This window comes from Eucyclogobius newberryi, unplaced genomic scaffold, assembly GCF_026437365.1.
Source record: "Eucyclogobius newberryi isolate DKJ021-1_F unplaced genomic scaffold, fEucNew1.0.hap1 SCAF_19, whole genome shotgun sequence".
Taxonomy (NCBI): Eukaryota; Metazoa; Chordata; class Actinopteri; order Gobiiformes; family Gobiidae; genus Eucyclogobius; species Eucyclogobius newberryi.
In genome coordinates this window covers 32,567,863-32,810,362 of record NW_027315823.1, presented here as the reverse complement: position 1 = coordinate 32,810,362, position 242,500 = coordinate 32,567,863, and the positions used below count along the sequence as shown (strand labels likewise).

At 39.3% G+C, this 242,500-nt stretch overlaps 7 protein-coding genes across 13 annotated transcripts in view; 4 read left to right on the top strand and 3 right to left on the bottom strand.

The window, feature by feature from the left end:
* LOC140366043 (sodium-coupled neutral amino acid transporter 3-like) overlaps positions 1 to 38,940 on the bottom strand; it is a 60,711-nt gene extending 21,771 nt beyond the window's left edge. Inside the window, exons 1-8 of one of the 4 annotated variants that reach the window (XM_072452696.1) lie at positions 38,809 to 38,940; positions 16,784 to 17,001; positions 14,595 to 14,621; positions 13,563 to 13,653; positions 13,364 to 13,479; positions 3,567 to 3,640; positions 1,909 to 2,001; positions 451 to 532 (exon numbers count right to left, since the gene is read on the bottom strand). In XM_072452696.1, coding sequence (XP_072308797.1) covers positions 451 to 532; positions 1,909 to 2,001; positions 3,567 to 3,640; positions 13,364 to 13,479; positions 13,563 to 13,653; positions 14,595 to 14,621; positions 16,784 to 16,908 — 608 coding nt within the window. In that variant the 5' untranslated portion in view covers positions 16,909 to 17,001; positions 38,809 to 38,940. Of the gene's footprint in view, positions 1 to 450; positions 533 to 1,908; positions 2,002 to 3,566; positions 3,641 to 13,363; positions 13,480 to 13,562; positions 13,654 to 14,594; positions 14,622 to 16,783; positions 17,010 to 38,802 lie in introns of those variants that run through there. The other 3 variants (XM_072452697.1, XM_072452698.1, XM_072452699.1) reach the window with 3 other exon arrangements.
* Positions 38,941 to 53,185: 14,245 nt separating this feature from the next.
* Positions 53,186 to 64,776, bottom strand: LOC140366042 (RNA-binding protein 5-like). 2 transcript variants are annotated; one of them, XM_072452694.1, is made up of 24 exons: positions 64,670 to 64,776; positions 64,434 to 64,471; positions 63,823 to 63,991; positions 63,605 to 63,748; positions 62,085 to 62,154; positions 61,761 to 61,834; positions 61,182 to 61,265; positions 60,981 to 61,071; positions 59,933 to 60,093; positions 59,764 to 59,861; positions 59,453 to 59,540; positions 58,969 to 59,049; positions 58,832 to 58,883; positions 58,668 to 58,756; positions 58,397 to 58,484; positions 57,922 to 58,019; positions 57,657 to 57,833; positions 56,894 to 57,031; positions 56,707 to 56,817; positions 55,684 to 55,848; positions 55,527 to 55,601; positions 54,816 to 54,919; positions 53,714 to 53,843; positions 53,186 to 53,486 (listed from the first exon to the last, which is right to left on the bottom strand). In XM_072452694.1, the coding sequence occupies exons 2-24, from the start codon at positions 64,448 to 64,450 to the stop codon at positions 53,361 to 53,363; spliced, it is 2,430 nt and encodes an 809-aa protein (XP_072308795.1). In that variant the 5' UTR covers positions 64,451 to 64,471; positions 64,670 to 64,776; the 3' UTR covers positions 53,186 to 53,360. The 2 variants fall into 2 exon arrangements, with proteins under 2 accessions (XP_072308795.1, XP_072308796.1); XM_072452695.1 differs by having other exon boundaries at positions 56,716 to 56,817.
* A 5,868-nt stretch (positions 64,777 to 70,644) lies between these two features.
* On the top strand, positions 70,645 to 75,438 carry emc3 (ER membrane protein complex subunit 3). The gene is made up of 9 exons (XM_072452692.1): positions 70,645 to 70,878; positions 72,290 to 72,456; positions 72,528 to 72,585; positions 72,736 to 72,829; positions 72,905 to 73,009; positions 73,087 to 73,168; positions 73,246 to 73,325; positions 73,550 to 73,632; positions 74,655 to 75,438. The coding sequence occupies exons 2-9, from the start codon at positions 72,302 to 72,304 to the stop codon at positions 74,781 to 74,783; spliced, it is 786 nt and encodes a 261-aa protein (XP_072308793.1). The 5' UTR covers positions 70,645 to 70,878; positions 72,290 to 72,301; the 3' UTR covers positions 74,784 to 75,438.
* Positions 75,439 to 81,020: 5,582 nt separating this feature from the next.
* On the top strand, positions 81,021 to 98,474 carry usp4 (ubiquitin specific peptidase 4 (proto-oncogene)). Of its 2 annotated transcripts, none has more exons than XM_072452691.1 (22): positions 81,021 to 81,216; positions 82,972 to 83,099; positions 83,191 to 83,321; positions 83,384 to 83,510; positions 83,589 to 83,734; positions 83,981 to 84,042; positions 84,122 to 84,289; positions 84,368 to 84,485; positions 85,424 to 85,597; positions 85,681 to 85,839; positions 86,657 to 86,881; positions 87,239 to 87,322; positions 87,401 to 87,495; positions 88,266 to 88,448; positions 88,662 to 88,939; positions 89,337 to 89,549; positions 90,461 to 90,531; positions 90,614 to 90,729; positions 92,278 to 92,427; positions 93,035 to 93,138; positions 95,343 to 95,431; positions 96,454 to 98,474. In XM_072452691.1, the coding sequence occupies exons 1-22, from the start codon at positions 81,065 to 81,067 to the stop codon at positions 96,574 to 96,576; spliced, it is 3,096 nt and encodes a 1,031-aa protein (XP_072308792.1). In that variant the 5' UTR covers positions 81,021 to 81,064; the 3' UTR covers positions 96,577 to 98,474. The 2 variants fall into 2 exon arrangements, with proteins under 2 accessions (XP_072308792.1, XP_072308791.1); XM_072452690.1 differs by having other exon boundaries at positions 88,662 to 88,972.
* Positions 98,475 to 99,761: 1,287 nt separating this feature from the next.
* On the bottom strand, positions 99,762 to 102,088 carry LOC140366039 (glutathione peroxidase 1-like). The gene is made up of 2 exons (XM_072452689.1): positions 101,782 to 102,088; positions 99,762 to 100,334 (listed from the first exon to the last, which is right to left on the bottom strand). The coding sequence occupies exons 1-2, from the start codon at positions 101,998 to 102,000 to the stop codon at positions 99,984 to 99,986; spliced, it is 570 nt and encodes a 189-aa protein (XP_072308790.1). The 5' UTR covers positions 102,001 to 102,088; the 3' UTR covers positions 99,762 to 99,983.
* A 307-nt stretch (positions 102,089 to 102,395) lies between these two features.
* Positions 102,396 to 124,409, top strand: fancd2 (FA complementation group D2). Its single transcript, XM_072452688.1, has 44 exons — positions 102,396 to 102,425; positions 102,659 to 102,716; positions 103,730 to 103,846; positions 103,929 to 103,996; positions 104,324 to 104,430; positions 104,628 to 104,688; positions 104,761 to 104,813; positions 104,892 to 104,970; positions 105,225 to 105,349; positions 105,420 to 105,507; positions 106,010 to 106,114; positions 106,191 to 106,291; positions 106,382 to 106,490; positions 106,562 to 106,597; positions 107,354 to 107,500; positions 108,129 to 108,263; positions 110,363 to 110,494; positions 111,037 to 111,150; positions 111,278 to 111,387; positions 111,728 to 111,782; positions 112,079 to 112,198; positions 112,273 to 112,346; positions 113,305 to 113,436; positions 113,523 to 113,623; positions 114,636 to 114,751; positions 114,835 to 114,943; positions 115,030 to 115,128; positions 115,493 to 115,587; positions 116,049 to 116,216; positions 117,024 to 117,140; positions 117,213 to 117,341; positions 117,424 to 117,542; positions 118,025 to 118,135; positions 118,212 to 118,342; positions 119,078 to 119,177; positions 119,257 to 119,379; positions 119,455 to 119,548; positions 119,670 to 119,741; positions 119,827 to 119,865; positions 119,940 to 120,014; positions 120,846 to 120,920; positions 122,457 to 122,603; positions 123,260 to 123,349; positions 124,040 to 124,409. The coding sequence occupies exons 2-44, from the start codon at positions 102,659 to 102,661 to the stop codon at positions 124,109 to 124,111; spliced, it is 4,308 nt and encodes a 1,435-aa protein (XP_072308789.1). The 5' UTR covers positions 102,396 to 102,425; the 3' UTR covers positions 124,112 to 124,409.
* A 360-nt stretch (positions 124,410 to 124,769) lies between these two features.
* Positions 124,770 to 227,486, top strand: tex264a (testis expressed 264, ER-phagy receptor a). 2 transcript variants are annotated; one of them, XM_072452687.1, is made up of 4 exons: positions 124,770 to 125,181; positions 151,445 to 151,663; positions 213,487 to 213,658; positions 223,767 to 227,486. In XM_072452687.1, the coding sequence occupies exons 1-4, from the start codon at positions 124,924 to 124,926 to the stop codon at positions 224,105 to 224,107; spliced, it is 990 nt and encodes a 329-aa protein (XP_072308788.1). In that variant the 5' UTR covers positions 124,770 to 124,923; the 3' UTR covers positions 224,108 to 227,486. The 2 variants fall into 2 exon arrangements, with proteins under 2 accessions (XP_072308788.1, XP_072308787.1); XM_072452686.1 differs by having other exon boundaries at positions 124,772 to 125,181; positions 151,442 to 151,663.
* The last annotated feature ends 15,014 nt before the right edge of the window (positions 227,487 to 242,500 follow it).

Here is a 242,500-nt window from a genome sequence, read left to right as displayed (position 1 = left end):
GTAGCAGTGGTAGTAGTAGTAGTAGTAGTAGTAGTAGTAGTAGTAGTAGTAGTAGTAGCAGCAGTAGTAGTAGTAGTAGTAGGAGTAGCAGCAGTAGCAGTAGCAGCAATAGTAGTAGCAGCAGTAGCAGTAATAGTTCCTTGTTATTAGTCATTGTATTTGTTCTTTAAAAAAAGTACAGTAATGAATCATTAAACATATTGCAGTGGAATCTCTGCACAGAATAACACTGATGTTTGCCTTTACATTTATTATAACCACATTATTTACTGCTGGACTATCAACAGTCATACAGCATAGACAGCACACACAGACATGTCTGCATTAAACATTACATGAGTGTAGTATAAATAACACTCACGGAGGATGAAGGAAAGGATTTGTGTATAAATGTTTCTTATGTGGGTCAGAGTGTAACGTCGGAGCTGATAGTGGATCGTGTGCACTCACCCTGCGGGTTTATCCACCTTCAGGAAGGCCTGGATCACCAGAGGAAACTCATATTTCACTATGTACAGGTAACTGGACATGGCTGCAGGAAGATACAGGAAAAAAACATAGGTACCCAATACATATGAACAGATGTACAGTATGAACAATTACAGTCCAATATGAAAGAAAATGTTTTATTTATTGACCACAAGAGTTTGCAAGAGTTTTTCTTCATTTGACATTCTGCCAGAAGAACACCATAAAAAGAGTCGGCTTTTTTTCTGGAACTCATATAATCTGCTTTTAAATTGATGGTCGCAAGATTACCACTGTTTCTTTTACTTGCATCATTTTTGAAAGATACTGAAATGTAGACCGGGAACTCCCCAAAAAAGCTGAGGTTTTAGAGATGCTCTGATCCATTTATCCAGCGATTCCAATTACGGTTGGCACATTTCAAGCTAAATAAAAATAATCTACGATATTTTTTTTTCTTCTAATTTAACCAACAATCTTGAGGACAAAGGGTCAAACACAGCTTAATACCTGGTGCTAAGACATTTTCTGCATTATTAAATTTAGTCAGTGGTTATACTATGACCGATACAGATCATTTAAAGGTAATAGCTGTAACCTGCGCTCCTAGTGGTTTGAGAACGCCAATACAATCACACATAAAGGACCTGAGGACACATCACAGTGAACTGGTTTAAGTCATGGAAAGGTTTTATTTATTTATATGTATTTCAAGTAGACGCAATCAATTTATAGCCAAGGCTAATTTGCAATGTCCGTTACAAACAAAGGTTTATATTTACAAAGGTTTACAGTATGTCAAAGTTCAGATCAAATTCAGCTTTCAGACTGTATAATTGGGATGAGACCAAAACAAAATGCTATGTAAACATGTTTTTGTAATTGTCACAAACTGTAATTGTAAATAAATAAATAACATAATTATAATCAGGAAACAGTTTATTACTTATCTAAAGGTATTATATTTATAGGGCTGAAGTTGACAAAAAAAAGTTTCTCGATGCACAGGATATTAATGATCGATCGAGTAAAAGGAGGCGTAGCATGGCACAAGTGAAAAATAATGATCCTAGTACAAGTAAACAGCATCTTTATAAGTAAAAAAAAGGCAGATTAAAATTTCCACTGAAACTCAAAACTGTTAATTTACTCCATGCTCTATCCTTTTCTGCTGTAGTCCATATTAATCCTTATAACTGTATTTGAAAAAGCTCTACTAAGACACCATTTACCGATTAATTGACTAAAAGACTAAAGCCCTAAATGTTAATATTGAAGACAAATCCTACATATAATACCTTTAAATTCTGCTCATTCATCACAGAGGGCACATGTTAATCCCAGGCAGGAAATCAGTGTGCTTATAACTAAACAACACAGGATATGAGCGTGCACTGTATTTATGTGTGTGCGTGACTGAACAGATGGCCCTGCACTCACCTCCGATGTTCTGCAGCGTGATGGCGATACCTGCCGCCATCTTCCCCGGCGTCCCAAACGCTCTGTAGCCCAGCTGCTCATAGGCACGGATACCTGAGTGACAAACAGGCTAGAGTCACTAAACTGCTGGCTTTGGGCTGAATATGCAAAATAATACAAAAACATTTGGATCAGGCTAGGCAAAATAATATGTCTGTTTGCCGTAACCCAACCGACTCGCTATGAAACTAGCCGACTGAAAAAAAAAATATCGACCGGTCTTTCCTGAACCGCCGTGTCGAATATTTTTATCTCGCTGATTAACCTGTCTTTCATCTCAAAAGACTGATAGCGCACTGCGCACCGCATGCGCGTCATCATTTTCAGTCCTCCACATGCGTCTGTAACAAAACAAAGCGCGCGCAAGAGTCGTCATATTGTTTATTACGAATTGAATAGCCTCTGTCGGCGCCACTGATATCTCCATAGGACATGTGTTTCTCTGTCAGGGTGTGAAATTTGACATACGCAAATGCATTCTGGGATTGAAACACGCCCAGCAATGGCGCTCATGTCCCCCGCATGTTCCTCCCTGTCGCCTTCGCTACCAAAATAAAGGATAGTGGCGTACAAAAGGTCGATTGAAATATCTTAAAATCGTGAGATTTAGACTCCTGATCGGGTTGATAGAGACGTTTTCCGTCATTGACTGTCATTGACCCCTGGTGGTCACTTCCACATAAACAATGACAAAATTTGGATCTTTTTTTTTGCCTTCAAAGTAAAAAAAATACAAATTTGCCTACCGTCCGAGCCACTTAAAAAATGTTGACTCGGGTTACAGCAAACAGACAATTTATTTGGGGTAGCCTCATGTATTGCTTTTCAGATTATTCCTTTTAATGGGTCTGTGATGTTTTCATTTTCAGAACTTAAAATCGTGGCTTAAAACTCATTCGAACAAGCATTTCACGCTGTAGGTCATGCTTGGCTTTTATTAGCATGTAAAGCGCATTTGAGTGTCCAAAAAAGCACTATATACAGCAAATGTGATGAATTATATTATTATTAATAGAATTACAGCATTTTACTTCCCCATGGACAGATATGGAGATTGTAATACCCAATGAATTCTTGCGATATTTGCTAGTTCACAGACTCACAAGAATCCATCGTGACCAGCTCCTGAAGCGTTTGTGTTTCAGCTTGAGCCACAGGATGACTCGTCCAATCACAGAGCAGCATTGTGGTTTAGGCAGAAGCCAAAGGTGAAGCGCTCAAACCAACCAAAACAAAGATGGTGGCGCATATTGAAATATTTTGGCCTATTTTAAGTGTTTTGTGCATTTGTGAAAGGGAAAGATGTCTGTGCTTTTCTCTAAACTGGACAAAAAGTTGATTTCACTGCTCACTCAGCTGATTGAAGATTTCATCTGAACGTTCCGCCTTTTCCCGTTTGCTGTATTAGAAGCAAAACTGGACTCAGAGAACTGCTTTTTTCCATTTGCTTACTTTGTGTTATTGCATTCTAGTGAATCTAAGTAAATTACAGTGTAAAAATGCCAGATTATCGAAAACTGATCATCTGTTGTCCCTAGACAGGTAACATAGGAGACAAATAGAAAAACATTAAAAGACCAGAGTTGCCTTGCTCATGTCAGTCAGGTTAATTGACGTACCAACAATCCCAGAACACTTTAGCAGCAGATGAATGGAGTATGAAGACAGCACTGCCACCACTGTGAGGAGCACTCTGAAAAAGAAAACAAGATGGCCGACCGATTAGAATACAGGAAAAGCTTGCGTTTGGTGCCACTGGGGCGAACATGTTTCATTTTGGACACTGGGCCGTGGGCTGTTGACCCAGGTGCTTAGCGGACACACATGTCCTCGATGCTGGACATCGCACTAGAACAAAACAAAACTGTTCCTGCAACTGAAGCTCTGATCTCTGACTCTCCAGAGGGAGCATTTGACAACAAACATCTACATTCGTATACACGTGGACAACAGAAACAATGTGTGGGATGGAAGAATGATCAGTGAGCTCGTATTTCTCTGATCTCTATTAAAGTATATGGCATTTCAAGCAGTGACGAGACAGTTGGTCTTCTGTTAATGGTTCACCTCACAGTATAAGTATAATGTGTGAAAAGCAAGAATATTCCCTTTAATATGTTGTTCAGGGGCTTGTGAGAAAACAGTTTAATGAAGAATGCAAAGAAGAGGATAAATCAATGTGTTTAAATCACGCATCAATATTTCAAAAAGCAAGATTCATGTTTTACATTAAAGACCTTTATGCTATTCTTTATGAGGACAGGACAAAGGAGAAAAACAATAATAGTGCTTTTAGTGTAGATGACTTATTATTAGGTTGTGGCAGTGGAGGTGTGTGATATTGACAAAAATGTATATAATAATAATAATTAAACAGAAATGTGTTAAAACATGTCTTTAAACATATTAGTTGAGCGTTAATGCATGTTGAAAAGTCTCTTTTTTCTGTTTTTGTAGCATTTTTACCTATAAATGACATATTCAATATTCAAAATATTGTAAATTATTAAACATATGGCCCATCTCTAACCATGAGTATTGAAAACAGTTATACAGTTACACACAATACTTGTACAGTCACAACAACAACAACAACAATCAAGTCAGTCAACAACAGTCCACAGACTCCATCAGACCTAATTTGACCCATTATCCTTCTACCTCTTTTATTGTTATGTGGATGTTGTTCATTCACTGCTTTGGCTCGACAGTCTAGTAAATTCTGCCCCTTTAAAACCCTCTGGCAGCGCGCCTTTCACCTCAGCCTAAACTCTTGACCCGTTCACAGCCGCCTTTTGTTTTTGCGCTGGTTTAAACGTTGGAGGGATTGTGGAGTGGAGTGGCAGAGGGCGGACACATCTGCTGACGGACTGAACACTGGGGTCAGTGTAGGGTCCAGACTCCTACGAGGACCCAAGACCTGACCTGCTCGCGCCTCTGCATCCACCGGGAAACAAACGTGAAAAGGAAACGTGCCAGCTAAGAAAATAGTTATTTGCAATAGCGCATACTTGAAAGTGCACGTGGGTGTTTTTATTGCAAAGAAACCCTTGAAAAACATTTTTTACTAGGTAAATATTGTACAATTGAACTTTAGGTCCTCATTGATATCAACAAGGCAGTCACAGCTATCAAAATATCCAGCCAAAATAATTGTCTTGGTCTTTATTGTCATCTGAAAAAGAAAAGAACAACAATGATGAATGAAGCATTAAGGCTTGATTAAAAAGGATAAACCAAAGCATTGTCATTTTGGGGACAACATATTGGGCTTTAAACAACAAAACCTTCTCATAAAAGAACGACTGGGCATGTTTTTATAGGAGTTGATGTAAAAACTGTCTGAATAGGTTAAAAAGAGGTTTGGAGCCATTGAGTTCAGTAAAACATGGGTCACACAACTCAGATCAACGTAAGGGGCTTTCTCCAAATCCAGAACTTCAAACACGGTCCCTGAGTCACACATAAGACAGCTTACGCTTTCTACAACGTGCCCCAAAATCTGAGGGCGAAATCACGCAACCTCAGGCAAAAATGTGCTGGTGGTTCAACAATTTACAACTTCTCTCATCTCCCAAACTAAATTGTATTTTGAATGCAGTCACTAAATTACAGATTAATTATTGTTAAATATGAATGCAACAATTTTGTTAATATGAAACTTGTTGTTCTGGTCTATAAGATATCATAAAATATCCACTTATAAATATGAGTAAAGACCCAATATTTTGAAAGTCAAATTTCATAGCAACAGAACTTTAAAGGAGACATATTATTATGTTTTCAGGTATTTAGTATCAAACTATAACATACGTAGATCATTATTTCACACAGTGCTTTCCAAAAAAAAAGTAATTTTCCATTTTTGGCTATTATAAAATTAATAAAAATGTTTTCAAGGATAGCTCCTTGAGATGATCCATCTTTTTTTCAGGGGGGTCATCACAATACATCCCACATCATACAATAGACACATAAAAACTAACAATGGTCCTACCTCCTGTTCCCCCAGGAGGTAGAGTAGGACCTTTTTGTAGTTTGGGAATACAGCATTCTGATACATACAAGTACCGGTAAAACAATAGAAATACAGAACATGGTATTGGTAATTGGTAATTGGTAATTCATTACATCAACGGAAGATAAAAGAGAGTTTTAAATAGGATAATACTAAAGATTTATACAATTGTAATGTCATTATAGAACGAAGATCAACAGGCAGGTTATCCCAATCTGAAGGAGCTTTAAAACAAAAGCCCTTCCTTCCTGTTTCTCTTTTTACCAAAGGAACGGCAATGTTAGATTTCTAAGAGCATGTAATGAGCTAAATGGTACCAAATATTGTTTCAGGTAACAAGGAAATTCATTGTGGATGCCTTTAAAGATTAAAGTTAGTCAGTGGAGCTGTCTCCTTTCTTTTGGCTGTAGCAGTAGCAGTTAGGAGAGTTATACATTAAAAAGTGTGGGGGAAGCAGTGCTAAACACCGTTTACCGTGCGGGTGGAGACCTGCTGACCTCGACTGGAAGGAATACTTTGAGGACCTCCCTAATCCAACTGTCACGTCTTCCGAAGAGGAAGCAGAGACTGGGGACGCGGAGGCTGACTCGTCCATCACCCAAGTTGAAGTTGCTGAGGTTGTTGGCAGATTGTTGGCACCGTGTCCCTCGGGGTGTTCTTTGGGGGTTGCTCCGGGAGTATTGGGTCCGGGGCCTCGCATTGCCGGCAGTAAGTCAGACCTGTTCCCAATGCATATTGGACTCCGCCAGGGCTGCCCTTTGTCACCGGTCTGTTCATAGTTTTTATGCACAGAATTTCTAGACGCAGTCAGGGGTCGGAGGGTGTCCAGTTTGGGGACCACAAGATCTCATCTCTGCTGTTTGCTGACGATGTTGTCCTGATGGCTCCATCAAACTCGGATCTGCAGCATGCACTAGGACGGTTTGCGGAGTGTGAAGCGACTGGGATGAGAACCAGCACCTGGGTGGGTGGCTTGCCCTCTCCAGGTGGGTGGGGAGTCCCTGACCCAAGTAGAGGAGTTCAAGTATCTCGGGGTCTTGTTCACGAGTGAGAGAAGGATGGAACGTGAGATTGACAGGCGGATCGGTGCAGGGGCTGCAGTGATGCAGTCGCTGCATCGGACTGTTGCAGTGAAGAAGGAGCTGAGTCGAAAGGCAAAGCTCTCGATTTACCGGTCGGTCTACGTTCTACCCTTCACATATGGTCATGAGCTTTGGGTAATGACCGAAAGGACAAGATCGCGGATACAAGCGGTCGAAATGAGTTTCCTCCGCCGTGTGACTGGGCGCTCCCTTAGAGATAAGGTGAGGAGCTCAGTCACACGAGAGGAGCTCAGAGTAGAGTCGCGGCTCCTCCATGTCGAGAGGATCCAGCTGAGGTGGCTCGGGCATCTGTTCCGGATGCCACCTGGGCGCCTCCCTGGGGAGGTGTTTTGGGCATGTCCCACCGGGAAGAGGCCCCGAGGAAGACCCAGGACACGCTGGAGAGACTATGTCTCTCGGCTGGTCTGGGAACACCTCGGGATCCCCCGGAGGAGTTGGAAGAAGTATCTGGGGAGGAGGAAGTCTGGGAGTCCCTGTTTAGACTGCTGCCTCCGCAACCTGGCCCCGGATAAGCAGAAGAAGATGGATGGATGGATCAACTGTTTTGTAATTTATGTATTTTAATGCATTTTTTCCTATTGTGTGAAGCACTTGAATTGTATTGTGTACAAATTGTGCTCCTCAAATAAACTTGCCTTGCCATAAATATAATTTAAACCAGGGTAGTACATCCCTGGAGGCATCAATTGAGTAACGCTTGTCTAGTAATATGTAGTAATCAACAGTGACAAAGGATTTAGCTCATCAAAACCTGTGCACATATCATTCGTGAGGTTAAGTAATGCTGTGGTTGTTAGTTTGTTAGCTGTGGTTGTTAGGCAGTTATACCGAAACCCTGATTGACAGGGGGATAGAATATAATTGTTGTTGATATATGATGAAAGTTGATGATCAGCACATAATGATTGCCATAGGTCTATAATTGCCTGTCTGTGGAATCTCCCCCTTTGAACACTGGTATTGCTCTGGCGCACTTCCAGATGGATGGTAATGAGTTTGCTGTAAGAGACAGGTGCCTAGCTCTGTCTGGGGATACATAAGTGTATAATCTGCAAGCCCAGCACTCGTATCAGTTTTTTTTTTTTACTTTAAAGATGCCATAACATGCTTTTTTTCACGTTTCGTAGTCTATCCTAAGTGTATAATTGATAATAATAAGTGTTGTGCAACACCCATAACATAATAGTTAAGAAATATCACCCAGACCTTGGACCCCCTCACCAACCCGGAAATGCAAACGGCTTGGTTTGATATTCGCCCCCACCCTTGCGAAGAGCGATCTGGCTCCCCCGCCCAACCCGTGACGTAGTAGGATGGTGACAGGTGCCTGTGGTTATGACGCGGTCTTGTAGACACCCCCCGTCAGTTTGGAGATTCGAGGAAAGGAGATAGTCTGTAATATAGCTAAACACTGCAGGAATCAATCAAAAAAACACTCTGGGTACATATATGAAGCACAAATAGCAATGTAAGAAGGTTAAAAGCTCTGAAAAGTCGATTTTGCATGTTATGGGACCTTTAAGGCAGAACATTTGTGACCCCTTGTTTTAATCCGGCCTCCCTCAAGACTTTGTTTTTTTTATTTTTGAACTGTCTTAGCTATTTAACATGTGTCTGCACTTGTGTCCTTTATAAAGTTTACATGAAATAAATGAAATAATGGCCTATATTTTACAGAAAAGTTATTATAATTATTAGAATTTGTTACACCAAAGATCTTGGCCCGGCCCTCCGCCACTTATATATATATGTTGAGAATATGTTGATTGTAAGGAATACCGTATTTTCCGGACTATACGTTTTTCATAGTTTTGACCGGGGTGCGACTTATATTTATACTTATATACTTACTCCGGAGTGACTTATATGTGATATTATTTGTTATTTTCACACTTGCAACCGCATTTCATACTCCAGTGCATATATATATATATATATATATATATACTGTTTTGTTATACTATATTGTCCCCCATGTGGGACAATAAAGGATTATCTTATCTTATCTCATCTTATCTTATCTTATATATACTCCGGAGCGACTTATAGTCAGGTCAAAAATGGGATATTCTCTTATATTTCTAAGATAGTTCTTCTGGCTTAGAGATAAAAGCAGAATTTACACATATGCGGTTAAGAACTGCATTTAACTTTTTCCAAAATGTCTTTGGGTTATTGCTTTCTTGAGACAAGCTGTTTTTGTTATAATAGGATTGGATTTATTTCACACGGAATGACTGGTTTTACAGTCATTCCTTAGTCGCCTGTAGGCCTCCCAGTCATCATAGTAGTCACTTGTATGAAGTTTATCCCATGCTTTATCTCTTCGCCTATAAAAGCTCAGTAGTGCAGAGCTTAACCATGGCAGAGTCCTTCCCTTAACCCCAGGAATTTTATATGGGCCATGTTTTCAATCACATTCATCACTTCAAAATAGAAACAATGCAATATCCCATTGTATATTAAGTAAATCATATCTCAAATTAAAATGTTTTTACTTGACTTTGGTGCTTTACACAGTATACAATTTAATGGTCACTCATATAATCTGACAAAAGGGAAGCATTTGGCCATTTTCAACAAACATATGCAAGTTAAGGTCTAAACAGGCTGAATAAACTGCCTCTACAATGGTCTAAACCTGTGCATTCATTTGTCACGGTGAACATTTCACCACTTACTGAGCTAACAATGCAACACAACTGGACACTATAGCTCTAACAGTCTCTGCTCTAATCAGCAGCACCTCAGGACAAACAGTGTCTAAACTACACCTCTGATGGTAGGACAGTGTCCAAATGACTGGGACACAGTGAGGAGAGGGTTTACAGCAGCATGAGGAGGACATAAGCCGATGTTACAGCTTTAGTCAGATATCTGAATATATTGTTCAAAGGCACTGCAGAGCCTGTGTAATCATATTGTTAAATAACAACTCCTTTTCCCTAAACGTAAGTGAATAGGAGACATATTACTCAATCTTTGGCTCAGTCCTCGGAATCTCAGCGTACACTATTGATGTTTACTCGTTTCATGTGTCCTGTGTTTACAGACTGTTGTCTAGCCTCACGTAAGCAAACACTTACTCATGTTCACACCCACTGCATCTCCTCAGTGCGTGTGTCCTCAGTGTGTCAGGAGTCCACTTCATCTCTGTGTCCAGCACTTCATATAAAGTGATTATAAATTGATTGATTATCTAGTTTTATCCAAGGTACATGAGCTGAATCCAGCACGAACGTAAAGAACAGGAGTGTCCTCGTATCACAGTGAACTCCGGGCAGACTACTGCTACTGTTAAAGTAGAGAGAACGTGCTGACCGCTCAGAGAAGTGGGAGTACTCAAAAAGTGCTTTTTAGAAGTGCTGGGACAGTGCATCACTTAAAGCCCTGATTTAACATTTAGTTCATTGTAAACTGCATTGATCTAAAATGCCTTAATAACAGAAGCAGTTCAATTAACAGATATATTTTAAATAGAATCACAAAAGTGCAGAAATACACTACACCCTTACATTTGATATACTCGATATTCAGAGCATATCTTCAAAATAACATTCACAATATTATCTAAATTTAGACTGTGATAAAATGTAAATATATGATTATATTTGTGTGTTAAAAGTTATCTGCATCATTAGCCTGGGGGGAGGGAAAGGCATGTATTTCTAATAACATGTGTGAAGATGTTGTAGAAGCAGCCGTGAGGAATGTTCCTCCCATCCTGGGGACCAGATGGGTAGAACATTCACCAAGGTTTTTATCTCTAAAGATAATACCAAAGAGTCGTAAAAGACAAGTGCCTTGATGTGAAGCTGACCAATGAGAAATGTGACCCGCCTCCTTTTTATGTGTGATTTTAATAAAATGACTTGTAAGAGGGAGGAACGCTGAGAGTGATTTTGGAAAGTCGTTCAGGTTGCTTACAACATCTTGACTCGGCTAAGCCTTCCTCTCCCTTGCAAGCCACACAAAAGACTGACGTTTCTGTGTCGTTTAATATTCTAAGTTGAATTATGTTCTCTGACTGTTAAGTAATAGCATTGATTCATGTGTAATTTCTTGACATAGACATATTGCTCACATCTACTCAAAATGTAACTAAATACTACTCTGAGTAAGATAATGATGAGGTAATACAGATAAAAGATGATTAAAGTTGATTTTACATATATATCTCCTTTAATGTTTGGGAGCTGGTGAATCAGGTGTGAGTGGCTGCCTTCAGAGGGTTGGTATTTCATAAATTAGCCCAGACTCGTGCATACAGTTAATGAGTCCAAGTGGTTGGTTGGTGTTTGTAGTATCTTGGCTACACAGCTGTTTATCTGTGGTGTGAATGAATACTGTAAAATTTACAGTATTCAATGCCCATTGAGTCTCTTAAAAAGTGGAATATGCATTATTCTTTGGCTCAATGCACTATGCACTTCTACATGGTTTGAACATAAAGTTATCCTTGTAGCCCTTTTGCCTTTTGAACACTAATCTTCTGTTCTCTTGAGAGCCCATGGACCTGCTAACCTCTTCCCTCGCTAACCCCTTAATCCAGTTTCATAACAATGCACAGACAGAGAAATATGTAGACATCTCACATGTACCACCAGAGAAGTCACCTTTAAGACACCAAACCTCCAGCTATATTCTTTAATTAAATGTGCACATACTTTCACCTGTCCTAAATCCTCTTTTTATTGTGGACTTGGCAACATTTCTCGGGAAAAAAATCAAAAGAGCTGAAACAATAACATCAAAATAGACTAGACTTCAGAATACTGCCCCCAACAGAGGTCTGTACAAAACCAGGGCTCTCATGTCTGCAGATGAAAGGTCACAGCGCACAATACAGCCAAATCTGAAAACATCAATATTATATCATTGTGACTGGGAACAGCAAAGGTTATTGTCAGTCATTTAGTCAGTTTACTTTAGTTTATTGAACATTTGCAGAAATCAATAGGAGCATTAATCAAATATGGAAATATGTAATTTTGTAATATTGCTGAGGGTTTACTACAATTCCTTTCTTAGACCAGTTTTAAGAGATACTGGCCACTGTAGACGAAGAACACCGCACAAAAGCAGCACAAAATCACAACTAAATCAGCAAAATCAAAACGAAATATGATCAAATCCAAGTCATAGTCATTATTTGGTCCTAAATTGACCCCATTTTAATCCTGATGTGGCCTTGGTTTTATCCTGTTCTAGTCTTTGTTTAGCCCTGATCTAGTCCAGGTTTAGTCCTGGTTTAGTCCCAATTTTGATGTGTTGAATGTGTAATTGTAAATGGAGCCTTAACCAGACCAGGACAAAATCAGGTCTAAAGCATCTCCTGAAAACACGGACCACTGCAGGCTGGAAACACCCACAAAAAGCAGATTTGTCAAATGGACAATAATTACTCGTGTAGTTTTTCCATGGTATAGGTAATGTAATAAACTTTGTCTAACAGTATATACCGAATATTATATTCACCTGTCAGTGGTAATGTTATGGCTGACCAATGCAAACAGGGTGGCCATGTTTTGAGCAGAAAATGTGTCAAAAAGATCCACTAGTTCATGACTAGACTATTATTCTGTCCTACATGCGATTCAAAGCCATCACTACAGGCTATTAGCAAACAAAAGGGACTCCTCTTATTACTGTCAGAGCTCAAAATAGCAGCTGCATTCAAAGAATACATTCAAATGCAATGATGTAATGGCCATGTGAAAGCAGAACAATAACTCACCTCTTAAATGTGTCTAAATAATATCAACACACATTTTCAATGGTAGAATTAGAACCATCAAAGACATCTGTCAGGATATTCTAAACAGCATATGGCTATTTATCAGAGCCTGGGCAGATTAAGATTAAGTGGCCGTGTTAACAACTATTAATAATATTTTAATGCAATTGTGAAATAAGCCATTAAGCTAATGTAAATAATTGAACAAACACATGTTTTTCAAGGTAAAAACTCCCAAAATGAAATAAATGAAAGATGGATCCATTTAATGCCATACTGTGGAACATTCCAGCTAAACAATGACATTTCCATGGAGACAAGAAGGTGGCAGACCCTCCATCAATACAGTTGTGTAGTGCACTTTAAATCTTTGATAGTGTAGATGGAATGTAAAGATTTAGGCAATTATTTCAAAATATTCCAAAAATTAAGCAAGTTAAGTAAATATTGTAATAGACCCTCGTCACAGTACAAAGATGATTGTACACTTAAAAAAGTCATTGTATAGTCATTGTATCTATTTTATGTAGGCGTAGTTGTTAGAAATGAATAACTTACAAGAACATGACGACTCCGGCGTTGGCCATGGCGTAGGCGAGTCCCAGAATCCCACTCCCCATTATGGCATTCCCCAAGTTGAAGACTGACATCCCAAATGAGGTCTTTCCTTCAAACTATAGCAAAAATATAACACAAATATTAGCCATTCACATCAGATAATTTACTAAAGTTTAATCTTAATCATGATGAAGCTTACGTCTGTGAATCGCTGCGTCTTCTTGTCGTCAACGGCCAAAAACTCCTGGCTCTCTGGAAGGTTGGATGCAGCATTGTCGGGCTTGTGTGAACTGAAAAGATGGAAAATACAACATCTTTACATTAGGCTCTGCTACAACAATGAACATGATGTGGCTGTCACAAAGAGACAAACTGTATATGACCTTTGCCAAAAGATAAAGCCGTGAATGACTACAGCAACATACAATTACACTGTTTTGAAGAGGCAAGTAAGACCATTAACTGTCTTTAAGTGAATTATTGTCCAGAATTCCTAGACAGTTATTTGCCTTACAATAAATCCTCCTCAAAAGTAAAAGACTTGACAAATGGCATGTGTACAAAGGCTTTCCATGCAATTCAGTGCACTCCACCAACTGTGACAGATACACTCATCAGAATTTAAACAAGACGGTTTACAATTGTTATTGTAAACCGTAAAGCTAATTTTCTTTGACCAGATTTAAAAACAACATTTGACGTCCATCTTTTCTCATATCTAAATGTGGATGGCACCAGACATTACATGATATGTTCTAATGGATTCAAAGTGTGACACTGCAGACAAAAGTGTTTTTTCTTAATTAATTAGTTGTTCTTTTTTATCCAATCTTCACGTAAAAATATACACTATTGTTAAAATGTTATTTGTGTCAATAATCTATAGAAAGAGTATTATGATACATGTATAATTGAATGTGCAATATATCACTTTTCTGGTAGAAGGTCTTCCACCGGATTGTTTCCGTTCCAATAATAAATAAAGCGTACGTGAATTGTTATAAAACCTAAATCGTGATCAGGTCCTAAGAAAATCGTGATAAAAATGCTTTGCCAATTGCCATATCGCCGGCCCGACATATTTTATTTATTTAAATTTATTCTTTTGCAGCAGTGTCTCACCCTTAACAAGACAGTGACCAGTACACACCCCAAGTACAACCTATTTTTATGAACTCAATCAGGCATTCACAGCGGCGTGCAGCAGGATGAATGAGCATGTCAGACATACCTCGCACTATTGGCCACCGCAGCCTCCCTACGAGCGACGCAGAGAAACGCCATCGATCAAAGCAGAGACACACAGAGTGAAAACAACACCTCCGTCATATTACACACACGAGATAGGAGTACGCAGCCCACACTCCATCATCATCCTATAGGAGCGGGCAGTTTAATAGCCTCATGTATTCGGTGAGCGCAGGCTCTGAAAGACATCAGCTGATAAGATCATCACAGATTTGAAGGGCATAACATAAAGAGGTGTGGTGAACGTCAATGAATAGAAACAGTGTGGGCAGAAGCGATGACCGTCCCTCATGGGTCTTAAAGTTGGTCAAGCGTAATGTGCGCATGTTTACAGCTCAAATAACAGAAACATTACAGACAAATCTCTATTTAAATATGTAATGATAAACTCTTTTTGTTGTTTTAAACAGTTGTTGGGGGATAACTTAACAGATCTTATTAATTATTGTGAATGTGCATATTGTACATTGGTGTCTAATAATGAATACTTTCACAGTGAGTTGATTTATACTTTTTTATATTTTAGTCTGAAAAAACGGCAAAGGAATAAAATAGCTTTACGTTTGTTGCATTGTTTGTTGTGCATACTCATGTGTTTTTAGAGAAGTAAGCTGAATACCACTATATGAAAAAGTACCAGAAAAAAGTAACTCAAAATTATCATTCGGAATATGTATTTTCTGTACTTTATATCATATTTAGTTAAAGCTCTACTCTGGTGATTGTGAATGCAATTTAATCCAAACGTCCAATGAAATGAAATAAATAAAGAATATTTTCTTTGTGCGATGAACTGTACCATGTCTCACAAGCAGCGTTGGTTGTGTGAATACCAGTAAATCTGTGCTGTTTTTTGAGGTTCATGATGGTGTTGACAGAGGTGTAGTATATTCACACGTTTTAGTAGATGAACATAGTAATCTCTTATTCAGAAGTGTTCACGAAGCAGCCGGTCAGTGTCTGAGGCCTGCAGCTATAGGCCACTCTGCTCTGACTGACTGAACTGTGGCTATGGTTAATCAGCCTCAACAACACTCGATGACGCTTATAACATAATAACTCTTAGAGCTGTGTTAGGATTAGATGATTTAAACCTGCAACATACTCATTTTATAGTACACAAAAATAGCTACAGATATTTGAAAGTGTGTACACTATCCATGTTAAAATTACTTCTAAATGAATGTATATTAGGGCCAATAGTGACTAAAATAATACATCCTTATTTTTGGGCGTCTTTCGATAACAAATTCAAACAATATTTTAACAATGCATCAGAAATGTGCTAAAATGTGGCTGTAAATGTCTTCTGATCTAAGTATCGCACATAATTTGAAAGGGAAGAAATTTCACTTTATAACCTTGCTTTGAAGTGTCACTTTTAATAGTTTTATTCATAGACAATATACTCAATATTCTAACTTCTGAATATTTATCCCACCTCAAATGTTTAACAACAAATTAATGTAAAAAGTTTCAGGATTTTCAGTGTTGTCGCTCAATTTATTTTTATTTATTTTTGTTAACAGTGGGTATGTACCTAATACTGATGTGCAATTCTGTCGTATGTGCAATTGCTGTTGGAATTCATGTGCAATTCATGTGCAATTACTGTGAAATTCATGTGCAATCTATGTGCTGTCGTGACACATATTCATGTGCAATTACTGTCGGGATCACATGCAATGGTATTTATTTATTTATTTGTCTATGGGAGGTTTTATTTATTTATAGGAGATCTTCTACTGAAAGTGTTTTTCAGACTTCCTATAAGTGATCTGTTCTTCTGTATCTACCTCTGTATCTACCTGCGTTGCACCAATGAAATTTCCCCATGTGGGACAATAAAGGAAAATCTTATCTTATCTTATGTTGCTGGAAATGTTTCTAGTGTGGTCCAAGTTAGTTTCAATTCTTTAACAAATTCTGTAAACCCACTGACTAGGTCAAACTTTTCATGTGCATCAACATGACGACACAACGCAATGTTTGTATACAGACACAAAGCTGTGTCTGTATAGAACGCATTTGCTGTTGAGATCGGCAGCTCTAAACCAAATAATACAAGCGAAAGGAGGGACACAATTAATAAGACACTCTTAGCCTGGCTGGTTAGTTGACTGTAGTAGCAATAGCGGCAGTATGAGTGGTTTTAGCAGTTAGATCACTCACTTTTCTCCATCGTCTTTGGCTGACCCTGAGATCTCGTCTGCCCCGTCGTGGCCTTTGCCGTTGGGGATTGCGTTCATCTCCACAGCCTCGGGGGCTATGGTCTCTGCTGGTTTTTCCTCACTCATGTCTGAAGCCTCGGGGAATTAACCGTGGAAATGAAACCTGTGCTCTGGTCTGGAGTCTTCTTTATGATGTGCTTTTTATCTGCTCTGAAAAATCTGAAAAGACAAAGAAAAGGAAGTAAATTAGAACATTTGACATAATATAAAACATTTTTCTTTACATGTGTGGTGTAATGGGTGAGCAATGAGCAGTGCAACTGTTTGGTACTGATACTATTTTGGTGAGCTAAACTCCTTGCAGTGTCCAAGACAAACCCCAAGTTGGGAACCACTCATTGCAAGATGGCAACACAAAATGTATATTTTTGTGTTTATGAGGCATTTCAAAATGTAAAATGTTTAAATTTACTAAATATTGCAAATGTATTATAACAGGGCTCTAACTAACGATTGTTTTATAAGGCATTTAGTCAGCAATTATTTCAATTGTACATTGAGACAGAGAATATTTACGAATGAAGTGTAGTACTGATGTTTTTTAATTTAATAATGCCACTGTCTTAAATGTCTAAAATGTCTATTCATATGTCTGTATAGTCAAGATAATGATTACTATTATACTTACTAATAATAGTTAAAATTATAGAAACTCAACAACACTCTTTCTGATTTCTGATAACAGGTAAATCTCCATGGGGAATCATGCTATTGCTTTGCCTGAAATGTTCCACAGTATGGCATTAGACATATCTATCCAGCCCTTACATATTTACAGAGGTTTTATTGCTCAAAACAACTTTGTAAAACATGCATTCTCACTGTAAGCAGGGTCAACGCTCCACAGATCTGACCTGTAACTTAGCTTGGAGGCACCAGCTGCTTGTCTCATCAAAAGAAATAAGTTTAATGCCATATTGTGGAACTTTCTAAGCAATGAAACCTTCATGGAGACAAGCAGGTGTCGTATCTTCCCCCTAAATAGTTGCACAGTGCACCTTCAAGTTAGTAAGGTCTTCCAAATGGAACTGCAAAAATGGACAAGCATGTATGTGTTTCTTCTTATATTAAACTTATGGGACAGGAAGTACTTTGACACAATTTCCTAATACTTTGGACCAACATCCGCCTTTTATTTTTGGTTACCTTGTTACAATGGACACAAGCTCCTTTTAGAGAATGACTGAATAGCTGCATTTGGCAAATTCCATGAATAATTGACCCATCAAGTGACAGATCTAGGCACAGAGGAAGCAGCCTTTGTTCCACTGTGCCACGCTGGGTTCTTGGTTTCCTGGATATCCCAATGTGGGACGTTGGAGTTGACCCGCTGGCATGTGGGGCCCCTCCGCTTGGCCCCAGTGCTGGGCACTGTTGACCAAATGCTCCTCTCTCTGGCTGGTCCTCAATGATGTCCTTTGCTCAGCTGCTTAAACACCAGCAGAGACGACAGAGGGAGGTGATTGTGAGGCCCCAAAAATGCTTGAACCCCCGTGAATGAGGGGACAGGGAACCAGCTAAGACCAGATCCAAACCAGTTCTGGACATTCGGGGCACTGTGTTGCTCCTTGTCACGGTTTTATGGGGGGAGGATACTTGACATTGAACTACAACTGTTATGCATGGCAAAAAACAACAAAGTCTGATCAATTCTAAATAAGCATATGTCCACTCATTTATACAGGGTGCTCCAAGACAAGGCATTGAAATAGAATTAATCTATATATCTGAGGGGTGAACCAGTAATTCATTGTCAAGTTTTTGCTGTCAGGCATGCAAAGCCATGACTGCCACATATTTGTCCAGCCGAACATAAGAAAAAACAATTAACAACAATTTAACCTTTGTTTGGGAGCTGCTGTAAATACAAGAGCTACAGATTATACAAAGTCACTTGGCAATCTTCTGTCCACGGTGACCAAGTGGAGTCAAATCAATTGCCACATTGTGGAATCTGGGAAGAGGCATATTATTGAGCAAATGCTACATATTGTCCAGTTCACTAGCAAGGACCACGCCACAACAATGGAATATGAAAAAAATGTTTATTGATAATAGTGATGATGGATCGATGATGGATCAATGAAGGATCGATGATGGATCGATGATGGATCGATGATGGATCGATGATGGATCAATGAAGGATCGATGATGGATCGATGATGGATGGATGATGGATCAATGAAGGATCGATGATGGATCGATGATGGATCGATGATGGATCGATGATGGATCAAAGATGGATTGATGGATCAATGATGGAGCAATGAGAGTTGGCTGGGTAGAGACTCAGGATGGGGATCTGTCTCGGGTAATCAGCCCAGCCGATTCAGAACCCCACCATCCTTAGAAGGTGAAGATGTTAGAGACATGGGGTGGGAGGGTGGGATCGAGAGAGCTGTCATTCACAGCAAGAAGGTCCTGGGTTTGACTCCTGGGCGGAGAGGTGCCTTTCTGTGTGAATTGTGTTGTTCTTCTTGTGTCTGCACCTCCATTTGCTCCAGTTTTCCATCAAAACATCTTGATTTAAAAAATAATAATAATAATATATATATATTATCCTCCCTCAAAACCCTATATTGTCAGATCATTTCCTAATTACCTTTCAGTTTATTCTTAAAGATCATCCAGTCCCACAAAATAAAGTTATAATGAAAAGGACAATATCTGAAAAATCTATCTCAAAATTCAAAGAAATAATAGAGCCAATATTCAGTGACATGTCATGTGATCCTGCTGAGAACAGCTTTAGTCCCAGTTTAAGTGATCAATGTGTCGACTTGACCATGAATTCTCTGAAGTCTGCTCTTGACGTTGTCGCGCCGTTAAAACAGAAGGTCATTAGGCCAAAGCGCGCCTCCCCATGGTACAACCAAGAACTGCGTTCACATAAACAAAGAGTGAGAAAGTTAGAGGGATTATTTCGTCGCTCTCACACCGAAGAATCCCTAAAAGCATGGAAAAGTTGCCTGCTGTCCTATAAGCAGGCTCTGCGTAAGGCCCAAATCAGATATTATTCAAATCTAATAGAAGTCAACAAAAGTAACACTAAATTCCTTTTCAGCACTGTAGCTAGGCTAACAAACTGTCACAGTGCAGTAGAGCCCTCAATCCCAGCTACACTTAGCTCTGATGATTTCCTCCTATTTTTTAACAATAAAATAAAAACAATCAGAGATAAATTAGATGAAACTACCCCCGCTATTAGCCCTGAACTAGCCCAAGCTGTAAATCTAACGTCCCATATAAATCCACCTGTAAACTTAGAAAGGTTCACAGCTGTTGATCAAGCAGAGATAACTTCAGCCCTTATGTCCTCTAAAAGCTCAACTTGTGTCCTAGACCCCATTCCAAGCAGACTCCTCAAAGACATTCTTCCCCTAATTATAGACCCTATTCTTAATATAATAAATACTTCACTCCAAAGTGGCTATGTTCCACAGTCCTTCAAACATGCAGTCATTAAACCTCTTCTGAAAAAGCCTAATCTAGATCCCGACCTATTGGTAAACTACAGACCTATTTCAAATCTTCCCTTCGTCTCTAAAATCCTTGAAAAAGTTGTAGTAAAACAGCTTTGTCGCCACCTGCAGGACAATAACTTATTTGAAGTTTTCCAGTCAGGGTTCAGAGCCCACCACAGCACTGAAACTGCACTAGTTAAAGTCACAAACGATTTGTTATTAGCCGCTGACGATGGACTGGTCTCAATCCTGGTTCTGTTGGACCTCAGCGCAGTGTTTGACACCATTGACCACAACATTCTACTGCAGAGGTTAGAATGTGATGTAGGTGTTGGAGGAACAGCCCTCAGCTGGTTTAAATCCTATCTATCTGATAGGTTCCAATTTGTTAATGTAAACAAGAGCTCCTCACCAAGCTCTAAAGTAATTTACGGTGTGCCACAGGGTTCGGTACTCGGTCCAATTCTGTTTACTCTTTATATGCTGCCATTATCAGAAAGCATGACATTAACTTCCACTGCTATGCAGATGACACTCAGCTGTATTTATCAATGAAACCTGATCAGAGCGATCAAGTAGACAGACTTAGTACTTGTGTGAAGGAGATAAAAACCTGGATGACACTAAACTACCTGCTTCTTAACCCTGAAAAAACCGAGGTCATTGTGCTTGGCCCTAAGCATCTACGAGACTCTCTATCTGAGCAGATAGCCACACTGGACAATGTCAGTGTAGCCTCCAGTTCTACTGTAAGAAACCTTGGAGTCTTATTTGACCAGGAGCTCTCATTTAAAGCTCATATAAATCAAGCTTGTAAAACAGCCTATTTCCATTTGCGCAACATAGCCAAAATCAGAAGAATCCTGCCTAAAAGTGATGCCGAAAAACGTATCCATGCATTTGTAACGACTAGATTAGACTACTGTAACTCCCTGCTTGCAGCGTGTCCTAAAAGCTCCATAAAAAGCTTTCAACTGGTTCAAAATGCAGCAAGATTACTAACAGGAACAAAAAGAAGAGAGCACATTACGCCAGTGCTGAAGTCTCTTCACTGGCTCCTGTCGAGTCTAGAATCAAATTCAAAATTCTACTCTTGACCTACAAAGCCATAAATGACATGGCCCCATCCTACCTCAAAGATGCTATAGAACCATATCATCCAAACAGAGCTCTTCGCTCTCAGAATGCCGGCCTTCTGGTGGTGCCAAGAGTCTCTAAAAGTACTGTAGGAGGTAGAGCGTTTAGCTACCAAGCTCCTGTGTTATGGAATCAGCTCCCGACCCATGTTAAATATGCTGACACAGTCTCTTCATTTAAGTCCAGGCTTAAAACGTTCCTCTTCGAAATCGCTTATGGTCAGACTAGTTAGGAACAGAAAGATAAACCCACAGCTTTAGCTACGCTGCCCTAGGAGTAACTATGCTGGGGAAGTATGACAGCTTGAGCACTATCCTCTTCTTCTTCTGACTACTTATGCTATCAAACAATATTTATTTTTTGATTCCACTTGCAAACTGTTCACCGCCTTCTTTTCTTTCTCTCACTCCTGAGGACCTGTGGACCCAGATGCCCCTCCCCTGGTGAAGTGGTCCCTGCCCTGTGTGGACGGTCCCTCATCTGCCTGAAGAGTGGGTCCAGCTCGCCTCCGACGGTCCCTCATCTGCCTGAAGAGTGGGTCCAGCTCGCCTCAGACGGTCCCTCATCTGCCTGAAGAGTGGGTCCAGTTCGCCTCAGTCGGTCCCTCATCTGCCTGAAGAGTGGGTCCAGTTCGCCTCAGTCGGTCCCTCATCTGCCTGAAGAGTGGGTCCAGCTCGACTCAGACGGTCCCTCATCTGCCTGAAGAGTGGGTCCAGTTCACCTCAGACGGTCCCTCATCTGCTTGAAGAGTGGGTCCAGCTCCAGTCTCCTCGTGTCCGTCTGTCCGTCTGTGAGAGTCGGATCTCTCCTTCACTGGAACTCCTCCAGGTTTCTACGCTTTTTTCCCAAAGAGGTTTTTTTTGTAGTTTTTCCTGGCCGAGAAGGAGAGTCTAAGGACAGAGGACCCTGGGACATCGTCCCTCGCCACCACAGACATTGTCTGACTCCCTCGCCACCACAGACATTGTTGATTCATTTCTCCCTGTGGCCCTCAGAGGCAACTGTTGTTGTGATTTTGGGCCTTACAAAAATAAATTGATTTGATTTGATTTGATTTGATTATTATTATTATTATTATTTAAATCAAGATGTTTTGATGGAAAACTGGAGCAAATGGAGGTGCAGACACAAGAAGAACAACACAATATGGGGAAAATATATTATATATATATATATATATATATATATTGTCCAGACAACTTCCTTTTTCTCTCATGTAAAATAGAGTCCCTTCTGGGGCCAGGAATCTTTAAATAAAGGTCAATAAAATAAAACAATTAAAAATCCATCCATCCATCCATTTTCTGCCGCTTTATCCGGGGCCGGGTCGCGGGGGCAGCAGTCTGAGCAGGGACTCCCAGACTTCCAGACTTCCTTCTATTAAAAAATCTTACAATTTAAAGGTTTAATAGAAGATTTTTTGCGAGTCTCATTTCCTCGTGGTGTGGACAGCTGAGTAGTTCTCCCAAATGTCAATTATTCCCTGCGTGCTAGTGTACACCTGCAGGCTCGTTCTAGCTCGTTCCCAGGATAGCAGCACGTTCCCCTGGCTGCGCATGCGTGGTTGATATGCAGGTGTGTGTTTAGCGAAGCGAGCAGTGAGTTCCTTCAGTGTAGCTCCACGCTTCGGACCGCAAAGTACAAAAATGGCTGAGAGACGACAGAGAAAGACTGTGTTCGAGCTGGCTCAGAAGAGACGGGGGTGGGGACAAAAGATGAGATGTGATCCGGTCGCGCTAATAAACAAACGCATGTGTAGCAGCAGGGCTGTTGATTGCTCGAACACAAGGTTTGATGGTAGGTGGCCTCTCGTCACTGATTTCTCAAATTGGCTAAAAATCCACTATTCAAGCTTTAAGGTTTTGCAGTTGCCATTTTACAGTATCTTTGTTTGCTCTGTGTTAAAAACACAAGTGTCCCAGTTCAGTCCCACGTTACCCGGAACTAATCCAGGACTAGAAAAGGACCAAACCAAGTCTAGCGTACATCAGACTTCAACCAGGACTAAATGAAGAACCAGGACCAGTGTGAACGCACCCTACACACTCAACAATAATGTCACCATGGCCTATACTTGTTGGGAGTCCAGTTCATTTTTCACCTTCACTTGTATTTAATTCTCATTGAAACATCGTTGAATACCATACCTGTCCATCTGATTCTGCAGCTACGGGCCGGACCTTTGGGTGTCTGTGGCCGAGTAGTACAAACGTGGTCGGGCAGCAAAGCACAGAGCACAATGGGACGTGTTGTTGGCATTTCCTGGGAACGAGCCGCTGAACAGTGCAGCTTTGTGCCAGGCGTCATTATCCAAGCCGGGCCCCCGCATTTGGCACCGCTCCGCCGAGCCACTCCACAGGCTCAAAAGGTATTTCTCGGGGGCCTAATTGAAAAGACGCCACCTTGAATTGAAGCAAATGTGCTTTTTCTTCTGTGTTGTAGCAGAAACGCGGATGTCAGCAATGGAGGAGGCGGGAGCACGCTCATGTGCGACGAATCACGACAGAGAAAGGCACTGCCACTCATCAAATCGACAAATCGCAGCTTGAATGAGTGAAGGGGGGCGCAGGGAGGTTATGCACAGCGGGACGTACGGCGACCGGGGAGTCTCTTCAGCGACCATGGGGAGTAGACATGTAAACAATAGACAAGGGCTATGAAAGTAATCAAGATGCTGTTTTCTGTTTAAGGATTTGGAAGCTTGAGAAAAGCATGAAAACTTTCCAACAACTTTTGATCATTTAATCCTTTTGGACAGTAAACTTATGCCTTGCTGTGGAAAAACGTATTCTACCAGGGAAAAAAAAGAAGTAACAATAGTTTTTAACACTCAGAACACTCCAGAACACAAGTGTAATGGTTGTAGGTGAACCATTTAAACATAGTAGAATCAAATCTGAAATTATTCTTAAAATGGATGATAAAGCCATATTCAATGCACAAAGCATCTACTTGTGGCAGAGACATTGTAAACCCCCAAAGGTATGTGGACCTCCAAAATGGGGATGGTGAGCTGTGTATCAACAAAAGCCTAAGGTCTGACTGTCCTGTCACCATGACAAAGCTGGAAGGTCATCTGCAGGTCACCTACATTACTTCTCCTCAGGTTTGTGACCAGTTTTATGAAATGAAACTTTCTGAATAACAAAATAAAGTGAATGTGACAAAAACAGCCAGATGAAAAAGTGCTTTACTATACATTTATTTTTTTTTAAACTACATTTAGCTTCAAAAACTGTCACAAAAATCAGAGTCTCTAAAAGCACAGTAGGAGGTAGAGCGTTTAGCTCCCAAGCTCCTGTGTTATGAAATCAGCTCCTGTCCATGTTAAAGAGGCCGACACAGTCTCTTCATTTAAGACCAGGCTTAAAACGTTGATCTTTGAAATTGCTTATGGTCAGGCCAGTTAGGAAAAGAAATGTAAACCTACAGTTTCTTAGCAACGCTGCCCTAAGAGCAACTATGCTGGAGAAGTATGGCAGCTTGAGCACTATCCTCTGCTTCTGTCTACTTTGCCCATCAACAAAATTCAATATTTTCGTTTGCCTGTGACTGTTCATTGCTATTTCTCTCCCATCTCACGACTTGTAGATCTGATGCTTCTCATCTTGGTAGATGTTCCTCATCTCCCTATACTAGATTAGCCACCCTCTCCCCCTCTTGACTGCTTTTGGCTCAACAGTCTGTGTGCAAATGCATATGCGTCAGTCCTGGACCAGCCAGACTTTCCGTTTGTTCTCTGACTATCTGTTAAATCAACAATTCTGGGAAACCCATTGAAGCAACTTGTGTTATTGGGTGCTACACAAATAAACTTAATTTGATTTTTACTTTAACTTTTTATTATATTGTAACCTGAAATTGGACATCTCATATGTATTAGTTAACTTATACATGTGGAGTAAATTATTCCAGTAAGACATGTACATTTTCTCACTTGTACGTCACTGCCTGTTAATCATTCTTCAAGCCATTTAGAGAACTTTATGTCATCTTTTTCCCATGCAAAATATTGTCTGGTCTGATTTTTGGATTGAAATCTCCTTACATAAACTGATATAGTCTCAAACAGCTTTAAGTACCCTAGTCTTGTTTTCACACTGCATGCAAAAGTCCCTCACCTGCAGCCACAGCATTGAAAATGAGCCTCAGACGGCCCTATTAAATGTCAGGTACTGTGTCAGAGACAGCGATGTGAAAGAGTAAATAATGAGTTTAGAGGTTGTCTGAGGAAGTGGACAGACTGTCCTGTTACATAATCACATGAAACAAATGGGGTCAGGGTTTACAAGAAACACTGGGCCACAACCTGGAATTCGTCAGAGGATTTTTATGGTTGCTTTGTTGAGTTGAATGATAAAATTACACATAAAGAAGAAAAAATACAAAATGAGCCCCCATTAACCTAAATGCTTTCTAATCTTAAAGAGAACAAAGGAATTTGATAAAATCTGGGGGGGAAATAAGAATTCCTTAAAAAGGTTAAAATACATATGTGATGAAGGAAAGAAGCAGGAAGAAGCAAAGCAAAGCAAAGGAGAAAAAAAGATGAAGATAAGGAAAAAGGGTGAAGAAAAGAAAGGAAAAGAAATGCAAACAAAACAAATAGCACTGATATTATGGATTTAAATTGTGTCTACTCCTGCTATGTCATGTTATGTCAGTGGAATAACGTGAACAACATAACAAAGAGTCAAAAAGAGCACATATATTATGCTCATTTACCACAAAAAAATCATGAGTAATTAGGTCAGAATTGTAATTATTTTTATTCAAAACAATTACTTAAAGGTTGAATGGACGATTTTTTTGGCCCAAATCTGAGTCTTATTTCCTCGTGGCGTGGACTGCCGATTAGTCCTGCCACGTATCAATCATAAAACGCACCTACCGCTCACCTGCAGCCGCGTGCGGCTCGTCCCACGTTTCCGTGTGTCTAAGGGCATTAATCAGTGGTGGCTCGCCCATAGGGGGCGCCGCCCCACCTGACCTGACTGTTTTCATTGGCATTGATCTATCATAATATAGTTCCCTCAGTGTACGGGACAAAATGAAGACGGAGAAAGACAGTTCGAGCTGACTCAAAAGAAGACGGAAATCTACGGGAGACGAGAGATGCGATGCGATCCGTCGCGCTAATAAACAAACGCACGTGTGTGTTGTATCAGTCCGCACGGGGGAGTGCGCATGCGCACTTCCGCCTGCGTTCTCAAATCACCCAAAAATCGTCCATTGTGCCTTTAATTCATGTTTTGTGATGTTTTTAAAAAAATAAAGCGTAGATTAAACCAGTGACATTTCTCCAGATTATGAGGCGCATCACTTTTTCCAGAACATAATTATTTTTATTAAATTTGTGTCCATTTTGTTCATTAGTAGCCGCGATAATTGTAATCACAGTTTAAAAAAAAGCTAAGCAAACAAAGGGCCCTCTCAATAAATTATCAGTCTTGTCTTTATTTATGACATTGTAGCATTAAAAAGAGCAAAGTGATTTCATTTCAAAACATTCCCCAAATGCTTGACAAATAATTTAAAGCAAGAATAAACTAAATGTGTCCAGGCAAAAAGAAAATAAATCATGGGCCTGTGTATCATCAAGACAAAAACTCAAATTGTCAGAACAAAATGTCAGAATGTATATATTTCATCTTCATCATCTCATCTTAATGTCATATGCTGTTGTTTTTAGGTGAATGTGTCTCAGTTTTCTTTCCCAGTCATGGTGTTTACTTCTGTCCCGGTCCAAACGGTGCATGTGTCTGGAGTTTGGCAGCACAGAGCGAGTGCCTAACGTGGGCTCTGACGTCAGGACTGTGTCAGAGCAGCACAATGAAACCCGCTGCGCTTCTCCTCGTTGTTATTCTCACAGTGATACCTGCACGTCCTCAGCACGACGAGACCAGAGAGCCGCATTTACTGCATCTGAGTCGGTGTTAGAGGTGGGAGCTATCGAACGAAAGCAAAATTAGAGTATTGAGTGTGATGTCTATAATTAAAACTATTAAAAATGACAACAAAAGAGCTATTTGAGAATAAAATGAACAGAAACATCAGGGGTTATCTTCCACACAAAGGTAGAAGTGATATTTCTGCCCTTTTGTGCTCAATTTTATGGTCCATTTCCGTTTTGTGCAATACATTGATAGTGACTGGCACATTTGAGCAGATTCCTGATGTAATGTTAAAATATCATCTGAATATCATTATTAAGATGATCCAAAAAGTACAGAGATATTCATTTAAATTATTATCACCGACACCTATGCATTATCATTAGCAAATTGTTTATGTATTTGTGTGTTTCCACCAGAAAAGCAACAGAGCGCCCGTTAAGACGTTAGAAACAATACTGAAATACGTACTGCAAAACAAATACAAGAATACAATTTCATACGTTTGCAAAGCTCATTAGATTATAACAATGTCAACGTTTGTATATTGCATATTTATATGAATCTAACCCTACTACTGTTATTTACCTCTTGATTATTTGAGTCCTAGGGTAATAATGGTATACTTGTAATGACACTGGAGCACGTTTACTGATATAGACACATTTATGACATCTGTAAACATGCAAGGTCATTAAAGTAGTCTTAATTGCATGTTCTGTTACTTCTTCACGTAGCCCTCGGCTCTGTAATCATTTTAAAATTAAAATCAACATTGTTTGCTGCACTTTGTAAACTATGGCAGTCAAAATCTTATTGGAACTGTGACTGCAATAATATTATATCTGTAAACACTTTATAACCAATTATGTAAAGAGAGAGCAAAATGTAATGCAGTTGAAGCTCAAGGAAGAATATGAGGTAAATATGAGGTACCAAATATTAAAGGAATTGCATTATGTCTTACTGTCATCTAAACTAGAGTTTCATCATCTAATAACTCCATAGAAATAATTCCTGAAGTCCATTGTTTCTAATCATCAGAGATCTTATTTGTCACTTCTGATGGATTGAGGCAAACACAAATTCACTTTAGCAGGAAGAGATTAGAGGAGGTGCACAATTTGCTTGATAGATTTACAGCGGGCAGATATTTTATTGTGAAACCTGGAGATAAGATACAAAAGATTAAGCCTCAGCGCGTCAGACAGGAAGTACACTGCAAAAAACGGTACAGATGTTAGGAGGACTTGAATTCTGAATATCATTTGATTGTTTGACTATTACACATAAATGTGGGCAACATATCAAAATGTACATAAAATCATGTATGTTGCATTGAAGACATGCAAAATTTGAATATCGAGTAGAATTTAAAGTTTTAAAAATGCCAATAAAGAGCTGATTAAAACATAAACTAAAAAGATAATGGTATATATATATATATATAAAGGGATATTAACACATTTCTGTTGAATTGATTGATTGAATTGATTCTGTCAATAAACCTAGATCATTTGACTTGTCTTTATCTATTTATTTATTTTTAAGTATATTTTTATCATTCCAAGAAGAGATTATCTGCTAATTGGAATAGATGTATTCATTTATTTTCATACAGAACTGTGCAGTAAATCAAATTATATTTAGAAAGACAGTAATTGCAACAATAACAGAACGATGAATAATAATCTGTTTTGAATTATATCCATCCATCCATTTTCTACCGCTTGTTCCCTAATTATATGTTGCACAAAATTATATGTCACGCAAAAACCTAGTGGCTTTTAAACAATTATTCTTAAACATGATGGGAAAAGAACATAATTTAATAATCTATTAAAATATATTTTTTCTTATCAAAGCCTTAATTTCAAGTGCCCATGGTTTACTTGACCTATAATAGTGCTACATACTGATATATATTCTACAGTGTGGGTTCAGCTCTCTCAGGTCAGACCATGCATCCAGTGAAGAAGATAAAAATAGCTTTAGCGCAGGAGTGAATCGCTACACACTGCACACGTCACACTGTCAGAGCGATGCTTGTGTCTCCACCCCCTTTCTGCAGCTGGAGCTCTAAATAAGCAGAAAACGCTCAATCCATGTGTTGAGCTACAGCCTTTGTGCTCACGTAATGCAACAGCTCCACACATGAACAACGGCAACGGTTAAGTCAATAGAAAGACGAAGCGGAGAAAGGACAACCTCAAGGACAGCGCGACGGCAAGAAGCACATTCATACGCCAAGTTTCCACCTCTACTCTACACTCTTCCTCTGTTTGGAGCGTTTCCTCTCGCTGTTCTGAACCAGGAGTAGGCGATATTGACCAAAATGTATTTCAACAATGCATCAGGAATGTGCTAATTGTACCTGTAAATGTCTTGGTTGAGATTCAAGTGTTGCACAAAACATGAACAGGCAATAAAATCAATTAAAAAAGGCATGAATATCACTTTATACCCTTGTTTGGGAGATTACACTAGAAGTTTCGATCCCTTTTTGAAGTCGTTTTTGAAATATTGTTGATACGTTTACATTCTCCATTGATGGTTTGTTAATTTATGTAAATTCAGAATACATAAACTGACAACATACTGTATTAGTCATATCATTATTCCCAAACACTTATGTTGCAGCATTATGTGAATCATTTAGCTAATTATAGAGTGAATGTAGGAGGCTTTATTCATGTTCATCAGATATAAAAGCGTGAGTTTCGAATTCATATTTTTGACATTGTATTACCACTGTTTATTATAGTTGTTTATTACAAGCCAGTGGCCATTGGGCTGCTGTGGTTTGAGATGAAGACATGAAGAATGAGACAGAAAACAGCTGAGGCGATGGGTTCTACTCTTTCTTTTAAAAATGAGGATGGATAAGATTATGAATACATTATTGCGAACAAGTCAGATGTTTCCAGATTGAAATTATTTGATTAAAGACATAGACATTTTTTTGAACTATGCTGAAGTTAGCTCCAGGAAACAAGAACTCCAGAAGACTAAAATGCTGCTTTATTGGCATTTTACACCAACTCATGGGTTTCAGAGAGATGAAAAAAGGGTAGTTGCTGGTCAGGAGCTCAACATCCAGAAGACAATGGACATGATCTTGGCTTTCAGAAGAGTCACAGCCTCCTGGCCTCCCTCACCCTAAAAGACTCCCCCATCACCACCCATGGACTCCTACTTCCTCTGCACCACCATCACTCAGGACCCGCCCTCAGCTCCAGAAGGCCCAGCAGTGGATGTACATCCTGTGGCAGCTGAGGAAAGCCAAGCTGCCAGCGGAGATGGTGCAGTTCTACACGGCCATCATTGAGTCCAATCCTCACCTCCTCCATCACTGTGTGGTACGCTGGAGCCACAGCCAGGGACAAACAGAGACTACAGCGCATTGTGCGCTCTGCTGAGAAGGTGATCGGCTGCAGACTTCCATCTCTGCAGGACCTGCAGTCTCCAGGGATCTGGGACGAGCAGGTCGGACAGTTGACAGTTATTCAATCACAACCGACCCTTTTCACCCTGGACACGGACTATTTGAGCCACTCCCCTAAGGCAGGAGGCTACGGTCCAGATTAAGTCTATTTTTATAGTATTAGTAAATTCTTAACTTTGTGCATGTCTTTTTTTAATATATTTTGCTATTATTATTATTATTATTATTCATTGTTGCATGTTGCATGTTGCACCTTAATGCCAAAGCACGTTCCTAGTCTGTGAATTTTGTTTTTTTGATTCTGATCAACCAGAAATTAGCCCGGGGACTGCAATAGGAAACAAATTGTATAGCTAAAAAAGGCACATTAACAGTCAGAAAGCTTAATTAATGTGCACTGTCTTTGTTTAAACTAATAATATATTAAAACATGAAGATTTATGGATTTAATTAAAGAGGAAATGAAGGAAGGGGTGAAGATAGGGTTAAATTGAAGCAAACCTTATCACAAATACATTTATAATGTCATCAAGATTCATATGAGTCGCACAGCTAAATAAATTGCACACTTTAAGCTAAACTAATAGTCATATTTATTACTGTATTAGTAATGCTGAAGAATGTGCTATGTCTAAACCTCATTTTATATTACATCAGTTTGTCAGCGTAATAAATGTGTTCAATTCCACTTCCATTTGCTGAAATACAGACCTCACATGAAAGAGTGTTTGGTCGAATAAGTCTGGATGGATTTCATCTCTGGAGGTTATAATATTATCTGCTGCAGCGTCGTGGTGTGAGGGAGAAGAAGACGAGGATTTGTCATTTATATCCCGGGATCCTTCCTCTAAGCTGTGAGACGTAAGCAAATCACTGTGCGTCAGCGGAGGAGGGTCTCAAAGTAGTTGTTAGGAAGACGTGTTGTATTTTTGGATCCACCAAACGCTGTATATGAAAGAAAGGAATTGTGAAGCTGAATTGGCAAACCTTGCAAAACCTGTTGAAAAGGACGATGCCTCACTCAAAGATGATTTATTTTTAGACGTGCACAGTATTTTCACTTTTTTATTGTCACTTTGGTTCGACTTTAGACCGGAAGCCCACACAGAGGTAGCACAGTGGGTAGATAAAGTTGAGATGATGTACGTGAGGAGTTAAAAGTATCAATAAAAAAAGAAAGGCATATTCCTTAATATAGACATTGAATTTGACTCAACAAATGCCTCCGTGCTTGTTGCCATTCCGGCTCCTTCCATCTCATCCCTGTTCTGCACAGTCCTGTCCAATAAATACATTTTTTAAAAGTTGTAGGAATGCAGTGACAGTAAAGATACTTGGAATGTACAGTGCATATCTATTTATGAATGAACATGGAGCATAAATGAATCTTTAGTTTTACAGCGCTTTTCCAGACATTCAACGTGGGGTAGACTGACAGAAGCGAGGCTGCCAGTCTGCTCCATCTTGCCTGAAGAGTCTTGCCTTTTACTTTTCTGTAGTTTGATCTGAGATTTTAGGGAATCAAATAAGTAACTTCAATGGCTCAGTGTGGACTCTAACCATTTGCATGTTTTTATAGTGCTTTACAGTATTTATTGCAGCTCGTGTTTTCTTTCAAATATGGTTCTTAAAAAAGGGTTTACTGGGATTTTCTTGCTTTATTGTTATTATTTCATGGCATAAAGTAGTTTGAATATTATTGTTTATTGTAATATTTTCTGTCTTTCACACTTCAAAAGTGTGTTGTCTTGCAGCTAACTAGGGGATTTTTACAAAATTGAACTTCCTGAAAGACAAAATAAAGTAAAATATGACAAAAACCAACAGATAAAATACAGTTCTTTACATTTAGGTTTTATATGAACAAAAATACATACTTTTTCGCTTCTAAAATTGACACAATTATTATTTTTTACGATTAGATTGTGACTTGAACAATCATGATTGTCGATTAAACTAATAATCTAAACTAATAAATTTCCTTCTTTAGGTGTAATTATATTTACAAAAACAAAATCTACCCAAACATAATATCTATTAGCACCACTACATGGACTACACATAGAAAAGGGAATTTGAGTTACGAAATTAAAATTTTAATGCTACTGTTAATCACTGTGCATTAAACTCAAGGGAGTGTCTACAGAGCCGCGGCGCGCGGCCAAAACTGCCATGTTATTTTGTGCCGCGGCTTCTGAAACTGCTGCGCTATTTGACTGCGCCGTTTTAGACCGCGCCGGGTTAAGGTTAGGGTTACGGTTAGGTTAGGGTTAGAGCTAGGGTTAAGGTTAGGGTTAGCCATGAGGCTATATGGCCGTGCCGCGGTTCCTGAAACTGCTGGGCCATTTGACTGCGCCGCGGCTCTGCAGCCACGGCCTAAACTCAAAGTGAAGTACAGAAATGTGACTTAAAGCAGAGCATAAACATTGCTCCTTTGATTACATGATGCATTGAGATGAAAGACAGAATGCGAAAAAGGATTTGATAGAGTCTTAAAAACAAGATTAAACCAATCTGAATATAAAATAAGCTATCATCTTACCCCTTTGGCAAACAAATCCTGGTGTAGTATAAAATTGCCTGTGATCCATGGACACTAATAACAGTCTTCAGGTGACATGTGTTGACAGTAAACAGCTCATGTAAAATCCCTTCAGAGACATTCTCACTGTAGTAACGAAACAGCTTTCACAAACATTATAGACCCAGAAATATTTATGATTTAAAGTTAATTAAAATAAATAAAGACAGAACCTGTTTTTATCTGGTGAGAGAGCAGTGCATTCGCAGAGTTAAAGGTCAGTAGTCTTTTAAAATTCATCACAGCGACTGAAATATTTGCTCAAAATATTGAACAAATATTTCATATATGGAGGAGACTGCAGGGTACAAAGTTACTAAATTTGGCCAAATGGTGGAGTCTATGGCACAGAATTGTGGACTCCATTGCCAGAACACTCAACCTTCAAAAACGTTCTTGGTTGCAACCCAACAATCACGCATCCATAGATGATCATGTGGTTTATTTTTGTCATTGGCTCATATAACGTGAATGTCGTTCCTGTTTTTACTGTAAATAGTCTCTGTTTTCTTTGTATTGTCTGGTGTATCATGCCGTGCGTCTGTTGCTGTATGGAATGTTTAATGTTTTTACCTGCGTTAAAGGGCCTACGCCTGATTTTTTCATGTACGAGTAATATGGTAATAATGTGAAATATCTTTTGCCCCAGTACAGATATATCTATATTTTCCATTATATAAAAACTAAACAAATACAATTAGAAAGTCCTATAGGCAGCCCAAAATAAGAAGCCACACTATAATGTAAAAAACTTTAATTTCTACATTTAACAATTAAAAGAATTTCCTTTTTCCTTAATTTTTCCTCATAAAAATAGTCTGTTAATCGCTCATTTATCAAACAGGAAGTACACCTCTCTATCCGCCATGTTGGATGTCACATGTTTATGCATCGTTAAGGTCCAAATCCCAATCCACTACGAGAGTGTAAGCAGATCAATGCTCAGCTTAAGCGTCAAATCCCTCACAAAACCCAGAACTGCCCGAACACAATACTGAGCGCAGATAATGAGAAAAGTTACAGCTCAAGCTCAGGGATCAGGGTCAAGTGCCACGCTGGACCAAGCAACAGTCTGTGTGTTTGAGGTTTAATTAACAGTGAGTCTGTGGGGACAAATGAAGAGCAATTAGCAAAGGATCACTGATGTGTAGCATTGGACCAGGGGCATATTGTAAATGATAAATCGAAGACAATTTGTATTTATTTGTTAAATGGCACAGATTAAATGTCTGTATAGTTATGTTCGTGAAATCATTACTAAAACATTATTTTGTTTTTGGAAATAAAATAAAATTGAGACCGATCAATATGATTCTATATCGAAACACATGACTAATAAACTCTGCCGAGACTTTTAGACCAATATGTAGGGCCAGCTTGATCATTTAAATTATAATCTGACTTAAATTTACAAACCCAACCCCAGACCTCTTTAGCCTCAAACCTAAGAGAGCATTGAGTCCTGTTTAGTGCAGTGCCCGCTCTTCAAACTAAAGTGTAATGACAAATAATGCCATTGTATGTGAAACCCCTGGGTTCCACCCGGCTGAAACTGTCATAGATAACTTAGCATCGATACTGTATTTCAAACATGACACATCATATATTTACTCGTTAATCACACCATGAGGACGATGGAAGCAACAGATAAAAGGAGGAGATGTGTGCAGTGTGACGGGATTCACTGAAAAACATCGAAAAAGCAGGAACACTGAGGATGTTGTACATTTTGCGTTTCAAGGCCACCTGCTCTCCTCTCAGATATGACAAAAGCCACTTCAACAAGTAGCTATTTGCAGCCTCTTGTGCCCTTTTTACTCCTCATCCTCATTACATCAAACCTCCTTTTGAGGATGGGCAATTCTGGCTTTAAAATGGCTGCATCAAACACATGGCATTTACCTCCGCCGATCAGATCTCCTGAGAGCGGTGCCTCCGAGATCGTTCTGAAAGCCTGTAATCGCCCTGACATTAGCCATGAACGCACATAGGGCACTGTTTCAAAATAAAAGGCTTTCAAGTCTAATAACCTCTTGACTTTCATAGTAATGGTATCTTTGAATTTTGACACATTATATAACCTGCAAGTTCCTCCATAAGCAGCAAGAGCTAAACCTAATGTACAAATCATTCATCTACTGCATGTGGAGACATCTTTGAACCATGAAGGCCTACTTGACAGGTATACGAGGAAAAATATTACAATTGGGCGTTTCCTTGTTGGAAATCCTCACAGCAAAAGAATCAAAGTGTCCTTCATGTGTTTGTTTTGTTCTTCAGAACAAGGCAGAACACAAATCCCAGGAGGCTGGATCTGTGTTCTTTGATCAAAGTACAAGCGCCACAACAAATAGTAAAAGTAGAACAGTTTGGGACATTAGCAGTTGTTATGATTCACAACCATTGATGTATTAAATAAAGGGGGTGTCACAACACTTAAACATCAGATTTTGATACCAAGGAAATGACTTGATACTCAACATTTTGATTCCACAATATCATAAAAATAACTTTCTTGTGTGCAAAATAGTAATAAAATGTAATACCAAAAGTGAGGTAAGTATACTTTTTAATTTTCACACTTAGACAAAAAAAAACAGGCGCTAAACCGGGACTAAATCTGGAACTAAATCAAGACTAGACCAGGGGCAAACCAGGACTAGAACATGACCAAAACCAAGTCTACATCAGGACTAAACCAGGCCTAAAACAGGACTTAATCATGGCAAATGTGGAAACTAATCCTGAAATAGATCTAGACCATAAAACTATTATAAGGTCCAACTTTGTCCTGTTTATGTGATTGTTTAAACGAATATCCAAACCTAGAATTTACTCAGTGGTCAGTCCAAGTATTGTTGCCCAATTACAGTTAAATAAAATACAAATAATATATGTCATGTGAAGTTGCCCAAGATAGAAAACAATGTGTGCAATGAAACCAAAACCTTCTAGTCATGGGTAGCTCAGTCAGTGGTGCTATGTTCAGTTCAGTTCACATAACACAAATGGATATAGTCTTTTGTGCTTTCCTTCTTTCAAAAATCGTGCAATTAATTTTATTTTTTTTTTCTTCGTTTTTTCATGTCAGTCACATAGTTTAATGACTCTCTGCGTAAACCACAATTTCAGTGTGACGAACAAAAGCGCAAACAAAAGTCTAATAAAACAACTGTGCCTAAAACTGTCACAGGGACCAGTCAGACTACAGCCCCCACAATGCATCTGGGTTTTGGAGGCAGCGCAGTGACATCAGGTTTCCAGTCTGGTCTTGATCCACCTGTCAAGTCCAGAAGTCAGGCTCTCTCTGGACACACTACAACGACCTTTACACATGTATTTACTAAAACCCTCAAGTGCAATAAACTCGGAGGATGAACAAGTTAAACATTAAACTTAGACAAACAAATAGTATATCTCTTACAATATAATCTAGTGCTTAAAAATACAAAACTAACGTGTGTTGTTGTAGAGCTGTCAACCAAAGACTTTACAACAAATATAGTTGAGGACAGATGAAGTTTTGTTCCCCTTTTGACTTGATAGAAGTAGTCTTTTACATCTGTTATAACTGTGCGTTTCAGAAGAATAAAAATGTGGGAAAATATGTCCTACAAAACAAGAAGTCATAATAATAATAATAACTTTTATTTATATAGCGCTTTTCAGTGACCCAAAGACGCTGAACATAATAAAAAAGGGGGGGGTATTTACAGACAGGGGGGGACAACACGTACAGAACACATTAATATACAGATAAAATGAACAAGACAGAAGAAGTAGAGAGAAAAAGATGGGGATGTAACAGGGGGTAGAAGAGTAGGCAATGGGGTAGAGGAGGCTAGGGATAGGGGAGGTCATAGGCTTGGGTGAAGAGGTATGTTTTTAGGCGGGATTTGAATGTTGTGAGTGAGGGAGAGTGGCGGACAGGTTGGGGGAGGGAGTTCCAGAGTCGGGGTGCTGTTCGGGAGAATGCTCTGTCGCCAAAAGTTTTGAGTCGGGATGTTGGTGCAGTCAGGGTGAGAGAGGAGGAGGATCGGAGAGCTCGGGTGGGGCGGTGGGGGATGAGGAGGTCAGACAGGTAGGGGGGGCAAGGTGGTGAAGAGCTTTGAAGGTGAGGAGGAGTATTTTAAAGTTGATGCGCTGCTTGATGGGGAGCCAGTGGAGAGAGCATATGATTGAATCTGATTGAAGAGAGTCATATGATTGAATCCTATGAATACTGTATTTCCCAAATTATTTGCATTTAAAAACACTATTAAACCTCACATTATATTGTCATTATAGTAAACACCAGTAGAAATGCACTAAATAATACCATAAAAATATCCTATCCTTCAAAAACGCACAGGCAACTGTAACACACTTCACACTTTGACTTTGATTTTTGGACAAACTTGCGACGATAGCGTGAAAGTGTCAACCTGAACTGTGCAATAAACTGCGATTGACCAACTGTATTATTGACCCGCTGATCTCAACTCAACCAATAGATTCTCCACAACTGTTCACACCCCTTCTGTTCAATTTACTTTTGTGGAGCCCAAAATCACAACAGCAGTCGCCTCACCGTCACAGGACTTTGCGAAATTGTTGACACAACCAACAAAAAGTCAGAAACTCAAACACAGAAACAGTCATCGGTCGATAAACAACAAGCTGGAAATAATCTTTTCTGGAATAATCTCAAATAATATCATGCTTGACCAGTGTATTGATCATTTATTGCACATTTCATCATGGCTCTATCTGGTTAAATTAAATTAGTATTTAGGTCCAAAAAACTAGTGTGAGTAATAGCCAATAAAATAAAATACAATTGAATAATGTGAATATAAAAATGATTTTGTTGGCTATATTTTGATGTTAGCCTACATACTTAATTATTTTACCCCTCATATTAAAATACTACTACAATGGTTACGTCGGTAATTGCGTCATAGAGGACCAGGGACGTGCAAAGGTTGAATTAAATCAATAATAGAAGTGCAGTTTTACAAAGAGCTTCAGCAGAGACACATAAACGGGTCAGAAAGGACGTCGTCTCCTTCTGCGGGCAATAAAACACGTCCGCACGTCTCTCTGAAGTGGACGTGCGGAATGAAGTTAGCTTTCGTAGTAAATAATTTGTCTCTGATTAAGTAATAATGGCACGGTGCTTCCCCGAGTGTCAGGTGCGTCGTGATGTCAGCGCATCCTTCGGTCCGTCCGTCTGACGCACGAGTTACGGCCGCGTTACCAACTTGAAACATCTCGCGCAAGAATCGTCGCGTGATTTCTTTCATTCGAGTCGATTCTTCGGCGGATCGCGCGCGTTTTCTGCCCGCTCGGGAGCGTCAGCGTGCGGGTACGAGAAGGGGCATATGACATTGTGCGAGAGGAACGGAGCGCGCCATTGATAAAAATAATAAATAATAATAAAAAAAAGCGCACGCACACACTCACCAGAGAAGTCTGAATATCTCCGCGCCGCGCTTTCGCCCCTCGCACGCTTGTGCGTTGTACGTCGCGTCTTCTGTCCGGCCGCGTGCGCCTTCCGAGTGCGTCCCTGTCATGTGTTTGTCCTTAGTAAATCTCGCTTCAAAAGTGGGATGTGGAGGGGGGGGCGGGCGGGGGGGGAAGTACTCAGGGTCCGCCTCCCGCGTGCGTGTTGTGTGTGGTGGAGTCTCATCCACATTCAGCACTCTCCTCCTCTCTCTCTCTCTCTCTCTCTCTCCTCCTTTCTTCCCACGTGCGTCCGCCGTCCGCTCGTTGTGCTCTTTGTGGCACGCGCCTTTACCGAGGGTTTTGTTTGGCAAATGACATGCGCCACTTTTTGTTTTGGCCTCACGGTTAAAAGGTCAAGTCCACGAGGGCGCTTTTTGTAAAAAATACAGCCAAGAGATGCTTATTGGTGGTGGATTGTCAGTGCTGCGCTCATCGTCATCCCTTACATTCAAGAATGTGCGTGGTTTTATTGTTGTTGTTTTTTACACCACTGGCTTTAAAAATACACATCACGTGGCTATCTTTTTCCAGAAATCGATCCAATTGTGTGGGGTTCTTTGTGAAAACGTAAGCGTCAACGTAAAGATCCCGTTGTGTCGTCGTCGCCGCTTACGCACGCGGTGTGTAAAAGCCGACGCAGGCACGCGCCCCTTTTTTCTAGGTCATTGGCGGACGGGAGCGTGAGGGGATGTCACGAGGCTCCAGGCGGCGTCCCTTTTCTTTTCACTCTGCGATCTTCAAGATCATGTTCCCCCCGCGAGGACGCACGCACACGTACACATGCACAGAGACACACACGTACACGTGCACATGCACAGAGACACACACGTACACGTACACATGCACAGAGACACACACGTACACGTGCACATGCACAGAGACACACACGTACACGTGCACATGCACAGAGAGACACACTACACGTGCACAGAGAGACACGTACACGTGCACAGAGAGACACACTACACGTGCACAGAGAGACACACGTACACGTGCACATGCACAGAGACACACACGTACACGTGCACAGAGAGACACGTACACGTGCACAGAGACACACACGTACACGTGCACAGAGAGACACACGTGCACATGCACAGAGACACACTACACGTGCACAGAGAGACACACGTACACATGCACAGAGACACACTACACATGCACAGAGAGACACACGTGCACATGCACAGAGACACACTACACGTGCACAGAGAGACACACGTACACATGCACAGAGAGACACGTGCACAGAGAGACACACTACACGTGCACAGAGAGACACACGTACACGTGCACATGCACAGAGACACACACGTACACGTGCACAGAGAGACACGTGCACAGAGAGACACACTACACGTGCACAGAGAGACACACGTACACGTGCACATGCACAGAGACACACACGTACACGTGCACAGAGAGACACACGTGCACATGCACAGAGACACACTACACGTGCACAGAGAGACACACGTACACATGCACAGAGAGACACGTACACGTGCACAGAGAGCCACACGTGCACGTGCACAACGAGAGACACACGTGCACAGAGAGACACACGTACACATGCACAGAGAGACACACGTGCACAGAGAGACACACGTACACGTGCACAACGAGAGACACACGTGCACAGAGAGACACACGTACACATGCACAGAGAGACACACGTGCACAGAGAGACACACGTACACGTGCACAACGAGAGACACACGTGCACAGAGAGACACACGTACACATGCACAGAGAGACACACGTGCACAGAGAGACACACGTACACGTGCACAACGAGAGACACACATGCACAGAGAGACACACGTGCACAGAGAGACACACGTACACGTGCACAACGAGAGACACACGTGCACAGAGAGACACACGTGCACAGAGAGACACACGTACACGTGCACAACGAGAGACACACGTGCACAGAGAGACACACGTGCACAGAGAGACACACGTACACGTGCACAACGAGAGACACACGTGCACAGAGAGACACACGTGCACAGAGAGACACACGTACACGTGCACAACGAGAGACACACGTGCACAGAGAGACACACGTACACATGCACAAAGAGACACACGTACACGTGCACAGAGAGACACACGTGCACGTGCACAGAGAGAGACACACGTACACATGCACAGAGAGACACGCGTGCACAAAGAGACACGCGTGCACCTGCATCAGGACAGACAGGTCCACCTTTACATCCGGGGATCCTGACGCAACACCACACATTTCAGATGTCTGGGCTTATTTTAAAGACATTTCTCCTGCATCATGACATTTTACTGCGCTTTTCCAAAAATGGCAAACTGCTTGCACATAGATAGTGATTATTACAGTAAAATCTGAATATATTGTAGGCCTACTATTGTCCTCATTGAAAGAAACACCTGTCCCTCTTGTTTGTCCTGAGCATCCATTTAGGCCCCAGTCCATCCTGCCATTTTAGAGAATGTCCCACCTTTTCACTGATGCCACATGAACTGTATAAAAAGTGACATTGACATAGACAACAATCGTTTATCAGGATGCTGTGGATAGGCTATTGCTTTTCCCATCTCTCTTCGTGCATGACGATTGATCAAAACTGCAAATCGTATGGTATTTTTTTGCAGTTGCACTTAAATTCCCAAAGTCCCTCCAAGAAGTTCTACCACATTCAACCACTTGTCCCTTTTTTCTTACACTTCAGAACGTCACCCCATCTGCAGTTGACCATAAACCGACCCTATAGTACATCGCCCTGTAGCGTATGCGTTTATTTTGAAAGATATATTCATATTCATAAACCAGTGCCCTTTCCAAGTTGCAAGAAGATTGTAACTGTAGGGCATCTGGCTGAAAAGAGATGTGAACGATGAAGGTAAAAGAACAGTTTCGAAGCTTAAGTGCAGCGTTAGTTCTGATAAAGACGCTGTAAAACATTGTAGCCTTCATCAGTATTAAATATTGGCCTATAAGATAAGATAAGATAAGATAAGATATTCCTTTATTGTCCCACATGGGGAAATTTCATTGGTGCAACGCAGGTAGATACAGAAGAAAAGAACAGATCACTTATAGGAAGTTTGAAAAAACACTTTCAGTAGAAGATCTCCTATAAACAAAAACTCCCATAGACAAAACCCAACAAGGGATGGAGGGGAAAAAATAATAAAGATAAAAATAAATACATAAATACCATTGCATGTGATCACGACAGTAATTGCACATGAATATATTTCACGATAGCACATGGATTGCAGATGAATTTCGCAGTAATTGCACATATGACGGAATTGCACATGGTTAGGTCAGTATAGCAAGTGTTCAGGACTAACAGTGTTTGTTATTAATATATTAATTGTCACTTTAGTACTTTGCGCATAATTTATCTGCCCCTCCTGAAAGTAAACTGAAATAGCTCTGCCACTGATCATCGCTCTCATGGGTCCTGTTGTGTTGCACTCAAATTCATTATCCAATTATTCAGTTGGCTCAGCAAAGATTAGCGCATTTCCCTCTTATTATATTGTGATAGTAATCATTTGTTACTGTGGCACAAAAGATTGACCAAAAAGTAAATTGTAGTTGCATGTCTCAGCACCAGTCCAGCATTTCATTTTTTATAGCCTATTATATGTTTGTTTTTTTGTAAACACTATATTATGCAATTTACAAACAGTCATTGCATTATTTTAATCTAGATTCTAAACTGCAAGGCTGAAGTTCATAACCAGTGTTTTCATGTAATAAAGCATGTTGCTTATTACAGTTTAAATAGCAATTTGCTTTAAAGCTGAAATTCGACTTTCATTGCGTCCAAAATTGCAACATTCCATTTAAGTTTGTGACATGGTGAAATGAAAATAGCAAATAAAACTGCCACTCCCCGCTCATTTAAAAGAAAAGGCTTGCTTGTGTCATTAAATTCACACTTTACTGTTTCTTTAACCTCTGGGGGTGGCTTATGCAATGTCTTGAGATCAACATTTGTATAATTAATGGAGACTCTTGTTGGTTCTTCGAGTAATTTCCTTCAAAAGGCGTAAAAAGAAATCCTCCCACAACTCTGTAATGTCATGTCGATTCATTAACATGCCACGATCATTCGCCCTCTAATTGTTCACCTTGCAGTTATCGCAGATGCTTATGGAGAGAGTGTGGTGGGAATACAGAGGTTACCATAGAAACTAGGGCCCAACGTCTCAAATCAGAACATACCACCGAGGCAGAATAAAGACTACTACTCTTAAAGGCTTTGGAGCTTTTGGTCCTGGTTTCAATACAAAGACGAAGTAACTGCGTTTTTATCTTTGCTGTGTGGCTTCCGTCAGTCGGCCCCGGGGCAGCTGTGGCTACAGAAGTATCGCCATATGTGGAGTGAATGGACAATGCAATGTAAGCGTCTTGGAGTGATACAAAGAAAGACAGAAGAAAGAAAATATTGCAACCTAATAGTAAAAGATGTTCAGGTTAAATGCTCGTGTGCTGCTTTGTTGTCCGAACAGTTGAAGTGAGAAAGACACTTCTTAAAGGAGGTTTAAAAGGGGACAGTATATGCGAAATAAACTTTAATAAACGTCATTACCACGTGTAAGACCAAAGATGGATTTTTGGTTAAATAAAGGTTAATAAATAGATTTTGATTGATTTCCTGCATGTCTCAGTAATCCTGTATTGTCTTGCAACTGAGGCTCGAGTGCTCAGAACATTTGTGTTTTCACCTACCCCCTGTCCCTGCCCACATCCCTGTACTTAGTTGTAACTATTTGAAAAATCTGACTCCATAGTGATACATGTACTGCGTTCTGAAATATCACGTAGCCATTTATCAAAATTAGAACCAAGTAAATGAAAATCCACTGCTTGATACCGCAAAATTTCCCTCTGAAGTTCTGCAGTTTTGAACAGGACGTCAACGGACCTGTTTCTATTATTTAATTTTAATACGTTTTAGATCAATATTGCGGTTTACAAAGTAGAAAATGTAAAACGATTATCTACTATAGTTCAAACAAACTAAGTCCCTGAAAAAAGCATCCTATTTGTCCCTTAAAGCATCAAACGCATGCACACGGACACTAACTGTGGCATAATGACTGTAGAAGGTTTTATTGAAAAGGCCGACACGAGAAAGTGCCGGTCAGCTGTCGTGTCGTGTCCGTAGGATGCAAACTTTACATGCTGCTCTTTCCATTGTCGTTCATGAGCGTGAGAACATGAGTATCAAGAGAGTCAGTGCCACACAAGACCAGTCTGAGCTGTGGAGACACTGGTGCAGCTGTTTCATGTAAACTGTGGTGCATTGTGTTGGAGGAGTGCTGTTTTTTTAACTGTGGTGCGTATTCTTTATTTATTTGTGTTTTACTCGACTTAATAACAGTTTTGAGGACGATGATGACGATAAATTGAATGCATCATTAATTAAAGACGCACAAGTCCACAGTTTGGCATTAAACGTATCAGAAGATGACCACACCAGGCAAGTTACAGGTCAGGTCTGTGGAGAGGCGAGCCCACTCACGGTTGAATGCATGTTTTATAAGGTATTTTTGAAAACCCCTGTAATTGAACAAATGTTGGATGGATACATTTAATACTCGCTGGTGTAGATCAGATCAAACTAAAGCTACACAAAAGTCACAAATTATAAATACCTTGGTTTTGTTTTAGACCAAGGGCTGTCTTTTAAAGCTCATATACATTTTGTTTTTATGATTTTGTAATACCAATGTCTTTATTATAAATGGTCTTTTTGTATGTGTAGTAGGGTTTGTATTGTCCAGATAATTACAATTATCAAAAGATGAATTTCAGATCATTAAGCAAAGCACGCAGTGCATCTCCATGGAAGAAGCAGGTGGCGCAAGTGAACCAGAACAGTTGCACAGTGCACCAGGTTGTTTACTTGATACAGTAAATGCCCTGAAGCTAACAATGTCTTTAATTGTCTGTTTATTAAAGTCCATAATCTTGGCAACAAACTTTCTTCTGACAATGACTCCAACAAACCAGATTCTTTGAGCTCTTCAATCCCATGATTCAATTGGTAAGGCCAGAAAAGCACAGCCTGTGGTTAGAGTTGAAGTTAATAAACTGTAATAAAGACAAAACTGTGAGATTTTCCAGAAAGCTTTGAGAGGATTTAAACGAGAACAAGGAGGTCTGTGACTGTGGGAGGTCAAACAAACTGCAGCACAAGAACACAAAAGATAAAGGAGATTGAATGGATGGGAGTTTCGAGCGTTACAAAAAGATAAAATAAAATAAAGTATATTTAAAGGGCACTAAAGGAGAACGATACGAGCAGGTTTTGTCATATCACATGTTTGTACAGGTGAGTTTGTTTGGTTTAAATGGCCTGGTGAGACTTAATGCTCTGTATTCTGTAAATGTTTGGGAACTTTATAGTCATATTCTTTCCTGTTGCAGTGTTTGGAATATGAGCTCATTTATCTGAGACCTACAGAGGGCGCAAGGATGCTGATCAAGCAAAGATCCTATAACATCCAAGTTAGTAGCTCCATACCGTGACAGATAAATGTAAGTAAATATTATTGTATTTGTCTGTCATGCACAAATATTGGTAAAAAAATAAAACAAATAATTCAAATAAATGAACAAATAAATATGGTACATAAAATTCAAAGGAGGAGAGAAGAGGGAAGGAAAGAAAAACAAATGTAAACACACAAAAGTTATGCAACTGAAAGATCATGGACTCATTCCTTTTTTCTGTTCACATACTTAATTTTCTTCTTTCTATTTCTAACGACACAGTAAAGTATCAGTAAATAAATGCATAAGTATATCAAACAAAACCTCAGAGGAGCATTTACATAACCGCAGAGTGACATCAAGTTGGCAAAGTTTGTCAAGGGTTTCTCCTCGTCAAAAGAAATACCACTGATGTAAGAGGCAAAAGCAGGTCAGACATGTCCTTTTGGAGACAATAAAGTCTACCTTAACCTAACCCATGGAAAGGGATTTGATTTGAGATAATACAAAAACATTATTTTTACCTTGTGTCGGGGGCAGAGTCTCTCACGGGGGGCTCTTGTGTGTGAAGCTCGGTCAGTAATGAGGACAAATGTGCGGCAGCGATCTCCTCACAGACCACTAAACACATTCAGTCCGTTCTGCTGAGCACGGCCTAACGTTAACTGCAATCAAACTCAATTAAGTCCAATCGCCAAGTGCATTCATCATTCGCAGAGTGGAGACCGTCAGTGAGATAATCCACCACAGGGAGGGTCTGTCCGGGTGAGCCAGGAGAACAATCACATGAAAATATGACAATTAAGTGAAGAGTACAAGGGAAATACTGAAATCATCAGAACAAATGAGAAAACTCTGCAGTAGGCCATGGGTTTTGGACTTAAAGTAAGTTTTCTTGTGTCATAAAAATGTTATTGCTTTGCCTGGAATGTCCTACAGTACAAACTTTCTCTCATTTATTCAATTACAAGTGTTTTTAGGCCAAATTGAACAGAAATAAATCCTTGGATTGGTGGTGTTACTTGCTTTTCACACCATTCGGTGGCACATTCCAGGAAAAAACATTATTAACATGTCTATGGAGAAAAGAAGTTACATAATTCCCTTTTAAGTAAAATCAAATTGTATGGTAAATAGGTTGAGTTTGCGTTCTAAAATTTCATTTTGACATAATCTCAGATGTACTCTATACTGTAACGCTATGAGGGATTTACTGTTTTTAAAAGAAATGTCCAAAATATAAATCCTCAAATGTTGAATGATGAGATTTGTTTCAACTGACAACAATCATGTCTTTAGAGTTGAGAATATTGGGCTCACTCTCTGAAAAAATAAAATGCACTTTACTATATACAGTACAGTATATAAAAAAAAAATCCATCCATTTTCTACCGCTTGTTCCCTTTCGGGGTCGCGGGTAACTGGAGCCTATCCCAGTGACATCGGGCGGGGTACACCCTAGACAGTGGCCAACTCGTCACAGGGTATAAAAAATACATATTTCACTTTTGTTAATGTATGCTAACAGAGAAGACATCGAACACTGAGCCAGTTTCTGTTTCATGTTACAGTAATTACAGAGATATGAACCATAAACCAGGTCAAAAAATCTGAAAGCTAAGAGTTTAAGGGCAAATTCTATCATTCTGACCTGTCCACCTGCTCATTTTTAAACTGTAATTATTCTGCAATGTTGTGATGGCACATGAACACACCCTATTCAAGGAGTTTTTACCTTCTTCTATATGTTTTATTAAATAGGTTCAGCCTTAAACTGAATCGTAACGAGAACTACAAACTTAACTTGTGATTCAACAAGGGACGCCAGCCAAATGTGACACAGTGAAAACCAATACATTTATATGAATATGATTGGTATTGAAACAAACAAACAAACAAACAAACAAACAAACTGAAATAGCTGGAAACTAGAATAAGAGCAGGTTTGATGTCCCTCTGGCCTGAGCTTCGTCCCCCCTGAACAAAAGGTGGGCATCTTTACTGTCGGGCAATTACTTTACTTTAATCTTTAATCTTTACTTTAATCTTTACTGTCGGGCAATTATTGTCATGCAATTACTGTCGGGATCACATGCAATGGTATTTATTTATTTATTTGTCTATGGGAGTTTTTATTTATTTATAGGAGATCTTCTACTGAAAGTGTTTTTCAGACTTCCTATAAGTGATCTGTTCTTCTGTATCTACCTGCGTTGCACCAATGAAATTTCCCCATGTGGGACAATAAAGGAATATCTTATCTTATCTTATCTTATCTTAAAAAGCTTCGTACTGTACCAGACCTGCACGTTGCGCCTGACAGTGATTCAGTCTTCCTGCTGCATGAACATCAGTTATACGCAGAACTCTCCATGTAGCGCCTCGAAGGTGTTACAAGTTCCTCTATACGCCACTGCGGAGGCGTCAGCGCACATGCAACATCTCTGTTTGGAGCAGACGAGCTTCATCAAACCGAAGAATGTCAGCCAAAAAAAAATGACGAGGGAGTAAACAGGAGTAAGGTGAAGCAAAATGTAAAACAGGTCTAGCCACCAATTTAGCCACATGTTGCCTGGTTTTGTCTCCATTTAATGCTCTGAACTACAACAAAAGCAATAACAAAGCTATAACATTGTCAAGGACACAAAAAATGACATAGTGCACCTTTAAGTGGACGTGTGTTTTAAATGATACAATGTTATTTTCTTCAATAATTATTACATTTCTTATTTTCATGATGTCCAAAGGGTTATTTACGCAGTCCTCAGCTGAGTCTTTTACACGTTCAAACAAGTGGGTCAAGTGTTTTGTCTCGAGACACAACACGTTTAAGGACAAGTGCTACCTTTAATTCACTTTGACAGAGGAGAGGACAAAAAACAACCAGCAACACTTACTGTAGCTGGGTTACTTAAAACCCCTGATCATGCCAAGCTGATTTTGAACCTTTTGGAGTATAAACAAATTACTGGACTCTTTTTGAGTCTGGCACTCTGTAGTTTTTGGAGGGTTAAGATGCTGTTGGGAGATATTGACTGAGCATTTGTTGTATCTTGACAATTTGCCTTTCAAAGCTGAAGCCAGTATCTCTAAAGCCCTGGAGCGTGATAGCTTTATTATATCAGATGGTTGACAAAGGGAATAAAAAAAAGGGATATTGAAATTTTAAGAGTTAAACTAATGGCCTATATTTACAACATTAAAAAAACCTATTACTTTACCGCTATGATCTCATTTCCACTTGTACATATGGTCATAGTTCAAGTAGAAAACTAGGCCATTGTTTGATCCATTCAGGTACAAACACATTCCAATGCTTTGATTCTGCAGAGTCTTTCCTTAATAAACACGGAAGCAAAGCCTTCAACTGTTTGAAAAGGTTCCAATATCAGAGTGTTTTCATCAGAGAGAAACAAATATGACATGCACAACAAGAATGTGAAATTAAAACAAACTATTGGCCCTTTTCAACTCAAAAATGTGAACTGGCCGTCGAGATTTCACAAACCTTATTAAACCAATATTTTCAGTGTTTTTTTCCTTTTTCTCGCATCTATTGGTAAAAAAGCAGACAGTCTTAGTTTGTGGTATTTTATGTAATTATGATTATCCTCAACAAATATAATGACCAGATTGTACAGTAAAAAGCTACTTATCCACAATTCTGATCATTGTTGTTTTCACTCATAATTCTGTAAAAGCTGTTTTAAACATGTAACTTATTCACAATATTCAAATATGAACAATGAATATCCATAAACTGTTCAAACTGTCACGACAAATGTTATAATTGTCATGATGTTATTGTTAATTTAAATGATTTTGGCCATGATAATCTTGTTAACATTCAAACACATGAATAGCATCACCAAAAGAAGTTGATTGTTGCCAAAAAACAGCGTGATAAACCAAACCAGTGGCCTGAATTTATTCCAGTAAAACACCACATTAATTCAAGGAAAACAGGGAGTTTTACAATGACACGAGGACACATCTGTCACAACGGGAGCGACTGTTTGTTTTCCTTCTCCACTTCAATCAATCATCTGAGAACGTTTCCAGCCACCTGCCCAGGCTCCTCGGTCCCCCTCGGCCCCCTTCGGCCCCATCAAAGGGGTCCAGGACTGTAAGTTCATACGGACTCAAAGACAGACTCTGCAGGGGAAAGATAAAGCTCCGGCATTATTCCTCTCTGTGGGAGCCGTGCGCTGAAATGAAGGAGGCGCAGAGGGAGAGCAGGAGGTTAGGCATGTTCGGAAAGTTTACTATAGTTTATGTATAGGTTTAAGTTATCATTTTTTAATATGTATTTTTTCTATTTCACTGTTATTCAACCAGGAAAGTCCCATCGATCTGTTTTTTTAGGGAATCCTGGCCAAGAAGAGCAGCGGACCTACTGAAATTTAATGCACCAATTGTAATGTGAGAAACTGCGGCGGAGTAGGGAACAAAGTTAGAGTTTTCTTATGTATTAAGAATGATTTTTTTCATAAACAAATAACACAATTTATGTGTAGGGATAGAACCAGGATAAAATGTCTTGTAATAAAATAAATAAAAAAATACAAAGTGGATCTTATTTGCATTTGAGTAAACTAGATACAAATTGTAAAAATAAAAATGGTAAAAATTAAAATTTTGCCTAATTTGGAATTACATTTTCATAAATCAGGCTTAGAATAAGACAACAAATCAGTCAGTAAAAATCACGTGTAGGTAAGTGCTACTTCGGGGGGATTTTTATGCCCCTATGTGAAGATGCAGTGCCCATATAAGTCTATGGTTGCAGGTTGATTAAATGAAATAAAACACATAACACTTATAACATCTGTGTGCAGATTGGACAATTTTGTTGTGTCCACATCAAAGCTCATGTTGAGAGAGCAAACTGACCAAAATGCTGGATACTTCATTATGTGATGTTCTCTTTTTTGTGCCAACTATCACAGAAAAAAAGCCAATAATATAATAGATCCATGAAAAAAGCTCTGTGCATCCGACCCATCCTTCAATGCCCGATCGAAGTACTTCTGGAACATAAATGCCCATGGATCCAGCTACATACACCCTGGAAATGCTATTGTTCTGTTCAGTTTGAAGAGACAGACGTGCACACGTGTAAATACATGGGTTGGTTTCTGTCTGGTGTTCACACTCATTTACACCTGCATGCTGCGACAAAGAACTGGACAAAAAAGGACAAAAAAAAGAGAATTACTGTACGAACAATACATTATGCACTGGATGGAGCTGGGATCAAAACCATTTGACTGTAAATCTATTCATAACCCCCAATATTGTAGCACCAGAAGAAAAAGATTTCTGCTATGTATAATAATAATAATAATATATAATGTTGGAGGAAATTAGTGAACTCTTTGACCTCATACAGATGGTAGAAAAAAGCTTCAGTTGTAGTCATCTGGACTCAGTTAGAAATACATACAGATGATTAAATAAAAACGGATTAAAGGCTCAAAATAGTAAAACTATTTTACTGTCATCTGCTACAACATTCCTGTGAAATCAGACTTAGCCTCTTCACTTATTACAGTGTGGTAGAAAAAGCTTCAGTTGTAGTCATCTGGACTCAGTTAGAAAAAAAAGACGTTTCGACTCTCATCCAAGAGTCATTGTCAATAAAAGAATTTAGATCGAGATCGAGAATCTTATTGACAATGACTCTTGGATGAGAGTCGAAACGTCTATTTTTTCTAACTGAGTCCAGATGACTACAACTGAAGCTTTTTCTACTATGGAACACGCCTGGACGAATGAGGGATTACACCGACTTATTACAGTGTGGTTTTTTTATGTTTGACCAGCTGGAAACAGATTTAGAGAACTCTGCTGCTCCAGACGAGTTTATTACCACTGCAGGAGCCACTGTTGGACAAGAATTCAGCTCCAGGTTGTTGTTGAGATGTTGCCTTTTGAATCCTGGAGCAAAGGAACACAAATACGCAAACGCCGCTGGACATATGTGAACTTCGGGTCAATGCACCTGACATCACATGGCTTTTCTTGGAAATATAAGCGACACATATTGACCAGTTACAAAAATAAACACTGGAGACATTCCCAGGATGACTATGGCCAGTGTCAATAAGAACAAGTGATTTGTTTTTCTGAATGAAGACGCTGTAATCGCTTTTTGCTTAATGGATGTATTTGGTCCGTGATGACAGATGGAGTTGCATAATGTTTAGTGTAATAATCAGGCAAAACATTACGACCCCTGTCACAAAATGCAGAACCTGTTTGAGTGCAGGATTTATCATCCTAGAACCTAGAATCTTCCACAGTATGGAGACAAGCAGGTCACGGGTCTCATTAATAAAACTTTGCGTGGAATTATTACGGTGGAAACACAAACTTCCACAAACTAGCTGAGATCACCCTCTGAAGTGTAAATCCGAGTTGCCTTTTATACATTTTTTGGTTCATTTCCATGTCGATTTGTCTTTTTATAGATCACAAACTTAACGTAGAAAGTCACATATGCAACCGTGCGCTTTATAAATGAGACCCCAGATGTGCGGAGAGGCACACCAATAGCATCTCCATGGAGACAAGCAGGTGGCATAATTGCCCCTAGAAAAGTTACAGTGCACCTTTAACTTGTATAATTCCTTTGTAAATTTGTTCCCTTCTTTCAGCGCGAAGCCCCTGAATAATAAGTACAGACTGCAGATTTATCAGAGCTGCGTTATGTAAAAAGGCTTAGTCAACTGACACAGATTCGGGTAAGTCGAGCCGGTGTAAAATGATCTGGCATCTCTAGTGTCCCAACAAGAGTCCGCTTTTTAATCAAACCTCAGCCGTGACTGTTCCTGCTTAATCCACTGCTCTAACCAAGGCAGATAAAGGAGAAAAACAGTGGAAATAGAAAATTACAACCAAAGTTCAAAATGTTCACCGTGGGGAAATGTTTTATGCCATACTGTGGAATATTATTCTGATATATTATTATTATAGCCAAATTAATATTGCCAAGGAAACAAGCAGGAAAAGGCTCCTCCAAGCCAAGTACGAGTCAGGTCTGTGGCGATGCATTATTCTTTGCGTCTTTCAGTGCAATAAAAATAGCCACAATAAAAAACATAGTTTTATTTTAGTCTAGTTTTTTGGCTTAAAGTTATGTACTTGGGCTTTAAAGAAAACCACCCGTCCAAAAGTTTGTAACAAATTCCTTACGAAGGATCTGTAATTCTAAGCCCGATTTAGTCATTCATTAAGTTTTAACTCCAATTAAAGAATTGCACTTTTTAAGTTATTGTCAACAAAAAGAAGCAGGAGATTCAAACCTGGCTCTATTATAATCTTTCAGATTTATGTCTCAAATATATGCAATTTAGACCATTTTACACAAAAATGCCTTAATTTATGTTATGAACTATTTGTAAAACATTTGTAGTCACATTTATGCAACTACAAAACAGGTTTCATATTTATACCTCAAAATGTAAGATTACCCCCCCCCCTTTTTTCATCTGCAGTGTATGCACTAAACATGTTCACCAACGGACTCTTTTAAGTGCGATATAACGTTCATTGCTACTCCAGACTTCTATAGCTCCAAAACTAAAACTGTTACTCACCCATGGAACAAACAAAGCAAAATGGGCACAATAAACACATTTTGTAATTAGTTTCAAGGTTTTGGAGACAGCAGCAGATACATAGACAGCATTTGTCCTTTTGGAAACAGGAAATGAAGACGTAAAAGCAGTATAAATGCTGCATGATGAAATGAGCTGAGGAAGATTCACCCAGTTAAGAACCAGCATTTTAAACCAAAAACAACTGAAAACATATACAGACGACACAGTATTGATGTCCACAGTTTAATTCATTGAACAAATTGGACAAATAAAGATATGCACAAAAAACAGAACTTCAAAATGAAATGTATTACACAATATGTTATATACAGAATAGAAATAGAGAATCTTCACAGTAAAAATACGACTTGGTCCCTTCACTCTAAATGTGAATTGGTGTTTCTTCACTCGAGCTCGGTGTATCTGGCAAACATGGCTTTTCGCACGGCGTCCTTGTACGTGTCCGAGGCCGACAGCTCATAAGCAGCTCCTTTTACGCCCAAACCAGTGCCTTTAGTCCTCAATGAAGCCTGGAGAAAACAAAGAATGTAATTCAAATCTGGACTCAATATAAAACCATTTTGAATAACATATTTAGCTATTTAAATAAACTTGCCTTTTACAGTTTTACATTTTGCTGTTTAAGTTAAGGCTTAAAGGAACATGCACATCTTTAAAAACATTCTGCCTTTTCATTTATATACATTTCCAGCGTCACATTTTGTTGTCTTCATAACAACTGGGACTGTTCACTTACTGCGATGGGAGTGGTGATTCCCTGCTGGTGTCGTCCCAGGCCTTTGCCCTCCTGCCAGCCCATCGCCTGCAGCATTTTGTTTCCTATGTTGTCACTGGTCAGTCCGTCCTTAGTGGGCTGTTCGTAGCTCCTGTGGCGACGAGGGAAACATGGACATTTTAGCCAATAATTTACAGACAAAATGTAAGAAAGAAAGTAAATAAACAGTGACATAACAGGAAACAAGAACAAATTAAATTAATCCAAAAGACTAAGCTTTAAAAGACCAAGACTAACAGAGCTGTTTTATAATTTTGTTTCCTCTCATTTCAATAAATAAATTAAGCTTTGGCAACAGGATTCTTGAACCTGCGTTACCCAATATCCAAATCATGAGAGGAAATACTAAATCTAAATCTACTTAAGTTTCTAGCTCTCACAAACACAAACCCTAAGGCACGTTGTCAATATACATTCATATACTGGTACATTCATATACTGGTACATTTATTTTTCGGCACAGCCTTTTTCAGACGGTGACGTGCAATGGGTGGGCCGCAGCCAATCAGAGCGCTGCTTTCAGCTCTGACTTTCAAGGTTTACAAGCACTAAAATACTTTGATGCAGAAAGCACCCATCACTCTGATTTTGTCACCGATTGTTGCTTTTACAAGATACTGTGTGGGGGAAAACAACATTTACAAGAATAAATGTACACCAGCTTTAAGGAAAGGTAGAATTATCATCATCTTTATTAGGTCGGGACAGTGCCGTAAATGATGCACATGCCGTTAACACACCAGATTGTTCCCATCCCACAGTCCCACATTCACTCTCACAAACACACTCACACACCAGCACTTGTACACTGGAGGTAAGGTGGGCGAAGTGTCTTGCCCAAGGACATGACGACAGCACTACCGCCCCCCTGTGGCACCTGGCATTCTCCCATCCAAGTACTAACCAGGCCCGTCCCTGCTTGGCTTTTGGGATCTGACAAGTCTGTACGGCCAGTTCACTTTGGAGTGTTGTAACAATTGCCAATCGATGCATATCAAACTCTTATGCACTTATAAACAAATATGAATCATCTATAAAATATAAATAATAGATTTCCACTCACACTGTAGCGACTGGGGGATGTTTTTTGAACTTCTTCTTTGGTGCTGGAGGCTCAGGGACTCCATACTTCTCTCTCCTCTCTGCTGCTCGGTCTCTGTACTTCAGCTGCACACACATTTGTACACTTAGTACAGCTCAAACACTCACAAATTACATTATAAAATGCATTAGGCGGGAAGCCCCTACAAAATCAGCTCAGCAACAAATCAGCCGACAGTTCACGACAAAGGAGTAAACGCAGGACTGAGGTGTTACTTTTATAAATCTTGTATTTGTTGAAGATCTTCTATCATTTTCAGAATTTCTGTATTAGTTTAGCAGTTCAGTCTTCTCTCTTATGTACATGGTTCTTCTGGGCTTGATTTAAAAACAAAAAACTATTTTTGCAAACTTTTTGCAATAACTTTTTCAAAATTGTTCTGCCCACCTGTGCAAGGGTCTCATTTATAACATTTACAGAATTATTTACTAAAGTTTACGTATTACGTATCCCTGAATACACAAACTTTCACACTTTGTCTCTCTGACTGGACTGCTTTTTAGAACTCAACAAACATGTTCTGAAAGTCATTGATTTTTGTTGAGGTCGAAACTACAAACAGGTTTTGAACAAATTGCAGCGTTTATATTTACAACCTTGCAGCCCAAATGTGTCAAACAATATAAACTGTGAATGTGTTTTCTCTGCTGGCGTATGCATGCAAATCCACACCTCTGCTTCTGTCCTCTCAAGCTCATCCAGCTCAGCCTCAGACAGCCTGGTTCTGCGCTGAATTACCAAATTTTGCTGTAACAGAAAAAACCCTCATTATTATTACTCTCCTCTCTTGGTGTTCTCTGTGCTTAGTCTGAGCAGATGGCAGCCTCACCTTGTGGAGGTCGGAGAGCTGCTGGTGCCTCAGTAAACCCTCCTTTGTGGGGAACTGTCTGCGGCACAAGAGGCACACCATCTTTGTCCAGTCTGTGATTTTAGCCTCCTCCTCTGCGCTCGCCTCCTCCGGGTCACTGTCCCCGCTGTAGAACGCCACCAAACCCTGGCAAAAGCGGTCAGAAAATATATGAAAAGGGCAGGAATCGCAGTGGTTTAGTTTCAAATGTAATCTATGCCTTGTGTCACTTTTCTGGCTGCTGCTTGTCGCTATGGAGATGTTACGGTTTTGGCTGGAATGTACCACAGTATGGCGTTGAACATATCCATCTGGCATTTACTCAATTAGAGGGATTTTTATTGCTCCTAAATGTGTTGAAAAAAGGGCCTTCTCAGTGTGGGCGGGGAACTTCTCCACATCTCTGAGCTGTAACTTAGCATGGAAGCTCCACCTACTTGAGTCCAAATAGTAGTAAAAGTGGGAATAAGGTGGGACATGGTGAAAATAGACCTATTGATAAAGATAACTAAAAAATTAGTTTTTTTGCCGGGAATATTAAAGTTAGGTTTTCTATGTAAATATCACAAATGTATAACGTTCATGTGGCCCCTGGTAAAAGTCATATCCCCCAGAGGAAAAGTTAAACTGGGCAGTATTTATGTGCAAATGTCATTATAAAATTCAAAGCCGTAAATGACTACATTGTACAGTGAAATGCGTCTGGAAATGGAGACAACATGTTTCTGAAAGTGGTCGGCATGAATATATAACTTTTCTCTCGAAAGTGGCACAATTTTACAACTGGATCGACTCGGTTATTGATCTGCTGCAAACATGTTTATTTTGTAACAGGTTTAAACATGAGCTTCTGTCTACTCCTGGTAGTGGACTTCTGCTTATTTGATTAACAAGCAATTGGATGTTACTTTTAACTGAATTTTCTATAATTACTTTGGTCAATGGTGCAAACTAATAAACGTTTGCATTCTTAATATAGATCACTTCTTAAAAAGACTAAAGAACAGAACAAACCTTGGCAGCAGCAGGAGCAGGAGCAGCAGCGGGAGCAGGCTCTGGCTCTAGATTCCTTAACGGTTCAGGAATAGATATTGGCATTTCAATTCCGCCCATTTGCTGAAATTACAGACAAGAATATATTAAGTTCACGTAATACAGAAAGGTTCCAATAATATACAGGTTTTAAATTCACCTTCTTCTCAAACAAGTAGAACCCGGCGTCAGCAGAGGCAGACTCTCTCCTCTCCTCGTCTCTGGAAGCGCCTGAACTGTTCTTGTTTTCCTTTTGTCTGTTTAAAGTTTTGGCCCAACGCTCCATGTCCTTTGCGATCTGACACACAATTAACACAAAGCATAAGAATAAACTTATCTATAGCTGGCCCATATCACACCTTTCACTGTGAATTTGTTGCTTTGTTGGGCTTTTTTTTTAATGTTTCTCACATTAAATATAAGTCATCTAAGTCCTTTGAGGCCGCCCTTATCAGCACGGAACAAACTTGACACTTTGTGAGGATCGCCCTTTTCTTTTGTTTTTGATCGAACCAGAAAAGAACGAGATCTCCACTCTGTGCAAGGACTTTCACAAAATAAAACATTCCTTAAGACGCAGCAAACCAAATTAATGTATGTCCAGCCTTTATGAAGCATTAATCTCCCCGACAGGCCTTAGTTACTGATAATTTAACTTAAAAGCAGGTTGCATTATATACTTATTAACTGGCTTATTCTTAATAGGCAAATTGAATTATAGATTGAATGTATATCAGAAAGAGCTTGTTAAATTGAAAATAAATCCTTCGCCTTTTAATAAAATTGTTCAAGTTGGAAGTATTTTGTCAAGTGTCAAGAGTATAAGGTAATCGCAAATGTTCTAATCCATATCGTGATGTAAATGTTTGGCCACATCGCTCTGCCCCTCTCGCACAAGTTTAAACGCTGTCGATGTCCGTTACCTGCTGCGCGGACTTGCTTTTGGGCTTTTCCTTCTTCTCTTTCGGCTCTTTGGTCGAATTTGCTGCGTTTGTCGTGGACGTCTCTTCTGGGTTGGTCTCTGAACCTGGAGCTGGGACATACGCCTGCTTCTCCCCGTCCCAATAAAGATACTGCTGCGTCTCAGAGTTATAGTAGTACTGTCGAACCAAAAGCAAACGCACGGCTGAGTATAGACATGACGTGAAGTATGAATTGTGCGTGTAAATGTATGAAGTTGGACGGTACCTGGCTGTGTGGGTCGTAGTAGAGCCCGGTCTGAGGGTCGTAGTAGTAACCTGAAGACTCGTCGTATTGATAAGAGGTGGTGTCCGGGACAACTGCAGCTACAAAGTAAAGATATTGACACTAATGTTCACATACCCAGGGTTAGATTTTAATAGAAGTCTTAAAATAAAACCAATCAAACTTTATTTAAACAGCACTTTTCATACAACACTTGAAAATGAATATACAGTACGTACATTTATATTTGTTTGGTTTTCTTGTGTATTTAACTGCCATTTTCATAACCTTCACATACTAAAAGCAGGAGTATATTATAGTATTGAAAAGAATTGTGATAAATGCAGTCAGCATGCAATTTTTAAGTGTTTTAATTGGTTGCAAAATCCGTTACTGTGAATACTGACGATAAGACTAGACGTGTAAGTGCTAAATTCACCTCACTGTTGGCAGGTGTAGAAAAGTGTGTTCCTTTTACCTGATGTGTTGGCCGGAGCTGCGGGATTAGAAGAAACTGGCAGTGACGCAGTGAGAGCAGCTTGTGCAGCATCAGCAGGACTCATTAACTGCAATGTACATTTAATACACTTGAGTTCCACTTGAGGCAAATAGATGAAAACTTGAATCATCCTGACTGACATTTTGTGGTCAATATTACAAAAGTTTTCAAAGTAATTGTAATGTAATCAATAGTGTGAATTGAAATGTACTAAAAACCATGTAGGCTACAGTGCGCATTGTGTGTTTACCTGCATGGAGGGCGGAGCCATGACGACGGGCTGATAGACCTGAGCTGCCTGTGCCAGGACCACACCCGGAGGCAACAGTCCTGGAGCAGCTGCAAACATTCAAAACAGTCATTAAAGCTTCAACAGAAGAACTGCACAAATAAATAAGGTAAAGTCTAATGCACCTCCGAGTAATCCATCTCCAACAGGAGGCAGGCCTTCAGGAAGCGGATAGCTCTGCTCCAGGGGAAACAAATACAGCAACGTCCATCAAAACATAAAACCAGTTTAATATCTGCACTTCCATCTTTGTAAGATGTACCTGTTGGGCATAAGTCTCTGGAGCTGCCATGAAGGCTGAATTCGCTGCTGCTGCTGCTGCTGCGGCTGCGGCTTGTTTTAACTACAGCACACAAAAGAAGTACACTTAGTACAAGATGAATGTGTGTAACATTTAGTGTTTCCCACAGTGATTGCTTCCGATAGACAATGGGGAGAAAAGTAGACAAAAAACTAAATAAATTGTACTACTTCAGTTTAAAAAAAATTGTTGAAAGATTAAATCAAGACAATAAGTCAGAACAGAGTAGCAGATTGTAGGTCACAGTGGGACATGCGCTGAACACGTGCCCACCCAAAGCAAGGCATCCAAAGACACCGGTGTCCTCAGCTGGCTCCTCTCCACAAGGAAAATCTAATTAACACCAACTGTATCCACAATCTTTATGGACCGGTAAATTGTATTTTTACACACTACACCTAATCAAGCTCAACAGTGGATATGATTAATAAAATATATTTGGGACCTGGCTGGAGGACCACTGAGCTGCTGCGATGGCCGTGCTGGCGACAGAGAGAGCGTTGGCCCGGATCCCATCGGCCAGAGCAGAGTCCCTGGAAAACACAGACGGGCAGTTAATCTGGCTCTACTGTAACTGCCAGCCACAACTCATGTCATTCTGACACGGGACAAGACTATAATCATATGTAATGATTATCATTTGATTATGGCTGGTAATCTTGGCGATTACCAGCCATAATCAAATGATGAGCAAGAATAAAATGAAATCCAACTCTAGGTATGCGTTTGGTGAGGAAAAACAATAGGAGCACTCACTTTCTGGCACTTTTGGCATAATCCACTCCAATGGTTTTTCCATCGAGCTTCAGTGGAGGCTGAAGGCCCTGGAGGATGTTGAGCAGCTGTGAAGCCTCCTGTGGAACCAGTGAACCACATGCAGTCAGAATGATAATGGTTAAAATTAATAAGAGTAATAGAACTATACCAGTGGAGAAGACAACTGCACAAACGCAAAGCCTCGGTTCTGTCCCGTCTGTTTGTCTTTGATGAGGCGGATGTGTCCAGCGTTCAGGTTCACGAACGGAGCCAGTAAGGACAAAATGCCATCAACAGAAGAGAGCGGCGCAATGTTCCTCAGAATGACCGCTGTGAGAAAACCATGACGTTATGGACCATCCGCATTTCGTGCTATATTTGACCAAATTAAACTATACAAAAGTAAAATAAGACAAAAGGATTCACACTGAGAAATCATATGCGGTAGAAATGTTGATTTGAAAAAATATTTTATCTTTGCTATTTTTCTTAAAGGCGTAATAAGATAAAATATGCTTTTATTTGTCCACACATGGGGAAATTTCGGAGTTGCAACGCAAAAAGAACAGATAACTTAAAGAAAGTTTTAAAAAACACTCTTAATAGAAGAACTCAAACAAAAGTCCTATAGACAGAACCTCTCATATCTTAATAGGGAATGGAGGGAAAAAATAAAGATAAAAATAAAAATAGCTAGCATAAGACAAAATAATACTAACAATGGTAAAGTAAACGCTCTTATTTACATCAGTTATATGCACATGAATATGCCATGGACATGGTAATGGAAATTTTTTTGCCGATTTGAGAACTCAAGCGGAAGTGCGCATGCCTTGCAGCTAGACGTGCGTTTGTTTATTAAGCGCAACGGAACGCATCGCATCTCTCGTCTCCGTAGATTTCCCTCTCTTCTGAGCCAGCTCGAACTGTCTTTCTCTGTCTTATTTTTGTCCTGTACACTGAGGGAACTATATTATGATAGATCCATGCGCTTAGACACGGGGAAATGTGCTGCTCTCCTGGGAACGAGCCAGAACGAGGCTGCAGGTGAGCGGTAGGTGCGTTCTATGATTGATACGTGGCAGGACTAATCGGCAGTCCACGCCACGAGGAAATGACTCAGAAGTGGCACCAAAAAATCGTCCATTACGCCTTTAAGAATTCAGATCTTGCCACACATTGGAAACCGAACTTAAACTATATATAGTGACACTCACTGTCTCCATTGTTCCACTGACTCAAGTCTCCCACTTGAGCAGCGCCACATCTGAAGCACTTTTGTCTTTTCCGAAAATTGTAAAGACCACACTGCAAAAGTAAAATAAAATGACTTGATTTCTATATCTTTGTAATTAATCTTGTCATTATTCTTAATATTGGATAATAATCATTTTCACATGCAGAGGATAAGCACTTACTGAATTGCAAAGCCAGTTCTCTGCTTTTTGTCGTCTGTTACTATAGTGGACTGCAATGCTTTTTTCTTGGATCACCAACTTGTCCTGTAAAAATTCAAAAGTGGTGTTATTTCTGCCCCGCTGAATACAGTGCCCCACCACATGAGTGAGCACAGCCGGAACGGGAAAGAGTGGCTAGACTCTCTTTGGGGTAAAAGGGGGACAGAAGTAGAGAGAGAGCTTCAGAGAGCTTAAATACTCAAAATAAATCAGTGTTTGGGACCGGAGTGCTGCCAGCTCATCTGTGTCTCACTCCAGTCTTCGGATGTTATATGGAGATGAGATGTGCATATCCGAGTGACAGAGCTGGAGCAAATGTGCAGCAGGGAATAGGACTCTTTTCAATGTAAAAGTGCCTATTGTAGCAGCTGTAGTTTGAGACTAACCATGTCATTTTATCATAGCAAATGAGTTTTTGTTAACACTGTAGCCCTAAATGGATTGCATTACATTTCGTGCATCAATGTCTTATGGAAAGTCAGTAAACTGGGTCTGTAATCGCCAAGAATAAAGTCTAAACTTGGTGATTGTTGAGGCAACCTGATTGGACTCCATCCACCGTGTTGAATCTTGCAAGTGATAAAACTCCACGAAGGCGAAACCTCGGCTTATACCTAGAGACAGCATTCAGATATAGACGGGAGGCGTGTTAGTGAGAATGCCTTGGTGCAACATTTAAACTCACAATCGGCGTGAACAGTGTCAGGGATGTAGCTTAAATAACAAAAAGGGGGAGGTGATTTGTTCTGCAATGAGATCAAGATTACCTCTCCATACCATAAACAAACCCAACATGTGCAGTCCACTGATGGCAGCGAGAGTGTGTGGAGGGACAAAAGCCCTTTAAACCTTGTCACTATTTACCTGTGCGTTTCTTCATCAGGCGAATGTCCACAGGTTGTGGCCCAGGCAGCTGTTCAAGGGCCGTGCGAATCTGTGAAAGGTGGTCAGGTAAATTTGGTAAAACCTCAGAATGAAATTAATAAAATAAATTGAGCATAGAACATTGGAAAAAACATTCAGATTATTTTCTCAGATGTGAGCGCTTCGCATTGAAGTGGCCTTATTGGTATGCAGATATTGAATAAAATAGTTCTCTACATCTGTACTAGTCCAACCACAGGAAAAGAGCACGCGTGTTCGATGAGCTGTAGATCCACTCGGCCCAAAACATTTTCCAAAGCACCATTGCTTGCAAGTGCCCAGCCGTACTTTCGAGTCTCGTTGACCAAATGGATCACTTGCTAATAGGCATTTCTAGCAGTAGTTTGAAAGTGGCAAACGAACCCGTGACAGGCTTTGCAGTGTCGGCGTCGCACAATTTTTCTTATTGTCACTACGTGATGTGAGCACTTTCGACCGTCACGCAAAATATCTTCACCGCTGCTACATCGGCCTGTCGCCACGGCCATGGCAGGTGGTCTGCACGCTGACCAAATATGAGCATCTGCGCCGGTTGCATCTGTAAACATGAATGCGCCCATAGGTAAAACGAAACCGCAGCGATTTTCATATCTTACGATCCCCACAGATGATTTTTTCCCGCAGCTTTAGGATTCTCTCTCACAATTTGACATTCTCGAAACGTACAACCAGTAAATATGCTATAAAATGTTTAAGGTCGTTTTTTTTTAAATTTTGAAATTCAGGTTGGTAGGGTTACCTAATATACAACATTTAGCATGGATATTTGTACAAGCAAGTCCAGTAATAGTCATTGTATAACAGTTGGTTTGACATGTGGCTTTAAACTGAATATAAACCATCCCAAAGCCGGTTAGACCATATTATGTACATTCAAAGTGTATTTGGTGCTCAATCTTAGTGGTATAACATACCTTAACAAATGCAATAGATTTATAACTAGTCTGTTGACTGTCCCTATATAATTCTAAAGTGAGCGGATTTTAAACATCTACAGAAAAACTTCTATTGCTGTATAATAGGGATGTGCTAAAATATCGATAACAATACGATAATTGGGACACTAAATTTGGTAATACAGTACAAATAATGTGGTCAATATATCAAATATCTTTGGTATATTTAACCTATTTATTTTGTGCTACAATTGTGTTGCTGTTTAAAAAGGAAACTTGTTTTTGAGATACATTTCACATATTCACCATTTTAAATGGGTGTATTTCATATTTCATTTTCACAATAAGTGGTTAAACAAAGAAATATTATTGTTAAAAAGTATTTGTTTAACAAAAAAAGTAATGCATCACAAAATATTATGTGCAATGTGTCAATGATCACATGTTTTGCCAAATTGGGATATTATTGTATCATGTATGGAATGGGAGCAGCCCCTGTGATTTTGAACCCTACTGTAATATACTGTACATGTTGTGCACTGTGCAGTGAGTGAATGAGCGTACGTCATCTTCAGTCAAGTGAAGAGATAGGCCCCGGAGCATTATGGTCTTGCTTTCTTCACCCGACTCCATCCTCCCGTCCTGATCTGGATAGTCCACATCATACTCATCATCCGAGTCGTTACTGTGGCGTCGCTTTCGTCCCCTCTGTCAAAAACAAGGACAATTATTATAAATGCCCTTCAATTAAAGAGGACCATGTCATCCTTGTGTATTTATACCTCTGGACTGTAGTCATCGTATCGATCCCTGTGCCTCTCGTCGCTCCATCGATGATCATAGTCTCGATCCTCATCTCGGTTTCTTCTGTCGTGGTAGTCGTAGTCGTCATCGTCATTGTAGCGGCGTCCGTCTGAGCCGTACCTCCCACTGCGTTCACCTCGACTGGGTCTGCAACACACACAAGGAACAGGAAGGGATCACAGTTAGGGGTAGCTCTTGTTTTGAAGCTATGCAACATTTTAATACAGATGTAGTATATCTTTAAACGTAAAACATTGCTACAAAAAGAGCTGATTAAAAAGGAATGTTGTAAACATTCAAATAAGGGTATAAGATGATATTTCTGTACTTTTGTTATTCATTTGACAGTCATTTCACATTTGTCTGATAACTGAACCTCAACTAATACATTTAAAGACATGTTTGAACAAATTTCTGATGAAGTGACATAATATCGTCTGAATATCTGAACAATATATTGTCTGGATCTATTCTATCTCTCCTTTTCTGGTGTTGAGGCAATTTAAATTTGAGCATTTAAATTTGTTTTTGAAAGTTATTGTCGTACTATGCCATAATGTCACAGTACAGTCACTTAAGTCACTCTTACCTTTTATCACCTCCCATAATGTAGCTTGTACAAACAATCTGTAGATAAAATACAAGAAAATAAATAAAGGTGTAGTTAGCTTAAGGGCGTGTGCGACATCTGTTAAAGCGAATCTGCAACAAATAAATGGTCAATCTAACGGCTTACAATGTCATTGGGATAAACATGCAAGTTAGCTAGCTAGTTGGATGCAACACATCAAAGGAAAATGCATAGATCGTTGAGGTTTTACTCACAGTTATGCATGTATTATCTGCAAAACTCGCTCGACCTATGTGTTTCGCTCGTCACTTCTTTTGCCTTTTCCTCTCAGTCACAGGAAGCGCGACTTCTTCAGCTCTAAAGCTGAAGAAGTCTAGCAGCACCTAGTGGCCAATTCTGTCATTACAGATGTAGCATGTATGTAATGTAGAACATATTTTAAACCAAAAAAATGTCCCTTATTAGACAGAAGCTCTTCGATTATTTATATCAGCGTCATATATTTCCAATACATTGTTTTGTTTTAAATTTTGATTTACAATTCAGCAGTCATAATTTCTCATCATTCTGAAACCAACATCCCAGCAACAACAACGACAACAACAACAACAACAACAACAGCAGCATGTTCTGATCAAATTCTACTCAAGGAGGATGAGGAGGTCCCGCCCGGTGGGCAGGGCCTACCCAGAGTAAGATAAATGTTGTTGTTGTTGTTTTATGGCGGTTGGCATCCAAGTGTTGCATTACCGCCAGACTTTATTCCTCAGACTTTGTCGTAGTCCTCAGACTCTGTCGTAGTCCGTAAAAGTACTCCTTCCATTGCTTTGGTGTTACAAAGCCCATGAGGTCATGATATGTCTTTGTGACTAGAATAGTTGTTGTTGTTGTTGTTGTTGTTGTTGTTGTTGTTTTATGGCGGTTGGCATCCGAGTGTTGCATTACCGCCAGACTTTAATCCTCAGACGTTTCGTAGTCCTCAGACTCTGTCGTAGTCCGTAAAAGTACTCCTCCCATTGCTTTGGCGTACAAAGCCCATGAGGTCATGATGTGTTTTTGTGACTAGAATAGTTGTTGTTGTTGTTGTTGTTGTTGTTGTTGTTGTTTTATGGCGGTTGGCATCCGAGTGTTGCATTACCGCCAGACTTTAATCCTCAGACGTTTCGTAGTCCTCAGACTCTGTCGTAGTCCGTAAAAGTACTCCTCCCATTGCTTTGGCGTACAAAGCCCATGAGGTCATGATGTGTTTTTGTGACTAGAATAGTTGTTGTGTCAGAGACCAACCGGCTTTATTCCAGGGAGACTCTTCTTCACCTTCCTCGCCCTCTTTGACGTTCGGTTAGAAGTCCTTCTTCCATCACTTTGGCGTTTCTAGGCCCACGAAGTCCAAGCGCGTTAGAACATCCTCTTGCTCCTCATCCTCGGCTCAGTCTCCAACACCCCCCACCTCTATAAACGTTTACCCAGCCCTGTGCTACATAAGTAAGCAACCACAGCCTGACACAAACCCTGTGACTGGATCGCCAGAACGTTCCGCAGATTGAACTCCCGCCCATTATTCCGAAACCACAAGGCCAACCCGGCCCTTTCCCTATCATAAGCCTCACAGCAAATCAGCACATGCTCGACAGTCTCTGGCACCCGACAGTGACCACACAGACCGGTCGGATGTTTGCCTATCCTACTCAGTGACCAATTGAGTCCAGTATGGCCAATCCTCATGCGGGCGAAGGCCCTTTCCTCCCACGCGTTCCTGCCCACACTACCCTGTATGTGATAGAGATGCCGTCCAGTAACACAGTGGCTCCAAAATTCCTGCCAAAGGCCGACCACATGACTCTTGATAACAGGCTTGATTTCAGACTTGCCCAACTCAACCGCTACATCAATTGATGGCCGCCGAAGGGAACGTTTAGCCAGTGCATCAGCCATTTCGTTACCATCCACCCCCACATGCGCAGGGACCCAAATGAAGGAAACCCTCACATCCTTCCTGGACAGGGAGAGCATCAGACAGAAGATGCCATTCAACACATCCTGTCTGCAATCCGATTTCCCAGATTTAATGCTTTGCAATGCAGAAAGGCTGTCAGAGGCCACCACAATGCCGCAACACTGCAAAGCAGATTCCGCCCATTCCAACGCCAACCGTATCGCTATAAGTTCCGACGTGAAAACAGAAAGGCGATCTGTCAACCTCTTCTTGACCGCTAGCCCCAGGTCAGGCACAAAATAAGCGGCGCCAGTACGCCCACTCTCAGGATCCCTAGACCCGTCGGTATAAATAAACACATCACCTGAGTGCTTATCGATGATCGCTTGAACGGCAAACTGCGGTGCCCTCCCAGCGACTCCTCTAAGCTTGCCATGCAAGCTAACATCAACAGGAGCCGGGACAAACTTCCACGGAGCTATAGCAGACAAAGCCACCGACGGGCTCACACGCAGATCACCAACCCCCGCAAGCCGCGCCTTCGCATTTCCTACCTGGCTGAAAACCATACCGCCAGCCTCACTCTGCCCCCCATCAACCCTGAGAAAGTCCCTCACCGGGGTTGTTTCAGAGACCGACCGGCTTTATTCCAGGGAGACTCTTCTTCATCTTCCTCTCCTTCTTTGACGTTCGGTGCTTCCACCGTACAGCTTTATTCTTCAGGCTTCATTCTATAGGCTTTAATATGTCCACTGATGTCGCCGCTTGGTAGCCGTGCGTCTACGAGACTGGGCGAGGACAGGAGACCACCCCCACCCCCATCTCGTCACTCTGATCACTCTGACTCCCCACAAGCAGACCCCCATCACTCCGACCCCCATCCAGCACCTTTAGCCTGTTTTCTATATCTGCCCAATCAAGCTTCTTTGTTCCAAGGAATCTCCCTGCAGCTTTAGCAATGATCCTGATCCTTTCAGTTCTGCTTTGAGTCTGAGCAGCACAGTTTACAACATCCACCATAAAGAGTACAAAATCCTCTCTATCCACAACCAGGGTATTCTCATTAATTCTGGGACCTGCACACTTGGGACCTCCACTCTTGAAACCTTCACACTTCTTGGGAGCCACGCTGGCCTTTCTCATTTCGCCCTGGCTGGGAGCAGCGCTGGCTCCTCTCTCTGTATTTACTCTAAACTCGTTACTTGAAACTTTCTTGACTGCATCTGCATAGGATATACCTTGAGAGACCTTTATTTTCTGCACCTCAGCAGCTCTTTTGCTAAACCTGCATCCCCCGTAGGCAGAGCTATGTTCTTCCCCACAGTTACAGCACTTCAGTTTTGCACCCACGTCACACTTCCCATACTCGTGATCTCCTGCACATTTACCACACCTTTGTCTCCCTCTACAGACCGCTGCAATATGCCCAAAGCGCTGGCACTTAAAGCAACGCAGGGGCGGCGGAACATATGGCCTGACGCTATAGCACATGTACCCAATAAATATCTGAGTTCCCGGTCTTGATTCGCAGATTAAGAATGACTCTTGAATGAATGTTGAAAAGTATCCTGATGACTACTACTGAATCTTTTTCTACAATGGAACGCTCCTGGACGAATGAGGGGTTACACCGACATCTACTCAAGAGCGCAAACCTATAGGGAGTTGGATTTGTTTTATTTTTTTTTGTTTTTTACTACAAAGTAGTTCTAGAACAGCAAAGTACAAAGCAGAAATACAAAGTAAACTCTTGAAATATAACTGAAATTCCGTCACTCTGATAGAAAGAATAAAGTCTGAAGAATAAGTCTAAAGAATAAAGTTTAAAGTCTAAGACATACTACAGTGAGGGAATAAAGTCTGGCGGCAATATAACACTTGGATACAAAGACATATCATGACCTCATGGGCTTTGTAACACCAAAGCAATGGAAGGACACCCCAACTCTACAACAACAACAACAACAACAACCTTGCTCAACACCCGGTCTGGAGAGACGGGAGATGGCGGAGGAGAGTGGATCGGGGATGGAAGACGTTCTAGACGGCGTGGAGGAGCAGCCTTTTCTGCCTGCACGTGCCCGGAAACGTAAAAAGTCCCTTAGCTCGTCCGAGGGTTCTGGGAATGAGCAGCAGGATGAGGCTGAAGCTATTGATGTCCGGGGTGAGAGCAGAGACTGTAAGGTGATCATAAAGCTTGCACAGGATAGTGCATCCTTTAAGGAGTGGAATTCAGTGGCATTGTCAAAGAGCCTAACTGTAGCTGTGGGAGTGATCAAGAGTGCGAGTGTCCTTAGAGATGGCTCACTGCTGGTCGTGTGCAAGGACGCGGCTCAGCAACGGAAGGCGATTGGAACTAAACGTCTGGGTGGAAAGGACATTCTTGTGTCTAATGCTGAAAGAAACACGGTCAGAGGAGTTATCGTAGGTGTCCCTACGGCGACGTCTGTGGATGAAGTTAAGGAGAATTTGACGGGAGTTACGGTGGTGGACGCTAGGCGTTTGAAGGTGACCCGGTTTGGGGTAAGATGTGACAGCTTGTCGGTAATGGTAACACTTGAAGGGAGGTGCCTGCCTAGTAAGGTGTTCATTGGGTACATGTGCTATAGCGTCAGGCCATATGTTCCGCCGCCCCTGCGTTGCTTTAAGTGCCAGCGCTTTGGGCATATTGCAGCGGTCTGTAGAGGGAGGCAAAGGTGTGGTAAATGTGCAGGAGATCATGAGTATGGGAAGTGTGACGTGGGTGCAAAACTGAAGTGCTGTAACTGTGGGGAAGAACATAGCTCTGCCTACGGGGGATGCAGGTTTAGCAAAAGAGCTGCTGAGGTGCAGAAAATAAAGGTCTCTCAAGGTATATCCTATGCAGATGCAGTCAAGAAAGTTTCAAGTAACGAGTTTAGAGTAAATACAGAGAGAGGAGCCAGCGCTGCTCCCAGCCAGGGCGAAATGAGAGAGGCCAGCGTGGCTCCCAAGAAGTGTGAAGGTTTCAAGAGTGGAGGTCCCAAGTGTGCAGGTTCCAGAATTAATGAGAATACCCTGGTTGTGGATAGAGAGGATTTTGTACTCTTTATGGTGGATGTTGTAAACTGTGCTGCTCAGACTCAAAGCAGAACTGAAAGGATCAGGATCATTGCTAAAGCTGCAGGGAGATTCCTTGGAACAAAGGAGCTTGATTGGGCAGATATAGAAAACAGGCTAAAAGGCGCTAAATGGGAGTCGGAGTGATGGGGGTCTGCTTGTGGGGAGTCAGAGTGATCAGAGTGACGAGATGGGGGTGGGGGTGGTCTCTTGTCCTCGCCCAGTCTCGTAGACGCACGGCTACCAAGCGGCGACATCAGTGGACATATTAAAGCCTATAGAATGAAGCCTGAAGAATAAAGCTGTACGGTGGAAGCACCGAACGTCAAAGAAGGAGAGGAAGATGAAGAAGAGTCTCCCTGGAATAAAGCCGGTCACAAAGACATATCATGACCTCATGGGCTTTGTAACACCAAAGCAATGGAAGGAGTACTTTTACGGACTACGACAGAGTCTGAGGAACAACAACAGCAACAACAGTCTAAGGAATAAAGTCTGGCGGTAATGCAACACTCGGATGCCAACCGCCATAAAACAACAACAACAACAACAATAAAGTCTGGCGGTAATGCAACACTTGGATGCCAACCGCCATAAAACAACAACAACAACAACAACAACAACAATGGAAGGAGTTCTTTTACGGAATACGACAGTCTGAGGACTACGAAAAGTCTGAGGAATAAAGTCTGGCGGTAATGCAACAATTGGATGCCAACCGCCATAAAACAACAACAACAACAACAACACTTGGATACCAGGGAAGAAGAACTTCAAAAGAATACAACAAAGCCTGAAGAATAAAGTCTGGCAGTAATGCAACACTTGGATGCCAACCGCCTTAAAACAGCAACAGCAACAGCAACAGCAACAGCAACAACAACAACAACAACTTGGATACCAGCTGCCATAAAACACTAAAGAAGAAGAAGAAGAAAGAAAAAATTGTAACTATGAATGACGAATCCCGAAAAAAACATAAGACCGAGGGGAGGAATAACAAAAACAACACGAATCATACGAAAAATATCTACAAAAAGAACCCTGAATTACGAATATCTGACAAGAAATGTGACCTGGTCCTAAAAACGTGTTTCTATATTAATAAATAAATTCAAGATGCGTAATGCATTACGCAGTCTCAATAAATATCTCCAAGAGCTAATATAGTAAACAGTAATACAAATTAATGTATGTGGCATTGCACACTTCTCTTCCATGACCACCAGATGGCACTCCACTCCACGTGAGCGATGCAACTGCTGCGCTGCAACAACCTGCTTCTCAATTGAGTTATTACGGCATTTATACCGCAACTTATGGCATCTAAAAGGAAACCATAACAATCCTACCTACAGCAAATGATTGCGACATCTTTTATTCGTCATTAAATTTACGCTATTCTCTGCATCACGGCTCGACATCTCCCGACAGTGACCCACCAGGAAAAAGGTAGCATGATGCTAACACTAGCTAGCTTTTCTGTCTTAAATGTCTTTTTTGTCGTAATCTAATACGTATTTGGGGAACTATCTTAAGTTGGGAATGGTGTTTAGAATGCATATTAATATATTAAATGCGTAGATCTTGATAATTGTGTAGGTTTATTCATTGTGGCTAACTTAGCTCAATGACATTTCCATTTGTTTCCTCAATAGGACCGTTGTAATCCTTTTTTATTTATTCATGGTCATTAAAGGGCGTATGACAGGTTTTACGATTTTCAAATTTTGTCTTTGATTGGTGTATTTATATCTGTTGTACCTAATAAATTATAGTTTTGTACCAATCGATTAGGTATTTGTGGAGAAAAGTCGAAAAATCTGTAGAAAAAAAATGACAGGAAGTGACATCACACAAATATACTCATTCCAGTCAAGGTTCATAATTTAGACAAAGATTTCAACTAAATAAAGTCGCTCTTCTATATTTTTATTTGTCAAATAATATACATTTTTTATTTTGCTCAGTGTTTGCTGGGTAATTTCCCAGTGTGATGTCATCAATTACAAGTAGGAAGTGAAATTATTAAACCTACAAATAAATAAAAATAAACCTACAAAATGTGCTTTTCTGTGATAACATTAAGTCTTTTTAACAAAATTCTAAATCTATTTATCTTAACTGCATTTTAGTTGTGTAGTCCAACATGTCATAGGCACTTAAGACAAATAAAACATCCATAATACATGCATACAAACATTCACATAGAAGACAATAATAATCAATAAAAAAATAAATAGATAATACGTTTTGGGGTTTAAAGGTTGAATGGACGATTTTTTTGGCCCAAATTTGAGTCTTATTTCCTCGTGGCGTGGACTGCCGATTAGTCCTGCCACGTATCAATCATAAAACGCACCTACCGCTCACCTGCAGCCGCGTGTGGCTCGTCCCCCGAGACCAGCACGGTTCCGCGTGGCTAAGCGCATGGATCTATCATAATATAGTTCCCTCAGTATACGGGACAAAATTAGGACGGAGATAGACTGTTCGAGCTGACTCAGAAGAAGACGGAAATCTACGGGAGACGAGAGATGCGATGCGATCCGTCGCGCTAATAAACAAACGCACTTGTGTGTTGTATCAGTCCGCACGGGGGAGTGCGCATGCGCACTTCCGCCTGCGTTCTCAAATGGCCGAAAAATCGTCCATTGCGCCTTTAATATACAAATAAACAAAGACAAATATTTTATTTTTGTTTATTTAACATTGTTTCCAAGAGTAGTTTTCTGTAATAGACATGGTTGTTGATTGATTGATTGCTTTTAAAATATTTTCTTTTGGTATTGGGTTCATTGTATAGATCCATAGTAATCATATTTTTGTCTCTCTTTTCCCCCATCCTAATGTGTATTTTTAGCCAGTAAGCTCTATGGCTGAACCAGAGTTGCTGCTTGACTCCAACATTCGTCTATGGGTGGTGCTGCCCATCGTCTTCATCACATTTTTAGTTGGTGTCATCAGGCATTATGTCTCAATTCTGCTTCAAAGTGACAAAAAGTTGACCCTGGAGCAAGTCTCTGACAGGTTTGTACCAGATTTTTGTGTCAAGACCATAAAGAAATGGCTCAATATTTTTATTTTTCTTCCAATTTCAGCCAGGTCCTAATTCGCAGCAGAATTCTGAGGGAGAATGGAAAATATATCCCTAAACAGGTATCTATTTACAGAACATGAATGTTTCAGGTCCTTGTGACAACCAACCGTAATAGTAGTAAATTAAAGTGGAACTAAACGCAAAATAACCTTTTTTATTTCATTTTTTTGCAACTGTATATTTAATTGCATTCTCTACTGTTTTTCAAGTCATTCTTGATGAGAAAGTTTTATTTCAACAATCAAGAGGATGGATTTTTCAAGAAGACCAAAAGAAAAGTAGTTCCACCATCCCCAATGACCGGTGCGTAGCTTATTTGAATAATTCTCAGTTTATATTTTTGTTCTACTAATTGAGACTGCTTTTGACTTCCTTCAGATCCCAGTATGTTGACAGATATGATGAAAGGAAACGTGACCAATGTGCTTCCCATGATTCTCATTGGAGGGTGGATAAACTGGACCTTTTCTGGATTTGTAACAAGTGTGTTTCTTGAATTATCTCTTGTATGGTATATTGGAACATGTATTTATTTGTTTTTTATTGTGTATTTTTCACAGCCAAGGTTCCCTTCCCCCTCACATTGCGCTTTAAACCCATGTTGCAACAAGGAATAGAGCTGCTCTCCCTGGATGCCTCCTGGTATACTTATCAATATTATATGTATTATTATAAACCCAAATCAATGTTGATGTGTTTATAATTCTGTTCCGGTTCAGGGTGAGCTCAGCATCATGGTACTTTCTTAATGTCTTTGGCCTAAGAAGCATGTACTCATTAATCCTAGGACAGGACAATGGTAAGTTTGAACTAAAATAACGGATCATATTTCACACACAGTCAAAGCAGATTCACACAGTGGGTTAGAGGCTTATGATTGTCGTGAAAGAGAAAATGGAATTGAATGTGTGAGAAGATGGCACACATTGGCTGTAGCAACAACTGGGGGGAAAAACTATCAATGTAACTGTAATGTATTGCGCAACCGGCTCTTTTAAATTGTATTGTCTTGACTGTTCACAGGTGCTGATCAGTCAAGGATTATGCAGGAGCAGATGAGCGGTGCAGCTATGGCAATGCCAGCAGATACAAATAAGGCATTCAAGGTATGAGTTTGATTTGATTTTAATTACTATTATTACTATATCAAAGGGCCTATACCCAATTTTTTTAAATGTAATAAAGTCAAATCTGTTTTCCCTCAGTACAGATATATTGTATAAACACCCAGAATCAGAGCCAGATTCAGACCGCTGTGTGCTGTGTGCTGTCGGCCTCTAATTATAAATCATTTTATTCTCCACAAAGCAGAAAGTGCAGTTAGCATGCTAGTTGTTGTAAACGTTATCATGACGCCTGCACTGGCCAGTGAAAGTTATGAAAAGTGCTTATAAACTTATGGCAGTGAATATTTAGGATGCCACGAATGGGTTGGGTAAGTGAAGGATACATGTGGCCTGCTGTAAAGAGTTTAAAATTAACTAGTTCTGTTTTTCACGTGTTCTAGATCGGGAGACGTATTATGCAAAAACTTTAATGAGCTTTTTTGAGCCATGTAATGAATGGTCTTCATCATTAATTTACTTAAGTTATGTTTGAGTAAAACTGTATTGTCCTGCTTTTGAGGCTTGAGCAATCAGACAGTTAATTTTCAACTAACCCCTTTTTAAGCTATTTGATTAACCATGCGATTATTCCTTTGATTATATGACTAGTTTGGACCTTTTTAAAAAGCCTGTTAATAAATAAATAAACAAACACATTTTGACCTAGATGTAGCTGAAGTAAAGCCGCTTGAGGACATCTTTATCGAGTATACGTTCAGACAAGTAGATTTTTCACCAGAAACGTTAAATGTACATGGTTCTTGAGTCATTATGATGCAATTCTTGCTTTGACTGAGCCATAAAACCTTCTCTAACCACATAGCATGTTTTTAAGGCTATAATAACCGTTTATATGGTGCCACAATGCCCGACCGCTTATTATGACATTCTTACCTAGAAGGTTCTAGATTCCTTTAGTTTGTTTGCTGTTCATATCCTTTAACATGTCAACCCCACAGATAATAGTTTGTTTTAACCACAGTTCATAAAGGGATGTGAATAATAAATATTTCTGGTTCCAGGCTGAGTGGGAGGCATTGGAGCTGACAGACCACCAGTGGGCGCTAGAGAATGTGGAGGACGACCTGATGGGCAGAGAGCTGAACTTTGATGGCATGTTCAGCAAAGAGTTACCCACCGGTATCTTCTAAACGTCTGGAGCCTTCAGGGATTTGCTTTGGTTAGAAACAGAAATGGGTCTGATCCCTCAAAGTTATGCAACGTTTGCATTCCTTTAATTAGTCCAAACATTTTCACAAGATTTTCCATTCCTTTTTATATTTTCACAGATTAAAAAAACACTGGATTACTCTAGTGTTCCATAATTTTCTGCTTCATCAGACTTGGCAAGCTTGTAGGCTTTTGTTTATAATAAGCATAAATATTGGTTTGCTGATGCAACAAGCTGTGAAGCGATCTAGTGCTTCTGTTTTCCCATGTTACAAGCTTTTTGCCTTCTATATTTCAGTCTTGATTACACAAAACACAACCATGATTAAAAATACTAATTTAAATGTTGTTAACCATAATATTGAAGAAATGCTATGTTAGATTATACATTTGAATCTGCTGACATATTAAAGTTTGGTGTAGATGATAATTTTGTATAAATCACGCATCTTTTTGTTTTGTAATGTATAAAAAGCCTGTTTGGACAAATCTGTGTTTCATTATTCTTATCACTGTCAAAACCGAGTCACGGCATTGGCGATTTTGTGATGGTAACTGGAGCCACTCTTCTCAGGAAGAGTGTTGGTCTTGGTTCCTCTGGATTTGCTCATTTGGTAAAACCTTAAACATTCTCAACATTTCAAGGTAGAACTTCCGTTTCTGAATATGGATTGTGTTCTATTGCACCAGTAAATGTCACACAGCCTCTTTACTTTACTTAACTTACACTATTGAATTGGTAGCAGACATACTTTCCCCCACCACTACAAACGTGTATAGGCCCCTCCCCTCTCTGCCCAGGATTCCCCCTGAAATAGAGAAGCTACAGCTCAGTGGAACTTTACTGGTTAAATAAAACAAATCTATATTTCTTTATACTTTATTCCTTGTGTCTCCCAGATTCTCACTCATTTAGCATGGCAGCTGCTCCTACTGTTTTTGCACACATTGCTTTAAAACGTTTTACGTATTTGGCCTAAACTTAACTCTCCTAAAAACGACAGCTTTAAATGTACTCCATGAGACTAAGTAGCTTTTTCTGGTCGTTTTAACTTCTGAGGTCCCTGCATTGCCCAGAATGTTTCACACAGGCAAGAACAATGTAATAACAGAAACATGATTGACGCTTCATAGAGACAAACGGGTGGAACTTCCCTCACCAGCAAAAGAAATGTTTAAAAAAAAAACAGCTGTATTAGATTTAAAGGCAACATTATGTTGTATGGACGAGTATGATGAGTTTTAACTTTTAACCATGTTATAACTATTGTTCCCTCAGCATTAGATTATAATTAATTAAGTATTTTGATCGATTGATTCATGCATGTATTGTTATTATTGAATTTGAGGCTCAGGTGCTCAGAAATGTTCTGTTCTCACCAGGGCCGGCCCAAGCCTTCAGGGGGCCCTACGCGAAAACATTTTTGGGGGCCCCTCACCACGTCATCAGAATCAGTTTTATTGCCATTGTCAGTAAACAATTCACATATGGAACTTTCTTCAACGCAAACAAAGTTCACCAAAACTCCAGGGCATCCGTTTGCCAGTTAGTTTATTCTCAACACCTCACAAGCTCAAATATTGATAACTTAAATCCCACAATGCAACTTGGTATTCCGCTGACATCACCTCTACTCCCTGTACAAATAACACACGTCCCAGATATGTTTTTGGGTGTATTTGTGGGCGTTAAGGGTCGACAGCCACATTAGCAGTTTAAATTAATGAACAGGGGGGGTCTGGGGGAGATTTTCAGACCTTTTTTGGGTCTTCTGGTGCATTTTAAAGTGGTCCAGCCGGCTAAAGTAAGAGTAAAATGTTGAGGTTGTAATGCTATAAAATGATGATGTGATGAAACTGCCAGAAGAAAATGATTAAAGCCAGTTATTAATACATTAGTGTACTTAATTACTCAATACAATATTGGCTATGAAAAATAATTATGGTCAAATTGATTCATTTTAACTGAAAATGTAAAAGTAATAGTTATCCTTACTAATTTATCTTTTACTGCTCCCAACTGTTCCTTCTTGCCAAAGTGACAAAACAAGTTATATTAAATTAAACAAATGGCATAAGCATTGCTTGATTAACAATTAACACTGATAAAACAAACATGTTATTCCCAGAGAATGAACAGAACGAGAAGTGAAGGTCCAAACCTCGCTTTAGTGAAGAGACTGTGTTTCTGCAACTTTGCCACTTTTGTATAAAAATATATAGTATTATTCTATAACAGACGTAATCAGTTATTTTTCACTATCAATTTATTATAATTTATAACAAATAGTCTAATGATGCTTTTTAAATAAATTGAAATGTTTTATTGCTCTATTAAAAGTTAATTACAATATAAATGTTTGTTCTGATCAGAACACCACACACTGGACTCCTGCACCTTTACGTTCCTCTTATTCCACGTTAAGAAGTCAAAGTAAAACAGACATCACGAGTCACGATTGATCTCACACATGGTGATGTGAGAGAGAGGGACGCAAACTCAAACCCGCTCATCTCTGACTGAGGCTGCACAGGGGCCCGGGACAGGGGCCCGGGACAGGGCCGCACACTGTTCACTCCAAAGTTTCACGTCAGAGGTTCTGGACGAGACGGCGCTCGTCCGGACCGGATCTCCGCCTCTTAGTGACCTGGGCCATAGACGCCCCTCCCCGGCCTCACCTGCAGCTGACACGACCGGGCTGGTGTAAATGTGAAGCTTATTATCTTTCATTCAGACACATATTGTGCGCGGGGCAGAGCTCTCGTCGCCTCCAGCCTGAGCGAACTAACGTGACAGAATCGTGTTGTTTCAAACAGCAGCATTAACCATCTCTTTGTAAGAGAAGTTCAATACCTGGAGAGTGTTGTTGAGTTTGCAGTTTCTTTACATCGTCAAGAAGTTTCTTCTTTCGTTTTTCGGCATCGGGGGGATATATTCTTCTGGACATGAGGACCACGTTCTGTTGTGTTTATGTTTTGCTCTCGAGCTCCTCGCGCACAATGAAGTTGACCAATCAGCGCAGGTTTGGTGTCTTGGTTGCCAGAATGTCATTACAAATAAATGCGGTTTGTGCGTTATGTTACCGCTGCCGCGCCAGCAGCGCTACTACACTAGTGGCGCACGCTGCGCTTGCACTTCGCATAAGACGGGTTGTTGTTGTTGTTGTTGTTGTTGTTGTTGTTGTTGTTGTTGTTGTTTTATGGCAGTTGGCATCCAATTGTTGCATTACCGCCAGACTTTATTTCTCAGACTTTTCGTAGTCCTCAGACTGTCGTAGTGCGTAAAAGTACTCCTTCCATTGCTTTGGTGTTACAAAGCCCATGAGGTCATGATATGTCTTTGTGACTAGAATAGTTGTTGTTTCAGAGACCAACCGGCTTCATTCCAGGGAGACTCTTCTTCATCTTACGGCGGCTTGTTAGGCCCGAGCGCCACAAGCTGGCGAGAGGCCTATTAATCTCGTAAGGCCGTGCAAAGCACGGCTGCGAAAGTGCGCACGTAGTGCGCACGAAATCGAGCGCGAAGCGCTCGCCCACTTCCAAACACTCACTAACGCACTCCTTCACTCACGCACGCCCCGTGCATACTAATTAGTAGTAGGAAAATGGAACATTGCCGTTGTAAACGGGCGAAGCCCGTGCAAAAGTGCGCACTAAACGAGCACTTTACATTGAGATGACGACCGCTTCGCGGTCGTCATCCCCATATAAAGCACTCATTTGCGCTAAGTAGCTCACGAATACATTCCCCATCTCTTGCATGTTCCGTGCATATAAGCATGTAATGCAAAAATTGAACATTATTACTGTATAGAGGGCCAAAAACACAAAGTGGGCGGAGCCCACTCAAAATTAACGAAAGTACCCGTCAGTGACCAGGGACCCACAGCATGAGGTAGGAAAGCGCGAGCGCTTTCCGAAAATGTATAGTTTATGATATTTGAAAAATGGGAAACATTGTTTTCGCATCGGAATATTATTAGGCCCGAGCGCCACAAGCTGGCGAGAGGCCTATTAATCTCGTAAGGCCGTGCGAAGCACGGCTGCGAAAGTGCGCACGTAGTGCGCACGAAATCGAGCGCGAAGCGCTCGCCCACTTCCAAACACTCACTAACACACTCCTTCACTCATGCACGCCCCGTGCATACTAATTAGTAGTAGGAAAATGGAACATTACCGTTGTAAACGGGCGAAGCCCGTGCAAAAGTGCGCACTAAACGAGCACTTTACATTGAGATGACGACCGCTTCGCGGTCGTCATCCCCATATAAAGCACTCATTTGCGCTAAGTACCTCACGAATACGTTCCCCATCTCTTGCATGTTCCGTGCATATAAACATGTAATGCAAAAATTGAACATTATTACTGTATAGAGGGCCAAAAACACAAAGTGGGCGGAGCCCACTCAAAATTAACGAAAGTACCCGTCAGTGACCAGGGACCCACACCATGAGGTAGGAAAGCGCGAGCGTTTTCCGAAAATGTATAGTTTATGATATTTGAAAAATGGGAAACATTGTTTTCGCATCGGAATATTATTCTTTCTTTCTTCTTCTCGGGACCAACCCCCCTATTTTTCACCCAGTGAACATTGACGAAAAGTCACAAAAATTTGCACACCTCTAAAAATCGTGCCTCTCTACATTCTGGCTATTTCCCTTTTCTAAAATAAAAAAATTGGCGCGTCAGCGCCCCCAAATGTACCAAAAATGCATTGAGAGATGGGAAATGACCCAAAAAAAATCTGATCGTAGAATCATGAAATTTGGCGCAGAGGTAGATGGTGACAAGAGAAGTAAAAAATATTATTTCGGCAACGCCGTCCGCCCAACCAGATGTCGGCCATATTGCTTCAAAAATGGCTAAACATGACTTCGGAGTTTTTCCAAACGTCGTACTTTTACGAACTCCTCTCAGGGCGTTGGCCCTAAAAAGCTGAAATTTGGTGAAAATGCTACTGAGAAGTGGGACATCAAAAGTTATCCAAATTACATTGATACCTCTCACGGCCTCTGTGCGGCGAAGCCGCAAACTGTAGCTAGAATTTCAGAAATCTCCCATATTTAAAATTTCTGCCGTTTGCGCAGATAAAGTCCGAATTGCGTCAAATTAGAATCAGTTGTTAAACTCTTTGCCCTAAACCTACTTGAAGTGAAATAAATTCATTTGGCGCCACAGCGCCCCCTACAGATTTTATATGGAGGTTAAATGTTTAGTTTTGCGAAATTATATGAAATTTGACACACAACTCAATTTTAGCATCCCCATCAAAAAAGTCAATGAGACCCATGTCATAATTGTTATGGCGTTGCCGTAACGATGACCGAAACCTCCCATGTTATTCCAATGGGGAAATCGCCAGAACATGTTTACATTTTAGACTTTCACAAACTCCTCCCAGGGCTTTAGCCCTATTAACCTGGAATTTGGTGAGACTCATCTTCAGGGGTGGACCATCAAAAGTTATCCACATTTTTATTCAAAGAGTCACGGTGTCTGTGCGGCAAAGCCGCACATTTTGCCAAGAATTCAAAATAAAATAGCTTTTTGATGGTAAAACAAAGGGGAGAAGATGTGACAGCGTCACAGATTCAGCAGTAGGCGTAATAAAAGGACAATTGGGGCGCGTTAGCGCCCCCTCCTCTTGCGGCGTGGCGGCGGCGTGGCGAGGGCCGATCATTGCCGCTTGCGGCTATATTTGTTGTTGTTGTTGTTCCACGGCGGCCGGCATCCAAGTGTCGCATCACATTGGGGGCCCTATTAACGCCTCGGGGCCCTACGCGGCTGCTTAGTTCGCTTATAGGCTGGGCCGGCCCTGGTTCTCACCTACCCCCTATCCCCGCCTATGACTGAACATTCTTGAGAGATTTTGAAACGATTAACGACTACACGTCCTGGAGGGCTTAAACATTTAGCACTAAAAACACGTCAATGAAAATGCTGTTCATTACAGTGAAACGTCACTATGAAGAGGCGGGGCCTATCACTTTTGTAGTTTTGAACTGAAAGTCAATAGATCAGTTTCTATTGGAACGCTGTTATAAAAGTTAATGTTGCGGTTTACAATGAGCTAAATGTTAAATGAGTATCTTCTCATGTTACAGTGCAACACTAAGTACCAGTAAACACATAAAGTTTCTTTTAAACGTCATTATCTCTGCTGTGGACTTGAGCCCGGCTGTGAATGCGCGTCTCCGCCGCAGAGCACCGCGGTGCGTTACTTACTGTGCGCGCTCCCGGCACCGGCACACTCGCTGCACGATGGCCGAGGGAGGCGGACCTGAGGCGGGCAGCGCAGCGGAATCGGACTCGGAGCCGGTCGCTGTCGTTCAAGCCCCGTCGCCTTCTACCGAAAACCAAAAACAGACTATCGGCTCACTTTTAAAAACCACCCTGAGGAAAGGCGACGAATGGTAAAGATCTCACAGACTTATCATAAGCCCGAGTGTTTCAATTAGCATTAGCTGGTGAGCTAAGTAGTATGAAACAGGAAATGCTAGCATGCTAACTGTAGCTTCGCATTGGCATCGGGTGGTGTTATGCTACTGGTACTTGGCAAGCTAATGTGTCACTGGTTAGCAGCCTAGCAGCTCTATATTTCCCTTTCACTTCAGCTGTAGATGGTTTGATAATCCTAAAAATACCAGTGTCCCACACAAATGTATTAGTTAAACGATAATCTTAAACACCTGCCTTCATAGAAGTTTCATTGCTTTATATGGTTCACTTGCGAGGCCTGTATAATCACAAGTTGACTGGCACAGGCTGATAAAGGTAGATAGTTGATTGATAGAGCAGGCCCAGTGAGCTCTTGATAGTCAAACCGGTTTGTTGCTAATTAATTTATCGGGAACTCACACGAAATCACATCAGTTTCGATTTCGCTGAATACAAAGCTAAGTACCAAGTCAACAAGGATGTGGTTTACTAAAGTAAACCTAAGCCATGTCATTGGCTATGTTGACATGCACCTCACAAAATCTGAACTGATTTCTGGTTATTTCAGGTTATTGAATTGTCATTTAACAGTTACATGTGATATACATAATCTGATTTATTTGTGATTGTTTACATGTGTTCAGGGTTTGACAAGGACAATTTTGCAAAAAATCCAACTAAAGTGGCAATACAGGTTTTAAAGGGGACATTTTGAAAGAGTCATTTGAAAATGCATCAAAGTTTGTCTCCCAAATACATCCATACAATGATATATTCAATATATCATTATTGGATATCCAATCCTATGATAAACTGACTCATGTCATCAGGTGTTTTGATGATCAGATATCTCTTGGTCATGTAAGCACACACCAAAAATCAGTTCTAATTATTCACCCAAGGGAGAATTATTTTTGTTACCGACATATTCATGTGCAATTACTGTCGTGATAACATGCAATGGTATTTATGTATTTATTTATTTGTCTATGGGAGTTTTTTATTTATTTATAGGAGATCTTCTACTGAAAGTGTTTTTCAGACTTCCTATAAGTGATCTGTTCCTCTGTATCTACCTGCGTTGCACCAATGAAATTTCCCCATGTGGGACAATAAAGGAATATCTTATCTTATCTTATCTTATGCAGCCTACCTGCAGAAGAAAAAAATGATCAAAAATCTGTCAAATCTTCTAAACCAAACTTAACTTGGAAAATATAGTACCGCCACATTGTACATATTATATACTTGTGTTAATCTACTAATTTACTTTCCAATTGTTGAATTATCTGATTATTCTAGTGATAATCTTTCTGGCCATATAAATGTGAAACTAAATGCAGTTTTTGAAGCGTTGTCCCCATGGCATAAAAGCTCATGAGAAAAGGCACTTTCTGTGTAACATAAATTAACATTAAGATACATCTTATGCTGCAGTGGCTCTTTGCTAATATATTTACTGCATGTATAAAACTGACTTAAATAGAATAATTCAGTCTGCTTCGTTTTCCATGATTACACCAAAAGTAATGTGTAATTCTTTGAAACAAAGCTCATTAACTAAATAAGATTGTCACAGGGATCAGATTAAGTGGTGCTAGTTCGCTGTAACTATATATGGGGTTGGTTTTGGAAAGTGCTGGTGGCTGTGGAGATTTCTTTGCATTTTGTAGTGTCACGGTAGACGTGGTGATGTGGTGACATATTCTCACTAATATTCCTGTTTTTAGGTATCTTATTGACAGCCGGTGGTTCAAACAGTGGAAAAAATATGTGGGCTTTGACAGCTGGGACATGTACAATGTTGGAGAACAGAGCCTCTACCCAGGACCTGTTGATAACTCTGGGTTGTTCTCAGGTAAAACAAGAAATAATTTAACAGTACAGACAATTTTGTAAGAATTTAAAAAAGTTTATCCAAACCTAAAACTTGCTCCACTTTTTTTTAGACCAGGAAACTCAGGCCCTGAAGGAGCACCTTATAGATGAGCTGGACTACGTTCTTGTTCCCACTGAGGCCTGGAACAAACTTGTCAGCTGGTATGGCTGCCTCGAGGGCCAGAAACCCATTGTTAGAAAGGTAAAGGAAAACGCTTATTTCTTGACCATGTCGCCAGTTGTCCATAACTGTCCTGTCTGCAGGTGGTTGAACACGGCATGTTTGTCAAACATTGTAAAGTGGAGGTGTATCTGCTGGAACTCAACTTGTGCGAAAACGACAATATGGACAATGTCGTTACACGGCATTTCAGTAAAGCTGATACTATAGGTGTGGACCGTAATATATATTTATAATTTTGTATAAATGTTCCTGTTTTTGTAATTATCATCTACATGTTGTTTGCAGACACTATAGAGAAGGATATGAGGACGCTGTTTAATATCCCTTCAGAGAAGGAGACGCGGCTGTGGAACAAGTACATGAGTAACACGTATGAGCAGCTCAATAAGCCGGACAGCACCGTCCAGGACGCTGGGCTGTTTCAGGGACAGGTGAAAGAACACTAATAAACACTGATCTCTTTATACTTGATACCTTTTTACTTTTTGGTCATTTCACAAACAAGTGTGATTACTTGACGGTACTTTATGATGACTGCTGTACACACATTTTTCCAGACTGATCGTCTGACAGAATGTATCTATTTGTGCCAGCATAGTTATGAACATAAATTAAGGAAAAGATTTTAATTGTAAATTCCCAAATGACACAATGTGCTGCTGCCTTTTTCTTCACAGGTTCTTGTAATTGAACGCATGAATGAGGACGGCACATGGCCTAGACAAGCAACTCATCCCAAGTAAAGTTGTCTTTCATCATTTTTGATAAAGCATTTCTACCAGGTGCCTTGTTTATTTGTATTCTTTTTTCATTACTAGATCGAGTACAACATCCTCCAGGAATTTCACTACCTCTCCAAAGCTCTCCGCCAGCTCCTCTGCCAGCGCCTCGTCCACAGTCACCAATGGGGACAGCAGTAGTAGCAGCAGCAGCAGCAGCAGCAGTACTGGATACACGCTCAACAACAGCGCCGCCTCTGGCAACAGGCAAGACCTTTATGACTGAAGGATTTATAGCCCTGTTGGTGTAAGCAAAATCTCATAAGTGAACTGCTTTGTCCACAGATTGGGAGGCTACAGCTCGTATAGCTCCTCTTATAACTACAGAGAGTCGCAGTCCCAGCCCGGCCTCTGTGGGCTCAGTAATCTGGGTAACACATGCTTTATGAACTCAGCGCTGCAGGTAAATGTAATTGAAAATATGAAGTACTTGGTAGGGTTGCTGATTACTGAAACCATTTTTTAAGTAAAAAAAGCTGACTGAATTCAAGATAATATTTACAAATAAAAAGTAGGTTTCACCAAAATTTTCAAATATATGTAATTCTTTTGCCATTTTTGTACTGTATTTGTTATTTATCAGCAAAATTGTCATCAAATCCTATGCCAAGTTGGACAAAAGGACACGTACTGCATGCAAAATTTACCTTTTTGAGCTTTTAAAAATGCTATAACATTGTTCCCCCATCAAAATCATACCTGGAGATGTATTTAGCTTCATTCACGCTCGTTTCAGTAATCCTGTTTACGAGGTCGTCTTCTGTGCTCCCTCTCTGAGTCTTTAAAAAACAGGTTTTAAATTTCCCAGATTTGTGATGTCATAAGTAGAGCTCTGGAGTTCTCCTGTGCTGTTGTTAAGTCCATGAATCATTGCCAGACTCGTTCTGAGCATTTTTTCCCTGTAATTGTGGGTATTTGAACCACGTGCTTAAATTTGCGCGTCAGGGGCAAGCTAGCTTTTGTTTTTCTACTCATGGTAATTCCCTCTGCTGCCTGTAGATGGAGTACTAATGCAAAACCTGATGAGATTACCTGTCTGGTAGAAAGTCATGTGTGGTTTTTAATACCCACATTATTTTAAGTTGTAAACATGAGATGCCAAAGCAGGAGATACTCAAGAGCATGTTTAAAGGCTAATAACAATACAAATAATCCATAATATGTGTCCTTTAAACAAACCAGGACAAAACGGTGGAACCTCAACCTGGAAACTAAACCTGAGCTAATCAAATTCACTTTCTTTTTCAATTGTGTTTTTACATTCTTTATCTAAATCATGCATCTATTAGCTTTTAATGAAATTATATATTAAAATGAAATGTTTTTATTTTCCCCCTCCAGTGCCTGAGTAATGCGTCCCCACTCACGGAGTACTTCCTGAATGACCAGTACGAGGCAGAAATTAACCGAGAGAACCCTCTTGGAATGAGGGGCGAGATCGCAGAGGCTTATGCAGATTTAGTCAAGCAGATGTGGCTTAGTCGAAGCAGTTATGTTGCCCCACGGACCTTCAAAGTAAGTTTTGATGCTTAGCACTAATTGTTCATACATACATATTTTATGATGATCTGTTAATATGACTGCACTTATCTCTCCAGACGCAGGTCGGCCGGTTTGCCCCCCAGTTTTCAGGTTACCAGCAGCAGGACTCACAGGAGCTGTTGGCGTTTCTTCTGGACGGGCTTCACGAAGATCTGAACAGAGTCAAGAAGAAGCCCTACCTGGCCCTGAGAGATGCAGAGGGACGCCCGGACGAGGTCCTACTATACATGATAATACTCTCATACATTTTGTTGAAGGCAATAATTTAATATTTTTAGGCAATAGCCTTAGATCAATATAGTTATTACGTTTATATATTTATATCAACAGAACAATGCAATAGTATTACATTATATGAAGCAGTTATTGCTGCTTTTAGGTATTCTTTTTGTACAAAAGTTAATGTTTTCTCAAGTGCAACTTTATCTTGTCAAATCCTCTACATACAGTATAAGCTATAACTTTCCTTGACACAAGATGGCGCCAAACTAAAAAAGTGTTTTGTATGTGCGTTGCTTAAGCATAATGGGATGGAAATATCAGCTTTGAATTGACTGAAAGCTTTTTATTCCAAATTAGCAGACTGCAAAGTTTTTCCTCTCTTGAAACGTCTGCCACAAATTGAAAAAACCCAGTCAAGGCTAGTTCAACAAAGTCCAGTAACTTTACTCTTGCAAGAAAAGATAAGATGAGATAATCCTTTATTGTCCACACATGGGGAAATTTCATTGTTGCAACGCAGGTAGATGCAGAGGTAGATACAGAGGAAAAGAACAGATAACTTATAGGAAGTTTGAAAAACACTCTCAATAGAAGATCTCTTATAAACAAAAACTCCTATAGACAAAACCTCCCATTTCCCAACAAGGGATGGAGGGGAAAAATAATAAAGATAAAAAAATAATACCATTCCATGTGATCACGACAGTAATTCCACATGAATATGTGTCACAACAGTAATTGCAGAAGAAGAGAATAAAAAAGAAATTGTGAAATATAATTAACTTATCAAAATGTTTGGTTGTTTAACAGATCGTTGCTAAGGAAGCCTGGACTAACCACCGGTTGCGGAACGACTCAATAATCGTAGACATTTTCCATGGCCTGTTCAAATCCACGCTGGTGTGTCCAGAATGCGCCAAGGTGTCGGTGACCTTTGATCCCTTCTGCTACCTCACGCTGCCTCTGCCCATGAAGAAGGACCGCACCATGGAGATCTTCCTGGTGCGCTCCGACCCGCAGTCCAGACCCACACAGGTGAGAGGCGTGCAGCCGTGGAGCGTGATGAGTCTTGTTTTACTCCTCCATCGTTTATTGTGCAAATAAAGAACTGAAGATATTCATTACGTTCCAACTTTGACACCTTTTAGTTACTGTACCTAGTGTTGGGCGATACTGACAAAAAGGAATCGCTAGATATTTTCAGACAATATTTTAGATTTGAAATGTGCCAAATGCGGCTGTAAATGTTTTGGTTGATGTTCAGATATTGCACAAAACATGAATAAACCATAAAATTAACCACAAATGTGCAGAAATAGCACCTTTACCACCAGTTTAAGTTTTATAGACCATGTTTTCTTACTGCATTATTAGAGTCGTTTCTTTTTTCAGCACCGTGTGATAGTCCCCAAACTGGGCACAGTGACGGATCTGTGCAGCGCATTGTCCAAACTCTGTGGTTTCCCTCCTGAAAATGTGAGCGCCCGTTTGTGGTTAAATCACTGCTTTGTCAGGTTTCATCTGCTTTAGTAACACCATGTCCCGTTTTTGCAGATGGTGGTGGCGGACGTTTACAATCACAGGTTCCACAAAATTTACAGGCGGGACGATGGGCTCAACCAAATAATGGAGAAAGATGACATATTTGTGTGAGTAATGCTGAAAGTTAAAATGACTCTCTTGTTGAGGCGCATGTGTTTAAATGCTGCGCTTCAGTCATCGTTCTGACCTCCAACAGACTGTTTCTGTGTCCCAGTTATCAAGACAGAAAAACAATGTGCAGTTTATCACAGTAACAATTCAAGCAAGTAATAAAAAGTAGGGAAATCAATCAAACCAATATTTTGATCCAATTATGTTAACTCATTAACTCACATTGTTATTACATTTACAGTATTAATCAACGTTTGAGAGTTCATTTCTGATTCTGTTCACAGTAGTTCCATGGAGACTTTAGCACAACGGAGCATAACTCTGGCCTCACGTGGACAATGGCGAGAAACAAAAGGGAAAATAACACAAGGGCTTTCACTATTTTAAATTTCAGATGTTAAACTTTATCCAAACGCAGGACGCAGCGAAGTTGGATTTTCAATCTCTGTTGAACTGGGGGTTCTGAAATGTTACCATAGGTTTTAAGTAAGATTGCAGAGTTAGAAGGCTGTTCCAGTGTGAATTTCAAGCCGAAACTCAAAGAATCCAACCTCTGAGAACAACTGGAATGTAACAACTGAGTAGATGAATCTAACTTCTCTTCTGGATAAACCTAAGTGAATAGTCGTCCTTCAAAGTCAAACCAAGTGACAGCACTACGTTTGATAGAAATCTCCAAAGCAGATTGAAAAACACACACATTAAGATGAATATCCTGGTATCGGTATATGTTGTGATGTTTTTTCCTCCTCCATCTCCTCTGCAGGTATGAGGTGCAGGAGGAGGACAGCGAGCGCATGAATCTGCCCGTGTACTTCAGGGAGCGTCACTCTAAACAGTCGAGTGGCTCGTCCAGCACCATGTTGTTCGGACAGCCTCTGCTCCTCACGGTGCCGCGCCACAACCTCAGCGCTGACCTGCTCTACGACAAGATCATGGAGAGGATCGGGTACGGCCTTCTGCCTCTGGAAACTCGGGCTGTTGTCACTGCTAGAAAAGCACTCACTGTCCATACATTATATTTTACATTTTTTTTTTTATAGTCGGTCGTGTATTCATGGACTGTTTTTCTGCGAGAGCCTAAAGACTTTTTCCCATGACATTTAATGATGATTTTCAGTTTCTGTTTGTTTAAACCAGTTTATTTGTATGATTCTTTCAGGCGTTACGTGAAGCCAGTGCAGAGTCTTGGTGGTGAGAGCAGAGCCTCGGCTTCAGCCTCTGCCACTCTGAGCAGCAGCAGCCAGGCCCCGGAGTGCTCCTCGTCTGCTGTGGATCCCGCTCTGGACTCCGGTCTGAATCCCGGTCTAGACTCTGGTCCAAACCCCGGGGCGAGTGCCTGTGGGAGTCCGCCCTCTGACGCCGCCTCCTGCAGTGCCAGCTCCAGTAACGGCACCAGCCACGCCGCGCCCTGCACCGAGACCAACGGCACATACGAGGGTGAGGAGTCTCCTCTTCAACGGCCTTGTCCAGGTTTTCATACTATACACTTTACTTTTTATTTAACTTTCTATTTCTTGTTTATATCTATTGTACTCTGAGTAAGCCCTGCTCACGGAGCAGAACTTTTAGTTTTTGTTTACATCGTGAAAAAAGCATGCAAATAATTGCAATTTAAAAAGTTCATCGCTGCCCTGCTGTAATAAACCTTAAATCTAATTAGGAGATGAAGTAAGAAAAGGTAGACTAAGGAAGTACATTGCAAAGATGAAAATGGAAACTTTGACATGAGGAAAAAGTCAAACATTTCTTAGGGAAATGGAGGAAATGGCTGTTAGTATAGAGAAAGATGGCATCATCATGGCGTCCCTGATTAAAGTTGTGCTGGTCGATTCAGGTGAGGAGGAGGCCATGGACCACCAGCAGAGCCCAGAGCCGGACCACGGCCAGTCTGAGGGAGAAAAGGAGGCGTCTGAGCTGGAGAACGGGACAAAAACAGACAAACTAAACTCTTCACCAGCCAAACTCTTCACTTTCAGCATCGTCAACTCGTACGGGACGGCAAACATCAGCCCGCTGCCCTGCGACGGAAACATACTCAAACTGAACCGTGAGTACAACTCAAGAGCCAACAGTCTCATTTAACCCTCGGATCAAGTCATGCTGTCGATGTTGCACGATTATAGAAATGCACTGATAAAGTACAACATAGTGAGGAAATTGCACCACATGTTTTATAATATTTATTAGTTTTTTGAGGATTTTATAAGAATAAAAAGACAATATTAGGGTTGCACAGATATCAATACTGGTATTTTATGGGTTGGATATCAATTTCCTTCCAATACTGACCCGATACTCCAAATGAGTTTTATCATTAGTTTATTTTATAATGTTTTGCTGTTGTAAAGTTACTGCATTAACATGTTAAAGTAATTTTAAGGAAATCAACCAAAAGTAAGCCCAAGTATCAATATCTAAAAAGATGAATATGTGCCTCTCTAGACATAATTAGTGTTGTGTGCTTTACAATTCCCATTTACTTTTCCCATAGACCTTTTTGAATTAAAAAAATAAAATATATTAGCACTCTATTTTACACTGAATATAATTGCGTAATTTGTTACCACGCAGTTGTTCCTTCAAACTCCTAATATTAGACATTTTTTGTAAAGTAAGTTAATGGAAAAAATTAATGAATGAGAAATTAACCTCTGGAACCATGGAGATATATATATATATATATATATATATATATATATATATATTATGCCATGAAAAAGAGAACTTTTCTCATTGTTTTTTCCCGCATAAATAAATAAAATTAACGAATGAAAGAAGGCGAGCGGGACGCCACATATCTATTGCACCAGCGGTAGTTGATGTAATATATTCCAAAACCTCATTTCCCAAAACGTAGGATACAGTCTAACCTTGAGTCTCCTTCCTGTTGCCCTCAACTTTCAGCATAAGCTCCTATAACTGGTCTAGAATATTTAAGTAATTTGTATTTTCCTGCAGCACATTCCACGGTGGCTATCGACTGGGACGCTGAATCCAAAAAACAGTGCTACGACGAACAGGAGGCCGAGGTTAGAGCTGGGATCTTCATCATTTGTTTGTTGTCTTTGCGATGTCATGTGTGTCTATCGTTGTGTAAATATTTGTGCTCAGGCCTACGAGAAGCACGACAGCATGCTCCAGCCCCAGAAAAAGAAGGCCACTGTGGCGCTGAGGGAATGTATCGAGCTGTTCACCACCATGGAGACGCTCGGGGAACACGACCCATGGTAAGGATCAGGGACTACTATATCATGCAGGATTAAAGATGGGCCAGCTCATTTTCAAACTGCAGAAGAAGGAAGTAGTTGTTTAAACCTTTCTAGCTCAGTCCCAGCGCTCACAAACCCTAAAAATTAGATGATTGTCAGTGTGTAGAGGTCAGTTCTGGTTTTACCATACACTTTCTGGGGTGGAACAAGTTATGTACCACAGCCTTAAAATAAAATAATAGTTTATTAGTGTGATCTGTAATGGAGTAAAATAAACCTCAACTCTAGACTAAGGCAAGGGGTTAAGTAGATGTGATGCAGGACAAAGTCAAGACTGGACCAGAATACGTGTGGTCACTGCATTCACATTAGTACTCCAGACTATAGGGGCCACCACTGTCTAAAAACAAACTGAACAAATAATTGGTAATACAAATTCGGGCTGAGCGATATATATCAGTTCCAGTATCGGCAGCTCCCCCAAAGATATCCGCGCCGAAGTGTTCCCAGTTTGTCCTCGGTGCATCAGATTTGTTTTTTTGCACAGACTCGTAAGTGAACCTGGAAACAGAAGAGCGATAAGATGAAAATATGGCCATATGTTTACACAATCACATAACAAAAGTCCATATCGGCCCATTCCTAATAAAAATGTGACCTTTGTACTCCAAAAATGTCCCAGCTTTTTTCATAGTTTTGGCTGGGGTGCGACTTATACTTATACTTATATGCCTACATACATATACTCCGGAGCGACTTTTTATTTTCACACTTGCAACCGCATTTCATTCTCCATTGCTACTTATATATGTTTTTTTCTTCTCTATTCTGCATTTTTTTAGCTGGTGCAATTTATGTGATTTATAGTCTGAAAAATACGGTAAATAAAATGACTCAAATATGGAGGGCCACAAGTGACTGCTGGTGCCTGGTCATATAAACTGAGTCAACAAACACAGATTAACATGTACTAATCTGATGCTGTGTGTTTTATCACCTTGGTTAATTTGCCACACCAGTTCCTAGAAGGACTTTTAACAGATCCGATTTCAGTGAATGCAATATTAAATAGGTTTACCAACAATGAAAAGTACTAATGACTACCATGAATATGTCAAGAAGACTTAAGTATAGCACAGAAACACTCGCATGTACTCACACTTGCGCTTTGTCACACGCACACACACACACACACACACACACACGCGCTCTGTCACGCACACACAAACGGACACACACACACACGGACACACACATGCACGCACACGCACAAACAAACAAATCAGACGTCACCATTTTACAATTATTCAACGATAATTGGCCCCCTGACAGTGAAATCCATGTGAACGGCTTTATGAAATCAAACTTTCTGACAAAGTAAAGTTCATGTGACAGAAGCAGCCATATAGAAACGTTTTTTCATTTAGGTTTTCTTCTGTGCAGTAGATTCTATTGACATAACTGAATTATCACGTTGATGGTTTAACAGATGAGTCTTGACATCCCAAACTAACTTTTTAACAGGTTGTACTTGAATGTAGTGAACATATTGAGTTGTCTTTGCAGGTATTGTCCCACGTGCAAGAAACACCAACAGGCCACAAAGAAGTTTGACCTGTGGTCTCTGCCTCGCATCCTGGTGGTTCATCTAAAGCGCTTCTCGTATAATCGCTGCTGGAGGGACAAGCTGGACACTGTGGTAGACTTTCCCATTAGGTGAGTTAAAATACTGTTCGAATGAATCCAAGAAACTGCACAGAGATCAAAAGAGCAAAGTTTTCTCTTCAAAATGTGGATGATCTTAAAGCTATCAAAAAGTAGCTGATGGTGAACTTTGTTTAAATACGTTTTTTGGTGAACGTTTTGGAACTATAGCATAAGTAGATCCTCTTTTTACTTTTTGTTTCGTAATAGAAATGGGTTCATTGAGCTCCTGGTTGTTTAAAACTGAAGGACTGATAAGCCCGGTCTCCTCATGTTACATTTCATTGTCACAAGCAGCGAATCCTCATTTAAATGTATTTGTTTTTGAAAAGTGGGTGTATGATATTTTTCAAACAGTTACCTACATTGATGATGAAAACAATTATAACGTGGTTAAAATTTCATTAGAGTTTCATTAAATAATGCATATAAACTTAACATATAAAGTTAAAACCTTATGAAACAAGAAATGAATCAAACTGTCCTGATTTGACCTTTGAGTAACTTCCTGACAGCGGAAGTGGACTCTTGGCGCGAGGATGTGAGGAATTGGCTACTTGATTTAGGAAGTGAATGTTTATACTGTAACTGCATAATAACTATGTCCTTTCTGTTTCAGGGACTTGAACATGTCGGAGTTTGTGTGCGATCCTAAAGCTGGGCCCTTCATCTATGACCTCATCGCGGTTTCAAACCACTACGGCGGCATGGGAGGAGGGCACTGTAAGTCTGGAGGAATTTATCTGCATTTACAACAGTTTTGTTCTTCTTTTTAAACTTTTTCATTTTCCCCCACATAAGTTAAGATCATATGATGTCCATCTCTTGTTCCTATACTTAAATAATCAACAATACAATACCTTTCACACATACTAAATAATGTATGTTAGAGCTCAAAAGCAGGCCTAAATATAGAGAAAAGATTCAGAGGGACATTCACATTACACCTATTGACAAATAAAAAGGGAGTGTCTACAGAGCCACGGCCAAATAAAAAAGCTATTCACATATTTGGTCTTGTGACAGATGAGAAAAGTCCTTTAAAGAAGACTTGTTAGGCCCGAGCGCCACAAGCTGGCGAGAGGCCTATTAATCACGTAAGGCCGCACGAAATCGAGCGCGAAGCGCTCGCCCACTTCCAAACACTCACTAACGCACTCCTTCACTCACGCACGCCCTGTGCATACTAATTAATAGTAGGAAAATTAAACATTACCGTTGTAAACGGGCGAAGCCCGTGCAAAAGTGCGCACTAAACGAGCACTTTACAACATAGTCATGTTCACCACCAGACTGGTCGTGTTGGCGCTTGTGGCTGTGTCATGTGGCGTCTCAGGAATGTTTTTGGAGGAGGCTGACCAGGACATGGTTGACTCACTGAATAAATTCGAAGCCCTTGCAGCAGAACAAGTGCACGAGTGGCCACAAAGCTACTCAGACATGCCAGAAGATGATGAAACCGCTTCACCTGAGCCACTTGTCCCATTGACTTGTCCCCTTGGCTTTATGGCTTTATTTTTACGTTCCCCATCTCTTGCATGTTCCGTGCATATAAACATGTAATGCAAAAATTGAACATTATTACTGTATAGAGGGCCAAAAACACAAAGTGGGCGGAGCCCACTCAAAATTAACGAAAGTACCCGTCAGTGACCAGGGACCCACACCATGAAGTAAGAAAGCGCGAGCGCTTTCCGAAAATGTATAGTTTATGATATTTGAAAAATGGGAAACATTGTTTTTGCATCGGAATATTATTCTTTCTTCTTTCTTTCTTTCTTTCTTTCTTTCTTCTCTCGGGACCAACCCCCCTATTTTTCACCCAGTGAACATTGACGAAAAGTCACAAAAATTTGCACACCTCTAAAAATCGTGCCTCTACATTCTGGCTATTGCCCTCAAATGTACCAAAAATGCACTGAGATAGGAAATGACCCAAAAAAAATCTGATCGTAGAATCATGAAATTTGGCGCAGAGGTAGATGGTGACAAGAGAAGTAAAAAATATTATTACGGCAACACCGTCCGCCCAACCAAATGTCGGTCATATTGTTTCTAAAATGGCTAAGCATGACTCGGGAGTTTTTCCAAACGTCGTACTTTTACGAACTCCTCCCAGGGCGTTGGCTCTAAAAAGCTGAAATTTGGTGAAAATGCTACTGAGGAGTGGGACATCAAAAGTTATTCTAATTACATTGATACCTCTCACGGTCTCTGTGCGGCGAAGCCCCAAACTTTAGCTAGAATTTCAGAAATCTCCCAAATTTAACATTTCTGCCGTTTGCGCAGATAAAGTCCGAATTGCGTCAAATTAGTGAAGTGAAATAAATTCATTCATTTCTTGTATTTAGTCCTGATCTATGACAAAGGAGATAATTATTTTATATTTAAAATTGTAAGATTAATCCAAAAGGAACAAGATCTCAGAAAATGATGGAACTTGATCTTGAGTTTCTTTCATGAGTTTATATTTGGCTCGGACAAAGAAAGGATTAAACACTGAATAGATGAAAAAAGATCAAATTACATTATTTATTATGTACATTACATCAAAATCTCTTTTTTTGTCTTGTGTGAAACCTGTATTGTTCCATATCAAACATGTAAATCACTCAAAATACAACTTAAAGTGAGTTAACTCTGAGGCAAAACCCTTCTAACATGGTTTAAAGATTTTGGATAATATATCAACCTAAAATCCTTCCAGGGACTTTTCCAATCCTAAATAATGAATAGTAGAAGTACACCCTTATCTTTACTGGTAACACATTAACTTAACTCTGAATAGTTTGATATGACAAAGATGCTTAGTCAAGCAGGACATTTGTAGGTAAAGTAACATTTTAACTCTTGTGTTTCCTCCAGAGTTTGTTTTTGCCTTTTGCTCCTGCCGTTTATCTTTACCTTTGTTTATCTGTCACAAACAGACACGGCCTACGGCAAGAATAAAATGGACGGAAAGTGGTATTACTTTGACGACAGCAGCGTTTCGTCTGCCTTAGAGGACCAGATTGTGGTGAGATTTTACTACGAGATGAGTCAAAGTAACATATCTGAGCCTGTCTGGGACAAATGTTCTGGGTTTAGTCAAATTTAGTTGTAATGTAACCGTAGTGTACCCATTTTAAAGTTACAATGTTGATCCAAACCAACTTGGACCTGGACTAATGGGATTTTAGCAAAGTCTGATAAACACAATAACCAGCTTATCAAAGATGCACTGTAAAACTAACAGCTCACCACCACATTTCAAAGATCTTAAGTACTGTTTTTCTTTTTGTTTAGCTTTTTTGCTTGAGAAACATGAAGTGAAAGGAATTTAAATATAACTGCAAAGAATGCACATACAATGCTGTCCCTAAAAGTTTGATATTTGGCTAACATAACGTAACATTTGAAACAGTATTTTGGGACATTCCTGTATTGCATGTATGTAATTGTACTTAATTTGGTAGAATAATATGTGTGGTAAATGTAAGTTATAGTTTTACACCGGTCAAGTGGCAGTTTGTGAAGAAAAGTTTGTAAGTACAGGAAGTAACATAGAGTTTGAAAACACATTGAAGGCTTAGGACTCACTGTAGGAGGGGTTCAATCTACGGCTAAACGGCACTGATCACAGGATTAGACTTGACACTTAAATATAAAAATAACTGTCTAGAAAGTACACGTAAACATGGTATTCATATAAAGGCAGAATAAACTTGCAATGTATTTCAATATTCTTATAAGCCCAGGGAAATAAAGACTATTGATAAACTGACTTACAGCCCTGACTGATTTGTTCTTAGTATTAAAATGTTGTAGTGAAATAGTTGGTCTTAGTATTAAAATGTTGAAGTGAAATAGTTGGTCTTAGTATTAAAATGTTGTAGTGAACTAGTTGGTCTTAGTATTAAAATGTTGTAGTGAAATAGTTGGTCTTAGTATTAAAATGTTGTAGTGAACTAGTTGGTCTCAATTTTGAGCTGAAAACATCCTCTACTAATGTCTTATTACTGCGTCATAGTAACTGTTTCCCTGTCGCTTCTCTTGCAGACAAAAGCGGCCTATGTGCTTTTCTATCAGCGCAGAGAGGACGACGACTCCCCCAAACCACAGCCCTCCGCGTCACTAGGGGGCGCTTCGCAGTCAGCGGACGACGACATGGACACAAACTAATCTAACTGACCCTAACGGGAGGAGCGGCACTGAAAATATAATGGCAAATAGAGACACTTGTACACTCAAAGCTACTCTAGTGAGAATATGGACATCATAGACTTTGCATTATTAAATCCACCTTTACCATGGTTTGGTTTTTGTCTCATTTGCTGAAATCTAAAGCCTCGACGAGCGGCCAAGAGACTTCCTCAACGCAATAGTGAGTTTGTGGCTAGTTGAACTCTAGTTGTGTCGGTCTGCGCTCCGAGATAAACCACGGTGTGTCCAGAAAGTAAAGACTTAAAAAAACACACACTCAAAACCAGAACAGGACTGCAACAAGACTATTACGCTTGAATTAAGGATTTCAAAACTGAGCCTGAAAAGTGCGGGATTGGGACTAAATCAGATCATGAATTCCAATCACTGGACTAGAAACAATGTGTTGGCAACAGTTTGACTACACACAACTGCAATATCATGTGACTGTTTCAAATCCTCTCCTTTTGACCTTTCCATTTTGGTTTTGGGTTTGTAGGTCATGTGCTGCGATCATGTGCAACAGCAGCGGACTGGTCTTTGAGTGCCCATAAAGCACTATATAAGTTTAATGTGTTCATAATTATATGTTCTCGTTTTAAATGTTACAAAAAGAAAAGGAAAAATACTGCAAAGTCTTGACAAATTGAATGCCACAATATCAATGAAGTGTGGGATTATTCGGAACATTTACAATTGTACGATTTTTCATATTATTCATAACAGGCAACAGTTCACTTAATTTAAATGGTGTAATAGAGCATCATTGTCCTATGTGGTCGGCTATGTAAAATTAAACCAAGTAAATGTGACATAAACTGCCTGGTAAATACACAGTTTGCGTTTACTTTTTTGGAGCGTAGACTCTTTTTGCGTCCAAAATGTCCCTCAGTATTACTTTAAGTCCCTTATGATTATATTGTGACTTGAATAATCACAAAGAATGACCCAACACATACTACTGAAGCGTAGGGCAACAGTTTTTTGAAATTTCTTTCTGGACACACCTCGCGTGGCCGAATCGTCCCACTAATAACAAACAAAAACAAGCCAAGTTTAAACCAAAGCTGTCCACATTATTTATGAACTCAACTGACCACTAGCTTCAAGCCTTCTAACAACAGAAACACCACAAATCCACCGCACCCTGCCCTCGCCCTTAAAGACGCACTCTAGGACTTTCACGTGGAGGCCCGGAATGTTCCACAGTATCGCATTAAACGTATCGATCTCACATTTATTCAATTAAAAATCACATCCACAACAACCATACCAAACTGATGATGAAAAGCGACTGTCCCCAATGAGACGGTTTAATGCCATACTGCGGAACATCCCAGGCAAAGTCACGACACCTCCATGACGACATAGTGACAGTGCAGCTTTAGTCATTTCTCTGATCTTCTTTCTAAACACAAAACAGACTTGAGCTACACTTTTTCTTTCTATTTATAACGACACACTGCTTGGGGCTGTCTCTAGGAACTTTGGGACAAAAAACTGTTATTTTGTGTTTTTATAATTAATGATATAAATGCATATGCGGCCTTTTTGATTCTTGCAAAGAAAAGGAGGCACTTTTGAAAAATGGCTTCATAGATATATATAATTTTGATGCTTCTGGTGAATATATAGACTATAATAATAATAGCTGTATGGGTTGGCCTTATTGGGTTGAATCATACATTTCCAGATCATTTTTAATGTTTTTTTTTTTTTAAAGCACATTTTGCTGCCTGATGAGACTTCTAGGTTGAAACTGCAATGGCTTGTTCTTCTAGTCGTGTACATTACTGCAGCTCTGTATTGATATGGCTATGTTGTTTGATATCTTAAAGCACACTGGGTGAAAATCAAAATAAACTAGAATAAAAGTGGTGCTTTACTTATCATGAGCGTTGAATGCTGTGGTGGAGGAGTCTTTAAATGACAGACCTGTGAAGTGCAGGTAAACAGTCATTAGGTCTGGACAGTGGGGATTTACCAAGACACAGAATCATCCACGTCTGCCTTGAAGTGGAACAGGACCTAGTTCTTACAAGCGTCTCTCAGAAAGATCTAATGTAATCATTTTGCTTCTTTAATTTGATCTATTCTTAATTTGATCTATTCTTAAGCCGCTAGGGTTAGGAAATATGCAAACACGTCCATATCACAGTGTTCTGAGAGCCTAGATCACAAATAGATTTGATCAGCATTCATGAACACTTTTATATTATGTTTAAGAGGTAACTAAAGTCATCAGCTGCTTCTGGGTTCATACTTCACTATGATTGGTCAAATGAGCGTTGAGCTGTATTAAACCGACTCATCGTCCAGCCCAGATGAGAAGCTGACCATAAAGACAGGTTTATATGGAATATAACTCTAGATGTTCAACCAGAGGAGAACAGGTTCTTATACTGTAAGGTGCATTCACACTTTCACAAAGGACTAAACAAGGACTACACCCAACACCAAGTTCACATCAGGACTAGAATGGGCTCACTTTAGGACGAGATAAGTGAAAATAAAGTTTTCTGTGTTGTGTAGTATTTTTCCATGTTATTCATGACCAGCCATCTTCTGGATGAGTAACTAACTAAAGTCCTGTTTTACCCAATGACCGTAGATCAAATGAGTCACTGTAGTAAGACTACACAGCAATCACCTAACAACCTTGTGAAATCTCCTTCACAACAAAGAAATCTTTTGTAACATCACAGCAGGTATTACATATACTCTAACCAATGATCCAGGGTCTATAATAGCCACACTATACATTTAAATAGATTAAAAACTAATTTATAAAGACCAGTACACTTTGAATCAATGTAATAATAATCTCCCTTTATCCTTCTTCATTCATCACTTCTATTTCTAATCATTCCGAATGTATATTCTCCAGTGTTGTTGATATGTAGCTATTTTCAAATGGATTATCTTTAGATTTTTCTCTTGCTATTTGGATGCAACTTTTTTATGACTTATGGGATTTAATAGAGGCCATAATATTAATATTGTGTTAGATTTTCATCATTTTATTCTCTATTTAGAAGACTTCAGTCACCATCCCCCAACCTTAAGATGATTGATAATGCACTTACAATAAAAAATAATCCTTTGACTGATCGACTTCTAATATCATCGTTAGGTGCAGCACTGCTAAAAGAAAATAGACCATCTTAAACTTGTGCAAAAAGCTTTTATTGATCATCGTCAACATTATTCCTGTGCTTTCTATGTCACCAACACATCTGCAAACGCCCGTCTTTTACATTGTTCGGACGGCCCCCTCACGAGTGGCTTCAGAGGACGTCTTCATTGAGTAAAAGCACAGAACACAAACCCGTTGACACCATGGAGAGCACAGGTGCTTTGGACGTTTTGTTTCCGCGTGAACGGCCTTAGCGTGCCTGGTTCAGCAGCTTCTTAATGTCTCCCTCGATGTCGCTCGTCAGGAACCTTCGACCGTAGCGTTTGAAGGGAACGCCGTCCGGACCGATCAGGAATTTCTCGAAGTTCCAGGCGATGTCGTTTCTGCACACGGGGCTCCAGATGATGCACTTGGGGTCGCCCATAAGGGAGGTGGGGTCGTCGCTGGGCGTAGGAAGTTTCTCCCGCAGATAAACGAACAAAGGGTGCGCGTCTTTGCCGTTCACCTCCAGCTTCTCCAACAGCTGGAACTTGGGCTCGAAGCCGTTCCCCGGACGGACGTGTTTCAACGACAACAGGATTTCCTCATTTTTGCAGTTCTCCTACAAAACATAGAATAATGCATCATTTAATTCATCATTTTGGGACTTTAATACGCTTTTCAAAATTTTTATAAGTAGACTATTCTTTTATTGGTATTATACTGGTTTCATCTATTTGTTATGCTTGTTGTGGATACTTAAAAGTTTCAAGGGCACAATCTACGGCCCCTTTCAGTCGACTAATCACTGCTCAGAGCATGGCTATAGTAGACCTACACTATTATTTTACACTATGACTCAAAGTGAAAGTTTTCCACATATTCAGAATACTTTGATTGGGCCATGTGTGGGACATGCCACAAAATTCATTTGATTGCAGACCTGAGTAAGCTCAGTTTGTAACTATTTTTCCAATGAAAAGACTGGTTTGGATACAAATGGGCTTAAATATTTTTCCTCATTTTACATTCATTCCTAAGGCAGTAGCTTTGCCCCTTCAAGATAACAATCACCTTTTTGCATGAGTTGCGCAAACCTTTACGTGAAACCCTCTGACTTCCTTCTTCCTCTAAGGACATTTCAACATTTCTAGTAAATAATACACCTATCCAAGCCACTGCCACACCCAATATTTCAGTCAATACAATGTTAACTAATAACTACTGCACATTAGACTTTTATTATCTTTTGAAGGGCACGGATTACGTCAATATAAATCATACTGCAATGCCATATTAAGGAACTTCCATAACACAGTTGGGATAGTTTGTTAGAAAGGGAAGTAAGAAAACGATACTGTGGCAACAAAATAAACAGTATGAAATAAGCAAAACACTGTTAGTCTGTTGTATTTAGGCCTATACTACTACAGCATATCAACAGAATGAACAATTATTTTTGAGGTTAATATTGCACAGGCAGCGACTTTTTTTTCGAAATAATTTGTGGTACATTGAAATTTGAGCTTTATTGGGTCAAATAATGATTATTAATGTCTACTATCAGTCAAAAACAAGCTGAATAGAAAGGGGTAAAACAATAGGACATAGTAGCTCACACAATGTACTATTATGTAATCTGTAATTAGTACTTTTCAAAGAGGCAATAAGTGATATCTATACTCTAATTCTTTAAATTATTTGAAATAAAATGATTCGAATGTGGATTGTTTGCACCACAGTAGTCTCTGTATAAACCTAAGGGAAACACTGCACAAAACCCAGTTAGAAATATGGATCACTGTTTTGAATATTAAGACAAAATCTATGCAAAACAATGTAAGTAGGTGGAGCCAGTAGAGTACAGTAGAGTACAATAAAAGTAAATAAAATGTATATCTAAATACACCAAGGCTATAAACAAGAGGAAGATAAAAAAAACTAACTAATATATCACAGCCATAATGCAACTACTTGAAAGGCTTAGTGCTCTGATCGTTATAAGGTCAAATATATGCAAAACAAATGAAAAGTGTCCATGTACGTGGAGGCTGGTGCAGAGGGCTCACCTGATGGCCGAACTGGTTGCAGGGAGCGCCCAGGATAACGAGCCCCTGAGCGGCGAAGCGCTGGTGGAGCTCGTTCATCTGGGTGTAATCCCTGGCGGTCGTGCCTCAGAGAGATGCCACATTCTCAATCAAGACAACTTTTCCCCGAAGTGACGAAAAATCCAAGGTCTCCCCCGACAGGAGTTTGGCCGAGATGTTGTAGAATTCAGCAGAAGCCATTTTGCGTTGAAACTTTATCCCTCCTCGCAAGAGAAAGAAGAAGGTGCGTGTTTCTCGAGAGATCGAACTCAAACAGAATCTGATACTGACGGCGAAGCTCCAAGATCAGACCAAAGAGCACAAACACACCAAGAGAATTACGAATCTTACAAATGGGAGGAGTGAATACATAATTGAAAAAAATGCACTATTTTAAAGTTACTATCTTAGTGAAATGCGGAAGTTAAACAGTACAAAGTGATCAACGTATAATCCACAATTTGTCAAGTTTCATGGTGATATCAGATAATGTGTGGTTTTGTACGTTTATTACAACAAAAATGGCATTTAGGTGAATTGAACGTAAATATCTTTGGCTGTCGCTTGTTGATGACGTATACACATTGGCGCGGAAATCTCGTAAGGTAAAGAAGCATAATACAACAGTAGGTCTTACCTTTATTACTTTTAAACAGTTTACAGCAAAAGACATGTTCATCATGTAACATGGCATGCTTTACAATGTGCTTTTCTTTACATATGTGTGAAATGACTGTCGTTTACTGACGTAGCTGATGTAATATTTTTGTTTCTGTGTTAGTTATGCAGCATTACATTCTTACATTTGAGCTGGTTCTTGGTTTTAGTTGTTGGTGATATTTATCTTTACGTTTTACAGATGAGGAAACGACGATCAGCAGTGGATAAGAAAGAGACGAGCATTTCAGCTCCAAGCAGTAAGTTCATAAAGACTAAATACAAGTCACAGGGGTTGAAAGTAATTACCAGTATGAGTGGTCTCCTGCTATAATATCTAACCCATCTCAAATACTCACCAGGAATATACAGTAACACAGGGTGGAAAGTAAATTACACACTCACCGGCACCGGTCATATTGTTTTTTGATTTTTAAACCCGTTTGGAATTGAGTAAACTTTGTAATGGAATTATAATTAGCTACAGTTAAAGGTTTTCCCTGATGCTTGGGTGTTTTAGTACTGTCACTGCTCTACACCTACAGTCTCACATAACATCACTGCATCACCTGCTCTGACTCAGACTATTAGAGAATATGTGAATTGTTATTCAAAGCAACCAAATTTGGCCTTAGTTAAACTGTTTTATTAATCAGGTTTTGTTGAATAGTACTTTGAGTAGTATTTTTAATGTATACTTTTTACTTCTACTTATTGAGTAAATGTTTAGCCATGTCACTACTTTTACTCGTGTGCAAATTTTCCCTACTGCTTACAACTTAACACACACATTGTTCAAACACATAATAGTAGATCTTATAAAGCATGTAAAAGGTATAAATAAAGATGAAATCAGGGGTGTACTTAATATATTGTGATATATCGTGACTTCTTGGCAATACCATGAAGTTATTTTACATTGCAGAGTTCTACACTTAAGTTCTACATACTTCTGCATCAAGGCTGAATCTGAGAATTGAAAATTGTGGCTTAATCATAGGACATTTGCATTCTGATATTGAAGACATTATGGCCATGAAATTCCAATGTTTTTTGTTCTTCTACTCAAAACATAATTTTTATTTTAAACCTTTAACACTGGTTTTAATGGATAACCATGTATCAAGACACATATCGTATCAAGTTCCAAGTAACAGGATTAGTATCGTATTATTGTATTGTATGTATTTTGGGGCATACCCAGCCCTAGATGAAATGGTGACTATTGTAGAGCAAACACATAAAACGACTGATTCTTTTTACTGTTTTATAGAGGAAAAGAAGAGTCGCAGCTCTAATGCTCCTGAGGAGACTAGTCAAAGTGTTTTTGCTCAGTTTCTTCAGGAAGCAGGTGTCACTCTCAATTATGGTGGTGAATCCAATACAATTGGTAATTATGAATTTAGTAATAAATCAGTGATTGAGCTTTACATATTATTACTCGCTTGCCTTTATTGCATATTATCTTTCAGGTGTCGACCAGGTCGTTTTCCAAAAAAGGATCCAGAAACGGCTTAAAAAGAGCCCCAAGTATCCTGACGTGAGTTTGTGTTCACAGCAGAAGATTTAAGACTTAAAAAACATTATGGAGGAGAAATTCAGTTTGCAAATTGTATGTTGTTTAGCTTAATAAGAGTGCAATGTTTCTACTTTGTTTTTGTTTTAAGTTTACCTGATGGTTCTTTCTTGTCCTTCGCACTTGACTTCACGTGGGAGAAATCTCATTATTGGAAACGATACCATTTCATCACCTAACACTTTATTTTAAAATATAGATTTGACCTTGAATACATTTTTGAATAACTGCATTACTGTTGTGTTGTGGTCTGTCTTGGTCCCATAAAGTGACATTAAACCTTTGTTCCAGATTGTAAAGGAGTTTATCACAGGGTTAGAGGCTCACATTGAAGATGCTGAACGGTTTAAAAACAGTCTTCTTCCCTGTGTCCCTCGTGCAAAGGCTGAAGACTCAAGGTGAACGTTACACTGTGATGGTGAAACGTTTAATCCATTGGATTATTATTACTATAATTAACCTGTCTCTTTACATCAATATACACTGATACCTGTTAGAATGTATTGACTTGTTCAACAATATTTGAAAGTTGAGTCTATATTCATCAACTTTATCCATCATTAAACACAGTTTAATGGAATTCATTTTGTTCTAGTTATTCCAGCTCATTTCAGGAAAGTTTACTTCGAATGCTTTTGGGGGTCGAGATGCTGCAGGTAACAACACGACACTATTTTACTTTACATTTATTATGAACAGTATTTCCCATCTGCCTTTTTCTATTGTAGACGCTGATCATTAACACACTCCTTGAAAAGGTTCCTGAATTTATGTTAGAAGGGTATGCCTTTTTATGAAATAAATTATTTTTCTGGGTGCATTTGTAGATGTGATTGTATTTACATTTCTTTTGCCTTAGAACAAGTGATGGAGGCCTGAGCATCCCTCGCATGATAATTAACCAGCTCAAATGGCTGGACAGAGTTGTGGACAGCAAGGTAACTCCTAAAATGTGGGATTTCATGACTCATTCTGATTCAACCTGATAAGCAGACACAGATTCTCCATGGGTCCTATTTATGTACCATGCTGTTCTCAATGAGAACATCATTGTCTTACTTTAAACATTTCAGACTAAAAAATTGCAAATCTATTCACAAACGAAATATGAATCGATCGGATTAGATTATTTTCCAAATCCTTCACCTTATATTGTGAGTTAAATGACATTGTTGGGGTTTGATTTTGTCAGGAGTTGGCCTCTAAACTGATTGAGTTGGTGTCTGTTGCCCCCGTGGAAGTTCAGAGGGACATCATCACCAGTTTACCCGAGATTCTGGAGGATTCGCAGCACAACGACATCGCCCGAGAGCTCAAGTACAAGTGCATCTGCGTTAGTCTCAGCTCGTGCAGGTGGTTTTCATTAACACCTGTCACTTCTCCACAGCTCTTTGCTTCAGGAAAACACCCAGCTGACCGTTCCCATCCTGGACGCTCTCTCCAGCCTCAACCTCAGCTCCTCCATTCTAATTGAGGTATTTATGATCATGAGACAAGCTTCTTTTCTATAACACACTTTTTCCTCTGTATCTCTATTATTGGCGCCTAATTCATGATCAAATGGCTGTCAAATATCATCAGGATTTAGTTAAAATAATGTCCTTCTAATAAAGGCATAGACATCTGAGGAAGGATTTTGGAATTTAACCTCTCTAAGATGTAATTATTAATTTACAGGTGTTTATGTTGCTTAAAAATACCCTAACAAGTTACAGCGGTCACCTTTTAATATAGTGGTAGTCAATTAAAAAAGTAAATAATATTGCCAAAGTGATAAGCAAAACACCAGTTACTTATGCCATAAACGTTGACAATAAATGTAATTGAATTATTGCTTGAAGTCTATACATTTTTTATTTTAGTTTCTGATTAGTTATAACGGGTGAATCGCTTTAGTTGTTTTGGTTACAAAGGTGTAAATAATAGTTGTTAATACAGTTTAAATGAAGGGGATGAATGAAGCCCTGTCTTCTCCAGGTGCGCGCGGCTGTAATGGCGACGCTGGCGGCTGTTGAACTGGAGGATCTCCCTGTGGTCGTCAAGTTTATCCTGCACTCTGTTTCGGCCTCGGACGCTCTGGAGGTTTGGACCGACGATAACGCAAGTGTAATTATGTTTTGTGATATTTGCAAGCTGCTTTATGTTACTCTTTGTGCAGGTGGTGTCAAATCTGAGGAAGAAATTGGAGCTGGAGCAGTGCCTTCTCCCATCAGTCCTACAAGACTCTCAAAACCGACTAAACAACAAAGCTACACAGGCGTTAGTTAAATGGATTTGCTGTTTTTAGCTTTTTATCAAATTGGTATCTATATTTTGGCTTAGTATTTTATCTCCTCTGTTTCTGACCAGGCCCAACGCTAAAGTAGTAGCAGTAAATCAGGACAGTATCACTATGATTTTGGACGGCATTAAAACGGCTGTGCGGTTTCAGAAAACGATATCGGAGGCTTGGCTCAAGGTTTGTGTTGTTTGTGGTTTGAATTACTATTATTTTCAAATGTTATGATGATATTCACTTATTTTTATCAGGCAATTGAGGCAGTGGATGAGCCTGAGGACCATAAGGTAATAGTCATACATTAGATTTACAGAGTCGATACTGCAGTACTGTGCTGCGCAGAGGTGGAGTTGTAATGTTTAAATAAAATGCTTTATCAAAACTGTATTGGTCAATAAGAGTCAATCAAGACTCTGGGCCAGCGGCTGGGACGCAGCATCACCTGAAGGAAACGTTTGCAAACTGTGCCATCTAGAACTATGGTAGACTGAAGATTAAAAGTGGCTGCAATGATTAATTGACTGATTATGTAACTAAAACTAACATTATTAAATCAAAATGTCAAAGAATAAACTACCGTAATTTATATTTTCATCAAAGATACAGTTAATTCATAAATATTCTCTGTCCAGAAGTCAGTAGTGAACATAATTTAATCTTTATTTGGTTGATGATGTATTTAAAATGTCAATATACAATAGAAATAATCGTTTGACTAGTCGACTAATTCAAAAATCTAATCTTAAGTGACAGTGCAAAGACAAAAGAGCTTTAAAAAGTATACACAAGCTCAAGGGAATTAATAAGATAAAGTATTTATCCAAAAACGTACCAGCAAAAACACCACATTTATTTGTAAAAGGCAGAATAAACTCATGATTAATCTTTCAAATCCATCTGACACAGTCCACACTGCCATCTTTCTGCTGAATATAATGCCTTGTAAAGCAGTAATATAATACCTTTTAATGTTAACTAATACAAATCTTGATCGACTAAAGCCACGTTTTTTGAATTGTACATTTTCTACGCCGTATTTCCAGGTGGTCGATCTTCTGGCCCTGTTCATCCTTCACACCACGAACGCAAACCAGAGCCGCAAAGGAGCCGAGCGAGTGATGAAGAGCAAAGTGAGGGGCGGACTTTTCCTGGAGCCGCTGCTGCAGAAGACGTTCAGGGACTACGCTCAGGTCAGGGAAGAAATGATGCCTCTGTGGAAGTGAAGAAAACTGTTTTGGTTCTACTGGTCTGCAACAGAAATGTTTTTTACTAAAAAATTCAGTGCCTCTCAAACTTTGGTACACAAAATCGTCAGCCGCTTTAGTGTTTTCATCATTTTTAGAATCGTTTCAAACATTTAGTACTAGAACTTGTCTTAGTTCTGGTTTAGGTCTTGTACTAAGAAAGCCGAGGTTAATCGTCGTTTATTGTGATTATTGCGTGCTAAAGAATTAAACTAAAAAAACTAAATATTTAAGAGAATTTTTGAAGAATTTAGTCATTTAAATTCAGTCTGTGCCAAACCTAAATAGAAAGTGCTTTTTTATCTGGCTTTTATGTCACTTTAACTGAACTTTATAATTTAGAAAGTTAAATTTCACACACATAGCAATTTAAAGATTAACCTTTCTTCTTGTATGTGTATGTTTCTTCTCACAATAATCGTAAAACAAAGATTGTCATATTCTTATTTAGTTGTAAATGTTTGAGAGCTAATGGTGAAATTAAAAGAAACTATGTCACCTCACCGCAAAAACATACACTATTTATTCACGTATCGACAATTAAAGTATGTTGATGACTCTTTCCTCTCTGCAGGTGATGCGTTCTTATTTCCCCTCCATCTTGGCTCTGGCTCAGGGTCTGGTCCGCTCTCATGACCCCAGCGTGGTGCCGTTTGGAGGAAACATGTACAGACACTCCTTCACTGCCTTCGACTCGTACTGCCAACAGGTGAGCTTCATCCAGGGGCCGATCTGCTGACCGACAGGAATATTAGCCGCCCTGAAAAGACCTGTGGCTGTGTAGGCCAGTGTTTCCCCCAAGGGGATGCGAGCACTTGCCAGGAGGTGCTTGGAATAGTTTCATATTAAGTAAAAAGATTAAATTTAATGTCATTTGAATTAAAAGGGTTATTTTGTAGTAAAAATATCCATTACAATCTTTTGGAGGATTTTCAATTTCATTAAAACAAGATAGTATAATGTTAATAAGTGACAATCTGCTACTTGAGTTCAGATTTGTTGGAGATTAGTGGGTCATTTTTTTATTTTGTCCACTGTATTATTTAATTATAAACCTTTTATGAAGGAACTCTTGGCTGGATAATATTTTTGTAATGCTTGCAGAAGCACATTTAAGATGCTTATGTTCAAACTCAAAGCCAAGCTAAAGACTTATTTGCATTTTTCTTTTATTGCATTAACTGTAGCATTGTTTTGCATAGAAATTTGACTTGTCTTTTACATCTTTTGTGCACTTATGGAAAGCTACGACGGAGTATAAGGGGCACTACGAGAATAAAGTTATTAATTAATTAATGACTTTTTCTCGTTAAATAACGAGAAAAATCTCATAATTTAAAGAGAATAAAGTCAGATACGCGGTTCACTTTCAGCACCATGTTACATGCTCCCCCCTCAGTGTTGCATAATGGTACAGTCCAGTAACAGCGCTGTGTTTTGTCTTCATTGCACAAACACGCCACCACCAGGACGCAAATGGTGCTTGGTTAAAAGTGAATACAAAAGCCCACAATAGATGTCGATCTTTATAATGCGGGTCTTTTAGACATTACAAACAATCATTTCCCCGGTGCAGTGTCCTCATGTCCGGTCCTTGACCTGTAAAATGACGTACTTGTGTGATCGCGTGTGTTGGAGCTCATGCCATGATGTATGGATGATGTATGGATGATGTATGGATGATGTATGGATGATGTATGGATGATGTATGGATGATGTATGGATGATGTATGGATGATGTATGGATGATGTATGGATGATGTATGGATGATGTATGGATGATGTATGGATGATGTATGGATGATGGCATGTGCGTAAAACATATCGCTTTTTGGCTGTGCCAAACATGATCCAGGCGTCAGGAGGAGCTGAGTGGAAGCGCAGACGGATGTTTTGTGTTCTGTGTGTTTTACCGAGTTTGTCCAAGAGATGACAAAAGGTTAGAATCGGAGCATAAAACTTAAGTGCACACAATGAGCACGAGAGAATAATGACTAGTGTGCTCAAAGTGCCCACGTAGAGAAACAACACTATAGAGGAGCAGAACATGTGTGAATATAACAACGATGTCTGCGGGCGGCTGTGACACGGAGCACGGCTGCTGTTTGAGCCCATGATGCACTACAGCTGCATCATGGAGAAAGTAAAGCGTTTATCCAACAGTTTGTGTAACAGGAAAGGTGCTGCTAAACGGCAGTGTCTTGTCTTGTAATAAACACACACGTAAGACATCGTTTTAAAAACCAGGAAACACTTTAACATGTATTTCAGGCTTTTATGTAGTTCTAAACTGTCAACTCATCCAAGCCCGTTCTTTTGCGTCCTGACCGTGGGGCTGAAAGTGAACTGCTCACGTCACTTTGAATCGGCGCCTAAACTACGACTTTTTTCTCGTTAATTAAGGAGTTTTTTTCTCATTAATCAATGACTTTTTTTCTCGTTATTTAAGGAGTTTATTGCCGTTAATTTACGACTTTTTTCTGACTTCGACTTTTTTCTCATTAAATAACGTATTTTTTCTCATTAATTAATTACTTTATTCTTGTAGTGCAGCGCTTTTTTTTCTTTTCTTGGTTGGCCCTTATACTCCGTCGTAGAAAGCCCTTCGGTTCAGTTGTTGCTGTTGTAAAGTACCAGTACTCTATAAATACAGTTTGATTGATTTTTATTTTTTATAATCACAGTATATTCTTTCTAATTGAATTTAATGAATGAAAATACCTCTTTAGATATATATGACCTTGTTTTCCCATATGTATGTATGTATGTATGTATATGTATCACTTCTTCATATATTGTGTGTTGCAGGAGGTGGTTGGAGCTCTTGTGACTCATGTGTGCAGCGGTGTCGGAGGAGAAGTGGACATGGCTCTGGAGCTTCTCTGTCGACTTGTCACTGAAAATCCAAAAGAAATGTCTCTTTATGCCGTTTTTGTCAAGGTAATTGTATGATTTTGTAAACTAGAGCTACACATTGTGGGAAAAGGTTGCAATATGGCTTTTCATTATAGAACTGTCAATAATATGGTGATTTTTTTAATATACTTTTTAAACAGATTCAAAACTAAATCTTAACATGAACAAACCAAGATTGAATTGAGCCTTATTTAAGAAAAAAAATAAAATAAAATGTCTTCCAATAAAAGCACTATAGTAAACTTATGTCTGATCTTATTGCAATATACTTTATGTAAGTTTTGTTTGTATTTTTTTTTTCTCATCCTATTGTACATATATTATACTTGAATCACATTTTTAACGTTTATTATTTTTGTTTTCATTATCATTATTATTGTCTGATTCTGATTTTAGTCTTTGGGAATAAAACAAAATAAACTGAGCTGAAACTGAATTATACTAAACCTGTAAACCTGCGTTTGTTAAACTAGTCTCCTTACAAGCAATAACACGCTTAATGCTAATTCAAAATGTGTTAATTAAAAACTCTTGGTCTTGAAGTTGATAATGTGTTTGTTTTAAAGGGTATTCTGGATTACATGGACAATCTCAGCCCGCAGCAGATCCGTAAACTCTTCTATCTCCTCAGTTCTCTGGCATTTGGACAACAGCAGCAGCAGCAAAGCTCTCACATCCAGGTAAAACTTTCAGAAACGTGTCCTATTTTCAAACTGATTACGACATCAACTAAACATTTGTAGCTGAATCCAAATGCAATGCCTGTTTAGATCCATTTAGCTCCTGACCTCCTGCATCTCTCCTCAGGACGACATGCACATCGTGATCCGGAAGCAGCTCTCCAGCACCGTGCCCAAATACAAGAGGATCGGCATCATTGGCGCCGTGATGATGATCGGCAGCATGGGCGCCTGCAGGTGAGCTGTTTTAGGGCGTGTTCAAAGCAAATTTAGCAAACTAAAGCTTTGGTAAGAGGTAAACTAAAGCCTAACGTCTAAAACAAAGGCTGCAACTAACGATTATTTCAGTAGTAGCAGTAACCTATTAATTTTTCAATTAGTCAAACGATTACATCTGGTATACACTAACAAATTATCAACAAAATAAAGGTTGAAATATGGTGATTGAAGTCTTCTAGATAGAGATTATTAACAAATAAAGTGTATTACATATGAAAAGCATAAAATCCCGAATCCTTTTACATTTGTACTATGTTGTATTGTCATATTTTTTATCTGTATTTTTGGTTTTGCTCAGGTCAAAAGGGAATGAGCTGCAAAATGGCTCTTTTCCAAAAGAGACTAATAGACAGGTGAGTTAAACATTTGTTTTATGAATCTTTGGGATCTCTTGTTCACTTTTGATTATTCAAAATTGGGGATGAGATAATACGAGCATGATGGCAATAATAAAGAATATAGAAAAGAACTACTGTACAATCACTACAATAACTGAAAATATGTTCAACACCAAAGAAAGTACAATTTATAACACAGAATCTAGTCTTGTCTCGTTCATTTAGGTTCAACCACTCTGACAATACTGATGAATGTTTTATTTTGGAGTGTTGTTATGCTGTTAAATCTTGGTCCATGTGGATTGTTGTAGCTCACAGCTTTATTGGAGTTGGTGCAGTCCAGTAGTGAGAGCTCTCCTGAAGCTGCTGCCCTTTATTTCGATGAACTGGCCAATCTCATCGTCATCACCAACCTCGACCCTCATGTGCAGGTATGTGCCCTGGAAATTAAAATACAGCCAATCCTATGTGATGATGGATACAAGATATGTGTTATTGTTGATAGGAAATAATTGGAAAGAGTGTGCTGAATGACTTCCAGGATGACTTTGTGGTCGATTTGAGTCCTAATATATCAGGGTAAGTACTGCAGTTAAATACAATGATTTCACTCCTAATTATGTAGTTTACTTAATTGGCTTAATGGGCAAATATTATGCATTATTTCTATTGTTCTCAGCCTTTAAACATGATCTTGGGTACCTTTTAGTTTGGCATCTCATATTTTGGAAGTAAAAAAAAAAGTTAATAACAAACAAAATTACATCTGTGTCTCTGCCGTTTTACCCCCGTACTACCTTTGTTCTGGCGCCATCTACTGGCTGCAGGGGGAATTACACACTGTTTGATATACTGTAATTATTTCGGGGCATGTCAATCTGACCTGTTTACTTCCATGTGTCGGAATGCAGTTGAACTAATGGTGATTAGACGGGAGAAATTCACAGAATCTGGTGATGATTTATAGATTTTATAAACATCACAGAAGATTCTCAGTGCCACTTCACAGATCGAGTCCGAGGAGATTCACAGTGTTTTTGACGCTCGGAGGGGAGAGGACTTACTGAACAGGAACAGGATACAGCAAACTAGTGTGAATGAAGATAAGTGCAGGTGTGTTTTGATGAAGAGACAACGTTAGAACATGGTTAAAAGCTCCAAAAAGTACATTTTGCATAATATGTGTCCTTTAAAGGATTTATATTATGCAAAATAGCCTTTTTTAACCCTTACCTTGTTCTAACATCAAAAACACACCTGAATCTGTATGTAGCGTCATTCATGCTTGTTTGCCTCAGCCCCAGAAAAATATTCAGCTAGCGTTTATTTTCCCACAGTAATTCCCTCTGCCGCCAGTAGATGGAGAGCTTACAGCCAAACCATGATGAGAAAACACCTCACAGATATAAAGCAATGTGTGCTTTAAGTAGATAGATTAATATAAGTTCTAAAACATGTGATGCCAATGTAAAGAGCATGTTTAAAGGACAAAAGCAATACAAATATGTGTCCTTTTAAATGGCCTATTATTTTTTAGTCCGTTTCCGCTTCCTGCTTGTGCCATGTATAACTTGGATGAAGATGACAGTCAGGAGCAAATCGCCATAAACCTGCTCCCCCTGTTGGCCAAAGAGACACAGCACAAGGAAACAACAAAGCAAAATGACAAGTTAGTCAAAACATTTCATCAGCAAGAGAATGTGTGGCAATTTATTTAAACAATATTTTAGACTTGAATGTAATGTTTTCTTTTAGGAGAGTGTCCATGCTGTGTCTTTCTCCGTTTTTCCGTTTGCTGAGATTGTGTGAGGAGAAAACGCACAAAGGAGACCTGGAGGAGATTGATGCACTTCTGGGTGAGAGAATAAAGCTGCTCAACCATCAACAATAACACTGCAACGATAAATCGACTAATCATGTCAATTGATAACCCGTAGTCGTATTTTGATCATCTTAAACGTTCTGGACTATACAGACTCTAAAACACATGTCATAAACAACAAAGACAGACAAATATTAAATCAGAATGTCAAAAAAGAAATAAAAAAATCATCAATAATACACTTTCTTTGTGGCTATTCTTTATCTAGAAGTCTTCAGTCACCATATTTCAACCTTTATTTGGTTGATAATGGTATCAAAACGTCTCATTGTACAATAGAAACAATTGACTAGGCGACTAAATACTGACTAAACTAAAATGACCGTTAAAGGCGGTATGGACGATTTTTCGGCGATTTGAGAACGCAGGCGGGAGTGCGCATGCACTCCCGTGCGGACTGATACAACACACACATGCGTTTGTTTATTAGCGTGACGGAGCACATCGCATCTCTCGTCTCCCGTAGATTTCTGTCCACTTCTGCGTCAGCTCGAACTGTCTTTCTCCGTCTTCATTTTGCCCCGTACACTGAGGGAACTATAATATAGTTCCATCCTGATAGATCCATGCGCTTAGGCACGCGGAAACGTCGGCACGACCCGCACGCGGCTGCAGGTGAGCGATAGGTGGGTTTTATGATTGATACATGGCAGGACAAATGATTTATCCACGCCACGAGGAAATATGATAAAAATTTGCTGAAAAAAATCGTCCATACCACCTTTAAGTGCAGCACTAATCAACAACATAACATCCGGGGAATGATGACTCTTTGCCTTTATATTTACATTATTTAAGGGTTTATGTTAGGTTTTATCTAACTTTCCATTAAATCTTCCGGCAGCAAACATTCATTTTTTAATAAGTAATAATCATGCTTTTTATCTACATGTATTTTATTATTGTTTTTCAGGAGATTATATAGCATTGTTGTTCATACATAAATATTTAGAATTGTCATGAAAAATCCCCCTTTCCTTTCTCAGGGTGCCCTCTCATCGTGACGGACATGAACGTCATTGACAAAGCGGAGAGTTTGTCCAAATCAGAGAAGGAGTTTCTGTGCACGCTGCTCTTTCACACCATCAACTGGTTCAGAGAGGCAACTACAGACGCACGTCCAAAAATAACGCATAACTTAATACAAAACTGCTCATTTTCTGTGTCTCGCTTGTCCGTGTGAAGGTTGTCAATGCTTTCTGCAAACAAAAAGACGCGGAGATGAAAATGAAAGTTATGACTCGACTGCAGAACATCACGTACCTTCAGACGCAGCTGGAAAAGGCTTTGGCGGGTGAACGGAACGCAAATTCTTCCCTTTCTCTTAAAACGAAGATTCATGTTTGGCGAGCAAATCGTTTTTACTCATTTGTTTTGCAGTCACTCCTGGTTTTGTGCCGCCTGTTGCCAACTTTGATGGAGAAAGTGTGGAAGGAGTCATTCCCAGCTCTGGAGTTCCCGGGAATAAAGCAAAGAAGGGTGACAAAGAAGATGTTTTATTTTATTTTGACAAACATCACCACTTCATCAAGGAATTTTAACCTCAATTTAACTGCCACTGTCACAGTTCAAACTAACAATGACAATTATTTTATTTTCATTTTCTTTGCTTTCGAGCATTATTATTAGACATGACCTAATTTAATTGCTATGTACATTTAGTCCAAATGCCCCTGTTTTATTTTACGACACATGTCTTTTTTTAATGTCTTTTCTACGTCATAATGTTGTATATTTGTGCCAAAAGAAATGTATTTATTTTTTAATGAATCCTGCTCACTGAATAAGACAAAACATCTTATTATTCTTATGTGATAATCCTCTTCATTTATTCTTTTTGTAGAGAGTGCAGGAAAGAAAAGAAAGGCTCCCGGAAAGACTCCATCTCAAATCAGCTCTCAACTCGACGAGTCAAATGATGCAGAAGGATCTCCACAGGTCAACAGAATATATTCAGTTGTTACTGTTTATATTGGTGCATTTATTTTAAACATTCGAGACGGGTACATCAAATGGAATCCCTCTAACTTGTTTATTGGATCCAAAATGTGCAAAATTAATAAAACAAGAAATAGGATCGAAACAGCCTTGACAAAAATGCATCTTTCTTGAATGATTTAGAATGGTCTTGATCTATGTCAGAACTAGTTTAACTTTAAGTTACCACATGGAAATATTAAAAACACTACTGTTATGTATTGAAAAGCGTGCTTTTATCACCATTAGTAAGGCAAGTTGAATTCAAATTGTTGTAAAGAACAGGAAAAGATGCATTAAAATTACAATGAAACATCACTTTAAAAACGTAAAGATAAAATCCTTTCAGTCACAGCGAGACTGAACTGTTTTGCGCCTCGTTTTGAATATTGTGGTATCAAACTCTGTACTGACCGTTTCAGGAGCCTCCAGAAAAGCAGAAGGAGAAAGAGAAAGAGAAGGAGGTGAAGTCTGGAGCGAGTCTGAGCGGCTACAGAGCGTTTTTCCGGGAGCTGGACTTCGAGGTGCTCAGTGTTTTACAGTGTGGCCTCGTCTCCTGCTCTCACCTCAACTCCAGACTGAACACTGAGGTAACAAACTGCTCTTTCATCTGTTCAAATGTCAAATTATCTCATGAATGATGATTGCACAAGTGTCGAACTGACAATCAATAGCGCAACAATTATTGATCTAAAACGCCTTGATAATAGAAACACGTGAGTTGGTTTCCTGTTCAAAAATGCAGAAATTGAAAGGCTCTTGATGCGTTTCACTGCAGTAAGCAGCAGATTTTCATTGCATTTTATTGTTGAAAAATGGCCAGTAAATAGGACCCATTTTGATCATTTTGATTTGAAATTACTACAAACTCAATTACTGTCTATTCTGTGCACATTTCACCCGTGGCCTCCCGCAATAAGAAAACGAAAACAAAATTTTCTTTATATTATTTAAATTGCATTTTGCACATTTGCCTCACGCATACCGCTGACTTTTTAACCTGCCTTGCCCTCAGTGTCTGTGTGTCTGTGTGTCTGTGTGTCTGTGTGTCTGTGTGTCTGTGTGTCTGTGTGTGTGTCTGTGTGTGTGTGAATGTGTGTCTCTGTGTCTGTGTGTGTCTGTGTGTGTGTCTGTGTGTCTGTGTGTGTCTGTGTGTGTGTGTGTGTCTGTGTGTGTGTGTCTGTGTGTGTGTGTCTGTGTGTGTGTGTCTCTGTGTGTGTGTCTCTGTGTGTGTGTCTGTGTGTGTCTGTCTGTGTGTGTCTGTGTGTGTGAATGTGTGTGTGAATGGGTGGTTCTTCAATTCAAAGCACTTTTGAGTGCCTTGAAGGTAGAAGAGCGTTGTATAAATGTGTTCATGTTGTACTCGTGTGTACTCGTGTGTACTTGTTGGTTCAAAGGTGAGAGAGGAGGTGTTACTGGGTCCCTCTGAGTTGGTCTTTCTGTTGGAGGACATGCTTCAGAAAGTAGAGTTCAGCCTTCACGCTTCCCCGGCCAAGAGAACGCCTTTCCTCAAGGTCATTATTACACATAAATGTGCTTCACTGGACTGTTATGTCATTACAGATATGAATGTGTTTGTCTTTAAGGGTAAAGTTGACAAAAGTGTTGGATTTTCTCATCTTCAACAAAAAAGCTCCAAAGACATTGCGTCGGGCTGCGTTCAGCTGCTGCCTGCTCTTTGCTCACATCTGGAGAACTGCCACACCTACTTTCAGGTTTACACATTAAATAAATCTATTGATCTATGTAGACTTTATTTTGTTTGTGTGTAACTATAAGTACATGTTTTTCTTGTAGACTGTACACTCTGAGAACAGTGGCGTTGTGGATGGACCTGCCACAGATCTCCAGGAGCATCACCTCATGTGTCAGTCGTATCAGCTCCTGCTGCAGATCCTCAGCACCATCTTCAACTGGTAAGAACAACAAACAGTATATGTTGTAAATGTGGTATTGAAATAGTTTTTGAGACTTTCCCGTCGTCTCTATTTCCATTTTACTCAATTTCGACACAAAGCGTTGGGAGATACATTGAAAAATAGATGATATTGCAATTGTTGTTACCGGTATATCATCTCGAATAAAAACTATTGAAATTGACCTGTAAAAGAAACAGAAATGTCTACTGTAGTGCCACATATTGTAGGTAATTTTATGCTTTTATACTAAACTTGAAGCTTCACATTTACAGGCACAATTCATCCCATTCTGATACATTATTAAAATATTGTATTCGAAATCATAAATCGTATTCGAAGCAAAATATATAGAATTATTCATTTTTGTCAATATCACCCACCCCTACGTAGACTTTAAATGTACAGAATATATATTTGATCTGATATTACAGTTTGAATAGAGGTCTCAAACTTGTCTTTCTGGCTTGTGTGTGTCTCAGGTCTGGGTTCAGTCAGCCCGGTCAGAGGAGCTCAGTGAAGAAAGCCCTCCAAGTTTTAGCCGGACGACTGAAAGAAGGAGAAACGGAGTTGAGCTTGGAGCAGCTGGTGAAGTAAGTGATGATTTAAAGCTTAAAAGTGAATGAATATCCATGTTATTACGAGCTGCGGTTTTCCCGGTTTTCCCAGATGCAGCTTTGAGTATTTGCAGAACTTCAGGAACACGATGCCAAGTCTGAGCACAGCGCTGTGTCTGACCCGGCTCCTGTCGACGGTGTCTGAGAAACGAAGCCACGCTGCTGCCTACAGGAAACAGAAAGGTGCAGTAACTTACTAAGCGTTTACGTCAAGGATTCTCACTCAATGTCTTTGCTTTTAGACCCGAGAATGACAAATATCAAAAAGAACAAAGGGAAAGGATTTTGGAAATATCCTGCGCACTTTGACATTTTAAAAATCTCATCTATCTTGGATTTACTTAATCGCACGTGTTTTTATTGCTAAACACAGGGTTATTTTAATAGTCGACTAGCCAGTGATTCGTTTTATCAATTAGTCCACAAGATTTTCTGTTTTTAATTGTTTTAATTTAGATTATTAGCCAAATAAAGGTTGAACAATGGTGACTTAAGGCTTCTAGATATACAATATTTATGAATGAAGTGTAATATTGATGAAATCCGTGTTTTCAATTATGTTAAAACAAAAACACAAGAATATATAAGAAGGAAGAAGATTGTCACTGCCCTTCAGATTTGGGGATCAGAAAGTAAATCAAGTCAGATCTTATGGGTTTAACATACGACAATTAGTCCCTTTGGAGAGTTTTTCGTGGATTATGTGATCCACTTATTAGTCGATGAGGCTGTTTAGGTGTTTTAGAGCCAAAAATATAATTAACACGGCTGCATAACCAAACGCTCGCCAAGTTTTAGATCCTGTTGTGTCTGTTTTTGACACTTTAATGTAATAATGCCGCTGTCTTTCATATTAAACTGTCTTTTTGAGTCAGTTTAATTGTGATAATGATTACAATTATTAAAATATTTTTCCAGCGTCCCTCGCTCGTCAATTCCTAAACCAGGAGTGGGTCACAGCGACAGGAGAGCGAGAAAAAGGGACCAAATTCAATGAAACTCTGCACACTCTCCTCAGGTGTTTTGTCTCAATCACCTCACTCGTCTCTGCTGTATTTTGTACGTTTATTCGGTGGTAAATATAGTGATTTTTGCAGTTTATACTTGGAGCACGTTGATGACGTCCTGAAGGCTGTGGAGGAAATCGCTGGAGGAGGAATATCTGAACTCATAAACGCAGCCAAAGATGAAAGCTCGGCCTCGTGGCCCACCCTGCACCGGTACTTTTGCAAACACGGTCAACCTTTGTAGACAAATAATGACAAACAACTCTTTGATTTTGGATCTACTTTCAGACAAACCTTCCTCGTGTTTTACAAAGTTTTAATGGCCGTTTTGGAAAAGTCTGTCCGGAGGATTCCAGCTGCAAAGATGGGTGACAATACTGAGGTTAGCCACTTGATGTTGCTGTATTCAGGTTTTACTGTAACGCTGTAATATATAATAAAGTAAAACAGATATGCAATTCATTTACAAACTCCTAATGTTTTATTTTATGATACAAAATCAGGTTCAAAGTGAAAAGCTGCTGACATGGAATTTGGCTGTTCGTGACTTTCAGATCCTCATCAACTTAGTAAAGGTTTGTTTACTAAAGCTCTTTTGAATATGGCAAAGATCCACTGTGTTTTTCGTTCCACCATTTACAAACACTTTTTTTTTGGCAGGTTTTTGATTCAAGGCCAGTGCTTATCGTGGGCCTAAAGGTGAGATTAAAAGAAAGGATCACGTGAAAGTGGCATTGCTTGTATTCACGTCATTATTGCTTTTTTCATTTCAGTACGGCCGCCTTTTCCTGGAGACGTTCTTGAAGTTGTGCATGCCACTCCTAGATTACAGCTTTAAGAAGCATAAAGTACAGATATGTAGCTCATCCTTATCATGCATGTTGGGATTATACTGTAAATGTTGAATTTAAAGCAAATTATTTTCAACATTGACATCCCACTTTAAAACTGAGACATAAAACTCTTACAATGGAGAAAATGGGTGGATATCTTTGGTATATACTTTGGCAGCAAAAAAAAAACATCACACATGTCACGAACAGGGCTCAAATAACAATGGACTTTTTAATACGGGATTTTTTTTTTTTTTAATACAAATTGCAATTAATTTGAAAATGTACTTGAATTAAAGATTACTAATCATTGGGACCGATTTGACAAAATACATGGCAAACCTTATTTAGAGGATTTAGTGTCTCGGTTTTATTATCTCCTGTCTGTCATGTTTTTTGTTTCTTCTATTTTATATATTTTTAAAAATGCACCGGTACATTTATGGCAACACTTTAGTTTAGGGACCACGTATTGCTGTCTAACTAATAGAAAAATGTATAATAAGTGCTTAAATGCATCTTTGTAAGTATTTGTAAAGTACTTATTATTTTTTTTATTCTGCCATTAACAATTCGGCATTAATGGCAATAAATGCTTTCAGTTTCAGTCTTTTTATTTGGCATTTGTAGTTTAGAAACGTGTGCAATGAGCTCAGCGTGCACAGTAAAACATGAAAAACATAAACAAACAATACACTATAACAATACACTATAATCCTAACAAGGAATAGTGCGTGTTTTATAACCACTAACAAACTAATTTCCACTTGGTTAGCGACTAATATGTGGTCCCTAAACAAAAGTGTTGCCACGTTTATTGTCTGTTTAATGAGTTTTTTGTTTTAGGAGGATGTCCAGAGTTTATTGAAGACTTTCCAGCTCAGCACAAGACAACTGCATCACATGTGTGGACACTCCAAGGTTCAGTTTTCTGTTGTTTTCACCTGCAGTAGCTCAACACAGATAGTTAAAGACTAGTATAAAAATATAATGTAAAGCAAATTAAGCCCATGCAATTGCCTTAAATGATTGTTGTTTAATGCGCACACCCCCATGCGGACTGATACAACACACATGTGCGTTTGTTTATTAGCGCAAAAGATCGCATCGCATCTCTCGTCTCCCGTAGATTTCCGTCTACTTCTGAGTCAGCTCGAACAGTCTTTCTCCGTCTTCATTTTGTCCCGTACACTGAGGGAACTATATTATGATAGATCAATGCGCTTAGACACGCGGAAATGTGGGACGAGCCGCACGCGGCTGCAGGTGAGCGATAGGTGCGTTTTATGATTGATACGTGGCAGGACTAATCGGCAGTCCACGCCACGAGGAAATAAGACTCAGATTTGGGCCAAAAAAATCGTCCATTCAACCTTTAATATCTATTAATTAAAAAAAAAATAATATTATTCTCATCCAAGAGTCATTCTCAATCTGAGGATTGAGTCTGGGAATTCGTATATATTATCCTACTCTGAGTAGGCCCCGCCCACCATCAGGAGGTCCCGCCCAGTGGGCAGGAATTTAGAGAGTTGAGAGTCGAAACGTGTCCAGACGACAACAACTGAAGCTTTGACTACAATGGAACACTCCTGGACAAATCAGGGATTACACCGACTTTATCATTGACAAAATTAAGCAGTGTAAGAATGAAAACATAACAAACTTGCTGTGTAATCTTTAAACATAGTAGAATAATGTGATATTTCTGCACTTCTTTTTAATCTCAGTCTCTCATTTTAAACAATTATTCAACCTTAAAGATATATTTTATTGGATTGCTCTATCTTTGTCTGATCATTGAGATAATCCCCCAAAATAATCAAAATAATAAGATAATGATTTTTGTGTATCACCCACTGCTACTCCAAACACCAAAAAACATTTTATTCTTTTTAATTTTATATTTGAATTGGGCTTACATTTCAACTTCTGGTACTATTAGCTGTAGTTAGTAGTACACAAGTTCATTTCAAACATCTAATTTACTGTCTAGTTATTTAATATAAAAAACATAGCTCTGGATTTATTCTACTATTTAGGTAAATACTGTTTTCAAATTCTCATTGACAATTTTACATTTGATTCAATAAATATTATTTATTGAATCAAATGTATAATTGTCAAAATCTATACTAAAACTAAAATAATTATTGACTAAATCTAGACTAAAACAAAAAATAATTACTCACTAAATCTAGACTAAAAACTAAAACTAAAAACCTTTTTAATAAAATTTTCTTACTTTTTTTATTTCGAATGTACAAAACAACACAAATGAACACGGAACAAGACGGAGAGTTTGGTTTATAAATTTGTCCCATTTCTTCCACAGTCCAACAAATTTGTCCATTTTCAAATTTAGTCCAAATGCAATCTTCTTTTTTCCTGTCAAAATGAGCACGGCTGTCTCCTCCATCATGTAAGGAAGACGTTTTTGTTTCTCTCTCGCCACAGATTCATCAGGACACGAGTCTGACCAATCACGTGCCGGCGCTGAAGAAAGGCCTGGAGCTGTTTGTTTACCGGGTGAAGGCGATGCTCACACTCAACAACTGTCAGGAGGCTTTCTGGATGGGAAACCTCAAGAACAGAAACCTCAAGGTAAAATGAGCCCAGTTTAAAAAAATCAAAGCCGTGTTCGTTTTAGTCTGAGCCTTTTCAACAAAAAGAGGTTTAGTTTTAGTCCACAAAATCTCTTGATGATATTGTGAACTAACTCTGCAATGAGTTTAGTATGTATTTTATTTTTTAAATAATTCTTATTAATTATATTCTACTACTTCAAGGATCTTTTACCACAACAACAATAATTATAATAATAATAATACATTTAATTTGTTTAGCGCTTTTCAGCGCTTTTCAGGACTGTCAAAGATGCTTTACAAAATGGTCAATTAAAGACAATAATCAGACAAATTACAGAAACGATAAAAATGGCAAACCACATGAGAAAATAAATGTAAAGATTAAAAGTAGTTTTGAACAGATGTGACAAAGACTTGTTCCTTGGGTTTAGGTCAGAACACATTAAAATCCTACCGTTTCATTGGGAGATTCCTTTAATTTATTTCTGTCTGTTTTAAATTGTTTTACATGAAAGAATAAATATATATAGTGTGTGTGTGTGTGTATATGTATATATATATATATATATATATGTATATATATATATATATATATATATATATATATATATATATATGTATATATATATATTTGTCGTACAGTCTATATTCTATGTTTTTATTTCTTAAAAGGGAGAGGAGATTCTTTCACAGAGGACTCAAGAAAGTGATGGTGAGGAAGAGGAACAACAGCCGGCCACTAAAGATCAGCCAGTTGACGAGGTACAGTCAATTCCCTCAAAAAAATACATTACATAAAGTGTAGGTACTCTGTGAAAAATGAAATGCACAACATTTTCCTGTGAGAAAAGTCTATACACACATCGTTCTGTTGTCAAGTCGGTTTTATTAAATCTTTTTGCGTATTTAATTTGATGGGATCCTGCGCTAACAACTTAGCATGTGATTTAAAAAAAAAAAAGCCAAACCTTTTTTTAATCACTTGTCCTGTTTTTCAAACGTATTTATTTAATCAAACAAAAGACAACAACGGGTAATGGCTTGGGTTTTTCTTGGTGGACTGGAAACTACATGTTTGTTAAAAGTCTGTTGGAAATGTGGAGGGCAGTGCACAGATAAGATAAAAGGCAGTGGCTAATGATTACTGTCTGTTAACTGTAAACTAGGGCAGCTGGTTTAAAAGGACTTCGAGTTTTAATAACTAAAATAGACTATCCAGTTACTGTATTATATCAAAAAACAACAACTTTGCTTTGAATTTATATTAACAACTAAAGTATTTTGGTAAAGACTGGGCTGAAATTGTCAAGTATGTGTACAATTATTTGTATGTATTACGGTATTGTAAAAAACAAAACAAAAAGAGAGGTCTGAAATTATGCAAATTCCTGTTAAACTGAAGTGGAAGTGAAAGTCTCTGCATATATATTTTTTGTTTCTTTTGAAATTCAGGTTCAGGAAAGTGATTCTGAGACGACAAACATTGAGGACGATCTCAAGAATATGAGCGACGACTCGGACTGAAAGAACCGCACATTCAAGATTTTAAGTCTTTTAATTGAAGTTTATTAATTGACAAATAGTGGTCCAATAATGTCACCACTTGATTTTGTTAAGCCCACAATAGACAAAAGAATGCAATTATTTTCTTTTTCTTGTCAAGATTTAAAAATTAATGTTCAAAATGTTGCACATTGTTTTTGCTTATTAAATAATAATACTGTATGTAAATTACTTTTAAATATATTTCTATTTGTTTGTTGATGTCAGTTGTGAGAAACAAATCGCAAAGACAAGAGAAAACGTTAGAAAAATAAACTTCTTACTGAAACCAAAACTAAAATTGTCTGTATTATTTATTTATTTTTTAAACAAAGGAGCGAAGCCAAAGGAAAAGGAGACATTTACATTTTTGACAGCATGTGATGTAGATTAAACCATTTCTTAACTGCAGGAGGGGGCGCTTTTTTCTCTCCTTTTTTTTGTCACCTAACGTTATCTTACATTAAATAATTTAGTTGATATGAGAGTTTCGCAATGTAAGATGTATATATTTTCATATTCAGGACAAAAAAATAACTAAACTTTGGGAACAAAATAAATAAAACTTTGGAAACTCCCCCTCCACTGCGAACAGAATGGTACATCCGGGAAGTGCGATGACTGTTTTGGGGAAAAAAAACATAAACAAACTACTCGTTGCTAACTGCACTGTGTCTTTCTGCGTTGTGACAGTCTTTTTACGGCTTAGGAAAACATTCAACCGCTTAAACTTGCTAATTTTTCGCGTTGTTGTGGAAAAATAAAGTCCATCTTGTTCTTTATAAGTCGCTACCATGTCCGAGTTCATTCTCCTGATCCTTATTCTCGTCCTTGTCGTGTGCATTTTTGTCACGATAGCGGCTTTGGTGTTGCACTCGGGGCTTCTGTCCGAAGTGGTTGTAAAGACGGGACCACCTCCGATCAAAAATGTCACAATCGCGTACAAATTCAAGGAGGGATCGTACAAAGACAGCGGAGCAGCCTACACCGAGTCCTGCAGCATCGGACCCAAACTCCGCACCATCGCGATCTTCTACGACGACCCCAAACAGGTCATTTTTATTCATTTTCCGCCGTTTTAAAGCTTGCGTTTGACCCGTTATGTAATAGATTGTGGGAAGATGTCTCTGTGATTACGGCTTTGACCTGGGCGCGCTGAAAAGGGTCAAAGCAGCTGAAAAGGGTCAAAGCAGCTGATAAGGGTCAAAGCAGCTGAAAAGGGTCAAAGCAGCTGATAAGGGTCAAAGCAGCTGAAAAGGGTCAAAGCAGCTGATAAGGGTCAAAGCAGCTGATAAGCACTTCATGGAGCTTGTCTGATGAGCAATGTTTTGGACACGAAGTTAAATCTGATTTTTGCATTGAATTCAAGCTGCTGTGGGCTAAACATGGTTTACATTTGGCTAAAAATGTTTTGCAAGTCATTTAAAGGCGCACCATGTAACCTTTTTCCTGGTGCTTTTGTCGCCATATGATTAAACTCGTCTCTTTTCCTTCTTTTTGCGTGAATCATACCAGTCAGTGGGCTCGCCTCTCCAGAGATCTGACCTGTAACTTGGCCTGGTGGTGCCATCTGCTTGTCTCTATGGAGATGGATAAGTTTAATGCCATACTGTGCAAAATTCAGCAGCAGCATCTCATGGAGACAAGCACGTGGTGTATTATTCACCACTAAAGTACAGACTAAAGTGGAAAATCTGAATATGTTATTGTTTTTAAAATTGTTAGTTTATTTCAAGCATAAATACATGACCAACAATGATTAAAAAATGCATCAATTCAGACTAAAATAAAAAAACAGACTTAATTTAGCTGGTAAAGGAGTGAAGTCGGATAATTGTATTGTTTCTATTTGTCTGTGCAAATGACACTTCGCCGCCTCACGTTCAAGTCCAATCCAGTTCAAAAGCGGAATAAGTTTTAGATATTGGTGCACTTAGCTGTTCATTTATCTCGTATTTCTTTAGTCTGTCCAGGTCATTTTGTCTTATGCACTTCCTACTGTAACTTCATTGACACCAGCAGTCGATACAGTGTCCCATTGGGAGAAATCTAGCCTTGTTGTCATAACGACAGACTGCATTGTAATGTGATATTTTCATTCCTCAGTGTTTCATACAGTTTGTTCCTTTGTTTAGTTGTTTCTGCTCTGGTGTTGAACAGCTGGTGTTCATGCACCTTGTACAAGGTCCCATCAGGCAGATGGAGCTCTGTCTGCTCTTGTACTTGGACCTCTGATTACTCAACTGAACAGGATTTCACTTTGTTCACTTTGGGACCAATCGCTTTCAAGTTGATTACCAAAACACCTCTTAATGCTTTTTTTGTCCCGCTTCTGTTCTCACTCTGGACAGTTATGCTATTACAGGCAATGGCATATTATCTTTACAAAAATACTGTATTTTCCGGACTATAAGTCGCCGGGGGACTTATACTTATATTTATACTTATATACATACATACTTATATACTTGTACTTATACTCCGAAGTGACTTATATGTGATATTATTTGTTATTTTCACACTTGCAACTGCATTTCATACTCAACTGTGAAACTTATATATGTTTTTTTCTTCTATCATGCATTTTTTGGCTGGTGCGACTTATACTCCGGTGCGACCGGAAAATATGGTACTCTATTCTTGACTATTTGGTTTAGCCTTATGGTTATTAGAGATGTCACAATATTACATTTCAGTGTTACGATTATTGTGAGAAAAAACACAACAATTTAACAATCATTCACGATTACTGCGATCATGACCAAACAACTGTGAAGTCTTAATGTTCTTTCATTCCCTTTGTCTAACGTTTTATTATTCCTCAAGTTTGGGTTGAACCTTTTCATAAAAATAGATTTAATGTATCAGCCAGATAAAGATATATTTCTTTTGTTCTTATATAATGACCTGGATAATCACAATTATCAATTAACCTAATAATCTTCCAAGTTGTGCAAACATGTGGAAATGAATGCAGTCTATTAATCTTCATAGATGTTTTTTGATATGGCCTCAGTGTTGTTTTGGTTTAGTTATTAGAATATGTATTTTTATTGTATGGTGGTATAGCCTACTACCCCAAAATAACCATAAAACCGACTCGGGACCAAAGCAGCAAAATTAAATCGATGTCTGTGATAATTTCCTATTTTAAACCATTTTAAGACTTCAGAAAAAATGGGGTGTAATTCTATTTATTTTTGTATTTTAGCATTTTATTGTATAATCTGACCCACTTTCAGCAAAACTGAGTATTTTCAATTAAAAACAAAATTAAATACAGTGTCATAATTTTAACATTACATCTTTAAATCATAGCTTGACCCCCATCTCATGCTTTGCAACCCTCTTTGCAACTTTGGGACGCACTGGTCTAGACAGTATCTAACATTCAAGCCTGTTCTGTGGAGGAGGTGGCTCCTGAAAGCAGTCAGCTGTTCTGTGCCACGTCGCTCTGTTGATATTTCCCCGTGGTTGTAGTGTCTGCACTGACTCAGTTTGTTTCCATTCTGCCAGCGAGGATCTCCTCTAGCCCTGTGACTGGACTGGACTCAAGGATTGATGCAGGACCATGGGTGTGTTCACTGTCAAACTAGTACTGGTTTGATCCTGGTGTCAGCTCCGTTTGGACTCGATTTTAAGCTCTTTATTCTTGGTGTAGTCCAGCTTTAGTTCCAGGTTTAGTCCCGGTTCAGTCCTAATTTTCATGTGGTTTGCATGAACACTGTTAAATATGTCAAAAGCAGAACCACATCCAGGATTACTCCCGGACATCACCGCGATTAATTCAATGAAAGGAAAAACAGAACCATATCTGAATCAACAAATTAGGTGCAAACGCAGGAATAGTTCACTGAAAAGAAAGCTAAACTAAACTAGGTCTAAACTCATTTTAAAGCAGGACATCACCTAAGGAAGGACAACAATTATCTGAGGCTTACAATAATTCAGAACCCATCGAGGACTAAACCAGCTTAACACGATCAACCTCGGCCTCTGCTTTTGTTTTGTTTCCAGGCATTAAACCTGCTTTGTCACCGGGGAAATTGCTGGTTGTGACTCGGTTGTGTTTAGTTCGTCATAGAGTATGTCAACAAATTAAGTCGCAGAGCGGATGCTTGTCGAAAGGAATTTCACTGGTAATTTGTTCTCCCACAGTTTTTCAATTTTTGACAGATCACACCAAAGTCTTTGACTCAAACCTATATGAGATTATTTTACAAGTATGACCTACATTTGATAAAGAATAAACAGACAACAACACCAGTATTTTTAGCTATAATGGAAAATGTTTAAGATGTAACTTAAAATTATTAAAATTAATACTAAGAATTCGCTTTCTATCTAAAAATGTTCATGTTTTTTTTTAACCTCATATACCTAAGGATAAAGATTAGAAAGTATTAATATTAGTGTTAGTAGTAACAGTATTTCTTCTTTTTGACCGCAATTTGGCATAGGAAAAGTCTAGTTATTATACTAAAGTGAAAAATGTATGTTCTAAAAAGATTAGAAGTCTGTTCTTAATGTGAGCTTGGTTCTTTGTTTCTGTCGCACAGTAAGATTTATAAAGTTGAACTCTTAATACACTTAATAAGTTTAAAAAAACAATACTTGAATGTGTTCCTTAGGACTTAATTGCAGTAGTTTTTCTTTGGTCTTCAGCTCATCCCTGGCGGCGCTGCTCTGTGGAAAGTTGTGGTGAATCTAATTGCGCGGCTTCAAACTTTCCTGCTGACTTGACACTTTGAGCCGGATCATTTTCACACACCGTTAGCCCCTCACGACGACTAATGACCAGAGTTTCTAATCATTTAAATATCATCTTTGTCCTTACTTCATTGTGCGGATGTAGCCTTATGGAGACAGTGCATTCGCATTTGCAGCGAGTTATTTACATTTTACTTGAACATTTGTTGTCTTCCTGTAGCAGACATTGTCATGGCAACTGTCCTATTATTCATAATTTTTAAACCCATGAATGGACCGTGTTGTATAATAAGGCACCCGTAATGACTAGACCAGTGTGGACTTAATAAGGATTTGGACTTGGAAGAACTTGGATAAGCAATAAAACATAGGAGAAAAAAAAAACACTTTTGTAAACAGTTGTTGCTGTGTGCACTTGAGTGAGACTTCTTTTAATTGTCTTTACAGGTTATGTATTTATTAATTGCTTAACAATTATGAAAGTTTCATACAGTTTGATAGATTTTGCACATTTCTTATTAGCATTCACATTTTAAACATGTTTTCTCTATCAGTATTTCTCTTCTCTTAAAAAACAATTTCTATTTCTATCTATTTTTATATGTTTTTATATGTTTTTACCACTTAATAATAACTGCAACATGGCCAGTTAACAAAGACTTGACTTAGACTGAGCAAATAGTTAATTAGGATTGATTCAGGATGGGTAAGTAGTAAGTAGTTACTAAGCCTGAATCGTTCTTAAGACTTGATTAATAATGAAACTATTTGTTCATTGTTAATCAAGTCTTTGTTCATGTTCAAGTTTCAAATTATCAGCTTAAGTTAAAACCTTCAAACTGTGCCTTGTCCAACAACCCCTCAAAAGGACAATTACACGTCGAGTTTCTAAATAGATAAATATGTTTGTTATGCATGTGCTATCCACTAGATGGCAGTGCAAGCGTTAAAAATAAACAAGACAACTTCTCATTACCGTTCTCAGACATTTAAACATCTTTGTTCTACTTTGTACAGTTTGTGCTGCCAATAAAGTCCGCTGCAGTTTTGATAGTAGTGAAAATACACAAAGTTACAGAGCAATTAGTGGTGCGTCTCTGTTCGTGTGTTTGATATAGAGTTTGCGCATGCGCAGTTGTGTGTGTGTGTGTGTGTGTGTGTGTGTGTGTGTGTGTGTGTGTGTGTGTGTGTGTGTGTGTGTGTGTGTGTGTGTGTGTGTGTGTGTGTGTGTGGGGAAAAAAAGCATTCTTTAATTGCCATAAGTTATTACCACAAACCGCTGGGACTGAGTTAAGCACTTTGGGCCCTTGGGTGACGAGAGGCAGCGGACTGGACTTAGATTAAGCTCCCTCTGTATTTAGTTCGATTAAAAAGCTCATTGTGTTGGTTTAGTTTTTTTTCCTCCTTTTCTCCCTGAATACATTACAATGTAGAGTTTTCTGTTGTGTTTTCTTTGTAGATTTTGCTTTAGGCTCCTCCCTCCACAAGCACAAACTCCAAACTTCTCACGATACTTGACTTTACTTACTTTACCTTACTTTACTTACTTTACCTTACTTTACTTACTTTAACTTACTTTACTTTACTTTACTTTACTATACGTGACTGGATCTAGGGCCGACAAAATGCAGAATTGTGTTTCTAAATTGAAATAATTTGCATTTGGACGTTTGCTCTTGCATTCCCCTCTACTTTTTTTCTCCCCCTCTCTTGCTCTCTTTCTTCTGTCCTTTCTTTCCCCACTCTTTAGTCTCTTTCTTCCCTTTCTCCTTTTTTCTCCCATTCTCTCCCCAATGTTCTCTCTCTCTCTCTCTCTCTCTCCCCTCACTCTCTCATTCTCTCTCTCTTGCTCTCGTTTCCTCTCTTTCCTCGAAAAAGAAGTGTTAGAAGAGTCTAGCTCCCTCTCTTTACCTCTCATTTCCTTCCTCCTCTCTTTATCTTTAGCCCCTTCTTTCCTCACCCCTCCCTCTCATACTCCCTATTTTCCCTCACTCCTTCCCTTCCACTCCTCCTCCCTCTATTCTCTCCCTTTTCTCTCTCTGTCTCTTTCGCTCTCTTTCACTCCACTCTTCTACATCTCTCATCTAACCACTACTCCCTCTCTCGCACAGTCTCTCGATCTCTCTCCAAGTATGTCTTTCTTCCTCTATCTCCCCTCCCATCCCTTTTCTCCCTCCCTCCCTATCTCTCTCCTGCTCTCTCTTCCTCAGTTCGTCTCTATCTCTTCCCTTAATTTCGTATGCCATCCTTTTTTTCCCCCGCTCTCTCTCTCTTGCCCTCCCTCCCTCAGTTTATCGCTGCCTCTCCCAGTATGTCTCTCTCTCTTCCCCTATCTCACCTCCCATCCCTTCTCTCCCCCTTCTTGCTTCCTCTCCCAGTATGCCTCTCTCCCTTCCCCTATCTCACCTCCCATCCCTTCTCTCTCTCGCTCTCTCTCCCAGTATGCCCCTCTCTCTTCCCCTATCTCACTTCCCATCCCTTCTCTTCCCCTTCTCTCTCTCGCTTCCTCTCCCAGTATGCTTCTCTCTCTTCCCCTATCTCACTTCCCATCCCTTCTCTTCCCCTTCTCTCTCTCGCTTCCTCTCCCTGTATGCTTCTCTCTCTTCCCCTATCTCACTTCCCATCCCTTCTCTCCCCCTTCTCTCTCTCTCGCTTCCTCTCCTAGTATGCTTCTCTCTCTCCTTCTCTCCCTCCCTCTCGTCGGCGCGGCGTGGAACTGCATTGGAAGCGGGTGTAAATTGGCAGAGGAGTGACTCACCTTGAGCTCAGTTTCATCAATCAGAATTTCAGATCAGAGCGCGAGAGGCACCGCGCGCATCCTGCCAAATTTATTAGCATTTCGCCGCCGCTTGTCTGTCTGTCGACTCCCACCCAACGACATTAAAGTAGATATAAAATGAGAAATAAACACTCTGAAGTCTGCTCCCATAGGTCTTCAAGCCAATATTATGCAAGATGGTGGACATTCTGGTTTCCCTATAGTAAAGTACCACATTAATATTTATGGACAGTGAGCAAATCCTGCGAATGAGACTCTATACAGGCTCCAATGATGTGAAAAATGTTTACTGCTTTTTTTGCTCTATTTTTAGGCAGAGTATTCGCACAAATGTGTAGGATTGTGTTAAAGTATTTAACCCATAGAGGTGCAATATGTTAGCAAAACAGGAAGTGGCAGGAGCTAATACAGATGCAGTTTTCACATAATAAAGCAACAAATATAATATCATAAATGTGGCACAAAGGTGGATGTGGCTGATATTAGAATTTTTTATATATATATATATATATATATATATATATATATATATATATTTAAAAAATATCCCAATAACAATTTTCAGACAATATTGTAATATTGCAACAGTGCAGCAGGAATGTGCTACAATGTGCCTGTAAATGTGAATGGATCAGATCTCATCAAATTGAATTGTTTGGGAGATTACATTAGACTTCTCTATCTAGTTGTAAATTGTATTGAAATAAAAAGTTGGCACCTCTTCAATCTCAATATTCCACATCCACTTTAGATCATCTGCTTATCTGTCCCAGCTTATCTTAGAGAGTCTCTCCACAGAGCTACTGACACTTCTCATCTCTCACAAATCACTTTCAAGATGGTCGCAGAAAGCCCCACAGGAAGAGTTCAAGGTTTGTGGACCATACAATAAAATAAAAAGCCATCGAGTTGTCTTTTTGTAGATCACAAACTTAATGTGCAAAGTCACATTTGCAACATTTTGTGGTAGGTGCTCTTTATAAATGAGACTTCTGTCATAAAAGTGGGCAATATATTGAAATAAAGTTAATATTGTTTTGAAGAATTGCACAATTTGAATATCAAACCAGATAAATGCTATAAAAAGAGTTGAGTAGTGTAAAGTGAGATTGTCTGATAATTAAACCTCAACTACAACGTTTAAAGACACATTTTGACACATTTTTGCTGGATTGACAATATCGTTTAACTAAAAAAAAAGAAAATCAAGAAAGTAGCAAAAGTGCACTTTTTACATGACATAGTTTGTTCATAGTCCTTTGTATTACATTTTAGTCTTGCACCATAAACAACCGTCACTCATGGGCTTTTAGATAATTGTTTATTCATTAATGCACAACTCTTGTTCTCCCGGGATAATCTTGATGTCCAAGTATTACATGGAAATCTACGCCCAACGGGAGACAAATGACACGTCCCTCCAAAACGAGAAGAAAAAGCTAACGGCTGAACAAAAACGCTGCTTTGATGACAACAGAAGCTCATAATGCTGTTGATGCAAAGTTTATTTGTACCATTAACCTTTACATTTTAGACCATTTCCTGGCTTTGGTGTCATCTTCTATATTTTAATCAATGTCAATTCAGAGGATGAAGTGAACACATGAAATCTAGAGTTCTCTCCATCCTCGTCTTCCTTGGGCGAAGCGTGTGTGTGCGTGCTGACGGTGCTGACTTCAGAAGTGCCTCTTGGATGGAGCTACGGGAAGAGCCGCCCCGCCTCACCAGTGATTAAACGGGCCTCGGCTCCCGCGATGCCGAGCCTAATCACCAGCAGAGTCTTGAGAGCGGCCTGGAGGGAGGATTTCTCACTGCATCATGAAGCAACAGGCCTCTGGGTCCAAAACGCGATCACGACTCGAGGATTTAAATTTGACGAGAAAGACTGTGACAAAAATCATCGAGTTTGGAGTTTGGATGTTGCACATAAGTAACGGTTTGCTTCATATTGGGCTCAAGGACTGATTGAATACTGTGGGAAGATATTTCGATTTGGAAATGCTGTAAAATGTTTCACTTCAAATATTTAAACTCTGAAAAAACATGTTTGATTATTTGTTTTTCAAAATTTCACTTGTTTTGCAGTATACAATTTCCTTCAAAAATTCACCATTTTAAATACTCAATGCATGGATTTTCACACCTTTGACCAATTATGTGTAGAAAGAGTATAAAATTCACAGTGTATTTAGAGAGTTAATCTTGAATATTTGCATATTTTTCACTGCACATTTTACACACGCTTGAAACGCTTGTTTTTTCAATCAGAATTTTTAAACTGAGAAAAATACTGCAGTAAAAACAATTCAAACATATTTTTTTCAGGGTTAAAACAATTGCCTTGATATTCCAACTTAAACGAATTATCTTCCATAAATTCTGTCATCATGTTGTCTAATATTGTGTAACTTCCTATAGTTTCTTCCCCTAGTCTTTCTCAACCCAATTTAGATACGCAACGCAAACTAAATTGGGATTTAAAACTATATATTCAGTCATAATTTGAATGGTAGCTATTGTCAAATCACAAATACTGCAATTATTAAATTTAAATAATTTCCTCTATAACGCCCAAACAACAAAATCTCCTGTTTTATTTTGTACAAAACCTTTTGAAGTCTGTTGTCTGTTCCTCTTTAAACATGCATGAGATTCAGTCAGTTTGTGTTTGAAATGTGAACTTTGAACAGAATCTCAAATATAATTGTAATCGCTTTTTACCTTTTTAAAAAATAAATCTGGAGTTAAATAAGCTCACTTTCACCAGAATTTGCTCACCACTGTTCAGCGTTTGGATTTACATCGATCAGTTTGAGTTTCATCTCTTGTCGTCTTTTACATTGGGTCGATAACCAGATGAGTCTGACCCACATACGGCGGAACACAGAGGCTCCACATTCATATTCTGATAGTGTCCACAGACTGCAGTTAATATTCTGTGTGTGGAACGAGATCATTCACTCCTCCTGTTTGTCGTCATAATGTTATGGCCGATCGATGCACCAGTGGTCGTGCATTCAAATGGGCCGCTTCCTCTGGGCATTTATTATCTGAACGACAATGAAGGAGGCTGTTAAAGATTCATCATCACCCACTTCAATGCTGCGTTCCAGTCATCCTCAGAGGTCAGAACTCAGACCACGGAGAGATGTTTTCTCAGAGTTTCTGCGTTCCAGTGTCAAGTCGGAAAAACTATGAGCAACAACGACTCAAATCAAGCAATGTAACCCAACAAAGTGATTAAAACTAAAATATTAATCCAATTAACCCGGGCAGTGTGTACATTTCTGCTTTTGTTTTTGTTAGCTCCGTCTAGACATTAGCAGCATTAGTACAACACTAGCAGAACACTAGCGCAACACTAGGGCTACACTCACGCAACACTTGCGCAACACTAGTGCAACACAAGCGCACCACTAGCGCAACATTAGCACAACACTAGGACAACACTAGCACAACATTAGCACAACACTTGCACAACACTAGCACAACACTAGCACAACATTAGCACAACATTAGCACAAACTAGCACAACACTAGCACAACACTAGCACAACACTAGCACAACACTAGCACAACATTAGCACAACATTAGCACAACACTAGTACAACACTAGCAGAACACTAGCGCAACACTAGGGCTACACTCACGCAACACTCGCGCAACACTAGTGCAACACAAGCACACCACTAGCGCAACATTAGCACAACACTAGGACAACACTAGCACAACATTAGCACAACACTAGCACAACACTAGCACAACATTAGCACAACATTAGCACAACATTAGTACAACACTAGCAGAACACTAGCGCAACACTAGGGCTACACTCACGCAACACTTGCGCAACACTAGTGCAACACAAGCACACCACTAGCGCAACACTAGGACAACACTAGGACAACACTAGCACAACATTAGCACAACACTTGCACAACATTAGCACAACATTAGCACAACACTAGCACAACACTAGCACAACACTAGCACAACACTAGCACAACACTAGCACAACACTAGCACAACACTAGCACAACACTAGCACAACAATGCATATCTAACTGCAGAGGCTCAACGGCAGCACAGGAGCAGGTTTGCAGACAGCAGGGGGCAGTAGAGAGCATCTAATGAGAAAATAACACAAGCACTATCAATATTTTAACAGTCAGATGTGAAACTTTATCCAAACGCAGGCCACATCCTTGTTGGATTGGCTAACTCGTATAAACCCTGGGTTCTGAAATGTTGCCCAAGCTTTCAAGTGTGAATTTAAATGTCGGAACTCGGAAAGTCCTACCTACATATTCATTTGAGCTAGTATCGATGCAAAAAAACACTCAAGCAGTACAACATTTTACTTTTCCTGAACAGTTTTAGAATGGTCTTCAGCTTTATAAAAACTAGACTACATGGAAACATAAAGAAAGCACTATTGTCAAAGCCAAAATAATGAAGTGATGTCATGATACTAGGCTAATAAAGATAATAAAAAACACACTGATAATTACAAAAAAAACTCTTTACACAATAGAATATAATGGTCAACACACAATTTATTCAATACCATATTTTAAACATGAAAACAGTTATTCCATCCTTCAGAAAATGTCCAAATTTCTCATGCTTGTGCAATCTGTTCAGTATCAATACAAGTTCAAATTAATATCTAGCGCTGATGATAGTTTTTTTTTTTTTTTACAACACTAATGATGAAATAACGCGCATGTCAGAATAAGTGCAAAGTGGTAACATTTTTGGTTCTCATTAAAATTAAAAATGCTAATGCTAACGTCCATCCTGTTGCAGCTGATTAAAGTCTTCCTTCTGTTGTAACTCTTTCAAAAGTGAGGCTTTTAGCTCCGCGACACTTTCCAATGTCCTTCTTGTCACTTCTACAAACTCTTTCAAAGTGAATGGCTTCTTCTAGTGGCTAATTTGGCTTCACATTTTGTTGATTGGTGCTTTGAAGTTACGTTTTTAATGAGGCAGTTGATCGTGTTTGGAGGATATTGTATTCTCATTACGACCAAGGCTGTAGTTTCAGAATGGCTTCAACAGTTCTAGACCCAGAAATGACCAACTCTAATGTGCTCTACATAACTTTGGCCAAAACGTCTAATTGCAATGACAAAAACGGCAATTGAGGTTATATGACCAGAAACGAAACAAACACATCAGCTGAAACAAATGCTTCTTACTGTAAACTGTGCACGTTTCTTTTGCGAACAGCTGAAACTGCACATTTTAAAAGATTCTACACAAATTTTTGTGTAATATACGGTCGCTTGCTTGTTCAATATCTGGTGTTCTTCATAAATTTATCAAAGACAGAGAAAGGAGGAATGCTTTTTTGATGTCCAGGGAGTGAAAACTGCATTCATTAAAGATGTTCTTTGTAGGTCTTTAGTAATTTAGTCGATTAATCGGTCAATGGTGTGTTAGCCTTGTGTTAGGTTATTTAGAACGTAAGTATTTATATGAAACAACGACAAAAAAGAGAATACATGGAGTGAGTTTGGTGAAGACTTGGCCGTGAATTATGAGTTTCAGCTGCCTTTTTACTTGAAATAAGCAAGTTTTTTTTGCCTAAACAGTTAGTTTTTGCATGAACCCCTTAGTTGTGTGCAGTTTGGGTCAGATACACAGATATACTTAGTAGTTTTGAGAGCTTATGCCACACATCCTTTTTAGTCGTCTTATGGATGCACAAGGACAAGTATTTAGTTGACCAAGATCTTTGACTGCAGCTTTTGTGCTATAGAAAAGGGACAGTTTGAGAGAAAAATACAGAGTAATAACAACCCAAAGCATTATCTGGATGAGCCCCACTGAGTCCCAACAAGGTCCAGCCTGATGATCCGAAACTGTTTGATCCTGGTGTAGACCTGGACTGTTGTTCCAGTTTAGACTTGATTTATTCCTGGTTTTGCCCTTTGTATTTTGGTTTAGATTTGCTTTAGGTTCTGGGTAAAGTCTGCGTTAGAATGAATGCATCGATCCAGGAATCAAATATCTGTGCCTTTTTAAAATGTACTGCATCTGGTATTGACTCGATTCATTAATGTTATTAGACAATTTACTGGCAATTTCTGGCCCAGAATATCTCGAGGGATGCAGCAATACCAATATTAGTATGGGATTTTGGCGCTAGTCCAGACAAATCAGCTGGATTTGGCATCAATTGCAGGTCTTCAGTTCAGCAGATTTTCAAGTTGGACCTTTTAAATTGATGTAACAAGACTATTAACCGTTAGTTTTTGGCACAGAATGTCTCATAACATTTATTAATATTTAATCAGAGTCATACAACATATTTGGGTTTTGTTTTTGTTATAGCTGCAAGAATAAAACATAAACTGCCCTGGTTCTTGTTGATATCGGGCTTTAGCAAATACCGATATTTTAGCTTTTAATATAAAAAGCTGGGTCGATGCATCTCTCATTTAGGCCTACTCTTACCCTGATGTAGCTCTCACATTCACACTAAACATGGAAAACATTGTCCTCCTCTCCTCTGAGACCTTTACATCCCGTGGGCCTCAGAAACGCCCTGCCTATTGTCCTCCAGTGCGCCGTGTGAGCGTGAAGAGAGATGAGAATAGTAAATCCTGATTATGTGAGTCTAATGAAGAATTACCTCCGTTGTGCGTCTGTGTTCTACTGTGTCAGAGCCTTCCTGTCACAAAGCGGTCCTGGTCGCGTTGTAGCGTCAGGAGATAATTGCATCTGAAATGAGTTTCTCTTCAACAGGTCCTTTGAGATGTGACTTGTGGAGGCGTGTGCGGAGGAATTGGAAATATTCTGGGAGTAATGAACGCCAGATATAGGGAATTTTATGATCTGTACAGCCTAAACAATATTAAAAAAACATCTGGTGTTGTCTGGAGGAATTTAATTTAGTTGAAATCTCAAATTGCGACACAAAAAAATATAAAAATGTGAAGACTGCATTAGGGCTGCAACGATGAACCGTGTAAATAGAGTAATTCGATTACAAAAAAGCTTTGATTATTATTTTATTGCCTCGATGATTCTATTAATTTACATATTTAATTAAAAACAGTGAGCGCCTTTTGGCGCTTTCGTTTCACACACAGCTTGTTCCACGCGGAACAAGCTCAGAGGAGAGAGCGGCTTATTTTGAATTTGAGTGTGACTGGAAATGTAGTTTTGTTGTGTGAAAGAGCACGGAGGACCGTGTTTATGAAACAGAAAGTCCACGATGACGGGGCGACGACACGGAGGCTAAAGTGAACTGCACACGGAGCTAATGCTGCGTCCGAATGTCCCCACCACATATTAATGGACTAATAATCCCCATACAAGTTATGGATCTCACATTCAACAACAAACGGACTGGATTATTACATTTTTTGCCGCTGTTGTTTTTCTGACTCTCACAATGCATTGTGGTCTATATTAACTGGTCTGGTGACCATCGCTGGACGCTACTTGGGAAATGTTTTGTGCACTAGCTAAATCAAGTAAATAAAATGTGCTATTTTAAGCTGAAACTCCTTATTTGTTTGAACTATAATGTTTATTAAAACAATGATTTAATATGCTTTCAAGTGGTTTACGGAATGTCCTCAAAATTAACCGATTACTTGATTCATTGAAGAAAAGAATCGATAGATTACTCCATTACTAAAATATTTGATAGCTGCAGCTCTAGACAGCATAAACTAAAGTTTATTTGTTTAGCAGTTTATAACAGCAATAACTGAACCCAAAGTGCTTTCCATTAGTGCATTAATAAAAAAAAAAAGTTTACAAAGCAATGAAAATACAATTACCGTGCAGGTTTTTAACGGCAATTGTGAGGCTTTGGGCAGAGGCAAAGTCTTCTCAACATAAATATTTGTGCAAATGAATGTTGTACTAGTAGTTGTAGTACTAGTAACTGTTGTAGCAATGAAGATGTGTGGTAATGTGGGACGACAGTTGTATCGACTTTGGGCCGTCCATAGATCTGACAAGATCTTGTGTGAAAAAATAATGTTATTGACCCGATCTTCCACATAATCCCGCGGGAAACGCCTCGTGCCAGTAAATCGTCTCTGAGAGAAAGAAAACCTACAATCAACCATAACCAATAGAGTCATTAGATTGAGACTAAAGGGTCAGCTCTCAGAATAAGCAAATATCGTTTCTCCTCAATCCATGTGAAGCTTATACATTTACATCATTCCTGGTGAACTAAAGTTGGATCTCTGCAATACAACAATCATTTTATTTTATTTTAATTATTTATTTTCCTGTCTGTCATTTCCCAAGGATCAAGAGCAAACTGAGGCTCCATTTGCCTTGTCATTCATGTTCAACAACCAAACAAGTAATTTATTTTACTTAACACTTTGAGATAAGAACGTCAGTCACAAAGTGATTGCTATCTGATTCTGGAGTTTCTTCATGGAGATTTCAATATTAGAGAAAATTAGACTTTATCTAGGAAAAATGCATTATTTGTTAATGCAATTTGAAAATGTGAATAACATGGATGTTAGACCAACCTTCTTTCTCATAAGGACCAGCCAGTGTAGTCACATTCTCTAACCTGTTGAAGGGGGCAGTACACAGGTTTGCTGGTGAGGATTCCTCAAACATGTTTTCTAAAATCAAGGAAACAAGTCTTTTAAAGCGTTTTTTCTGGTATGAACTTCCCCTCTACTTGTGCTTAATGAGGCTTTTAACAGCTATGAACCTTTATCGGCTCTTATAGAATCTAAAACAGAAATATATTATATTTGAAAATATGTATAATATTTTCCTCTGGGGACCGGTGGCAGTAGACTCACAGCCAGGTTTTGGACCCCAATGTGGTAGTTTGGGACTAATCCCAGTCTTTGGCAAATTGATTTATAGTTCAAAGTAAAAGAAAATGTTCACATTTTGTTAATATCCAAAGTTGTTTCAGTCCAGTCCTTGACAGTTGGCCCAGTCCCTGTCATCCATCTCCTTATTATTACTTTTTGCAGCAGCCAAAATGTTTTCATATCTCCAAAACTATAATTATTTGATATATCTCCCACCTATAATCTCTGTCTCCAAATGTCATTGTCAGATGTATTATTTCACACCATTTTTATTTTAATAAGGTGTTGACGCTTAAATGAAACATGCTTGTGCTGTATAGAGCGTAGCCACAGGAGAGGACATGAGCCGGAGCGTCTGGTGGTGCAGTTTACATGTGCTAATTATGTGTGGATGTGAGGGATGTGAGGGACACGAGACGAGTGTAGCTGGCTCCCATCTGTGCCCTGTGAGGCGGCAGCAGCAGCAAGCAGCAGCAGCAAGCAGCAACCAGCAAGCAGCAAGCAGCAAGCAGCAAGCAGCAAGCAGCAAGCAGCAAGCAGCAAGCAGCAAGCAGCAAGCAGCAAGCAGCAGCAGCAAGCAGCAAGCAGCAGCAGCAAGCAGCAGCAGCAAGCAGCAGCAAGCAGCAAGCAGCAAGCAGCAAGCAGCAAGCAGCAGCAGCAAGCAGCAGCAAGCAGCAAGCAGCAAGCAGCAGCAAGCAGCAGCAAGCAGCAAGCAGCAAGCAGCAAGCAGCAAGCAGCAAGCAGCAAGCAGCAAGCAGCAAGCAGCAAGCAGCAAGCAGCAAGCAGCAAGCAGCAAGCAGCAAGCAGCAGCAGCAAGCAGCAGCAAGCAGCAAGCAGCAAGCAGCAGCAGCAAGCAGCAGCAAGCAGCAGCAAGCAGCAGCAAGCAGCAGCAGCAAGCAGCAGCAAGCAGCAAGCAGCAGCAAGCAGCAGCAGCAAGCAGCAGCAAGCAGCAAGCAGCAGCAGCAGCAAGCAGCAAGCAGCAGCAGCAGCTGCAGCTGCAGCAGCAGCAGCAAGCAGCAAGCAGCAAGCAGCAGCAGCAGCAGCTGCAGCAAGCAGCAGCAGCAAGCAGCAGCAGCAAGCAGCAGCAAGCAGCAAGCAGCAAGCAGCAAGCAGCAAGCAGCAAGCAGCAAGCAGCAAGCAGCAAGCAGCAGCAGCAAGCAGCAGCAGCAAGCAGCAGCAAGCAGCAAGCAGCAGCAGCAGCAAGCAGCAAGCAGCAGCAGCAGCTGCAGCAGCAGCAGCAGCAGCTGCAGCAAGCAGCAGCAGCAAGCAGCAGCAGCAAGCAGCAAGCAGCAGCAGCAGCAGCAGCTGCTGCAAGCAGCAAGCAGCAGCAGCAGCTGCTGCAAGCAGCAGCAAGCAGCAAGCAGCAGCAGCAGCAGCAAGCAGCAGCAGCAGCAGCAAGCAGCAGCAAGCAGCAGCAAGCAGCTACACTGCATCAAGACACACTTATTCACCGCCAGTCACTCTCAGACAGAGCCTCTTGTGCTCAAACTCCAAAGGGGCTTGAGCATCACTTAATAATGTTTGCACTCTGAGATACTGGGGGATACTGGGCTATGAATGCAGAGCTATTAAAGGGGCAGTATAAGTCATCTGGAATGTTCTTAGGTATGGGATTAAACCTAACAAAATGTGTGTGTTGCTTAAAAAACATGCAGTATATTGTGCGTGGGCTCGCCTCTCCACAGATATGACCTGTAACTTGTGTTTTTGTTTTGTTTATATTGAGGTCAGTGAAAGCGTGGTTCATCTTTAAAGCAGAGTTCAGACTTTGCGGGAATTAATTTTCTTATTCATTGATTAAAAGTTGTTCTTGTTCTTGAACCTCATTATTAGGGCTGTCACTTTATTGTTATTTCAGTAGTCGACTAGTCAGTGATTATTGTTTTATTAGTGGACTAGTCAAATGATTATCCATATTTTACACTGAGACTTTTTAAATAATGGTTGAAGTATGGAGAATGAAGGCTTCTACATCTAGAGAATATGTACAAATAAAGTGTATTATTGATGAAAACCAGAAATAGTTTATTCGTTTAAAAGGTGTTTTCATATGTCCAAATAACGATTCTGACCAAAATACTATTATTTTTTATTGTGAATCGTCGTGATTAGTCAATTAATTGTTGCAGCCCTACTTATTATAAGAACTGTTCATCCATATCGTCAAACTGTAACTTGACATAATTACACACAAAGCACTTCAGACTATTGATACATTCAAGTGGATCAATTTGTTAGATTTATTTATTGAGTATTTTTTTGTTTGCTCACTCTCTTTATGCCACACAGTGATTTGGCATGTAATTATTATTATTATTATTTTTTTTTTTATAATAGACGTTTACAACTGTATGTGAATGAATTAGACATAAGTAGTAAGTTTAAGTTAGAGACCTCATTCATGTATTCTATAATACAATATATATAATATATAGACCGACCCCAGTTTGTGAGAGCCCGGAACTGTGTGTCTGACACTCGGACCTGCAGTGTGGGGGCGCCCCAGGGCACTGTCCTCGCGCCCTTTCTCTTCACCCTTTACACTGCAGACTTCAGACATGACACGGACAGATGTGTCCTGCAGAAGTTCTTTGATGACTCTGCCATCATCGGACTCATCACGGACGACGATGATGCGGAGTACAGAGGACTGGAGCAGGACTTTGTGGACTGGTGTCAGCGGAACCACCTCCTCATCAACGCGGGGAAGACCAAGGAGATGGTGGTGGATTTCCGCAGACGCCACCCCACTGCCCCCTCACCAGTGAACATCCAGGGACGGGACATTGAGAGAGTGACTCATACAAGTACCTGGGTGTTCATCTGAACCACAAACTGGACTGGACTCATAACACAGACGCACTGTACAGGAAGAGCCAGAGTCGGCTTTACCTCCTGAGGAGACTCAGGTCTTTTGGAGTGACAGGGCCACTCCTGAAGACCTTCTACGACTCTGTGGTGGCATCAGCTCCTGTAGGTGTGGCCTGCTGGAGCAGCAGCATCACAGAGAGGGAGAGGAAGAGGCTGGACAGAGTCATCAAGAAGTCCAGCTCCGTCCTGGGCTGTGCTCTGGACTCGGTGCAGGAGGTGGGGGACAGGAGGGTCCTGGCTAGATTCACATCTATGCTGGACCATGAGTGTCACCCCCTGCAGGACACTCTGTCCGCTCTGGAGAGCAGCTTCAGTGAGAGACTGATCCACCCTCGCTGTGTGAAGGAAAGGTTTCGCAGGTCTTTCCTTCTGCTGCTGTCAGACTTTATAACAAACACTGTTAGTCCTGAACACTCGCTATACTGACCTAACCTAATACTGATGTGCAATTCCGTCATTTGTGCAATTGCTGTTGGAATTCATGTGCAATCTATGTGCTGTCGTGACACATATTCATGTGCAATTACTGTCGTGATCACATGCAATGGTATTTATGTATTTATTTATTTATTTGTCTATGGGAGTTTTTATTTATAGGAGATCTTCTACTTCTCTTCTCTAAAAGTGTTTTTCAGACTTCCCATAAGTGATCTGTTCTTCTGTATCTACCTCTGTATCTTCCTGCGTTGCACCAATGAAATTTCCCCATGTGGGACAATAAAGGAATATCTTATCTTATCTTATCTTATAACCATTCAATAAAGGTACAAATACAACATTTGGAAACAAACATTGCAGATCAAGATTATATTTTACTTTGCGCCTACGACTGCTTTTTGTACTGCTTCTGTCACTGCTGCAAAATAGCCCCCGGTAAATTACCTTTACTGTGTGGTCTTGACCTCCCTGAAGGGCACATAAACATATCATATGATATAGTGAGCAAGCTTTATCTATTTCTTTATTTATAAGAAGTTATTATACTCAATAAGAGACCAAACAACAGGCCGTTCAACACACAGTGTCTGACTTTGCCAGTTTAAAATGGTCCCTGAAAAGTTTGAAACTTTTCTTTTTCTCCTTTTCTTTTCTAACCACATCCAAATCTGCGAAGGTTGTAGGATTCATTTGCAGTTCCAGGTACTTTTTTCAAGCCCTCGTTACAACACGTTCAAATAGAGGCCGAACTAGGGCAAGGATCTGAAACACTAAATTTCCCCAATATCTAAATACTTTATGTGTCAATTAGATCTCGTTTTTAGATTGCTTTACCTCTAATGAACTGAATATTCCTCATTTATGCCCTTTATCTCACTCACGGTTGTTGGTTGGAATAGAGTTGAGATTGTAGAGCAAGGCATGTTGGGAGATACAACATTTTGGCAGCAGTATCACTTTCTACGACTAACCAAAGAGTTGTGTTGTTTAGATCCATCTCTTTTGCATCGTGTTCCATTTTTACATGAACAACTTTTGGTTAGAGAAGATCAGTTTGTTTGTGGTCCTTGTGTTGCAATGTGGAAGCGTTTTGGCCATCGAGGAAATTGGATTGGAGACCTTTGAATTAGGTGGTGAATGATTATGGTGTTGTTTGTTGCTAAAACATTCTTTTTACCCACACATTTCTCCTTTTGGTTAGACTCTGAGTGAGTGACAGCTGGATTTAGCCACAGTGTAATATGAACTATTTAGACTTAATTGACCTCTAATGTGTAATAGAAAAATAAAAAGCGTAGGCTAAATCTAAATCATTATCCAGTTTCAAGAAAATTGTGATGTAGATTTTTTGCCATATCGCCCACTCCTGGATTGGGTCATAATTTTGGGATTTTAATGTACAACCTTGCCTCAGTCTGAGAGGGAACGAAAAATACTCCACAAAAACACACTTTATGATCCACAAAAGAAATGACAGAATAGCTTAAAAAATACTACATACAACAATTCTTGGTAGTAATAAAATACTGAATAAGATAAGATGACCGTTACTTAATCCACAATGGGAAAATTCTAGTGTTGCAACACAGATTAGGCACAGAAACAAATTAGGAACAGAAGTATAATTATAAAAACAGATGACTCAGAAAGAACTATTATAATCAATCAACCAACCAACCTTTATTTATAGAGCCCTTTACAACACTCAAAGTGACCAAAGTGCTTCACAATAAAATCAAGGCAATACAAAACGTAAAACTAAATAAAAACAAACTATACAATATAAAGTGTCATTACATTACAGAGTGTTAAAAGCCAGTCTGAATAAATAAGTTTTAAGCCTAGATTAAAAAAGGTTAAAATATGTGATGATGCATGTCGGGGGCAGTTTGTTCCAGAGTCTGGGACCAGCGATAGAGAAGGCTCGATCCCCCAGTGTTTAAGTCTGGCTCTGGGGACGTCCAGCAGAAGCTGATTTGTTGACCTTAGAGCCCTGCTTGGGTTTCGAGCAGACAGAAGCTCGGCCTGATAAGGAGGTGCCAGGCCATTTAGAGCTTTGAAAACAATTCTTAAAGAAACGGGAAGCCAATGGAATGCAAAAAGATTATCATTTTAATAATAACACTCGTTATTTACAGCTGTTATATGGACAGAAATATTGCACCAGGATGATTGACATTATGTCACAGTATTGCACATTATTATGAAGATGAATGACACATGTTCAGGGCTGGAACAGTGTTTGTTCTAGAGTCTGACAGCAGCAGAAGGAAAGAGCTGTGAAACCTCTCTCACACAGTGAGAGTGGATCAGCTCTCCAGAGTGGACAGAGTGTCCTGCAGGGGGCGACACTCCAGCATAGATGTGAGTTTAGGACCCTTCTGTCCCCACCTCCTGCACCGAGTCCAGAGCACAGCCCAGGACGGAGCTGGACTTCTTGATGACTTTGTCCAGCTTCCTCCTCTCCCTCTCTGTGATGCTGCTGCTCCAGCAGGCCACACCTACAGGAGGGCTGATGCCACCACAGAGTCATAGAAGGTCTTCAGGAGTGGCCCTGTCACTCCAAAAGAGTCTCCTCAGGAGGTAGAGTCGACTCTGGCTCTTCCTGTACAGTGCGTCTGTGTTATGAGTCCAGTCCAGTTTGTGGTTCGGATGAACACCAAGGAATAGTTGTTGAGAGTTACATGAGAGCTGCAGTCCTTGAATGACTCCACACCGACAGTTTGTCATTTCACCATTCTCTTTCAGCCGCAAAGCAAAAATGTGTTCCAAAATTTCTCTCTCATGCTTTTTTGTTCCCAGAATCTCTCACTTTTAAAAGATCAGGTTATCGTCTTGTGAACAGACATATCGCACCACCATCTGAATCCTGCGCCCGAGACTGCAAACAGCTGTGAGTGGGAGAGTGACTGACAGCCCGGTCTAGTGTCCTCATCTGCATGCCTTCAAAGAGAGCACATTTAGAGACATTACGGTAGCTCCGGAGGGACATAAAGCAGTGGCCCTGTCAGCACTTGTCTGCCTCTACTGTCACTAAGAGCAGGGTTTAAGGCTGGGGAACATGGACAATTAAAGTGGGTGGAAAAGGAAAGAGTGCAGAGTTCAAGATGCTCCTGTAGATTCAACTGGGACAACATTGTTATAAGCTTTTATATTTTTTATTTTACAATATGACGGTAATCATTCATACTTTTCAAGGCAAAGGCAAAAGTAGCTTTATCTACAATTCTGTTTCATCATATTGCAATAAATCCCTAATTCTGTGAGATGCATATTGTGATAATATCGAACCGAGAGAAACAAGTTTGTTCACTATAGTAGTAAATGTCATTATATTTTCTTATTTTAAAGATATTGAGCCTCCAGTAAATTATCAGTTTCTGGCTCTGGTTATTACCCATTCCATCCACTACAGCTATTTAAACATGTTGAACTGTTTTATTTATGCTGAATAACACGACTGTAAGGATAGTCGAGGGTTCATGACAAATCGATGGTCGAAATGCCTGAATGATGTTATAGAAGTGCAGTTCTATCACTATGGGATGAGCTTTGTGCAGTGGTCACTCTCTCCCATTATCAATACAAGATAAATTGATGAAAAATAATGCAACGCTGCATAGAAATAAATATTTAAATAGCACCACAGCACCTATTTTTTTTATTCGGCCTGTATTTTTCATTCATTTGGAAAAAGTAGTTGTACCTGAAAGCTCTAAAATGGTGACAACATGTAGGTTTCTGCATCTGAGACAATGATGAATTTTTCCAAATAATTCAGTATTTAAAATGACCTGGGGGTCTTTTCTTCGCGGGAGCAGAGCCAGACGTGGAGGATGTCATTTAAACGTGTTGAACAGTTTTATTCGCTTTCTCTTACATTGAATAACATGGTTGTAATGTGAGTTGAGGGTTCAAAATGCCTGAACGATGTCATGGAGTGCAATCCTATCACTGTTTTGTGTTAATTGACTCCATTGAACTACACTGCCAGTTTACGTCAGTGTCACTCAGTTTTCACTCTGACCATCTTCAGTGCCGCTGCCGGTTCCTCATTCAAAATTAACCAGCTTTATTTAAAACAGGTCTGGTAAAAGCGTTCCCATGTCGTTCTGTGACAGTTCTATGACTACATGGTCAGGCTGCTCAGCTCCGACAGGACAGGAACTCGTGTGATGTTTAAGGCTGCGTCCTGAATTTACTTCTATAAGAATGGAAAAAGGCGATGCCATGTCTTAAACTCGATGTATTATTCTCATCTCGACCTATGTACACTGTCAAAATTAATTCATAAGTCACAGGGCCTTTAATTGGTTGACTTAAACATTTAGAAGAGGTTTCTTTTTGTATTTTAGGGTGCCTGGTTCACACTCACAAAAACCCAGAACAAAATCATATACCAGGAGTCCAACAATGATTTGACTACCGCCGAAAATAATAATCACAATCATATTTTGCTAATAGTAGTCATTATACTGACTAGACAAAGAGACAAAGACATTATCAAATCAAAATGTCAAAAAATATTTCAAATTTGTATCAATAATATGCTTGATTTGTGAATATTCTCTATGTAGAAGCCTCCAGTCGCCAGATAATGCCAGATAATATATTTGAAATTGCATTATTTATGGCTGACTTGTCGACTACTACAATAACTGTGGACCGAAGAGTGAATGAATTATGGCCCAGTGTAAAGAAACTGATTACAAATATGGCATTAGATTGAACACTGTTGTTGCATCATTACATGTTTTATTTCCACACATCAGGCAGTGCATGTGACCTGCAGCTGCCCCTCTGAGCCTCTGTGTTCTTCAGTGGCAGCTCATCCTAGAGAGAAAGGCCACGTCTCAAACTGTTAGGATCAAAATGGCCGCCAATGCAAGAATGAGTGTCGCAGTGACTGAAGCAGTGGCATCAGTAGAGACACATTAACACAACAAGTTCTATTCACAGTTTTTTTGTCTAAACTTCCTGGACTGACCTGTTTTACAGCCTGGTACTGATGTAAACATTCTATTCCAATCATTTTAATGAGGGGTTTTGACATTTTTAGGCCGGACAGATAAATAGTTGCCGTTTTCTATTTTTGTTACATTAATACAATTACATCAATAACTTCCAGCTCTATTTTCTAAAGTTCACTGATATATGTCGGTGGTGCAGTGCAAGGCTGTGCCCTAACCTGGCTCACTCCAGACTCTCACTCCTGACTCCAGACTCTCACTCCAGACTCTCACTCCAGACTCCAGACTCTCACTCCAGACTCTCACTCCAGACTCCAGACTCTCACTCCAGACTCCAGACTCTCATTCCAGACTCCAGACTCTCACTCCAGACTCTCACTCCAGACTCCTGACTCTCACTCCAGACTCCAGACTCTCACTCCAGACTCTCACTCCAGACTCCAGACTCTCATTCCACACTCCTGACTCTCACTCCAGACTCCAGACTCTCACTCCAGATTCTCACTCCAGACTCCAGACTCTCATTCCAGACTCCTGACTCTCACTCCAGACTCTCACTCCAGACTCCAGACTCTCACTCCAGACTCCAGACTCTCATTCCAGACTCCAGACTCTCACTCCAGACTCTCATTCCAGACTCCAGACTCTCACTCCAGACTCTCACTCCAGACTCCTGACTCTCACTCCAGACTCCAGACTCTCACTCCAGACTCTCACTCCAGACTCCAGACTCTCATTCCAGACTCCTGACTCTCACTCCAGACTCCAGACTCTCACTCCAGATTCTCACTCCAGACTCCAGACTCTCATTCCAGACTCCTGACTCTCACTCCAGACTCCAGACTCTCACTCCAGACTCTCACTCCAGACTCCAGACTCTCATTCCAGACTCCTGACTCTCACTCCAGACTCTCACTCCAGACTCCAGACTCTCACTCCAGACTCCAGACTCTCATTCCAGACTCCTGACTCTCACTCCAGACTTCAGACTCTCACTCCAGACTCTCACTCCAGACTCTCACTCCAGACTCTCACTCCAGACTCCTGACTCTCACTCCAGACTCCAGACTCTCACTCCAGACTCTCACTCCAGACTCCAGACTCTCACTCCAGACTCTCATTCCAGACTCCTGACTCTCACTCCAGACTCTCACTCCAGACTCCAGACTCTCATTCCAGACTCCTGACTCTCACTCCAGACTCCAGACTCTCACTCCAGACTCCAGACTCTCACTCTGAATTAAGTTCTTCACATGGATCAATCCGTCAAAAAAAAAAAAAAAGCTGTCAGGACGTTAAAAAAATACTTCAAGGTGATGGATCAACAAAGTGCCAATGCTTGCATGTTTTTGAAATAAAAAGGCTGTATTTCTTCTAAAATTGGCCCAAGTATGACCATCAGCGCTGCCATGTTTGTTTTGGGTCGTTTTGACTTCCACACAAACCACAATGCTGCTCTGTGATTGATTCCAGTCCCACCTACTGGCCCTAAACGCCATGTGATGGGCCTGTTAAACCACTGGTGCGGACTGCAAATGAATCAGCAGGAGCCCAACAAGATGGATTCTCAAGAGTTTGTGAACTCACAAAAATCATGAGAATTCATCTTGCCGATTTCCTACAATCCTTTAAATATGTTTTTGTCTTTGTTTTTGCATAGGGACCTTAGTAAATTGAATAAATGCAAGATGGTTAAGTTTGATATGTTAAGAACATTTCAGGGAAGCCGATGGCATCTCCATGGAGACAAGCAGGTGGCTAACCCCTCACCAGAAAAGCTACATAGCGCACCTTTAAGTTTGTGTTCTGCTGAGCATTGACTTAAACACATACTCCAAGATTTAACCAACTTTAACTTTTCATTGAACTATCATTTCCTCAATTTTAACTTCACTAATCTACATTTTATTCAGACACATTTGTATCCATTTTGTTCATTCTGAAAATGCCGTTGGCTTATTATCCCTATAACATGCTCACATTTTCTTCTGCTTGTCCAATTCATTTGCATACATATTTCTCCATTTGGAAATCAAAGTAAAAATCAACAAATACCAGGTTAATTCTTCCCATGCGACAGACAAAATCCTGACTAAACAATAACAGTTAATTGTTGTGATAAACAGCATTTTGCTGCCCTTTGATTTTGGACTTCTAGACTTCTAGTTCTCGTTTCAGTAAATTTTTCCCCTGTATAGATTTAAACTTATTGATTTAGCCAAGGGTTCCTCCATATTATTTCCCAGGGGTAAAACATCAATACTTTTCTTTAAATCAAAAGACAAATTTGTTTTCTTTAACCATTTTAACCTGTAAATAATGAGAAACATTACCTCAAGTACCATATACCTTAACATTTTATGACAATCCATCAGAAATGTGCTTAAACAGGCCTGTAGAGATTTAAGTACCGTAAAATGAACCATAAGTGCAGAAATATCACTTCACATCCTTATTTCAAACATGACTTTATTACATTATTTGCAGACTTTTCTTTGAAGGTTCTTTTTTTTTTAATGGAGAATATACTTGACATTCAAAGGTTGCATATCTCCAAAACAATAATTCCAATTGGATATATTTGTATATTTTGTAGATATATCTCACTTTCTACCTACAAACTTTGCTTTGTTATAAATAAAGAGTGGATTTGTGACTATTCGAGATGCAAACGTGAACCCGACACAAACTGAAACAGGACGTATTTGGTTGCTCGTGTTTCAGAAGCCGTCGGACCAGTGCCGCTACGTCGTGGGCAGCGTCCTGAGCGAAGGAGAGGAGAATCCCGATGAGGAGTTGCAGAAGCTCTACGAGAAGTTTGGCTTTAAGGTCTTCTCTCTGCCTGAAGTGAGCCACGCCGTCACCACCTGGTTCCCCTGCACCTCGCCCCTGTCCCACTTGTTCGGCCCGCACAGAGTCTACCCTGAGCTCGCCGCCTACATCCAGGTACGGGACACTCAAGCATGACCCTCCAAAACACACCAGCAAATGTGTCCAAACTAGTGAGGATATTTATCATTGTTTGGCAGTTCTTTTTGTGATGGAATTGAAAAACAGACGACAACAGCGAAAGTCCCACGTGCGTTTGGGAGTTTACAGGTCGTTAGAAAGACGCCGTCCGTGGAGTGTGAGAGTGCGGGTACAGCTGTCTGATTTCTCCAAATTGCGGTTATTTTAATGTCGGTTCGGCCGCCGTTCACCTCTGCACAAGCGCTGTCATGTAGTGTAGTTTATGTTTGTCATGGTGCTTTTGAGCTTTATGGAAGAGAATAGCCTAAACCAGGGGTGTCCAAACTTTTTTCACTGAGGGCCGCATTTTGAAACTTATATGGAGCAAAGGGCCACAAACAACCTGACAATGTCAAATTTGAAAAGTGATTAATTTGAAGTTTTGCATTCGACATAGTTTTGATGAGCCTCCTCACCTTTCGTAAGATGTGGAACATTATTATTGGGTTGGTATAACATCAAAATGCTTGAATTTTTCCAATTTTACAGTAAAAGTACTTCTATTTTTTGTTTGGGCCAACTTAGCAGGAAGCCGGAGGGCCAACAAAAAATGGTCTAAGGGCCGCATTTGGCCCCCGGGCCGTAGTTTGGACATGCCTGGCCTAAACCGAACGCTAGAAAAATAAGGTTGACTTTCGCTCAATATTTAGGCCCGAGCGCCACAAGCTGGCGAGAGACCTATTAATCTCGTAAGGCCGTGCGAAGCACGGCTGCGAAAGTGCGCACGTAGTGCGCACGAAATCGAGCGCGAAGCGCTCGCCCACTTCCAAACACTCACTAACGCACTCCTTCACTCACGCACGCCCCGTGCATACTAATTAGTAGTAGGAAAATGGAACATTACCGTTGTAAACGGGCGAAGCCCGTGCAAAAGTGCGCACTAAACGAGCACTTTACATTGGGATGACGACCGCGGTCGTCATCCCCATATAAAGCACTCATTTGCGCTAAGTAGCTCACGAATACGTTCCCCATCTCTTGCATGTTCCGTGCATATAAGCATGTAATGCAAAAATTGAACATTATTACTGTATAGAGGGCCAAAAACAATGTGAACATTGACGAAAAGTCACAAAAATTTGCACACCTCTAAAAATCGTGCCTCTCTACATTCTGGCTATTTTCCTTTTCTAAAATAAAAAGAATTGGAGCGTCAGCGCCCCCAAATGTACCAAAAATGCATTGAGATAGGAAATGACCCAAAAAAAATCTGATCGTAGAATCATGAAATTTGGCGCAGAGGTAGATGGTGACAAGAGAAGTAAAAAATATTATTACGGCAACGCCGTCCAGCCAACCAAATGTCGGCCATATTGGTTCAAAAATGGCTAAGCATGACTCGGGAGTTTTTCCAAACGTCGTACTTTTACTAACTCCTCCCAGGGCGTTGGCTCTAAAAAGCTGAAATTTGGTGAAAATGGTACTGAAGAGTGGGACATCAAAATCAAATTACATTGATCCCTGTCATGGTCTCTGAGCGGCGAAGCCGCAAACTTTAGCTAGAATTTCAGAAATATCCCAAATTTAACATTTCTGCCGTTTGCGCAGATAAAGTCCGAATTGCGTCAAATTAGAATCAGTTGTTAAACTCTTTGCCCTAAACCTACTTGAAGTGAAATTAATTAATTTGACACCACAGCGCCCCCTACAGATTTTATATGCAGGTTAAATGTTTAGTTTTGCGAAATTGTCTGAAATTTGACACAAAACTCAATTTTGGCATCCACATCAAAAAAGTCAGTGAGACCCATGTCATAATTGTTATGGTTTTGCCGTAGCGATGACCGAAACCTCCCATGTTATTCCAATGGGGAAATCACCAGAACACATTACACTTTAGACTTTCACCAACTCCTCTCAGGGCGTTAGCCCTATCAACGTGAAATTTGGTGAGACTCATCTTCAGGACCATCAAAAGTTATCCACATTTTTATTCAAAGAGTCACACACACACGCACATTTTGCCAAGAATTTAAAATAAAATTGCTTTTTGATGGTAAAACAAAGGGGAGAAGATGTGACAGCGTCACAGATTCAGCAGTAGGCGTAATAAAAGGACAATTGGGGCGCGTTAGCTCCCCCTCCTCTTGCGGCGTGGCGGCGGCGTGGCGGCGGCGTGGCGAGGGCCCATCATTGCCGCTTGCGGCTATATTTCCTTTTATTTTTACAGCAGTGGTTTTATTTTTTTGAGATTTCTTTTGCTAATGGAATAGTTTATAACAAACGTAAACACACTACATGACAACGCAAACGGACATTAAAATAAGCAGTTTAAGAATTGTTTTTGTTAACTTTACTGTTCTGTTATGTTTAATGCAATACTTCAACAGTAAAAGCAGTGTTTACTTGTATAAGTTTGAGCACGAATGATGGAGTGTAATAATATCGTCTGAATTTCATTATTGAGATCGTCCCCCCAAAATATTGCACCTTAATGCCAAAGCAAGTTCCTAGTTTTTGAATCCTTTTCATTGTAAGTGGCAATAAACCCCGGTCTGATTCTGATTCTGATATTGAGATATTAATGTTTGGCATTATCGCCCAGCCCAAGCTGCAACGACGATCGTGACTAGTCGACTATATATTGATAATCATATTGTTATCTGGACAGTACAGACTCAAAAATACATACAAAAAGACATTGCCATTATTAAATCAAAATGTCATTAACAATACATTTAATTTGTAAATAGATTAAATCAAGAAGCCTTCAGTTATCATATTTCTTCCTTTTATTTAGTTGATAATGCATTTTAAAAGACTCAAATGTACTGTAGAAATAATCTTTTAACCAGTCGACTGAATAGACAGTAAATTGCTGACTGTTCGACCACTATTAAAACCATTAGTTGCAGCCGTAATGGTTCTAATGGTTTGGATCATTTGTAATTCCGTGTAGACGGACTGCGCTCATGTCCACAGCTGCACAGTTTGTCATGTGTGTCGTTCCACTCAGAACTTGAGAGGAGCTGCTTCCCATCAAGAATAGATGAAGTATTAGTATTATGTATTAGTGGAGTGCTCAAGCAGGGGGAGCTCTACTCGGGACAGCCCTTAAAAAGCTGTTGACATTTATGGTGACAATTGGACACATGCCCTGCTATAAACTCATGTTATAAACGTTCTCATTTGTGTATGGAGTTTTTTAATCAGACTGTTTCATTTAAGTGATGAATGAAACCACAAGTTAACATTTTCTCCCTTAAAAAACCTGTGATCTATCGGAGAGCATGCCATGATTTATAACTTTTCACCAAACTGATAAATGAGTTATTTTATTATTATGTTTTATCCAGGTTTTGCCAAAACATTTTTAGATTTTCCGTTTTCATTCATATTCCTACAAAGGTTATTATAGGTAGAGACTTTAAAACTTTTTTATGGTTTCCAAAAACTGAAAATGTCCTTTATTTACAATTCTGAGGGATACTGGAACTGGAATTTCAGCCTTTGAGAAAAACTTAAAAAAAAATATTGTTTTGCATTTTTATGTGATTTATTGGACATTTGAGTTATTTGAACTATTAAACTTCTTCTCTTAAAGTTCTTCTCTGTAATATACAGCAGTAGTTTGAAGTGTGGGGGTTGTATAAGTGCATTGATTTGACTTGATGGTCCTAAAAATGACCCTACAGTAGCAAAAATATAAAATAATGCTTATATTGCAGGTTAGATCACTTCCCATTTCGTATTGGTTATTATTATTTCTGTCATTGTGTTTCTCGTGTTTCTACATTGGTCAGTCGTCCAACCATGCTCATCTAAATATAAATTTACATTTCCCCCTTTGTATTGATCAAGCCCAGTGTTTTTATTCAATTCATAAACAGGACAAACGTTTAATCAGTGCCATTTAAATCACAAATAGTCAAGATTTTCCAAAGTCTGATCTCCAAACCACATGCTTTTACTGACAAATAACTGATTTTAAACATCTCCATCAACATAACTAAACTTATCATTAATCATCATCATAATCATTGGATCTCAGTTTGTATTCCTTTTTGTCTGAAAACTTGAGCCTAAAGCTTTTTCCACTTTCTTTTAAAATCCCTTTCAAAACCACGTCCTTGAGGAGACATACACATTATAAGTATGGTTGCAATTATTATTTATTGACTCCTGATGTATGAAATATCCTTGAACAGAGGTGAGTGAACGATCGCTTCTCTATTAAACAGTCACTAGATATTGCTGTTTTTGCCTCAGGCGTTTTTCCACCTTGTTCCACACCTTAATGACCTGAAAGACACTGACTAAGAAATATCCCTCGAAGACTTCCATCGAGAAGAACTAATGTGAGCCATAAGTTCATGTCATATTTTTATCCTCGCAAAGCTTGAACAGCAAGAATACTGAATCGTATTCATCTAGAGCATGAATTATAGCTTAGTTAATTTTTATTTATAGCTTTGAAGTGTCTTTTGATGCTGAAATCATGATTCTATCCAGCTTTTCCTTTGAATTACTTTGTGTATGAATTGTTCTCTACAAATAAAGTTGCCTTGCCTTTTAAAATAACACATGAAATTGAAATGTTTTAAAATAAATTTGGCGTCCTGTACAGAATGCTCCCAACTGTACAGCCAGTCACTACAAATAAAATCTTTAGAATGTATTGATGAATATTTAGTTCGTAGCTGACGTGAGAGAGTGAAATAAGTTGAACAATATTAAGTTTTGAAGGGAAATCGATATTTTAAGCTCATAAAAAACAGATGTTCCACCCCAGATTGCCGAACGCAGCGGTAAAAAATGTTTTGTTCCTTCTGTTCTCGCTTTAATGATCAAACTTTAGATTTAGATTCATCTTTTCTGTCCAATATTTATAGTTTTACTTATCAAGTGATTCTTCTAATACTTGTGTACACTCTTGTGCCCTTTACCTTTTTTATCATTGCATATTGTCTGGTGTTGCATTTTGTCTGGTTGTGTGATGTTTGTGTGGGTGCCTTGTCTGACTTCACTGCAGAACAAATCTACCCACGGGCGCAGATAAAGTAACCTTGAACCTTGAGTTTGAGATAAATACCTTTTAGTTTCCATCTACAGTCTCTGATTTACAGGAATAAATTATACAATGCAATTACTGTACATTCAGTCAACGATAACAACAACGTCCACTCTGACCCAAACACACTCACACACAACTTCACACATGAATAATACAACCACACAATGAGCATTAAGTATTTATGCATTCATGTGTTAGCGTTATACATTTACGTACCTTTTTCTGCCTCTCACTGTTGCATCAGTCCAAACATACTGTGTCACTAGGGTGAAAACATGTTGGGAAGTAAACTTTAACACTTCTAGAGGTTGTCTCTGAACATGGAGTGCTGTGAAGAAGCAACAACCTCAATTTATGCAAATGCTCTTGAATAAAGTGTCGGCTTTCACAGTCACAGCCGAGAGAGGAAGTTTTGGGCTTGATGATGAAATTTAAGGGGATAGACTTGTTCTGCAAGTGTCACATGGTCAAGTCACATCCGAGCACAAATGATCATGTCTTTGGGATCGCAAACAAATGATAGTTTGGTGATGCATTAAACATCAAATCAAATGACATCAGGTCCAAGTTAAACAGTGACTTTAAAGCGAAGGAGGAGGATTTGAAGTTCCGACACTGCAGAAATAGAATCTAGCTTCACCTTGAGGAATGTGGTTTGTTTGTTTGTTTGTGCAGTTTCACAGTCGTGAGAGGCATTTGAGGAGTATCAAAAAAACATGTTTAAATGTTCAAATAAGTAATTGCGCCATAAAAGTTCAGTGACTGACATTTAGCAACAACAATTTTAGCTTTTGAAAATTCTCAATTATGTGCCTGTTTGCAACCCTCAATGTCACAATTACATGTCTTTATTTTTATATTAAATAATGCTTTGAATCCTGTGAGTTCTTGTGCAACACTTTGAAAACAATTCTGGCTCTAAAATGTTCTATATTTAAAAAACGTAGTATCCATCAAAATATACACATATACCATTAATATGAGCATAACAATTCTTTTCAATATTTACTTGTGATCTAACATTGACTGACTGCAGTATCCATCAGACGGTTGTAACTATCAAATCACAAATACTGCACTTTATTAAGCAAAAATCAAATTATGATTTTTGGTTTAAAGGAAACAGCTTGCCTTGTAGCTTAGAGCGGACCTCGGCAAGATGCTCTGAAACGCAAGCTTGTGTTAGTTCAGCAGGTCATGTCAGTCTTCTTTCAAATGTTTATGCTGCCAATGTGTTTAAAATGTGCACTTTGAGCTTGTTTCCAAATCCATGTAATAATAATTCAGAACTGCGATTGCGATTAGATTTGCAGTTAATGTTTTAATAATCGGATTCCTTTCAAAAGTTTACATTTAAACATCACATTAAAATGCGTCCAGGAGAACTGGCAAAAAGACTGATTATATGAGCATGTTTTTACAGATCTAGCAGTTTTTATGCAGAATGAAACAGGATATTTTGTCATTTGTGGAGGAAATTGCATTCAGATTGTGATTTCGATTCAATTACGATTAATCCTTCAGCCCAACAACAAAGTCTTTTTGTTAAACCATGTTACCAACAGCTTAAGGATGTCACAATATTTTAGTGTTACGATCATTGTGAGAACAACAAACAACATCATGATTTAATGATTATATTGTGACCACACATTAGTGAAATCTTTAATTTCTTTCATTCCCATGGTCTGACATGTTACTGGTTCTCACATTTGTGACCGGCTTTACAAAATTTAACTTTCTAAATGTCAAAATAAAGCCAGATAAAAAAGTTCTTTACATTCATGTCAATTTTTTGGATGAGAGATTGAACTAAAAATATGTAATTTTGCTTCTAAAATGGTCACGATTTTTCTTTTTTGATTCTTGCGATTGTATTGTGACCTGAATAATGAGGATTATCGATTAACCCAATAATCTTGACATCCTTACAACAGATCAGTTTAATTCTCTAGCTGTTATTTCCATCGTTAAACACGGATCGTTACCGCAGCGCACACTCTAACCGTCTGGTCATCTCACCGTTGTTTTGCCGCGGTCTCATGTCTTATTCAGTGCTTTACGGGCACAGTGGCTGATGCGCAGTGACACAGACTAAACTCTCCTGAATGACTTTAGCATCCCTCTGTGTTAAACCTCGCTCCCACTCGCGCCGCGTCTGTTGTCATTACGTCACCATCATCAGCCAGCTCGCATTGTGTCAAATAAACTGCTGTCACCTTGGAGAGCCAGAGTTTTGTTTTCACCCTCGCCGGCGTATTCGTCACGGACTTTAAAGTGTCCTGACAGGTTATTAAGGCGCAGTTCTTCTCGTACGGATGGGCTAATGACAGGCGAGCGTTTAGTGTGTGCACTAAACGCTCAATAATGCAGCATCTCCGTTTAGTGGCGAATGAGCGCCAGCACGAGGAATACATGGGCGCTTATGTAATATGTATGAGGGGTTGAGTAGTACTGAGGGGGACACGAGTGACGTAGAACGGCTCTTAAAGGGAGGACACTTGCGTAAAGGTTAGAGACGTGGTACAGGTCATTGAAATATTAACAGAGGAAGGAGAAGGACTGTAAAGTAAACTGACTTCTTACGTGGGTCGCTGCCTTCACACTTTGGTCATGGTTTTGATCCCAGTTAGGCTTGGTTTGGTCCTGTTTACTCCTGGTTTAGTCCAAATTTTGATGTGATGTGTGTGTAAATGTGCGTAGGTGATGAAAAACAAGAAAAAAAAGAACTGCAATAGTTAATTTAGCATCATTTTCTGATATAAATATGATATGACGTTTAGTAATTCCATGTTTGTGGCGCAGTGACACGTGGCTAAAGCCTGATTAAACAACAAAGTACTTCTGGTTTATTGTCCGTTTTCTGCATTTATTTCACTTTTCTGCTCCTCTACATAGCGTTTTAATGTCTCTTCATGTAATGCTATGGGTTTGGTTAGTGTTGGATACATTATGCACCCAAAATGTAACCCGACATGTTCAGCTTTGTCCAACTTTCTGCGGCAGATGCGCCGCAGCAGCCAATCAGAGATGACGCTCCAGTGTCGTGCTGCGCACGACCCGGAAGAAGACCCAAAACAAACCCACAAGATAATAAAAAAATCCTTAAGACGCAGCTCTTGGTGCAAATAATGAGATTGACTAAACTCTGCTCACCTATTATCTAGTATCTGTGGGTCCCAGACAAGCCCCGGAGCCCATCGCCTCCGCTTTTGGACTTTGTAAAGTTAATAAACCATGGTCTGCCATTAAACTCCATTTACACCACGAGAAAAGCAACACAGCACAACTCGTCCACTGAGCATGTGCAGGACGACTCGGACGCACGTCTGCTGTTGAGTGTATTTTATGGACGTGCGTCCGGGGCGTCTTTCTTCAAATGTACAGGCGTCCAGCTTCTGCGTCAGGCGCAAATTTGACGCTGCGGTGTGTACGTAGCTTTTGGAGCCCTGAAACGGCCTGGTATGGTTCACCTGAGACAGTGGAGACACTTTTGGACCGTAAAAATCTGCTTTAGCGAAACAATGGAAACAAGTGTCACACCAGGGCTTTATATTGTTGTATTTATATTTTCATGTCTACATTATAATGCTTTTGTAATCCATCATTATGTGGTAGTTTTTACATGATTCTGACCTTGAATCTGCCTTATGTTAGTGTAAAAGTATGACTAGATAATGAATGCTAATTGAATCAAAGACATTGTTCGTTTGTACATTGCCTCGGGGCTTCTGGGATGTCCCTTTTGAATTTAGCTGAACTTGCATTGTTTCATCAGAAAAGTGGTTGTGGCTGAAGGTTCATAGTCTCATTGGAAGGTTGGCATTAATTAGTCATTAGTCATTAGTCATGTGGGTGCCGTGATAGCGCCCCCTGGAGATCAAAAGCAGCAGAAAGCCACAGGAGGGTAAGTATTATAAAATAGTGTGTCAAAGGAAAGGAACGATTGCTTAGTCATTGGACATTTGGCGTGTTTAGACTTTAAAATTAGCCTTTATTTATGAATCTGATGAAGTGGTTTGGTAAAGATTGGCCATAGAGCTGTAGTTACCTGCTGTTTTTACCTAAAGGAGTGTTCCATTATTCAAATATATTTGCATAAATACCGGTAAGTCAATAAAACTGGGCCAGCTATTTCCCATCATGACACCTTGACTGCTTTATGTTAGATTTCAAGAGGGTAAAATATAGATAAGAATGCAATACTTTGAAATACACTTAAACAGTTATTAACACATTAGATTACACCAGTGCTTCTCAATTATTTTCTGATAAGCCCCGCACTCTGCACCCCCGATATGTTAGCGAAGCAAAGTGTGTGTTTTATTGATGTGTAATTTATTTGGCTTCATGCTGTCACTGCCAACATTTGAAGACACAGTAGACACGGTGGTCTTTCCTCGTCTCCACCTCAGTCACAGTAAAGCGTGTGCTACATACGCTTCCTCATATTCCCTCGTCTTATTAGCTTTTGAGTGACTTTTGTTTGTTTTGTTATTAGGGATGTCAAAATATACATTTTAGTCACCATTATCATGAGGAGAAATATCACAATTTTACAATTATTCACAATTATCAGAAATGTATGCTTATTGGCCCCTCATTGTGGGGCTTGAAACTATGAGAAAGTCACTTTTCTTTGGCTCACGTCAACAAGAAATATATTTGTGAAGAAAACAATTACAGTTAAGATTATGCTCTGGAACTACCTTTCTCCTTTTCTCTCCCTCTCTCCCTCCCTCTCTCTCTCCTTTGAGCTTGTGTGTTCCGTGGCTCCACTTTGGGCTCGCACTGAGCGACTGCTTTGCGCTTAGTGTAACAAACCGGTCGTTCAGCGCGTTTATTCAGTCTTGACGCCCCCGACGTGTTGCGTCCAACGCTCAAAACGCAGGATTCGCGCCGCAAAAACACGCGTCCACACTGACTTGAATGTAAACTTTTCCCCTGTTTAATTAGATTTGTATTATCCAATATGTACGTTATTGTGGTGGATATAACATTCGATTGAAGTCTCAGACCCACTTTACTAACAGTGGCTACTAGATTATTTTTTTCAATGTAATTATCAACAGATTTCCTGCGTAAACTGATTTTTTTCTTCCAGGACAGACCCAGAGTGAGACATATGGATATTGGAACTGCATGGCATATGAGACAGAGAGAGATTTCGATCGGGCGATCTTCTGGATGGGTGGTGCTGGGGTGGAGGGGGGCTTCATGAGCTGGTGAAGCAGACCATTTAAACCTTGGTGGCTGAGTAATGATTGACGGAGATGATACAGAGGAGGCTTGTGCAGACTAGAGAGACAAATCCTGCTGAGAGGAGGTCTTCCAGGTGGATCTTTTTACTATAGATCTGTTTCTCATCAACTTTAAAGGGGCCTTAAGTTATGTAAGTTTTTCTTTTCTCCATGGAGATGTTGTGGATTTGCCTGGAACGTACCACAAAATTGCATAAAACTCTGCAAAATTCATGGAGACAATAAAAAAAAATATATATGTACCGGTATTTGAATACATGTTGGATAGGTTTGTATCTTTGTGTGAAACAATACAGGCAAGCCAATAACATTTTCAGGATCCATAAGCAGGTGATGGACCCTCCACCAGAAAACTTTAAGCAAAACTTTAACTTATTTGCCTTTTTTTAGACTGGCGCAAACGCTTTCAAAAACGATTCATTGAGTCGAATTCTGCAGTTGAATTTAGAGTTCAGTTTTATTCCGCTGAGTTGGAGGAGTTCGGCTTGAACCACAGGGGGTTTTGTCTTGTGTCAATTTAAATGACCTTCTCTTTAGTCACTCTTTCAGTTTTAGCATTTGTTTAGTGATATTTCCAGAGAGACCTTTATGAAACTCAACTGGTGAATATTTTTGTGAATATGTGGTGAAAACGCGTATTGTTCCAGCTAGGACACATTGCCTCGTCAAAGCAGAGGCAATCTGAGGTCATATTTACCTGTCGCCGACACCTGAAATCTGCACCGCTTCAGTGTCTAACCCCTAATCAAATCAACACATGCAATATAGACGCTGTGGACAGGCAAAACACATTTTCTATATTTAATTTAACATATAATAGCATCAAAGAGGATGCAGAAGAGGCGCTGGTGAATAAATCATGAACTGAAAAGAGGTGAGGAATCAACACTCGGGAAACCTGTGAAGCTGCGACTGAGTGTAAAATAAGATCTGTCTCGGTTCTAAAGCCCCCAACCGTAAGTGAGTTAAAACGTGTGAACTTAAACTTTTTAAAAACGGCTGATCAACTAATATCAGTGCTTGGTTTATGCTGATTATCTTTTTTTTATCTTGCTAACTGAAACTGAGACTACGAAACGACTACAAAACGTGGCACCCAGTCGGTAAGTTACTATTGTTCATATCTTGATTTGCAAAGACAATATCAGGATCATGTAGAACTTTTTAATACGAAAGTTTCAGATCGCCACCGCACACACTTCCTATGTGGAGCACGGGGGCTAACGGGCTAGCTACATCCACTCCCTGTATGCAGTCTATACATTGTCCCCCTAATAAAGTCAGGGCATGTCTTCAGTCGAACCTTCTCTCAGCCACCTGCCGCCCTTGTACACTTTCTCTTTCACTTGCAAACTTTTTTTAACATGTAAATATGTTATCCTAATGTAATCTGGAAGGCTTAAACAGACACATGTCAGACACACGCATTGGAACTACTTTATTAAAACAGCTTTGTCGCATCAACCCAGGCAAGCCACGATATTCACTGGAAAACGTGGAGCAATGATTAATATAAGAGTCCTGCCACTGGAATTTAAAAACATTACCCCGTTTAATTTACTGATGACATACATTGAACACTAAAATTAGCATAAATGTTAGCAACCACGATATGAACGCCTGAAATTCATGCTTTTATTTTGATGCCTTATTCAAATGAAGGGATATACAGTAACTTCTATTCATGGGTTTCAACGTCCTGTTTATAGGTGATAATTTAGGACTTTATGCTGCGTTCATGTGGTCGGTTGAGGTTCCAACTGATTTAAAATAACAGATGCTGCACTTTAACAGTGTTTAATAGAGCTGATTAGCATGTTTTGTTGTGGTTAGTGTTTTTTAAAGTTAAACGTTGGCTATTTATTTGTTTTGGAAAATATGTTACTATTTTTTTTACTTTAACTAGCTAACGTTACATCTGAATTAAACAGTATTGTTGGGTCTTTTTGCATAAATATGTTGCTCTTTTCTAAACCCTAACCCTAACTGACAGTAAACCCCTGAATGTTTAAATATTTAGTCAAAGAGCTCAAATGTTTCAGATTAATTAACAAATCCACATAGTTGTTGACGTCGGTGTAGAAGTTGAGCAGCAACTTATGACTTTTCTCAACTTGCCCATTCAAAATATTTAACAATTTGTTTAGAATTCTTAATTGCTATGGCAACGGTGCTAGATTTTATTACTCTGAAACCCATAACATAAATATCAGTACCAGGCTGTGTGTGCAACCAAACATGTAATTCTTGGAAGAACCAATTAATTTAGGACCTCGTTTTATTTAAATTAGTAAGTTATCATTATTAATCTCATGCTTTGCCCATTTAAAAATACATTAACCTTTGTTTTTTGGCTGTAAATGAACAACCTCTATACTAATCTGTTCCGCTTTCATATATCCAATTATCTCGGCTCACACAGGTGAAAAAACCCTGTGTTTCAGCGCCTCCATGTTCTATATTTGTGAATGTTTTTATCACATTCCTTTCATTTGTCAAGGTAACAGCCTCAGCATTGAACCGAGGCTCATTACATGCGTCTTCTTAGTTCTATGGAAACCTTGAATAGCAGAAACGCTTCCACATTGCCTCAATTCCTTCTATTTTGAGTTATTCTGTCATCTCTTAATGTTGTCCATGAGCAATGAGCTTGGAAGAGAGATGTTACGCCAAGACTTCGGAATATGTACAATTTTAAGGGGGAAAGTTTGTAGTAAACAGATGGCTTGTTAAATTTCTGGTCTGATGACAGCAGTTTTGCTTACCTCTATATGAATGCAATTAAAAGTAGTTCTTTCGCATATGGTTTCTGCAGTTTAGGGAATAAAGTACAGTACAGTGCATTCTGAAGAGGCTGAATGGGGTTTCATTTAACTGCTTTGTTGTTGCATAATTGTGAAATGGGGTAATATTGTCTGTTCTGCTGGTACATACTCTCCACCCAAGGATTTCTTTAGAAAAGAGGCGCACACCTACAGCTGAGTCTGATATGAAGCTCCTCTTCTTTTGTAAGATGAATGTGCAAGGTGCAAGGGCACAAAACTGAATTGAAATAAACTGCTGTTTCTTCCACTGGTCATGATCAGAAAAAATTGCCTAGTCCAGAATGAAAGTAACAGTATGTAACTTTCTGGAGGTGGCACTTCACCTGCACGATTGCATGGAAATAGAGATAGATACGTTTTATGCCATACTGCGAATGTTTTTCAGTGGAATAAAAACATCTAGAAAACATTTTTTTAATTCATTTTTTCTAAAAAACAACTTTAAATAAAACGGAACATTTTCAAATATAAAACTTTAGACATTTTAGATAAATACATTTTAAAGTTTTTTTCACACATTTTAAAAAAGTGGTGGCCTCAAGTGTTCAATAAAATGGCAGCAGTTAAAGAAGACATGCTTTTTGCAGGTTGTATTGAACTCTGATATAAGTAGATCATCATTTTGCATGTTGCCATATTGAGCCAAAACAGCTTAGTAAAAGAAACTTGTCCATTGACTTCCTGTTCAAAACTGCAACACGGATAAGCCCTGCCTCCTCATAGTGACATTTCACCGTAAGTACAGTCAGGTGGGCAGGGATATGGGTTAGGTGTGAACAGGACTTTTCTGAGCACTTGAGCCTCAGTTGCATGTAATACAGGATTCAAATATGCAAGAATCATTCAAAATACAACTTTGCATGTGTGACAGGATAGCCTGCAGGCGGGCCCCTGCCACTGCTTAGACACCCCTGATAGGTGAATCAATCTAGAGTAGCTCCATAAATTAGCGTCTGGTGACGTCAGTCGCCCTCTGACCTCACACACTTCCTGGTTGCTGGTTGCTCCACATCGCTCCTCAGTCCAGGTATTTTAGCTGTAGTATCATTTGAATGAGATAATCCTGTATGATATGTAACTAGTGTCAATATTTAGTGTGCCGCGGTGCTACCAATGGGCCCGCCTGGTGTGCAACCTCCGGGATGTACGGTGTGCCGTTGCCAGGCGGCAACGCGGCGTAAAGCCTCGCTGTCCAGGCGCTAGCTGCGCCGTGTGTTACATCCATCTCGTTTTAGGTTCGTGGCCTGCTTTAGATTAGCACCTCTATCAGTGTGGTCATACGTTTCTTCTTCTGTAGGTACCCGGAGAAGACCTGTCTTGCCTTTCTGTGACCCCTTTTTGTGAACTCGTCTTACAGCTTGTCTCACATGAACTGCATGAACTGAATGGACTAACTATGGAAACTACGAACTGTGAATGACCAATATTATGATTTAAACCTTGCCTCTGTCGTCCAACAACGAACGTGCATGCCTTAAATTGGTCCTGAGCCAGAACCTCAGGTGGCGTTGTTGGTAATGTGTGTGTGTAAACAGTGTACAAAATACTGTAAAATAGTGAACGCGCCATCCACTTTGCTACACATGAACTAATGATGAAGAAACACTGTTATCAAAGTATTGGTGTATAACGGCATACTGCTTGTGACCTGAAATGTGGTTTGAACTGACTCGTCTTGCCTCGTTCTTTCATTCAGAGCTGTAAGTGGGCGTAGTCAGACTGCTGCCTTGATTCTGAGCTCTCCTGATACTTTTTTAAACCCAGTGCTAGACTCTGGGAGAACTGCCTGAACCGCTGTGGGCTCTGCTGCTCTGCGTGGGCCACATCTGAGTGGAAGAGGCCGTCGTCAAAATGCAGACCCACAGTCAATAAGGGAGGTCGGAGAGGGGTCAGAGATAGGGCGTAGAGCAGGGCGTAGAGCGGGGCAGAGAGCGGGGCAGAGAGCGGGGCACAGAGAGCGGGGCACAGAGAGCGGGGCACAGAGAGCGGGGCACAGAGAGCGGCGCACAGAGAGCGGGGCACAGAGAGCGGGGCACAGAGAGCGGGGCACAGAGAGCGGCGCACAGAGAGCGGCGCACAGAGAGCGGCGCACAGAGAGCGGGGCACAGAGAGCGGCGCACAGAGAGCGGGGCACAGAGAGCGGGGCACAGAGAGCGGGGCACAGAGAGCGGCGCACAGAGAGCGGCGCACAGAGAGCGGCGCACAGAGAGCGGGGCACAGAGAGCGGCGCACAGAGAGCGGCGCACAGAGAGCGGCGCACAGAGAGCGGGGCACAGAGAGCGGGGCACAGAGAGCGGGGCACAGAGAGCGGGGCACAGAGCTTCTCGTCTCGTCGTCGTCTCACTTGACTTGGAGTTTGAAACACTGTCGACTGGATGTTCCAGTTTTGTGTTTAATGTGATTAAAAGAGAGCTTGATGGACTTTTTACTGACGTGAGGGACATCCTTTTTTTTACCCTGCAGCTTCATATTAACTTGAAGAATGTGATTGAGGCGAATAAACTGAGCATATATATAAATTAAATTATTCTGTGTGTGCTTTAAAAACAGTCAGATTTAATAAGTTTAGCCATATCATTTTAAACTCGATTTTGATACCCAAGAAAAGCTCAATCCCAATTTTGATACTATCATTATGTGGTCTATAATGGTAAAGACTATTAAAAAAAACGTCCAATTTTGTCCTATTAATGCGATATGTCTTTTTCAGTATCGATACTTGTTCAGTATAGTTGCGATTCTAGTTTTAGTATTTTGTATGATCCCTTGTAGAGCTGTAGTCGTTTTTAGTTGATTAATTGGTCGATGCAGTCTGAATCGACCAAGATTTTTATTAGCTGACTATTTTATTGAGATTAAAAGGTTTTTTCACGCAGTAAGAAGAGTTAGAGAGTGAATTTAGAGTTTCATCTGCTCGTTTACAGACAAATATCCTTTTAATAGTAGTTTTTTGTAATTGTCTGAACTTTTGCCATTTTTAAGTTGAATCAGTGCAGCTTGGGTCAGATACAAGGTCTGTTCAGAGAGATACTTCAGCCGCCCTAATCCCTAGTTCAGTAAGTTAGACACCTTCTCCCATGAGTATTGTTCAACTAAACCTGAGATTCATATCATTGATTGCTTGTCAGTGATTGTCCGTCCATCTCTGGATTTGGGCCGCGTTCCCCCCTTGTCGGCAGAGGAGGGAACGCTGCAGATGAGTTATATTTAGCCCGAGATGATGTTTCTGGTGATGGTTTCCTCACGTTTTTTTTTTCCTTTCAAAGCCTCGCCTCCGACTTCGGTGCCTGAACGCGCTGCAGCTCCCCAGATCTCATTACAGACGGATCCTCAGCAGCTCATCTCAAGTGCCTCTCATTCCCCACACTCGAGCAGCTCTGAGCGCGGCCGCACGTGTTCAAAGGCACTGTGATGTTGGATAAATATGTTTGCGGTATTGTTGTAGTCGTGATCTGAAACAGCAGCATTCTGAATGTACTACAATCTACAGAAACGCCAAACATCCTGCACAACAAAAAATGGCTCGAATAAAGCATCATTTTGTGATTTTATTTCAACATTTTGGAAGAAATGTGTTATTGTGTCAAAAAATCCCTTTGTTTTGCAGTAGCTTTAGTTGTGTCTCTCGAGTTGTCACAGTTATTGTATTATAAGTATTTCTGTTGAGATACCTTTTACTTTCATTATTCTTACACATTTTGAATAGTTTAAATGTGTTCTCATGCTCTGGTCAGTGAGTACATTCTGGATTAGTAACATTTTGAATTGTTTACCATTTTTTTAAATTTAGTTGCTTACTTATTTATGATACTTACACATTTCTGCAACCGAATAATATATATATTACCAAACATGGGAAAAGGTTTCTTGTTATTGCAAAAGGCCGTGGCTGGAGAGCCGCGAGTTTCAGGGAACACAGCATTTCCCTTATAGCCTGTGATAGCCTCATGGCTAACCCTAACCCTAACCTTAACCCTAACCCTAACCTTAACCCTAACCTTAACCCTAACCTTAACCCGGCGCGGTCTAAAACGGCGCTAAAACGCGGTTAAATAGCGGCGCAGTTTCTGGAGCCACGGTGCGCGGCCGGCACAAAAATAACATGGCTCTGCAGACACTCCCATTGCAAAAACACACATGCGATAAATGCTATTGTTATGTTGTCATTGTTACGGCTTTTATTTACTGAACAATAAGTCTTTATAGTAATTATCGTAAGTGGCCTGATGATACCAGTTCAGAACATGCCATTTAAAGCTGTTGAACTGAAACAAAAAGCAGATTTCTGCATCTGAACGTGATTAACCAAGAACATTCTTCCCATGTTAGCTCCTCACTTCCGCCCAGTTTCACGCTGCATGTTCCCTCGCTCTCCGCTTCCTTCTTGTGTTTGGCCAGTTCATTTGATGCTGTAAATGGAGTAGATGTGGGAAAAAGCCCGCATGCTCTGTTCCCATTGATTCCTGTTTGGTCTGAATCTCCAGCAGGGCAAGGCTCACCACGCTGCCAATTAAGCCCGGTATAGACTCCGACAGGCAGCTCCTGTCCACTGCTTCTGCCTGCTGGAGCTGATGGGACTCATGCTTTGCTCTTTGTGCTTTTCTGTGTCTTCTTAATTCACAGGAAATAAAAAGGGGATTTGATTGGGAATGTTTTTAGCGCAACTTTTGAAATTTTGAATGGGCGCTTCAGGCTCGTTTTGGATTTTCTGTACAGCCTTGTTAAGCTTTATCAAAGTTACCAGGTCGACGTGTTACTGATGGTTTTTCTTCTTTAGCCTGGTGGTCCTGGTTAAGTCTCAAGTAGCAACAAATGTTGAGAGAATTGGACAACAAACATACTGCAGGCTAATATTGATTTGTAGAAAATGGCATTATTTGTGTCTTCATAGCTTTTGGTGAGATGTAGATAAAAGATGGACAAAAAGGTTTTCAAATGTGTTCAAATTGACAAGAACAGAATATTATGAATGAATTATGACTTTGTAAACGCATGCAGGAGGGTTGAGCTGCAAACGGACTTTTGGATGATTGTGTTTGATAATCTAGTTCTTATCTAGTGCACACATTAAAGTCTGCAATCATCTCCTCAACTGCCTAATACTTATTCGCACAGACCAATATTGTTCAAAATGAGTTCCATCAAAACTCCCAGAGGTTATTTCAGGGTAAACTTTTGCTTTCTGGGAGGTCGAGGCAGCAGTAAATGACCAGTGCCCCGTGTGTGGATTGAGAACGGCACCTCTGCAGAGAAAGAAGATTGTGTGGTTATCGCCAATCTCACACAAAATCCTTTTCACTTTCTTCATCAGATAGCGCCACCAGCCTTATCGACTCCATTTTCAACCATTACGCCCAGCGGCTAGGTCCGAGAGTGCGTTTTGGCCTTTCTAACCGGGAGTTCAAAGCCTTTAAGAACCAATTTAAAGCATGCCCGTTTGTCGTCCAATTCCAAATCCGGTACATGTGAAGCAGCGCGAGTGTGGAAGAATGGGTTTGTAAAGCTTAGACTTATGGTATTGCTGTATCGTTAGCCTTCTTATGTCGGGTCAGTAATGCTTCAGGATGCGGGGGACTCCACAAAGTGCGGCACAAAAGAACAGGAGGAACGTCAAATCGACCCCGCATGACTGGCTTTATGCTGTGCCGACAGTTTACTGTGTAGAAGTCTGTGATTCTAACACCGTATTGCAAGGAAATGTGTGTGTTGTGTTTTGTGAGGAGGGCTTTTATTTTTTAATACATTTATTTAACCAGGACTCTTTCGTTTTGTTTCGAAAATAATATATTTTTGTAAACTATACCTATATTTTTCAATCTTCGTTGGCAGTCGTTTAGTCAATAAGTTATAAGGAATTATATTTTTTTCTCTGTGGGTTTAAATATGATATACACACAAGCATAATAAGATAAATACTTTGCCTTTTATATTTGCAGACAGGATACGTTTCAAGTTGTATAGTCAAAATGCAAAAGCTGTTTTGCATTTTGAAGTTCAGAAGTTATTTAAGTCTAACCCTAACCCTAACCCTACATCATACATTGACATCATTAAAACAAAATAATATAATAAAGATAATGTGTATTTGACTATAGCAAACAGATGTATTTTTCTTACCACTTTAGTCTGGGTGTTATTAAGAGTGAGACAAACCTACATAAGAAGAAAAAGGTTGGAATGATCGTCTGCAGAAAGTCCCTGTCTCCATGTGGTCTTGTGCATGAAACTTGTAATCAAGACTTTGATCTTGAAGTACATTTGATTCTTTTATTAGTTTATGTTCATGTTAGGGCTGCACGAGATGTTTTAGATTTGCAGTAAGTTTTTAACAATAGGATCCCGTTCAAAGTTCCCAATTTGAACGTGTCCTGGAGAATTGACAAAGACTGAAATAGGGATTTAAACTGACAAATGTTTTCCGTTTTTATGCAGAATAAGACAGAATAGTTTGTTCTGTGTAGAGGAAATTATTGTACTTAAAAAATTACAGCCTTTGTTGTTTTCCAATTGCGTCCATTTGATTTTGACGTTGATTTTGATTCTGTTGCGATAAATCTTGCAGCTGCATATTACAGTCTTCTCAAATGCTCCTGGACGTGTTGTGCGCAGTGAACTTAATCTTAAATTTAAAACATAAATCCCAAATAAAATTCCAATCGTAACTCAGAATAGATTAGATACTATATATTTATTAGATTTGGATACGTTCAAACTGACATTTTCATAAATATTTGGAATGTATAATGTTGAATCAAGCAGATGATTAAGGATGTATCCACGATAGGGCTGCAACAAATTCAATCAATTAATTCAGCTAATTGATTATAAAAATAAGTGAACTTATTTTGCAATTTAATGATTGTTATCTTGTCTCGGTTCCAAAACATGCCATGAGCTGAGTTTTATTACTCAAATTGGGCCATAATTCCATGAAAAGGGTATTTGATGAAAACACTCAAACTCACTTCAGTTTCATCTGCTTCAGATTTAGACACTTTTGCATTCTACTAATCACTTAATCGAAAGAATAATCGCTAGACTGCCCTATAGTGCACACTCGTCCTGCTCTGGTCCAGGTTTGATCCCGGCTTAGTCCTGACATAGACTTGGTTTGGTCCTCTGTCCATGAGTTTCAGAATGATGAAAAATTAGGACCGTTGCCATAGCAATTAACATTTGAAAACTAATCATCCTATCTTTCGACTGGTAAAAAGTCCTCAGAATGTTGTAAAACAGGACGTTGGAACCCATGAATAGCCCAAAGTTTATTCTTGTGGTTGAGTTCCAGGTTTAGTCTATTGTCTGGTCTCAGTTTGGACTTGGACTTGTGAATGAAAAGACGCAGGCAGATGTGGCTAGCGTGATGCGTGAGTCTTAATGGCCCGACACTGCGGCTCGGTGCAGCGCGTACACGTGAAGTGTGTAAGACGTCCTCCATGACTTATTCACGCGCTCTAATCAAGCAGAAAACCTTGGATCCTCGGCTCCAGTGAGAAAATCAACTGCAGCGTTCTGAAACTATTCACTATGCAGCCGACTTTTTAGATTCCCTTAATTTGTTTGTTTTGTATTGTTTTATCATTTACATCCCTGTTTTACTTTCAGTTTTAAGACCTAAGTGATTGTTTGTATTGTTATCAGGTCTTAATTTGACTTTAATGTAGGAATTGCTGTGTTGAAGGTGAGTTCAAAGGGCTTTTGTTCAAGATTGATTTCTACTTTTACCTGGATTTATGTTGCCAAAAGCCCTTTATAGCCAATTGCCTGTAGCAACGATAGGGTAAATCAATGCTTGTGTTTGCTGACATTAAACAATAATGCCTAACTGTTACGACATAGAAATCAGAATCAGAAGAGATTTATTGCCATTGTCAGATGAACTGAATTCACAAACATAGGAACTTGTCATGGCGTTAAGGTGCAACGTAAAACAATGAACAATGATAAAACAACATATATAAAATCCAAAAGGGCATGCATTAAAGGAAGATTTAAATCCTCAATAGGATACAAATTCAAATAAAATAGGCTTAATATGGACACACATTTTTCAGTAGAATTTGCATATGTAGTGCAGAAAGTGAACAGTGCAGTGATTGATTAAATGATGGTTAAAGTGACAATGTTTAAGAAGTGTTCATGTGTCCAACGGCAGAGGGAAAGAAACTGTTCTTGTCCGGACCAGAACCTCCTGCCTAAGGCGAGTGGCTCAAATAGTCCATGTTCAGGGTGAGAAGGGTCGGCTTTAATCTGACCTGCACGTCCCAGAGCCCTGGAGACTGCAGGTCCTGCAGAGATGGAAGTCTGCAGCTAATCATCTTCTCAGCAGAGCGCACAATGTGCTGTAGTCTCTGTTTGTCCCTGGCTGTGGCTCCAGCGTACCACACGGGGATGGAGGAGGTGAGGATGGACTCAATGATGGCCGTGTAGAACTGCACCATCATCTCCGCTGGCAGATTGGATTTCCTCAGCTGCCGCAGGAAGTACATCCTCTGCTGGGCCTTCTTGATGAGGGAGCTGATGGTGGGCTCCCACTTGAGGTCCTGGGAGATGGTGGTGCTGAGGAAGTGGAGGGAGTCTACGGTGGTGATGGGGGAGTCTGTGATAGTGAGGGGGGGCTGGGGGGCTAAATATTTAGAGAGAGGTTTTCACATGCACTTGGAAGAGTTTTGTCAAATGCTTTGGTCGGCTCTTAGTCAACTGTCTCAAAGGAATGATGTGATATAGAAGCTCCAGTGGGCCTCGCCTCCCCGCGTTGACTCGTGTGTGAGATCTCTCTGTCCACAATCTTGAGTTCAATCGTCCAGACTCCTCCAGCGCGATGAGGAGGTGATGAGATCCGGTGCTCATGCGGACTTTTTCCAATCCCGCCCAGGTCCGGCCCTGCGCTTCAATCAGAAGAACGGCCCCGTATTTTGCACTCGATTGCCGGAGGAGCCTTATCTTGCCGCCGCGTTGGCTCGATCCGCGGGTTATCTGGCCCCTCCAAAGTGAAAAGCCCACAGTGGCGGCACGCTCAGGGTAAATATCCTTCAGAGAGGAGAGAGCCGAGCGGCCTTGTTGGAGGCACGTCAGGCCATGATCCTGAGCCCTTTTGGAGCAGGAGCTGCTGACATTTTAGCGTTGCAGTGTGCCAAGTGCCTTCTGGGCAATCTTGAGACTAACAAATTGTGAAAGGGCATTAGTCTGATATGGTGGTATGAATTTTCTGAGTTGATATTATAAAAAAAAAAATATATATATATAGATTATGGTAATTAAAAACACTATGATCTTATAATAGTTCTGTTAAAGCTCAAGATCATTTTACAACAGCTCAAAAAAATCAAATTTGGTCTTGTTAATGTGATTTCTTATCTTATCTTTCTATTTCTTAGTATCTAGTGTCGATAGTAGTTGTAGTATTAATAAGTATCGGATTTCAGATACTTTTGTTTTTACTTATTTCAATTGATCTTACTTATTTATTGCTGTAGTTTGCGGTTTTATGATTTTACTCTGATTTGATTTAGCTGGTTTTATGGTTTTGGGACGAGTGATCAAATTGAGCACTTTTTTGTTGTATGTTTTATGTCCATGCTGCACTTGGGAAACAGTTTATAAAAAGTGCTGTATAGATAAAGTGGATTTGGATTTGAACCCCACTGCTACTACATTATTAATTTGAATATTAAGTTCATCATCTATAAGAATATATACAAATGAAATGCTGTAGAAAGATATTTGTGGGTAATTGTCCTTTGACACTGGGGGGGAATCCTGATCTGCGCTGAGTTGTGAAAGTCCTTTGTTTGAGAAGGAAAGCAAATAAAGGAGTTTTACACATCAAAATCATGAATGCCTCAGGATTTTGTCATTTTTGCCCACATTAATTCAACGTTGTGGTACTCTAAGGGGTTGTTAGTAATAATGATCATCTTGCTGTGAGATATTTGTAGACCCAACGCAGCACTTACCAAGCTCTGTTTTTAATATTATCATCTGATCATTATTGAGTTTTCAAATTATGTCTCGTTGTCATTGCCCACCCCTAAAACTGGGATACTGATAATGGCTCAGATTTATAGTGTGCTTATCTTGCTGTATTCATTTATTTTTATTTGTCCAGGGAAATTGATTTGTAACATCAACTCGAAGGGTAAACCATCTCCCACAAAAGACACAATAACATACAATAGTCACAGTTAGACACAAGGATATTCCTTGAGGGATAAAAGAAAACTTTGTGGAAGCTGCCATTCCCTGATGCAGTGATTTTATTATTGATTTTCTTACACTATCCTGACTTTCCCTACACATAAATGCAAACAGATAGAGAGATAGAAGCAAGCACTCGAGGACCACCTGAACGCAGCACAAATGTGACTTTTGTAGTGAATTGTGACTGCTTAGTTTTAGTTAAGTGTTGCTGCCAATTGAATTGTAAATATTACAACATTAATATCTATTACCAGTGCTCTCCCCAGAATGTTTTAAAGGGATGATAAATATGCCTCATATTGGGTTGCATTTTCCTCCAAGGTTGGTTTAATGTACCTTCATTATTTCCAAAGGTACATGCACCCTAAACATACTATTACATGGTGTATATGACTATCCACCATTAAGAAATGTGAATATTGGCTACCCAAAACTTAATGGAATCATGGAAATGATAAATAAACCAAAAAGACAGTCATTTAAATGTTTTACCAGTAAGCACTGTATCATAATACACCATTTTATTCACAATTTTGGTGTGTTATGAAAATGTGTACAGTTTTAGCTAATGGATGAAGGCAGTATTATAATGCTGAAATCACTTAGACACATCAACTCATCTTGGACTTTTCCTCCATTGGACACAGGCCTCATAGTCAGGATCATAGAAGATTATAGTCAGATACATTAGGGGTGAGCAGAGTTTAGTGAATATCTTTATTTGCTCCAAGAGCTGCATCTTAAGGATTTAAAAAAAAAAATTGAAATTACACTCCTTTTACACTCCTCTACACTCCTTTACACTCCTTTACACTCCTTTACACTCCTCTACACTCCTCTACACTCCTTTACACTCCTTTACACTCCTTTACACTCCTCTACACTCCTTTACACTCCTCTACACTCCTCTACACTCCTCTACACTCCTTTACACTCCTTTACACTCCTCTACACTCCTTTACACTCCTTTACACTCCTCTACACTCCTTTACACTCCTCTACACTCCTTTACACTCCTTTACACTCCTCTACACTCCTTTACACTCCTCTACACTCCTCTACACTCCTTTACACTCCTCTACACTCCTCTACACTCCTCTACACTCCTCTACACTCCTTTACACTCCTTTACACTCCTTTACATGAATGAGAAAACTGGATTCTTTGTTGAATGTGTTGACTAAATGAGATGTGGCTGCTACTCTGCACCGACTCTCTCTCTCTAACCTTCACTATTTCAGCAAAGTACGCGTCAGGTCGAGGATATAACATCTGGATGCAGTGACCCTATTTTACACGCGGATGTGTTGTCGACCCCGAGATCCTGAGACACGTGTGCCTTATAAGATATATGCTTTTCTGTTATAAAGATGCAACAGAACAGTATTGATTATAAAATACTTTTAAGAAGCAATTAACATTCTCACAATTATTATATATTTTGTATTATTACATTGTATTTATATAGTGCTTTTCCACCTTCAAGGCACTCAAAGCGCTTTACTACTGTAGGCATGTAGGTGAAGTGTGTTGCCAACGGCCACAACAGCATTTCCTCTAGCGCCCCACTGTGGTACAATCTAGCTTGAACCTTTTTTCTAAAAAACCCTTGGACCCCCTGGGGAATGACTGGGTTAGTGGGCAAGTATCTGCACTTCCTGTAATAACCTGATAGCTAAGTGTATTTGTCACCCCTGTACTATACCACTATAATGCCTTTATTACTAGGACTGAAACAAATTATTATTTTAGTCATCAACGATTATTTCTATTGTTCATTGACACTTTCTAAACACATTATCAACCAAATGAATATTGAAATATGGCTACTGAAGGCCTCTAGAGAATATAACAAATAAAATGTGTTATTTTTTGTCCTTTTGATTCAATAATGCCACTGTCTTTGTTATGTTTTAGAGTCTGTATAGTTCAGATAACGATGATCAAATAAGAGTATGATCATTTTTTTATGCCGACTACTACTACTTTTTATTCACTACTGCTACAAAAATATGGCACTTCTCTGGTTGAGGCAGTCGGCCATGTTGGAGGAACAGAAGGTCAGTTAATCCTGAGCCTCACGGAGCTGGTGACATTTCAGCGTCAGAGAGTGCCAAAGTGCTCCTGGAAATGTTTGTGATTTCGGTAAGTCAGCTACCATTATTCTTTTATTCAGAGGTGAAAGATAGCATGCAAAAGATGGATCATGTAGAAATTGTTGCAGAGTTATATAAAAAAAAACGTCTTCTTACAGTTTAAATACAAGTACGTCTACCATTACCATTATGACATTGACATATATTTGAGATTTAGGAATGCAACGGAAATGACTGTTTCAATGTTTGCAGTTTCAGGCTTCTTAACAGGGCAGCACAGTGTATTGTAAAATTTAAATGGTATGGTCAATATGTGCTGTTCTTATGATAAGATGAATAAATACATTTTGATGATATAATAATTTCTAAATTTGATATAATAATTTCTAAAAAGAATAAAATATTCTATTGTTTTATAGAAACTCCTGGTTGTACCTGAAACTGAAATTTGAGATATTAATGTTTTAGTATATCAGTTCATATTGCAGTCTTCCCTCAAACGTCAATGTGCATATTAAAGTTTAATTTTCTAATCTTGACTTTATTTGGTGTATTTATACCAGTTGTAAATATAAATTATAGTTTTACAACAATCAAGTAGCTATTTTTGGTGAAAAAGTTGAAAAATCTAGAAAATGGCAAGACGTGACATCACACTCAGTTTGACCTTCTAAACATTGATTTATCAAAAATAAAGGTGCTCACACACAAAAGACAATCGTTTTGGTCGCAAGCTAATCTCCTAGTGTGATGTCATCAATTACAACCAGGAAGTACAATTATAAACCAGTCCAGGACAAGTCTTAAATCAAACATTTAATGCCGCAAAAACAATTGTATTTTGTCAAAGTAATTTTAAAACTAACATTGTTTATTTTTTAACTTTAGTTCACAGACTAAAAACCATAGTTAATTTTAAATCAGGGCAGCTGGATTACACATTTTGGATTACACACCAAAGCTAAACATACTGCTAGTAACGAAATGCCATAATAACTATATTGACTTATTGTTAGATAAATAATGGCTAGAACAATAGCTTTTGAGGCTCAATATTCATCTTGTCTACATTTTTTGGAATGTTTTGTATATTTTTGTGGTATGATGAGATTTGAGCTGTAGATGGTCGAATAAGTAACTTTGAAAACTAATTATAGATACTTAGATATCATTCTAAGTGTTTCATTCTGCAGTGTATTTGTTGAACCTCCTGTTCATTGAAAAAACAACAACATTTAAATAGTATTTATTGTTTATATCTTGTTTTAGTGTTATTTTGTCACTGGCAGAAAGTTGTTTCAATCTTATTGTTTATCGTGATATTTTTCCGTTGCAATACATCACACTTTTGTTATCAAAGCTTACAACAAACCAGCTTGCAAAGTTATTTAAGTACAAACACAGCTTTCTTTGTCCATAAACGTGTGGTCAGATACCTACTGATCCTTTCATTGAGCCAGTTCTCAGCTGTAATTATATTTGTACACGATGTCAATGCTGACTTCAGACACAGTGAGGCGAGTGCTCTGCAAACGAGCCTGTCCGATAGCTTTTTATTAGACCTGTTCTCAAAGAGCTCTGTTTGGTTGGTTGGACTTCTCGGTTACTGCCTCAGAGTGGATTGTTAAAGATTTATTGCATTTGATTTAACTGAGATAGTGCTGCAGGAGCTCCATTGATGAAGCGCTGGTCCTCATAGTTCAAAGGTTGGCAAATTGACCCAATCACCGGCGTTAATACAACCTTCAGGATGAAAAGGCTAACGAAGATCACAGCTAACAACAAATGGAATTTATGGCCTTCATCATTTATATGCCTGATCATTTACGCCGAAGCAAAACGAAGAACTTGGTCAGAAATGAAAAAAAGTCGATTAAGCATAATATGAAAGGTTTATTAGCTTTACAGATTAAAGAAGGCATATTGGGATTTTTCTAGTCCGTATAATCTATGACACTCAAAGATTTTGATTTTATTCAACATATGCTGTCATTACTTTTATCCCAGCCGATATAAAGTAATATGGCAAATATCGCAATATTGATTTGATACCGATATGAGTGAGTTTTGTACCGAAATGCATTGAAACTCTTCGACTATGACCAATTCGACCTTAGCTGCTTAACCTAACATGAAAAGTGAATATATGCCCTTTAAATGAAAAAATATAAACAATGTCTGACCCAAAAAGTTTAAACTAGCTAAAAAAATATTTAGAATGTTTAAGAAGAATTTTAGGTATCAATATTTTGTATTCCTTTGTCAGTATCCATTCATCATTATTTTGTATTGATTTGTCCATCACTATCTGTCAAATATGTCTCTCACTCACTAAAAGTATGGAGTCTGATAACAATTTTATAAAGAAGTTGCTCAAGTAGATGTACCTGACAAGATTTTCCTACGGCGACACCCAAAATCATACCTGAATCGTAACTTTACCTCACGTACACAATGACACGAGCCTAAACGAGAGTGATCCTCATTAAGACGGAGCTGCCATCCTCGCCTGCTGCTGCGAGCTCTGGGGAAACCCTGCGTCCAAGCAAATATTGATCGTGTTTATTGTCTCTCGGTGGGAGGTGTGTTACAGTTAGTTAGCTCTGATTAATGGCGGAAAACGGGAGGCACCGAGCGTTTACAGCAGCAGGAACAGAGTGCAAGCGTGACTTCGGTTAATTGCCACAGTATATTGCAAAGAGGAAACGGGAAGCGGGGGTGTTATAATCCTTTACAATTGACTCATGAAGAAATCCTTTACCGTTCCTCTAATAATGTGAACGTAAAAAACACTATTCATTTAGTTTTGCGTTTTTTGGAGCACAGATCGGATAGAATTTTGCTTTTAAAATGGCCCTGATTTGATTTTTTTAGTTCTTAAATACGTATATTGAGACCTAAATAATCATGATTATCGATGAACCGACTTCTTTTGTTTTGTATTCAGTATTTCTTGGAGGCCAATGTGAGTTTATTTTGTGTTGCCACTACAGTCTATTTTTGGTTCCGCTCCGAGCAGCATCATCGCACCTCTGTCACCAGTTTGTGAAGCTACTAAAGTTCAGGAAAACAGTGTTGATTAAGTCACTGTTGGAGTCATCTCTGCTGCTTGTAGACAGATGTGTGAAACATGCTGCCATTAAAAGGTTCTATACGAATTATACTGACAAACTGACACATTAAGCATGCTTTATTTCAGGTCTTTGTTCAAGTCTTTGGTTAGACCTGAGTTAGTTCAGGTTTAGTTATTGATAAAACCCGGTGGCTGTTACTTTCCTACACACAATCACCGTGCCAAAATTTGGACTAAATCAATACAAAAATCCAAACTAAACCTGAACTAGATCAGAACTAAACAAGGACAAGAAAAAATTGCTCAATTTAAGTGTGAACGCACCCTAAAAAATGCTCTGAAATGCCACCCTATTTAATTAACACAATAAAGTAAGCCCAATTTAGACAAATTAGTTTAGTCGTGATTTTGTCCTAATTTAGTCTTGGATAAGATCTTGTTGCGGTCCTGGTTTAGTCTTGGTTCAGGTGCTGAGTTAAGATGTGTTCTCACTTCATCAAAATTGGGACTAAACCAGATCTAAATCCAAAACTAATCCTGGACTAAACCAGAACAAAACATTGACAAGAACAGGACCAAACTATGGCCACATTGCAGCTAAGGGAGCGTTCACGCACTTGTCGCTATTTGGTCCTAAATTGAGCCCATTTGAATTCTGGCGTGGACTGTTTGGTCCTGTTCTAGTCCTTGTTTAGTCTTCATCTATTCCAGGTTTAGTTTTGGGTTTTAGGCCTGGTTTGATGTGATGAATGTGCAAGTGTGAACGCAGCCAAAGTTGGCTCCATTTAGGAACAGGTAATGACAAATGTGAACGCTCCCTTAGTCTGATTTTAGACCTGACTCCCAAACACAGCTATGTCCTGGAATAGTCCCGGGTTAGTCCTTGAATTTAAACCAAACTAAACGTTGATCGACTGACACATGTTTTGTTTTTCATATCACAAGCTGTGCAGCAATTAAAACGGGCCAAGAGCCGCTCGATTAGATTAGCCTTGGTAAATTGATTGCCAGTGCATCGGTGTCTTCTTGGGAAAGGGTGCCACTGATGGCGGGGGCGAGCCGAGCATGCCGTCGACTAATCTGATCACTCAGCGCCTAATGCGATCGCGGCAGCGCCAGCCACTACAGATTGGGATTAATGTGCCAATAGGGCGGTAACGCAGAGGTGTGGAATGGAGATAACACATGTAAGATCAATACAGGTTTAAGGATGACATGCGATTCAACTTTATCAGTTGCTCCTCCTGGTCGACCGGGCGCACATTGTTAGGGCTTATAGTAGCTTCATTGTAAGGCTATTTTATGTTTGTATGATGTTTTCATGTTATTTGGTGGCATCGTGGTCAGTGTTTCTGCCTCACAACACCAAGGTCCTAAATTGTTTCTGCAATACATCTAAAAGCACACTAACCTGGTAGCTACAATATAGTTCTCTTTAGTGACATAGATGACACTCAGTCCATGGTGCTGTATGATATGTTAATTCTGATTTGTGGTTTAGTCTGGTTTATACAATATTCTAAATGAACCCTCTCCGTGCCATAACTTGAGTGGACAATATTGGCTGCAAAGTGCAAACATCTACGTTTCTTTAGGCTTTTTGAAAATTCCTTGTTTTTATTGACCATGACTGACAGCTCCTCATGAAGTACGCAGCTCTTTCCCTCTCCATTGTTCCAATTGGTCGGTTGGTGCTGACCAAACCTCCACGCTTGTGAACAGTTCAATTCAAGATAATCCAGGATTGACAGGGCGAGTTGTGAACCCACCTTGCTTTTGTCATTTTGGGTGCATACTTCGAATTGAAATGACTTTATTTTGCTTCTTGACCTGAACAATCCCAATTATCAATTAAGCGAATCGTTTTTACATTCTTATTCCCGGCGTCACACCAACCGTGGAAACATTCACATTTAGACTTCTCTCTCATCACTACAGTATCTTGAACCATCCAGGCCACCATAACGGTTCGACTCTTTGTATTGTGCATCAAAGGTCCTCACGTCACAGAGCGGAAATAACCCCTCGCTCTCTCAGCTCGTTTGATGACAGACTTTTGATACGACTGAAGTATTTTGCAAAAGCCTTTTGTGTTTGTGCATCACTGGCCTCCATTTTAAGTGACACCCAAAGCTCTGTGTCCATTCTCTTGCACAGTCTGGATGCTGCCTCTTCAGCTCCTGGGAGGAAAAAAATCGTGATGATGCATAAACCATGATGTCTGCGGATCTATAGGCAGGGCAGGTGCTTCTGTGCGTCTCCGTGGGGCCCGAGCTGAGCCACGGCGATGCTAATGTGGCATTTGGGTGAAAGGGAGCAGGCAGGGGACAGGAACAGCCCTATTATGGCTGTGATAAGTGCTGCAAAGGATTCGTCCTCCATTTTACACACAATGGCGACCCCGGGAGCACAGAGAATCAATGGGATCAATAGATATGACGGCGCCCCCACATGCAGAGGTATGTGGGGGGTCAGAGCGGAGAGAGAGCCGGTCTGACTGGTGATTCTCAATGTGTCTCAACTCCTGAAACCTTGGAAATATTGCTGCGTGGGTCCAGAAAACAGATTTGAAAAAGTATTAAAAAGAGGTTTCTCTTCTTTAGAAGAGAAAATTGTTGCAAAATATACATTCCCAATGACAAACATTTGGAAGAAAGAGAACAGTTTCTTCCTGATTAAATGTATTTCTGAATTATTGTGCACTTCCACACATTAACCCAAATAAAGAGAGCGTCTGTTTTGTCTTATGTTATATTTTTTGTCATTAGGGCTGTAAGTAACAATTATTTTAGTACTCAACTAGTAATAAAATGATAAGTTAAGAGTTAAATCATCTCGTTTCTTTCCTAATGAGATTTTGGTGTGCATGTGAACATAATTTTTCAGATTAGTCAAAAGATTATTTGAGATTTTTTCAATACATTTTGAATACAATATGATGACTGAAAGCTTTTAGATAGAGTGTTTACAAATAATGTGTGATATTCATGAAAATCAAGTATATTTTTGACATTTTGATATAACAATGCCATGGTCTTTGTAACTAAATGTCTTTTTGCAAGTGCTTTAGAGTCTGTATAGTCCAGATAAAATACGATTACAGTTATTCTGATTAATCGTTGCAGCCCTGTTTGTCTAAATGTTGAGGGGATTAGCTGGAGCTGTTGTCATTGTGCCAACCTATAATCATTTCTGGAGGGGAAACCATAAAAGACAGTTATTGTAAGCTTTGATCGATGTGGTCCAAATTACCCTCAGATGACTCAAATGTATGCAGATTATACAACAAAGCCATCAGGTGTAATTTAGTTATGTATGAACAAATGTCATCAATCAATCTTAATTTCTTCAAGTGCGCTTTACTGCAACTGGTGTACAGCAGGTTTGTCAGCGCTTAGTAATTTGATTAGGATTGTAAAGATGGGACAGCAGCAGAATGGCGACAGTGTGGAATGAGTTAGCTGAAGAATCGTGAGTTTAATCTGCCTTTTAACATCCAAATTCACTACTTTTCTGTAGAGATTGTTGTTTTTGCATGGTTGTGGTGTCAGTTTTGGTCAGATCGTACAGATAATGAGTCACAGAGATTCAAAATGGACCTTGTAAATGTTCTTAGCAGTGCGGGAAACCAAAGCACTCGGAGGCATTCAGGCTGCGTTCACATTTGCACGTTCACCACATGAAACTGGGATTAAATTAGGGCGGGAACAAGTTAATCGATTAACCGCAACTAACCGATTATTGAGGTAATTGTCAACACATTTTGTAATCAAATGATCGTTTTTGTGGACCGTGCACAGACTGAGAGAAGAGGTTTTATCACTTGGACAAAGCAAGAATCAGACCAAAAAGACAGGAATCAGTGTTTCTGATCTAAAACAGTTTTGTCTGTAAAAAAAATAAAAAAATAAATCAGAATGTCATCAAGCAACATCACTTAAGCTTCATCCGGGTCAAAATTAGTATTATAGCTATCGATTCAAATAATCAAAAGAATAATTTACCAAAATAACAGTTAAACCAGGACTAGATCAGGAAAAAAACTAGGACAAGAACAGGACTAAACCAAATCAGGACAAAAATGGGCCAAATTTAGCTAATCTTTTTCTATCGGTACAAAATGTGGATTTAAAAAAATCCTGCAATTAGACCATAATTTTCTACAGAGGAATTTATTTTAAAGGTGTGTAACTTTACTTGGGGAGGAACGTCTCCATGCTTTGCCTGGATACACAGCATTGCATTAAACGTATCTATCTCCATGGAGACGGGCAGAGGTCTTTACCTGGCAAAGAAGGTCTGATGTGTGAAGAGGACCTCGCTCACAGTTACAGTTCATATTTTTAAGGTATTTTTGAGAAATATAAACATGTGTAATTGAATAAATGGACAAATGTAAAAATGTAAAAACAAAACTTTTATATACAAAGAAATGAACAGTTTGACATTCTGGTTCCATTGTGCTACATTGGAGAAGTGGATCGTAAGTACGTCTCCAGATGCAGGTCACCTTGAGCTGCGTAAGCTGTGAATAGTTTAAAACAATCGGCTTAGCGAACACTATCATTTGCCGCTTGTGAAACGCTTGAGACAGAGCGCCCCGCTGACCGTAAATGTAGAGAAGCGGAGACTGCGAGCCGGCATTAAGGCCACTCCGGTGTCAATCACAGACGAGGTAGAGGCTTCGAGATTGAGTGAGGAAAATGTTAACCATCTGTGGTTAGCGCCTTGCTAAAGGGCAGCGCGGGGCAGTGATGAGGATAAGACGAGCACAGACACGTGTCATTTCTGCCTCTTTGTGTTCTGGAGGTTGTAATGCAGAGCGTGTGTTAGATTGGAAGATATAAACCATCTGTTTGAGTTGTTTAGGATGTTTTGTATTGAGTGGAAAAAAACTGAAAAGTGGAAACAAAAAGATTGCTGGGTTGGGTATAAGGCTGCATGATATTGGAAATGATTGTGATATCGATATTATTGTGACACAATGTTATTTTTTAACACAGTAATTTCAGTGATATTAAAACAGATTATGTTTGTGTTAACTTGACAAAATAAAAAAAAATTAACACCAACAAAACTGAGACTAAATCAAGGCTAATTTAGACTGAATAAGGTAAAAGAAAATCAACCTTGTTTAAAAAAGAATATATATATTCTGTCTGATAGAAGCCATAATGTATATTGCGATATACATATAGTTTCACCATGCTGATTATTGAGATTATTACTGTGAAATTTAGTGCGGCCCTTGTTGATTACATGGTTTGACTCTCCTGTTCAGTATCTCGCTGCTGTTAAAGGAGGCCTATTATGCAAAATTGACTGTTAGGAGCTTTTAAACATATTATAAATGTTCTCCCTTGTCATTATACCACTCAAAGTTGTATTTACAGTGATTCATGCATGTCTGAGTCATCTTTAAGTGAGTCCAGGTCTTCACCGGTCCCATGTCACACCCACTTCTCTTTACTTTCATTTTCTTCAACGGTGAAACACATAAGATACATTTTTAAGATGTCCAAAACACGACATATTGATTCTCTGGCGTCGTATATTAGAACTCTATAGAAGACAAAAGCACAAAAGGTTGTCTTTGATTAGAGGTAGAGGTTGTAGGAGTTTTGTAATATTTGCAGTATTTGGAGTTGTTGTTTGGTGTGTGGTTGGTGTAAACAACTCACCTGCTGCGCTCAAGAACAGACTCACACTGTCATTCCGAGAAAATACACCTGGACTTTGCTGCAGGCGGAATGAAACAGAAGTCTGGAATGAAGAGAGGGCTTTACACAACTGAAAGAATATGTGCTATTGTGGGTAGTAAAAGAATCAACCTATCAACTACTGTGTACTAAGATTATTATATCAAAAATCAGATATTAACTGATATTAAAACTAATATCGAAACAGGACAGAATTTGACCTTTCCTCAACCTTTGAGGATTACATTAAGCTTTATCAGAGACCACATGGTAACGAGAAGAAAATGCTATTATTTCATATTCAAATGTTGAGTCTATTGTCTAAAAAATGTGCATATCATTGTCGTAATGGGTATTTAACAATACTATACTAAGGAATAGGCCCTTAGTATCAAAATGTTGTTAAAATTTCAGTATCATGACAACGCTAACCTTTATTTGAACGATACATTCTAAAACCACTGTTATAAATGCTTTACTTACATTTTGAAAGAGCACTAGTGAAGAGTGCTTGTCTCCATGGATATGTTAATGCTTTGTCTGGAATATTCCACATTTAAAAAGTCATGTTTTGAATGTATTTCTGAGTAATAAAACCACTTGTAATTGAATAAACGCCTCACTAAATATATACTCGAATGTGTCATATTAGTAGAGGTTATCTTTGCTCAGTTGCATATACATTTATGATAAACTTCCTGTAAATAAACTATCAAGTCACAGTTTACAAATCTCAAACCCCAAAAATTCACTAAGATACCATTTTACAAAACAAAACTTGCAATATTCCCCATTAACAATGTTGAATGTTTGGAAGACGGTGTTGTTACAGAGCAGTCAGAGCAGTAGCATCTCCATGGAGACCACCACCAGAAACACCTTTAACTATTATAAAAAACATTGCACTGGGCGTTTTGTTTCAGTTATGAACATAATGAACATACTGACATTACTTTAAATTTATTTGGCAAAGGCGTTTGTTTTAAAAATAGATTGATTTGAGTTTGCGCTGCCATTGACTTTATTAGTGTGTTAACAGTGTTTCATTGGCAACTTAAAGCTATTCTTCCAGCTCGTACCTGCTTATAGAAGAGACAAAACAACTTGAGTGATTAAGCACATTTGCGACGCTTTCTGGTGATGTTTAACAAGGCAGAGATGAGTCTGAGATCACATTTTTGGGCAGATTTGTTAGTTAAAATTACATTTGTAGTTCTCCACAGTGCATCATTTCTCCAGCAGAGCGTCCAGGAGGCCACAGGCAGCAAACATGAGAAAATTGGGGTTTATGTAAATTAGTCAAGGAAAGGGAAAGAAATACATTTGTTCATTGCTCTACAAACGCAATTCATCTTAATTTTCCACCCAATATGAAAAAGTTCCCCAGACGTGAAAATATGGAAACAATATGCTGCCTTCAGGTCTCAGGGGAAAGAGGAGAAAGAGGAGAAAGATAAATGAATTTAGCGTGGATTTCACCCCGAGCGCGCGCTGCATTAAACCTATTGTGCAAAAGATTTTGTCGAGTGTGAAAAACTATTGTTAAAGGTGCACTGTGTGACTTTTCTTGTGGAAAGTATACGACATTTGCTTGGCTCCATGGCGATGTTATTGCTTTGTATTGAATGTTTCGCAGTATGGCATTCCGTGGTGAAAGTAAAGAAGTACAAACAGAAAAGTATGGTATTTAAGTAAACTTTTTACAACATTTTACTGGATACTTTCTAATTTTACTTCATCACAACACTTTTTAACTAGACTGAAAAGTTAGAAGTATTTTTCAAATCAATTGAGACCTGCAGAAATGATTGAAAGGGTTCACTTTTTGGTTCATTCATGGGACATTCTGAGTAGAGGCTTGGAATTTAAGTCCTGGCTTGACAACAAAACCAAACAAAAATGTATAAATGGTGGGAAAGAATTTGCAAAAAGGTCACTTCTGATGACCGATTATCAACACAATTCTTTCTTCTCAAAAAGTGTGAATTATTTGTACAGTTTATACTTTTTAGTATATTTTTATCGGCTTACTTCAGGATTTTTACTTAATTCTTTTTTTTTTTTTTAAAAGGGTAAGTGTTACCCTTTTTTCACATTATAATGACTACACTTTTAATAACCTTAATAAAGAACGATCAAAGACTTTATAAATCGTTATTTTAGCAGGGAAAAAAGAAAGATAGCACAGACGAGGAAGGACTGGACCGACATTGTAATTACTGGACTTACAGAAAGTGGACAGGATCATGTTTGGACCAAAATTGGACGTTTGTTTTGGACTTTTTTTTATTTTTTAGGATGTTTTTTATTATAATGCTTTTTGCGTTTTTATCTTCTCTCTGGTTGTATTTTTCTTTTCTTTTTTTGTGTTTACTGTTAATTGTTTTATGATATTGAAAAATTAAAACAAATAAAAGATGAGATAATTTATAGTGAATTAATAGTTTACTGAGAACCATTCAGTCTTGGTAACTACTTAATTACCTCCTAACATCTAAACTATTAATTAAGTATCCTGAATCATTTAAAAACATGTGTTCATGCTTAGTAACATAATTTCCTCTTCAAACAATGAAAGAGCTTGTTCTATGTACAAACCCTGTAGTTTAGACTTCTACATACATGTTCTGAAATGTATGACAAATGATTGTTATTTTTTCATTTTCCATAGTTCACATTTCTCTGAAATGTTGCGCTCCCCGATGTGTTTAAAATGTGCTCTTTTAAAACTAAATCCAACTATTAAAACATTGACATCTACTTGCAATCGCAACGTTGATCAGAAAAATTGCAGTTGGATATTTTTTCCTAAATCGTTCAATTTCCTGAATCCCCAAAATGACAGTTCTTTGTCATTATCAAACTGCTCTATGAAAGAAACCATTTAGTTTAGTTTCCCCCCCTCCCTTTATAGTGTAGCATAGTGGAAATAGTGGATAAGTGCGATGAAAGTACCTTAATTATATTTTGCCTGATGACAGTTTAAAAGTACCGTATGTGTAGTTTGAAGTATAATCATCCATGTAGGTTTATTATTGTACGTACAATGTGCATGGAGGACCTCATCAGAACTTCAAAAACATGAATTCACTGCCAGGCAAAAGACCATGACAAACCGCAGAAAGAATGTAATTATTTGTCCTTTATTGTAAAAGTAGATATGGGCTTTTTAATTGACACAAAAGACACAATTATAAAGCGATATTTTCAAAGCTTTTGAGTCAAAGCAATGAACCACAAACAGGTCATTCAAAAAGTAATTTATTTTTTGATAGATTTTTACTTTGTAGGGAAATGTTTAATTCATTCTTGAACACAAAGCAGCAGCGTATGGTTCAGTAGGTTGTAGTGGTATTTAAAAATAGTTTGTTGTTTTTGTTAGTGCAGTAGTAGTAGTAGTAGTAGTAGTAGTAGTAGTAGTAGTAGTAGTAGTAGTAGTAGTAGTAGTAGTAGTAGTAGTAGTAGTAGTAGTAGTAGTAGTAGTAGTAGTAGTAGTAGTAGTAGTAGTAGTAGTAGTTTTTTTTACTTTTTATTTAACCATGAAAGTCTCACTGAGAAGGTCCTAGGAGTCGAACCCAGGACCTTCTTGCTGTGAGGCAAGAGTGCTAACTGAGCCCAGTAGTACTTTCTGTTTTTGTAGGTGTAGTTGATGCAAGTCTAGTAATAGTTGTTGTTGTTGTTGTATTTGTTGTTTGTGTAGGCGTGCATGATGAAGTTGTTGTAGTTGTTGTTGTAGTAGGTGTAGTAGTAGTTGTAGTAGGTATAGTAGGTATAGTAGTAGTTGATGTAATTGCTAGTATAGTAGTTTCTGCTTCCCATCTCTATGTAATTCCATTAATCCAGAATGATATGTTATTGCAGCGTTGTTTTCATGTATTTGGATTTAATTTCAGATGCATTATATTTGATTCTATTATATATGGATTACAGTTGTATAGAATTGTGGCTATTTTTATTTCTAGTGGTTTCCATCTTGTGTACAAAGCTGTGCCCTGGAGTCAGCTTCATCGTCTTAAAGGGGATTTGTGAAAGATTTAACATCAGCGCGAGAAACAGTTCTGAGATGATTCACTAACGTATGCACACAGGCCAAGAACATACTAATTCCAGTGCTAAATCAGGAATGCAGTACGTGTTTTCATGTAATTGTAAATGTTTATGAGCTTTTATAACACTGAGGGGGATGGAATCATAGCTCTGCTGCATTCAAGGCACGTTCGAAGAGAAAATGAGGTTGATCATATTCTTCAATGCATCTTTACATCTTGCAGAAGAAAAAAGTATCAGTGCTCAACATTTCTACAATACCAGTTTTCAACAATTACTATTACAAAAACTATTACTACTACAAAAGCTATTGTATAGAACTAGAAAACATTGGAGCTGCCCCAAATCCGGAGCCACCTCAGGCCCGGAGCATCGAGGAGTAAATGTTACTATAAGTGTCTGTGACGTGCTTGATTTAGGCTACGTTCACACTTCAGGGTTTGAGGCCCAATTCGGATTTTTTGTTTAAATCTGAATTTTGATGTGGTCGTTGCCGTTTGTGTGAACTGAATGCAGCTCGATGTGGCCCGCGTGTGCACAAAAGAACACAATGTTACACGAAGCGAACTGTGTTTACAGAAGTAAAAAAAGGCACGTTACCCGGCCGCATTTAATTGATTTAGTTTATTTTGCTGCCAGGAGTGCTTAATCCGTCGCTCGGCCAACTCCTTCGCAATCTCCTCAAATCCCGCCCGATTACGGTACAAACCCTCTATTTTTGCCTGAATAGATTTGTCACCATGTATATTGATTAGTTCACACACCTTCTTTCACTGACAGTTTTCGGCTCTTTCGTCTGCCATTTCTCTCCACTTTGACCTGAATTGTGACCTTTATCCCTGAAATGTTGCCTATTGATGAGACTGGACGTTCAGACTGAAGTTAATTCTAAAAGTAAGGATACATATCGGATTTATTTCCACAAACAAAAGTGGCCTAGGTCGGATTTGCAAAAAAAATTGGATGTGTGCCGTTCACACTGTCCTAAACAAATCAATCTGAATTGACCTGCAGTGTGAACATAGCCTTAGATAGATTTTGTTTTTGTTTTTTTCTCAAATCTGGGATACAGATCTGAAGAAATCGGACTGCAGATGGCGCTGCCGTTCTACTGCTCCAAGTAGGAAGACGCCAAAATCTTTGTTTGAGTGCAGCCCAAACATTACACTAAAATACAGGTCTGATTATAAGAAATTCTAAAACATTAAAGACCAAATGAACCTAATTGGACTTTCCTAGTGGTGTTTTAGGCAGTTGATTCGTATCAAAACACAATCTCCTAACCACAATATTTACCTCATTTTATTTTTGCCTTTACGTCTAAAACAAGTCTATCTGTCTAAAGTTCCTGAAAGTTCTCCTTGTTCAGCTCCCCTTGTGTTTTGACCTGCTCTGACTCCGGAAGCCGACGAGCTCATTAAAAAGACGCTGCGGTTTGTTCGCTCTGACAGTTCATAAAAGATTTCTCCGTTACTGGAGTTTGCGTTGTGTTTTGGGGGAATCGTTCGTCTTCCCTCCTGCCGTCAGCCCTCCTCACGGTGCCGCACTTTTGTCTGAGTGATATATCGAGATGGAGGCAGTTCTGACACTTTCTCATGGTTGCACCTGTCATGGAATTGAATTGAAGCCAAACAACTGTAACATGACAAGGAGCCGGTTTTCAGTGTGAAAGCAGTGCATTTTATTATAGTGTCATCTACAAGAAGAGCAACATTTTGGATTAATGCCTGGATAGAAAACTTTAAATTGATTCACATTTTGCAGCCTCATAAGCTAAAGAATGCTTCATTATGCTCACTGGCTAAGGCAACATGACAAAAAGTAGTTTAAGGTAGTTTGGTACCTTAAACTTCTTCTGTAAATTGCAATAAGGTCTAGTAAAAGCAGCACTTTCTGACCAAAAAACAGACCGCTCTGCGCTGTCTGTATCTAATAATTAAGTGTTTAATTGATTGCAAACCCAGAATAGGCGCTTCTATTCTGAAAGAAGCTGTGCCTGAATGAATGCGGCTACTATTATGTGTGAAAAGGTTCCTGAGAGCTAGAGTAACTAGTTTGATAGATTTGAATACATACAATTTGGACAAAGAGCTATTTGGCTTCTGAAACTGTCTGATATTGTTTGAGTTGTTTGAACATTTATTTAGTTTTGTTGGTACATTTATACATTTATTTATTTAGAAAGTAAGGATACATGCTTGAATTCAACAACAAAAATACAAAAAAACTTAGCTTTTCAGTCCTATAAATACTCTGTTTCCTACCATCTGCTCCATCTCCACGGCGACAGTCACCTCAGTCTCTCCATCTCCTTCATTTTCGTATTTTTTATCTTATCTACAAAACGTACAGCTTGCTGCCTAATAAAAAATAACTTCCACCAGATTTTCCACGGAAATTATGCAAATTTAGAATGACTACTCAAGAGCAGGATTTTCTTCAGTTGTACTTCAACTGTAGAGTTTTAACACTTCCAAATACATAATTAACTTTGCCTAATTATATGGAAATATGTTCAAGATTGTCCCTGGAGAGTTGCCATAATGAATACGACTTGGGCGTTCACACAATTTATGGGCTAATGGACAGAAGTAATGATGTAGGTGGAGAAAGGATGGGTTAATTGAGGGATTTCTTGGACTCGGAGCTTATTCTTCTACTCGGGATGGTCTTAGCTGTTTAAACAGTAATTTAGGCTCACTCAAGTGTGGACAAAGTGAATGGATTTATGGGAAGCAGAGGGTCACCTTTGTGGAATGATGTAATTATCCATAAGTCTGTTGAAGTTGGAAGAGCATTCAGCATAATTTAGGTCAACACGATTCATAATTGTCAAAACTAAAGGGCATTTCTGTTAATTGTGGTTGTTCTAAAATGTGGTGTGGTTTTACTTTATACTTGATTTGGTCCTAGTTTAAGCTCAAAGTGCCACTAGGTCACACACTTGATCTAAACTAAACTAAACTAAACTAAACTAAACTAAACTAAACTAAACTAAAGCTGATCTAGACCAGGATCAGAGCCGGACCAAACCGGGGACGTTCAGATACTGTGAACCAAGTATTTGTTTGTGCAGATACTGAAAAAAATGTGCAAGTTACAGCCCTAGAGTTGGGTGAAGTTCAGATTTAGACAAAGAATGGGATCAATACTTTTCTTAAGACCAAATAAACAATAGAGATGCCTGTAACGTTCCACGATGATGTTAAACTTTATTTTTCTCCGTGAAGATAAGAAGGCGATGACAGTTTACCAGTCAGATCCCCGGAATGAATGCATGTTTTTCAATGTTTTTTTAGCAACAAAAACATCTGAAAGAATACTAACTAACTAAAAGTTGCTCTCAAACCCATTTAGTATCTCTATGATTTGACCTTTGCACTGATAAAACCACGAGATTACAGTGTTCTCGCAAATACACACATTTATACGGACAATCATTAGTAAACAACAATGTATCTATCGTAAAAAAGGCAGATTACATTTATAACTCGCTCCTAAATTAAAAGTACCTTCTCCTTTCTGCTGAATATAAATCCTTCAAAATGCCTTCAGATAATTGGTCAGCTAATCATAATGTTGGTTAACAAAGATGCCGCCAACCGATTAATCACTTAAAAGTCTAGAACCAACATTTTTATTGCATACTGTGGAACATTCCCAGCAAAGCAATAACATCTCCATGGAAAAAGCTTGTGCCAGTCAATTAGTTTGATTAAAAAACTGGGTCCTTCTTGCTTGGCACTAACATTGCTAACCAATTACAGTAAATATCTTACAATATTAAAAATAGTTCAGTCTTTTAACCATTTTTTAACTTAATCACAGCAGACGCAGGTGTGCAGTGCAGTTTCAGCTCATTTAGACCCAGTAAACTGCACTTGAGAGGATTTAAAGTTGTCTTCAGTGTTGTTTGTTAGCAGTTAGCACCCGGCCCACAGCGGAGCAGCCCACAGGAAACTCCCACTCGTCCAGATGGCCTGTCTCCTCAGCACTGCCAAGACCAGCCAAAGCGATAGAATTACTGGATACTCAGGCTTCAGAAACGTGTTCCGATTTATCCTGCTGTTCTCCAAAAGACACTCTAGTGACCCAAAAAAAAAAAAATCTATTCTTACATTTGATGTAATATGTAATGGTAATTACTAGGGATGTCTTGATCTGATCAGGTGATCGGAAATCGGGCCCGATCACGTAAGTTTCAGACTTGATCGAAATTGGATGTTGCGTCCCGATCAGTGATCGGATATACATTTTACTCTTATTAGTTTTACCAGCCTGGCTGGCCCTTTAAGAGAGAGGGGGGCATTGTGGGTAGCTCCGATGTGTGTTGGTGTTTTTCGTTGTGCTTTCAGGGCGCGAAAAAAAATTAAGAAAAATAAATATAAAAAAAGTTTTTGGGGCGCGCGTGTGTCTGCCGCTGCTGGTCCTTTGAACGCCCCTGACGCGCCGCGCTCGACGCCGAAAACGCAGGAATTGCGCCGCAGAAAACGCAGGACGCTTTATTTCTCTCTGCATCCTGGTTCATGTAACTAAATAAAATCGTGTTGAAAACGAGTCATATGCCTGCTCAGCCTCTGTACTACGGTTAGGAGAAAACTGAGCAGGGGAAGAATGTAACCTTAGTTTGAGCAGCGCTATACATTTCAAGCTTATTATTAGACATGAAAACCGCAGTAGAAGTCTCTCACCTCCGTATAATGCATGAATGGATCACGACATTTTACACTTTGCTTTTTTGTTTACATGCCTGCTGGGTATTTTAAGTTTAGCTGAACTCAAATTTTGCTTAAACAAGCTGCCTCAAAGAAAGTTAAAGTGTTAAAAAATAAAATAAAAACTGGGAACAACCTGTTTATGTGGCATTTGTACATTTTTTTAATGTGCTACGAAAGTATCGGATCGGGACTCGGTATCGGCAGATACTCAAAATCAGATGACTCGGAATCAGAAACCTGATCGGGACATCCCTAGTAAGTACCCCATTACAAATACATGGGCATCTGAATCGATGATAAACTCTCTTTTAACAAACACTGACACTGAGCTGACGAATAATCTTAAAGCCAGATTGTCATTCTTCTTTACAAATAAAACATGTTTTCCTCTTAATTGCAGAAAACAGTTAATCCAGGCTACATTTCTCTCAGTTCTAGATGATGGTGATATTATATATATGCATTTTACAGCAACAGTGTTAAAACCTCAGAACTCTGTTTATCATTCATTGATTTTATTCATTCATTTCATGTACCGGTATTGGTTCATTTTATTGAGTGTTTAATTTGCGTTTTAGTGTCTTGTGTTTGTTTGTTGTCTATTCTGTGTTGTGTTCTAACTGGGACCCATGGGTTTTATCTGTATAAATAAATACAAATCAATTTGGGAGGAATTTGTTTTTCACCATGTTTGTTTTTTAAATTTCAATACATTAACTGTTACTGAATACCACAAAGCTAATAGGTAAATGGGTGAAGAGACCAGTTCAGCTTAGACCAACACATGTGGGCAGTAGTTTCAGTTCAATGCCCGGCTCGGACCAAGTGCCACTCTTGTGTCCTTGTTTCCTTGTCTCCTTGTGTCCTTGAGAGTGAGTTGTCAGAGGGGCCGATGAACTTATTCGAGCACAGCAGACCTGTGCAAAGTAATACCAGTGAAAGGAGGGGCTTAATTGATGGCGACGCCCACAGCAACTTCCGGATAAAAGGTGAATACAGACGGAGTCATTCCTCTACCAATTGTGCAGTGACTGAACAACTCTTGAACAAAAGTGCAAGACAAATGACATGCCTTACAAGTAGTAAAATAAGTAGGAGTACAGCTGAGTGGTACTTTATTTACTTTTTATGTAACCTTCATTTATCCAGGTTGGTCGATAGCGAACCAATTCTCATTTACAACGACTTTGTCAAGAGGCAGCAGCAAAAAGAACAGAGCAGCAGTGCATACAATACAAACTAATACACAGGTAAAACGTTAAATCCTTCACACATTAGATTAGTCACAGTAAAAAGTATGAAAGAGCCACTTTAAAACAGGTGTGCTCATCAGAAACTACATTATTTAAGGACGGCTTGAAGGCAGCAAAAGGATCAAAGTACCGAGCTCATTACAGGAACAACTCCGAGAAGTGCGGAAATCACTCGAACATAAGTCGTGAGCGTTGGTTGAAATATTAAGAAGGGAACTAAGATAATGAGGTGTTTTACCGATGATAGTTTTGTTAATTAAATGATACCAATACAACAACCTGGAGGAATTTAACTGAAGACCGATCACAGTGATGCGTATTAGAAGGAGCAAAGGAGACAATGTCTGATAAATGATGTTGATTATATCAGTTTCTAATAAATTATGCTGAGCACCTTAAATGGGATGTACCAAAGTTATACTGGTCTTAAAAATGTCAAAACAGAACTATTTAAGTTTGTGCAGCGGTGCAGTTTTTACTCGCTATCGTAACACGTTCCTAGCATCCTAATTATTCATGACAATGACTTTATAAGCGCGTTTCACCACTTTCACTGCTCTAGTTTGATGCAGACAGCAAACAGCAATCTAATTTTGACCCTGAAAGCTGCTTTTACAATATATCTATACATCTGTACTGGGGCTAACATACTTTTACTTTATTACTTGAAAAAAAAATCACATAAATCTATTAACTTTATTTGCACATGTGCCTTTGGTAAAGTCATCCTCTTAGGTGACCTCCTGAAATCTTCTCCTTTGTCACGTTTGCAGCTTCAAACATTTTCCTTTGAGTAAAGAAAGTTGGACTTTTTTTAAACCTTAAATTTTCTATTTTCTTTGTCTTCGCTTTGTGTGCTCCTTAGATTTCTCCTCCAGTGCACTTGAACCCGGTCATTATCTGGTTCAGGCTGTGCAGGGGATGGCGAAAACAAGGCTCTGTCAGAACTGAGCGGGTTAATTGTTAGAATTAGGCTGGCGCAGTCCCACATAGTCACAGGCCGACAGCCTGGGGACACTTTTGAATCGAGTGAAGCCAATGAAATAATCAAAATCAGAAGCTTAACAAAGACATTCAGGATTGAATCATGCAAAAGGAGAATGTGGGACTAAACCTGGGCAAGATCACGACTGAACCAGGCCTAACAGGACCAAACAAGACTATCAGGACTGTATTGTATTCAAATGAAGATCAAATAATGACAACATTATGAACGTACCCTACATAACCCGGACTAAAATAGGCTTAAACATTGTCTAAACGTGGCAAAACCAGGAACACTTTAACAATAACTAAATCAGGGCTAAACCTAATATATCGTCCAAAGTGATAAACGAAAGTGACTGTATGATCTGTGATCTGTATTTATTCTAAACACAAGATAACATTACCATGAAACCACATATTCAGCATAAAATTGGTTGAAAAGTCGGGTAACATTATATAATAACTACACTTATTCTTGTCTTAGTAAAGCATGAACAAAGATCAAATTCATAGTGAACAGTGCCTAACCATAACTCTGGTGCTAAGCCAATGATACTTGATAAACTATAGGTTCATTACAATGTAGTTTTTGTTCATACTTTGTAAAGAAAAATGAAGCAAGTTAAACAGAAAGTTTATGGGGCGACAAAACCATTAACTTTCTTCCAGTTAAACTTTTGAAGTGATAACTTGAAATGTAAATACAAGTTTCAGTTCAAGATCAAACAGATTCTGCCTCTCTCTCAAGAGCCTTACTCTGATATTGGGAACATACTGATGATGTCCATTTGTTGTGATGTTTTGTCATATTTAACTTGTTCATCATCACAGGCTTATTTTGGCATCTTATCACCTCAGGGTACTTCCAAACTGTGGACTGACTCCAATGAGATGCAAATCTTATTTGAACTTATTCATGACAAAGTAAACCGCCAAAGAAGTAGATATAGAGGCAAGAGGACGAAACCAAGAGAACTGATAAACCATGAATGTCATTGAATCAAGGCTGTACAATATTTAAGTTCCATCTTTATTACTCGCATAAAATAAACAAAAAACCTTGGAAGTGCTTTACCTTAGGGGTCACGTCTTGTAAATGACATTCCTCACACTAATATTGAGCAAACGCCAACGCTAATCAAGTTGATGTTAACACATAACACATAACTTGATCTTATACAAGTTATGTGTTTTAATTGCATTTTTTATATGACACAATCTTTATTTTCTCTTTAAATGCAAGAAAACGGAATCACGTCTTTTAGATCGAGATGTTTTGGTTGAATGCGGCTCCCTCAAAAATAAACCTCACAGAACATTTAGTCATTCCCTTGATGGCCCTAGCCGAGTAAAAGGTTTTTGCAGTGAATGTGGGTTTCTACTGCTGTCAGTGCAAATATCCTGGGATGTCAACAAACCTGGCAGTTTAAAATGCTTTACGCACTGCAGAATGGGCTCAGAATATGGAGTATAGAACACACTGGATTTAACTGAATTTGGGTGAAATCATGACTAAACTTGCACCAAGGATTAGAAACCAAACTCGATCTCATGCAGGACTAACTCTAGAAAAACTAGAACTGAATGAGGACTAAACCATAACTAAATCATGCATAAACCACCAGACTAAGGGTGTGTTCACACTTGCACATTCACCACATAAAACATGGGACTAAACCAGAACTAAATTTGAAACTAAACATGGACTAGATTAGGCCAAAACAAGTAACAGGACCAAACCACATCTGATCGGGTCAAAAATGGGCTGAACCAAATTGCGACAAGTTCAAACACAGCCTAAAACTAAACTAGAACTAAACCAGGATCAAACCAGAACTAATTTAGGACTAAATTATGCATAAACCACCAGGCTAAAACAGGTCCAACCCAGGACTAATCCACCAGATACACAAGGGCCAAACAGGACTATATTTAGAAAAAAAAACAAGACTATGCAAGGACTAAACAAGAACTAAACCAACATCAGAATTAACCAGAACTAAGATAGCTCAAGATAGGTCAAACTAGTACTAAACCTGATTCTACAGGTTTATTCTCAAGTAGGACAAGCTGTTTCTTTAGCAATAAAAACATCAAGATTGCAACTATTAAATGGAATAATTGTGACTTGTCGACTATTAAAATAATTGTCTTATGATTCTCGTTATTGTTAACTGGACTATGCTGAGAGACCTTGTTTAACAAAGACAATGGCATTTTCTAGTCAAAATGTCCAAAAAGAATGATCAATTTCAGATGTTCATAACTAAATACTTTACGTTTAAATATTCTCTATCTTGAAGTCATCAGTCACCATATTTCAACTTTATTTGGGGTCTCAATGTCTAATGGAAATAATTGTTTGACACCTGAAATAATTGCAAGATGGACAAGTTTAACACCATACTGTGGAACATTCCAGTTACTTAGTGCACATTTAAACATGACTAAAGGAACTTGACATAATCAGATATGTTTTTATACAGCAACTCGTTTCAACAATTCCTTTCTCGGGACCAAAAGGAGGACCACATGTGCAGCGGGGCTTTTAGAGACTGGCCTGGACCCTGAGGATTTCATTTTAAATCAGGCAGCGTCTAAAGATGCCACGTGTCACGCCACATCATGGACAAACATGAGCGGAACAGCGTGTCCATAGTTTAGAGTCTGATGGAAAAGCAGCATATGGAGATGAAATATTCAAGTCCAAATGAGGCTGAGAGAGGCATTTTGGAAGCTTGTTTGTGCGGTTGAACTTTTGGACTTTTTTGGATGCTATTGGATGGATTGTAGAGACAGAAGAGACAATTTTTGGATAATAATTTTAAAGCTGCATGATAGTAGTTTTCTAAATCATTCATATAGGGTTATGAATATCCATAATGCAAGAAAATAAATATCAATTAGGTTATTTTAGTTTTTTTTTTATTCTTGGTTTATTCTCTGTTATTTATTTATTTCATTTTTTGTTTGTTTTGTTGCAATTCTTCTGAACTAATGCCCATATTGAATATCAGCTATATTTGATTGAGTATTCTGTTCTATATTTATTCCACTTTTTTTAATTAGAAAAGTTTCCACACCACCAATTTCACTCTCATTCACTTATACGATGCAACAAATACTGGTTGTCCTGACGCGAAACCCAACACGTTATGTTTTGAAAAGTCGTTCTAATTTCCAAAATCAGCATAAGTCATTTCAAACTTTGATGAGTATGGCATAAATAATTGGTTTAAACTTGATTATTTCTTTGACCAAACGTTCATGTAAAACAATTCTCATGACGCAACACAAATGCCATCTTCATTTATCTTGGACACTATAATTGTGTTGTAGGCTTTATTGTTACTCAAACTATTGCATATTTGTGATCTGTTTTGTTCGAGAGAGTTAAGATTTTGTTATAATTTTGCAGCCCAGATTCTGGAGCACTCGGCTCCTTCTGGTCTCCTCCTCTTAATTGTATCTCATTACACACATGTGGCTAACATTAGACTCACAGATTGAGACCTCATTTGGAGGGGAAGATTTGTCACCATTTCAGACATGGACTTTGGATAATGTAGTCTGTTTTATTTTACTAACAAGGTCTAAAGCTAAACGGCTGTGTTACTTTTACATTTTAAACCTTTTTGAATGTGCTCTTAGAAAGTAAAACCCTGATTATAAAGATCTTATTGTCTCATTGAGTAATTGTCATGGCCTGAATTAATACTTTTACAAAACCTGTTTGTGTGAGTAAAGCTATATATATATATATATATATATATATATATATATATATATATATATATATATATATTTGTGTTACTCACACACAGCTTCACTCTTAGCTTGAGCTGACAATTTCATCACAAAACCTGTTGATTTGGTCATAAAATTTGGCTATTTGTACAATTATCATTGACAAAATAATCCTTCTGCTACAAAAGCAAGTTTTATCTAACTCTCCAAATGTTTTGTAAATTTGTGAAATTACCTCATGGTGAGATTTAAATACATTTAAAGAAAAATAGCTATCATATACAGTTCATTATATTATTTCAAAAATAGCTTACTGTATTAGCTGGATTGTAACATTGCATTAAATTAAAAGTCTCTATTGGCTTATTGTTCAGTAAATGAAAGCTGGAACAATCTTTTTGTGGCTCAATATTTATGTGTAGCTTTTCTTTGCACCAACAGGGAGCTTTTTTTTTCTAGCAGTTCGAATAAGAAACACATACGACTCATAAATTATACTAACAAACTACTTAAATGTTTCATTCTGCTCTCTTTTTATTACCACCATTTGGAATCGAGTTTACTGGGATTTTTGTGCTATTTTCAGCAACATATAAAGTAATTTCAAAGTTATTGTTGATTGTGATTTTTTTCCGGGAACAATATATCACACATCACGTTTTTTTCTCTCTGCTTCTCTTTCTCTCCCTCGTGGTCTGCCCTTTCTTTTTCTCCATCTCTTTTTTCTCTTTCTCCTGCTCTTCCTTCTTTCCTTGTCTCTCTCCCTCTTCATCATTCCTTGTTCATCAAACCTCCTCTCACATTGATCTCTCGGGTGCACAGAGCGGTCGAGCTACACCCAATGACCTCCTTCTGCTTTCTTCTCCCTTCTTTTTTCAAACGTCACACCCGCATTTTCACGTTCCTCCACATCTCCACTCCGGCCACGAGAGGGGAAACAGGACTTGTTCTAACGAAGGGCAAAAAATAGCCTTGAAATATAAGTCCCAGCAGTCCAAGGGGAAGTGCGCGGCCAGGAGGGACCGTCTGAATCGAACACCTCTGTAAAAGTGTGAAGCAGCATGTTGGGCTGAGCGGGGGGCGGGGCGAGGGGAGAATGTTGCCCTAAATGGGGAACAAGGACAACTCGGGGGACTCTCACCAATTGTCACCACCGCTATCCGGCCAAGGATTAATTTTCTTATCCTTGGGACTAGCGAGTTGGGATAGAAATAGATATAATGATGGAATGTGACAAGGGCTAAGTCAACTCATTTTTAAAGGATTTTCAGCCCGTATTAGACAGAACAGCTGAGCATGAAATGGGGATGAGAGAAGGGGGGACATGCAGTAAATTGTCAGAGCCGGGATTCGAACTGAACGCACTGCGGCCGGCTGCAGATGGACCCTGGCCAAGATGCTGCCCCCTTAACACTACTACTTTACAATACCGCGAGGGTCTGGGATCCAACCAAGTCGCTCCAATTTCCAAAGGGAGTGATTGACAGGCGGATTAACCAATCAGACATACGCATTGTCTGTTCGTGTCTAAACAAACATGGCGGCGAGTCAACAAGCGACGCACTAAACTAAATCTGTAAATGAAGTTATATATTTTGTTCTGAATGTTCCGAAATATTTGAGAGATGTCTTTCGCATTTGAGAGACACGTGACACAAAGTCTTCTGCGTTTGAGAGACATGTGACACAAAGTCTTTCGCATTAGAGAGACACGTGACACAAAGTCTTCTGCATTTGAGAGACACGTGACACAAAGTCTTTTGCATTTGAGAGACATGTGACACAAAGTCCTCTGCATTTGAGAGACACGTGACACAAAGTCTTCTGCGTTTGAGAGACATGTGACACAAAGTCTTTCGCATTAGAGAGACATGTGACACAAAGTCCTCTGCATTTGAGAGACATGTGACACAAAGTCTTCTGCATTTGAGAGACACGTGACACAAAGTCTTTTGCATTTGAGAGACACGTGACACAAAGTCTTCTGCATTTGAGAGACATGTGACACAAAGTCCTCTGCATTTGAGAGACATGTGACACAAAGTCCTCTGCATTTGAGAGACATGTGACACAAAGTCTTCTGCATTTGAGAGACACGTGACACAAAGTCCTCTGCATTTGAGAGACACGTGACACAAAGTCCTCTGCATTTGAGAGACACGTGACACAAAGTCCTCTGCATTTGAGAGACATGTGACACAAAGTCCTCTGCATTTGAGAGACATGTGACACAAAGTCTTCTGCATTTGAGAGACACGTGACACAAAGTCTTCTGCATTTGAGAGACACGTGACACAAAGTCTTCTGCATTAGAGAGACACGTGACACAAAGTCTTCTAAATTTGAGAGACACGTGACACAAAGTCCTCTGCATTAGAGAGACACGTGACACAAAGTCTTCTAAATTTGAGAGACACGTGACACAAATTAGCGGCGGTGGTGAGTTTTTTTGACCCCCCCCAATGGTCCGAATCCAGACCCTTCTGCATTTGAACAGAATGTAGGAGGGACTGGCTGGTCAGGTAAGCAGCACAAGAGATTCACAGGTTTCTTCATGACTTTGACTACCTAGCGATTATTTTTTTACAGTTACTTACATAATGTAGTAAGATTTTCAGCCAGATAATGGTAAAAATATACTGACTGAAGGCTTCTAGATAGGGAATATTTATGAATGAATGATGCGTAATATTAATTAAAATGATTATTATTCAAATTGGTATTTTCGCATTTGGATGTAATATTGTTGCTGTCTTTAGCCCCATTCACACATATAGCCTGACCTGAGATTTTACCTGCATTTTGCCAGAGCAGCGACATGTGTGAATGAAGCCAGAAAATTGCTGTTGCTATGAGCTTGGTTTCCATGGTTACACTGGGCAGTTAAAGGTTGAATGGACGATTTTATTTCCTTATTTCCTCGTGGCGTGGACTGCTGATTAGTCCTGCCACATATCAATCATAAAACGCACCTACCGCTCACTGGCAGCCGCGTGCGGCTCGTCCCCACGTTTCCGCGTGTCTAAGCGCATTGATCTATCATAATATAGTTCCCTCAGTGTACGGGACAAAATGAAGACGGAGAAAGACAGTTCGAGCTGACTCAGAAGAAGACGGAAATCTACGGGAGACGAGAGATGCGATGCGATCCGCTAATAAACAAACGCACGTGTGTGTTGTATCAGTCCGCACGGGGGAGTGCGCATGCGCGCTTCCGCCTGCGTTCTCAAATCACCGAAAAATCGTCCATTGCGCCTTTAAGTACACTGGGCAGTTAAGTTTTTCATTCAGTTTAATTGATGCAGCTCATAACTGTGTTGACAGAATATAGGGTAGAGAGATAAATGGCAAGGCAAGGCAAGTTTATCTGTAGAGTTCAATTCATACACAAGGCAATTCAAAGTGCTTCACACAACAGGGGGAAGATGCCTAAAAATCACACAGACATGTCAGGTTAAGTGTGAACAGAGCAAACCTGGCAATATTCTGGTGTGTGAATGTGGATCAGAGCTTTCAAGCAGCGATTGGCCAATAACATCAAAAACACAGTGTGTCAAAACTATCTTTAAATTGTTCCGTAATAATATTTCGGAACAATTTAAAGTCATGTTCAAATAAGCGTGTTTTCCCCTTCCTTCTGCTGCTGAAGCTTGACTGTAAGTCATGGTGTCTTTTACTGGCCTCTACAGGCCAATGAGCGGTACTCTGGGAAGCTTGGTTCTTCTTCTCCCACAACTGCTCAGTCTGTGTCCATGTTCAGGGGCCCGTTCATGCTCCGCTCTCTAACATGAGCTTGTAGAACCAGAGCCTGTTGCCTTCACATTGGCTGATGGTGTTACAAACTTTAAAATAATACTTTATTAACTTTATTAATTATGTGCGAAACTGTTTAATTTTGCATTGGTTAAATTCACTTAACAACTGAAAAGTTACATAGTGCACCTTTAAGTTTGCTCAAGGCTATGAAATATATAATTTCCGTTTGCCTCAGGAATCAGAAACTTGGAAATCCTTTGTCTAAGAATAGTCTCGATTGTGAGGCGCATAAGCCTTATGTGGAGACCTGAAATGTCTCTTTTTGCCTGGAGCACTGTGGTATCTGAATCTCGCTCCGGCTTTGCTTTCATTACTCACTCGAGTCGTGCCCCGAGAGGAGTAAAAGGGGGAGGAAAAGGGGGAGGAAAAGGGGGAGGAAAAGGGGAGTGTCGCACTTGGCAAGAAGACAAGACTATCTCAATCTTTGGACCATCGCTGAAGATTATCAAATTGTTAAGGTGGAGCACTGGCTCTTTGCTCAATTAATCCCATTAGTGTCAGTGTAATTTGCAGAGGCTCCTTTAAAATATATTTCCAATGTCTTGATTTAATATAACAAGGGCACTAGAACTGTGAAAACGATATAGTTACAATTGATGAATTCACTTAGATAAATGAACTGTCAGCACTAACAAAACATCTTCCTGATAATTGAAAAAGACATTTCAGTTGGACTTTCCTGGTTAAACAATAAATAAATAATACTCTTCCTGAAGAAACAAAACAAAAGTCCACAAAAGGCGTCCACAACAAAGGAATTTTTGTATTAACATTCCAAATAACTGCAGCCTTTGCAGAAATTATAAAAGAGAAAGTCTGATCAATTGTAACTCAACTGTATAAGTAACCACAATAATAATACACCTAAAATAACTAAAGATGTATTGTATTGATGTATTTCATAAACTATAAAAGACATTGTTAGTATCACATGAAAAAAAATTGGAAAACGATCAAAAAGACAAGCAATCTTATGTTATCAGCTCTTTTTTCAACTTATATATGACACTGATAGTTTAAAACACATTTCCATTTAAATAACATATTCATTCATAGCAAACAGATCTCGGCCCTTTTATCCAAAGTAAGCTAATTTTATTTTTCATTGCTACTTAATATACAGGGGAAAGTACATCTAGCTCCATTTGTGCATAAACTGGCAGAGAGGGTGAAAAGGATGAGTGTTCTGCTGCTGCGGGGGAGATAAGGCTGAATCAGTCAGGGTAAACAGTGCATTTATACTGTATTACCAGCTTTAGTGGTGATAGGTCGAGAAGAGGAAGTACACATAGTGACGGAAAGATGATAAGTAAAAACGAAGTAGGAAACGCCGTCCTGCTTGAATTTGCCGTGGCTTAAACCAGCAGCTCTTTAAATCGTGTTCTCAAACTCCCTCACTTACTCCCTCGTTTGTGGCCTCACTTGTGCTAATGTCGCGTGGTTCCCTGCGCGGTGATTTAGTGTGCTAATTTGGCTTTTCCTCGTCTGCTCAGACTGGGATTTGTAGAGCCGTTTCTCAGAGTAGCACTTTGAATTTGTTGGGTCCAGCTGCGCCTTATGTGTTGCTGGGACTAATGAACCAACAGGAGGGAAGCCATATTAAAACTCTGGCCTTTCTTTCTGAATAAATTGTGTAAATGTGTTGGGCTGTTGTAGGGCACAATGGTGCAGCTGTGGTACTAATGGTAATGACAGAAACCGTGCTAATGGCGATTTAATTTACATCCTAATTTTGTGACCGCTGTGGATACTTCTGGAATCTGTCTGCAAACAAGATGTCAAGTGTATATTTTCACACGTCGCTCGCTCAAAACGGCATACGTTCTGCAGTTTCAACACTAAACACTTCAATACAAACAGTAAACATCAACCAAGTCAGTGCAGTACAACCCAAATTGCATATTTATAAAGCTTTTATAATGTTTTTATTTTATTTGTTTGGTTTCCTATTAAGATCCTTCATACAATAAACATTCGTCTACAATTGCTGTACATGTGTTGAGTGAACTGTCCCGTTCCACAAATTTCTACTTTTCAAATTGTTATTTGAGCAGAAAATGTCTCGTTCTGGCCATAAAACACATCAAACATTTACAATTCATCATGTGCCATGGCATAAATACTGTATTTTTAAAGTCAACGTCATGTACTATTCAAGGTGCTTTACAGTGACCTTGTTTAAACCATTTCAGTCATTTTAAACAATAATGTGTAACGAATCCATCTCATATCATTTGTGTTTTGAAGTTCATTTTTGTTTTGCATTCTTCTGCATATTGTTTTTGTGAAGTTGTGTCTCTCAATGTCAAACAAAACAAGGAAAAACCTATTTGTTCAGTATATAAAATGTTATAAATGTCCTTCAAGGCAAATCAGGTTCAGGTCCATGCATCTAACTGTTCATCCCACCACTAAGGGCATTTTGTTGTATTTATATTGATAAAGCGGGAGAATATTCTGGGCAAGGCAAATTCTATTGCAGAACTATAAGGGCACAATAACATGACAATACAAACAAATAAGGACATTTCAGTAATTTCAGTCGTTTCTCTGATATTATAAAGAGACAGCTGGAGCGGTCGTCCTGACATTCACATCCCAGGAGGCCGTGGCTGTTACAGTGTTACATCCAGCTCCATAGATTCAGGTCAGAAGCTCTTTACCCATAATCGCTTTAGTCATTTTTATCCATCTCTGCAGAATGGACTGGCCCTAGCAACATGTAGGAGAATATCTAATGTAAACATGCAGTGTTAGACCTCATGTGGTCGTACACTGACAACTTACCTGTGAGTCATCTTTTGATAATAAAATATAGTAATATAAAATACATAAGGAAACAGAGTTGGACCAGAAAGAGAAAATGGGACAAAAAAGGCACATATAAACCAAAACAAAGGTCCTATTGGTGATTTTCATACCTCAGCTGCTCCTTTCTAGCCAGTTTTATCTATATTTTATGACAAGTTATTCGAGTAGATTTGTGATTTATGTTTTCATGTCAGAGTTCAGCTCATAAGGCACATTTGACACATCCAGGAGCATTCACAGAACTCGATTATCGAAAAAAATACAATTATAGCTTATGATTGAGATCGCGATGATTCCAAACAATTACTTCTCTATATTGCCAACAATCAACTTGTGGAGATTGTATAAACCTAATTCATTTGATTAGTAACATTTTGAGCGTTTTTGTGGATTAGAAAAGTGGCTTAGTTTCAGTCGGAGCAGAAGGTAATTCATTGTATTTTCAATTTCGTATTAAGTAGAGAAATAAGTGCAGAGGATTTATAACCTTTGCAATAAATAACTGTCAATTCAACTTGCATTAATTGTCCTTGTTAGATATTTTGTAGATTGTGATGTTGCATTTGGATAGGAGGACTCAAGAGGAAGAAGATGCAGAGGAGAAGGTCAGGCGGTTCATGACTGATATTGATTCAACATGTCATTTTCGTACCATAGTTACTCTTTGCCCATCTTAGAGTACTACATATATTAATTACTTCATGATTATACCCTAAATGGATCAGTGAGGCTTTACATGGTCTAATCTCCTCTGTCATCTCCAGGGAAACATCTGAAGACAGTAGACATAGATTAACTGTCCTGTCATTGTCAAATCACGGCTCCAGGCGCTGATGTTTTAATTATACTGCCACTAATATGTTTCAGTTCCTCTGCGCTCTCTCCATCTCTCTGTCCAGGTCCGGAGCACAATTTTTGTCTTTATTTGTTGGTAACACCACCAGATCTTTCAAGTTGTGAGTTGAAATTTGAAGTAGTTTTATTGCTTCCTGACCAGCCGAGACCTTCCATTTTTCTTATACACAGGCCATAGACGGTAACGTTATATCTAAGTCGACGTGGCTAAACCGTTAGCCGTCTCGTTCTAAAAATGAAGTGAGCAAACATCTGCACCTCTTTCTCTGTAACTGCTGCTGTCATGTTCATTTTAAAAAGCTCTACATGATCCTGCTGTTTTATTTCATTATTCGCTTTGTTAATTACGATATTAACAATATTAACTGATCAATCAGGTGCCTTCTTTCCCTGAGGTGCGCTTTGGCTCGCGTTAGCAACAGGTTTGATTGACAGCTAGCGCGGCTCGTTGCTAAGGATACCTTCCAGAACCTTGCCTCTGATTGGCTCTGTCGTTGTCATGAAACAGGCACTCAGGTTTCCAAATAGTTAGAATGTAATGTAATAAGTAAGGTTAGGAAAAGGGTTAGGGTAATGGGTAAGGTTAGGATTGAGTAAGGTTAGGAAAAGGGTTAGGGTAATGGGTAAGGTTAGGATTGAGTAAGGTTAGGAAAAGGGTTAGGGTAATGGGTAAGGTTAGGATTGAGTAAGGTTAGGAAAAGGGTTAGGGTAATGGGTAAGGTTAGGAAAAGGGTTAGGGTAATGGGTAAGGTTAGGAAAAGGGTTTGGATAATGGGTAAGGTTAGGAAAAGGGTTTGGATAATGGGTAAGGTTAGGAAAAGGGTTTGGAGTAGGAAAATTAGTAAGTTGTAAGTACATGTATGCAGCAATGACTTTAAAAACAAATGTATCACCTTCTAGCCTTATCTCATCTTTTGCTATGAAATAAAACATAAATCAGTCAAAAATAAAAACATTTCGGCCAGTTTTGCAACAGAAGTGAATTCATCACCATGGCAACCAGATCATTTCCGCCCATCCGGACCCAACTACTTAGCACTAACCTTTCCAAATACGGCTCCACTATCCACCCTGGTCATATCGCTGCATGTTCAGATGGGTGTGACATCGACGGAGAGATTAAGAAATCAGCACATTGTTTGTTTTATATATTCTAAACCATTTGTAGATAACATTAAATCACCTCTGTATTCACCTCCATCCTTTGCACATTCTTCAGTCACTTCAAAGACCTGAACTCACAAGAATGTATTAAAATTGTATATGAAACGCTGTAGCACGTGCCCCAAAGGCAGAAACATTCTAATAAGGTTGAAGGAGTTGTAAACATTGCTTCTACTGCAGGTCAGAGGAGAACAGAAGGAGGCTGTTTGAATGTCAAAACCAGACTGCAGAACAAAAAGCATATGTGCTGTTAAGTTAAGTGGGAGTTAGTGGTTATTGTGTTTGTTTCATATGGGCCTGGAGTCTGAAATACAGATCGCTTGATTGTTAAATGTTCTCTTTGCCCGAGTGCACAAGGTTGTTTTGTTTTCTTTAATATTATGCTATCTTTTTATTCACAATGCTCTTGGAGAACATAAGACTGGAGGCCATTGCTTTGTTAGGAATTGTACAATAATTATTAACTTCCGGATGTAACCGGATGTGACTTGGGAATCCGTTATATTAAAACAAAGATATTCATGCCTTGATATATTAGTCAAATATAAATGTTTTATATCTTAACAGATACAAAAAACAAGACTAAATTGAGGCTCATTTTGACTGCGTGAGGAAAATCATACTTTAAAAAAAAATTATGCTTTGATATACCAGTAATAAAGAGTCCATTTTTGTCAGACCTTGTTTTTTTTTTAAAGAGAAGTTTAGGGGAAGTTAAATGCCATACTATGGAACATACGAGGAAACATGGGTCTTGGTTGGGGTTCAAAAGTGGCAAACGTGAAGCAAATCATATTTAGATAAGATAATATAACCTTTATTTGTCCCACAATGGGGAAATTCCAGTGTTGCAACACAGATTATATACAGAAACAGATTAGGCACAGAAGTATAATAATTAAAAAAAAACTGGTAACTTAAAAAAAAAAACCTTTCTCTATTCAAAACTTATTTTCGATGATCAGGTAAAAATGCTAATGTTTTTTAGTCTTTATGATAAAAACTAAGCAGCCATTTTGAATTTCACAAGTTAGAAATGTCAGTTTGTTTGCTTTTTTGATACTCAGGACAATATTCTATTTGAGCTTCATAGTATGATTGTATATTAGTATAAAGTATGTTATATATCTGTGGAAAAGATGAAAAACTATTGTGAGGTCAACATTTGTCTTAAGTCTAGTGGAACCTAAAATCTCCAATTACATAAACAGATCATGTCAAATACAATCATAATGTTCCTTAAACTAGGCTATGATGTCACTCCCTTGTATCTGGGTGGTTTTGATTTGCCCAAACCACCTGGTTGTTTTTTTTTTTTTTTATATATATATATATTTTCTGACATTCTGAGGTAAATCCCATTGAAATGTCATCATGTTCCACTTCACCTCCATTGCGGAATTTAGTCTTGTATTTGTTTTCAAGCTTTTAAAGGGTCTATATACACTTCTATTTTAAACTACATCACATTAGCAGATTCATGTTACGCGATTCACTCCATGATGAAGTAAGTCCTAGTTGCAGCCGTACCAAACCTGCCTGTCACTTCAGCTCTCCTCTGTGGGATCACATCTCTGTCTTTTTCTCTTTCTGCTTTCCTTCTATTCCCCCCAGTCTGCTCTTCTGTGTTCGGATTTGTCTTTGTCTCCCAGCAGCCTCATTACCGCGCCAGGTTCAAGGAGATCGCCAGCTCATTTGCACCGGAAACCCCCCCACCACCCCACCCCCTAATACCTGCGTATTTTGTCCGAAGTTAGATTAAACGCAATCAATCATGGGCCCCGATCAGCCTGACCTGTGAGCGAGGAGAATGGAAACATCGAAACATGTTTTACTCAGCAGTACAATGGGGTTTTTATCGCTGCGCCATGGCAACTCGCACGCCTGGGTGTTTCGCTTATTAGATCGTGAGAAAGCGAACAAGGGGTCTACCGCTGAGAGGAGGGATATTCAAATAGAGATGAGTTTTTACCTGATGCGCCGTGAAAAATGTACTGTGGGAGGTTGAATAGAAATGTAAAATGAGATGTAGGAAAAGCTAAAATTGCAAAAAAAAAGCAAAATTGTAAAGCAAGATGTTTTTTTGTTTCAAACTTTAAAGTTAGGCTTCCTCTGGTTCATATCTCTGTGTATACTGTACGTAATGTGTAATACCTCATCCTGTCTAAATTTAGATTACGGATGTTGGAACGCCTGAAATAAATATTCAGTCTGATACAGCAGGTTTCGCTTGTGGATTTGTCTCTTGGTCGAACTGCGTGATGTTAAATTATGGCTGGGCGAGATATGGTGAAAAGTTGTATTATATTGAGCAATCCAATTGTCAATGTAAACCACATTTTTTAATAAGAACAAATAAGTATGGCTTTCAATCTTCATCCCACGATGACTTTAAACGTGAAACACAGATAAGAGCTGTGTTGAAGTCGAGCTTTTTTCAGCTCCGACAGTTGGCCAAGAGTTAGCCCATTGTTTCCAACGTTCATCCATGCCTTTTATTACAGCCCGTTTGGATTTTTGTAATGGTCTGTGTGTCAGGCAGGCTTCCCTCAGGTATCTGCAGCTGCAAGCCTTTTTACCGATGACCCTAAGCATCTCTACACTGGCTTCAAATAGACTTCTAAATCATTGTATTCGTCTATACCGATCTGATCCAGCCATACGCTCCCTCTTGTGCTCTCAGGTCGGCTGCAGCGTACCCCTGGCTGTGCCAAACACGATAAGGAAACAGAGGTCTCCTTTGAAAAGGAGGTCTCAATCTCAGTGGGTTTGTACCTGGTGAAATAAAGCTTAATAAATAACTAAAAGAGCAGAGATTGAGCCTCTTCTGTTGCCTGTCCTTGGCTTTGGAATAGATTGCCTTCTGTATTTAAGACTATTTACTTTTTCTCTTTGGCTTTTCACCAAGAATGAGTTGTTGTCCTTTTGATCATGTTCGTTTGACTAATGGTTTCACAGTTTTGTGTGTGTGTTTTTTACATTGTTTGTGCAGTACTTTGTTAAACCTTGTTCAATTTAGATTGGACAGAAAAAGGGTATATTTTTTCCTCCAATGTCTGAACTTGACCCCACTTTAACTGACAAAGGTCCTTAAACATCAATCAATTTGATTATAATTCGACTAACTGCACAGTCAGGCGGTCGTTTCAAGTGCTCCTGTTTCAAAAGTCATCGAACACCTCCACCAGACTCTGATCACTTCATAGAAATTATGACTAATCCTGGACTAGACCTGGACTAGACCTGGACTAGACTGGACTGGGACTAGACCACAAGTAGAGGACTAGGTCCAAGCCAAGTCTACATCAGGACTAAACTGAGCTCAAACCAGGACCAAACCTGTTCAAAAGCATCCTAAATACAATTTCAAATATGTGTCTGACCGTGGCTAAACCAGTTACATGTCTACCCGGAGACATTTTGAAATTCTGAAAGTGTGAATTCAAAGCTTTCCAATGATGCCTCACTCATGTAGATCTGATAATATTTGAGTAAGTTGTGGTCATTTGAATGTATACAACTCTCAAACCCATTCACTGAGAAAACGGGAAAGTTTCTCACCGGAGTGAGCCCAGAGTCACAGGGGCTCATTTGCATCTCATTGAGATAAGCCCTCTCCCCTGTCACACTGACACCACCTCCCCCTACAGCTGTCACTCAAGACTCAAGAGGAGTGTTGTTATTGATGGTAACTGGACTTGAATCAGAATTAGAAGTTACTATATTAAAATGGAAATACTTGGATTACAAAAGGCCCTGAATAGAATCAAAGAATCAGAATCAGAATAGGGGTGCACTGAATGATTCAACACAAACAACAAAAAATAAGATAAGATAGCCTTTAATGTTACAACGCAGTAGATACAGGGGGAAAGGACAGATAACTTATAGGAAGTTTAAAAAACACTCTTAATAGAAGAACTCTTATAAACAGATGCCAGGGCCAGGTATACGAACTGCAACGGGTCCATGGCTTTGAATATATGAGATATGAGATATGATATGTACACCACCAGAGTCCAATTACATCAGAGATCACATCCTCATCCTCTTCTTCGTCTGTGCACTCTTCTGTGCTGTGACTCTCGGCTCTTGGCGTCCAAAAGTGTGAAAAGCTTGAATACTGCTTAATATCTGAACCGTTGGTTGTATATGTTTTTTATACTCTGCATTTCTGTTTGTTTTGTGTTACAGGAAAGGAAGCTGAGTGCTTTCCCGTACATAGAGATCTGCAGTTCAGACTCCATCCACTACATGGTGCCGTTGTCCCGTCAAACCGACTTCTTTGTCCCAGAGGTGAAGGATGAGTCCCGAGCGGACATGAAGGAAGACGACTCTGATGAAGACAGAGGCACAGATATCACAGGTAACAGGAGTTTTACCGTGGAAATATTTACATCAGTGTCCTGAAGACATATTCTTTAGCAATTTAAGTCATCTCTATTCTCCTGCATTCAAGACCCCTCCAACGGTTCTGTGCTTTTTTCTCTGATTTTATATATTAATCTGTGACACACTAAGGATTCTGCAGCCATTATAGCACAACTGAAAAACTGCTCGTTAGCGTGATCTGCAGCTCTGCACAGTCCGGCAGAGGCACTTTGTTGTTCCCCGTTAAGGGCCAGGCAGAAATCAGCTCCACAGTTTTCACCCGGAAGTCAGCAGACTTGTTCCTTTATTTAGTAGTTTAAAATCGCAATATTGAACTAAAATGTCCAAATGATAAATTAATGAACCACACAGGTGTCATAAATTAGCAGACAAAATGCGAAATGATTTCTTCAATTGTGTAAATATTCACTTACACAATAATGGCAATATTAAAGTGCGTTTGGCAGGTTTGACATTATTTGGTGGAATAATACCTGTTGTAATATATAAATTATAATTTTACATCAATCAAGTGTTGGTTTGAGATGAAAAGTAGAAAGAAAAAAAATCTGATGCTTGAAACAATAATTAAACAAAATTAAGGCTGTTCTCATATATTTGTATTTGTCAAACAATAAATTCTGTGACATTAGACATTAAACCTAAAAAATGCCAAACTGGGATAAAACCGAAATCTTGATACAACTATCCTGACTGTATTTCAGTAGAATGAGTAGTACAACCTGTCAACACACGCGCAGAATAAATCCATGAAATGAGCAAGATAGATATGTTTGATGCCATAATGTGGAACGGTCCAATGCATAGTTAAACTTGAATCAAACTTGAGTACATTTTGATGACATTGAAAACAATTTCTAGTTGAATACATTTTCAAACGCGTGATTTTCCCTCAGATGCCCTTCCTTCACTTCATTTTCCCAGACTTACGAAACTTGCTGTTCACACTTAGCACGACACACAACCACACTTTGAAAAGACTGCAGTGTATCTCCTGCACCTGATAACAACAGAGTGGGAACACTTTTACAGAGATTTATCGTTGCCTTTTGATCGCGGTATAATTTGTTTGGGTGATATACGGGAGTGTGTAATTGTTCTGTCAGTGTGAGTATGTATCTTTATGTGGGATGTCGTCTTGAAGGCCATTATTCTTCCAAACTTCCACAAGCTGTTTGCCGTGATGCACCGCTGAATTGACACAAGCATTAGACAAATCACTGGACAAAGAAGTGGCTGATAAGACACTCCTTAGAAGGCGGGAGGATTTACAGCTCGTACTTCCTGTTTGGAGCTGGTCATGTGACTTCAGAGAGGTCAAAACATGGCACTTTACAGAGCTAAATATGAATATGAGTTCTATTATATAGTAGCATAAAAGGTGTTTTCTGACTATTCTTATTTAAAGGTGTACTAACTTTCAGGACGAGACCACCAAAATGATCATGCAACCGACTCACGGCCCCTACTGCAGAATACTATTAGAGTTTTTTTACACTCAAGAAGCAAAACATCAGCCTATGTTTGCAAAACTACAAGCACATTGTCAACCTCACACTTGTTGCAAAACTCTACACACAGTGATTTGCAAAACACTAAACATACTTAGCATACATTACACACAAAAATTTATCATGAAGTCACTTCCTTGCAATACCAAAGCACTGACTGTCACATGACCACACAGTCCAACTCATTGGTTCAAAACAGTCATCAGGTGTGCAAACACTCCTTTGGTTAATTGTAGACACACCAATCAGGCGCATAAGCACTATAAAAAGCAGCAGGTGAGTTCATCGGTCTTCAAGCACAATGGAAAGAGAAAGAGTAAGACGACGTGGAGGATGAGCAGAACGTGGAGGACGAGGAGGTCGTGGAGGACGAGGAGGTCGTGGAGGACGAGGAGGTCGTGGAGGACGAGGAGGTCGTGGAGGACGAGGAGGTCATGGAGGAGGGGGAGGAAGGGGAGGAAGAGGAATCAACAGAGGAAGAGATGGAGGCCATGCTGGAGGTAGAGGAAGAGGAAGAGGAAGTCAAGAAGGTGCTCAAAGAAAACCGAATCTGACAAATGAGATCCGCGCAACCGCCATGCCCGTATGGGCCCTTACAACACAGCACTCATACTTGGTCATATTGGTCATATTGGTCATACTGGTCATATTCTTGGACCAATTGCACAACATAACAGCAGCCAATCAAATCAATAATTTGCAATACATTGTTGTCTGGGACATTGTATCTTTCCACCGCTCTGCTCTGGTCCAGACCTGGTTTCAGCAACATCAAAATTTCACCGTCTTATATCTTCCACCATACTCTCCATTCCTTAACCCTATAGAAGAGTTTTTCTCGGCATGGCGGTGGAACGTATATGATCTCCGTCTCCAGGCTGAGGTCCCCCTCATCCAATCCATGGAGGGGGCATGTGACCAGATGGAGGCAGCAGCAATCCAAGGATGGATTCGTCATTCAAGACGTTTCTTTCCGAGGTGTCTTGTGAATGACAACATTGCCTGCGATGTGGACGAAATTCGAACGGACGAAAAAGACAATGTCTAGTTTTTTTTTTTATTTTATTTTTTACTTACAATACCTAAAGTGACGTTTGTTCTTGTGTAGTGTTTGGTGAATTTACATTTTGCAGTAATTGTGCTTTGTTGATAGTAGCCGACTCTAATCATAGGGAAATAGAACTGCTGAAAGTGTTTTAGGTTTATCACAGCAGAGTGTAACTCGAGTATAGTAATGTGAAACGTGTGTGTTTCATATGGTAACAAAGTGTGGTTTTTAAAAATAAGTGTATAGTTTTTACAAGAGTGTTTAATTTTGCAAAGGATCTGTGGTGTTTTGCTAATTGGGTGTGTGGTTGTGCTAATTGTGTGTAGTGTTTTGAAAACACGGGCCCTGTTTTGAAAACCGTGCTGAAGCAATCCAAAAAAAACTGTAAATAAGGTCTGAATGTTTTATTTGAATACATGATTGTGTTAGTAGACCTACCGTAATTTCACAAAGATATGCAGTTTTATACAAAATAATTGATTAAATACTGTGTCATGATTTCAAAATAATCTTGAAATCATGTGCAACCCCCACTTTGAGAACTATGGCTGGAATATCCATTTGGAGTTTGCAATTATTCAACCAGAACCAGATCTTTTCTGATGGAGGTTCCACCACCTTCTGGTGGAATGTCCCAGTGTACCTCAAAGTAGATGTGAGCTGTTTGCACACCATGTTCTGGGGAACCTTTATTCAATATTTAATCTGAGTTTAAAATATGTTTACAAAGTTTTAGTTCTCTGGCCACAAACAATTTATTAATAGTCAGATTTCCCTTTTTTTACTTACACTTCAAAAAAAGTTATATTATAATATTTCCTCTCATCGACCTAAAAATGCACGATATTGGAACGCTCCAGCTTCATATACTCCTGAATCCAGCGTAACCACCTTCAGGCCCAAAGTTACCCTGGTCCTGTTGAGCCAAACATGAAAGATGGCTGAATAATACAATGAGCTCTTTCCATGAAACGCTGAAAACGATGAAGGATTTCTGAGACATGTCGGAGCAGCGTTGGCGATCAGAACCTGGCGTCGCACTCACAAACACAGGCCCGAGCTGGTTATGAATCCTCCCACCCAAAATCACGCTGAATATTTGATAGTCTGCGCTGGTCTTTTAAACGATCTTCATCACAAATGCACGGTTCAAATGCATCGCACGGATTTCCACGTGTCTCTGTGTTAGACTAGAAAGACTGATGCTTTGTACGTTATAAGAATGTCACACTTCAACAATTGGTTATAAATGTAAGTGAAAACAAAAATAAAAGTCTTTGTGCGCTTTTGGGCAAAACTGTCCAATTAATTAGATTTAGATTAGCTTGTGCCAGGCGTCTGTTTAAGGTTAGGAAAAGCAGTTGTCTTTAATGTAAATAATGTTAACTTTTGTGACGTTATGTACAAAAACAACAACAGGAAACCACAGACTTTTGTGCTGTTTTTGTGTGTTTTTTTTGACATTATGGCTGTTGTTTCTTTACTGTGAGGGAAGAGTGGATGGAGGTGAGTCACATCAGGGTCATCTGAGTGGAGGTCTGCAGCCGGATGCTTTTCGCAGATTGGGGGCCTCATTACCATCAGTTTGCCCAGTTGTATTAATTATTTAATCTCTAATGAGTAAGGTGAATGTGCACTCTTATGAACCGCACTGAGACGCCTCTTCTTCTTCTTTCTGTGGTAGATTTACGTCTGAAAGGCCCTTTTGTCTTCCATCGAGAGTTTTGTACAGTGTTGTATTTGTAAGCCCTAAACATATTCATTCATTTCCTAACCTTGTATGTTATTGAGATGGAGACCTCTTTTTCAAGGTTAAACAAGGTGAAAATAGCGGCGCACAAATCATTTACACTCGCTATTTCTTTTTTTTCTTTTTTATTGAGCGAAAACCCCTCAGCGAGACCCGCCACGTTGGATTCTCTAACTCGGAGGAACTCGAGGTTCTGACATGTGGCCCAAGTTTTCAAGACGTGAGCGTGTTTACATGTCAGAACTCCGAGCACGACTGGAACACAGAAAAACACTGTGCTGTGACTCAACCAACAACTAATAAATCTTTTTCCTTTTCATCTATTCCAGTAAAAAATGTAAATTAGATGAATGAAAGCGTACTTGCCTAACCAAACAACCTTAAATGAAATGAACTCAAATGTTATCTTCAAACCATGTCATTGATCTAATATTGAAGGGGAAACTGTGATGAAGCCGTCCACACACACTCGTCTTTTACTGTACAAGAACAGTCCTAATTGTGTTATTATTTTTGTTCCTGATGAAGCCGTCGTTAATTCTGTTGAAATATTTATATAATCAAGTCTCTGGCCCTCATTTTCACTCTTGCCTCGTGTTCTGCAGCTCTCACGCATCAGAGCCTAATTACCTGCTCTTTTAAGCAGTTTGGAGAAATAGACCTTGATTTGTTGTTAATAATCCCAAAGGGCCCAATTTAGTGTAGAATTTAACATCATGTTTTGTAAAAGTCTTTCCACAGGCAGCTGTTTCTAGGATTGCTTTCCAATGAAGCACGTGTTGAATTAAACTTGTCCAGTTTGTAGAAAGATTGCATTTGGGATTTCAACCCAATTACCCCAGAAAGATGGGATGTTTTTACATCGAGCCGTGATTTTCAACGTCTCCAAAACCAAGAGCCACCTTCAGAATATTAGGCTTTACTCAACGGAAGTATAACAAACTAAACCAGGACTAAACCAGGATTAAACAAACCAGGACTAAACCAACCAGGACTAAACCAGGACTAAACCAATCAGGACTAAACCAACCAGGACCAAACCAGGACTAAACCAGGACTAAACCAATCAGGACTAAACCAACCAGGACTAAACCAGGACTAAACCAGGACTAAACCAACCAGGACTAAACCAGGACTAAACCAGGACTAAACCAGGACTAAACCAACCAGGACTAAACCAGGACTAAACCAGGACTAAACCAACCAGGACTAAACCAACCAGGACTAAACCAACCAGGACTAAACCAGGACTAAACCAACCAGGACTAAACCAGGACTAAACCAACCAGGACTAAACCAGAACTAAACCAGGACTAAACCAACCAGGACTAAACCAACCAGGACTAAACCAGGACTAAACCAGGACTAAACCAGGACTAAACCAGGACTAAACCAGGACTAAACCAACCAGGACTAAACCAGAACTAAACCAACCAGGACTAAACCAGAACTAAACCAACAGCCACCTTCAGAATATTCAGGCTTTACTCAACTGGAGTATAACAGACTAAACCAGGACTAAACCAACCAGGACTAAACCAAGAGCCACCTTCAGAATATTAGGCTTTACTCAACTGGAGTATAACAGACTAAACCAAGACTAAACAAACCAAGACTAAACCAACCAGGACTAAACCAGAACTAAACCAACAGCCACCTTCAGAATATTCAGGCTTTACTCAACTGGAGTATAACGGACTAAACCAGGACTAAACCAACCAGGACTAAACCAAGAATCACCTTCAGAATATTAGGCTTTACTCAACTGGAGTATAACAGACTAAACCAGAACTAAACCAGGACTAAACCAACAGCCACCTTCAGAATATTCAGGCTTTACTCAACTGGAGTATAACAGACTAAACCAGAACCAAACCAGGACTAAACCAACAGCCACCTTCAGAATATTCAGGCTTTACTCAACTGGAGTATAACAGACTAAACCAGGACTAAACCAACCAGGACTAAACCAAGAGCCACCTTCAGAATATTAGGCTTTACTCAACTGGAGTATAACAGACTAAACCAAGACTAAACAAACCAAGACTAAACCAACCAGGACTAAACCAAGAATCACCTTCAGAATATTAGGCTTTACTCAACTTAAGTATAACAAACTAAACCAGGACTAAACCAACCATGACTAAATCAACCAGGACTAAACCAGGACTAAACCCGGACTAAACCAAGAACCACCTTCAGAATATTAGGCTGTACTCAACGGAAGTATAACAAACTAACCAAAACTAAACCAAAACCAAACCAGAACTAAACTAGAGCTAAACCATGACTAACCAGGACTAAACAAACCAGAACTAAACCAGGACCAAACCAGAACCAAACTAGGACTAAAGTGGACTAAAACCGGACTAGGATTGAACAGGATTGAACAGAAGTAAACCAGATTTGTCACAATATTTCTTTACATGTGTCCTGGTTATCTTGCATTTATTTAATTACAGTTTTCAATCGTTTTTATTGCTAAAAATACCTTCAAAAACAAGCCCCCTGCTTGTTTCCATGGAAGAGCCTCCTGCTTGTTTCCATGGAAACCTTGTTCCTTTGGTTATAATATTCCACAGTATGGCATAAAACATATCTATCTCTGTGGAGCATTTTCAGAAGTACGTTTTAACTTTACAGTACACAAAGTGATGTTGTTAAATTCATCCTCAGTCACACAATTACCCAGATGCCCCTGTAAAAGCGTTGCCTTATTATAGGTTCTGTGCACGATTTACACTTTGATGATGTTATCATCTCATATGGAGGACAAGAGCCTGTGGAACTCTATCAGATTTACTTTTCTGCTTCTCTACAGATGTTTTCTTTGCTCGATGCCAATGATTTGACCCTTCTCAAACACACTGACATCTTTTCCATGACCACGGGATTTGTCTTTCCACACGGTTGTTTCAGAAATGAGAAGCTGCTTACTGCATGTAGTTGGATGCATTTACATTTAGTTGTGCATCCAGTAAAAAGTATAATGTACATATAAAGAAAGGTTAATCACAATTCCACACAATTGAAATGGAGTAGGAAGAAGTCAAACTTACAAGAACCTAACCCCGTTCTCCATTACAAGTAATAATGAATATTCTCAATCCAGTCATGAATTATTATATAACATCATATAATACAGAACAGCAGGTTGCTTTGTCACATTCCAGTTTCCATCAATTGCTTCCTCATTCCTGTTGAGAATGATTTACTTACATTTTCTTATTTCGAGTTTGTTCCATAGTTTTACTCAGTTTGTTGTTATGGACGTTCAAAGTTTTTCAATATTAAAATGTAACTGTTTAGTTGCATCTATTTTGTATCTTGTATCTTGGTCCAGTGATCATCTTTATAATTGCATTATTTGAAATTCCACTATATGACAGTTTTTTATTACCTAGACTTTATAAAGAGAAGTTTGGTGTGCTCAATATATCCTGCATTATTGATTATTGATTGCCTCAGACCAGTGCACGGTGACTTAAATAAGGTAAAACTATCACGTCTTTGGGGTTGAATAATGGCACCACCTTTTGAAGCTATTGTGAAAAAACGACTTCACTCTTGTTTACTTTTGCGGACAGAGAAGACGTTGAACCGGGTCAACAAATCTGCAATCTGACACAGCAGATCTCACGTATAATCCCACAACCCGCCGTCGGATCGCTCACCTCTCCTGCTCAGACCTGCCTCTAATCAACAGCTCCTAAGCCGCCTCCCCCGTAACCCCCGCCTCGCCCCGCCTCACTCCTTACACCGGCCTGGATGTGCCCGACGCGATAATTACACGGACCGCCGCCGGGGGCCCAGAGCGTGGACCAAATCCCTGTTTATTGTATTCCTGTCCCCTGTGATGCGTTTAGCGGAAACACGGTGTGATGTGAAGATGAGATTTGTCTGAAGTGTGAACGCAAAAGGAAAATGGCCCGGACAGAGGGGCCGCGGGATTGTCAAGTCGCATTTTATGTGAGGGGCAGAAGTTTGTATTGAAGTGAAGAAAAGGAGAGAGCGGATCAAAGCAAAGGGGAAGTCCAGCGGATGCAGAGAGGAGCGATACGGGGCGACATCTGTACGACGCTGTATTTATATTCAGGGGATTCAGTTTGTTTTGGATTGTTGATTGCGATGGCAACCATGCTAATATTTCATAACTCTGAAAACCAGGGAGAGCTCATTTTACCTAAACAGTTTACAAAGTGCTGCACAAGAGGGATTAATGATGATTTCAAAAACTTAAATAGTCTTTATTTATTCATTCATCATGGGCAAGTGAACCTTTTCCAACACTTAATAGCATTCTTGTTTGTTCAAAAAGGAGTTGAAAGAAGAAAAGTGATTTAATCCCACCACATCTCTCATTCATAACTTAACATAACATAACATGAATTAGCTTCCTTTTTACATTCTTCAGACATTTACATCTATGGACACTCTAGGACTTTAGTACCTGTTATATAACTCTATTATTATATTGCAATGATAATAAGATACTAACGATGGTAACGAACAGCAGATATGAACAATAAGAAATAAATCATTACTACTAAACTTTTAACAGCCTCAATTAAAGACTTAATTCATAATCAATTAATTGTTTAAGTATGATTCAGGCTTAGTAACTACTTACTTAATACCTTTATAACCCTAACACCTTAATTAAGTAGCTACTTAGCCTGAATCATTATTAGTTAAGTATTTGTTCATGCCTTATTAAGGTGGTAGTTACTATTAAGTGACAGACAGAGACGTTTTAGAATGTCTCTCCTCACTCTTCACACTACTAACTGTCTGATTGGAAATATACAATAAAATATAGATTGGAAATATACAATACATTTATTTGTGTCAGAGAACAAATAACATAATTCCGTGTCTAATTATGATCAGTGATATTACATTTTCGCTCAATCCAAGAACTTTTCTGTGCGTAGCTCTTAATAAAATGCTTTGTTTTCATTTCGTTCAAATATTTACTTCAATAGTTCTTGTTTCTTTCTCTGGTTTTCCGTGGTTGTAGCTGTTGTTGTGGGCGGCAGGTGCACCGTGCGTCCTGCAGTTATTACTCCTGCTGCTGCTTATTGCTTTTGTAATTTTCACAATGCCTGGCAACAAAAGCCTATGTCTAATACCATATATATAAGAGCCTATTTTTACCGCTGCGGCGAGCTCAACGTACCACTGGAACAGTCGAGATGTGTAGATGACTGATGCTTTGGGATAATGAATGACTATTGGGTTGAATCACAGCTCAAATGTCAAAGACAATCAGATTGACTGAGTTAACACCATGAGTCATGAGACCGAAGATGAACAATGAAATGAACTCATGGTTTTCAGTTAAAGTCTAGTATGAGCTTTAAGGCAAGGGCTAACATTGTTCTCACACAAGTGAGTTAGAAAGTCCTGGTTAGAAAGTCTTCTCCCCCCGAGCGTCAAAAACACTCACGTTCTGAATCTCCTCGATAACTGATGTTTTCTCAATCTGTGACGTGGCTGAGAATCTTCTCTGTTGTTTTTGAGGTCCCGTATAATCACGATCAGTAAAACTGCGTTCCAGCACCAGGAAGTAAACAGGCCAGTGCGCTGAAATGTTTATATTAAATGCAGCCAGTAGATGGCGCAAACCTCAGTTTAATCCCAGGGGAAACAGCAGAGAGATTTTGTTTGTGATAAGAGCATGTTTAAAGGCTAATAACAATACAAATAATGTATATATATTATATTTAATAGGTCCATGGTTTTACCTCACTTTTCTCTCTTGGTCCCACAGGGGCAGACTCCCACAGCGACGTGAGCTCGGTGAGCGGTGGCGCCCCCTGGGACAGCAGAGAGACATCGCTGGCCGCCTCCACCGCCGCCTCGCTGGCCTCCTCGCTCCCTCTGCGGGACGTCCCAGATCTGAGCGAGGAACCCAAACTGCCCGTCCACAGGGGCTCAAACGTGTCCACGGGCAGCAGCGGCTCGTCCTTTGAGGAGCTCGACATGGACCACGACGAACAGGAAGTAGAAAGACAGGAAGAGGAAGTGGACAAACCAAACCAGGAAGTAGAGGAAGCAAGTGGAGACAGTTTAGAAGAGAAGGAAGAGCCTTTTGGAGCTGTAGAAGAGTAGAAACGTTGATTGTTTTAAGAATTTGAGCGTCTGGTGGTTGTATGTGATGTTATTGTCCTGGTGGATTGACAGAGAAACAATATTTTTCTTCTATTAGTTTTTTTGTTTTTAAGACTTTAAAGAGCTACAGTCGGTTACATTGTTCTGGTTGGTCATTCATTCCTATTCAGTTGCCTTATAGACAATAGTATAATCAATTATCAACTATTCTACACACTGCCCCAATGTTGAAAATTATGTTCTGAAAAGTTGGTATTTTGTACGTGTTTATCTGAAGTATTGTGAAGTGTGTGTTCAGTTGGAGTTAAGCCGCATTCACACATAGACACTGGGAATTTTGGACACAAGTTACAAAACACTAAAAGTACCATGACAAATGTTAACACAGTGAAAGGAAGAAAGCTAAAGAGATTAAGTTAATATGATTTTTTTTTAAATTAAATTAAGAGAAACGCATGTGTAATTTTACATAAACATCTATCTGTATTCCCAGATACAAGATAAACATGTTATAGAGGTATAGATTTTACTGATGACGATTGTAATGTTGATTTTATTCAAACAAAAAACATTAGACCTGATGTCAAAGTTGTTTGTTGGTGTTTTGGTTCTCAAGACAATTCTTCAGTCTTCTGGAGGTTTTGAGCTGAACATGAGCCATGGCTGGTCCACAAACTGAGAATGACAAACACTTGCATGTGTCTCTGTCGTCAGGGTAACACAGATTTAGTTGTGTTTGTAGTAAAACAGTAAGAATGATGAATGGTTCCTTTAAGTCAGAGGTGTCAAACTCATTTTGGGCTGAGGGCTGAATTTCGACACTGAGGCTGGGTCACGGGCCAAATATAAACGTAAAAAATAAAAATATAAAAATATATAACAGATAAATAGCTTTTTATAGCCTAGTGATAGTTATATGTGGACACTGATGCACAAATCTGCAGCAGGTGAAAGACTGAGTCCATATTCATGCATCAGCAGCAGGAACAGGAACATGGACTTGTGATATTATTCTGATATGAAATGTTCATATCACACAGTTTGCTGTTACTGCACAAACGCAATATGAGCTCACTATTTTTATAGTTCAAGCTTATCTTATCTTGACAAATTATTCATGTAGTGAATCAAATGAGTGCTTTGTGTTTGTGTTCACAGTCACATTAGTGGACACAGAGCTCACAGCAGCTTCACTCTGTCATGTTCATACTTTATTACACTCTGACCTGTGTTTTTACCTCTTGCTCCAGATCAGGTTTGCACTTGTTTGGACGTTTTCGTCACAGAGCTGTTATCACAGAAATGTGTTGTTAGCTCCACATTAGCGCCGCTTTTAGCACAGCTCTAACGTCCACAAAACCGTCACCTTTCTTTCTTCCACGTGTTTCCTAAAACCACACGTCTCTTTCCCTGCTCGGACCTCTGCTCATGTCTGTAAGATTTTAGTGCGCTTCTGCTCTCCTCAGCCCTCTTCTGGGGGGCCGGATGCAGCACTGACACCCCTGCTTTAACAGAGCAGACCACACAATGTCCTGGGACGAGTGCATGGAGGGGTTCTGCCATTTTGTACTTGTAAATGGGGCTTTATATCCACAAAGGAGCTTGATAATTGTGGGCTTCTGACTTAGTGAGTGCATCTCAGTTCAGTGCATTTATTTAATTTGATCATTATTGCTAAAAAATACCTTTAAAACATGTATTCTTACTGTGTGTGGACTCGCCTCTCCACACACCTGACCTGTAACATACTGTAGAACATTCCAGGCAAAGCAATAACATCTCCATAGAGACCAGCAGGTGGCGGATCTTCTTCCAGAGAGGTTAAATACAGTGCACCTTTACGTCTTACGATTGGTTAATGTTTTATTTCTACAGTTTCTGCTTTATGTTTCTGCTTTATGTTGGTTTTATCAATATTTCTGATGAAGGCAAAGGAAAAACTGAGGGGAAACTTGTATATGCAATGAAATGTAATAATGATAATAACTTTATTTGTAGGAAGCAATGTTACAAAGTGTTTCACAAAATAAAAATCCAATCGGCAAGTCATAAAAGAATTCAATAATGTTGATTAATCTTACACCCATACACATAAATATACACATACAATATGATTTAAAGATGACTATTGATAAAATGCCGGTGTATAGATTTAAGTCATCCATTTGGATTTCAATGTAACAGTTGTGCACAGGTGGCCGAGTGGTTAAAGCAGCAGCACTCTGTGCCAGCTTTAGCGTCATGACACCCATTTCCCAGACTCCAAAAATTAGCTGAATGTCCTGCTCGTCTCCCCTATTTCACACTACACTGCCCTGTCTAATAAAGCACACGGGCAAAAAAATCCTCTGAAATAAATCAGAGCTGAAACAAATTAATGGATTAATCGCAATTGGGTGCACGGTGGCAAAGGCGGTTAGCGCTCTTCCCTCCCAAGAAGGAGACCAACATCACATGATCTCTCTGGGTGGAGTCTGCATGTTCTCCCCGTGTTACCGTGGGTTCTCTCCAGTCTGTAATGTCTATGTCTCTGTGTTGGCCCTGCAACGAGGCCACTGTCCAGGGTGTACCCCGCCTAAGGCCCAAAGTCACTGGGTCCAGTCACCCGCGACCCCGAAAGGGAACAAGCGGTAGAAAATGAATGAATGAATCGCAATTGAAATAATTGTCAACTAATTTGGTAATCGAAGCATCGTTTTCTGAACTATTCAAAATCCCTAAAAATGTGCCGAGAGAGAAGGTTTTATGGAAGTAATTACCACAAAGTGACAAAAAAAGTGTAAATTTGTGGGTTTTAATGTTGTTTTTGTTTTTTGTTTTGCAAGCTTCATTTCGTTCAAATGTATTAAATATCTCATGTTCACGGACCTTTCACAATCTAAACAACTGATTGATTCATATAAAGAAAGAAGCGACTAACAAATTATACTTTTGTTACAGCACCTAATTACCTAATTAAACCAGTTCAGTCACAAAGCTGAGCTTAGTTTAAGCTTACAAAGTTAAGATTACTTTATCCCCAAAAAATGAATGAATCGTAAATAGCTTTTAAGCCATGATTGACATTGGTTTAGCTCTTAAATGAGAAGAAAATACAAGACTTATTGACCCAAAATGGATTGAATCTGCCCTGTACCACTCATAAATTTACATAAAGGTGTTTGTGAAAAGTTGAAAAGTATTTATGTTTGCTATGTGAAGGAAATAGCCAACAACATTCTTTTTATCTTCGTTTATCTCTAAAAACCATGTATAATTTTAAAATGTTACCTATATATGTTTATGTATTCAAACTTCACGTTCCCTTTCTCGAGTCTCTTAATGAGCTGGTCTTTGTGCTGGACATAACACTGTCTGTAATAAACATTTTCTAATTAAACATCTGCTCTGTGACTTGGTGAGTACAAAAAAAGCCCTGTATTTTTCTGTTTCCTGTGCCTCATTAAATGTTGCTTTAGTTTAGCTTTGTGTCGAACAAGACGTGTGATTTTAATCATGTGTTTTTGTCCGGGGATAGAGTGATTTTTGACGGACACGTGTGGTCTTTTGCAGCGCTCTGTAATGAGGACGATGACCTATGGAAACAAACCGGTTCATTCCAATCCGGCTCCAGAGTTTCTCCAGAAATGTGTGATATTATGCCCCGACAAGAAACAAATTAGTTTATTTTTGTGAAGGTATTTAATATTTACTTTCAAGTTTATCAGTTCTGACTTTCAAAATGTCCTTTATTTCTGAGTAGACTTAACTTTTATCTCAAGCTCTTAAGTGATTTTTAAATATTTTTTTGACCAAATAAAGCTAGAGAATATTTATAGATAAAGTGTATTATTGATGAAAATGAGAAATTGATTTCATAGCTGTCTTTGTTATAAAAGTGTGTGTTTTCCACATAACAATGATCAAACATGACAACGGTTGTTTTTATATTTTTTACAATTAATGGCTGAAGTCCTAGTCCAAGTTTTCACTTCAGCTTACCACAATGGACTTTTGCCAAATGTCTACCCTTGCTCTCTCTACCCTGTTTCATGCTACAACTGTCCAGTCAATGCCTTTGGGCCAGAAAATCTTTACAAAAATAAAAAAAAGAAGACACAAAGATGAAGCCAGCAAGCCAAGGTAAAGTCGTGTCCAAATTCCAGATGAACACATGCCACATGGTGGAACATTCCAGGCATAGCATTACCATCTCCATGGAGACCAGCAAGTAAAACTCTATTCCTTTCTTTCCTTTTATGTTATTGTTTATTAGTGAATTTCGTTATGCTTCTTACCTCACCAACTAAAGTTTATTGAAATGAGAGATCCTTTATTCTTTTTTCTCTTTCCCCTTCAAATTCCATTTAAATGCACCAAACACTCCGAACATCATGATCAGAACAAGTCTTGTGATGGTCTATGGTCTAAAAACACAGAGGAGCTTTGTATTATCACCAACACCACTTCAGCTGAGTATTTGAGGAGCACAAAAACACTATAATTACATGATTGAATTGTATTTTTAAAAAAATCTGTTGTTTTTACAAAAACAGATGTTTCGACTCTCATCCAAGAGTCATTCTCAAGCTCTAAAAGAGAGTTGTTTGAGCTTAAATCAGGCCCTTCATGAAGTTGTCATCCACAGTCGATCAATTTTCAACAAACAAAGTTCCTATGTTTGTGAATTCTGTTCATTGACAATTCTGATTATAATTGACATATTTGGCAGTGTAATATCTTACTTGAGTAACAGTTATGGTTCCCTCTCCCGCTGTGAGTAAGTTTACAAGTGACCAAAGCTTTGTGTTGACAATATTTAAGGTTTTGGTTCTGTTCCTTCAGGTATGAATTAGTCCTTTGAAAAGAACAGATGGTGTGAATTATTTTTTGTCCCTGTAATACATTAACTTAATTTATAAATCAGATGTTATTTTCTCTTACTTGACTTTACTTGAGTAGTAGTTCCCCAAATATTGATTTTACTCTTGAGTAATTTCCTCAATCACAAATTTGACAAAAATATATTTTCAAGTATTGTTACTGTTACTTCAGAACCTACAGTCTTTTGTAAATCTCTGATTATATTCGAAAACAGGAAGAAGGAAAACTGCCTCAGAGTGAACAGTGCAAAAAAGATGTGAGGGATAAATAAATCATATAAACGGTGGTAAAGGTTGTGCAGTGGGGCATGTCTCCACAGGACTTATGCCGTGGTGTGGGCCTTTTCACGCCCCTCCTCCGGTTCACAGCCCGGTCTGCGCGCGAAACCCCCGCCGGGACTGACGCGCCCTCGTGCCCGGACTTGTCCATAATCCAGAATAAATCCCACCTCCCCAAAGAAAAGTGCTCCTCTTTAACCGAGATGAAACACCGGAGGCTCTTAAACCATCCTGACCGACGGGGGCGCGCACCGTGTCTCCCGTTTCTCCTCGTGGATCACACAATGCTCATAAACACGTGAGCATCTCCCAAAAAAACAAAACACGTCTGACTGATTGGCGCGTCTCGTTCTCAAAACTTCTGCATTGGATTTCAACTCTTTCCCTTCAGCTTTTCGCACCTATTCTCTCTAAAAAAAAAGAAAAAGAAAAGAAAAAGCACACACATTGTCAGTTCATTCTGTATATTTGTGAGGAGCGATGTGGTGGGCGTCATTGGCGGGGTCTTCGAGGAGGAGAAGTGACTTGTAGCGCGCGCGTTTCTGCTTCAGTCCGTTCAGCACCGCGGACAGCTCCCAGACTCACCTTGTCCTTCGCTTCTCTTCTTTCTGACCAAAACAACTTAAACTACAAACGACATGTTTGAGCTCCGCCACTTTGGAAACTGAACCAGGTAAGACATCTCCAAACTGTGACATCTGCAACTGTGTTTTATGTCAGAGCAGTGGTGAAGAAGTCTGTAGATGTGTTTTGTTATATTGCTGCGTTGGCCGATCTTTGCGCGTCAAAGCAACGTATGTTTTTTGTTTTTTGTTTTTTTTTAACACTATACCGTTTAACTCTTCCAAATACATGTTCTCTTTCATCTTTGTTTCATCTCTTCATGAACACAAGATGCAATGCAACTCGGTGTTAATGTCATAAATTCATGCCGCAAATTGCGCTTGAAGGCGTTGACAGATAGTGATCTCCACATGCCCCATGTGTACAGGCATCTACTCCTTATCTCCTCATCTTTCACGCTCAACGAACATGTTTAGCAAATTCGTCAAGCTTATTTCTACCATAAATCAACAAAAAACGATATCAAAAGGGGCTTTTTTAGTTATATATAAAAAGAACGTCAAAATCGTTTTGTTCCGCTGAGAGTTGTGGCCAAAGCTGTTGATTATATGCTTATAAAACAAATTCCTCTTGAAGCTTGGGGTGTTTTGCTGTTTCTGGAGGCATAGGAGGAGCAGATAGATGCACCTTGCGTTCCCAGGAGTCCGCGCGCTGCTGCTGACGCTGAGCGCATCGCAAACAATAGAGAATCCCCCACGGTGCGGGAACATCACAGGATTACACACCCCGCACGCACTCACGCACACACGCACCACACTCACGCACGGGCTGAGTGGAGGAATGCGCCGCGGTTCAACATCGGGACATTTGTATTCCAGTTGAAACGCTTTGACACAGAAATAGTATCAGCACAACAAAATGTGAATTCTTATTTTGTTTAAGCTACTCAATTAAACAAAACTCACCTGATCAAACTTGCATTTCCTTGATTTTTGCACCATTGTTGTTGTTGTTTTACTCTGGTTCGTGCCGTTGTTTGTTTGTTTGTTTGTTTGTTTCCTTTGATTGTACAAAAAAGCACTGCATTTGATGTATTATTATCATTATTTAAATACATTTGCGGGAAATAGGAGCAGTTTGGATTCACTTTGAACAAATTAACAAACGAAAACCCATCTTAATCTTAAACAGTGCCAAAAAATGAACCCGCATGTCGAAGAAGAAGCTGAGCAGAAAGGTTTGACCCAGGTGTGGCCAAATGTTTTTCCTCCGCTGTGAGCCAAAATGAGTGGGTTGAGGGACACATTTATGACAAAAAAAAATAGAGTTCCTCTGCAAAAAACAACAACATAATTAAATATGTGACAGTCTTTTCAGTGCAAAATGTAATCAAAATGTATTATTCTAAAAATACCATTTAATTATTGAATAAAAATGTATGTGGCAGTATCAACATGAAAACATAAGCCTTCTCAACTTACTCCATTTAAAAACATTACATTTTGTCATTAGTAAAGATGTGGCTTAAGCAAATCTATTCCATTTTACTTCAAAAACTGCATTGCGTACTAAGTAGTCGAGGTGCCGCACACAATTATTGACTGATTACTGTTCCATTACGTCAAAAAAGTGGGAAAATGTCCTTTTAAACAGCAGATTTTGCAGTTGCCATTCGTGTCAATCATTTCGACTTTTTAGTGAAGGATGTTGCTACAAAAGGCATATCCGGACAACGTGGACTGAGAATTACCAAACTTGAATGATTCGTTTTGTTCACACTCAAATGAACAAATGTAACATGTGTATTTTTAGCTCGGGTGTAAACAGTCATAACGACAAACAGCTCTGCCTCACTGCTCTCGGACGCACAGTTCTGAGTTTACAGCCGCAGCAGAAGCAGCAGCAGCAGGAGTAACTTCAGTTCAGCCTTTAGACACAGGCAGAGGAGAAATCCAGCACTTGGTTTCATAAAACTATAAAAAGTACAGATTCTTTTTCAACCATTTGGCCAGGAGGTTGTGGGAAAAGTCAAAATGAATCTAGTGGGACTCAAAGTTTTCACACAAAGCACGATCTTGAGATGGTATTTTGGCTTTGAAAAGTTCTGACCCAGCGCTACTGTATATCAGGCATGAATAAGGACTTTTTAAATAATGATCAGCCCAAAGGAGGACAAACAAACCAACAAGCTTTACTGAGCTTTAGAGTCTTGATCTATCAGAACCTGTAGAAGACCACAGGGATATGAAAGAAACTATTACAGTTTTCATCAATGTTGTAAAGACATATGTATCAAGCCTTTCCTTATAGTATCAACATGTTGTTTCATGTCAATTCTATTTTTACCAGAACAATTTACTGTTACAAAATGCCAGAGGGCAAAAAAGCTTGCTCCAGATTCTTTGGAAGTTCATTTCCGCCGACAGTCGTTAATTGAGCTGACATTTTTGTATTGTGACAAAACTGATTGCACTTTCTTAAACTTAAAGATACACTATGTAACTTTTCTGCTGGAGCATCCGAAACCTCCTTGTTTGGCCAAGAATACTCAAAGGTATAAAACTGGTCTCGCTGAGGGGTTTTTACTTAATTTAAAAAAACAAAGAGTGAGAATCCTACAAAAAATGGATTCTAGATGGATAAATTCTCTTTTATTGTCTCTTTTAAATGTGTTTGTATGATTTGTGTGAGGTTTCAATCTCAATGGATAAATAAATAATGAATTGGGGAAAAAAAGAGTAGTTTTCATACCCCATACTGTTACTTCTACTTATATTTGAGTGTGACGGTGCTCTTGTGATCGTTCATGTGATAACATCGTAGAAGTTGGTGAAGAAGGTGCTCATCTGGACAATGTTTTTAAAAAATCAAGATGTTTCGTCCATAGTATTTGCTTCCTCTTCACGACAAAAGCTTTATCGCTCGTTAAATGATTGACACGCGTGTGATTCGCCGTCAGATATGATTAGTTTTTTCTCATTTTTGTGTTTGTCCTTTGAAAATCCTGATTGTGAGAATTATATTTAGGGTTTTGTACTTTTCAATTACATTCACTTCAAATTATAAATCACGTCAGTCACACTAATTGAATTTTAGTTATTTTTTACTCTCTCAAGATCAATTTATTGGAGCACTACTTTGTATTCCTACTCGAGTAATATTTTCTTTAAAGTCTACTCTTTGATAATAACCAGAACATTGCACTCCACTACCTTTTGTGCTCAACTAAAGTGCAATAAACTACTCCTAATCTAACTACAAACTAATTAATTCAATTAAATGTATTTTTGTGAAGCTCAAAATCACAACAACAGCGGTTTCCTCACAGGGCGGAACAACGTTTCAGATTTTACCAGCAGAAAGTTAGAGAATCCAACAACAAAACAGTCATTGGTCAATAATAGAGAAGCGGGTTAACCAACGTTCAGAGGAATTAAGCATGGACTTTAGATCTTTCTAAAAACTACAAAAACCCAGTGGAAAAGGGAGGAGAACCACAGTGAAGATGTGAACATGCTGCAGATGCTCCAGGACTGACCATCTTCACAGCTTTCAACTTCCTGTTCATAAGTGCCATAATAACATTTAGTCTTGAATTGTTTCTTGCTGTGGCGGTGTGATGTTTTCCTCGTGGCTGTGGCTCTAAACAGTGCTCACGTTTGGCTCGGGCTGCGGTTCGCGGCGTGCGCGTGCGGCGGAGACGTCCACTGCCATAACCTCATTCATGTCACACCTTGTCATGTTCTGCGTCTGCTCGTGTGGCGGTGTCAGATGTGTGCTTTTTCAGTGTCGGACACATGCAGAACACAATGTGCCGCTGTTCCGGGCTGGAAAGCACTAACAACACTGTTCCTCGAGTAGATCTTGTGAGTACGTTTTTAAATGAGCGCTCGTACTTGTACCGTAAGCGAATAGAGTTTTAGAAGTGTAATTAGTCCCGAACTACAGCTGTCTCACTTCTGTTTCTTTGGTCCTTTCTAAACCTATAAACTCACAAAACATCGTTGCATTGCCTGCTCTGATAAAAAAAAAATATGCAGATTGACGTTTAAAACAACTTCTTTTATGATTGATGCACAGGAAACCACGCCCCTTTTAAAACATAAACAAAACAAACAGCATGACACAGAGAGGGAACATACACTTTACATGAAACATCCAAATAGTCCGACACATTTGTCCCGATTAATCCAAAGTCTTTCAATTTTAGAGAAGAGCATTCTTAAAGTGTTCAGGAAATGTAAAATTTTGTCCTTTTTATGTGAGTTTGATTGACACACGAGACCAAACACGAGATGGTCAAGTCTCTAAATGATGTTATAGTCAAAGTGTCGTATCGTGACGCAGTAATTCTCCATTAAGTGTGAACAAATAGTGAAACAATCATGATCCAGGCTCTGGAATTTTGCACAAATAAAATAGCTTCAATTATTATAAACAAACGACAAAATGATGTAAGAATTAGACAAAGTGACTGTTACAAGGCTTTGTGTTACGTGCTTTTCTGTTTTAAACATCATTTACATTACGTTACTATGCGTTTAATCATTACGTTTTGCCCAGTTGCTCTTGGTTTTGAGTCCGTAATCCTCATCCCGATCACTTCAAATGCAACAAAATTACGTTACATTGTGAGCATCTTTTCCGGACTCTCAGATTTAGCTGTGAGTGCGTCTCTGTAGATAAAAATTAGCCGCCACATTTGCTGCTAACGATTATTGCGATCGTGAATTATTGATGTGGAAAGTTCGATCCCGGGTCACGCTGTGGGTTCTCTTCAAACTTCAGATCATTAGTGGACTAGAATCTGCCGTCAAATCACCATTGTCCTGTAAAATACACAAATAAATACACAATAAAGACCTTGTATCGTATGTGATGGTCATGTTACAGTTGATTTAGGTTCAGAAATCTAAATGATCAGACAGAGTAATGCAATCATTTAGAACAAACGTGTAATTTAGACATTTTATTTTATTCTTTAATCACACTTGTGTCTTGACTGAATGAAGGTGCAGTTTTGTGCTGATTGGAGACATCAGTTTTCGTCTTTGTTCATGTTCTTTGACCTTATTTCAACTAATCTTTCATAGTGAAATTTGACTGATAATCGATACTGTTTTGTGAGGGATTAGCTTCATGTAAAAGCACAAGAAATAACAAATGTTTGAGTATTTCAGTTTAAACCCATCGTTTTTTAATTCTTACTTATGCCATTCACACAATAACGTTAAAAAAAAACCTCATCTCCTTAAACCCTTTAATACACTGAAATCAGATTCAGACGACTTCATCATCCCACAGGGCAGTTCATTCAAGCAGTGAAAAAGTACACAGGGAACATTTAGTGTCGTAGCGATATATAATTGCTCATAGCAGTCAGTAATTCAACTTTCTCCATATTTCCCTCATGTTTTAATGTTATATAATTGTGCACATGTCGAGAAATGTCTGTTTTGGTTTGTCTCCAACATTAATTCAAGAGAATAAAGGCTGATCTAATCTAAAATATTATCGTGTTATAATAAAGAAAGCCAACAAATGAGCATTATACACATGATAAATATTGAACATACCATCCCAGTGTTCATTTCATTGAACAATAGTATATTAGTATAATAGTATATATTGTTGCAGGCCTAGTTGGTGGTGATGTTACATAGTGGCCCTTTAACAGTGGTTTTACGTTCACTGCAGCGTCAGCTCTTAACACATGTAAAGTTGCAGACAGAGCTGTAAATGCCACGTGTAAATGCCTCTATTCCCTCGTGTGCCATTCGCCTAATCATTTCCCAAAATGCATTTCTGCTCCTGTGGGATTTACTAATGTGGCCGCGTGAGAATGAATAATGTACACACCGGCGTAAAAGTCACCGAATCGAGGATCGTTTCAGTTTCAGCAGTAAAACGAGACCGGCATAAACTAAAGGCTGATACTTGTAGTTAAAGTCGTTATATGTATATTATATATGTGCAATTTAAATGAGGCTCGCTCTGTAGGACGTGGTTCATCGCTCACCTCTGCAGCATCTGTCGGAATGACTCATAAATGATTCCTTCCAGTGTGAGTGACAAAATATATAGAAGATAATTAGTGAAAATGTTAGAACAACTTCTTGCTAAAAAGAAAGACATTTGAAAAGATGTGAATAATGAATGATCTTAACTCTTTTGGGTCCTCATTAGTCCATTAGGGGGAATTAAAGGACGAGTAGCAGCGGCGGATTGACAAACGAATGGATTTAGCTCATTTAAGTCAATAATTTACACAACAGAAAATGTGTAACGCTTCCCCAATGATTTGTCCATCATTTAAGAGGGAAATTGTGTATGTTTTTAGTCAATTAGGGAGTGAATATATGTTTCTCTAAAATGTCGCATCAAGTTTCATAATAATCTTGGACAGTGCAGAGATTACCCATTGTGCTTTTGAACTATAGATCCAACTATAATAAGATTAAAGTTAAGGCCACATCATTTCACAGACCACAACGTTTTTTTGTCTCAACAACTCAAACTATTGCTCTCAAATTTCCTCGACGCATTTACAAATCTGCCTGTTTTCTCGGTGTGTCTGGGGCGGGGCTCGACTGAAGACTTTCCCCTGTGTCGACTAAAAGAGGGCGTGGAATGAACAAACGCGCTCATAACTGTCTCTACGATTCAACACGACAAGAACAGGACTAGTCATTTGCATATTTGTACCTACAATTCACAACGCATTCTCAAATCTCCAGCGAACTCACACCACTCGTGATTTCTGCTGTCGTCCGTGTACATCCTTGACAATTCCAGTGAAATAGAACAAACTAAAAGCTTACAGTCCTGTCACTGCTCAGGGTTATTTTTTTCATCACTCATAAACTGTCAATTTTGTTGTGATGCAAGCGTTTCTCTGATTGGCTGAGTCGTTTGTCAATCGCACCCATCGAAACTCAACAGAGAAGATCCACGTTTCAGATTATTTTGTAAAGTACGGAAAAGCTTGATGTCTTGACTGTTGATACGAGGCTAATCAACTTGACTTTAATCTTATGTTTTTGTGCATGTTGTGATGTTTTGAACCAGTGCTTTGGTAGCTATTATACTTTTCAACTAGTTTTCTGATATTTTACTTCTACTTAATTCCAGGATGTATACATTATTCCATGTTTTGTCTATTTGACGCTGCATCTGATCTTGATTTTAAACACTTTACAGCTCCACATGTATCGTTCACTTACTTAGTGCATTTGTAACAACGTCTGTTATTATCTGCACTGGACCATAATAGATTTGACCTTATTACATACATAAAATGGGTACAGCCCTTTTAACTCATGAATCACAAATACATTTTTAAATACATTGTCCAGACTCATTTCCTCACCCAAAACTCAAGTCATACTTTCTCCAAATACTCTGAGTAATTATTTGGACCAGTATTTATTAATTCTACTTGAATGATGCTAATTTAAAGTACACATGACAAGTTTTTATGATTTTCAAATTTTGACTTTATTTGGTGTATTTATGCCTGTTGTACATTTAAATGATAGTTTTACACCAATCAAGCAGGTAAAAGATCTGTACAAAATTACAGGAAGTGACATCACACTATGGACATCATTCCAGTCAAATTCTATGCATAATTTATACAAAATAAACTACTTTTTTGAACTTCTAAACTTAATTCAACAAATATTATTATATATATATATAATAATATATTTTCATTTGTCAAATAAAAAATTGTCCCATTAGATGAGTTTTTTCCCAGTGTTTGCTGGGTAATTTCCCAGTGTGCACGGTGGCAAAAGCGGTTAGCGCTCTTGCCTCCCAAGAAGGAGACCAACATCACATGATCTCTCTGGGTGGAGTCTGCATGTTCTCCCCGTGTTACCGTGGGTACTCCCCTGGTTCTCCGGCTCCTCCCACCGTCCAAAGACATAAATGTGTGAGGTAAGATTGGCGTCTCTAAATTGACCCTAGTGAATGAATGTGAGAGTGAATGTTTGTCTGTAATGTCTATGTCTCTGTGTTGACCCTGCAACGAGGCCACTGTCCAAGGTGTACCCCGCCTAAGGCCCAAAGTCACTGGGATAGGCTCCAGTCACCCGCGACCCTGAACAGGATGGAAAATGATCAATTACAAATAGGAAGTGAAATTATAAACCTAAAAAACATTTTTATACATTTTAGCAAAATTTTAAATATATAAAACTTAACTGCATTTTAGCTCAATGAGTTGTCCAACGTGTCATAGGCACTTTAAAGTACCGTTCCTCTTACTCGAGTACACATCTTGGCTAATCTACCTGACTTTGCTGTATATATTGTGTACATACTGCGCTCACATTCTGTGCTTGTTGTTTTAGCTGCCTACACATCATTACCTTCAGCTCATATCCATAACTGCATTAGCATACACAGGTAAACTGCCTTTTTCACACTCAGACAGAGACAGATGTGGTTCAGTGTCGGCTGATCCCTGGATTTCCTCCTCCTCCTCCTCCTCCTCCTCCTCCACCTCCTCCTCCTCCTCCTCCTCCTCCTCCTCCTCCTCCTCCTCCTCCTCCACCTCCTCCTCCTCCTCCTCCTCCTCCTCCTCCTCCTCCTCCTCCTCCTCCACCTCCTCCTCCTCCTCCACCTCCTCCTCCTCCTCCTCCTCCTCCACCTCCTCCTCCTCCTCCTCCTCCTCCTCCGCTGTTTGTGCTCAGTAATTCGTTTGTGAACCTCTTCCCCATCTCCTCTGTCAGCTGCAAATGTGATTTTAGGGTCCTTTTTCCCCCTGGCGCGCCCACCGGGAATCCTCTCCACACATGATGACCTCCAGATCGCATCGCCGGCAGGGACATTTCCATATTAATGCTATGGCCCTTCCCCTGATACTAAGAATATCACAAAGAGGTGGACGGGATCTTTAACCGACCCCCGGCGCCTCGCACCTGTTCAGTTTTCCTGTGAATGTGCAGCAGACTTTTAACTCCAGATGGTTTTATTTAGATTTGTTCCTCTTAGTGAGAAGTGGAAGCGTTTGAAGTGTCCACGTAAATCTGAGTCGGAACTAACTAAAATGGCACATATACATTTTTCTTTCATTATTGTTTGCTTTTGTCTTGTGATGCTGTAACATATCATAATATATATATATATATATATATATATATATATATATATATATATATATATATATCTGATGTATAAAAAGTCACGAATCATCTGCTTTATTTATGTTTATCCGCAGTGTATTTCATGGTTTTATGCAGCCTGGAAACCTTGAAGTGTCAGATCTAGTTTTATGAGGAATCTATAGGAGAAATATGTCATGTCATCTGGTTTAACTTGTAACAAATACTGACAGTCAGAACGTGATATATGATCTTTTACTTTTACTCTCTCTATTTTTAGCCAGAAGGATTTTATCAATACACTTGACTCAGAATGTCTCGCCCCACTCTCCTCCCCTTATTTGACTCAAAAATGTATCCGCTGACTATAAATAAATGTCTCGTTTTTACCGTCTAGAAATAAATAAATACATAAAAAACGCTGGTTCTAAGCCTATTATCTGGATTTGAAGACAATCTACTTCAAATGTACACGTTAATCTCACACTGAGGAAATGAAAATAGCACAGACCAAAATGCCGCTCTGTGGAACATTCCAGGCAAAGCACAAACATCTCAATGGAGAGGAAGTAACAGACTCTCCATCTGAAACGTTTGTGCACCTTTAAAATAAATCGTGATGGGACGAGATCTCGAGCCACCAGATTTGCCACAAGATTAAAGCAGTTTAATAACAAAAGATGTGTAACTCTTTCCTCGTCTCGTTCTCGTGGACCACATCATGTCTCGTGTGTCTCTTCCCTTAAAAAAAAATCAAAAAACATTGCGTCCAAGTGGTTTACAAGTCGTCCCAACGTGTGAGAAACTGGGCGGAGTTGCACCTTGAGTCTGGAGTCCTGTCACCGCTCCGTGTCTCCTGTGTGTGAGTCTTAAGTGCTCCTTTAGTGCTTTTCTCACATTTTTACAGCTCCTTCTCTCACCAAAGACACTGAGGGGGCAAAACACTTCCATGGTGTCCACCTTTTGGGTCTTGTAATGTCGCTGAAGTAAACAAATGCACTGAGAAACCAGCAGTAATGTTTGAGAGAGAGGATTTGTGGGTCTTTAAGGGACAGAAACAGCTTGAAGTGAAGGGACTTTTGTTCATTTTGAATTACAGCAGGAAGAAGCATCCGCAGTCTTATTTTAGGAAACACTAATAGCAGCGTTTTGGTTAATGAAGGACTACTGTACTAAGCAAGAACCCTGGGCAGATAGTCTCTTTCTCTCTGCTGCAGATATGATACAATAGTAGTAGTATAGTAGTAGTAGTAGTAGTAGTAGTAGTAGTAGTAGTAGTAGTAGTAGTAGTAGTAGTAGTAGTAGTAGTAGTAGTAGTAGTAGTAGTAGTAGTAGTAGTAGTAGATTTTTGTTTTTGGTTGCAATAGGAGTGATAATATTCTTTTCTGCAATACAGGAGTGATAATATTCTAAACATTCTAAACATTTATGTGGATAAGATCTCCTGACTTATTGGTAAGATTAATTTTCTCGAAGAACATTTTCAGTTAATTTTGTGAATGCCAAAAACCTTTGTGAGAAGGTGTTACGCACACATTTATGCATAAGAACGCTTCATGGATGAGGCCCAATGTCTCTGTACGTATATTCTAAGCAGTTTTAAGTAATACGTGCTGCTGCTCAGAGGCTGGAGCACATCGTGGAGCAATGATGCCACTGAAAATTCACCACTAGAAACACACGGTTTTATGGGAACAATCTTCTGATGATAATTCTCTTTCCTAAAGTGCTCAATGTGTTTGAGTCCACCATATGACACAGAGAAGTGGAAGTACTGATAGTAGTAGTTGTAGTCGTAGTAGCTGTAGTAGTAGTATCAATTTAATAGTAATAGTAGTAGCAGTAGCAGTAGAAGTAGTAGTACAAGCAGTCGTAGTAATAGTATTTATAGTAATATTAGTAGTAGTAGTAGTTGTAGGAGGAGAACGAGGACGTGCAGGTGGTGAAAGAGGAGTAACTTTAAATCCATCTGAAAACGTCTGAAGTATTGATCCATGTGAGGATTGACTGACATGTCTGGAGTTACAGACCGTTCTTAATTAACTAAGAGGAAATGATTGCTGTGTTTACATATTCCTTTAATTACTTGTTTCCAGTTGCAAACTGTTCCAGTTTTTCCATTTAAATAAATTGAAGAGCTGATGAAATACGCAAAGGCAACTGCTGCTAAAGTAAAGTTAGTCCTCTTGGTGCTGCCACTGGAGATCAGGTAAACATATATAATTAGACAGGATTCTTCAAAAGCACCTGATGTGCCAGTTAATCAATGAATCTTTAGAGTAACATTTTTGGAAGTACTGAAAAAAACAATAATAACTCTTTCAATTCAATTTAAATTAGTCTTACGGTCGGATTAATTGATTAGTTGTGTAGAATGCTAAAGAGATTTCTAACAAATTTGACCTAGATGAAGCTAAAAGGATCTAATGAGATATGATTAAAAAAAACACACATTTTCTCTTTTCAACATAACATCAACAATCACGTCAGATGTTATTTTGATAATCTGAAGCATGAGACAATAACCACTGTCAAAAAAAAAAAAACATTTAAAAACACAATCTGATGTTTTTCCTCAGTTTGGTTGAGTTTGAGTTTCAGAGTCTTTCCCACGGGACCCTCCATTGCCAGGCATGGCCAAGCCGGACTCGAGCTGGTCCCGGGCTCCCTGCGCCTCACAGCCCCGTCACCATGGAAACAGGAGAGAGATACTTGGAGAGGCAGAAAGGAGCGAGAGAGAAACAGGAAAAGAGAGGAAGAGCAGCCTCAGAGTTTGTGGCGAGGCGCAGTGTGAGGTGTCGCAGGAGATAAATGATTCCAGGACAAAGAACAGAGTCTGTGCTTTGTTTTCAAGTTGCAATAATAAATGTACAGGTGACACTTTAGTTTAGGGAGCACACATACTCATCGCTATGGTGATCGGGATGCGAGTTAGTCCTGATTCAGCAATTAGTTAATATTGATGAAACACGGATTAATGCTGAAGTAAAGATAATAAACAGTAATGCACTGCCAAAAAATACTTTGTCAGGATTTTTTATATATTTAATTGTCCAAGTATTTAAAAAAATATATATTTGCTTTACTATTTATGTATTTGTGCTGTACTAATCAAATAAATTCATAAATTAATACCAAAATAAACACATAATTAATATTAACATGAATGGAAAGAAAATAGTGGAAAACTGATTAAATATGGCCACATAAAATAAATAATGTGATCTTTAAAAATACAAAAAATAAGTCTATTTGGCAATAAAATGCTTGTAAAATGTTTTTAAGTCGTATGCGTGTGGTACCTCAGGTTTAAATTCTAATTCTACCGTTATGAAATCGAACTTTATGAATAAAAAAAAAATATCACATAAACAGTTTTCATAGTTTTACTTTTTTCAAGTTTTTACATTGAACTGAAATCACAAAATTGTTGCTGCCCACGATTCTCACTGTGATATTAATTCATTATATAATTTTTAGTTCTCATGATCAAATTGTGACGTGAATAATAACGATGATTGATTAACCGAATAATCTGGACGTCCCTTACACTCGCAGCATGAAATCTGAGGGTTGTA

Coding starts and splice junctions, on each gene's coding strand:
- LOC140366042 (XM_072452694.1), bottom strand. Junction 63,749..63,822: donor ACGATGACTACAGTCCAGAG/GTATAAATACAC, acceptor TGTTTTTGACAG/AGGGGACGAAAGCGACGCCA. Junction 58,485..58,667: donor TGGCTCCGCCCTCCATGCAG/GTAAACACACAA, acceptor TGTACATTGCAG/TTAATGAGTCCTGCTGATGC.
- emc3 (XM_072452692.1), top strand. CDS start 72,302: ATGGCTGAACCAGAGTTGCTGCTTGACTCCAACATTCGTCTATGGGTG. Junction 73,010..73,086: donor CTTTTCTGGATTTGTAACAA/GTGTGTTTCTTG, acceptor TATTTTTCACAG/CCAAGGTTCCCTTCCCCCTC. Junction 73,633..74,654: donor ATACAAATAAGGCATTCAAG/GTATGAGTTTGA, acceptor TTCTGGTTCCAG/GCTGAGTGGGAGGCATTGGA.
- usp4 (XM_072452690.1), top strand. CDS start 81,065: ATGGCCGAGGGAGGCGGACCTGAGGCGGGCAGCGCAGCGGAATCGGAC. Junction 85,598..85,680: donor TTGCCCCACGGACCTTCAAA/GTAAGTTTTGAT, acceptor TTATCTCTCCAG/ACGCAGGTCGGCCGGTTTGC. Junction 87,496..88,265: donor GAGAAAGATGACATATTTGT/GTGAGTAATGCT, acceptor TCTCCTCTGCAG/GTATGAGGTGCAGGAGGAGG.
- fancd2 (XM_072452688.1), top strand. CDS start 102,659: ATGAGGAAACGACGATCAGCAGTGGATAAGAAAGAGACGAGCATTTCA. Junction 111,151..111,277: donor AGCAAAGCTCTCACATCCAG/GTAAAACTTTCA, acceptor ATCTCTCCTCAG/GACGACATGCACATCGTGAT. Junction 119,866..119,939: donor TGCTTATCGTGGGCCTAAAG/GTGAGATTAAAA, acceptor TTTTCATTTCAG/TACGGCCGCCTTTTCCTGGA.
- tex264a (XM_072452686.1), top strand. CDS start 124,924: ATGTCCGAGTTCATTCTCCTGATCCTTATTCTCGTCCTTGTCGTGTGC. Junction 125,182..151,441: donor TCTACGACGACCCCAAACAG/GTCATTTTTATT, acceptor CTCGTGTTTCAG/AAGCCGTCGGACCAGTGCCG. Junction 151,664..213,486: donor AGCTCGCCGCCTACATCCAG/GTACGGGACACT, acceptor TTTGTGTTACAG/GAAAGGAAGCTGAGTGCTTT.